Source organism: Esox lucius, chromosome 12, assembly GCF_011004845.1.
Source record: "Esox lucius isolate fEsoLuc1 chromosome 12, fEsoLuc1.pri, whole genome shotgun sequence".
NCBI lineage: Eukaryota > Metazoa > Chordata > Actinopteri > Esociformes > Esocidae > Esox > Esox lucius.
Window position 1 is genome coordinate 29,956,267 of NC_047580.1, and position 239,817 is coordinate 30,196,083.

The window sequence follows — 239,817 nt, forward strand, 5'->3', positions numbered from 1 at the left end:
CATCAAGACCATTTATTCATTTTGTACAAATATTATTAATTACTAAAAACAATCCACCCCGTCCCCACCCATGAGTCAATGCAGTCGGGTACACTCCCAAGGAGGTTTGTGAACTGCCAAGAGGAACTGTTCCATGCCAGGGCAAATGGTTAATCACTGTCATCAATTCCCACTGCAAAACAACACACTTCCATCCTTTCTGCCATTAAGAAAAAGACAGCGTGTTCAGGAACAACAAACCAATTACAGTAACTAACTCACTCCGTCTCCCATTCATTTTATTTTCACCAAAGAGAAGGAAGTTGGCTACACTGCCGTTAAAATGTCTCTTTCGCTTCGCTCTAATATTTTCTCTCAGTGACACAGGGTCTTGGTAATGTTTTGAATTATGTGGTAGGTGGGGGGGGGGGGGGGGGCAGTAGTCGTGCAGTATTAGTCTGAGAGCTAAGAGGTTTCTGGCTCAAACACACAGTACTCTGTTTATTAATGACAGCTCCACTGCCTGCCATTTCCTCCCTCCATCCGTATCTGTTTAAAATCATCAGCAGAAAAGACAAGTCGACTGGAAGAACTACCCTACTGAATCCCATCAAATGCTTTCAGGTGGTAAAAAAAAATAAAACCTATCATCATCATTTTGGGCTCTATACATAAACATCTATGATATATTCCAGTTATAAAACTGCTCAAACCTTAAAAAAGGTTGAACATGAAGGAAAGCAAGACAGCTTCAGAATCCGAATCAGATCAGAATTGAGTGCCATCTAGAGGATACAGATACCCACTGCAGCTTAGTACAACAGACATGTATAAATAATAACACATCAAAACACATTAACAGTGCTCGGTGACAAAAAGGCACATTTACTAATCTGCCATGGCAACATGAAAAAACAATGGTGCAACCATAGTTGCTATGAACAAAACACCACAATACATTCTGAAATTGGAAACCCATTGCAATGGAATCAGTCTGTTCGCTCCTCGCCTGCCTGCTAAATCCCCATATAAAGAATCTAATTATTTTCTACTTTAATTTGTGAAACTAAATCTCAAAGCTTCCACCACACTGTAGCAGACACCTTCACTCATTCTTAATCACTTGTGTGTGTGTGTGTGTGTGTGTGTGTGTGTAGGAAGAGGTGGTACCTGAGTGCTAAATTGCATCTGCAGCTCACCCAGGAGGATGCCAGAAGATGGTTGGTGGGCGACGGTAGCTAATCTAAAACCCAGGCTTAGTGTGTGGAGGGAAATGATTGCATGACGGAGGGCCTAATTTAATTCACCATGCATGACTGGGCAAACAAACACTCACATCATAGGCAATTGCTTTATTTTCTTAGAGCCATTTTTGTTTATCTGGTTATACCTTTACCAACGTATTGTAAAAAAAACACATTGGCACCACTAAACATTATTCATTTGTTGCCCTTTTTCCCCCCCAAGTCCATGACACCCATTTTGTGATTAAGGCTTTGCTAAACTACAGCACCTCCCAATGTATTTGACACTGTCGATGTAGAGATATCTTCAGAAGCCCAATCGACTCCATTCTGGCTCTTAACACACTGCATGCTTAACCAATATATCTAGACCAAAAACACCCACACATTCCACCCTTCCAGCTTGATTGACCTAACCACCTGTCATTAGGAGTCATCAGAATGCAAATGAGACAAGGTACCCGTTTTTCTTTTTTAACTAACACTGCAATCCAACTGCATCCCCCTCTGCGGGAGCCAGGGTCATCCATGAACTGGATGTAAATCACCTCTAAAGATCTTAATGGATTCCTGATTATTTTGTGATTTGCATAAATGAAGGCGGTCGCTTAGGGCCCCAAGACACTAGGGGGCCTTGGACCACAAGGGGAGAGGGGGCCCCCAAATTAAATGTTGCTTAGGGCCCCCAAAAGGCTAGGGCCGGCACTGCTCATTGTTTGACCGCCTGTAATTTTCTCCCTCATCATTATTCACGATTAATTAAATACATATTTAAAATAAAAGTCACCCCTTGATAACACAATAAGGTTACATACAATTAAATCCCACAGAGTGCAAAACATCTGGTGGGGGGTCCTCTAAATTAGTGTGCCGAGTGCCATGGGGAAATTCCCATTCTCTCTGTTATAACTGCAAGTGGTCAGGAAGATCCCGTTGGCCCACGCTAGAGCTGGTAGCAGGAGACAGAGAGGCCAGAAAGGGGGGTGATGACACCACAGTGCCTTGCTGTATGAAGGAGGATGTAGGTGAGAGGGATTTAGGGTGGAGGTGAGGTGGGAGGAGAGTAATGGGAGGGTGGGGGTGAGAGGACAGAGACGGGAGGTGGGGTTGAGTGTGAGGAGAGCGACAGGAAGGTGGATGTGCCCAGACAAGTGTGAAGACAGAACAGTTGGAAATTGTTTTAGTGTATTCCTATGCGAATATCGCCATAGTCCATACACTCTAGGTTGAATGGTTCAGCCAAACCAATATTGCTTGACATATAACGGCTATCCCAACATGTATTGACTGTGATGACCGACATTGGCATAATTAACAGTAATTAACCCTGAAATTGACTGGAATAGTATGAGTCATAATACCCATGACACCTTGCGGCGCAACTGGAACAGCGTCACCTGCGTTTCTTGCACCATTCAATTCTTCCATAGATCCACTTCAAATAAGGTCTGGGTTTCGTGTCGGCTTACTCCCCTTTGCCGTTTTCAGAATCGTGTAAATATCTACAGGACCAGTGACTTCCAACAATACAGGCTGAATAAAAGCAAATATGTTTTTTTGAGTGCTGATTGAAGTTAAATGTTGACAAACTCCACCTCTGTCACTAACGCAAAAAGGCTTTCTGCTGTCTAGCACAGGTATTGGAGACCTATTCACCAAAATCAATGACCTTTAACTACACACTTGGGGTTGCGGTGCAACATGTAGATCATCTAGGTCCAGTTTCGGCAGTGACAGATTAAGTCTAGTCTAGGACTAAGAAAACTAGCTGAATGGAGTTTCCGATTGAACTAGATTTTTTAGTCCTGGACTAGGCTAAACCTGTGTCTGTGAAACCAGACCCCAATGTTTATCGAGTGTTTTAAAGTATTCCTTGGTTTATCCCACCTTCAATTAAATAGTTGCCATTACTACCAAATATTAATGTACCAAATGTATTATTTAATTAACTTAATCACAACGAATAGCCTACTTTGGGACTGCAACAGTTAACTTAAATAGTTAAATAGTTAACATAGACTTAGACGTCATGAAATGTTAGAACCCCAACCTTGAGTCCTGTAGAACGAGACATGCAGCCTACTAAACTATATAAAACCGTCCTAAGAGAAGTTCACATTCCCAGCAGTATCATACAAGCCAAAAGGATACACAATGTGCCCATTAAACAGCAACACTCATAATAATGTGCAGTCTAATCGTAGCATTTCATGTTAAAAAGGTGTTCCTACGGTTCTTCACTGGATGCAATTCACTTTACAAATAACAGTAATTCAATTACAGCAACTGCATGTTGACTTGCATAGCAATGACCTTTTAATAGCAACCACACAAACAAAAAATAAACTTTTTCCATGAGTCACAACATCCGAAATAAAGGCACACTTGTTTTTAGCCTCAATAAAATCATGATACCTTTCTTAAGAGAACAAAGTAATCTTTTGAAAGGGCAATGTGGAGTTTTAAATGGAAATACTCAATTCTGGTATAGATGAAGGATTGAAACTAACGTTTCCATGCTTAGTAATGCCAAGGTGTGAAGTCTTCCATGCCAGGTTCATCTTCAGAAAAATATGATCTATTTTTATCACCTGTCAGATGTATAACAATGTTAACAGTATGTAGGCCTGTGCAGGCTATTTCCTTTCCAGTAGGAACACATTACTCAGCTAAATATAGTCCAGACTAGCAATCACCAGAATGATTTGTTCAGCCTCTATTAATGGATCTAAATCCTATACCCTAGGTCTAAAGGACCTGGGTATGAGAAGCCTGGTCTACTATATGAACTCGTTTTTTAATGCAATGTATCAAAGCAAAGACATCACAACAATGTTAGAGCTTCTAGATTTCTTAATTTGAGATAGTAATATGAAGAGAAAATTGCCAGACTTAAAGCAAGCAAAAATATATCCCCTCATGACGAACTGACATTTCTGGGGCACCAGACGTGGAACATTCATGACATTATTAGCATCTATTTAAAATGAAGACCACACAAGTCTGTCTCAGAACATACACAAGTGAAAGATCTTATGTATTGAAGACACACAATACGCTATTGTGAAAACAAAGGGAACATCATAGTTTGTTTGATTTTGAGGTACAGGCCTGTCTTAGGTAATGATCTTGCTGAAATAGCAGAACTCTTCATAAATTAAACTAAACAAAATGGTCTCTGCTGTGTGTGTGAGCAAGAAAAACTAAAATGTTATTGCAAAACCCCCCAATGATTACTTTAGAAATGAAGCAGCTGCTGTGTTAGCCATTCGTCCCAGTGCATATACAGGTGCTGGTCATAAAATTTGAATATCATCAAAAAGTTGATTTATTTCAGTAATTCCATTCAAAAAGTGAAACTTGTATATTATATTCATTCATTACACGCATACTGATGTATTTCAAATGTTTATTTCTTTTAATTGTGATGATTATAACTGACAACTAATGAAAATCCCAAATCAGTATCTCTGAAAATTAGAATATTACTTAAGGCCAATACAAAAAAAATATTTTTAGAAATGTTGGCCAACTGAAAAGTATGAATATATACAGCACTCAATACTTAGTTGGGGCTCCTTTTGCCTCAATTACTGCAGCAATGCGGCGTGGCATGGAGTCGATCAGTCTGTGGCACTGCTCAGGTGTTATGAGAGCCCAGGTTGCTCTGATAGTGGCCTTCAGCTCTTCTGCATGGTTGGGTCTGGCGTATCGCATCTTCCTCTTCACAATACCCCATATATTTTTTATAGGGTAAAGGTCAGGCAAGTTTGCGGGCCAATTATGTTTTCTTGGCACACTTTAGGCCCCTTAGTGCCAATTGGGCATCGTTTAAATGCCACGGCCTACCTGAGCATTGTTTCTGACCACATCCATCCCTTTATGACCACCATGTACCCATCCTCTGATGGCTACTTCCAGCAGGATAATGCACCATGTCACAAAGCTTGAATAATTTCAAATTGGTTTCTTGAACACGACAATGAGCTCACTGTACCGAAATGGCCCCCACAGTCACCAGATCTCAACCCAATAGAGCATCTTTGGGATGTGGTGGAACGGAAACTTCGTGCCCTGGATGGATCGCTTCTGATTCCCGAGGTTGAGTGAATGCGCCCCTAAGAACACAGCACACAAATCAATCTGATTCAGCCGAAGATGGGGCCGACTGCACCAGGGGCCTACTGTTTCGGCCATTTGGAGTCTTCCAGTCCCCTCAACCCGGACACTCAGCCAAGGGGTAGGGGCACGTCTGGTGAAGTGCTGACGACAGTCCTTCCGTCTCCAACAAACGTACAGTTAGCAAGGTGAGACTGAAGAGAATTGTAAACGGTACAATGCTTACGTTTTTCCTCAGGTAACTTATATGCCAACTGACTTTGGTGAAATGTGTAATGGAACTCATACCAATGCAGTGTAAGGTCGTTTGCATGTCGACTAAGCACAAGCTGTGACAAGTCCAGCCTTTGGCGATGTTCGCAATCACTTTTAGACTTTGATATGGTAGGACAATCTCAATTATATTTAAAAAGAATGACCACTCAATCATCAGGGAAGGGATACTACTTTTTTTTTATGCATCAATGCAATGACGCATTTTTAGAATGAGCTATATGATTGGCTTGTTTGAGATGAAGGGTGACAGGTTAACATAGATCACGGCTAAAACATTGTTAAAAGAGAAACTCAAAACAACTCAATTTTATGCATTTATTCATGTAGTTATTTCACTCTGATTTCAAAGGGTCAAGGCTGGGTCAGCGATTTAATAGCCAAAAATACTCTAGAATTTGTGGTTAATTTCTTTATCATCTGTCTTCACTTGCGCTCTTCATTTTTGTTTTACCATTCTACCTTAAAAATGCCACAAAACTTTGAAAAGTGCATTTCTTTGAATTTCTTCAAAACTTCTCAAGTTCTTTTTCTCGCACTTTCCTTCCCCATAAAAATGTCCACCCCCCATCTTCAAGGCTTTTGAGGTCACAAATTTGCAACAAGAAACAACCAACATTTTTTTTCCCCCAAAGGTTTTATAACCATCCTTTTCACACACACAAACAACTTCTCTTTTTTTTTTTACACAGCCAGAGAAGAACAAAAAAGATTAAACATAAACTCCCAAACCTTTTGTACAGAGAAACCAAACTAAATGGAGAAAAATGTCTTTTATATTAGTCCACGTTTTTAATCCTCCGAAGTCACTCTCTCGCAGGTTTCTGGCATTTCACTGTGGGAGGGAGACACACTACACTGAAGACGTGTGTCTATCAAAATGAGGCTCTGTGTGTAGTAGGCAACGTCCGTCCGTCCGTCCATCCATCATTTCGCTCAGCTGGTCTATCGGTCTCTTCATATGGATCAGGAACCAGAAACAAGTCTAGAAGTCATGTCTCCAAACAAGTCACCCAGTAATGTCTACAATGGTGTGAGAGTGTGTGTGTGTGTGTGTATGGCGTTGTCTCTATGTGTCTTCAGTTTAACGTTGTCGGGGTAGGGAAGTCTAAATTCGCTCGTGTGCGCGCGCGTGTGTTAAGAGTCTCAGTGTGTGTTAAGAGTCTCCGTGTATGTTGAGCCTCCGTGTGTGTGTGTGTGTGGTTAAGCCAGTCCGAATCCCTCAGAGCATTCCTGAATGGCCAGCAGCAGCATGTGTCTCAGCTTCTCGTAGCTTTCGTAGGCTGGGAGGTCCAGCTGGTTGAAGCTAAAAGGGAGGCAAGACACCAACTGGTTATCAGGGAACGTACAACGGCAGCCATTATTAAGACCAATAGACTCTGTGCACCAGCGTAGTGAAGAACTTCCGCTTTTGTCTAGAAGTCGGTATTGCAGTTTCCGGTTTACTTACTGATACTCATCCGCATTAGTAAACACCTAAACTCACAACAAGATGAGTGATGCTGTTGTACGAAAAAAAAAATATATAATGACTCATTTAAGTTTCAAGGTAGAAGTGGGGCATCATTTTAATCAGGAGAATGTCCTCTTTTTAATAAAATATGGCTTGCGCCATTCAATGACTTCAAACGCTAGACTAGAAAAAGTCAGAAAAGGCGATTTTTTTATATACTTCCACGTAATGCAGGTTTAAGCGCAATTAATATCATATAGGACCAGATGTTTACTTCCTATGCTAGTTGTTATTTTTCAGTTTTGTTGTGAAATGAGGTTATAGTAGTAAAATAGAGACCTGTTTTGGTGCTTTTTTGAGGCTATGGAATTTTAAGCTTCATTCAGGTTGAAGAGGCTGAACGAAGGTTCGTTTCAATTCACTTGCTATGGGGACGCGCTAGCGTTCCAGCTCAGCCAGCGTTCTTTTGCCGTTTTTGAGGCTAGGGTGAATTTGTATGCGTTCTATTGTCCTGCCTAATACTACACTAAAAAGGAACACGTCGCTAACTAGCTTAGCCGACAGCCGGCCGGCACACCACAGTAAACTACTTACCCTCGTAGTTGTGCAGATAACTCACGTAGAGTTTGAATCCCTTGTTCCGCTTGCTTGTTGGAGCAGGGGACCAGGCATCAGCAATTTGATGGACATCACTAACGCTTATTTTAGGCAGGTCTGGGAGACATCTACTAAAAACTGAAATTTTGGGTGACGCGGGTGATCGCCTTAAGTAAACCGGAAAATTATATGCCAACATCTGGCTAAAGCGGTTCGTCCATACACTTGTGCACAGAGCCTATTCCCTGTAGGGCCCAGTTGTGTAATCAACCGACGCAGAACATCCTGACAACTTCAGATCTGCACCGAAGTCGTTTTCTGGGGCACCAAAGATCAAATGAGATCGGCCTAAAATGTTTGCATTAAATTGGACGGGATTCCACCTGCAGACCAGAGGAGCATGGCTGGTCCGGTCTAAACTGTACCAGGTGGGAGGGGGTTATGTACCAGGTGTGAGCTGACGGTAGGCGGTCTGTAGAGCGGTCGTCCCGGTGGATCTGGAACTTCTGAATTCCATTCATGCCCTCCAGGGCAGCGAAGCCCTGCAGGGGGACCTTCGATGTGCCCGTCACAAACTGCAGGAACTTGGCCCGGTCCGCCTGGTCAAAGGAACGCAGAGCTCGCCAGAACCACTGGATCTGAGGGGAAAGGGAGGAACCGTTGGGGTTGCATATACTGGACTGGTTGGTGTGTGTACCTGTATAGAGCAGGACTGGTTGGGGGGGGGGGGCGGATGTGTGTGTGTGTGTGTGTGTACCTGTATAGAGCTGGACTGGTTGGGGGGGGCGGATGTGTGTGTGTGTGTGTGTGTGTGTGTGTATACCTGTATAGAGCTGGACTGGTTGGGGGGGGGCGGATGTGTGTGTGTGTGTACATGTATAGAGCTGGACTGGTTGGGGGGGCGGATGTGTGTGTGTGTGTATACCTGTATAGAGCTGGACTGGTTGGGGGGGCGGATGTGTGTGTGTGTGTATACCTGTATAGAGCTGGACTGGTTGGGGGGGGGGGCGGATGTGTGTGTGTGTGTACCTGTATAGAGCTGGACTGGTATTTGTGGTACTCAGTGTTGGCCTTAAGGTCATCTATATCTATGGTGGGCAGGCCAGAGATGAGCAGCTCCAGTTCCTGCTCGGTGAAGATAGAGATGAGCCTCTTGGGGATGATCTCGTAGAAGCCCTCCAGGTAGGCTGACAGCTGCTTACGAATCGCACCTACAGCCCAAGAAGAGGAGAGAAGAGGACACAGCCTTCAGTCGGAGTTTCATTTCCCCACACCCCATTGTTTCTTGCGGCAGGTTGCTAAAAATGCAGAGGCATCCTTCAGGCAAAGTGTTTCAGACAAGGTCATGAAAATGTAACTACATGAACACTCACTTTTATAAGGACACCTCTAATACATGAATTCATGTATCTTAGTCTTGATGCCTGACAGGCTCAGAAGTGCAGATTTACTTTTAAAGGCAAGGTTCCTGTACAGCCCGTTTTTACAGCTGCTGATGGAAACTGATTTGGGGACGACATGACCGACTGATTCATACAGTGGGCGTGTGCCCGTGTTCACCTGTCATCTTCATCTGGCAGACCAGGTGGACGTATTCCTTCTTGTTCTCCTCCGTCACAATGATGTTGCCTCCATTGGGCTTCAGGTCCCGCACTTCACACACACCAAACTCCTGGACCTGAGGGAGACGGGTGGGGGAGGGCGAAAGAAATGGGTGGGGGAAACACGGAAAGGGAAGGAAGAAGGGATGAGAGGAGGGATGACGGAAGAATTAGAGAAACGAAGGATTTAGCAGCCCTTCTACATAATGAAATCAAATTTAAGAGGTTTTGGCCAGCTTTACACAAATCCAACTATTTAACATACTTGATCTTCTTTAATCTTTGGTCATGGGCTGGCATCTGCTAGTCATAATTTAGGTCAGCCGGATTTGTAACAATCGCCCATAGGGACCGTGTGACAAAAACCTCGGGCTTTCTGATTGTGGCTAATAGAAGACAGACAGGAAGTACCTCGGTGCTGAATGTCAGCTCATAGCCCAGCGTGGAAACATGGTTCTCCAGCAGGTAGACCAGGCCCTGGAAGAACGGATAGTCCTCACTCTCCATGTCCGTGTACCTGAGGGGAAACGCGCGCGCACACATGAACACTGGGTATGTCCACAGGAAGTTGATACTCCTTAACACAACACATGCCTGCGGCTACGTACAAGTACATCTGGATGACCTGAACACCATTACTCCTGAGTGGGACGAGAAAATGTAGTTTTGAATTCACAGAAATGAAAGGGATACGCAGAGAACGGAAATGTCGGCATCATGAAAAAGGTGAAATGTGGTACCTCAGGCCGTGGATGTTTCATGGTGTATGTGTGGGTGCGTGAGTCCGTGAGCCTCACCTGACACTTTTGCCCAGGATGTGCTTGTAGAAGCTCCGCGTGAAGTAGCACTCCAGCAGTCGGTTGTCGTAGACCGCCTTGGCCACCACGCGACCCACGAACTTGAAGTAGCTGAGGTGGTTGGGGTTGCAGTGAGACGAGGGGTTGATGGTGTAGGTGACCCTGTCGCCGGGCGAGGTGCGAAACAAGGCGTACATTGGGTTGAACATCTCCCTGGAGATGATCATGTACCACTCCCTCAACAGGCCTCCGGCATCCTGACCCTCCTCTCCTTCAAACACTATGTAGCTGTTGGGGAGGAAGGGGGAGGAGAGAGAGAGGAAGGGGGAGGAGAGAGAGAGGAAGGGGGAGGAGAGAGAGAGGAAGGGGGAGGAGAGAGAGAGGAAGGGGGAGGAGAGAGAGAGGAAGGGAGAGGAGAGAGAGAGGAAGGGAGAGGAGAGAGAGGAGAAAGGTCAGCACAATTGAATTATTCTGTCCTGTGGAAAAATAAACAGGGAACTGTGATAGACTCCGAGGGAGTGACCGAGAGAGAAAGCCAGGGAGTGACCGAGAGAGAAAGCCAGGGAGTGACCGAGAGAGAAAGCCAGGGAGTGACCGAGAGAGAAAGCCAGGGAGTGACCGAGAGAGAAAGCCAGGGAGTGACCGAGAGAGAAAGCCAGGGAGTGACCGAGAGAGAAAGCCAGGGAGTGACCGAGAGAGAAAGCCAGGGAGTGACCGAGAGAGAAAGCCAGGGAGTGACCGAGAGAGAAAGCCAGGGAGTGACCGAGAGAGAAAGCCAGGGAGTGACCGAGAGAGAAAGCCAGGGAGTGACCGAGAGAGAAAGCCAGGGAGTGACCGAGAGAGAGCCCCCTCCAATCGGAGAGGCAGTGAAGTCCTGGGTGTGTAGTATCGTAGGCTTACAGTCTGTTCTTCATGTCCTCTGGGCTCTTGCGGTGCAGCTCTCTGTAAGAGTCTTCAAAGACGTGATCTCTCCTGACGTGCACAGCCATGTCTTCCTTCCTCAGACCCTCGTCCAGGCGCTCAAGCTCCTGTCGGAAGTACCTAGAGGGACCAATGCATTGGTTAAAAAAACCAACCAAAAAAACCCAAAAGGCTTTATGAAAGGGACGTGCTTTCCGTCAAACACCTGGAGATTAGTGTTGTGTTTGTTAGGAAAAGAGATGGAAAAACATGTGTTCTTCCCATCGGTACCAGAGAATGACCCAGATGGGGGGGGGGGACCCTTCTTACTTTCGTTTGACGTCAAAGTCGAGGATGCGGATATAGTCGACCAGGACAGCGAAGGGGCCGTCGGCTAGGTGCGTGGTGGACTGGCGCAGGATCTGGTTAAGCACTGTGCGGTGAGTCTCTGTCAGGAAACGAGAGAAAGGGAGGAAAACGGTGAACCAAACGGACGAGAAAAGCCCAAAACCCCCCGCCGTCCCGAAACTCACCAGCAAAGCGAAGGAACTTCTGTGTGTCGGGAGGCAGGTTGGAGGAGATGTGCATGGAGGAGGGTTCCCTGGAGAAGAACGGATCCAGGGAGGACGGGGTCGCGGGGGTGAGGGGTGCGGGGGACAGAGGGGGAGGCTCGTCTTTGATGTGGGACAGTTGGCTCTCTCTGGTGTCCCGGACGGGGGGCTTGCTTTCCCTCTCAGTGGCGTGGACCAGGAAGAAGGCCTCCACCGCTGGCTGAAGAACTGGACACGGACAGAAGACATTGGAGAAAAGCATAACAGCAAACAGATATTTATTTTGTATTGTTTTATTCTATTTTGTTCTGACCGCTGCAGTTAAACTCTGGTTTCTCCTTCCAGGTTAAATAGTGTAAACATAACATACCAAGAACAGCGTGCTGATCATGGGACTCCTCCAGCTCTTTCAAACACTCCCCGAGCATGTCCCACAGCTCGTCCAATAGCAGCTGCTCACTGAGCAGGGGGAGGTCTGGGAGACGCTCTTCTGTCTCTGATTGGCTGCTGCCTTCATCTGCACAAAATAATCAAATATATGGTTAAAAAAAACTATTCCCAGACCCGTTTTGTAAAGCGCTATTCGCACCAGAGGTAGTGACTTAGAGCCACTGTAGAATACCTACTACGTAAATCAGTTACATCCTTTACAGCTATTTGATCAAGGGTTTGGGTGGGAGCACCGTGCTGGTTAATCTCACCAAGGGCGGCAGGGTCCTGGTCGAGGGGGGAGGGCTGGTCCACATCCATAGGAGAGTCATCCCTCTGAGTGGCCTGAGGCTCCGACACAGAGCCAACCTCCGACTGGACAGAGAAACACGACAGAGAGACGGAGGACAGACAAAGAGGGAGTAAGAAAAGAACCAACAAGACAGATGAATATATAGAGAGAGAGAGAGAGAGAAGGAAGAGAGAACAGATTAACACAAGGCCAACTGTTTTCCAGCATAATGATGCACCATCGTAGCGATGCTGACATCCTCAAACCTGCAGACAGAGGCAGCAATGGGGGTGGGGGGGGGGGGCAGAAGCACGAAGCCATGACAGCCAGCCAGCCAACACACACACAGGTTTGTATGGCTATCCTCATGGGGACCAGAAAATATAAATTGTATGCTCCCTTGCCCAAATCTTAACCCTAACCTTAACCTCAATAAAGTAACATTAATGCCTAAACTTTACCTAGATGTAATGCCTAACCTTAACCCTAAACTTAACCAACAACGCCTGGACCTTAAAGAAACCCCAACTCAAAAATGAACTGTCAATTTGACCCTAAACCGGAAAATTGACTTTTGGCGATCGGCAAAAAGGTCCCCATGAGTCCAATTGTTATCTGGTTTCATTATACTCATGGGGACATGTGGTCAACATGAGTTTAGTTCGACCTAAAACACACACACGCACACCCCATAACAACAAAAGAGCAGGCACTGGCAGAACACACCACAGCGGAGCCTCCCCCCCAATAGAACACTAGCCCCACTGCACAGTGATCCGGGCACCTCTAGAAACATGGCGGCCAAGACCCTGTCGGCATAGCGCCCGGCACTCACACCACATGGTGTCCACCCCACCACACAATGGATCACCGGCAGCCCCCTCCCTCCTGTCTGCCATCACCGGCCGTGTCGGTGGAACCTGGGTGTCAAGGTAACGACGGGGTCGGCCGTGAGGCGTCTGTATACTCCGACCCTTTTTCTAATCAATATGCATGGAATTGAGTGTGGTCTGCGAGCGCATGGCCAATACAAACACAGGCTTGGCAGACCGGGGATCAAGTAGTGTTTGTGTTCTCTCAGAGCCAGAGCAGACTGCCTGATGGACAGACAGTGCAACTTCGGGACTACTCATCAACAAGCAAGGCTGAATACGGTTTATTAAACTGTAGCCAACTTGGGCAGGAGCACTGGGCTCGGTGTCAGAAAGTAGGGGAACGCCACGCACTCACTAGTGAAGGTCACTCACTGGTTCAGAGTGTCTGCTGAATTACTTGAATGTCATGTGAATCCAATCTAAGGAGAGCGGTTACTACTTGACCCCAGGCGACATCACTAGCAGTGTCGCGGATCAACAGTGTGCAGGTCTGAATGTAGTCCCGTTTGCCTCGGTCGCAGCGGGTGCGATGTGGTGCGGCCCACCATGCTAACCGTGGCAGCGCTCGCCGTGCCGGCGGTAGGGGGGGCAGCGGCGGGGACATGGGGGGCAGCCGCGGAGGATCCGACGGTGGTGGCGGCGGCGGCGGCGGAGGGCGGGGGTGCCTGCTGTAGACGGCGCGCCCGCTGCCCCTCTCTCACCATCTGAATGATGGCGTCAGCCTCGGCCTCCAGCTGACGCACAGCCGCCTGGATGCTGCTGGCAGAGCCCAGACTGGTGGAGCCTGGACACACACACACACACACACACACACACACACACACACACACACACACACACACACACACACACACACACACACACACACACACACACACACACACACACACACACACACACACACACACACACACACACACACACAGGAGAGACAGCAGTCAGAGAACACCCTGGGCACGCACGCGTGACCCACACAACATGGAATATCTACATTAGAACAGAGGTCACGGCTGGGTCACTGGGAGGATTGCATATCAGCCGACGTCAATGGTAAAGCATGAATAACTGACTTAGCGCATCTTTATATATTAGCATGGTTAAACTTGTCTTCCACAAACGATTGGAACGTTTCGCCAACTGAGCGCGTGAACTACAGTGGTGCCCTCGGGGCCACAAGAGCAACCATGTACAACGGCAAATCGCTACGGGCAAGGCTCATCGAGTCGCGTCACGCGAGTCAAAGATCCAGCCCCTGACAGCTGAGAAACCTTTGCGGGTCTGCCACACTAGTGTCCATGAGCATGTGTGCCAAGTTCCATCACTAAGGACGACCACCGCGGTCTCACCTAGTCGTCCTGTCTGCTTGGCCTTCTTGTTGGCCCGGCGCGTGTCCTCCCGGAGCTGGATGATGACCTGCAGGACACGCAGGAAGAACTTCTGGGTGGACGTCTTGGACGTCAGGGAGGACATGCAGGGCAGCTGGAGCTCCCGGCCACCCAGCGTCCGCTTCTGGGCCGCCACGATCACCACGCTCTCCGAGCCGTCGAACCTGCGCCCCCGCCAGCACGCGCAGACAGGCGACATGGCAAAGTACAGTCATTACACAGGAATAGACTGGGCGGAGTTACACAGGAATTCATTGGTGGAAGCCAGAGTGACAACTGATTCTAGCCTATTGAAATGGTTTAACAAACCTCCGCCTAAACCCTCTGTCACCTCCTAGGGCTAGACCCTAACCTCTAGCTAACCCATGCTCAGACAATCTCTTCACCTCCTAGGGCTAGAACCTAACCTCTAGCTAACCCATGCTCAGACAATCTCTTCACCTCCTAGGGCTAGACCCTAACCTCTAGCTAACCCATGCCCACTCTCTCTTCACCTGCTAGACAGCTTGCCAGCCTTCAGCCTGGCAGAGAGAGAAGTGTCTTCTGCAGGGGCGTCAGGTGACTGTGCATCGGCCCGGGCTCTCCTCTGTTGCTCCAGGTTGTACTCACGCAGCTCAGCCAATAATGTGCCTAAATGAGGAGAGGGTGGGAGGGGTTAGAAATAGCACAGCCAATAGCTTGCTGAGAGGAGAAGGGGGTTAGAAATAGAAATCGCTCAACGAGTAGCCCAGGATTTTCTCAGAGGTTGACTGCTCTACCAGCAGCTCACCGCCCATTAATGAGCGCCCCAAGCAACTGAAAGGAGACAATTTTCACAGCAAACTATAAAGAAATCTCAAAAGGCCTAAATATTACTCACTGCAGGTTTCTACTGACTGTCAAATCAACGCAACATTGAAATTGCACTGTTTAACCATCATTAGCTGAACAAGCCAAACCTAGCGACATCTGACACTAGTTTTCCAGTAATGTTTGCCTGTCTGTGGGGCGCATGCTACTCCTGCCAGAGTGGCTGTGTGCGTGTTCAGAAAACGACGGCATGCATACTGACCGATCTGTTTGCAGAGTGTGTAACCCAGGTGTCTGGCCCCAGACAGCAGGAGGCGCAATACCGTGTCCCGGGTGGCCCCGTCTCCTCTGGAGAGCTGGAGCAGGATGTTGGCTGCGTCCTCCAGGCCCTCCTCTGAACACGAGTGACTGGTCAGCACCTGGGAAGGGGAGGTGGGGGGGGTTACTCAGTCCTTAACACAGCCACGACAACACGTTCCAGCACCTTAAAGTGCCAGGATGTAAGTTCCCTGCTTTCAAACGTTGTTTTTCTCGTACAACAAAACGTACACATTCACATCTAAGGCATTTAGCAGGCGCTCTTATCCACCGGCTGTGAGCGCATGCCCTCATTTACATTACATTTAAGTCGCATAGCAGACGCTAAATACCTCGACAGAGAGCTGCAGTTGTTTCTCAGTCAGACCAGTGGAGGCGAGCTTAGCGTCACCCTCAACACAAAGCACTGTCGCTCTATGCTTCCCTGTGGAGACAACAGACAATAGTGGTGAGTCTCCCTGAAAAGACTAACCTTGACAGAATTGCATGATGGGTATTGTGTGGTGTATTGTGCACGTGGGCAAGCAGCACACAACAAATCACACAACAAAACAAAGTAAATCTTATCCTACTCCAATATAAACAGGAGAACACGTGCATTTCTCATAGAAACAAAATTAACAGAACGGCAATCCCCACATAAACGGCCAGAGTCAGAGGTTCCAAAACCAACTCCACTCTCATTGCATTTCTACGGCCCAGCCTCGTCAGGGGTTACCTGTGGAGCTGGCTCCTGTGCTGGTCGGTATGGACACAATAGCCGATGAGGAGGAGGCACTCTGACTCTGGGCCGGGACTCCCAAAGGAACTCCCGACACCCCCCCAACGCTGGTCCCCTGGGCAGAGGCCGAGACGGTGCCCACGGCGCCAACGCCGGCCGCAGCGCCAGGAGCGGCGTTACCGGCACCGGCGGCCGCAGCCTGCGGCGTCGGGTGCCCGGCGGGGACCTCCGTGGCCTTGTTGTCCGGCAGGGCGATCGAGATGAGCGAGAGGAGACGCAGCAGCTTTTCTGTGAGCAGGGAGGAGCGCCGGATCACCGGGTGGGACAGCATGTTCATCAGCTGGCCCAGGGGCGAAGCCTCCAGACTGTACTGGGCACCTTCGGCCTCCCCTCCCGCTCCCAGGGGCACCGACTTCATGGAGGCCTTGCCCTTCCTCGACACATTCATGTTGTCCAGCTTCACCAGCAGGTCCCAGAAGTCGGTGGAGATGCCGAGCGACTGCGGGGTGTTGGGCGTGCCGCTGCCGGCTCCACCCAGGGAGTTTTGGGCCGAGGAGGGGGCGGAGGGGGTGTTGGAGGTGGAATTGGAGGACTGGGAGGATCGTGAGCCACCCCCAGAAGTTCCAGTCACGATGGAGGCAGCAGCACATAGACGCGAGTCCAGGTCAGAGGTGGAGGAAGACAGCAGGTCCTTACAGCGCTGCTGAGTGAAGTGGCTCGGGAACACCTGGAGACAGGTTCAGACTGTTAACCACCAATGCTTTACACAACTTTGCTTTTCTACCTGCCATTTTAGTTCCCTATTTCCATGAAATGTAAAAAAAAATGTATAATAATAATCAATTGGAGATAAAGACTATGACTAAGGATGTGGTGAACAGGCAGTGTCTTGCCAGTAGTTTTCTTAACAAGATAGTCACATTTCGCCTAAACACACCAATTGCATCAGATCTTCTCACATGAGAACTTTGCCAGAGGCGATGTGATTGGTCAAACGAAAAATTTAAATAAATCTAAAACTAGTCTGTCCGTCTGAACGCGGCACAGGTCCATCCATCCTCAGTACTAAGTGGTTTCTTACCTTGGCCAGTTGGATCAGCGTGTCCAGGACATGCCGACAGACCACCGGGGCAGCCTGGGGGTGGATGTGTACAGTCGACCCCCCGCCCCCAGCACAGGCCAATCCCGCCGTACCCCCCTGCACCCCTCCTCCTCCCAGGGTACTCCCGGGCCCCCCTGACGTCCCCCCGGCGGAGTGCCGGTCGGCGTGCTTCCGCCCCGACGCTCGCTGGATCTGGAAAATGTTTGTGCGGCAGCCCAGCGCCGCGTCCATGGAAACGGACAGCCAGGAGAGCTGGGAGGAGCTGCGAGACTCCACCCGGTTGAGAAGCTCCAGGGAGGAAGAGGAGGGAGGCGGGCCGGAGAGGGAGGAAGCGGCGGTGGAGCCTTTACTCCCCCCGCAGCCCGCCTGAGCAGCGGCGGCCCTCTTGCCGCGAGCGTCCTCGAGCCGGGCGGTCTCCACACACACCTCGCTCTCGCTGCTGCGCTGCAGGATGGACAGGAGGCTGCGGATCACCCAGCCACGCGTCTGGGAGTGGTAGCACAGGTTGCGGAGCACGCGGTGGAGGCGGCTGGTGTTCAGCTTGGGCTCGTCCACGAAGAGAAGGACCAGGAGGCACGACAGGGCCTCGTGGTCCAGGAGCAGGCGGCCGCGCAGCCGGAGCAGGGAGTCCACGCTGGAGCTGGACGGCCTGGGGAGGACACAACACATTAAAATGGGTGGGTGGGGGGGGGCGGGGGCGGGCGGGGGGCGGGTGGCGTAAGATCCCACGCGCGGTGTCCGTCTCACCTGCTGTGGTTGGCCCCGCCCATCTGGAAGGTTCCACCCCTCTGAACGGCCAGGCGGGTGTACTGTACCCCTCGATTGCCCCCCAGGCGGCTGGTGAACGCAGGCGACCTCAAGATGGCCGACAGGGCCGAGCTGGAACTATGGCCAAACAGCCGCTCGTGCATCAACTGCCTCTGGCGAGCCTGGTGACGTCAAATAAACCGTTACCACGAGCAAATCACTCAGTAGCGAGAGATCATATGAATGTACACTTTGCTGTGAGTTAGTTGTTTGTCATACAACAGGACATGCGTTTATATTAGTTCACAGGAAGTCAAGTTCTGTCAATGCTTGCAATTGTCCAATGGGCTTAAACTACTGTTTCATTCTGGGTAGCCAAACCCAAGCATAAACATCAGTGTTCGCCATTATTCCTGTCTGAAACATGAGACTACTGAACGCTGCAATACTATCAATTAACTATTACTCTCTTCCTTGGCTTAACCAGGTAAATTCTTAGTAAAGTAACCACTATACATACTTAAGGCTAATATCTAAGTTAATTTTGGATCAGGAAGTTATTTTCAAGTTAATTTTGTTCTTTGTTGATAGTGTGTAGGGGAGAAATAAAAAAAGGTTGAATCTTACACTCACCTCCTGCTCGCGGCGCAACGCGGCAGCCTCGGCGGCGATGTCCGGGGGCATGACAGCCAGCACGCTGTCCTCCATGTCTTCCAGGACAGAACGACGCAGCTCTGAAGGGAGGGTCTGGATGAAGGTGACTGGGTCCAGGGGTGTGTCGCCCTGCGTGGGCTGCTGGGACAGCTCTCTGCGCTGTTGCTCCGCCCTCTGTTGGGCTAGCACCTTGGTGGGGGGGGGGGGGGGGGGCACAGACATCATTACGGATTTGCGATTCTATACAACAGTCCCATGTATGTTGCATTTGAACACTGACCAACATGTCCTGCTAAATGTGGCCGAGAACCACTGCTCCCAGTTGAAATCAAGTCGAAACCAACTCGAAAGCTTTACGACAACTTCGTACATACCTCCTGAATGCGTTCGCGGCCAAGTATGTTGCTAAGTTCTTAATGAAAAGGTTTCCCAGAGATCCCTAGTTTAACTGCTCACCTCCTCCTGTATGGCCGGTGGCAGGGCAGCCAGGAACTCCGGGCTGACCTCCGTAAGCCCAGGGCCTCCTCCCAGGACGGGTGGAGCGGTGGAGGGGAGGGTGGATGCAGCAGGGGGACGAGCCGGGGGCCGGATGCCCAGCTGGTTCTGGAGCACCTCACGGCGGATGTCCTCCGGGAGGGCCGCCAAGAAGGATGGATCCACACCTTCTGGTAGACTGATGCCTGGGGGTTGGGGGGTAAAGAGCTTTAAGTTGCATTCTGCAAAATCGGGTGGGCCAAACTTCAAAAACAGCGAGGGCGTGCAGCCTTGCGCTGTAAACCCGCACCAGTGGAATCAGGCATGAATCAGGTTAGAACAGGTCCATGCCACAGACAAGCGCTCAGGGTGGCATGTCCGTTGGAGAGTCGCCACACACTAAGTAGTAGCTGGACTACAGCTGGGAGCCACCAATGACAATTTAACATTTGAACACTATCCTTTTGTCCCACCCTCCCCCCCACTGCCCAAGAAACCAACCAATGAAAATCCTGTACCTGCCAGTGGGTCCTCATCCTCGTTGCTGGTGGATGGGAGGGGCTCTTCCTGGATGGCCTGGGATTGGCTGTCGGCGCTGTCACTGCGGGGCATGGTCTCCCCAGGGGAGGAGACAGAGGTGGAGCTACAGACAGAGACAGAATGAGTTGGGTTTCTCAGGTTCATTCAGGCTGGTGCAGACAATCCCGTGGGCGTAATCAACAGGGACACATCATGCCGTCTAAACGCAAAGCCTCATGGCCCGTGGATCCTCACCCTGTGTCCGCGTCTGTCTGCCTGTCCGTCAGGCCGCTGTCGCCACTCCCCGACAGCTCCTGGGACAGATGGACAGCCTGGGTGGAGTTAGGAGCAGGCTCTTCCTGCATGGCAGAGGCGGGGCTACTGGTATCCATGGGAGACCCTTCCAGTTGTGACACACCCACCGCCGCCGGTTCAGAAGTCTCCACAATGTCCGGACTCAGGGAGGCTGGGGGTGGAAAACAGAGCCGGGTCAACGGGCCAGTTAATAAACCCCCGATCAGCGCAAAGTGCAGGCAGATGTCAACATGTGACAACACTTCTACACGTGCCTCACACCGCCACATACAGGGGGGAGAACAAGCATTTGATACACTGCCGATTTTGCAGGTATTCCTACTTACAAAGCATGTAGAGGTCCGACATTTCTATCATAGGTACACTATGAATCTAACACAAAAATCCAGAAAAACACACTGTATGACTTTTTATTAATTTGCATTTTATTGCAAGACATAAGTATTTGATCACCTACCAACCAGTAAGAATTCCGGTTCTCACAGACCTGTTAGTTTTTCTTTAAGAAGCCTTCCTGTTCTCCACTCATTACCTGTATTAACTGCACCTGTTTGAACACGTTACCTGTATAAAAGACCTGTCCACACACTCAATCAAACAGACTCCAACCTCTCCACAATGGCCGAGACCAGAGAGCTGTGTAAGGACATCAGGGAAAATCTTGTTGACCTACACAAGGCTGGGATGGGCTACAAGACAATAGGCAAGCAGCTTGGTGAGAAGGCAACCACTGATGGCGCAATTATTAGAAAATGGAAGAAGTTCAAGATGACGGTAAATCTCCCTCGGTCTGGGGCTCCATGCAAGATCTCACCTCGTGGGGCATCAATGATCATGAGGAAGGAGAGGGATCAGCCCAGAAATACACAGCAGGACCTGGTCAATGACCTGAAGAGAGCTGGGACCACAGTCTCAAAGAAAACCATTAGTAACACACTATGCCGTCATGGATTAAAATCCTGCAGCGCACACAAGGTCCCCCTGCTCAAGTCAGCGCATGTCCAGGCCCGTCTGAAGTTTGCTAATGACCATCTGGATGATCCAGAGGAGGAATGGGAGAAGGTCATGTGGTCTGATGAGACACAAATAGAGCTATTTGGTCTAAACTCCACTCGCCGTGTTTGGAGGAAGAAGGATGAGTACAACCCCAAGAACACCATCCCAACCGTGAAGCACGGAGTTGGAAACATCATTCCTTGGGGATGCTTTTCTGCAAAGGGGACAGGACGACTGCACCGTATTGAGGGGAGGATGGGGCCATGTATCGCAAGATCTTGGCCAACAACCTCCTTCCCTCAGTAAGAGCATTGAAGATGGATCGTGGTTGGGTCTTTCTGCTTTTCTGATATCAAATACTTATGTCATGCAATAAAATGCAAATTAATTACTTAAAAATCATACAATGTGATTTTCGGGATTTAGTTTTAGATTCCGTCACTCACAGTTGAAGAGTACCTATGATAAAAAATTACAGACCTCTACATGCTTTGTAAGTAGGGAAACCTGCAAAAACGGCAGTATATCAAATACTTGTTCACCCCACTGTAGGCCTGAGGAACAGGGTGAATGTGTCTTAGCCTGTCCGGTAAATAAAGCGGATCAAACCGGGCCACCTGAAATGAACCACCTAGAACATTTTCAAAGTTAGTCTACCTTCCCTGCCTCCATCCATTGCGCCTCCTCCTCCACCTCCTCCCTCACCAATAGTGGGTGCTGGGGACATTTCCATCTGGGACGCCTCCGCTTCGCAGTTTGGCCTATCGGATTGCACCGCAAGGACAGGAAGACCAGCCCCCGCCAGGGCCGCCAGAGAATTGGAGTGCGACTCTGCCAGAAGAAGGTCTGCGATTGGCTGGTGGACCTGCTGGCTGATGGCGGTCTCCAGGGAGACTAGGGCCTGTTCGTGGGGCGCGGGGGTGGTCGGGGTGACCTCTCCTGAGGGGGGCGCCGTGAGGAAGCCTTCTGAGACCCTTGGGGGGTCCAGACAGGACACCCCAGTGCCCTGGGCATCACCTTCTGAGCCGGGGGAAACAGACGAAAGGGGAATAGGTCACAGACAGTTGGGCAGAAACCTTCAGACTGAAGACCCAAGTCAACAGATTTACTCCGGCAGTTACCAAGGACAGCAGTGACATGGTTGGCCCATGCCGGGGGGGGGGCAGTGAGACAGGAAGCACTGAGGAAGGCAGTAAGTTGTATAGTCATCTCCGATACGGGGTGCTCTATCCTAATCCCCAACAACAACACAACTTACTACCTCACCTCAACACAACCGCAGAGGCTCCTCCCACAACGCCCACGACAGATGAACACGACCGCAGCGTTCTAGGGTAATAAATTAACAACAGCGACAGCGCGCACACAGTGTGTGAGTGTGAGAGTGAGAGAGAGAGACACACAACTCGGTGGCTACAGTGTAACAGACAAAGCAGAGGGACAGGAAGTCCGGCGGTTTCCGTGGTGACATGGTCCGACAGGTTGCCATGGCGTTGCCGTGGGAAAGACAGTAGACTGTATAGTTATCTCCGAGATCTGTTGTGATCCTAAAACTATACAAACTACTACCTCAGCTCACAGCAAGCTACATCGCCAGTGGCCGGCGTCAGCAAGGCGTGTCAATAGTAGACGAACTGAAACAGGAAGGTCGTCTGGAAAGAATTCACCGTTAGAAAAATAAGCACAGCTTCAAAGGTCAATGAGAAGGGAAGGTGTCGGTACCAGCTGGGATCTCCCCGGCAGAACCGTTGACCGCACCCAGGCCTGTGCCCTGGAGACTCTGCTCCCTGGCCTCTTCTCCGCCCGTCCGTCTCTCGTTCTGCTTCGCCGCCTCCTCCTCCGCCAGCTGCCGCCTCCTCTTCTCTCTCCTCTCCTCCAGCTCCTCATCTCTCAGGGTCTCCAGGTGCTGCAGGATGGGGACCTTCACCACTGGGGGAGGGAAGCGACAGGGCGACAGCGTCAGGAGGACAGGATCGGTGTACAGGTTTCACATGAGTAACTCATGAGTAGCAGTGTGATAATGGAGGAACGCAGTGAGAATCATTTCTGTCCAACAGTAGTGGTAGATAACGCAGGGCCTGCAAGGGGCCCGTAATCAGATCACACACACTTTCTAAACACACGCAGTTAAGAATGCAGCTGAAAGCATAACTTTTCATTCTTGCATATTTTTGTGGTTTGGGTTTTGCAAAAAAAAAAAAACATGTTGAAAGTTATCTTCCCAACCAACGGCTGTTCGGGCACACCTCGCCCGCTCGTACCTGCGACACAGTCGTGCATGCTCTCAGCATCCAGGACCTTGCACTCATCAGTCCATCGGGTTAAGGCGGTGGGGATACTGGACAGGGTGCCTGGGAAGAGAGAACACAGAGTCAAGTGGTATTAGACACAGGGCTCCCGGCATTTAGATGGAAACCATCACCAACGGTTGAAAACACCTGCTAAACCTGGTGGCCATAGAAGCTGGTCAAGGACACATGTAGGCAGGTCCCTGCTGGTTTCATCTAATTTGCTTGTGTGTGTGTGTGCGCTCACAAGGTTTAACTTGGGTCTGGGAATGCGCCCCCTAGAAAACACCCAGAGGGGCGACCAGTGAGCTAACGTCCCACCTGCTTGTCCTCCGGTGCTGCTCTGCTCGTGGAAGAAGTCGTCGAGCAGCTCGTCGTCGGAGCGGGCGATGATGTGCACGTCCTCGTTGCCCACCAGTAGTCGCGCGCGGCCTCTGGACTGCAGCGGCAGGGAGCTGGACAGCTGCAGGATGTCGGCTGCGGCACTGGGCCCCAGGAGTCTGGGGGGTTGAGGAGAGAAGAGGCACTGAAAACCCGGGAATACCTCCCTTCAAAACACATCCCTTCAACAAACAAGGCTCGGCTTAAACACAGGAACAAAGCTACACGGGTCAACATCATCACAAGCAACGCCAGCATTTCACAGCGCGCCCCGTGACCTAGCGGGGAGCCCCTTGTCCGTCTCACCTCTGCAGGATGAGGGGCGGGTTGGGCTGCCTGTTGCCAGGGTAATGGACATGGATGGTGTGGCCCGTGTTGGCGGTGAGCTGGCGCAGCGTCCTCTGGCTGCGGCCCATGCCCTGCGCCAGGCGGTTGTTGGTGCCAGCTCCGCCCAGCGTCAGGGAGCCGTGGTCTGCGTGGCGCACCATCAGGGGGTGGGAGCTGGGGATGTTGCCTGGGGAGGGAGGGATGTCAGCTGATGGGAACACGATAAACAGAGAGAACAGTTGCAGACATTAGGGGGACACGTAGTGACACAACCCCGTCATTCTACATGTCGCTGAATGGACACTTAATTAAGAAACCATTAAATACTGGGTGGTCAGTGTCTTCAATGGGGGTTGGTAAAGGGGACATACAAGAGACAGAGCAGCAATCTACTACTGATATCAGAACTGGAATATATAATAAGTGTTTGAGGTTTGATTTGCAACTGTAGTGGATCTTAAACCTCTCCTTGGGGGAAACCCAGACCCTTTCACGATTCTGTTTGTAGCCTTAAATTAGTGTAACTGGATCACCAATAAAAGCCTCAACGGTGATCAGGTTAAGCCGCGAAACACACGGAGCGGCTGGTGATCCTAGACACTAGGTACAACATTAGACGTTAAGACAACTGATTAGGTTAAGACAACGTGAGATTCCACAAGACCGTTTTAAAAGAAAGTCCCAAGGCACGTTGCTAGTCTTCCCAGGATTAGGATTGAAATGAGACCAGCGGTCGGGAAATCAAGTTTTAAACTAAGCGTTACGGGATATTGGAAGCCTGCATGCTACCGCTGTGTCTTTCAACTTAGAGGCGAGGTTGACCATCCAAAGAGGGCAGAGGGGGGGCGGTTCCTTCGAGCCTATCAGTGCATTACAAAGACAACGGTCAAGACGCTGCAAACGGCCCACGACTCACCGCTGGTGGAGAACATGTTGTCAAACTCTATGATGAGGTCATCGTCACGGTCAAACCTCTCAAAGCGTATGTGTGGCGCGGCGTTGATATCCGGGAAATCTTCATCCAGTTCCATCTCAGAACCCTCATCGTCATCATCCTCATCGCCTTCTTCATCATCCTGAAGGGAAGTACAAGTTTCGCTAAGCCAAGAGCCTACTCATTACCTCAGGTATCAACGCGACGACCACGACAACCCAAATCGGACGCCAAAACCCCTTCAAACTATCCTTCTTCCTCACCTGGTCCTCCTCCTCCTCCTCTTCTTCCTCCTCCTCTTCATCCTGGCTATCTTCATCATCATTGCTACCACTGGAGTCTTCCTCCTGTGTGTGCTCCTCATCCTCAGGCTCTAGGATGTTCATTGAGTCTACAGTAGAAGAACGGAAAAAGGTGAACAACATTTGGGGTCTATACATTCCATATGTTGGGGGTATCTGGACCCTTGGGACAAATTTGCTGCCCTACCCTGTTCCTGGAGATGTACTTTCCTGTAGGTCCTCTCCAACTCTAATTTAGCACACATGATTCTAATAATTAGCTGAATGAAAAGCTCAATCAAGTTAGTCACAAACCTACAGGACAGTAGACCCCCAGGAACAGTAGACCCCCAGCTCTGATGTTAACATAAAAAACTTAAATAAAACTGACCTTCCCTGTTGGCCTGTAGTGTAGACGCCTGACTGATATTTGACGGCGCCTCATCCATCAAAACATCCTCTTGCGATTCATCTTCGCCACTGCTACGTCCAACTGAGTGACAGAAAAAATAATAATAATCAGAAACCAGACTGTGTCCACACCGCCCCATTTTGTCGTGTTCAGAGTGGAAAGTATCGGATGATGCAACGAACAGCTTCCACCCGGACAACCAGCCAAAACCCAGACCCCAGGCTCCATCCCTTACCGATAATGGCACTGTTGACTGCGCCGGCGTCCCTCTCCAGGAGCTCGTCTATGAGGTCCACCAGCTCGTTCTCCACCTGCATGGCCGTGGTACTGAGCACCTCCGGCTGCCCGGCGATCACGACCGTGTCGCCTTCCGTCTCCCCGTCCATCAGGTCGCTGTCCGGCCCGGCGACCCGGTGACTGCCCTCCACCAGAGTGCCTTCGGCCTCACCGGATTCGCCTGAAACGACCACGGACTCAGTAACATGAACCAAAGCCCTGAAACATTCTGAAAGAGGGCTCTTCCTGTTCCCGTGCGGCGGTGTTCAGGAGGCGCGCTACCTTGAGTGTTGCTGTTGGCGTCCCGGGCAGCTCCCACGGTGTCGTGTTCTGTCTTGTTCTTGCTGGACCCTCCTTTCCCCCCGAACAGGCTGCTGGGCTGGTTGACAATGCGGGACAGTGTCTCCAGGGGCTTCAGAGCGGCGTTCACCGTGTTTGCCATGTTAGGACTGAGGGCACAGGAGTGAACGGAGAGAAAATAGAACGCTACGCCCAAAAACAGATCCAGAAGGGACCATTTACTACAACAAACTTCTTTCTCTGTGTATATTTGCAACTAACGAATAACTCGTTTTAAAAAGGGGATATTACTAGCAACGTAATTTGATAAGGGATAACGTACATTATGTCTGATATGTGGGCGTCTTATCTAGCCGTCGTAAGACAATCGCACTAATGGTGAATCACTAGGAACTAAAAACGACAGAGAACCCCCTCTCTGAAGCACTGCTCTCGAACCGGGTCAGGAGGAAACCACCCCAGAATGCTCCCCAGGAGGGTGGGGCGTCACCTGGAAAGGTCGAGGCTGTGGGGGACCCTGGCCAGGTCGTTGACCAGGCCCTTCTTCAGGAACAGCCGGATGATGTTGTTCATGCCGTTGTGCTGGGTCTTGGCCGCCGCTGTGCTGTAGAAGCTGGAGGTGGACGGACACGACTCCATGATGGTGCTAATTATGCACATCACTGCCTGGAGCCTGGGGGGGGACGGGGGACCGAGAGTGAGACAGCCAGCCAGACAGAGTGCTCCCTTGACCCACAGAGCTTGTTTCCCTGGTGCCCTCTGACACAAACACACGCGCACACCCACCTGGCGTGTTTCTCTGTGCCCTCCGCCATGGCCAGGGCCCGGCTGAGCGCAGCCTTCACCTCGTTGACCAGCGCCACCTGCGCGTCAGTGCCCGTGCCGGCGGCGGCCAGGCTGGCCAGAAAGAGCCGAGCCAGGGCAGGGGTGTCCTTATCCTCAGAGCTCTGGGTGTGTGGCAGCAGGTGGTCCAGAACGAAGGCCAGGACACTGCAGTCCTACCAGGGGGAAGAGGGAGAGACAGACCGTGTGAGTTGGGGACTGAGACTTAAAGGCACTTGATGCTGAACCTATAAAATGAGTCATCAGGCCGGCCCAGACAACCCACCTCCTTGATGAGTTCAGACTGTCCGGCTGTGTAACAGTAGGAGGCAATCAGAGTGGCGATGCCCACGTAAGATCTGACCAGCTCGGCCAGGAGCCGCAGGATGGTGGAGGTGGGCATCAGGGGCTTGGAGGCCTTGGCCTTGGCCCCCTTCCCCTCCTCCGAGCCGGCTCCCTTCTCGCCCTCCACCTCCTTCTTCTCCTCACGCATCTCCTCCGGGGTAGATGCTGGAAGGAGGAGTGAAAGGAGAGGAAAAACAGTGAGGAAGGAGAGTCGGGGGAAGGCAGAAACGACGGCTCGGTCAGAGTCGTTACACCACACAAGGTTAAGACAGAAACTAAATCATTAATCGATTTGACGCAAATACGTAGTCTTTTATATTTCATGCAAAAGGTATCAAATGAAGGAGTATGCAAACGCAATCAGTACCAGGGGAGGCTGGCGGTGAGGAGGAGGGAGGCAGTGTCTCACCTTCTCCCTGAGGCGCGTCAGACTGAGATGAGTCCGCTACAGCGCCATCAGTAGCAAACACCTGGGCCTGAGAGGGGAGAGGGACAACGCGTCACCTACAATACTTAAACGGCAGAGTTTTCCCACAACAGTGTGCCACCAGGGGAGGTGCCTAGTGCAAATGTGTCTAGAGATATATGTGGTTCAGTTTTAAACCCTTGCAAAACTGAACCTTTTGTGTATTGTACTGGCAAACAAAATCGGCTGTGTGGCGGAAACGTTTGGTGTCTCGGGCCAAGCGATTACTGGGTCCAAAAAAACAAAACATTCGCTGCCTAAATACCAGCTTTTATTTGCTAATTATTGCGGACTACAAACTCCCAAGGATTACGACACCACAGGGTTTCAGAAATTCCATGAACACGGAGCCATTCAAAGAGAACGTCTAACAAGGCCAGAATACCATTACTGGGTCACGTTCAATAGGTTTGAGGTGGTAAAATATAAACCACAGCATTTAAACCTGAATTCAACCGACAGGACCCCAAGCATCTCCGGTCGTCCGTTTTGACACCAGACTGACCCCTCACCGACGGCCAAGTCGGACACGACACTTACGTTGATGTGGAACGCAGACTGGGAGTCAAAGTCACTGCCCTGCCGGGTCAGCCTGTACTGCTGGTAGACGTCATCACCCACATCCTGGAGGATCTGACACAGGTCCGGCCCCCCGGCCACCGCACGCTCCTCTGGACGCTCAGCTAGGAGGGGGACACAGCACGGGGAGTCAGCCCTCAGAACCGGCACACAAGCAGGGGCAAAGGCAAACTGACGGACGGAGCTTCGTAAAGTGAAACCTCCTTAAAGCGCACGGCTCTCAATTGACCTCCCGTCAATTCCTGCCACCCCCCCCCCCTTCTCAGGGCACAGCACAGGAGAACCAAGGAGCAAAGCCCCGGGGACCTACAGTCGTACAGTGGAGGAGGCGGCGAGGAGAAGGGGATTCGAGGTATTGCTAGGAGACAACGTGAGAAAGAAGTGCGAAGGGCCTCACCCTCTTCCGGCGCGTGGTAGGCCGCCAGGGCATTGAGCATGTCGTAGATGACCTCCTTGATGGTTTCGGGGATGGCGGGCAACGGGGACAGTTTCAGGGGGGTGGTCTTCACCAGCTGCACCGCGTTGGGCCCCTTGATGCGCAGGTTCTCAAACTCGTCGTCGGACGCTGAGCGGAGGGCGGAAGGAAGGCTGAGCAAAACACCCCACAACTCTCACAGCCACCACAAAGGCCCCAAATAACCACGGTGCTTGTTGTCAGGCTACGCTAGGAAACCGGGGCACCAGCCCGGCGCTACAGGAGCGCCTGGATAGCCGAACGGCCACGGCTCTGCTCGGGGCGTCCGAAAAACGCACTCAGGCGCGGCCGATCAGCTATCCAGACGCTGTCAGTGACACCAACGTACCCGTACCAGCTCCGCGGGGCGCGGGGAGGGCAATCCGGACGCAGCTGTTGGCCGTGTCAGCGAAACACTCCGGGTTCCGGCAGGCGGCGGGGCCCAGGACGCGGAGGATGTAGTTGATCTCCCGGGAGCCCAAGGAGCCCGACACCACACCGGACGTGGTACTGCCCGCCCCGCTGGTCACCGCCGACCGTACCACCTGGGGGGGAGAGAACGGGTCAGTTCACGGCAGAGCGGCGACAGTGGAGACACGCGGTCGGACAGGCACCAGGAGGTTACGCGGCCATTCCGGTACCTTCTCCATCGTGTGGCGCAGCGTGGCCGGGTCCTCGATGATGTGCCTGAAGAGCAGCGTGACGAGCGGCGTGAAACCGTTGAAACCGGAGCCCTGCGTCAGGCCCAGGATCATCCGGGTGCTCTTCAGCTCGGCAAACATCATGGCGTAGTGGTGCGTCCGGGTCAGACGCAGGCACAGCCTGCAGGGACGGGCACAGACAGCGGACGTCGGTCATTCAGGGGCCGACGGGCACACGGACCACAATCCACCGTACGGAATCGGCGAGATAACCACAGCGGCCGGTGCAGTACTTCAACACACTTTGACGGTCTCACTAAAACGCAACGGAAGTACAACGAGCAAGAAGAAGAAGTGCAACATGGAAGCAGGAACCTGAGCGTGGCGTGGAGGGTGTCCGGGTCCACGGGGACACTGATCATGGAGACGCAGGCTCGGATGAGCAACGTGGTCATGTCCTCGGTGAGGCCCGGCACTACGATGGCACCTCCCGCCCCAGGCCGTTCAGACGCCGGCTCCAGGGAGGCGCTGGGAGGGGGTGCAGGCGGAGCAGACGGGCCGGAGGACTCCTTCATTTGGGGGGTGGCGTTGTCATCTTTAGGAGCACTCATCTCCACGGCAACCGGGGCGGAGTCTGAATGAGGCAAAGAAAGCGTGGTATATGACTATTAACACGGTTCGGCCGGTCTGATTCCAGGTTTTGTTATCCAACAGCCCTGAGTGTCGAGGTCGGATCAAGTCACATCATTGGCTGGAATCGTGTGAACGAATGTTTCCTGGGTTTTAGGGATCCAGGTGGGTTCTCTCTTTTACGGCGGCTGCATTAGGACAGCCCAGCCAGAAATTAGTTCAGTCATTACCTGCGTCCGTTAGCGTCTCCTCTGCCTTGCCCCGGTCCCCCTCCTCCCTCTCGGAGTCAGTCACGCTGCCAGTCTTGGCGGGTTTTGGGGCGCGCGGCACCCTCTGCACTGTCAGCATCACCGGACGGCGGTTACCGGTCTCCTCGTTCACCTGGGAGAGAAATCGCACAGGGATGAGATCAGACGATTTCTCACGACTAAACCACTCCCACCACTATTGAAAAGCACAGTCTGCCAACACTCTAGGGCCATGGTCCTCACACACACTATACCGCGTAGCTCCAGTGAAAGATACTTCACTGAATATTTATTATTTATCCCCCCCAAGGGAGCACCGCGTACCACCAGTGGTACAACTACCATAACCGGAGAACCAGAGCTCCAGGGGCATTCGTGCTTCCCGGCACCACGGTGCAGTGAGACCCGACAGCCCTCGTTGACCAGAGCTAATTTAACCCAACCGCGGCGGCGACGCAACCGCGGTCCAAACGTCGCCGCGGGGCCGCGCGGTCAACGCGCAGGGAAAAGCTCCCACCTGGACCATGGTGTTGAACTGGACCGTGTACCGCCGGCGCCCGGCGGTGAAGCGCACGCTGCTCTCCCCGGCCCTCCAGGCAGAGTCGATGGTGCTGTTGTTGGAGGCCGAGTAGCTGCACCAGCGCCCCGACCGGTCGTCAAACCACCGCCAGTTGTTCCCGTTGGGCTGCAGGTACTGGGCAGAGGGGGGGGGGGAACGTTAACGTTAAGTGATGCAGGCCTTTTAATTGTACCTAGAATTTCTAAACAAACAGTTGGCGGCAGGGCCTTTTCTCATAGAGCTCCACTCCTGTGGAATGATCTGCCAATTAAGGTTAGAAATGCAAACTCAGTGCAAACTTTCAAGTGTCTACTAAAAACTCATCTCTACAGCACGGTTTATAATTAGGTGTAGCCTGGCCCGGGGGCGTGAAGGTGACCAGTAGGCTTGATACTGTCCACCCTTGCTGTCTTGCCAGGTGGGCTCTCGTCGCCACTGGGATGCCCTCCCTCCAATGCCCTTCGGGGGAAGAGTCACTGGCTTGTTGTTGACTCTCTATTGCGCACTTGTGCAGTTGGGCTGTACGCTGCTAGCAATACTCGGCCCTCATTCAGGGGGGTTGGGTTGGTGGGTGTCCCTTTGGTTGATACCTGGCAATGTGGGTGGATTGATTTCCTGCCTGTTGGGCCCTGTCCGGGGCCTCCCCCGGGTAGGGCCACAGTGTCACCGGACCCCCCCGTCTCAGTTTCCAAGGTGTTACGCTGCTATATTATTGTGCTGGGGGACATGAGGGATGTACTACTAACTTTTCTCAGTTTCCTCCAATTTTAAATTTTAGAAGGAGATGAGGTCCTGGTCCACACCTGCGGATTACCTGGTTTGGGGGGACCATTGCTGTTCCTGTCCTTGTCCACCTGGTCATACTTCTGACCTAGTCTAAAATCGAATATACTCTGGATTTAGCCAAGAGAAATGTATTTATTATTCCAATTGGACTCTTAATATCTCACCCGGCACAGCCAGAAGAGGACTGGTCACCCCTCTGAGCCTGGGTCCTCTCTAGGTTTCTTCCTAAAATTCGACCTTCTTAGGGAGTTTTTCCTATCCACTGAAATTCAACACTACTGTTGTTTGCTCCTTGGGGTTTAAGGCCGGGTGTCTCTGTAAAGCACTTTGTGACAACTGCTGTTGTAAAAAGCGCTTTATAAATAAATTTTGATTGATTGATTGGTTAACGTCCGGCTGGGAAACGGCAACGGTCATTTCCCTGACTGAAGGGTAAGGAGGGGGACCACATCGTAGTCCCAGAGGCGTTGTCGCACGGGTTAGCGCCTCACCTTATTCATCTGCGATCTGCGTCGGGACGACACGGCCATCTTCTCATAGAAATCGATGATCAGCAGCACCGGAGTGATCCACCTGTGGGAGCAGACGGAAAGTGTTGGGCTGCGTGGCGGGGCTGAGATACAAGCGTTCCTATCTATCAGGAGGGGAGGGGGCGTTTTCTCACTTGGGCGTCTGGACATCCTTCTGCTCCTTGGCGGCCTGCAGACAGGGCTGCACCACCTCCAGCAGCTTGATGAGGACATTGAGGATGCCGCTGTTCTCCACCACCCGGGCACAGGACAGCTTCAACTCCTGCGGGGGGGGGAAACGGGCCAGGGGTCAGCCGACATGGGCTAGTTTGCGGGGGGGGTTCTCGTTTTTTGTCCCTCGGTGCGTCTCCTTACCTCGAAAAGCAGAGTGAGCAAAAGGATGCGCGTTGCCAGGTTGGAGGCCTGCGGCAGGGTAGCCATCTGCCTGGTCCACTCGGACACGGTCTTGGTGTCGCTGGTGGTTAAAGGCACCGCGGCCTTGATCAGCACATCGGCTGCCTCCCACACCTGGACAGAAACACCTGACGTAAGGCCACTGGGCCCCAAAAGCAAAACGTGAATCACACACACACGACCTGTCGGGTGACCTACCTGGTTGACCACCTGTCGTAGGATGAGATCCCTGTACTCCGGGCCACTCCTCTTGATGGCGGTCATGAGGAGGTCGCAGAGGCGGTACACTGTGTCAGGGAGCTCGTCCAGGAGGTGGAAGCAGCCGGGCAGCATGGAATCGGTGAAGGAGTGGAGCTCCGTGCTGTCCAGGGGCTCGGCTTCCAGGAACCTCTCCAGGCAACGAGCCTCCTCCTCCTCTGTACGCTCCCTGGCCCTCCGGTCATCCTCCTCGCGACGACGTGCCGCCTCCTGAGGGAGACGGAGTGGGAAGGGAGGGACAGAAAGAGAGGACAAATACAGGGGAGGCACAAAACGGGAATTAGAGAATGCACCCCCGTTGTTCATTCAGAAGCAATGAATACATTTGTGTTGGTTGCGCGGTTAGGGTGTCCCACCTCAGGCGAATCTGAGCGCTGCTCCATGCTGACCTCTTGCCCCAGAGACATGGCAATGGCTCGCATCATCTGATCCTCTTCGGACATGGTCATGTCCTACACACAGAGAAACACAGAACACTCAACACGAGAGCGCTCACACACCGGAGCCCCCCCGTACGGGCAATGTGATTGAAGGACTAAGGTGCGTGTGTGAGCGCACGCGTGTTCATACCCTGACTGCTCCACTCAGTAGAGAAGGTGCGTGTGTGTGTTGGTTCATACCCTGACGGCTCCACTCAGTAGAGGAGGTGCGTGTGTGTGTTGGTTCATACCCTGACGGCTCCACTCAGTAGAGGAGGTGCGTGTGTGTGTTGGTTCATACCCTGACGGCTCCACTCAGTAGAGGAGGTGCGTGTGTGTGTTGGTTCATACCCTGACGGCTCCACTCAGTAGAGGAGGTGCGTGTGTGTGTTGGTTCATACCCTGACGGCTCCACTCAGTAGAGGAGGTGCGTGTGTGTGTTGGTTCATACCCTGACGGCTCCACTCAGTAGAGGAGGTGCGTGTGTGTGTTGGTTCATACCCTGACGGCTCCACTCAGTAGAGGAGGTGCGTGTGTGTGTTGGTTCATACCCTGACGGCTCCACTCAGTAGAGGAGGTGCGTGTGTGTGTTGGTTCATACCCTGACGGCTCCACTCAGTAGAGGAGGTGCGTGTGTGTGTTGGTTCATACCCTGACGGCTCCACTCAGTAGAGGAGGTGCGTGTGTGTGTTGGTTCATACCCTGACGGCCCCACTCAGTAGAGGAGGTGCGTGTGTGTGTTGGTTCATACCCTGACGGCCCCACTCAGTAGAGGAGGTGCATGTGTGTGTTGGTTCATACCCTGACTGCTCCACTCAGTAGGTGGTGTGTTTGTTGGTTCCTACCCTGACGGCTCCACTCAGTAGAGGAGGTGGGTGTGTTAGCAGGTACTCCGTAGCCTGCTCCATGGTGGTGGTGTTGAGCAGGGCCTCCATGGCGTGCTCCCTGGAGAAACCCATGTCCATCAGCTGGATAAAGGACAACAGGGGTGGGGGTTAAATATGGTCACAGGGAAGAGGGAGGGGGAGGATTTAAGGGGGAGGGAAGGAGAGGTTGCTTCCATTGTGGACCTATAACATTTGAGTTATCCATTGATTCTTTGATTGCAGTAATATTTATAATTACAAAATGCCCCATCTGCTTTCTCTGTACAGAATGTGAATATCAGCTTTGATTACAAACACTGCAGTAAACACCCTACAACAGCCCTTTTTATATCATGGACAGTCAGCCCTGACATCCATAGCTGTCTATACATTTCTCAAGCAGCATCCTGTTTTTATAGGGAGGGGGCTTTGTTATTGTTTTAACTAGAGACTCGTGCTTTAAGGGCTTAATTAGAAACCCCATTAGGTACTGCCAAAAGGCCGTGGAATGAAGCTGGGATCCTCTTCTCAGGATGTGACAACATTGACTATGACATTATACAGAACATTATTAGACAGGTACAGCACAAAGACAGAAACAATTAAAACATAACATAACAGCAATCCATTTCACAAATAACTTTAGTCAGAGCCGGCCTTATGATACTAGAGTCAAAGGGTATTATACTGAAAACGAGTGTTTAGACGAGACTCCGCTACCTCAATGCCAACACGTTCATATTTCAGATCACACTCTCACCGACGCTGGCACGATACGAAAAATAAAACACAGCCCCGTAACACCCGCTAGCGGCATGAACGCGATATCAAACGTAAATTCAGCGTTTGCCTACAGTTCTACACAAGCGAAGCAAATGCAAAAGAGCCAAAACAGGAAAGGCAAAAGACAGATGTTGTGCATAGGGCTTTGGAGGTCGGGGAGGGAAGCTTCATACGGGGGAAAATAAAACAGATGGACGTACGAAGGAGAACGGAGGTGATCGAGATAAATTGCAGTGAGAGAGCGGGAACCAGGAATGTAGGAGTATGTGAAAGCAGGGAAGAGAAGCACTAGACGAAGTACAAGAAGGAGATTGCCAAACAAAGACAAAAAGAAAATGGATCATCATGTCAGCAATATCTTGCAATGTTTGTAACGCAAAAGAAAAAAAACCGCCCATCTACACACTGAGTGACACCTAAAACCACCCTCATTCACCGACATGGCTGGAGTGAGACCGAGTCGCAAACCACAGAGGGCCCCTTGTCTCAACACATCGCCGTCTACCCAGTTACCTCACCACTAAAGGTCTACATAACATCCATTAACCCCCCCGCCTCAAAAAGGCATCGCCGTCCTCCCACTCGCCATCCCCTCCCTCCCATCCCGCTTAAGCCGTGACCCCATTACAAAAACACACCAGAGCAGATTAAATTCCCGTCAAAAGGGGGCTTTTGCGCCTACATCAATCTTTGGAGAATGCGCGAGGCTCAAAGCAACGGGGTGGGGTGGGGGGGGTGTGAACAACAGGGGAAAACACGTGAATGGACTTGGCTTTTGTGCGTTCAGACGGACACCCGGAGTGGAGGCAGCTGGCTGGATACCTGCTGTTGTTGCTGCTGGTTGACGTTTGGCTGCCTCTCTCTCGGGACGACTCCTGCCTGACCCTGTCACAACGAGATAGAGCGGAGCAGGGGCCACGCCAGCGTGAGGATTCCAGGGGACAAGAGGTTGACAACAGAACAGTCCAGTTTCAACACAGGGACCCTTTTCAAGGGGGCAACGTTAACGGTACCACTGACGTGCAAAGAGCGCCCATAGAGGTCAATGCTTTCAGCCTCGTCCTGCTGAGTTAGCGGTTCTATGAAGAGCTGCTGAATGACATCTGTGAGTTGCTCAAAAATAAAACTGCCTAGGACTAATACAGGCTGAACAGTACTAATGTTTCTATGAATAGTCAGAAGGCAAGGCATACGACAAAACACACAGACTTGGGCCGACACCAACCACCCCACCAACTTTTCCCTTCTGTTCCTACAACAATGATGGTGAACGATAAGACCAGAGTGGCTCCGCCCCAAACAGGAAAGAGACAAACTGAAGAAGTTGGGTGTCTTGCTTTGGCTACCATCTTTGCCCTCACCTGCTGTAGCTGGGCCTGGTTAACGGGAGGCTCTCTCCGAGGCGTAGGGTTGGCCGGGTCTTCTGCCGCGCCTCCCGGTGCAGGCGGTGCAGGGCTACCGCCGGTGGCCGGACCCGGGGCTGGCGTGGACCCAGTTGGGCTTTCGCCGGCGTTGACCACCGCTCCAGAGGCTCCTGGTGCTCCAACGACAGCTGAATCAGGAGGTCCAGTGTTTCAAATGACTTTAAATGCTTGGTGTTTTAAATTACTTTAAATGCTTGGTGTCTGACCGGTCAAAATGGGCGGACCAGCGACAAACTCTCTGAACCATAATCACGTCAAAGGTATAGAGCGACTGAATTCCATGGTCAATGGTTGCTTGTTGTGAGATCATCTTTCAAAAACATTAAAATGTTAGAGCCATCTATGCTATTTAAATGACTGAAAATAAACCTTACCTCCAGAGGTTGGGCCCACAGGCACCGCTGAGGCCCCAGCTCCTCCCTCCTCCTCTGGCCGGGTTGTGCCCTCCCTCTCCTTGGCCAAACGCTCCTGGATTGAATGACATTTCCATTAAGTGTAAGCCTACATTAGTAACCACGCGTTACAGGGTCTGTTATCTTAACGGCTGTTTGATTTCGGCCTTCAGCTGACACACAGAACAAACACACACCTGAATGACAGGCTCTCCTCTCAGGATGTGGCACAGTATAGCCAACATGGACTCCGCCATACGGCCTCCATACACCTTCAGGGGTTTGCGGTTCCACAGACTACGGATGCAATTGAATGCCGCCTAGAGGGCATAAGAAGTCAGATGAGGGCCCCCGGGGGGAAAGCAAACAATTCAACACAGCATTTACACTGATTAAAACTCATATACTCAGTAAACACCCACAAAAACAGATGTATCCATCCCCTAAGAGGGACTGTGCTTTTTAGAGGGAACAGGCAGGAGCGATAATGGATGCACCTTTTGTCATTTTCTATGGGCTCCCAAAATGTTTGATAATGTAAACGAGGTCTGGGAACCAGAGAGCTCCTCGGGAACTTCCTCCCCACCTTCTGAGTGACGATGAGGAATCGCAGGGCGCTGAACTGAGGAGTGGTGGGCGTGACCCCGGGGACCTTGACGGGCAGGCTGTGGGGGGAGTCCAGCACGGTACTGGGGTTCACCATCTTCTCCACCAGCATCAGCCAGGCATCCAGGAACTCCCCGGTCCCGTCCGGCAGCTCGGCGTGCTCCAGACCCTCGGAGACAGGCACCTTCCCACCCATTGAGAGGGCCCAGTTGAATGTCCTGGCGGGAGACGAGCTCTGGTCAGACACGCACAAATACTGACGGTGTCCAGGCCAGCTCACGTTAAGAGAGTAAACTGAAGGTCCCACTCTGTCTTTTTAACAATAACCACCACGATCAAGAAAGATTACAAAAATAATACCAAACACCAAAAATTTAATAATTTTCATTTGCAAATAGGCATCATTTATTAATTGCCTCAGCAGTGTCAACAGAAGCACCCCCTGGTCGTAGCCACAGCGTCTGACCAGGGACAAGGCGACGCCAGGGCGCTCTACTCACTCGAAGAGTGCGTCATGGCCCCCGGAGCAGAAGAACTTCTGCAGCATGAGATGGTAGGGGTACTTCCTCTCATCAAAGAGCATAGGGGACGTGAAGCCCACCGAGCAAATGAAGAACGTCAGCCTGGAGGAGAGTCGGAGCGAGACAACACAAACATGAGACCCACACTCAGTCGCTTACATCTATCCAATCCTCTAGCGCCTACCGGGGAGCAGCTCAAACAGCCTCCCTACTGGGGACATCTTGACTGGCTTAGATCGCGTGTATATCGGAAAAAGACATCCGGATTGATTCAATGGACGATGGAACCAAACTGCGGTTCTGTTTCAAAACAACTTTTCCCACTCCTATGACAAGCCAACTGACGTTCACATTCCCACCAGGCTCTGCTAAGACTCCTGCCTTTCAGGACAACTTCTCATAGCCACAACACTTTAAAAATGAACAAAGGTAAATGGTTAAAACTATGGCATAAACCGGGTGAGCCCCGTCAGTCAAACCGCACCGGAGCGGTGTGAGGGGATAAAAGCCTCCCACCTGAAGCGGGGGGTGGGGGTGTAGGGTGGGGGCTGCCAGCTCAGACCCTTGGTGAGCAGCTTGGTGAGGGAGGAAGCGGTGGCCCTGGCAGCGGGCGTGGGCGCAGTGCCCGTGCTGGTGGCGTGGTGGGAGCGGCGCTGGCGCACCGGCGAGCCGACACAGAGCTTCACCAGCAGGCCGAAGAGCTCGGCCAGAGCCCGGCCCAGGCGAGACGACGCTGGAGGAGAAAGACCCGAGAGTTACACGCCTGGATGGATGAGGGGCGGTGCCCGGGGCTTGAAAGCGATAAACACTGCCTCACCGGAGAGCAGAGGTTTGATCTGCTTGATGCGGGTTGCCATGGCAGGGGTCAGTTTGGACTTGGCCTTGGGGTCGGCGGTGCCGGCGGGGGGCTCGTCGGTCTCCATGGGGGCTAGCGTGTCGCCGTCTAACCCCATCCCCTCCAGAAGCGCCGTGGCTGACGGGTCGACGGTCACCACCTCCGGCTCAGCTAGCAGGGACACAGAGGGGCAGGACAGGGCTAGTGGTTAGAGACATCCCTTTTCTCGCACATCCCAACAATTGCAACGCTCATTTACATCACTTTTGCAGACAGTCTCATCCACAGCGACTTAAGGAAGCGAATCGCATACAGCGCATTTTCATTCCGTGTCATCCAAGCTGGTAGTTAGAATTAAACAGAGGTAAGCCCATAGTGCGTTGGTTATCACCAGGGGGGGCTTCATTACCGGTTCTCCTGGACCCAGAGGCCGTGGCTGCGGCGCCGCCAGCCTGCTTATCCTCCTTTGGAACCAGCTTCTGCATGTCGGCCTGGCCAAACTCACAGCCTGGGGGGAGGCTGTGGGAGGAGTCAGCAGTTTAGTATGAGTCACATTAGTAACCGCCAAAAAGCAGCAGCTTACCGCCCTGGGGTCCACAGACACACAGAATGTAACGAAATATAAATGTTTAAGTACGGTACCAAGACTGGAGAGAGACGGAGAGAGCAGGCAAGCGTGAAACAAGGTCAAAGCAGAGGGATAAATAAGAGAAAAGGATGAAGGCAGCCAAAGCCAGAGGAAAGAGGGGGGAAACAACAAGACCGAAGGACGGACTTAATCAGGGGAAAAGGGAAAGACTGAGAAACCCAAGGTGAAAAAGGAGGGTGCGGACGGAGAGACAGCAGACGCCGGGAGGAGAGAGCGTGTCAGACCGACCTGTTGGGCGTGCAAAGGGACAGCAGCACGGTGCTCTCCCACACCAGAGAGCAGTAGAGCTGGCTCAGCTTGTTGAGGACACTCAGCCCCAGCTGGGAGCCCCACTGGTTCACACTGATGGCTCGGATCTCACTCTGCATCACACAGACGGGGGGGGGGGGGGTTAAATCCCACACCGACCTGAACGCACTATTTAACCACTCGGTCAACGACGTCACAATGCAGGGGCGGTCAACGGCTGGCTTACCTGTCCGACTCGGCAGGTGTGCACGAACATCAGGATGTAGGCGTGCGCGGCGGTGAGCGCGTGTAGCAGCGGCGTGGCTCGGGCCGACAGCGTGGCGTCAGTCACGTGCCCGGCGGTGGCGAGCTCCCGGAGCAGCACGGACCCGCCGGGGACCTCGATGGGCCGGTGGAGGGGCTCGAGGGCCGACAGGATGCCGTCCAGTTGACACAGGCCCTCCTGGAGCACCTTGGGCTCGTGGGACAGGGTCTGGGGACCGCGGGAGGACACACGGCACTTCAGCATCAATACAGCACAGTCCCAGGGATCAATACAGCATCAATACAGCACAGTCCCAGGGATCAATACAGCACAGTCCCAGGGATCAATACAGCACAGTCCCAGGGATCAATACAGCACAGTCCCAGGGATCAATACAGCACAGTCCCAGGGATCAATACAGCACAGTCCCAGGGATCAATACAGCATCAACACAGCACAGTCCCAGGGATCAATACAGCATCAACACAGCACAGTCCCAGGGATCAATACAGCATCAACACAGCACAGTCCCAGGGATCAATACAGCACAGTCCCAGGGATCAATACAGCATCAATACAGCACAGTCCCAGGGATCAATACAGCACAGTCCCAGGGATCAATACAGCATCAACACAGCACAGTCCCAGGGATCAATACAGCACAGTCCCAGGGATCAATACAGCACAGTCCCAGGGATCAATACAGCATCAACACAGCACAGTCCCAGGAGGGCTGTGGCGCAAGTGTGTATCCGATAACAGGCAGCGATAGATATATATATATCTCAAAATGTTGTCACAGACCAGTGTTTTCTTAGGTGCCTGATGAAAAAACCTTCTCTGCTTGAGATGTATTATTAAACAAGTTCACTGAAATAATTTCCCCACATCTACCTGAGCACCCCAGCAGGGAACGTCATGAACAAAAGGCCCAGGGCCAATTTAAATGCGTCCTGTCATCGGAACTTGTCATAAACATGTTTTTACATTCCAGTACCACATGTCCCAGTCTACCATTGAAGCCTACACAGCATAAAGGATTTGATCTATTATTTAACGGTTGCACAGACACCACCATGCTCCCTCAAGTGACAAGTAACAACTTCAACACTGTCTGAAATAGACACCATCACACGGCAGACGCGAGGGGTCCCGAGAAGAAAACCAAGCTCCACTTACAGAGCTACAAACCCGCAGGAACCTAGCCGCGTGTCAAACCCGCAGGAACCTAGCCGCGTGTCAAACCCGCAGGAACCTAGCCGCGTGTCAAACCCGCAGGAACCTAGCCGCGTGTCAAACCCGCAGGAACCTAGCCGCGTGTCAAACCCGCAGGAACCTAGCCGCGTGTCAAACCCGCAGGAACCTAGCCGCGTGTCAAACCCGCAGGAACCTATTGCAATTGCAACCCGGCCCCCACATCTTTACCCATGATCCCACCCCACAGCATGCCCCCAGGGTTAGGTCTCACCAGTATGGACTTGCAGACCCCGGCCACAGCCTGACAGGCGGCTGATGTGGGGAAATCGATGGGCAGGTTGGGCAGGCCCAGGATGGAGACCAGGGGCAGGAGACCCTTCTGGTTGACAAACTCCTGACAGTGGTCGTCCGTTGTGTTGTTGCTCAGGATCGACTCCACAAACTTCATCTGGGCAGGACGACCAAAGGAGGGGTTAGGAGGATGGAGCGGCGAAGGACCAAAACATTTTTATTTTGTTTTATTGGTTGGCACATCGAGGCGAATCATAGTAACACCTTTTTACCCAGAGATTATTTCATTTTGAGCACAAGAGAACCTACATAAGAAATTCAGTCTCAACAAGATTTTTTTTACCTTCTCTGTTTCCTACTTAAGCTGAGTGTAAAAAAAAACGCTTTTTTTAACTGCAGGCAAAACAATTTGGTCACCTAAAAGTACTGCAGAATGTGCATCAACACCACGTACCACATTTAGGATGTAATCCATCAAAGGAATTGGTATTCTCTCTTCAGTGCCAACCACCCTGCAAGAACCCCAGCAGAACAACACATCAGCACCCCAAACTCATCACAAACACATGTAAATAATAACTTTAAAAGGATTTAATATATAGGGGAAAAAAGGAAAGAAAGAAAAAAAAATCAGAGGAGAAATAAATCCTGAAGTGATCAGGAAGAATCACATCTCTGATTTGGAATGTCATACAGTTCAACGGGCACTGACTGTCTGTTGGCCTCTGGCTCCCCCTGCTGTTGGGCGAACGTATGGAGGGCTTCCTCTTCCTCCTCGTCTTCACTGGAGGCCTCCTCCGCGGCGTGGGAGGAGCGGGCCGGGGGCGCAGTGACGGTGCCGTCGGCCTTCTGGATCGAGGGCTTCTGACAGATGTACTCCGGAGCCCGGCCCAGGTTACAGATCTCCTCCAGTAACTGGGAGGCAAAACCCGTTTACAGTTAAAGACACAGAGCAGACGGACACAGCATTGGCACTTGACAACTAGGCGAGACATGTTTTTATTGTGATTCAAATAGGCATTTGCAAAGCGGGTGTGAGCTAACCAGTGCAAATTTGGCAGCTTTATTCTTTTTTTTGTTTTCATCAGTCCAACTGTGGAAAACAGCCCTACGGTAGTTGAACAGGGCGGTCGGATTGGGCACAGGATGGAAGACGGACAAAATACGTATTTTCATAAAAGACGGCGATTAATAAATACATTATAATTTGTCACAGATTTAGTTTTTAATCAAATGTGTTTATAAAGCCCTTTTTACAACAGCAGTTGTCACAAAGTGCTTTACAGAGACACCCGGCCTTAAACCCCAAGGAGCAAATAGTAGTAGTGTTGGTTTTCTATCAAGGAATTCCTATTTATTCTACCTGTGGTTTCTCATGAGGTGCCAAATCCAAAGGTTTTGTCCAAAAACATTAAAGGCTGCTTTCCAGAGTTTCAGTAGACTAAAACAGGCAATGAAAGTAACACTGATGCTAACCAGGGTGTATTTATCACTTCGGCTTCCTCCCTCAACATGTAGAACTCATATTTTACCCAAGAATGGGGAAGAACGCAACAACGTTCTGCAGACACGTACCAATTAAAGGTTAAAAACCTCAAACAGTTATGTATATATTTTTTTACAGCATTTGACGTTCTCCAAACAAATAGAATGAAATTTGAATTTGGGTCAATCTTCGGCGGTGACTAGCCCACCTTGATAATTGCAGTGGTAGCGTCGGTCTTCAGAGTGGGCTGGTGTCTCATCAGTTCATCGACAGCACTGCCCAGGTTGGAGGCCGTGTCACCTGCATTACATGCATGGTTATACACACACCCCGCCCAAATACACACATCCCTCCCAAATACCCCTCCAAAGGCCCAGCACAGCGAAACACCCACCCAATCAACAGCGTGGCCATACAACCCCCACCCCAAACTCACCCAGAGGGTCGGAGCTGCGTCGTCGTCTCATAGCAGGCAGGTAGTCGGGTGACAGCAGCACCTTGAAGAGCCTCTCGAAGGGCTGGCACTGGACAAAGGAGTGCAGGCCGCGCGCGTTCAAGCACAGCGCACTGAACACGTTAGGGAGAGAACCAAGCACTTCGCGGGTGGCCGGGACCTGCAGAGAGAGAGACTGTGAGAGAGAGAAAAGGGAGAAAGAGAGAGAAAAAGGGGAGGAAGAGAGAGAGTGAGAGACAGAGTGGCGAGGGAAGGGAACAAATCAGAAGGGGGAGGGGAGGGGGGAGAGACGCAGGGAAACAAAAACGCAAAAGGCAATCAGGAGCGGGGGGGGGAGGGAGGAGCTGAGGGAGGAGCTGAGGAAGCGAAGGAGGGGATGAAGTAGTGACGCCGTGGAGAGAGAACGCCCCTTTAATTCTGGGTGAGGTGGAGGACATGGGATGAAGTTGGAGGGATGGAGGGGCGTGAACTAGGCCAGCTACAACGACATCCACCAGCTAACACCACCTGTCCACATACGAACTAGCTGAAAAAGACGTGACATCTGCACATCTGACGCGCTCGAGAGAGAGGAGCCCGATGAGAGGGGGAGCAGAGAGGAGATGAGGGGGTCAAAATAAATAAATAAATAAAAAACAGGGAGAAAGACAACAGAGAAAGAAAGGAGAGTAGAGAACTAGAGAGACTCAGCTGGCACACCTGAACACGAGTGGCAAATACACTCCCTAACCACTTATCAAAGCAACCCTGTGTTGCCTGACCAAGGACAGTTCGGTCCCCACACACACACACACACACACACGCGCTTGCAGGAACGGTGTTTGCCACTAGTGTCTGAAGCCGGGCTGAGCCGGGCGGGCGGGGGAGGGGGTGGGGGGGCTACTCACATCCTTGATGAGCAGGGCATGCAGCATGACATCAGTCAGCCCGTTATCCTGCAGGGACGAGAGGAGAGACGGCTCCTGGAAAACAAACACCGTCACCACCTCCGTTGCTGTGGGGAAAGGGGAGGGAGCGGGGGTACAGGGAAAATGAGGAGAACATCAGGAGGGGAACACATTCTGAGCGAGAACTAGAGCTGCACAGACAATTAACGCCACTCCTGTTTGACTCTTATAAGGAACATTGCGACGGAAACGCATGTTTCAATGATGGGATCCCGTAAGCTCACCCAGAAGGAAGAGAGACGGCCCATAATACTCGGCATTGCTGATGATGTGCTTGAGTGAGGTAGGCAGGGACCCGTCCATGACTGGAGGCACACAGACACGGTCAGTCAAGCAGTCGATATGGAGAGAGACGAACACACAGACCAACGCAACAACAGGGATGTATAACACAAAACCTTAAAATCCTATCATCTTTCTGATTTCCCGTTTTAGGCATTTTAACTTTCAAAGTCATAGAAGAAAAAATAACATTTGCCGTATTCAATCAAATAGTTTTTTAAGTCCATAACACCACATCTGATCTTATTTTTTTATGTCGACAGAACACCATGTCTGGATGTAGCACTTCTGCTGCGTTCACGTTGCATTTCCAAACAAATTCAATTGGCCAACCATGGCACAACCTCAGCCCTTTAACCGTGTGACCCGCGCAACAACGAAGCCAGTCTCCACAGAGCGCCTGAGTCGAGAGGTCGGAGGTCACTCACCGTGCCGGATGCCGTCTGAGAAGGCAGGGTCCTGGATGGCTTTCTTCAAGAAGTTCAACATGGACTTCAGGAGAGCTGCCCGTTGCGGAATACACTGGACACCTGGCGGACACAACACAGTCAGGCAACATAGAGGGGCGGGCGGGCCTAACAGAGAGGAGGACACAAAGACTGAAAGAGACTGTAAGAGAACAAGAGGAAGAGAGAATGAGAGGGACACAATGAGAGAACCTGTGCGGGGGTTGCTGGCAGTGTTGCTCTGTGGTCGGTGGTCTGTCTCCGGTCTGGGGCCAGAGGAGGTCGAGGGACCGGGGCTGCTCTCCATCCTCTCGTCTGACACTGTGAGACACACGCGGGGCAAACACCACATCACTCAACAATTGCGCACAAGGCCAAGATTCTATTGGACATATCTGAACCCCCACGCCTCCAAATTGGGCCAGGCTCTCACAGAAATTAGCATAAAGGAAAACAGCTGGTCACAGAGAAGCTCATTTAAAACCATGGAAAAGTATAGTTAAACTGTTTTACACAGCGTGTGGCTTCAATCCATTTGCGGGTAACTACTTGAGATTCAGCGGAACTCGCTTGCGGGGGGGGGGGTCACATGTCTGACAGGCTAACGAACAGGACACCTGCATCTTGAAGTGTAGCCACCCCCCCCCCCCCAAAAAAATAAGGGTCAGGGGTAGACCTCGCACGTAAAGCTCTGGTTCAACAATGGCACAAACAGCGAGTTACGTGAAAAGACAAGCCTACTTACTAGCTAGGCTATGCTGATCTTGCACTGACATACCCAGCCATGCACTGGAGGTTGTCCAAATAGTAACGGAAACTAGAACCGAATGGCTGTTGGCAAAAAACAAGGCAGCCGGTATCTGATTTTCAACCTGACAGCTTCTTAAAAATGTGTGTCGTTGGTTTTGTAGCTTTATAACATTTGTTTGTTTCACAAATATTTTGACAGTTACTCTCTTCCTGCAAGTCAGTTGAAATGCTGCACACTCGACTCTCAAGAACTGCCATTATAACCACGTTGACGCCCAAGAGGCCAGTGTTTGGAAGAGCTGGTTGACAACAGTGGGAAAGGTGCCTACTGCTTTCTGATTGGCCGTCCATGTCCGTATCCATGTCCTCAGACTCCACAGTGGAGTTGGGCCTCTGGATCTTTGGCTTGATGACAAAGGGGCACTCTTTCCTCGACAGGTCCACCTCATGCTGCAGGCAGGCAGGGAGGGAGGGAGGGAGGGGGAGAAAGGTGAGATGGAGAAACCAGAGCAAGGAGAGAGTGCAAGAGATTAGCACACAGTGGTTCTGGTGGGGACATCAGAGCACACAGCCCAAAATAAACGTGGCATAGAACGGCAGGAGGTAAGGCGCTGGAAATGCCGCCCGCCCTCCCACCCGCACCACCATCCATTTTTCACATAATTTCTCAGAGCCGAAAGGCTACAAAAACAGATTGCAAACCCTCACGCACTACCACATCAACCAAGAGAAGCATTCTCACCTGAGGGGACTTCTCTATGCAACAGCAGAGAAAGTGTGTGTGTGTGTGTGTGTGTGTGTCTGTAGATCCTACCTCCAGCCTGCTGATGAAGATGGTAAGGCCTGTGTGTGACTGGAAGGCTGCCATGTCCAGATTGGTGATGAGGTCCACAACACGGACCGCACGAGTCACAAACGTGATCTGGTCCTGCTCGTCGCCCAGGAACTTGATGACCTACGGAGGAGGAGGAGTTGAAACAGCGTCCATAGCAACACTAAGGGTCAGATGAGCAGTAAGCCTCAACGGCTGCGTTTTACACAGGAAGTGGTGTAAGTACACTTGGTAAGCAGACAGAGGCAGACAGGTAGAGAGAGAGACAGATTAGGGTCTCTTTACCTTGAGCAGGGCTTCCATCATCCCACAGGAGACGAGAGCCTCCCCACCAGCGTCATAGCTGGCCAGGTGGTAGAGGAAGGAGAACAGAGCGGTGGCAAACTGGTGTGGGTACGGCTCCATGAGAGGGTCTGTGGAGACAACCAGACGGGAGGTTAGACCCACGACCGGGAACACAATGGTCAACGGTCACGCCCGGTCAGAACAAAGAACCCGTTCCACGGTAAAACCGGAGTCCTCACCAATCATAGCCTGGATACAGTTGCGCACCAGTACAGGCAGGAAGCCGTGGTAGGAGGCCGTTCCGGTGCAGTCGATGATGTTGGACAGCTTGGGGGTCCTCTCCAGGTGCACGATGGAGGTCAGGGTGCGCAGCGAAGCCGCCTTGATGTCCTGAAGAGGAAGACAGGGCAGCCATGACACAGAGCGGTACACGACCAGATAGGCTGAGTTTACACAGGCAGCACAATTCAGAGGACCACGTATATTTTTAACAACTCATCTTTTGACTGAACAGATCTTGAAAATGTCAATTAATGTGGAAAGAATGAGAACCAAGTTGTCTGTGTAAAGGCAGCCTTAACACGGTTTCCAGGATATCCTGGGTCCGTGTGAACTCCTCAGAGACATATTCAACCCCTAGACATCGGTTACACTACGACAGTGGAATTCAAAACACTGGCAAAGCTCTGACCACAAACACTAATGCAACGTGCTACATAACCCTCTTCCACGGGTTACATCACGTCCATCCAAACTACAATGACATTCGATACGGTTTCATAATGACAGGACGAGGGGTCAAAATATTGGATGTAATATCACACCGGCCAATGGCCTCAGACTACCCAGGGGGCACAGGGGCAACACGAGATCACAAAGAGTTTTTTTTTTTTTTTTTTACCACCAGCTGTTTGTCTGTAATCTGCAGCACATCCACAAGCTCCTCTATCAAGCCGTTGTAGAGAATGCTGTTGGCGGAGTCCTGGAGTGCATTGGAATACACTGCGGAGGCAGAGGAAAAACAACACCGTTAGTCATTTCGCAAACGCAATGCAATCTGACAGGACTCGGGAGTATTTGGTTTGATACAACGGATACAGACAATGTCAATACAAAACCTAAAGACCGGCAACAACGAGTCTCACTGAACATGGGACGATGGAAACCCCCATATCAACGGAGGTCAATTACGCTTGGAGAGTAAACTCTAAGCCTTGTTTAAGCAGTCTGACGCAGGACACCAACGCTCACCCAGTATAGAGATGGCATGAAGCCTGGCTTGAACGGCCTGCAATCTCTTCTTATGGTTGGAGAAGCCGTGGGCCAGCCTGATGTGTGTGAACAGCAGGGTCTGCTTGTCTTTGGGGATGTTGTACATCACCGTCAGGGACTCCATGATCTCACTGGGACTCTCGGAGATCTGCGAGCAGGAAGAAAGAGGCGATGCCAAAAGAAACATGAACTATGGCTTGACGAGGGGTCAGATTCTGTTATGTGAACAAAATGTCAAGAGAGAATTCCTGAGTCACGTGAAGAAATCACATTTGGGCCGGACCAATTAACAGAACGGTATACAAGTCAAGGGTTCGGCATTGGGCAGCAGACAGGCCAAGATCAGCACACAGGCAAAATGTTCTGGCCAGCTGAATCAAGACGCCTCTCCCTAGACCCGTGCGTTCAGCCGCAGGTTAAACGCCTTAAATGCTCAGAGGAAATAAGAACGTACCTTGTCGAGTTGTTCAATGTGAATGTAGTGTAGTGTGTTACTACTTGTCTGTTGGGGAGAGAAGAAATTCAGAAAGACGGTTAATCAAGGCGCTCGCACAACAAGGCACAGACCAACTAAAAAGGCCCATTTGGGGCACACTAACACCCATCTCCCGGCGCAGAACAAGGAAGTGAGACAGCAGTTACCTTCCTCTCCACTTTGACCTCGGGACTGGGTTCGGCGTAGAACTCAAAGTGCAGTGTGGTGGCACTGGGAGGATACTTCTGCTCAGGGGAGGGGCACACAGACACGGGGGGGGATCGACAAAAACAAAACAAAACATTAGTATGATTTAATAGCGATAATGGTATGTTATTTCTACAAAGCTACTGAGCCGACCGCACGGAGACAGGCAGCGCTCGCAGATGGAGACAATGACATAGATGCCCACCGTCATAGGCAGGTCCCTACAGCACTCGGCCAGGCCGAAGCCATTCTCCTTCCCACCCCAGCTCTGCAGGGACAACAGAAATGGCACAAATCAGGACACGCAATTGCTGAAAACCTATCAATATATGTAGCTTAATTACCCTAGGCTAAAGACTGTATCAAGCCACGTATATTTAGGGACCGTGGCTACAACTAAATTAGTTATGGTTTTACAGGTTAAAACAAACTGTACAGGAGCCAATAAACTACCATTTCACTAAACGCAGAGGTTTTTGAGTTGTCCTAACGGAGGAGATACAAACGGATCTACAGACGATCAGACACGGGCCCGTTCTCCTGCAACCTTTACGTCAAATGAATGGAGGCAGGCCCCTCGCGACAGTGTTTTCAACGAGTACCTCAGCGAGGTGTTGTAGGCGTGCCAGCAGAGGGGTCCTCTTGTCAGAGCCCAGTCTGGTGATGTAGTTGGAGCGTTTACTGAACACGTAGAGGAGGTTCAGCACGGACAGGACCACCTGCATGTCACACGACGCCAACAGGGTGGTCAGGTGCTGCAGAGACAGACAGGGAGGAATGGCAAGACAGGAGGATAAAGAGGCATAAAGGAGCAGGGAAAGAGGGGAAAGGGACACGAGGGAGGGAACAGAGGCAAAAAAAAAACAGAAGGATTAAAGGTCTTATTCTGTCAGCAGTGGCGGTGCTATAACCCTGCGGTTTGAATTCACTATTGCCTAAGTTATCCTGGATAGTTGAACATTTAGTAAAACAAACTAACTAGTTAACAGAACTAGCGACCACATTTAGTGGAAAGATTTTAAATATATATTTGTTGTCAAAATGAAATTGGAAAGATATATGCAGGTGTGTTAGTGTTCTTCTGGACTAATCCAAAAGGTATAGTATGCATGGCATGTACAAAACATTAGTGGTCCTAGTACAGATTCCTATTTGCACGATGAAAGACCATGAATTTGATTGTGAAAGGGAAATTATTACTGAATAAAAGTAATTGCTACCAGTAAATGCATGTCCAGTATTAAAATGTATCCCCCCGCCTTTAGTTGGATATCATTAACACACTTTCACATCTTAGTATGCCCGTTTCATAAAAATAATTATTTGACCTCCATTTTCAGATTCAGTTCTTTCTTTCACCACTAGAAGGGAGTCAGACAATTCTCTACTCCTGTAGTTGACAGGATTTTAACCTTATTTAAATCAGGGACAGGTTCCGACCTTAGACATACGGTTTTAACGACCAAATGTTCACAAAGAGGTACATCAACATTTCATGTTTCAACACCCCATTGACTATTACAGTCAATTTAAAGCAATAAGTCAAACCATTTTGGCCAACAGACCTCTTCAGGGAGCCCAGTTTCACCCAAACAATGGGAAGGATCAGTGTCACTGAGAACCAATGAGTCTTGCACGAAAGGAGTAAACATTCTCTTTTTCCCCAGGCCAGCAAAAAAAATATGGAGTTTTGTTTTAACTGGACAGCAGTCCCACCTCTATGGAGCTGTAGAGGTGCCTGGAGAAGCTGTACTCGATGAGAAGGGCGGTGAAGTTGAGCACAGCCAGGAGCAGGGCCTTGAGCTGCCCGTTGTCCGGCCGGTCACAAACCAACAGCCAGGACATGTTCTCCACAGTCTGGCCCGCGTCACAGAGGATCCCATCAAAACGGTCCAGCAGATCCACCCAGTGATACAGTTCACACTTTTTAGAGTGATACAGTATTTTTTGGAGAGGAGGGGGGAGAGAGAGAGAGCAGAGAGGCAGGTGAGGACTATGGAGGTCACTTCAGACAGAGAACGTGTTCTGCTGTAACCGGGGCTAAAATCAACAAACTAAGAGCATGACATTTCACACAGAACGGAATAAACAGCCGACAGCACGTCCATTCACATGGATATCCATTCACAATATTGTCCTTCTAAATAATACATTTCCAGCGGAACCTTCCACAATATTGTCATTCTGCAACATAAACTGTTAAGAGAACTGAACGCAAACAAGGTGAAAGGAAATCTCAGATTACATCAAAATCAGGGTCATAACGGTTTATCACACAAAACGGGACTGTTTCCCAGACCCAGATTAAGCCAGGTTCTGGAAAAATATATATTGTTTGTAAATGAGGAGATTCAGGGAAATCGAGAACATTTCCATACATTTACCCGATAAAGTAAGGACACGCCTACGAATACAGTGATCACTACACAGATAATGAACGTCACACAAATACATTGGCCAAATGTCATTCCAAACCCCAGGTATTTCCTATCTTACTCACCTTGCCAATATTCCAGGTCTTGATGTGCTGCAGCTCAAGCAGCAGCTGCCCATCACTGCATCCCTTGAGCTTTTCTATGAGCGTCCTGCAGTCCGCAGGCTGAGAGAGAGTCAGAGAGACCCAAGTAGTAGATGGGGAGGGTAGGAAAGAGCGGGAATATTGGAAAGTAATGGGGGGGGGGGACGACAGAAAATACATATATTCTTTAACAAAAAAACTGTTTAAGAGATTGCAGAGACTGTGGACTAAGAACCTCATAACAAGTCAAAGAAAGACTACAGACAGTTAGTCAAAATCATTATGCATACTCACAGCTTCTGTGGGTGTTTTCTTTAACTTGCTTCTGTCGACCTTCATTGTCGCTATTTTCTATCGGACGTTCCTGTTGGAACACATATATCAGCATGAAGCCTGTAAGGGAACAATTAATGTGAAAGAAACTGCACTTTCTGATGCTGAAATAGAATGAAGTAAATGCATTATGCACTTTTGACTGGGAGCTAAACTTTCCAAATGATACAGTGCAATGACAGGTAATGTTGATGCCATAGAAATAAACATTATTAATGGTGACACTTACAGTAAGTAATTTGGCTATACCCACTTAACTGCATGTTTCATTCACAATGCCTGAAACATGGAAGACAGTTATTAACATTACACAATCAAAAGCACGGAAGGATTCAGAACATTTCCTTTGTAACAGCTCAAAAATTCATAGAAGCTTTTCAACCCATGTACATAAAGTATAGTATTAGATTAAAACAATATAATGTTTAAACAAGTCGTTGCCATAACAAAAGGGATTTCTCTAGCTCAACAACTGAAAATAGACTGAGGAAGGCTTTGCTGTAGAAATCAATTTGCTCAGTGGTGCAGCCTTCAATCAGGTTGACTATACACAGTCATGCACCAGTCAGATGCTTTTAAATACCAGATACTGCTTTTAAATACAAGTATTAAAAACATCACATCACTTGCCACCCAATGATAGTTATTTACACATTCTTTAAATCAGTATGACTAGCTGCCTGAAATGTACAAGCCCTGAGCTTGTTCTAAGCATTTGCAGATGTATTAAAAGAATTGTTCTAATACATTACATGTATAGATATAGTAAGTATATCAATCGGTGTAACAATACAACTGAATTAAGTCACATAATGTAACGTCTGCTAAACTAAACTGTTCGCAAGTGTTTCAAAACCATTCGAACGTATGTAATCAATGTCCAAGATCAAACGTACTCTATTTTAAAAGTATATTTAATAGGGCCAACTAGCTAGCTTGTTTAAGATTAGCTGCATATACTGTACCGCGCGCCCGATGGACAGACTCAACCTAACTAAATTAGCAAGCTAACTACCTACCTAGCCCAACATCAAGCATGAATGATTGCTATCCCAAACAAAGCTGACGTTGTTCAAAGACAAATGAAGGAGGTTAAACATGGCTTCATCCGAATCCTAGCTTGTTGGGAAATATTAGCTCGCTAGACTCGTATTGTTACTGTTATGTAGCAGGCTACTGCCGTGGCTAGATTACCCAGCTACTGCGGTAAAGTAATAACATTAAGCAAGGTAGCTACCTAGCTAGCGGGTATGCTACCTATTTAGCTGACGTTTTCTCGACTAGCTGAAAAACCGGGAGAGTTCGCTAACGTTAGCTTGTTAATACGGTTAGCTAGCTAATAGAAAACAAACGAATTCCCTGGCAGGTCGGCTAGCTAGCGGAATTTCAATCATAATTATGTATTTTACATATCACATAAAAAAGGTACACAAATTCGCCTAAGTTAAAATGTCCGGTGGGAGGGTTAGTAAGCAACTGGTTAGCAAGACGCTAGCTAGATAGCTGACAGGGGGGGGCTGTCAATCTACCTAGCATAATGGTACTGGAGTTCAATCAATATTTCTTTAAGGGTGTCAACACAGAGAAAAGTAAAACACAAAAGGCAATGCAATGCAACAATTAACGCATTTTCCCCAAACGCACGGTTAACTAGACCAGACAGGAAACTAACACCACAGTACGCCGTGGCTAGCCTAGTAATGACAAGTTAAGATTCAACCACCGCTTCCGCGATTATTTTCCCTATTTCTCAAACGGTTGACAACACGCTGTAGTCAAATCAAGCGCCTGGCTGTTGTAGGCCTCCCCAGAAGCTCGTATTCTCCTCCCCTGCATCCATACCATTTCACAAATGCACACAAACCGTAGGCACAACTCGCTAGCTGGCAACAGTCAGACCCAACCAAACGAACTAATCTGTCGTGTTTTCAGGTCAATGATAACGTCAAATTCCACAATACCTACGCCAACACGCTTGAGGCTGATAAAACGATTCTCGCACTTACCGCACACGCGCTGGCTAGCCAGTAGGTTAGCTAGCCGAAACGTATAATAACCCGCTGAATCATTCCCCCACACGGGCCTGACGTGACAGGGCGAGTTGGTGGTGTATTTTAGAGTTTGAGTTGGGCAAATACGCGGTATAAGCAGCCGTTTAATTTTGTCCTACTAAATTACTTATTTGATCACAACGTCCTGTGCAAGTTATTAACTGCACGTGTCGGTCTTTTTATTATTAGAGTTTAAATATTCAGCATTCGAATTCCCGTGACTAGTTTTTTAATAGTGGGGTGATGAGAAAAATACAATTAGTAATCATCAGAATCCTCCTTTAGCCTTTTCCAGAGCTGTCACACATTTTATTTACATTTAAATAATTTAGCTCTTATCCAGAAAGACTTACAATAGTGTTAGCATACATCTTCATATTTCTGTTGTTGATTTGGTTCTGCCACCCATGGGAATGAACATACAAGCCTGGCCTTGAAAGCCATGCTTGACCAACTAAGCTACAGAGAATTATGCACTTTTAACCTAGCTCCCATCCAATAGTTCAAATTGTCCTTCATAAGACTTAAATGTATACCACAGATCTACAAGTCAACATTCATCCATCATGCACAAACCACCCGCGTTAACTAGTCTAACTTAGGTAACGTTAATGTCTTTTAGCCTTTTCAATGGGGCACAAAATGCACAAATTGTCATTCTGTGATTAAGCCGAATGTACCAACATTGGTAAGAACACCTTCACTATCATTTTGCAAGCAGTGAGTCATGAATATGAAACATCAGCAGCAAAGCTAACAAACATTGGCATTTTAAAGGAATCCATGTCTGTATGTATACATATGTTTGGAATTTATTAAAAAGGTATATGAATGCAATTACCAGTTTTAGGTTTTTGCTTCTATTTACTACATGTTCACTCCTACTGAACGCAGCTATGGGTGTCCTAGTTTATCAGCCTTGAGATAAGGCACTGCTATCCAAGAAAGGTCTTCAAGGAAGCATGTGCACACAACAAGAACAAAAAAACTGGCATCCTTATTACATTTCGGGGGAATCTAAGAACTGGATTTATTCATGTATTTTTCTGCACTGTAATGCAAACAGCAATTCTCCTATCAGTACATTCTACCAATTATGGATGTCACTTCAGACATGGGATACATACTGCTAGCAGGTACAGTTATGAATCATGAGCTCATAAATGAGTACACTATGTAATGCTTTTAGAAATGTTTCGTCTTATTAATGAAATGATTTGAGGTCTAATATTCGACTACTGCGCACTGTTCTTTGCCTTACATGAATTAGACAAAATTGCTATTCAATGGCTTTTTGCCAGAAATCAGTCAAATTAAACTTACATTTTCTTTTAAAAAAGAAATACAAATCTGTTTAAAATTATCCCTGTATTCTTAGTGCTAGATGAATAGCAAATTATATTATGACTTATGTCAAAATTATAATTTGATAAAACGGTTTAGGGTTAACTGTTACATACCAGAAACTGCTTTGGTTAGCTAGCTCCATCATTTCCTCCTCCACAGCATAATTTTGTGTGGTTTCTTAAAACAATCTGAAATCATACAAACATGCAAATGTATTGAGAAGGGTGGGGTGGGGGGGGTTTAGAGAGTTCGGAGATAAGGGGATATTCCAAACCTATATAACACAAAAAATAACTAAGACAACGTTACTGTAAGCCCATCTATTCAATAATGCTGAACGGTGTGACAGAACTGCCATAAGTAAAAGCAAATGAAATAATGGACAGATTGTGAAATTGGATGCATTCTCAATCTTAGCTAATGAGAACTGATAAAATACTGGGCTTATTAATAATAGAATATGAAAACTCAAAGCAAATGAATGACCTAAAATTACCAAACAAACTCTTAATACTAATAGATTTATGCGTCCTGACTGTTCTGCTTTGAAATCTCTTTCTATGGCTATACTCTCTGCTCATCTAAGAAATGACCTCTCGCACACAGTCAAAGGACCTGTCAATAGAAATACCGGTATATGTGATATCCACAGTTAGCTAGTAGCTGGCTAGCTGTCCTATTTTTACACAGCGTTAGATGTCGGTTTCTTGCTAAACTTCCATCCGCATTGTAATTCTCAAAGGACAACTTCCTGTGGTAAAAGCGTTTACCTCACTCGTAACAGAAAATTCAAGAAACATAGTAAGCTAGCTATCTATACACAGAACACGCAAGCTGCGATGAGTGTTTCGAGCGTGCATAACGCACCACAATGCTCTTTCTGTCGGTAGGACCATGGTCCACGGCTAAATTAAAAATGGCGGTTTACACAGCAAAATGTTTGTTCTATAGCATAAAACGACAAACATTTCAGACCCCAGGTTATCAAAATCAAACACATTTGAACACTAGTAGTATAAAGACAAAAAATTTCAACAACGATTCATACTATAGTCCATTGTAAACGCAGATACAGTAGCTTACCTTAGATGCGCATACATTTCACTTCTCCATCTTGCACTCGCGAGCTGGGTAGTTTTGGGTCTCGCGAGAACAACGGCATTTCCTATGTTAACTAGGGGGCCTTCTGCATTCAAATGGATCTCCCGAAGGCTGGTGTAAAATATGACTGGGAATTTTTCAAAATGTCTTTACGCTTATTAAAATTTCACCCAGCAATCACTGACAATAAAAGCGCACCATTTCGGAGCTCTACATTCTATCAACACAAATGCCAACAAAATATATATTTAGATGCCGTTTGCGCTTTACACAATATTTGGGAGATTTATACAGTAACAGTTAATGTGGTAGACACCTACGTCACGATGTTGTTGTGTGAGCCATCTTTAAGAGCGAACACTCATTGAGCGTAACCACATTGCTATATATAGGACTGAACTGTGTTCAAAGATTAAGTCAAAATCGCTAATTTAACTATTCCTGTTTAATAAGGGGAAGCTGATAAAACAGAAAAAACTTGAACCACCTCTCACTCCTCAGCTGTGGGAAATCAGATTGCAGTGGCACTGGCACAACTAGAATTCTCTGGCAAACACAACATGCTGATTTGTTTTTATTTAGCTTTACGTTGTAGACATGTTGCAAACCTACTAGTGATCATTGGTGCAAAGAAAAACTCCATTGCTCGTTATAATATGTCCTAGGACTTGTTCATCCAATGATCAACATTGTTCACTGATTTATATTATATGGAGGCAATTTAAAGTTATTGCTGTAAAGTTATTGCTGGCATAAATACGGGCATACATTTCACGTCTGCAATTAATGTTTTAATTTAATGTTAAAGTAAAGCATTTCTTCCAACAAAATTGTTCCCGACTGCCTGAAATTTTACCCATTTATACATGACTTAGTCTCATACTCGCTCTAGACACTCGCAGTACAATCCTCGCAACCAAAATCACCCTAGATAACACTATTCCGGTCTCGTTCTGTACGGAAAGAGTAGACAAGTCCCACAGTGCCCCTTCACGTTTTATGCAATTTCATAATTTTAGCCTTTGTGACGTGATGTGGGGTCCATGTCTATCATTACGATTGAATAATCTAATTCATACTTAGCAGCAGAGTAGTATCCTTGGATGGAGTGCAGTTTTGGAATTAAATGCCATGCTCATGGACACAACAAGAGATGGTACTTGACTGCCGATAAGAACATTTGGTGAGTGGGGTCTAGCATAGTTGGTGATACTTCTGCATGCCAGCATTAGAGTAGAAACCCTTTCCGAATTTATGAAATGAGTCAGACCATAATATGAAAACATACAAGACTGAGCTTTGAAAAATATTCTTTAATTCAACTTAATATTAAAAGTCCTTTTAAGCTTTCTGAAAACCAAATGATATCACCTGACATTATTTAATTCAGTATGGAATTCAAATGCTGAGTCCAGTTTTAAATGTTTTTTTTCCTTCAAATTGTGTAAATGAAAGCATCGTCATTAAATTAACAATAATATTATGTATATATACAAATAAAACCCTGAAACTGTGTGATCCACACCATTAAACCCTTGCAATATAAACACTGAGTTAATTGCAATGGCTGAGATACACATATAAAAAGCAAACTAACATTTGTCTTCTAATGACAAGGATGATACAGACCTATACTCTGAAAGTTGTTGGTAGGAAAGAAAAAATTAAGTCCAAAAACATGTAAAGTATTTGTGTTTAATACAAATAATGTTCCTGGTTGTCATTACGATAATAATAGCAGTCAGAACCATTGAAATCATGAGAACATACGGGGTTGATAATGAGTTGGATACCAATGTGAACACCATCTGTCCAGCAATGAAGCTGTGGAGTTGTAATAAGGCAGATCAATGTTTAAAAAGTATTCATAGCCATCAAAATACCTGGAGTGATTAATTTAGCCTACCTGGAGTACAAGGTACATTGTCAGTACAATTGCAAAAGGCATGCTCAAACAAGAACTTAAAATGATTTCAAATAGTATTTTAACCCAAGTCTGGTGTAAGACCCGGGTCTACTGCAGAGAACAGTATTAAAAATACCATCCATGTTCTAGTACTGGCGCATGTAATTACAAGGTCACATCGTTTGGCGCTTTACACACAAGTTGTACAATTGATGTACAATGTATTTGATTGCACCCAAAGTATTTCACAACCAATGTGAAGACAGTGAACAATGGTTATCTCTGCACATTTATATAAAGACAAACTATATTGTACCACTAAAGCCTTATTTAATTTTTAGTTGAGACTTATTTCACCAAGTTAACTAAAGACCTGTTCTCATTTTGCAGAAAGTCTGGGAACTAGTTTCACAGGGAAAAGAGATTTATAAGACAAACTGAACCCATTGATAATTCAGTGGGCATGATGGTTTGAGGACCAGACTGGAAATATAGTCAGGTCACCAGGGTTAACACCTCATATCTTACAGTAAGTGTCATGGGATCTTTAATGCCCATGGAAAATCAAGACACCTGTGAACATCTTACCATACACCACCCACCATTTTGTCAAATTCAATGTACAACTTAAGTGCTTACAGGGCCTTTTATGGTACTGGTGGAAAAAAAGCATGACAGAAATAATATGAATATAAAATGCGTACATCTCCTCCAGGACAATGCTTTTCAGGTCTAACAAATACAATGACACAACAGTAAATATAATTAATACTAAAACCATTGTTTTTTTTTTAAAAGACAAAAAATAAAACCAACCAAACCAATGACAGCGAGCTATTAACATTAAATTCAATATATGAGCAACTAAACACAATTTCATAATTATTAGATACAAACAAAAAAAGAACTAAACTTTTGACTGTTATCATTTTTTTTGAATTACATTTATGAATTTTATACATGGTATGTTAAGAAAGAACAACAAAGACTTCCTTTGGAACTATATAAAACAAAATTACAACAATTATTTACATATTGGAATCATTATCAAATTCCCACTTCCTGACTTCAATATGTTTACATAAAAACTACAACTCCACGTTTGCATTCAAACAGGCAATAAAATTCAGATATTTTCCATAACTAAACGGGTCTTTTAACCAATCACATTAGCTGTGACAACATCCAATGTGAAAAGATCTGATTGGTCAAAAGACCAATAATAATAACAATAAAAACAACTGAATTCGCCTGCCGGTCTAAACGCAGCCTGTTCCTTAAATAAAGCATAATTCTACATCTAAGTCCCAAATGGCAAATTTGAAACTAATGCGGTACTTTTAAGCAAAGCCAAGAAGACCATGGTTTAAAAGTATTGCACAAAAGCATAGGGCATCATTTGGGAAGCATTCTAAAATTGCAGGCTCAAGTCTTTAACACTTAAGATCTGAATAAAAAACAAACATGAATTGGAAAATTATTAGGAAGCAGAACCTCCATATGATGGGTACAGCTTTGACCAGATGGCTATATAATTTAAAAATATACACAACTAAAAACACACAACTTCATCCAAAAGTGAGGTAAATGTATCCAAGGAACAGTCAGTCTGGGTAATAATGCCATGACAAGGAGTGCCCAACGATAGCACAACAGGCATACAGATCAGTGATATACATGAAAACAAAACAAACAACAACAAAAAAAACAAGTGGGAAAAAAAAACCACGTGAACTCTTTCTTGGGGTTATTAGCACACTGATAATTTCAATTAAAATATCTACAGACACTGTGGAGAAGGGATACACTTTGATGAAAGTTCGGTGACTATCTACATACAAAAAAATAAAAACCTGGGTCGAGAATAAAAAGGAATAAGCTAGATTCATAAGAATCGTTGGAACTGAACAAGGAGTAGCTGAAAGTAAGGTGAGTGCATGGATGTAAACACTGCAAGGAGGAGGCATGGGATGGCACTCTCCCTACTACATCACAATGAATACAAAAGGGCTGAAAATATTCCAAAACTAAAAAGGAGTAGATGTCCATTATTACTCTGATTTTCTTTTTTTTTTATATTCCATTTGGCCAAATAGTCTGGAAATAATTTCCCTTTCGTACTAATTTAAAACAATTTACTGCCTTATGCCTTAAATGCACATTCTGAGGAGAAGAATGCACCATCTACAACTTCAAACTATTATCCAGAAACTATAAATTGTCAACTACAATTCAATTTTCCCCATGCCACTGATGTATACATGATTCCCGCATTTTAGAGAACTAGGTAAAATGATCAGAACACATAATGCATCAATTAAATGACCCATACATTTTCAACTGATCTAAATGATTACATGCTTTCTCAATATATATTCAAAATATATTCATATCAAAATATGAATAATAACAAACATGAAAGCAAAGTACCGCAGTAGAATGTTGGCTATTCAATAATTGTGGGGACTGGAAAAGGGGGTATAGGCGTAAAACTGTAATGGATGAATGGTTTAGGTGAAGATTCCAGATGAACAAGCTGAATAATAGAATAAAAAATATAGTATCTTAAATCAGTTACATCCTTCAAGTTCTTTAATGTACATCCATCGGTCCTCCAAAAACAAAAATCTTCCTCCATTCATCTGACCATCTTTCCAACTCTCACAGAAGAAGCTTGCCATTACGGTGTATTTTCAGAATCTTTCCTAGTCTCTGTTTTGCTGTAGCAAGTCCTTTCTTTGGACGTTTCCCTGAGATGAAGGAAAGAATAAAATGGATGAGTAAACGGTTTGTCCCCAGTTAATGTCAATGTGCAGCGTTAGTTAAGGCACACAACGAAAAAAACTTCATAACTACACAGTCATTTTTGTTTACCACATTTTTAACGAACAAAACAAATTTCTTTGTGATGTGATGTCACTAGTGTGTTTCTGTGAGCCTACCTCCACCAGCTCCAACGCTGCCTGGGCTGGCTAGCCCAGCGGGAGAGGCTGCCGAGGGGGAGTAAGTGCTGCTGTTCTGGGGGGAGAGGGAAGGTCGTCTGGAGGTGAGAAACACACCAGGGGCCATAGCGGCGGTCCCTCTGGGTCCTCCTGGACCGAATGGGCCAGGGCCAGCCGTGTACTCATGGTCCAGTAGGCTGGCCGAGTAGCACTCCAGCCTTCGCTCAGGGCTGAAGTCTGGAGTGGGAGGCTCCGGAGCAAGAGGAGGAGACGGAGGGGACGGCTCGGCCTGAGGAAGGGGCTGAGGGGGGGCAAGAGGGGCAGCAGGGCGCTGCTTTTTGGTGTACTTCCTCTTGGTCGGTTTCTGGATCTCCTGAATGAATGAACAGGAGAAATAATTGGATGGCAATAGTCATCTTACCCAGACCCAAGGACACCGGCACATTCATTTTAGTTTGTCAGTTCAAGGAACACATCGATTGGCTGGATGTCTTATTTATTTAAAAGGTCCAGTCCAGGAAAGGCGGTTCTGTATGCCAGCATGACATTTTTGGGGGAGGGAGTTTAGTTGGGGTCTTAGTAGAATACACAAGGTGTTATTCTGAAACGCAGTTTACACATTTCTCCTTTGCTATGCCTGTTGCTTGGGTTCATTGGATTTTTGCCTATATATCAGACTGTGTACTTCATCATAGAGTGATGAAGAGGGGTCAGTGGAACATAGACTGCGGGGGATAATGTGAAAGGACCCACGGTGACAAAAAACGTGGAAATTCATCAAATCACTCATTGTTTATTTACTGTAACGCACAATATGGATTGAACCTTCTTCCATCCAGTCATATTAGCGTGATGCAAAACTAGCATAACCATACATTTTTTTTTTATGGAAGTAGATAATCATGTTTAGCTGCAACGCAGCTTGATTGAGGATGATTAAATTAACATATTGGGGTTGAAATCCATACAAGAGTCATACTCTACATTTTAACCCAATTTAGTGTGAAATACACATAAAACTAAAGCCTGAAATACAGGATTATTTTGCTCAGGAGCAATGAAGAGATCAATCTTCTATTATTGGATAACACTGGCAGATATCCAAATAACAACCAGAACAGAAGCAATTTTACTAATGCTTTTGGTTCCACTGAACACCTAAGTAAACACGTTCTGTTTGATCTAACCTGAAACAGTCTATCAAGAAGTTGCTAGATCACCTCTGAGTATTGAAACTACATACAAACTGCAATTCCACACATAAAACATATTTCTATGTTGTTGTATATATTAGTCTTTTTAAGCCTCGATATACAACAACTAAGAGATACATTTTAGTTCATGACTTGACTGTTTGAAGCCTCCATATGTTCTGATAAAATTGTAATGTACAATCAATAAGCAACTTCCCTAGAAAAATGGCAGCATAGTGAACACAGATCGCTGAAACGCCTGTATCTTTAAAAATGACTAGATTAGAACAGCTAAAAAAGAACTTCCACACTTTCAGCAAAACCATTTTGATATCCTATAAACCTGCATCTTTCTTTTATTTTTCAACAGGTGGTGAAATGATACACAGGGAGGTTGGTCCACGCTGACACCACACTGTTGCTGTTGTTTGAACGAATGTTCCAGTCCTGCTGAGAACAGCTCGTTCAATCCCATCCTAAAGATGCCCTACTGTGTTGAGGTCTGGGGACTGTGTGGCCCGTCCACTCAAGAAAATGTAACCGGTAACTCAGACCAAGTACATGTTTCTACACATCAACTGTTCAGTGGTGGTGAATGTTCCCAGTGGAGCCGTCTCTTCTTGTTTTAAGCCAATGGACAGGACCCAGAAGTTTACGATGATTCCGCTTGTCTCACCTGTTGTGCCAGTTTGGCAGCAGCTGCTGCCAGGCCCGTCTCCACGGCAGCCACTCTGGCCCCGTCCCTCACGGGCCGCTCCTGCCTGGGCAGTGTCGGGGTCACCCGGGCTGAGGGAACAAGGCAAGGTGTCAGGGGAATTGATCACAGACGGTTAACACTGTGTTCAGAGAATCCCACTGCTGGCATTTTTTGTCGTTGTTTTTGTTGATCTAAGGAAAAGCTACGACCGTCAAGACAAACATGTTAACGCTTTACACCCCCGCCCCCCAAGTGAGAACGACTCGAGCGATGGCTACCTTTGGGGCTCCAGGGAGTGTCGTCCCAGTTTCTCTTCCTCTTCATCTTGGCTTTGTTGGCCTGGTCCTCCTCATCAGACTCCAGGGAGGGATAGACTGAGGAGACACACGCCACCAGAGGGTTGGTTAGGAGGGTCACTGACATTTACTTTAGCATCCACCCCCAGTCCCCGCCCTTGAAAGCTTTGTTCCAGGGTTGCCCTGGTGGTCAATGCAACCTACCCTTCAATAAGCAGCCAGGGGCAGTAGCAAAGCCTCCTGTGACTGATAACAGGAATAGGGCGCCATTTTGGACGTCCCGTTTTGTACTCACCATACTCAGAGTCTTTAAAACACGTGCCGAGGGTCTCCTGTTCGTCTTGACTCTCCTCGTCACTAAGGTGACGGGACGGCCGCTTGACAGGCCGTTTCCCAGGGCGCTGGAACGTTCTCTTTTCTTTGGAGGCTCCTCCCCCTCCCCGGTTTTTATTGGCTCCTGTCACCCACACGGCCCGCCCTCCTTTCTCTTTCAGTACCCCGAGGCCCTCAGAGAGCCCTCCGGAGATGGAGAGAGGGGAGGAGGAAGAGGATGAGGAAGAGGAGGACGGAGGGTTGGCCATTGACAGCATGCCTTGGATAGCGTCTCGCGTGCTGGGAGAAGCAGGGGCTTCCTCACTGCACGGTGGGGATGATAAAAACCATAAACATTTTTTTGAGCAATAATTCAATTACAAAAAAGATGAGCCCAAGTCGTCTAAGGCTGTGAGTAATGTTAGACGCCCTAACCCATCTGACCGGAATATGAAAGGTTGCTACATTAAACCCCAGAGGCGGCAAGGTGAAAAAAAAAATCTGTCACCGTCCTCGAGCAAATGCCACGTAAAACGATAACATCCTACTTTTCAAATCATCGTTATGTCAAAGCATGTTTTAAATGATCTACTCGATTTCAGAAAGACACGTGCTAGTCACAGCTGAACGTGGAAGCATGAGGCAGGTCCTACCTGAGTGCAGAGTCCAGCCCTGCCACCTGTTTGCTGGCCTTCAGCAAGTCCAGGATTCCCCCAGCGCCACCCTTCACGCCGTGGACAGCCAGGGACTCTTCGTCTGTGGTGTAGTCTTCCTCAATGTCAAAGTCCACCTCACCGGGCTCCCTGATGCGATGCGGGTCGGAGCAAGGCTTGGCCCTCGGCAGCTTCCTGGGGAGGCCTGAGGGGACACAGTCAGTGCTACTTTGTTGTCACGCCTTTTCATCACGTGGGCTCAAATACCACAGCTGGCAGCCAATCAGCATTCAGGACCTTACTCCCATTAGAGCGAGATCATGCGTTGTTCTCATCACAGTCTGTTACTCACCGCGGAGTTTCTTCTTGCTAGATCCTCCAGCCTTGCGTCGCGGAGGGGGCGTCTCATCAATCTGCAGCTCGTCTTCGGACTCAAAGTCTGACAGGGCGTTCCCTCCCATTGGATGGTGCTGGAACTGAGGGGCGCGGCCCGCGCCATTGCTGCTGCCTGAACGTGCGCCCTTCTTCCTGGGGGCGAAAACAATAAACCAGGGGATGACATTCAATTTAGCGAGGGAGACAGCTGCACTTAGATAGAGAGAAAGAGGCAGGGTGAGAAAAAGGTAAAAGATGCATTCTGGGATTTTTGGCCACTGGTTGTGAAAGTGGGGCAGTCAAGCCAAAACAGGCCCCCCAGAAATGTTGTACTGTGTCATGCATGAGCAGATGTGTCCCATGACATTACAACCACTCGCCTCCGAACCTGGGACATCCCTGGGCCATCTGAAGCACAATAGTAATTCCACTCAACAAAATATCACACATCCAACTGTGTTGCTAAAGATCCCAGACTGCATCTTAAAGGCAAGGTCCCTGCCGCAACTCCTTCCCCTCCCATTCTTACCCCTGTATTTTTCCATTTGTAAGCACCAGCCTCAATTTGCTCTTGCTCATTTTCCCTTCGAACTCCTCCAGAGGCAGCTCTAACTGGAGAAACACGTCACACGCTCATTAGCATCTCACAGTAACACACCATCGATCTGACACCGAGAGCCGGAGAACACTTTAACCGTAACCAGAGAGAAAGGCTGAGGTAAGAAAGATTTCCGTTAAACGACGAGTCATACCTTGTTCTTGTTTTTCTTGTTTCCAGACTGAAATTTCTTCAGCGTGTGTTTGGTGTGGATTTCTAACAGGTCCAGCTCTCCTGCCTCTTTCATTAAGCCCTTATGACCCTTCTTCTTGGGGCTCGGGGACACGTCCCTTGGTTTGGGGCCTCTCTTCTTCCCCGGGGGGCGGCCGGGACTCTGAGAGATGGCCAGAGGGGAGGTTTTGGGGAGGGGGGACGGGAAGCCCTGTGTAGAGCTGAAAGGAGCAGTAGGACGTCCTTGCTGGAAGATGTCCTGTGGACACGGAGAGGACAGAGTTCTTGTAGCAAAGCCAACTGACAGGGCCTCGCAATACAGAAGCAACCTGAACCCTAGCAGCTTAGACGTGCTTCGCTTCACCACAGTGGTTAATGAGACACACTCCAGCAGTCACCTGGGTGAGGTTTTGGCTCGGTCTGATTTCCCAAGTTATGTTGACTTGTCACACTGAGGGTTTTTATGGAACACGATTTCATTTAAACAACATGAAAGTAAACTGTAAAAAAAAAAAACTTTTGATTCGCACTACCTAGAAGTTACTCGAGGCGTATAGAACACAGACAACATTGTCGTCATACTTGGTAACTAATAAGGTCGTCTCTGTGGAACACGTGCTGTTGCTTGTCATAGTAGAACGGTTTCAGTGCCAACAACTTTCTTTTCCCTTTTCTGATTCTGTTCATGGACCTAAAGGGACCAACGGAACCAGCCTTCCAACGCCACGGCTCCCAAAACATTTCCACCATAGCGGTTAATACATGGGTGTGGCTAATACACAAGTTCACCTTTTTAAAACGGTCTCCACCAGTGAACATATTCACAGATGATTGCTTGATATGATCCAATCGGCGTTACAGGGTTTTCAAAAACATTTTATTCTTCCAACAAATTAATTTGGGTAGTGCCCTATGACAGATGTTTAGTATGAATGTACAATGTACGTACGAGTCATAATTCTCCAGGGATGTGGTTTATTTTTTGGGTGTGGTTAATACTCTGGGTTTGTATACGCACAAAGCTTTGAAATGAACAGTGCGGTTTATACAACGGTGCAGGTTATAAACGGGGAATTACGGTCCATCTTGCCCTGCTTACCTCCACCAGTCTTATCTCCTTGGCCAGGTCTTTGATCAGCTGCTGAGTCTTGATATTATCTGGTATCTCCACCTCGTGGTCAGCTAAAGACTGGTGGAAGCACCGAAACACAACATCACAATGAAAAGGCTAGCTTCAGAAGAAGCTTTATTATATCCGAGGCTGTTGTGTCTATGAATGCTTATGAGGGATGTCATGTCGTACGCAGCTGCTAATAAAGGCTTCGCGTTACCTCTTTGCGTGTCCAGGTACGGAAAGCGTTGTTCAGGGCTTTGGCTCCGTGGACCAGGTAGGTAGCTGGATGTCTGCGATTCTCTCTCAGACCTGTGAAGTAGACCGGCCTAGCCATTAGCAGGCTCCCGTCACCACAACTAATCCACTTCAGACAGCAGTGGAACAACGCTGGGAAAAGGTTTTGATGAAGGGGCCTCACCTCTGAATGTGTCAAGGAGGTGCTTGCCAACATACCAGCACACCGTCTCAAAGTTTGGAAACCTGAACAGATCTGCTGTACTCAGTCGCTTCTCTATTTCATATGCTCTGATGGGAAAAAAGGGCAGAACACTGAAGGATTTGGCTATAGAATGTTTATAAAGAGAACACGGCTCGAAATGTCTTTGCACTTTGGACAACAGGTGTCAGTTGCAAGGAATGGCCAGTTCAGAGAAACTGATTACTGTGAGTGATGTAACCAGTCACTCCACCTGGATGTCACAATTTCAGATTTGTTTTTTGCTAAAAATTAAAGAAACAATTCCCCCACATAGTGGGCACTGGCCATTTGACTGACCACTAACACACTGATCATCACACATAAAACTGACCAATCGCTGGACTATAAAAGCACAACTCATAGTTTCAGCCAAGCCACACAAAACAGTTCTATCAGGAATTACATTTTATAACATAATGGAAAGAATTATTAATTTCACACCGCTATAAGGATTTATTTTGCCCACAGATGTCAGAATCGATAGTAAATACTGAAGGGGTCTGTGTGATGGACGTTTTAGAAGACAGGGCATTGAAAGTCCTTACCGCAGCTGCATGTCAATGTTGAGGCTGTGTAGGAAATTCCCTCCGAACGCCACACAGTCCACAGGAGTCAGTACAGCATGGATCCATCCTGAGAGAACCACACGAGTATGAGTTAACGAACACACACACACGCACGCACACGCATCATGAACTATTAATAACACAGAAAATCCTAATATAATACAGAGTACCAAAATACTAACATAATACAGAAAAACTTGACCAAGTACGGCAGAATTGTCCGACAAGGACTAGAAACTCAATAAGAGCAGATTTTGTTGAATACCTGTTGGGATGAAGAGCGTGTTCCCCTGTTTGACAGAGCACTTGTAACACATGTCCACCTGGTCCCCAAAGAACATTTGGTTCTGGTTCGACGAGGAGCTCCAGCACTCAAACAAGGCCAGGTTGGCCGGCGTGGGGGAGATCAGGTAGAAGATCTTCTCGCCCTGAGAGACGAACACAGAGAGATTCGTTTACCAGGGACAGTTCTTTTTTTATAAACATCATGGAATCTACCAAATCAACATGGGTTTCAACCAGTTCGGCAGACACAGCAGGTCCACCGACGAGCCATTTAAAGGCGACAATGTCGATCATACACTAATGTTCCCTCTCTTAACTCTCCCATGACGTACAGCACAGGGGTATTTAACCCAACCAGGGACGGAGCCTGCTGGTTTTCCATGGCACCTCATCATTCATTTCCCCCACCTGGGGTCCAAGGTCTAAATCAGTCCCGGATTAGAGGCTTGCAGTGAATAAAATGGAGTGGAACGGGCTTTGAGGTCCAGAATTGAATACCCCTGTGCTGGCGGCCCAGTTCCAAGTTTCTCTTCTCATCTGGCCCCGTGGCTGCCCTCTCCTTACCCGCAGAACATGGTACCAGACCGAGGTGCCCCCGAAGTCAATGTGAAAGTCTGTGTAGCTGTCCTTGACACCCATGAGGCAGTACTTCTGGACATTGGGTCGTTCAAACACTGACTCCTCCGGCCACAGGTTCTCCACCCACGACAGCTTCCTCACAATCTTTGGAGTCTCCACCAGATTAGATAGCCTGGGAATTTTTTTTGTTGTGAAATTAAAAAATCTGATTTAGTCCAAGAATTCGCATTTTTTCTCCTTTTGTCCCCCCCCCAAAAAACTGCTTATACAACTCTTTCCACTGAATTCTTTGCCTTTCAGTAAGCAACTACATTTCAAGCAGATGATCATCTATTGACCAGAAAGCCCCCCCCCCCCCCCCGAAGAGAAACTAGCAGCATACCTGGTCTCAGAGAACTCCAGGCTAATCACGTTGAGGATTCGGTCTCTGTTCGGACTGTTGTAGTACTCCACAAAGTCCCCCAGGCGCATCTTCAAGTCGGCTTGGCGAGACACATCTATCACATCGATTTCCCTGTCGGCACCTACACACAGCATGTGGTCAACAATCACAACCCCATCCCACGTCTCTACTTCCCCCAGGGTGAAGGTCCACCCCCCAGCACTGTAATTATATACAGTGAAACAGAGCATTCACGCCTTACAGAGGTCTAGTGTTTTGCAAGATCAGACACTAAGTAACTGGGGAAACGTCTAGGAACGTGGTCACTAGTTGAAGAGAAGTCAAGAGTTTGTGCCACCTGTGGAGTGGGATGTCTACAGTCTTAATGAACCATTATTAATATTATTGGTTCATGTTCATGGTAAAGGAGCAGATGCTTTCACCCATGAGGTAGTTAGAAGGTACAGGGAATGGAAAAAGTCCACAATCTTCATAATTCAGATTCCCATGTAATGACATGGGAGAAACGTCAATATTCTACAACTGCATGTAAAGCAGGCGCCGATGGCCGGGAGGATTACCGATGTAATGACATGGGAGAAACGTCAATATTCTACAACTGCATGTAAAGCGGGCGCCGATGGCCGGGAGGATTACCGATGTAATGACATGGGAGAAACGTCAATATTCTACAACTGCATGTAAAGCGGGCGCCGATGGCCGGGAGGATTACCGATGTAATGCTCTACATCGTTGACTCCAAAGTTGCCCGGGGGGAGATTCATGCCCAGGCCATCCCTCCGGAGGACCAGCACAGGAACACTGAAGGAGCGCTCCTCCAGGAACTCCACTGTCAGCTGGGCTCCAGATGGCTTCAAAAGCACCTCATCAGCACTGGACACACACATGCAAACAAACAAGCACGCACACACACACACACACACACACACACACACACACACACACAGACCCAGGGAGAGAGAAGAAAAAACAAAAAATCGAAATTCACTTACGAGATGCAAGGTGACGAGTTACAGGAATACTATGATTTTGCTGTAATTGCGATGGAAATAATAATGTGTTTAACATTATTTACACCATAAAGACCGATTAATTCTCCCTTGTTTTCACAGATATATTCAATATTGGGTTAGGGTTCCTCCAAAACTACAATAAGTTTGTTGCCAACACGTTATTTGTACATCTGGCCAGAAAAACCCTGTACTCCCATCAAGCCAAAGTCAACACCAGCAGTTCACTAAATGCCATGGAAACAAAAATTGTTTGTTTTGCTTCCAATGACCTAGAATCTCAAAATATGCCATCATGGACTCAAGTACCAGGAGATTTTAGCCCAAAATCCTGCTGCCATTGCTGAAACTAAATAATTGTTTAATCGTCTAGCAGGAACATAATCCAAAGCATTCCTCAGGATCCACACCAATATGGCTCACCGCAGAACCAAGCTTTTGTACTGGCTATCCTAGTGCCCTGAGCTAAACCCTATTGAAAACCTGTGGGGGGAGCTGAAGAGGTGTTCAAATTGGAAAAATCAGAGGGACATGCAGAAATTCTGCATGGATGAACATCCTCAGATGCCTTTTTAATGCATTTTCCCACATCATTAAACATCATATATGACTCAGTGTTATTTTCTTGGCAAGACGAGAGTGCAAGAAGTACAAAATGCATGGCTCCCAATAATAGTGACAAGTTATGAAGAAAAATATGTATTTCCGGATTAAGAATGTTTCTTCTTTGAACAGTTTTACCTCAATTGAAGGTTAGACCTTTCCTATACTTTAAGAGTAAGACGAAGCCGATTAACAACAACCAACAAAAAATTGATAGCCGTTTTCGCTCATCATTACCATGCGCCCAATCATTTTGGAGGGCACCGCATAAAAAAAAAAAAACAAGGCACACAAGCAGCTGTACCACCTCAAGAAGCCAAAGTAAAAAAATGTAATCTGCCAGAAAATCCCGATCTGGCCTTATGCTTCAAACACACAGTCCATCCTCACCTCCTCCATCACCACCTGATTTGGGCGTGCTACCTGCTATCACACCAAGAAAACAGCTGCCAAGTAAGGTTGGTTAACAACAGTCTGGGACTTGAATCTTTTATATTTAAAAACGCCCATATATTGAGTGTAAAAAAAAAAATAGATTCCTCTGGTAATATTATTTGTTAATATTGTTTCACGTGTCAACGTGCCATTTAACGGACATTAACTCGGTCTGAAAAGAAATACACTGTCTGAAGTCGACCTACACATCCATCAGTAGGCAACCACAACCGTTACGGTTTATCATACGGTGATTCACCAAGAAATACAGAACTTACAATCCCCGAGCTAACGGGCACAGACCCTTCTGACGCAATCCACTTTTTCTAATGGTCTGAAAGGTTATCAGTTACTGCCAACATCGTGTTACTGCGGCAATGCAGTGTCTGAAAATGGTAGTAGACTGAAATTACTTGACAGGATACTCAATATATATGACATGGTATTATGCTGTAACCCGGTTACAGCTGCCCTACTGCTACATATTAAATAACTTGGGTTTTAGGTTGGGATCTTCTGTAAGGTGGTGGTTGTTCTGGCTAAATGAACATGGTAAATGTAGAGAGCGGAAGTGAACATTCACCATTACCTTGGGAAGGTGCGACTTCGTAGCTCTCGGACAAACTGTGGACTCCCGGTCTTCACCGGTCTACCGGAGGTTTCTCTTCCAGCAGTGGCTCCGGCGTCAGCCTGCTTGGTACCTCCACGCCGCTTTCTCACTGCGGAACATACAGGGGACAAAAACAGACTTGAATTACAACCAGAACACACTTATGCTATGTTTGACAGATAATTGTAAATAAGTTAGTAATTGGTAGGCAAACCAAGACAATCATGTGCAGTACAGTTGCATGTCTGAAGTGAACTGACAAGTTTAAAATGAGGTGCGCCGAAATGGTGCAATTAATGCTCGCCTTCAGTGTTTTTCCAAATTTGTCCGATTCATTTACCGTGATTTTTGACAGAAAAAATAGTGAGGGAGAGCACTACAAATAAGAGTAACGAGTGATTGTTTCTTAGGGAAAGCAGCTTGCATGTGATAGTCACACTCTGGAGCAAAAAAGTTGCTCCAGCAATTGAATAATTGCACTTCGATATATTTTATGGGAAAGTGCACTCTGACATATTTTTATTTCAAGAGCTTTCCAATGTCTTTGTCCAAAAAGGGGAGATCTTCCTGGTATTCCAGTACTGAAATTTCCAAGACACAAATTCAGGTACTTAAAATACTTCAAGGGCCTTGCGCAAACCCTGAGTACAGGAAAAATATTTACAAAGCAAGACAGGGCATGAATGACGATTCTCTCCAGTGCCCACCTCTAGACTCCAGGACCTGGTGTCCTTAGACAGATGTGTTTTTAAGTTTGTGTTGCCTTGTGTAGGACAACATGGCTTCATACTGTACATGCCAATGCCTGAACACAGACACAATGTTTTCTAGCTGTTCCATGTGTGCTGTTGCCAGGGGTTGTCTTGCTCAGCCATCATTGAAAATAACAACTGACTTGCCTAGTTAAATGGAAAGAAAGACTAGGAGCCAAAGAGTGACAGATGTCTGACATGCTGTAGTTTTGGGGCAGCAGTGTAGTCTAGGGTCAAGAGCGTTGGGCCAGTAAACCAATGGTCACTGGTTTGTTCAGTCACTGAGCAAGACAGTTTCCCCCCCTCCCCTATGGGACCCCTATATTCTGAACTAGCACCCCCAATGCAACATATTCAGACAGGCCTCACATTTGTGGGAAACAATTCCAAAGAGACAGCAGGAACTTACTGACAGAAGGCCCATGGGTGACCTGACAGTTGGGACAGTGGTACAGGTCAATCTCTGCTGCTTTGTCTTCCTCCACTCCTACGCAACTATGCAAACAAACAGAAATGCACTCACAGACAACTTTCACAACAACGGGTAAAGCTTGAGCATAGCAATGAAATACATCTTACCTTCCATGGAACCAATCTTGACAGATGTCACACTCGATCATAAAGCGTGTAACATCGTAGGGCAGGCGACACAAGCAGTACACTGGAACTGACGCCATAACGAATAGGTACCTAGCACGGCTCTGTTTCTGACAGTTAGGGCTTAATCTACACCAAGAACAGTGCAGAACCGCGATTAACAGTCAAAATTAAAAACAGGTACGAAGTTGCATTAAACTATAGATCTCTCTATACAGATCGAGTGGTGATTGTACTGAAGCAGGGCAATGTCAGTGACAGGTTAACGGTGGCGTGTCGCTACAGGGAATCGGTGCCTAGCCCACTCACACACAATGCACTGTATTCGCCATGGTTAGGTACCTGTTGAAAGAGGAGAGAAGACAACAAGTTAAAACATAGCCGTTCAGAATACGTCAGGGATGTAAGGGCTGAGTTAAACACACGAAAGTTAAGCCTTCTAGCAAAATGTTTATCGTCAAGTTATATACTTGGACTGCTAACAGTAAGCTTTACTAGCAAGCTAGCCCCGATCAGCTAAATACAGCAGCCCACTAGATGAGGTGCATGAACGTTTTTTAGCTACCTAACATAGTGGGTCTTGCAAACTCTCTGACAGCTCTCAAATCGGAATTGAGATTTAGACAAACAAGTAGTTTGATAATTATGTTCATAACTAACCATACTACCATTATTAAAAAGGCACGTAAGACTATCTAGCTAACTCAGCTAGCAGCTAAGCTAGATATGTAAACACAACAACCTGGCTAACAACAATGGTTTTAGCAAGTAACGTTAGCTATGCTAACTAAATGTTTCATAACGTAACCGTACATAGAGAAAGGAGAGTGCAGTTAATGTACTGGTCGCTAACAATATGTTAACTGTGTATGAATAAATGACAAATTTCATCATTCGTTCTCTTCAACAAAACATATCAGAAAATTTGAAAATGCTGGATACTACCCAGCTACAGTCTAGCTAATATTGTCCGCCTAGCTAACGTTAGCTGTCTAAAGAGATTTTAAGTATATTAGTAAAGAGTTACCTAATTATCTTGCATTTGGTATTCGTTTATGACAAACATGTATTATATAGCTATAGCTTAGTTGTACTTTCAGAAAATATATTAAAATGAATTTCTTACCGGGCATGAAATGATCTGCTTGCTGCAAAAATATATTCCAACCAAGCATTCGAAATCGGCTGAAATCCTTATGAAAGGCCGAGGATTGTTCAGGGTTAATTGAGGCCTTATAATGCAGCGCAAAGTATTCAAAAACAGCCCTTACGGCATTGTTTTCGCTCCACAAATTATGTCCTGGTGTGTAGTTTAAGTCCCAAAAAATATTGTCGAAGGGTTTGAATATATTGCAAGTCCACTACATTAGCAATTTTACTATAAACAACTCAGACATTTGTGATGGACCAACGCCATTTCAAAGCACTCACAGACACTGTCTGCAGTTTAAAGAACAATAAAGTTGCGCTAGTAACGCGCGGCCAGTGATGACTTTAAATGTAGGCTCTAGTCAAAATGAAACAATATTTACATAACTAGCTGGTTCATACACAAACTGAATGTAATGAGCAGATATATAAAACAGTGTTATAATAGTTATGGTAATAACCCTAAGCAGCTATTATTACAGTCATCACTCTAAACCTTTTATAGGTCTAATTCGATTAAAAAAGAATCTCGAGAAGCTTTGTGAAATCGAGGTCCTATAGATACAAAACAAATATACAGTTTGATGTTTAACGCCATCATTTATTTTGATTAGTTACAAAACATAAATAAAATCAACAGTTGAATTAGTTACAATTTTACAGTGGCTAAATCATCAGCAACATACGTTTTATTTATAGGTGTTCCTGTTTAAATATCCATGTAAATCATTGGTTCTCAGTCAGGTATTATACCAGGACCCTCGTGTGTGTTAAAGTGTAGAAGAGACCCCCTTGATTAGGTTTTGTTTTTTTGTACAGTAAATCAAGATGTAGAATTTAGACCATATTATTACCACAGAGATAAAACCAGTTAAAATATCTCTGATTACAACCACACTGACAAAACTTTGCGCAAAGGAAACAATTACATTATGTAGCTATTTAATAGTCTGTTTCAATACAGTCCAAGAGGGATAAAATATATCCAGCAGGGAGTCATTCCACAGCAATGAGAACCAATGTTTTTTTCCCATCAAATAACATTAGATAGACTAAGTACTGATCAGAACACAATTTTACATTTTGTACAATCCCATTTCAAAATACAAAAATAACATTTTCTTCTTTTTAGATTACATTTTGGTAACTCCTCAGAACAGGGTGAGTTGGATCCATGTTTCCTTTTTATGAATATCATCCAAGCTGTGACGTATGGTCAACATGTTAGTATTGAATTGACAGCACAGTGACTAATTCCCTTCCACTAACAATAATCTTTATTTCTGTGATAAATGTGGGTTGTCTCATTACAAAAAAAAAACAGCATACATTTTGAAATCGATAATTTTAAACTTTATGCAATTTGTAACATTTTTACTTTTTGAACAACCATAAGCATAAGCACAAACTGTTTTAGCTCCCCAAATAAATATATGTTTAGCTTTACTCCAATTTCAGTAGTTAATGCAAAATGTAAAATAATGCTTTTACTATAAACGTAATGTAAGCTTTCATTAAAAAAAAAAATTCAACCAATGCCTGACTATTTCTCGGTCAAATTTGTATGGCTATGTGAGTATAATCGCAGTTATTTTCTCTGTATTTTATTGTCCATGTGCATCCCTGACTCTTACCCCCACATGGTGGAAATGGAGACATACACAATTTTAAATTAAGTCTGTTAAGCTTGTACAGCGTGGATGCAGCACTAAACAGGTCCTTGAAGCCTAATTCACAAGAGTCATTCACACATAAATTAACCAGTGATTTCAGAAAGACAGAAAGAGTTCACTAATAATAACTATCCGGAAATAGTGATCTGGTTTGCCAAATAGCCCAGTGAGGCTCTTACCACCATAAATATGAAGCAGGAGATAGGAACTATAGCGCTGATGTATGGGGGCTCTATGACAGGCTATCAGCCTGTCTAAGGTTCTATATCTATGCTCACAACCCTGTTTAAAAACAAACTAAGGCTATATCCCCCACGACACTCTATTCCATTGACAGGATTAGACTACAATTTGGGATCAAACCTGTCACTATGGCCTTTATGGGTCAGAGCAGAACTCACTCAACTGTGGCATGTTAAAGGGACAGAGGCCCAACACGTCATGAGCTCTATAGGTAAACAATCTGGTACAGTGAAAATTAACGTGAGTCTGTTTTCTATGCTAAGAACAGTTGCAGTGGGGATACATTTTTTTATGCAGTGCAGCAATATCACAAAGCTTTTGTCACACAAAAAAAGAAAAGTAAAACACACGGTCACACACGCACGCACACTAAGTAAAGTGATAATTCTAAAAGGCAATATGAGGTCAGCTCAAAAACACTTACAAGGTTTCCCCATTCCATCAGATGACTTGGCAGTTTGTGTTTTCATCAATGTTTTCCTTGTACGACACCTTGGACACACAGGGCTGGGATCGGTAGGGATGACATTTATAATTTCCCTAGAACAAATGTCAATTATTTTAGCTGAAATGAAACTGTGATATATTTCTGATTAACAGGTCACCTCTGAGTGTGTGGTGCCCAGCAGCCTGTGTGGTAAATAGAAACGCAGTGCGGTAAAGTCAAGCCAGTCACGGTACATTGTAGCCACATGGGTCTTGCAGTCTCTGTCTTGACTCGTAGTTCATTCAGTCTCAGTGGGATTTCGGTTGAAATTCCAATGACCACATCCGTCAGTCAAATCACATCAGTTGCATATTATTAAATATATTTCTCAGAACTGAATCGTGTCACTCATCAGTGTTCACGTGAAATCTTGTCAAACCTAATCTAGTTGTTGCCACTATTTATCAATGTAAAATATAATTATACACAAAGGACATGCATTGCCCATGCACTGCACTGTAGACAGTGTGCTTACTGGCGTTGTGGTGTCAGGGCCACCACACAGCACCAATGTCACCATGCTCCGGTGTAGAACTGTAACATGCTGATGTTCCAACTGTTTTACATCTCATTGGTAGCCTGTTGAAACATTTGTGCTATATTCATGTTAGACGTTGGCCAATTTGTAAATGTCTGTTCAGTTGTTGTCGTCAACTTGCCTCTAAAAAACCGTTTTGTTAAATGCCATACAGACAAATCAGGACAACACAGGACGATAAAATGTAGCTGACAGTTACTAATTGCACTTTAAAAATTCATTGTCCTTTACTATAACTAAGCAGTGACAAATAAAAACAAAAAAAGGTGTCAATACATGAAAGTATGTTGGCATTCCTTCATGTCTCTGCTTAGGAGTAAGAGTTCAGGGTCCAACTTTGTTGGATTAAAAAAATTAACATGTCAAAACACACAAGGGATTTGTACTGAGGAAATCAATGGCAACACAAACACACAATTACACACTCACACACACACACACACACACACACACACACACACACACACACATTACATCATTTTGTACATCTCAACACTCAAACACACCAATATCATGACACCTCCCCTCCAAAAGTTCCATATTGCCCACTGCCTGTACATACTCAACCATCTCTCACATTCACTCCCCATCTCATCTTTACACATTAACTGGCGTCCATGTTCTCGTGCTCAGACCCTCCCATAACATACACACTCGCAAACTCTCCATATGGTATTCACTTGTCCATCATTTCACCAACTTTTATTCTCTTCTTCCCCTCATTCCATCCTATTTAACACCACTTGTCCCCTCTTTTTGTTTTCCCATTTTACTGCTGTCCCAGAGGAAGAGTGGAAGTTGGGGCCGCGGAGTGAAGTTTGGCACTGGAAGGCGGAGCAGCAGCGGAACAGGAAGGGGAGGAGCAGGACGCAGGGCAGGAGCAGAAAGTCCCTCCGGGCCCACCGGGGAGAGGAGCAGCAGCAGCCGGAGCGGCTCCGGTGTCCACGGGCCCCGTCACCGCGCCGGCGCCAGGCCCAGGAATCAGACACCCGGGCTCACCTTGGGCCACCCGGGGCATCTGGGAAGGCAACAGAGGTGGATTCTGAGGTCCGGCTCCGACACCTGCTTTGGCATCCGGGGCCGCCTGAGGCTGCCCCGTCAGTGGGTGCAGCGGAGCCTGGGTGGGGCCTCGAGGCTGCAGACTCACAGGGTTCTGCTGACGGGGTAGTGACAGTGGAGTAGCCCGGGCTTGTAGGAGGTGGACGCCTGGCTGCAGCTGGGTGCCCGGGGGGAGGGGCATCGGTTGCTGTTGTTGCGGTGCTGTCGTTCCTGCCGTTCCGCCCACCCCGCTCCACTGGACCGGGCTCCCCTCGGCTGTGTACTGACCTGGGGCTGGAGTAGAGACCCGAGGGGGGGCTGGGGTGGCCTGAGGGAACCAACCAGGAGGAGCCACCTGGGAGGAAGACAACCACCCTAATAAACACCACCATAATATATCTACAAGTAATGTGACTACTAGATCCACCCAAAATAGACTGATGTAGTAACAGTACAGGTAATAACATAGCAGTAGTAATTCTAGCAGTACTAGTGATGCATTACAGTAGTAGTAGTAATTATAGTATTAGCATTAATAATAGTAACATATTAGTTATAGTGGTAGCGTGGTTGTAGTGGTAGCATTAGTAATATTAATTCTGTAGTATTAATAATAGCATTAATAATAGTAGTAGTAGCAGTGGCTACAGTTCAGAATCAGAAAGAGTATTATTGCCAAGTTGAGTTTCACAAAAAACTATGGAATTTATTCTGGCCATTGGTCCAACAATTTATACAAAAGACATAAAAACAAATAAAAACAGTGGACTGAGCATAAAAACAGTAGACTGAGCATTAATACATGTAAGGATATGTAAGGTTCAAGATTTGTCCAGTCGAGGGTTGTGTGTGTATGTGGGGAGTGGGCTATAGTCAGTTTGGTTCCGGGGGCATGTTTCGGGAGCTAGCTTAGATAGACTGTATAATATGCTAACTGTACAAATAAGTCAACAATAGACAAGTGGACCCAGTATATTTACCTCTGTGGCGTGTGGCCAGCCTCCCAACTCCTGCACCTGCTGAATATGCTTGATCTGATTGAGCGAGGGTTTGGAAGGGGTGGTACCCACAGTTTCCCTCGTCCAGTCATCAACCAGCCTGTGCAAGTCATCTGTGAAGGTGCTCTTTCTGGCACCCGTTCCCTGGGAGGGAGGGCTGTGGTCTGGGGAAGAGAGACAAAGCAGTGAAACACGACCACTCATTTGGTGGGGGCGAGAAATAAGTGTCCCGTCCGGCTGAAAGCTTCACCTCGGTTGGCTGTCGGAAGGTTGGTGTGCTCTGGACTGCTGGTCCGTTTCAATCTGCTGTGCTCCCCCGCTGAGAAACTACTGGACTGCTGGAGGCCTTCGGGAGACACAACAGACAGGGAGATATCAGGGGGAGTGAGGGGTGAGGGCCAGGGAAGGGGACACAGAAGACAACTTGGGAGGCAGAGAAGTACAGAGGCCTCCACGTGGAAATGCAGAGATGTTGATTACCAGGGTGACTGACGACTCCATTATTGTCCACGTGGGAGTGGGGTCTGGGCCGGAGCTTCCCTTTGGCCAGGCGAGGTCTGCGGGGGGACAGAACCGGGGTTGCCGAGGGGAGGGGCGGACTGCGGTTCAGGATCAGGGGCAGGGTCTGCCGGTTGTCTTTGAGGGAGCGGAGCTGTCTGTACAGCTCCTGGAGCTCCCGGTTCTGCTGGGCCTGCAGGGACACCACCTCTTTGATGTGCCTGAGGAAACCGTTGAGGGGGGTGGGGGGGGGGGGCAGGAGGTGGGGGCCATGTTGAAGAGGAAAATTAAGGGAGGAGAAAGGAGCGGGAGAAAATGGGGAACACAGAAAGACAGGACATTGGAAAACATGTGCAGGAATGGAGATGAATGGGTGGGAGGTGAAGAGGAGAAAAAAGTTGGTCCAAATCTGACAGATGGAAAGAGCAGTAGACCCCCCCACTCTCGACCCCCCTACTTTGTTCCCTTTCCCATGTCGCACTTCTCTCTCAGCTTGTGCAGCTCCTTCCTCAGGTCTTCATTCTCCATCTCGCTCTCCTCGTCATCACTACTGCCCAGGGGTGAGGGACCATGCCCAGGACCGTGTCCTCGAAGTGGGTGGCTCAGCGCTGGTGTCCTCTTCCCCTCATCCCTCTCTCCCTCCTTCCCACAAGCCCTCCTCCTCTCTCTCTCCCGGTCTGGAGACACAGGGGAGCTGTCGGTCAACTCTTCCTCCTCTTTCTTGGCCTCGGCCTGAGTAACAGAGAACCGCCCCACTTTCCTCTGGCTGCTGCCCGTACCCGAAGCTGCCTCCTTGGGTGTAGAGCTCTCAGGGGGCTGTCGGACTGGGGTGACCTAGGGGGCATGTTGTCCAGAGAGACGTTGTCATATTTAACCAGGAAGCAATTATATATTTGTATAATATATCTGAGAATTGGTTTGGCCAGTTAACAGTTCATTGTGGATTTTCTCTGATACTGTGTAAACCTCCTGAATCTAATCCTTTCTGACAAGTATTTAAATGCTACAAGTCGTTTCTGGATAATACAGACCTGAAATCGTCCCTTCAGTGAAAGAGCCTGGTTGAAGGATGTGCCCTCTCTCTGTCTGACTGCCTGGCTGCTGCTAGAGTGACCATCTGGGAGAAACGAAAAACAAGGAGAAGGAAAAAAGGAGAGAGGGAAAGAGAGAGAGGGACAAAGAGACATACAGACAGGTATAAGACAGACACAGGTAGGAACAGACACACAGTTATAAAGACAGACACACAAACACATGGGTAAGGAGAAAGTAGACGTAGACACAGACACACACACACACACACACACACACGAGTGAGGACAAAGTAAACACACACACACACATGGGTGAGGACAAAGTAGACAGAGACACACACACACACACAAGGGTGAGGACAAAGTAAAGACAGACACAGAAGCACAGGGAGAAGACATGGACACAGACACAGAAAAACTATGTTATAAATCATTGTTTCACATGACATCCTCACCAACATGCAAGCCTATGAATATACAAGCCAACAATAAGAATGTGTCAGGAACACAGCATGTTTATTATGTTTTGCTGTCTTTTCCTCCAGTGACTGTAATAGACAAAACTTAACGATAACGGTGAATGTACAGTACACCAACAGCAACAGCATGTTTAAATAATTTAGAAATGTTATGGGGTGGGGTGGGGGGGGGTGGGGCAGATATGGGATGAAGCTAGGGTTGGCTAATTCAGTGAACGTTCAGTAAAATCCTTGGTTTTTAGAAATCCTAGCTGGACGATTTCAGATGTTCTGCTTAATGCCTCTGATTCAAGGAACAATTTACTGAAAGGTCACAGATTTTTTCCAACCCAATAATAACATACATTGACATCATATAGTAATGCATTATGGCGAAGGGGTCAGTTAGCTGAATGCATGCCACCACCACCTCCCCCACCACACACACACACACACACACACACACACACACACACACACACACACAAGCAACCATTGTCACCAACACACATACATACACACACACTCTCAGTGTCCCAATAACATCACATCAGTCCAACAATCAATATAGACAGTGATGGTGTCCATTAATTTACAGTGATGGTGTCCATGGTGTATGCGATTTGGAAGCTTTATAACCCAAAGCGTGCATATGGATTTGTTATATCACTTTTAATACCAATATAAATATGATTTGTACCGTGCTGATGTTATGATATGACACTTTAAGATAGCAGAACACCATACATAAACACATCTATGAACAGAATGCACTGAACACATACAGTGGGTATAGAAAGTCACCAAACCCTTAGAATTTGTTTTTTGCCTTACAGCCTGAAATGAATTTCTTTATGGCATTTGTTACACAGAGTAACCCACGACATCCATGTGAAAAAACAGGGCATGTTCACGAGGCCTACTGCTGTAGGAAAGAAACTGTTCCTGTAGTGAGAGGTTTTGGCCCTGATAGACCTCAACCTTCTGCCAGAGGGGAGAGTCCTGAATAGTCTATTTCCTGGGTGAGAGGGATCAGCCCCAATCATTGCCGCTCGCCTCCAGATCCTGGAGGTGTGTAGGTCTTGTAGAGACGGCATCCAATCACCCTCTCTGCAGAGTGGATGATGCTACCAAGGACAAGGGCAGACGGATGACACTCCCATGTCTAAGGGCAGGCCCATAAATGTGCAGGCTGCAGCGTACCAGACGGTGATGGATGAGGTCAGGATGGACAGGATGGATGAGGTCCGGATGGACTCTACGATGGCAGTGTAGAAGTGCACCATCATAGGTGTTGGCAGGTTGCCACAGGAAGTACATCCTCTGCTGAGCTTTCTTTGTAAGCGAGCGGATGTTCAGCTCCCACTTAATGTCCTGGGTGATTGGTGGTGCCCGGAAAGCGAAAGGACTCCCCACCCAGGGCGATGGGGGGGGGAAGGGCAGCTGGGTTTCTCCAGAAGTAATCTCCACTGTCTTCAGGTCGTTGAGATCCAAGTTGTTCTGACTGCACCAGGACACCAAATGTTCAACCTCCCACCTGTAGATGGACTCGTCTCCATCAGAGATAAGTCCGATGAGGGTGGTGTCATCCGCAAACTTCAGCTTGACAGAGTGGTGACTGGAGGTGACAGCTGTTGGTGTACGGGGGGACAGGGGACAGCCTTGAGGGGAACTGGTGCTTCCTTGGAGAATTGTTCAAGTTCAGTTAAATTGCTTGGAGACCGCTTATGGACTGCACTCTTCGAGGATTTCGACAGATGTTTGATGGTATTTAGGTCAGGTCACTGACCAGGCCACTCAAGCACATTCACCTACATATCCTTCAGCCACTGTACGGTTGCTTTGGCGGTGTGCTTTGCATCCTGGCAGAGTGCTGCAGGTTCTCCTCAATTTTTTCTCAGTGTTTTGCACAGTCCATTTTATCCTGACAAGAGCTCCAGCCCCCGCTGAAGAAAAACACCCCCAGAACAGGATGTTGCCACCGCTGTGCTTTACTGTAGGTTCTTTGGGAGGAAAGATGTACATATCGTGTTGCATTCAGGTCAAAAAGGAACATTTTGGTCCAATCTAACAGCACCTTTTGCCACTTGACCTCAGAATGCAGAATGTGCTTTTTGGCGCAATGGAAACTTGATGTTGCCTTTTTTGAAGACTGATTTTTGCACACATTGCACATTGACCAGTCTTTGCCATAACAGCCTGAAGCTCCTTTAAAGCTGCCATTGGCTTTTTTCATTCTTTGTAATGGTCTTATCTGTGCTCCAAGGGAGAAAGCCTTTGAAATCCTCTTATATCCCCTGACTTGTGCCTTCCCACAACTTTATATCATAGATGTTTTTTCAACCTTTCCGCCCATAGTGGATTCTTTCCTTTGAATTGCACTAGTAGGCAGTGGATTCCTCTATGAACAACTGCTTATATTCTGAACTAATAAAAGTCACTAAAATGTAGCCAATTATACTGTTTTCTGTTCTGGAGGGTGGTTTGTTATACCTAAGCAACTGCAATTCTGAGGAGGGATATTCACTTATCCAAATAGGGTATTTTACTGTTTTCATTTTAATACGTTGAGAGTTTTTTAGATTTTGTTTTCACCTGAATTTTGTGGCTTACTGTGTGTAAATAAAGCAGAAATAGTCATTCATTTCAGGCTGTAAGCCCACAAAAGATGAACATTTTGATACCCACTGTATGTTTATACCATGTTAAAAACACACATAACTGAAGTTAAACACTCTAACACATGCTAGGATATAGAATGCTAAAACAATAAGAGCTTAACATAGCTATAGGCCTTGCCTTCCTGTGCTGTACAATGTGCACAATGTATAGTCAATTATGACCGGAATCATAATCTAGGATATCACATACAGAACATACTGAAAAGCAAATGGCTTATTCATAGTACAAAGCATTGCATAATGTATTTTACATATGCAAATCCAATGAAGCGATGAACATGGAATCTAATGACATTTGCCAACTGCCCTCTAGAACCTAAGAGGGTTATTTTGTTTTCCACATAGGAGAACCCTTTAAAAATACTCCCCTTTGATTCCAGGTAGAACCATGTTTGATATTAAGTAGGATCCACTCCACATTAGATACTACATGGAACCCAAAAGTGTTTTACATTGGGCCAAAAATCGAACTGAAAGCACAAAGGGTTCTATGGGGAAAACCAAAGAACCGTTTTGGAATCGTTCTTATTGAAGAGTGCGTGAGTGTGCCCTCAAAGCGTGGTGTGTGTGCACGTGTGTGTGTGTGTGCTCGTGTGTGTTTGGGGTGCTCAGACTGAGCTACTCAGAGCCTGCAGGTAGGGTGCGTGGTAGCGCGTGGTTGGCCGTGACTGAGCAGTGTGCGGTGCACTTAACCGTCTGAGAGCAGAGGGGGGGGGGGGGGTGCTGGCGGGCTGTGGCGGGGGGTCAAAAGGGGTCTTGTGCTCTCATTTCCTGGGTAGGAGCAGCGTGCAGGCCAGGTCTCCTCCAACCACCAGAGTTAGTAAACTCCATCGCATTCTACCTACGCCCCCACACCCTGTCCTCCCCCTTCTCTCTTTCTCCTCACTAGGCTTCCATTCCATTCTATTCCCGCATCAAGCCAAGGTTGAGTTACTCCCCATGCAAAAAAAAGCCACAAAATTAATTTAGTGAAGCCATTCTGCAAAAACAAAAAACAATCTAAAGGAGTGATGCATCATGTAGTGATATCAGCACTGACACAACACTGTACACAGACACACAACGGTAGAAATAACCTCTACGTGTTTACAACAACATAGTTATCTACTCATTAACATTTACACAGTTATCTACTTATTACATTTACACAGTTATCTACTTATTAACATTTACACAGTTATCTACTTACTGAAAACAACATAGTTATCTACTTGTGATTAAAACAAATTGTTTAAAGAAAGAGCCTGTCTATATGAGATTAGCAATGTTCACACTACTGTTACACTAAAGGGGACTACACAACATTTTTATTGTAGAGAAACACCCCTTCCAACCAACACCCCATTCAACCTCTCTCTCTCGCTCTCGTTTTCTAGGAACACACTACCTTGCTGGACTCTGGGCTTCTTGAATAAGCTGGCGGAGTGGCGCAGTTTGCACGCCCAGCTTTTGAATTTGCGAGTCCAGGATTTCTTGCTAACGGGATTTCTGATACTAGGACATGTCAGGTTTAGGCCAAAATATCCACCTCCTGCATGGTGTGGCGGTGGTCCGGGACCCAAGGGGATGGGGTGCAGATTGGGGGGCCATGTGGTGACTTCTCCTGGGGTGCTGGTGTCAGAGTGAGGGGGGGCAGCCTGGAGGAGTGGGGGGGGGGGGGGGGTTTGACATGGTAAGATTGGCTGCGGCCATGAGAGACTCAGAGAGAACAGGAGAGATGCAGAAACAGAAGAGCATTACAAGAGCGCAGCACGGAAACCCACACGTTTCTATTCATTCAGAACAACGAGGCAATTGAAGAGGTGATCCTCACATAACGATTTAGACAAAAACTGAATCAATAATTTCTTTCAATTTCACAGTCAGATATGAACACCTCACTTACAAGAACATCTGGTTCTCCGGGGACAGTCGGAGGCTCGGCCGGGTCTCCGTGTGGGAGGGCCTGGAGGGAGGTGCGGGGAGAGTCGGAGGGGACAGCCTGGGCAGGCTGTTGCTCTGCCTGAACTACTGGAAGCTCAACCTCCCCCGTTCCTCTCCCCCTCTCTATGTCGGGAGAGGTGGAAGAAGAGCGGGACGGGGTGGAGGAGGTGGAGGAGGAGGAATGAGGAGACGTGTCTGAGGAGGACGAGGGAGGAGGGAAGGAGGAGGTATGGAGGGACTGCGGCTCGGAGGATTCGTCCCCCCCGGCCGAGGTGGAGGCTGCTGACACAGAGGTGGGTCCGGCGGGGGAAGCCACAGCAGGGCCCCCCGTCACAGCCGCCCCCCCACTGTACTCCTGATACAGCAGGTTCCTCAGCTTCTCATCCAGAGTCTTGATGCGGTTGTCGACAAATTCAATTTTGGGAGGGCCCTCGCTGTCCGACTCCGCCACAGAGGACGGCTGGACCGGGGAGGGACTCAGAGTCAGGGGGAGGGCCGCTAGGGGGGCCTCGGGGGTTGGGTTCACACTCAGGGGCAGGGGGGGCATAGAGGAGTCAGAGGAGGGCTGTGGAGGGGCAGAGCGGCCGCCCAAATCTTCAGTCGCACCGGCCTCCCCTGTAGACACCTCAGACTCTGACTGCGGAAACGACGGCTGCTTCTGGAGAGGAGCTTTCTGCTGGGGGTTCACCTCTTGTTGTTTCTGCCCATGCTGTGGTTGTTGAGGTTGATCCAGTGGACGCTGTTGTGACTGCACGAGTTGTTGTTGTGTCTGTTCTAGATGTTGTTGTTGCGCTTGCTGGTGTTGCACCTGAGCCATGTTTAATGGCTGTACTGACTGTGGTTGGACAAACTGTTGGTTCACTGACTGGGCTACCAGCTGAGGCTGCTGCTGCTGTTGTTGTTGTTGATGTTGTTGTTGTTGATATTGTTGTTGTTGGAGCATCTGCTGTTGCTGCTGAATATGGAGCGCCTGCTGCACAGCTAATTGTTGCTTATGCTGTTGCTGCAGTTCAATCACAGCCTGTGGCTGTTGTTGTTGTGGTAACAAGTGTGGCTGTTGTTGTTGTGGTAGTGGATGTGGCTGTTGTTGTGGTAGTGGATGTGGCTGTTGTTGTTGTTGTGGTAGTGGATGTGGCTGTTGTTGTAGTTGTTGTTGTGGTAGTGGATGTGGCTGTTGTTGTAGTTGTTGTTGTGGTAGTGGGTGTGGCTGTTGTTGTGGTAGTGGGTGTGGTAATGGGTGTGGTTGTTGTGGTAATTGGTGTGGTTGCTGGTGTTGTGGTAACAAGTGTGGCTGTTGTTGTGGTGGTAACTGTTGTGGCTGTTGTTGTTGTAGTAAAGAGTGTGGCTGTTGTTGTTGTTGTGGTAACGGGCATGGCTGTTGTTGTGGTAACGGGTGTGGCTGTTGTTGCTTTGGCAGTGTTTGTGGCTGTTGCACTTGCAACTGCATGTTGTATTGCATATTCTCCATTTGGACAGGCAGTTGTTGGGTCTGTTGTTGCCGTGGCAATATCTCCGTCTGTGGCTGCAGGGACACACACTGCTGTTGTAACTGGTCCGTCTGACTAGGCTGGGGCTGCACATGGAGCTCTGCTGTCTGCTTCTGCTGGTTTTGTTGTGGTGCTGTTGGCTGCATCTGTTGAAGCATCTGTAACTGCTGAATAGACTGTTGCAAGGCCTGTTGCTTCTGCTGCTGCTGTAGTTGTATCTGCTCTTGGTATACTTGCTGTTGTTGCTGTACCTGTTGGAGTTGCACAGTCTGCAGGTACTGCTGCTGTTGTTGTTGTTGTTGTTGCTGCTGCTGTTGTTGCTGTTGTTGTTGTTGTTGTTGCTGCTGCTGTTGTTGCTGCTGCTGCTGCTGCTGTTGTTGTTGTTGCTGCACATGTTGCACTGTCTGGGGCTGAGTTGGTTCTGGCGGGTACTGAACCTGAGGCAGATTGTTTTGCTGCTGCCGTTCCAGACCTGCATGGCTGACAGGAGGACAAGCCACGACAGCCACCGCTACATCCACCAAGCTCGGGCCTTGGTCCTGGCTCACCACGGAGCTGCCACTGGCAGCTGGGGAGGTCAGAGCTTCCGTTTGACAGGCGGTAGCGGCGGGGGTCCCTAACACGGACGGGACCGGAAGGATGGCAGAGGTGGTCGGGACATGGGTTGGGATGGAGACGGCGTCTGTGGTGACACTGGAAGCATGGTCAACAGAGGCCCGCGGGTCCAGGCCCGCCGGGTGAGGGGCTGAGACAACAGCTGCACTAGTCTCAGCAGGAACGCCGCTGTCAGAGGCAGCAGAGGCAGTCATGTCAGGAGCAGAGGCAGTCGTGTCAGGAGCAGAGGCAGTCAAGTCAGGAGCAGAGGCAGCAGTGACTGGGGGGGCAGACATGGAGGCAGGGGCAGAAACGGTGGAGGCAGATGGGGAGGAGGCAAGGGCACACAGGGTGGAGGTGGGGCAGGTAGGACAAGAGGAGGAGACGGTTCCAGCGAAGGAGGATTCCCGGGGTCCTCCGTCCCCCTCTGGAGTTTGTCGGCCAACCAGAGCAGAGCAAAGCGGAGAGAGGAGGGACAGAGGGTTAGTCGGTGTTATTTAACGGTCAGATTGAAACGCAGCAGAATTTTCACATTTCACACTACTGAGCTGAGTTCTGCTGTGTTATGTAGGGCGGGCTACACCTGCAGCAGAGGGACAGGTTGTAAAATGTTCTGGACAGTGGAGCAGGTTTCCCCCAGAATGTCGGAAGGCTAAGAAAGTTCATATCATTCCGAAGATGTGGTGTGGAGAATCATTTTAAACCATGAAGTCCTTACAATATAGTTCTAACAAGTAACCTAGCCTTAAGATACGTTCTGGGAACCTTCACATACTTTCGGGGCTCCTGGAAACCACACTGGAGGTTTCAGAAAATACCTCAGCCCTTATTGGTTTCCAATGGGATTTCTGTCATAGTGTTAAGAGGGTGTTACTGCGTGTTAAATTGCTGTTAGCGCTACCCCGGGGTGCTGTACTAAAACAGCCGTTTCATTGTTATACCTCCGTCAGTGTTTGTAGACTGGAGCACTCGGACCTCTCCGGTCGGGAGGGGCGGAGGGGTAGAGCCCCCTCCCTGGCTGGACGTGGAGTCTCTGTGTCTGATCGTCTGGTTGATGAAGAACCTCCATCTGCCCACCGGAGACGACTGAGGCGCCCCGTCCACTGGAACATAAAGTAATATATAAAAAGTCCCACTTTAAACTAACTACAGCGATCAAAAGTTTCCATAAACAGAATCCGAATCGCCCCTCTGTTTGTAAAATACATGTAGACACACCCAGAACTTTACCTGCAATGAGTAATGATGCTGCATGTGGTGGAAGACCACTGTAATGTCTTTAGAGATCAATCACAGTAATTAATAATGCTTTTTCCAAAGCTGGTTGTGACCAGCGTAGGAATTTCACGGCGGCCAAGGGCATCGTTGCCCTTCGCTCTGGCCGTGATGCCCCGAAAATCATTGTATGCCCTGCGGCCACTATGGCCTTTGTGCCCCTGCCGCTGTGAAAAACTTGCGGTCAGCAGTTTGTTTGTAGTTCGCCATTGAGAACAACCACAAGAACGGACTACATTTAGGTAAGCAAGCTAGCTAGTTATCGAGAGATAGCTGACTCATTTAGTGATTACCTGAATCAAACCTCTCTGTTTTGGGAGGTGCGTTCATGAGCAACTGGAAGGTGGGAAAGATCCGACCTCCGAGTGGGAGAATACACCTGAACGCTTTTTGAAAACTCAGAGAAGTAACATTGGGTTTGACATTACTCGACATGGCAGCGTTTGTGGTGAAAGATTAGAAAACAAGAATTACTTGCTCCGCGCACAAAAAAAACTGTAGATTCTTTTATTTAGGTCGTACTCATTAGCGCAGGTGATTGTGATGTTAAAGGATATTTCGCGGTTTACTTTTGGGTAACTGAGGTAATGTTATGCCTCTGGCTAGCTAGCCTTAACGTTCCTTAACTGTCAATACGCTCCCAACTAAAACTTCTGAAATGAAACAGATTCCAGAATCTATACAAATATTGAGGGGGAGTAGATGTAATTTCAAGGATTAAAAGATGACAATTAAACTTTTTATGTGGAAAAACCATTAGTTATAATAAGTTATTATTCAAAATATGATATAAAAAAAGTGAATAATCTATGTTTTTATGCCATGCATGTTTTTTTCCTATCAGCAAGTCAAGTTGTTGATATTGCCTTTGTGCCTTGGCATGTGGCCTTTGTGCCCTAAACATTATTATGAAACCTTAGGCCAAATGGCCTTGCCCCTTAAAATGACAAAATTCCCAGCCTGGTTGTGACCGTTTAACCTAGGTACCTACAGACCATGTACAAAGCCCTTCAACACCTCAATAGATGTAGCTTCTTTTATGTATTATACATTGATATAAAAACCGGCGAGGGGAGGAGTGCTTGTGTCCCAAATGTAATTTTTATTAAATAGTGCACTATTGACCAGAACCTACAGCGTTCTGGTGAGACGTAGTGCTCTATACACATGGTAGGGTGCCATTTTAAGCCTGGGAGGGGGAGGTGTAACTCACTTGATGTGCCTGTTGGAGTGCTCACATGCAGCTGTTCCACAGATCCAGTCTAGATGGACAGCGGGAAAACACAGGACAAGGCACGTTAGCATACGCACAGGGCCGAGTGACAAGGTAATAAATCAGACTGGAACGTCACGTCTCGGATTCGCTTTCTGTTTGGTTCTTACCATCTTATAGGACACTGACATATCGTTTCTATAATGCAATAGACAAATACACGAGAGCAAATTATTTCAAGGCAACATTATGTCCAAAGCCAGACACCTGCTGTCCCATCAAAGTGGATACTTTTTTGTCCCAAGTGGCACCCTATATAGTGTACTGGCTTTGACTAGGACCCGCAGGGCTGTGGAACAAAATAGTGAACTATGCAGGGTATACATTTTTACCTAAGATGCAACCAATGTATGAAAAGCAGACCTGTTGATGTGTAAGTAGAATTTCTTGAGCTCTCTTGACAATGGACCTCAGCTCCTCCACAAATGTCTCTTTCTCTGACTCAAGGACAAAATCCTCTTCCACCTACACAAAGACACACACAAAAACACTCATTGATGTGTCTACTACCACGCATCTTTCTCAAAACAATAATAGGTCAGACCTTTTTCTGGACCTCAATCTTTTTCAGAGATTTCAGATAGGATTTGTTTAGATGATTAGGCTATTTGTCTATAGATAGCTGGCTTCAAGAAGAAACATATAGAATTCATCATGATATTTGAGGAGGAAAGGTGTGTTGCCCAGGATTGAAGAGTCATTACTTCCATTTGATGCCGGCAGCTTAGCTGTTTACAGGTAGGCCATATGACTCTACTTGCACTGGACCATCCTGACCAGCCTCGCTGTCCCTGCTGCTGAGAAGGATCCCCATAGCATGATGCTCCCACTACAAAACTTCACCGTATAGATGGGGTTAGACAAGTGATTAGGGTTACACTGTTGTTGCCAAGTGTAGTTCTTGGAATGCATGCCTAATAAATCGATTATGGTCTCATATGCAAATTTTTCTCATGCTCTCCGAGTCCTTCAAACGGCAAGTCATTTGCCTTTTACTTAGGACTGATGGAGTGCTTCAGAGATGGTTCTTACAGGTTCTCCTATATCTACAGAGAACCTCTGACACTGTTGGGGTGGCCATTTGATTCTTGGTCACCTATGTGACCAAGGACCTTCTTGCCCGATCACTTAGTTTGTCTGGACGGCCAGCTCTAGGAAGAACCTTGGTGGTTCCAAACTTCTTTCATTTCACAATGATGGAGCCCATAGTGCTCTTGGTCATTTTCAATGGTTTTTCACCTAAGCAATTTTTATAACCTTCCCCAGATCTGCCACAACACATTTCTATCTTGGATGTCTACGGAGAGTTCCTTGAACTTCATGGCTTGGTTTTTTACCCTGACATACAGATGCTGGTCATATAATTAGAATATCATCAAAAGTTGATTTATGTCAGTAATTCCATTCAAAAAGTGAAACTTGTATATTATATTCCTTCATTGCACACAGACTGATTTATTTCAAATGTTTATTTCTTTTAATTGTGATGATTATAACTGACAACTAATGAAAATCCCAAAATCAGTATCTACCAAAATTAGATTATTACTTAAGACCAATACAAAAAAAATATTTTTAGAAATGTTGGCCAACTGAAAAGTATGAACATGAAAATTATGAGCATGTACAGCACTCAGAACTTAGTTGGGGCTCCTTTTGCTCCTTCAGCTCTTCTGCATTGTTGGGTCTGGCATATCACATCTTCCTCTTCACAATACCCCACAGATTTTCTATAGGGTTAAGGTCAGGCGAGTTTTCTGGCCAATTAAGAACAGGAATACCATGGTCCTTAAACCAGGTACTGGTAGCTTTGGCAGTGTGCAGGTGCCAAGTCCTGTTGTCAGTTATAATCATCAAAATTAAAAGAAATAAACACTTGAAATATATCAGTCTGTGTGAAATGAATGTGTACATTACAAGTTTCACTTTTTGAATGGAATTACTGAAATAAATCAACTTTTTGATGATATTCTAATTATATGACCAGCACCTGTACACTGTGAAGTTGGCTAGGGGACCTCATAAACACAGTTAGACATGTTCTTTCTAAATTATGTCCAATCGAACTAATTTGACCCAGATTGACTAAGATCAAGTCCTAGAGACATCTCAAGGACAATCAAAGGACACAAAATGCATCTGAGCTCAATTTGGAGTGTCATGGCAATGGGTCTGAATATTTAGGTACATGAGCCACTTCAGTTTTTCATTTTCATATACATTTGTCCAAAATTAATTATGTGTTTCTTTCTTCATCATGGGGTAGTTTGTGTAGATTGAAGGCATTGGTAATTCCATATTATGTCCACTCATAATTGGTACTATAATTCTATATTATCTCCATATATAACCAGGACTATAATTCTATGCTATGTCCATATGCAATTAGTAGGGGAGACCGGCGTTGGTTGTCACACGGGTTGGTTGTCACAGAGCTTATTACAGCCAAACCAGGGGACACTGTGTAAAATATTTCTCATCAAATGTGTGGCCTCTTTACATCTTTGTATTATTCATGTTTGTATTCAAGAGTGAAAAGTGTAACAACCATCCCCGGTCTCCCCTACTGGTTCAGTAGTCACCATATAATCTGCGATGTCTTCAGGGGCATCTCCCTCAGTGTCAAACTTAAAGGTGACCATCTTGTTGCTGTGGGTTTCCAGCTGACACTCCACCATGTTGTCCCCAGACCCGGACACCTACGAAGCATATGAACATGAAGAGATGTTTGTCTTCTTAACATCATCAACATTACTTTACCTTGGTCATGAGGTTATCTCGGTCATGGCATAATCCTGGTCATAACATAATCTTTGACCTGACATCATCTGGGTGATGACATTTTCTTGGTCATAACATGATCTTAGTCAACATATAATTCTGGTCAGGATGTCGTTCTTGGAAATCGTTTACATCCTTCGAGTGATTAGAAGTCTTTAGGATACTCTACCTGAATCATGCTCAGTTGAAATACATGTGCTCCTTTTTCTGACCCTCGATAGGACAATCTCCTCTGAGACTTCACCTTCTCTAGTTTCCCATTGGCCAACATCTGTAGATCCCCATCCCCATTGGCTGGAACAGAGCTGTCGGAGGTGCCACAGCAAGAGTCACGTGCCATACCCATCAACACTGACAGTCAAATGAATGCTATTCTCATTTGTTAGTAATTCATGTTCATAGTAGGCACAGAAGAGGGCTTGACATAAAAAATAAAAACAAGTGCCACACTGACAACCAGTCCCCTCACCTACCCCTTGGCATTAAACTCTGGATGACTTCAGATCTAAGGGCTCTGGATATTTACTAGAACGGCGGTGGAGAGTGGAGCTTTCCCATATCGGATCCACCTTATACAGTACTGTGCAAATGTCTTTCAGGCAGCTGAACGTCAAACTAAAGTCATTCGTTTGGATAGTAAGTAGCGGATTGGGAGTGACACCGAGTGTAGTGATGTGACACGTACCCTGAAGAGGAGGGTCTCTCTGGATCGGACTGGTTTGGACACTCCTGTAGAGCCACGGAGACACAAACAGACACAGACAGACAGACCAATGCACATACAAAAACATACAGAGAACAGCAAAAACCCACAGAGAAAAAAGAAATACATTACCATAGTTGACTGACACAGCTAAAATGCAACAACTGAAATGGGGAATAATAATAGTAAACATATAGGTGAGAAAAGTAAATAAATCTTGATCTGGTTGTTGTAGTATGGGTTAGTACAAATCAGAAATACGGTACAGCGTAACTGAATTCTTACAACAAAAACTAGAGAATTTGTTTGATTCTGTATCAGTATGGGATGTGGCCCATGGAAGGCTCTCTAACTGAGCATACCCATCTATAACCAGCTGGACATTGGATGCCGTGCACTTCTGTACCTGAGCAATGCCCATCAGAGCAGGGTCACAGTCTTGGAGCGAAGTTGAGGTTGGGGGCAGCAGCATGGGGGCGTTAGAGTCAAGGGGCTGGGCAGCAGTGACCACAGGCGGGGGAGAGGTGGGGCCCGGATGGGCATCAGCCATGCCAGGCATAGTTAGCTGGTTTTCGGGTGGAGTGGGCTGGGCCTCTGGGACAAGAGCAGCAGGGTGGAGGGGTGGCAAGGAGGCAGGGTGGGATGACTTCTGAGAGGGGCTAGGGGGCATCTGAGGAAGAGGGAGGGAACTGGCCAGGGGAGCCTTTGGCTCGGCGGTGGAGGCAGCAAATGCTTCCTTAGCGAGCTGCGTCTGGGTGTGGGCCTGCACCTGGGCCTGGGTCTGGGTCTGTGTGTGCGCCTGAGCATGCATGGCCGTCTGGGTGTGTGTGTGGGCGGGCATTGGTTGGATCAGCAGTGCCTGGCGCTGTGGGGATTGTGGCGGACCTCCCGCTCCCGCTACTACCTGACTGTAGAGCGGGAGGGCACTGGTCTGGGACCCGGGCAGCTGCACGTCATTCGGGCCTGATGTCTCTACTGGACTGGCAGTGGGACGCTGGGGCAACAGGTGTGGGGGCATCAGAGGACGCTGAGAAGCCAGTTGACTTGGGTCAATAGGGGGTATTGAGGCTTGCTGCGGCTGAGAAGGAAGTGCTTGAAGACCCTGCTGGATGGGAGCTGGAACTGGAATGGAAGCAGTCTGTGGCTGTGGAAGCTGCTGCTGAATGACTTGTGGTGCCTGTTGCACCAGCTGTTGAATGACTTGTGGGGTCTGTTGCACCAGCTGTTGAATGACGTGTGGAGCTGGTTGCACCAGCTGTTGCTGCTGGTATTGCTCAACGGGACTGGGATGAGGCAGCACAGATTGAGGCAGCACAGATTGAGGCAGCACAGATTGAGGCTGCGGTTGGAGGATGGTCTGGACCACTGGGTGCACCACGGCTGGGCATCCTGCTCCTTGTGGCTGCTGATGCGGTGGTTGCAGGACAGGGTTTATCTGTGGTTGTTGCTGGACCTGCGGACCTTGGATATACACTTGTCCTGTCTGTGGTTGAACACCGTGAGCCGAAGCAGAGACCAATGAGCCAGGGTCTATGACAGTGGATGCAGGGGCCGCCATTACAGTCCCAACACCGACAGAGCCAGGGGAAAGAATCATCCGCTGGTACTGAAGCATGGACTGCTGTTGCTCCGTCAGTATCTGCTGTTGCTGCTGTTGACTGATGTCTTGTTGTTGTTGGGTTGACTGCATGGCTTGCGGTTGGGTGGGCTGCATGGCTTGCGGTTGGGTGGGCTGAGGTGCACTGACATACTGGGGTGCCTGTAGGCCAGCTGGAGCCTGGGGCTGTAGTTGAGTTTGCAAAAGCCCTGGGAGCTGAACACTGGGTTGCACTAGGGCCTCATTCTGGGGTTGCAGTTGGACCTGGCTTTGCATGGGAATGATTGAGACTGGAGGTGTGGGTTGGACCAGAGCTGGGCTTTGCTGCGTAGGCATCATCTGAGTCTCAAGAACCAGTGGCATCTGAGGCTGGGCTTGGTAGATATGCGCAGGCTGGGGAGTTTGCTGGATAAGAGTCTGCACTGGTGCTTGGGACGGTATTTGAGCTGAGATCTGATGGGTAGCCTGTACTGGAGGAACCTGCGGCTGGATTGGGATAGGAGGACTTGGTGCCTGGATTGGGGTCACCATGTGAGGTGGAATCTGGACCTCGATAACCTGGGACTGGGCCTGGGGTAAAGGCTGGGCCTGGGGTACGGGGACAGGGAATTGGCCCTGACTATGAGGGTGAATTTCATTTCGAGCTTGGATCTGGGCCAGGACTTTGGCATGGGCTTGCACAACAGCCTGTGGAGCTTGGCTGGGATTCTGTGGCTGAATGGCTCCAGACATCGTCCTCTGACCTTGGGCTTGGGACTGGGCAGCCATCTGAGCTTGAACCTGAATAGCCTGCATGATCTCTGTTGCTGGTATGGCCGGGGCTACAAGAGGCATTTGAGGCTGAAGTTCTGCAACAGAGCTCTGATGTTGCTGCTGCTGCTGTTGTTGTTGGGCAACATATGCTTGCTGTTGTTGCTGCTCCACTAATATAGCTTGATGTTGTTGTTGCTGTATCAACACTATTTGCTGTTGTTCTGTAAGTTGCTGCTGGGTTAGACAGCTGGGACTAGGTGGAAAAGAAGCAACATTATGCAAAGTGCAAACATCAATTTGTTGCTGCTGAAGCAACGCTTGCAGCTGCTCGCACTGTTGCTGAATCAAAGCGCACTCTTGTTTCTCGCTTGTTTCTCGCAACTGAGCGATGGCGTTTTGCTGGTGCTGTTGCGGTTGCCCAGTCTCAAGCTGCTGCTGAAGCTGTTGCTGCTGCTGCTGTAGCAAAGCCTGCTGCTGCGTCCTCTCGGCTTGTTGCTGCTGCAGCAGTGCCTGCTGCTGACGCTGTTGCTCCATCTGCTGCTGTAACCGAGCCTGCTGCTGCTGTAGCTCGAGCTGCTGTTGGAGCTGCGCCTGCTGCTGCTGTTGCTCCAATTGCTGCTGCTGTAAAATTGCCTGTTGCTGTTGAAGCTGTTGCTGTTGCAGCACGGCTTGCTGTTGTTCCATCTGTAGACCAGCTTGCTGCTGCTGCAGGTCAGCCGCGTGACTGACGACCGCCTGCTGTTGAAGTTGGGTCGGCTGTTGCAACACAGCTTGCTGTTGTTGCTGCTGCTGCAGTTGCTGTAAATCAATCTGCGGTGGTTGCGTCTGGCTCGCTTGTTGGACCTCCAGCTGCTGCTGCTGCAGGAGCGCCTGCTGCTGCTGTTGCTCCAGCTGCTGTTGCTGTAGCAGCGCCTGCTGCTGCTCTAGCTGCTGCTGCTGCAGTTGCGCCTGCTGCCGCTGCTGCTTCAGGGCCTGGAGCTGCTGCTGCTCCTGCTGCCGCTGCTGGAGGAGCGCCTGCTGCTGCTGCTGCTCCAACATCTGCTGCTGCAACAGCGCCTGCTGCTGCTCCAGTTGGTGCTGCTGTAGCAACGCCTGCTGCTGCTGCTGTAGTAACGCCTGTTGCTGCTGCTGCTCAAGCTGCTGTTGTATGTACACTTGCTGCTGCTGTTCCAGCAGCATCGACTGTTGTTTCTGCTGTTGTTCCATCTGATGCTGTTGGTGCAGCAACAACGTTTGCTGCTGCTGCTGTATGTTGACTTGTGGCTGCGCGTAGGCCTGGACTTGATCCACCTGCCTTTGCTGTGCTGCCTGTTGCTGTTGCAGCTGCTGTTGGTCAATTGACTGTTGTTGCTGTAATAAGGCGTGTTGCTGGACCAAAGCTTGCTGCACATACGCCTGTTGCGGCTCATTAGCTTGCGGCTGTTGGACTGGAACAGTCTGCTGCTGTTGTTGTTCTATCTGTTGCTGTAACAATACTGCGTGGTTCTGGGCAATCACACTGGCCTGTTGTTGTTGATGCTGCTGAAGCAAGGCGGCTTGTTGAGCCTCCATTTGCTGCTGTTGTGGCTCCATCAATATCTGCTGCTGTTGCGGTTGTTGATGTTGTTGTTGTGATTGATGGTGATGTTGCTGAACAATGGCATGTTGCTGTTGGATATTTCCAGGCTGTTCTAGTTGGGTTAAAGGCTGGGGTGTCATCTGAACATCAGGGGGCTGTATGACGTTGGGAGTTGCTACGTTAGCCTGGGACTGTTGTGGGGCTGGGGCCACACCCCCAAGACCCACTGTTCCAGTTGGGTCCCCCACTGACATGGGAGCTGCGAGAATGTTGAGCTGGGCTTGGGGGGAGACCGGGGGTGGGTATGACTGGGACGGGGCCATGGGTGCAATCTGTGATCCATCTGAATGGTATGACTGAGATGGCTGGAGGATGCCAGTTGCCGGGTTACAGAGGCATGGTTCAGGTGGTCAGATGGAGTAATGGTTAGGGGTGGTCCAGGCAGAGAGAGGGTGACGGGGTGGGGTCAGATGGAGTAATGGTTAGGGGTGGTCCAGGCAGAGAGAGAAGGTTAGAGTAAGCATTTTTAGGGGGCAGCAATAATCATATGATTCAATCAGATTCAAACAGTTTCTGAGATCATGGAAGCATAATTATGTTATACATTTAATTATTGTTAAAGAACCTCTGATCACAGGTTACAGTGATTATTAAGAGTTACTTAAGGAAACATATCTAGGTAAGATCTGTTTTCCTGATAACAGTATTGGGTTTCAGAGACCACAACGCAGCTAAAGAGAAATCTGCTCACCTGAGAATACTGGTGTGTTACTACTTGCGAGACCTGCGTTGGCATGGCAACAGGGGGGTGGGCCAAAGTTGCCTAAAAATAGATAATTAAGAACATACAGTATATTTTGAAGCTGATTGCAGGGTTGCTGAGGAAAAAAGCAAACATGAATCACTACAAAACTGTAATTTTCTTCTAAATGGATACAGTTACAACACAGCTCCAAAAGGCACCTTATCACCAGATCTGTTAGGAAAATACCCCTTCCTCTGGTGTTTGTATAGTGATCAAGGTGTAATTTGGCCTGTTGTGTGGACTCACCGAGGCGACAGCAGGAAGGCCAGGCTGAACGTACGACTCTCCCTGCTGAGGGTGTGCCTGGCTCTGGGCTCCGGTGTAGGTCTCACAGCTGGATGAGCCAACTCCTCCTGGAGTAAGCACAATGTAAATGAGTATATAAGAACAACTTATTTACAACATCAAATATTAAATTATAGACTTTGGGGATCAGGAAAATAAGATAATTTATCCTTTTTAGTAGTAAAACGCTGTACACATTTTTGCACAATTGTCCTTCCGCGGCCTATCCTGCTCTGGGCCTGCCTGCCACCCGATAATGTGTTTCCCCGTATCACATTATTTAATTATATTTGTTCCAGTAAAGTTGGAAGATAAAGTATACAATAAAACCACAAAGCAGGAATAAAAAAATGTACAGTTTTGCACAATCTTGACTTGCCCTTTGATGGATTTAATGTGGGTTTGTACCTGTGGGCAAGCTGACAGGGTTCCCACTGTGGATCTGTTGCTGTTGCCTCACATGCTGGTCTACCTCAGGGAGCTCCTCAGCCTCGCCCTGCCCTCCCCCGCCTCCCCCTGTCAACCCAGCCACCCCGGGCCCCTGGGAGGAGGTGCAGGAGGGGTGAGCACAGGCGTAAGAAGAGGTAAGGATGGAGTCCCGCCTCTCATCAAAGCCTTGCTGCTGCTGGAGCTGCTGCTGTTGACGCCTCTCGCGGGACTTCTTGATAAGCGTGACGCGGTCGCGGATGGACTTACCCACAACTTTAGCGTCGCTCTCATGGAAGAACCCTGACTTCACCTGGAGGTAGGAGGCACAGTGAATGTAGAGAGAAAGATTCAGAGACAGAGAGGCACGGCGAGGTTGGAGGTAGACAGGAAAGCTAGATGCCCTAGTTATTCCTACTCCAACCTTCACTGCTCTCCCTCATAATTTTCTCACGAATGAACCTCCTGTACCGTGCTTGCCTGAGGTTCTACTAGAAAGGACAATTAATAATATCCCTCCCTCACTTTCTCCCTCACTGACCATCTCCAGTCACCTCCTCTCCACCACCTTCAGTCACTTCTCCAAGACTCTCCCATGTTTCTCTCCTGCTTTCCCCCCTTTCTCAATTTCTCCCCACCCCTTTCTCCTTCCCCTCTCCCCATCTCTCGCCATCGGCAGGTTTCTCCCCTCCTGTTTCAAAGGTCTCTCTCTCTCCTCTCCCTTTAATTGTCGCCCCCTTCTCACCATCTCTAGAGCCACTTCCTCTGCGCTGTCGTTCTCCAGGTCGTAACTGAACTCTATGGCCTCGTTGTCTTTGTGTTTGCCCTTCAGCTTTTTGGGATCTTCCACCCAGATCCTGAGGGCCAGACACTCCTGATACCCTGTGTCTTCCTCTGCCAGCTCAACGCGCACACCTGTGTCCTCGCCAAAAAACGCATGAGTCAACAGGTCCCGGATTGACAACCTGGCAAAAGAACAATCAAGGAACAAATTTCAATTTCCTGTCTAATACATTTTTCTTTCATTGCATAAGACCTAACTAATAATTAAAACAATATTGAAACAAAATTAATTTATCTTTGGAATTTTTAATACATGTAATTGTAGTGGACATCATTGTTGACGTGCTGTACCCTGTTTGCTGTTACCTACCTGGCTACATGACAAACTTTTTCAAATTTCCTCTATATAAACTAATTGGTTGAATTCTAGTTTACCAATGCAATATTTTTGTCTGTTGACTTTTTACCTGACTTTTCTACACCGGGACCCTATTTGGACATAATTAACGGAACTACTCACCCCTCCCTGAACACCCGAAGCTAAGTACCATTATTATGCCTTATCACTGTAATTGTTGTAGCTACAACACGGAGGAGAACTATAGTAGTGTCATGCTGGCAACATTAGAGATTCCGTAGCAACAATAGGACTTCTGGTTTTCGGATTTGCCTTCAAAATAAAAGTCAGCGGTAAAACGCAATTTTAATAATATTAAATGTATCGATTTTGCCACTTTGCTTAGTGTATATTGTAAAAATGTATTGTAGGAAATGTTCAGGGAAGTAGAGAGAAATTATATGCAAGAAAATCAAGGGGCACTGTGTATTTGCAATTGTTGCTGGCATTTTATTCCACCCATCCCATTCGCCACATTGTAACTCAATGGATATGAAATATATATTGACTCATACAGAAAAAAATATTCTATAAGCCGCAGTGAATGTATTGTAGGAAATGTTCAGGAGACTCTATAGACTGATTATATGCTAAAACAATCAAGGGGCACAATGTATTTGCAATTTTTGCTGGCATTTTACTCCATCACCTGCATTATTATACTAAAGAATCAGCTGGCTGATTCACTGTTTAGCGGGGGGCAGAGCCACCGACGTAGTTGCAAATCTGGGGTTGGTGCAAGCAAAGTCTAAAACTGGCAAGTATAGAGAGTACAGAGATATTGTTATTCACGCTGGCACCAACGATGTTAGGATGAAACAGTCAGAGGTTACGAAGCAGAACATAACATCAGCGTGTAAATTAGCTAGAAAGATGTGTCGGCATCGAGTAATTGTCTCTGGCCCCCTCCCAGCTAGGGGTGGTGACGAGCTCTACAGCAAAAATCTGAAACTTTCTATGAAAAACTGATGCATGAAAACTAATCCATGCTCTACAGCATGGTCTATGATTAAGTGTAGTCTGGCCCAGGGACGTGAAGGTGACCAGAAAGGCTTGATACTGTCCACCCTTGCTGTCTTGCCAGGTGGGCTCTCATCGCCACTGGGATGCCCTCCCTCCAATGCCATTCTGGAGTGGAGTCACTGGCTTGTTGTCGTCTCTCTGTTGCGCACTTGTGCAATTGGGCTGTACTCTGCTGGCAATACTCTGCCCTCATTCAGGGTGGTTGCAGTTGGTGGGTGTCCCTTTGGTTGATGCTTGGCAATGTGGGTGGATTGATTTCCTGCCTGTTGGGCCCTGTCCAGGGCCTCCCCCGGATAGGGCCACAGTGTCACTGGACCCCCCTGTCTCAGCCCCAAGTTCTTGCGCTGCTATATGGAGTAGGGTCAGTTCTCCTTCTCCACTATAAATCCCTGTAGATCTAAGGATTTTCAAAATGTTCCCTGTCTCCTCCTGTTTTAAACTTAGGAAGACATGAGGTCTTGGTCCACATCTGATTAGTACCAGGCTTGAAAGACCCGTTGCTGTCCCTGTCCAAAGTCCACCTGGTTGTGTTGCAGATCAAGACGATACATGACGATTTCAGGTATGCTGACACCTCCCTCCTCCTTGTCTCCGTCCTTGTCCATCTGGTCATTCTTTCGACATGGACTAGTTTAAATAGACTCTGGACTCAGCCCACATGCATTTATTAATTATTACAATTTGTACTCTTAATATGTTCACCTGGCACAGCCAGAAGAGGACTGGTCACCCCTCTGAGCCTGGTTCCTCTCTAGGTTTCTTCCTACATTTTGGCCTTCTTAGGGAGTTTTTCCTAGCCACTGAAATTCAACACTACTGTAGTTTGCTCCTTGGGGTTTATAGGCAGGTGTTTTGTAAAAGCACTTTGTGACAACTGCTGATGTAAAAAGGGCTTTATAAATAAATGTGATTGATTTATACATTTACGGTACATTTCTAAAAATGTTGTGTTAAATCAGCGTTTAAGTATATAAAATAAATGTAAATGTTTCTTAATTTTTTGTTTTCTTTGTCATTTTCTTTTACTGTCCCAATTTGGATAATGTTAAATTTATTAAATAAACTAAAATGCTTATAGATAACAAATACAACTGATACATTTAAAATATTTTCCCAATTTTGTCCTACATTTGGGACCAAACCGAAGGGCAAGTCAGAAGTGCCGTGGCTGAACTCAAGCTGACCAGTACATGTGACTGAGTCAAAAACAAACAGTCTACAGTTTGAAAGAAGCGCACCTGTTTCAAAAGGCATTGCAACACACTACATTATTTTTAGAGAGAGGTGAGTGAGAGAGGGAGTGAGAGAGGGAGTGAGAGAATTAGTGAGAGGGAGTGAGAGAAGGAGTGAGAGAGAAGGAGTGAGAGAGGGAGTGAAACAGCATACCTTTGACTCTTGTCCTGGCGGATGCAGCACTCGATGATCTCTTTAATCTCTGGGTCGTTGACTTTATCGAAACTAGCTGGTTTTATACCCTGTAGATGGAGACGGTAATATGTATGCGTGCATGGAGAGAGAGAGAGAGAGAGACATAGAGTGAGAGACAGGTGCAGGTGAGTTGCCAGAAAACACTGCATTACGCAACTAGACCTAATGTACAACCACATATATATTTAATCATTTACTGGATATGATGGAGGCTGGAGTGAAAAGTTAGCAGAGGCATGAGAAGGACAGACTTGGTCAAAGGGTCAAAGACATTTTCACAAAGAGCATTAGGGTGAAAAATCTAGCAGCGGGGGGAGGGGGGGGGGGCACGACCAGGAAGAGACTCACGCTGGTGACTTTGCGGTAGATCTGCGCAGCGTTCTGGCACTCGGAGTAGGGGTATTCTGAGGTGGCCATCTCCAGCATGCACATCCCGAAGGCGTAGACATCCACGGACTCGTCGTAATGCTCCTCATACATCTCTGGAGCCATGAACTCCGGAGTGCCTGGAAGACACGGCAGATCGTTTACTGACAAGGTAAACAATTACTTTAGAACAGGCCACCGAAATGACAGTGAAACTGATGACGCAACAGAGTATTAGATTATTGAAGGCGTCCACGCCACTATCCGGTTAACGCTTGGTAAGCGAAGCTAAACCTGTAAAGCGTACTTGCTATGGAGGTTTTGACTAGTGTATAAAACAGCCTGGTCAGCACCCCAAAATATCTCTTGAGGATGTCTTCAGGAGCCCAGGACAAAAGCTACTTATGAAACTAATAGAGGTATTCAACTCATTACCACATGAGGTCCAGAGCCTGCTAATTTACTGTTCTGCTTCATAATTAAATCTGGTGTGCTGGGCTTGAATCTGTTGCTGATGAGAGACCCATGAAAAAAAACTGGCCTTGACATCTAGATGTGTGGAATCTGTAATCTCAATGTTCTTTTTTCTCCTTGAGTGGCATCTAGAGCAGTAGAGCTCGACCTAAGTGCAAGAATAACCACTTGGTGCGGCCTTCGAGGAGAGTTATGGAAGATATTTACATTGCAGCAGAGTGACCACATGCTATGAAATCCATTTCCACAACAACGAGGTCCATTACTGCAAGCCCAGATTTAAGTAACCCTATTCCAGGATTCAGACTCCTTGATACACCAAATTGTGCTCAGATTCTATGTCCATTGATCATCATTTTAGTTTATAGAATTGATTGGAGTATACCTATGGTCAATTCAATTGATTGGGCAGCATTTAGAACATTTTGTCCATATAAGGTCCCACACTTCACGGTATATGTCAGAGCGAAAATCAAGCCATGAAGTCAAAGGAACTTGCTGTAGACCCCTAAAACAGAATTATGTTGAGGCCTAGATTTAACGAAGGTTATGAAAAATTGCTACAGCACTGAAAGTTCCAAGGAGCACTGTGGGTTCCATCATTACATATTGGAAGAAGTTTGGAACCACCAACACTCCTCTGGCAAAACTAAGTAATTGGGCAAGATTGGCCTTGGTCAGGGAGGTGAGCAAGAACTCTATGGCCACTTGAACAGAGATTCCGGAGTTTCTCTGCAGAGATGGGAGAACCTTCTAGAAGGAAAGCCATTTCTGCAGCACTCTATCAATCAGGCCTTTATGGTGGAGTGGCTGATGATTGCAAATGATAGCATGAAGGACTCTAAAAACATGAGGAAAAGGGTTATCTAGTCTGATGACACCAAAATCGAACTATTTGGCCCAAATGCAAAGTCCAGACCATTAAACATTGTGGGGAAACCTGAAGATCACAGTTCACAGACACTTTTAATCCAATCTGTCAGAACCTGACAGGTTCAACAAGGAAGAGTGGAAGATACTGCCCATATCCAGACATGCTAAACTGGTAGAGACACACCCAAGAAGACTCAAATATGGGTTTGTGTTTCAGTTTTCTATTTTCAATGAACTGGCACAAATGTCAAAAAAATTATAATAATTGTTCGGTCATTATGGGCTATAGTGTGTAGATCGATGGCAAAAAAAAACTAGACATAGTAAATTCTTGGCCCTGCCTCCATTAAACATTGACTGATTAACGGTTCCCAAAACTGATGTTAATTAGCTAACGTTAATTACCTATGACACTCTTGGCGAAGGAGGTTCTCATGAGCGTTGCCAGTCCCAGGTCTCCTATCTTGACGGAACCGGTGGGGCCCGTGATGAAGATGTTGTCGCACTTCAGGTCCCGGTGGACGATGGGGGGGGCCCGGGTGTGGAGGAAGTGGAGGCCCTTCAGGATCTGCCGACACCAGCTCCTCAGGACCTTAGGCTTCATGACCTTGAAGCGTTTTAGGTACCTGCAGACAGGAGGGAAGTTAAAACGCAGGAAAACCTGATCGTGAACGTGATCTAAATTGATGATATAAGGCACCATTCCAACAGTGCCCTGGGGTCTGTCAAAGGCCGGTGAGAATTGTCTCAGCTCTTTGGGGTGGATTTTGGAGTTATCTAGTTATCAAGGAAGGAGTTATAGAGGCGTGACTATGCCTACAAGTAAAGAAATACCCTTTTGAAGTGAGACCTTATTTGTACAGAAAGGAAAAACTTCATGCTCTTAAAGGCTAATTCCTAGAAGCGTGTAATCTGTAATGTTACCCTGTTTGGATGAGTGAACAGGGATGAGTCTGTGTGTGTATGTCACTGCGCGTGTGTCAGCCACCCACGTTTTTAGTGTCCCAGAGGTCATTAGTTCGGTAACCAGGACGATGCATTTCTTCCCTCGTAGTACAGACTCCCAGGAGTCATAGAAACGGACAATGTTGGGGTGCTGCAGACCCTTCAGCATCTCCGCCTCTTCCTTAAAGCGCTGCTGTTCCGCCTTGGTCAGCTTCCGGTCCTGGGGACACACAGGAAGCCAGGTCCGACATCAGTACAGCTGCAAAACCACAGTGAATCTCCCCAAAACAAATCCCAGGCTTGACAGAAACCCTGGTTGGAAGATTTTGGATTTTGTCCTCATGATTTCAGGAATATTTAAAGCTAGATAAGTGTAAACCCTGTACATTTTTGGGAATGTTTCCAGAATGTATTATGCAACACTAGACAGCAGGCATCGGTGAGTAAACACGGCCACAGTCGAGTGAGAGCCACCTGGGCCAGTTTAAACATAAACACACACCTACAAATGGATACAACATTGTGTCTGAGTGCTTATTTCTGTATGTAAGCTGAGGGGCTCAATGCAGCAGGCTCACAATTAAAATGTCATTCACCACCATGTGCTGAGCTTGAACCATATAAGGAGCAGGCACAAGGCCGAATGCTGTCAACACCAGACTGGAGGAGGGTGAGCTTTAGCCAGGCAGCCCTCTTTACAGCCTCATTGCCAAGCAACCATTTTTATCGTTTTGCACAAGTACTAATAGAAATTGTCCCAAAACTCACGCCATATTGACAAAACCTCAGACTTTTCACGCAAAACGAAACGTTATACTCAATGCCATAACATCTGGAATGTAAATTAAATGTATGCCCTCCAAAGTTAGACCAAATAATAAATACCATGACACTGCCTGATAAAGGATGCTGAGTAAAACACATTCAAGATACGTGTTTACAGTTGTGAAAGCCTGTAACATATAAGGTTGCATTCAAACAAACATGTCCACAATGGCTAATGGACTGGCCTCGGAAATCATGCATGTCTACCACCATCGACTGGTGTCTCTCGCTTCTTCAAAGACTTGAACAAGTGCATTTTATAGAACATGAATACAAGTCTCAAGTTTATAAAATGTTCCTGTACTGTCCTGCTCCAGAGTACAGAAAACAAGGCGGTCAGCACAGTAGTCTGATACATTTACATTAAGTAAACCATTTTTATTTCAGAATGTCGGGACAATCGATGCAACAGTGAAATGGCTCTGGTGGGGTCGTACTCAGCCCAGCTTCCCCCATCATCATAACATGTACAATTACACGGTCAAGTACAGAGATCTGTGTGGAAACCGGTGAATAATGCATCTGGATTGGGGTAAATGGTCCTCCTTCTGGAATTCAGCTAAATGTTTTTTGTGTATATTGTTCATAGAACCAGTTTTATTGTGTTAGCGAACTGAGGAAAAACTGTAATAGTATTGCACACTGTGGACCACTAGATGGCACTATCCAAATATATTTTCATCTCCATGTGCCGAGAGACAACACCCAGTCCGAGCCTAGTGAACTAATTCTGCTGCATCTGCCACACTGCTATTGGCCCCAGTAGACTGGATGCTGCAGAAATCCCCTGCATACACACTCACAGACAGCCACACACACATACACACTCAGACAGCCAGGCTCACAGACAGCCAAACACACACACTTGTAGACAGCCACACACACAGACACAGACAGCCACACACAGACACATACACACTCACAGACAGCCACACACACAGACATATACACACTCACAGACAGCCACACTCACAGACAGCCACGCTCACAGACAGCCACGCTCACAGACAGCCACGCTCACAGACAGCCAAACACACACACTTGTAGACAGCCACACACACAGACAGCCACACACAGACACATACACACTCACAGACAGCCACACACACAGACAGCCACACACACAGACATATACACACTCACAGACAGCCACACACAAACAGAGCCACACACACATTCACAGACAGCCACACACACAGACACATAAACAGACAGCCACACACACACATACACACTCACAGACGGCCCCACACAGACAGCCCCACACACAGACAGCCACACTCACAGACATAAACACACTCACAGATAGCCACACACACAGACACATACACACTTACAGATCAGAAATGGTGATGCAGGTAAGCAGTTACAAAACACACAGCACAATATACTATATTTGTAAAACATATACATTTCCTGCACGGTAGACTGAAGCCTACATGAAGTTATGGTATAGTCTGAATAGGACTACAGCTGAAGGTCATGACCTGAGGTGGGAGGGATGTGAAAACTAGCACCCAGCTGGAAGCTGTCAAGTAACAAATGGGATACATGGCTGTCGCTAACAGATGTCAGAAAAATAGTATTCAGGATAGCTTGCTGTCTGTTTATCTATACATTATGCAGTTGACTGAACCTTCATTTTGAAGGGGGAAGAGCTACAGAAAAGGCATTGTCGATACTATGATATGCTTTTTAAACGGTTGACAAATTATAGGAAAACACAACATAAAGTGTCTCAGTAAGGTGCTGGGCCACCACAAGCCACCAGAACAGCTTCAATGCTCCTTGGCAAAGATACTACACAACACTGGAAGGGATGGAACACCATTGTCCCAAAGGATATTCCATTGTCCCAAAGGTGTTGCAGAATGCTGTCAAACAGATCTGTCCTTAGTCTCCCATGGGTGTTCAATGTCATCCTGGAAGAGACACAATAATGAATCCTCTTTAAATTAACTTTGGTCCATTGCTCTTGCATCTTGATCCAAAATCCAGAAATGGGCAACTGGGCCTGCTGAGCGTTTTTATACATCTCACAGAGCATTACCCCATATAGCTTAATTGTATCATGCATCTGCATTCCTCGTGTTCATTTATGGATTTCAGAGCCTTTGGTACCAGTATAGTTATGTATCTGTAGAGACAAACTATGGCTTTGCAGACGTCAGCACGAACCCTTCTCCGGAGGTGGTTTTGAACTTCCACCGTACCGGCATTTCCATAGTAAAAAAACATGCCGCGTCTAAAACAGGACTAACGTCTGTCACTGGGCAAACACCGTCATTCACATAATCTCGAACCGCATTAGCGCAGTCTGCCTGTCAGTAGTATGGGTGCAGACGTATCTATCTTTAAAAAGTACATGACGGTTGATTTATACCATTATATTTTGTGTGAATAAAATGAGTCTAACAACCCTACCATAACAAAAAGGAATAAAAACAAAACACGTAGCACACGAATCCGCAACGTTTATAGTGTCAGGGAAACCGTACTAAATATTTTAGCTAAACCGGAGCTGAATAATCTTGTCTGAAACAGTAACCCTTTGACGCGCCATAAAATTAAAAAAAGGTTGCCGCCATAAGCACGTTACAGTAGCTTTATTATAAATCTGAGAATGTTATTATTTAATTCTGATTCCCATTAATCGAAGTTTCCTAATTAAATCCATCCGCTCTGTATTCCCCACACTTGTTATTTAGCCTAATTAATTTAGCCTAACTGATCAGTCTATCTCACCATCTTCCAATGCGATGGAGTAGGCTACATTTTAATGATTCAGACTTCGATCGTCAATACTTCGTCAATGAAATTGCTCACTATAGCGAACATTGCTTACACAGCCCGTTTTTCCATGTCGGTGTCATATTCACGTTTCAGAGGCGAAAAGCAGGTAAAACCCTGCTTTACTCCACTGCAAGGGTTAAGGGACTGTGTTTAAAAAAGCGCCTTTGTCAGTATCTCCGACCAAATAGCCTATAACCTTTATCAAGATAAGCAAGCAATATAGGTTCAAAGACATCAGACCTACAATCAACAAACTTTATTTAAATTATATATTTATTTAAAATATGTATTATATATATATATACACATTTGAAGAATTATTAATACATTCTGTTGACGATAGAGCACCAAACCCTGAACTCTTTAGGTCTCCTCAAATGTCTGTTTTCTGGTTGAGAAGAAATTGGCGTTTTTCTTGTTGACTACATTCATTCTGCATTTTTAACACAGTCCCTTAACTGAGAATACCCGGAGGATTGGACATGACTGTAAATTCTTATTTTGAAAAATGAACGCAACAAAGAAAACAAGTAGCATTGCTTGTTCGCAATCGTTATCAGCTTCAGAAAATGTAATTAGTGACTTTCTGCCATGTTTTGTTTATGAGGTACTGAGTCAGAATCTTTATTATAAAGCAAACTTCATGCAGCTCTCTACCTCTCTTTCTCTCGCCTGGAGGCTCTGTTTTGTTTCATCTCTGGATGCCTATGCTCCATGTCCATCTTTCCTGTTCAAATCAATGTCCTTTTCTGGAAGTAATGTGGAGGGTTACCTCTCGTCCCTCCCTCTACTTCTCTCATTAGGCTCTTTCTTCCTCACTCTGTTTATTCATCCTCTCCCCCTCTCTCTTTTCCCCTACACCTTTTCTATCTTTTCCTTCTCTTCCATGCTCTCTCCCAGTTCCTCTCACACACCCTGTCTCACTCTCTCTCTCTCTCTCTCTCTCTCTCTCTCTCTCTCTTTCTCTCCATTCCTCTCTCTCTCTTTCTCTCTCTCTCTCTCTCTCCCTCCCTCCTCCCCTCACTCGAACTGTTGAGCATCAACAAAAACAAAAAGACTGCTGCTACATTGTCAAGGCTAAAAATAACATCCTTGACCTGGAGTTGCCCCCTTCCTTACTCTCTTTGCCTCCATGCTGCGCCGCTGTCTGCCTGAGTGGTTCCCCCTGTCTGGGACTCTAGGTGTCAGCTGATGTGTCCTCGGGTCTGTCTGGGTCTGGGTAGCCTCTTAAACCAGGCCTACACTGGAGATGTGGCCTTGTGAGACTAGGGTCTGGGTAAACCGTTTGAGTTGCAGTTTCTTTACATCTGTGTGCATCATAAGTGTTTGTGTGATGTTGTTCTTGGTAAAGGTCTGCATATTTCATAGTGTCACTGTGCATAGTCAATGCATCACTCCGAATCAATCTGTGTCATCTTAGCCTCTGTCAGGCTGTCTGAATGTCTGTCTGGCAGTCAGTCTTCCTTTCCCATAGAGACGCACTATAGTGTTCTAGTTCACTCCCCCTTTCCCATAGAGACACACTATAGTGCTCTAGTTCACTCCCCCTTTCCCATAGAGACACACTATAGTGTTCTAGTTCACTCCCCCTTTCCCATAGAGATGCACTATAGTGTTCTAGTTCACTCCCCCTTTCCCATAGAGATGCACTATAGTGTTCTAGTTCACTCCCCCTTTCCCATAGAGATACACTATAGTGTTCTAGTTCACTCCCCCTTTCCCATAGAGACGCACTATAGTGTTCTAGTTCACTCCCCCTTTCCCATAGAGACACACTATAGTGTTCTAATTCACTCCCCCTTTCCCATAGAGACACACTATAGTGTTCTAATTCACTCCCCCTTTCCCATAGAGATACACTATAGTGTTCTAGTTCACTCCCCCTTTCCCATAGAGATGCACTATAGTGTTCTAGTTCAGCCTCCCTCTCATATAAATAAATAACAGAATGTGTTCTCCATCATTCTCTTCGATACAGATATAATACAGTGTTCTAGTTCAGTCTACACCTCCTATAAACATATAACATGTGTTGTACTTCATTCTCTCCCGTAGAGATATAATGTGTTCTAGTTTAGCCAGCATCTCCCGTAGAATCACCATAGTACCACAGAATGTGTTCTGATTTATTCTTTGCTCTACCTTTTGGTGCGTCATCTATTGTATTTCTGCCAGTTTCAAGTTTCAACGTTTATTTATCAAATGCACCGCATAACACAGTGTCATCCTGCACAATGAAATTCTTGTGACATGGCACCCGACAACTATGTAGTAAGAACTTATTCGGTTAGAGGTTAAACAATTTGGGGTCAGCACTGGGGTCAGTTATCATAATTAACGGATCTGTCACATCACTCTGGCCAAAGAAAAACGTAGAAACATTTGCAAACAGAACTGCCAAAACACGTATATACACAAGCAGGTGCACAGCATCAAATACTGAAGGCGTTTGAATAGATGTTTTGGGGCTTCATGAATTAGACATAACTTTCCATTCATCTCCTACCAGCATGCAACAGTATTACCAGCCTATAATATAATCACTGCAGTAACGGAGGGGACCTCCTTCATAAAGAGTTATTCTCAAAATCCAGAAAACATTTTGGACAGCACACAGGCCAGCAGAGCAAACAAACAAAAAGTATTCAGGCCCCTTAGATTAAAAAAAAAACATTTCATTGTTACAATGTGAAATCAATATGGATTTAATCAAGATTATTTTTTATTTTTATAATGATGAAAATATAAAACTGAAATAACTGTTGGCATAAATATTCACCCCCTTTGCTAAGACACACCGTAATGAGCTGTGATGCAGCCAAGCTAGAAATGTACGTATTTTTTCTCATGTTTCACATGACATCTGTCTCTGAGAGGCTCCACAGTTGGTTAGTAAAATTCCTCAAGAAAACTATATCATGAAGACAAAGGAAAGTTCTAAGCAGTGCTGATGCAAGTTTCTTCAAAAGCACCAATCCCGGGTAGGGACTGGTGGCCCTGGATGGCCCTGGAAGTAAGTCCATTACTAATAAATTCCTAAGAAATGGAGAGAATATGGCTGTGATTCTGTAAAAACAGGCCGTCCTCAAAAACGAAGTATCAAGGTGAGAAGGGCTCTAGTCAGGGAGACTGAAACTGTGGAAGAAGATTCTATGATCTGATGATCACAACATAGAGCTGTTCGGCCTCAACGCTAAGCGCTATGTTTGGCTCAAACCTAACACCACACATCATCCTGAGGACACCATTCCTACTGTGAAGTAAGGTGGTGGCATCATCGTGCTATGTGGATGCTTCTCTGCACCAGGGACAGCGCAGTAAAGCTTGTAAAAATAGAGGGCAAAATGGATCCAGCAAATCACAGACAAACCCTTGAAGAAAAATGCGCTGAGACCAGCGAGAGACCTGGGACTTGGAAAAAGATCTTCCAGCAGGACAATCACCCCAAACATACAGCCAAAGCCACACTGGAGTGACTTAAAAACAAAAAGGTCAACGAGCTGGAGTGGCTCAGGCAAAGCCCGGACCTCAACCCCATTGAGAATATGGATACAGTTGAAAATCACTGTTCACCAAAGGTCCCCATCCAATTTGTCTGAGGTTAAGTAATTTTGCAAAGACGAATGGGCAACATTCCAAAGGTGCAAAGCTGCTAGATCCTTATGGCTGTAAATGCTGACGCAAGTGAATATTCCAAATAGTGACAGATGGAGGTGTGCCCTCATGCCATCAACTATTTCATGCTTTTTATTTGTAATTCATTTAAAACAACCTGTAGATTTTATTTTTCACTTCAACATTGAGGACTATTTTTTTGTTGATCAGTGGCAAAAACCAAATTAAATCAATTTTGATTTCATATTTGTAACACAATAAAATGTCCAAGGGGGTTGAATATTTCTGAGAACAAGTAAACACAATAAAATTCTCTGATTCCTTAAATAGATTTTTAGCTCAAGGTGGCTAAAGTTTGCTGACATTTGTAATCAATATAAGTGATGTAATATTAACATTATTTGAAGGACAAACACACTATCAGTATAAATAACATTATGTGAAAGACACACTAACATCATAAATGTTTTGATAACATTTGGTGAAGGACAAACGCTCTATCAGTATAAAGGAAGCAATAATAAAATTACGTGAGGGACAAACACACAGCAGAGAATTTAAAAGATGGAGGTTATTGTCAAGCAGAAACTCAAACTTTGTTTAAGCTGAAGAGGGGGAGCAACAGATTACTGAGAGAGATAAATGGGGAAAGAGAAGAAGGGACAGAAAGGAGAGAAAGGAAAGAAGGAGGTTGAAGCTATGATGAGGCTTATAGTGTACCCCTTTCTGACTGTCTATCAGCATTACCTTAGTGAGCATCCCAGTAACTAAATGGTATGAGACAAATTGCAACCTATCCCCTATTTAGTTCTTAATTTTTGTCATTAGTAATGCATTGTACGGGGAATATAAAATATGAAAAATGTAAACACTAATCTTTAAAGGACCACATTCTGTCAATATTATAATAACAAAATGTTGTTGTTCATGGTCAAAGGTTAAATATGAAGAAAAAACACACCTTGTGCCCTCAGGTGGTCTAAGCCAATGCTGTATACTAGACCTGGCACAGCCTGGGTGAGAATCTGGCCCATTGCGCTCTCAGCAAAAAACATCTATCTTTCTCCACTTTCCAGAACAATAAAATGCTCATATGAAATAAATAAATACTCATGTACCTATTTGGTATATTGATACATCTGTACAACAAACAATACTCTTAATGTATTATACAGTGTGGAATAAACACGCCCACACCCACGCCACCAGCAGAAACACCCTGGAAGCTTCCGGAATCTTCCCGGGGCTTCCAGCTGAGCCGGTCCGGCCCCTACCCATCTGTCTTGTCAGAGGTGGTATTTAAGGGCTCCCAGGGAGCAGCTCAGGGGCAAGGCCAGCAGAAGAAAAAAGAAGGACGATGACCGAAGAAGGCTGGAAGCCAGAAGTGGGGGAAGACAGTCAGGAGATGCAGGGTGACAGAGAAGCTGCCAAAGCTACCAACACCATTCTACTCAAACAGGTAGGCTGCCTCAGAATTGACGCTGCCTCCCCCAAAAACAGCGGTTCTTGACATTTGGTTTCGAGTTCACCCACACTTCCTTCCCTAAACCTTCTCCATTTGTTAATAAAATACCCACCAGGGCCCTGGACTCTGTGTCCGGTCCGTGTCTCAGACAGAACAGATCGTTTAACCAATTCAGCAAACTACATTACATGTTAAGTAATAGCAGGCCAAATTCCACAGACACCTGGAAACACAGGTCTGTCGACCAGAACAGTCCAGGTTCCAGCCCCGTCCGTCAGGCCAAGAAGTCCCGTGGGCAATTAAGATTTGCCAGCCTCACCTGAGTACCAAGGGTTTCCTGGTTTCATCACAAGCTAACGACTCCTGACAGCTCAGACACCTGCAAAGCTAGCTAAAGGTCATGAGGCGAGCGAGCATGTATTCATAGGTGTTGGCCCAAGGGTTTCCTGGTTTAGCAAAGCAGTGAGGAAAAAAGCACAATGGCATCAACCTTTCCGAATCTGTTGTGAGTTGTTATGATATTAGTGCTGGGGAACTTTTTTTGTTGATTTCAGAATTGACCCCAACACTGTTATCTCCTGCCTGAGGGTTTGTCAATATAAGCCTTGACAAGTTATTATGTGTTTATGTTTCCCACCGACCCCAACTGACTGGACAATCGTGAATTCCTCTGCAGGTGTGGAAACTGAAACCCATTTCTTTGAAGCATAGCATTTTTGGAGGGAGTGGAGGGTACCATTTTGGAGGCATTGCTGAGATGTAGCGCCTGAACCAAATACCATCCTAACACTGGTAATAACAATGTAGCTCTCAGAGAAAAACTCATTACAAAACATGAGGCCAATAAGTCTACTAATAACGGCCCGTTTGCTTAGTGTGGTAATCGGTTAGGTAACGTGTATTGTAACATGTATTGTAATCTTAGTGTGGTAATCGGTTAGGTATCGTGTATTGTAACGTGTATTGTAATCGGTTTGGTAACATGTATTGTAATGTGTATTGTAATCTTAGTGTGGTAGTCAGTTAGGAAACGTGTAGTGTAACGTGTATTGTAATGTTAGTGTGATAATTGGTTAGGTAACACGTATTGTAACGTGTATTGTAATTTTAGTGTGATAATTGTTTAGGTAACATGTATTGTAATCTTAGTGTGGTAATTGGTTAGGTAACGTGTATTTTAACATGTATTGTTATCTTAGTGTGGTTATTGGTTAGGTAACGTGTATTTTAACATGTATTGTAATCTTAGTGTGGTAATTGGTTAGGTAACGTGTATTTTAACATGTATTGTAATCTTAGTGTGGTTATTGGTTAGGTAACGTGTATTTTAACATGTAATGTAATCTTAGTGTGGTTATTGGTTAGGTAACGTGTATTGTAATCAGTATGGTAATCGATTAGGTACTGTGTATTGTAACATATTGTAATCTTGGTGCGGTTATCAGTTAGGTAATGTGTATTGTATTGTAACATATTGCAATCTTAGTGTGGTAATCGGTTATGTAACGTGTATTGGAATCAGTGTGGTTATCGGTTAGGTACCGTGTATTGTAACATGTATTGTAATCTTAGTGTGGTAATCAGTTAGGTAACGTGTATTGTATTGTAATGTATTGTAATCTTAGTGTGGTAGTTAGTTAGGTACTGTGTATTGTAACACGTATTGTAATCTTAGTGTGGTAATCATTTAAGTAACGTGTATTTGCATTATTGTATCCTTGAGTTGCTGGAAAATAGAATGATTAGCTTTTTGCGTGTCCTTTCTATGATACATTTTTGGACACAGACATCATCTATGATACATTTTTGGACACATACATCATCTATGATACATTTTTGGACACATACATCATCTATCATACATTTTTGGACACAGACATCATCTATGATACATTTTTGGACACAGACTACACTGACAGAAAGATGGGAAGCCAGAGGAGGGAGGATGCCTAGATAGAAGGCCAGACTGACACCCACGTAGGAGCAGTGTATGTGTTTGGGAGGACGATGTCACGGCCAATTAAATGTCTGACATGGCTATTGTTCAGCATTATGTCGCACGTTGCTAATGTGTTCAGTAATGCATTTGCTAATGTGTTTTGGCAATTTAATCAAATATTTCAGCAGGTAAACAGATATTCTGTGTGATCACAGGTTACAGCTGGTAACACACAGGTCAGAGTCACAGGCCAAGGGCTTGTGAAGAGGCTAAGACTTGACTCCAACCAGGCCAAGAGACTGTTTTGGACCAGACACCTGTTAAGTAGAAGGTCAGCCAGCCAGTTTCCGGGTCAGCAAGGCTTCTATAAGTAGTTGGGCATGCCAGCCAAGACAGTCGGTGAACAGGGGATATCAGTGAAGAGTAAACAAGCTTGCTTCGTTTGGACTGTGTGATGGCTCTTCTGTCATTTACAATAACATCCTTTAGGTAGACCTCATAAAGGTCTACCTAATTGAAACTGCAACATCTCACATGTGTGTGGGAGAGATTATTTACCCAACATTTGAATGGGGGAGGTATTCTAGTAAAACAGCTCCACTGGTAATCCTGTTTGTTTGTGTGTGTGGATGTAGCTAGGTGTGTGTGGATGTAGCTAGGTGTGTGTGGATGTAGCTAGGTGTGTGTGGATGTAGCTAGGTATGTGTGGGTTTAGGTAGGTGTGTGTGGGTTTAGGTAGGTGTGTGTGGATGTAGGTAGGTGTGTGTGGGTTTAGCTAAGTGTGTGTGGGTTTAGCAAAGTGTGTGTGGGTTTAGCTAAGTGTGTGTGGGTTTAGCTAAGTGTGTTTGGGTTTAGCTAAGTGTGTTTGGGTTTAGCTAAGTGTGTGTGGGTTTAGCTAAGTGTGTGTGGGTTTAGCTAAGTGTGTTTGGGTTTAGCTAAGTGTGTTTGGGTTTAGCTAAGTGTGTGTGGGTTTAGCTAAGTGTGTGTTTTCATACGGCTAGCTAAGTGTACACTCGGAAAGTGTCATTCAGAATGAGAATCTTAGGCAATAAGCATTTCAGTGGTTGACATACTGAGGCGGCTGCTTGGTTGCTGACTGAGATTAGATTACTGTAATCTCAGACTAGCTGATACTAACAAGATGGAGCCGTTCAAAAGGGCCAGATCAGATTCTGGATTAACAACCGGCCTGGTAGGGCAAGTTCAAAAGCTAGCTAGTCAGTCAGTCAGTCAGCTAGCCAGTCAGTCAGCTAGCCAGTACGTCTGTTTACATTAAGGGCTTATTATCTGAGATTGGGAGGAAAGTTGTGGTCAGATGTGTCTCGTGTCCATGCATTATACGAGTCTCAACTTCAACCGGTAGAGCCAAAAAAGGATCTTCCCAACAAACTGGGTTCCTTTAAGATCTAATAAAGCATAACAATCCCTCATTTGGTTAATGATTACTGAATAGTTTGAAAGGATCAAAAATGAAAAAATCACTTTAAGTACATTGTTATGTGTGAATGACTAACTTACTAACAAACGTGTGAATATTGTTTAGTAAAAAATTAGTATATGATTAGTAAATGCATTGTTACAAAGGTTCATTGCACAATGCTATCATGCTTTCCATTATGAGGTTGAGGTCAGTTACTATAAAAGCACCACCAACAGTGAGAGATTTCAGCCAAGCTCTTGGGTTGTGTTTGGCTTGTTTTTTTAAGGCTCAGTTGTACAGTACAGTTTATAATCTTGTGTAGTAAGGTTGAGAGATCTGGCGTCAGTAAAAAATTACCCTGTGTTAATTAATCACTGTAAATTAATCTCAATACCCTCCCCACCTCCAATAGAGATTCATAAAAGGCAGAGATGATTACCATCTGACGAGTTCAGGGAGCCTCTATAATCAATTGTTAATGAATGTCTAAATCACTCTCTGTGGCTTCACTTCCAATTAACGCCTGAGAGCCTTCTGGTATTCAGCACCAGAAGACATTACGAGAGGTTGTATGCTGGATGCATGCCAAACGGTCACATAAATGGTGCATGACAAAGAGTACTGGACAAATGTAAGCCCACTGAAATACAGTTAGGTCCTGAAATATTTGGACACTGACACAATTTTCTTAATTTTGGCTCTGTACGCCACCACAATGGATTTGAAATTAAACAACCGAGATGCAATTGACATGCAGATTTTCAGCTTTAATTCAAGGGGTTGAACCAAAATGTAATATGAAAGATTTGCAACCATTCAACTGCTTGAAGTCTGGAATGCATGGACATCACCAAACGATGGATTTCCTCCTTTGTGACGCTTTGACAGGCCTTTACTGCAGGTGTCTTCAGTTGTTGTTTGTCCATGGGTCTTTCTACATGAAGTTCTGTCTTCAGAAAGTGAAATCCATGGTCGATCAGGTTGAAATCAGGCGTTTGACTCGGCCATTGCACAATAATCCACTTGTTTGTTTTCAAAACTCTTGGGTTGCTTTCACAATACGTTTTGGGTCATTGTCCATCTGAGAAGTTAAGCGCCGTCCAATCAACTAAGCTGAATTTGGCTGAATCTGAGAAGACAATATATCCCTATACACTTCAGAATTCATCCGACTGCTTCTGTCTTCTGTCACATCATCAATAAACACTAGTGACCCAGTGTCATTGGAAGCCATGCATGTCCATGCCATCACACTGCCTCTACTGTGTTTTACAGATGATGTGTTGTGCTTTGGATCATGAGCCGTTCCAAGCCTTCTCCATACTTTTTTCATCCCATCATTCTGGTACAGGTTGATCTAAGTATCATTATACCAAAGAATGCTGTTCCAGAACTGGGCTGGCTTTTTTAGATGTTTTTTAGATAAACCTAATCAGGCCTCTCTATCCTTGACACTTATGAATGGTTTACACCTTGTGGTGAACCCTCTGTATTTGCTCTTGTGAAGGCTTCTCTTCATGGTAGCCTTGGATAATTAAATGCCTACCTCCTGGAGAGTGTTCTTTACATGGCTGAATGTTGTGAAGGGGTTTTTCTTTACCATAGAAAGGATCCTACGATCATCCACCACTGTTGTCTTCCATGGACGTCCAGGCCTTTTTGTGTTGCAGAGCGCACAAAAGTTTTTTTTCTCTGAATGTACCAGACTGTTGATTTGGCGACTGCTAATGTTCCTGCTATCTCTCTGATGGATTTTTTTTGCAGTCTGTTTGATGGCCGGTTTCACTTGCATTGAGAGCTCCTTTGACGCATGTTGTGGGTTCACAGCAACAGCTTCCAAATGCAAACGCCACAACTGGAATCAACTCCAGAGGTTTTACCTGCATAATTGATGAAGACAAAATGAAGGAATAGCTCACCCCTGTCCATGAAACAGCTTTTGAGTCAATTGTCTAATTATGGTCACTTGAAAAAGAGGGGGCTGCATATTAAAGAACTGTAATTCATAAATACTTCCTCCAATATGGACGTGAATACCCTCAAATTCAAGTTGAGACTGTACTTTAAGGCAATATTAATTATTTACCTGTAACCTAAATTATGTTGGTAAACAAAATAAAACTTGTCAGTGTCCAATTATTTCCAGACCTAAATGTACAGCTCCAGAAAAAATGAAGAGACCACTGCATCTTTTTCTTTCCTTTCCAAAAAAGTTTAAAGGATGGTTTTGAGTGAGGAATAGAAGGGTTAAAATTAAGAGAACACTGCAAATTGACCACTGCAAATTTCTTTTTTGGAAAGGAAAGAAAAAGATGCAGTGGTCTCTTAATTTTTTCCAGAGCTGTATGTGTATGCCTCTGGTACCAACTTTAAAGAGAAGAAATTCTCAATCGTGATAATATTTGCATGTGGCGTAACATATATGGTCTGATGTATTCAACATGTTTTACAATCTTAAAGATGCAGTCTGGGACTTTTGCAATTAACAAAAATATTATTTTTTGTTTTTCTATTTTTCTATTTTGGACTGGGTGTGTAATATGTTGTTTATGTGTGATAATAAATCGGGTAGTTTGAATTCATATTGGCTGATAGCTGTGGTATATGAGACCATATACCATGCATATGACGTCCTGTACAACTTGAGACTGTAAAACGAAAAAGAAAATCAGATCAAGTTGAGTATGCTCAGGAACAGATGCCCAAAGAATGGCGCTTCATCAAGAGCGTTAGACAGTCAATAATCATGATAATTTCTGACACAAGTATGTTGGAGACATTTACATTCAATATAAGCGGTGTGGTTATACCTAACACAGGGAAAGTAAAACATAAATCAATGTGGTTAATTAAATAAGATATACTTGACTGTTTTCACTTGAGTTATTTTCAGGATTTGAAAAGATTTCTAAGACACCCGTTGTGGAAGTTGGAGGAACAATTAAGTGTTAATGACATGAATATTGGGGTTGACATCCATAAAATAGTGTGAAATATACACACACACACACACACACACACACACATATATATAAATATATATATATAAAAAAGCCATAATGTTGGCACATGTTGGTGTTAAGCAATTTTTCCAGGTAAGTGGTGCTGTCATAGCAGTTCCTTGTTTGGGTAGACTCAATTGATCTCCTTACTGGATCTAAAGTGGCTCTCAGCAGAAGCAGTTCCAGGAAGAAGAAAAACAAGTGTATGTGAATGCAAGAAAGACAAAATCAACACGTTTACTTTCAGCATTGACCTTGGAACTTCAAAAGGTGAAATTAAGCACCTCTGCAATCACCACAAATCTGCACCAACCTCATATCAATCAATTACTTGTATAACAAAGCGATTGGAGCTCCCTGTTCAAGGGCCCATAGGACCACCAGCTCACAGTGGATCCTGGGCCTTGGTTAGACCGGCCTATCAATGGTCCAGTTGAACATGTCTGGTCAGATCAATTCTACACTGGACACATCAATAAAATGTCTGCTATTTTAGTCATGAATCGATACTATGGCCTGTTCTTTCGTTTGTTATTGTCCTTTCAATATATGTATATCTGACTTCACTGGAGTGAAAAACTTTCCACCACTTTAAAGGATTTAAAAATAAGCCAACATAAGAGTTCAAGATGCGTGACTTCCTCCCAAATGGCTACTGTCAACATTGCCTAACGCTGTATCATAAAAACTAAAATGAACTGAAATAAATTCCGCTCAAATGAGGCATGGACTGCGTAGACCTCTCTTTAGGGTAGACCTCTGACTGTGTCTCTTTAGGGTAGACCTCTGACTGTGTCTCTAGGGTAGATCTCTGACTGTGTCTCTTTAGGGTAGACCTCTGACTGTGTCTCTTTAGGGTAGACCTCTGACTGTGTCTCTAGGGTAGATCTCTGACTGTGTCTCTTTAGGGTAGACCTCTGACTGTGTCTCTTTAGGGTAGACCTCTGACTGCGTCTCTTTAGGGTAGACCTCTGACTGTGTCTCTTTAGGGTAGACCTCTGACTGTGTCTCTTTAGGGTAGACCTCTGACTGCGTCTCTTTAGGGTAGACCTCTGACTGCGTCTCTTTAGGGTAGACCTCTGACTGCGTCTCTTTAGGGTAGACCTCTGACTGCGTCTCTTTAGGGTAGACCTCTGACTGTGTCTCTTTAGGGTAGACCTCTGACTGCGTCTCTTTAGGGTAGACCTCTGACTGCGTCTCTTTAGGGTAGACCTCTGACTGCGTCTCTTTAGGGTAGACCTCTGACTGTGTCTCTTTAGGGTAGACCTCTGACTGTGTCTCTTTAGGGTAGACCTCTGACTGCGTCTCTTTAGGGTAGACCTCTGACTGCATCTCTTTAGGGTAGACCTCTGACTGCGTCTCTTTAGGGTAGACCTCTGACTGTCTCTAGGGTAGATCTCTGACTGCGTGTCTCTTTAAGGGAGACCTCTAATTGCGTGTCTCTTTAGGGTAAACCTCCAACAGTCTGGAGCCCCTGAATGGCAGTGCTGTGAGATAATCATGTTGCCGACCTTTGACTCAGACCGCATTATCTGCTATAATCCAGTAGAGATGATACCATATGTCATCCATCAGGGTGTTTGACCTTTGATCTTTGACTCCAATCCAATAGATGGTCTGCTTTCCCATCGAGAGGGCCTGAGCTGATTGACTGCAGAAGACATCCAAGATCCACTTGTAGATCAACTTGTAAAGCTTGGTTCTTGCAATGACTCAATTACCACTGGGTGCCCAGTAAATGTCTGCTCTGCCTACTGTTTGTTTTTCTATATAGCCTTTTAAATGACATAAAAGTAAAAGTATGACATATTACATTGGACAATAAGGGCCCTTTTAGACTAACAAAATAGTTAAAGATCTGCCTTTCATCCACATCAGATTTGAAAATGTTCAGTGATGCCGAATTATCTCACTGTGGGTTTCTGACTTTTCATCTTTGTCTTTAATCCAACAGAAGGTCCCCTTCATAGAGTTGACCTAGGTTATCATAAACACACACACATAATATAATAGCAATTCTAAATAGATTGTTGTCCATAATCTAGAGTACACAGAATCAAATCTCGCTTAGATAGTTTGTCACAGAAATAACAGGTGTACTACAGTAGACGTTTCTGCGTGGGTCTATAGAGATAGCACTGGCTCTCGTGTGTGTGGACAGGACATAAATATTATTAAGGTGTATCCTCAAAGCGCCAGGCTGTCTTGGCTGGCTGCAGTTCCTAAGAAGCCACTTAAAATCAATCCCGCACCCTAATGATCTTCTCATGGGTACAACATGCCCCTCAGCAACATTTCACTGCAGTAAAGCGGCCCTAAATGATGTTCTATCCACTGACTGGTCAGATCCGGTCATCACTGGACAAGTTACTTCTGCTCCAACAAACTCTGTAGTCTAGCTTCACCCAGCCCCCCCTAACCCTGTCCACCTGGCTCATTACACACACACACACACACAGGATCTGGGCTGGATTGGGTCAGGCTGGTGTTGGCTCAGAGGGTTGGTGTGGTGTGTGTCCTGCCCGCGCCCAGACCGCCCCAGACCAGTTAGTTGTGCTGTCTGTGCAGGGTTTTTGTTCCTGTCTGACACTGTAATTAACTCCCCGGACCCCTCTGTGTTCCAACCCTCACTGACAAAGAGAGAGAGGGGAGAGAGAGAGAGAGAGAGAGAGAGAGGGAGAGAGAGAGAGGGAGATGAGCGAGGAAGGGTTGGATGGAGAGGGAGCGAGGGTGAGGGAGGGTGAGGGAAGTATGGCGGTTGAGAGAGAGAGTATGTGTGTGGGAGAGGGAGAGACCAAACGTGGTAAATTAGAGCTTTACAGCTGAAGTGTTAGCACGGTGGAAACACAGCCTTGTCCTTTCCACAAGGAACGTTAGATGTGGGAGGGACAACGGAGAGAAAGACACAGGTCGTCTGAGAACTTCTCTCACCTGGTCCTTCTCAAGCTGCATTAACACAGCTAATCCCTGCCTCTCTGGCTGGGTGGTGGAAGGTTAGCCACACTACACACAGTGTGCTCACATACTACTGTACACAAAATGTGCGTGTGTGTGTGTTTGTCTCTTTGTTATTGCTTTAATTGCCTCATCATCATCATCATCATCATCATCATCATCCTCCCCACAACTGAGGTAAGAGAAGCAGAAGGTGGCAGGGAGGAAAGGACGGTCACCTGACTTAGGGGCAGCATAAAGGCATGCAGATCTGCATGTGTGTACGTGTGAGTGTGTGAGTGCGTGTGTGTGTGACCGTAAAACAAATATTTGAAGTCCTTTAATAAGAGTACAGTTGATTTGTGGGCTCCAAAAAAAGCATTTAAAATGTGTGTGCGTGTGTTAAGTTAGAATTAGGCACACTCTGTCACTCTGGGAGCAGAGCCATGTTAATCCTCAGTTTGGCTCATCAGTCTGTCATTCTGCGCCTCTCTGTGTGTCTACCTCTCCCTCCCTCTCTCTAACTCTCTCCCTCCCTCTCTCTAACTCTCCCCCTAGCTCTCTCTGACTCTCCCCCTAGCTCTCTCTAACTCTCCCCCTCCCTCTCTCTAACTCTCCCCCTATCTTTCATTCTCTCGCTTTCCAACTCACTCTCTCTAACTCGCTCTACCCAGGCCTCCCGACCCCCCATCCTCTGCTTCCATTGCTTCGTCCATCCCTCTTCATCCATCCCTCTCCATCCATCCATCCAGCTCAGTTTCTCTCATCGTAAACAAACCAGATATATTGACTGTATAACATGTGCATGTAAATCCATCCGTCTGTGTGTGTGTGTGTGTTAGGTTAGCTTTAGGCACACTGCTACTCTGGGAGAAATGCCATAGTAAAACCCAGTTTGGCTCATCGGTCTGTCATTCTTCCTTTCTATCCCTCCCTCTCTTCCCCTCTGCCTTTTTCTGCCTCAGTTTCCCTCTGTTACTATATCTATCTGCCTCTGTCTGCCTCTCTTGTTCTCTCTCTCTCTCTCTCTCAAACTAATTAAAAACAAAAACAAAAATTACTCTCATAATTGTATTCACATTTGTGATTATAGCCCTGGCTTTGTCCCAGCAAGTCCAAACCAGGTGCTCAAAACGTGCCCTCCAAAGCACATATAACTAAGCCACTCCCCATCTTATGTCACCCCTAAGCCACTCCTCTTCCTATGTCACCGCTAAGCCACTCCCCATTTTGTCACCCCTAAGCCACTCCTCTTCCTATGTCACCGCTAAGCCACTCCCCATCTTATGTCACCCCTAAGCCATTCCTCTTCCTATGTCACCGCTAAGCCACTCCCCATCTCATGTCACCCCTAAGCCACTCCTCTTCCTATGTCACCGCTAAGCCACTCCCCATCTTGTCACTCCTAAGCCACTCCTCTTCCTATGTCACTGCTCGTTCAGTCAGAAGGTTTCCTCCAGTGTACACATGCGGGATAATAACACATTACCTGGCCACCAACCACGACTGAGCTTGCAGGCACTCAAACGTACCAGAGGGAGGCACCGGAGCACAACTTGACCAGTCGGCCACGCCGACATCCGCCCGTCCACCAACTGTTATTCACGACCACGAGTCGAACCCCTGACCATAAGGACACAGCAGTACTTCGGGGCAGTAATTTAGACCAGGGGTTCTCGACCCTCTCCCGGGGACCCCCAGCTGTCTTACCATTTTGTTAAACTAGCTCACCCGAATCAAGCAGCCAAGGGCTTGATAACTGGTTGACCATTCGATTTAAGTTTTCCAGCTCTGGGATATATCACCATGATACCACCATGATACTGCATGGAACGGCTGGGGCCCAAATCAGCCTGTTGGCACTAATTTAGACCACTGTACCACTCAGGGGCTTGCCGGGCTTGTTTAACTTTTTCACATCCTCTCTCTCACTGTGTAGCCAACATATCCTACAAGTTATGTGCCAAAAGTTGCGAAGACGATCGTAACTAATGCACGGGCCCTGGTCGTGAGGTGAATCCTGCACGGTTCTTTCTTTGATGGTACAATAACGTTGTTAACCACCACTGGAAATGGCATGGTAAAAACATAGTGATACTGCATTTTTACACGGAGACTACTTTCAGTGAGAGCCCACTGCCTCTCTGTCATTACTAGAAAAAGTGAGGCTGTCTGGCTAAGCCATGAGTGCTTGGGTATGGTTGGTTGCAGCTAGCAGCCTCAGATGGACCCTGCAGTTGGAGTGGTAACACTAAGTGATCTGAACAAGGGAGGCCGGTCGTATGGCGGGACCAATGTAAGTTAAGAGACATTGGGACAGAGCTGAACGGCAGAGGAATACCATAGGGGTTGTTAGACCAAAAAGCAGTTTGTTAACCTGTAAAGAAAGCCGCAAAGCTGAAAGGTAGAAGGGCAAGCCCTAAAAGCTTTCCATTTTTGAAACACTTTATTTATATATATATATATACACACACACATACATACATATTTTCAGTTAAGTTATTCTTTATTTGAAACGGACAGAAGGGAAAGAGGGAAGAGAGAGACTTGCTAAAAGAGCAGTAGTCCATATTCTAACCAATACGTGCTCCGGAGGCAACGGCTTAAACCACTGGCCACCCTGGGCCACTAAAAGCTGTTTGTTAATCTCTAATACAGTTGGGACAGAGCCACAAAGCTGAAAGGTGGAAGGATACGGAGGTGGTGGTTTACCCTGAAAGCTGTTGGGACAGAACTAAAAAGGTGGAGGAATACAGCAGAGGTGGTTAGTCCTAAAAGCCATTTGTTAAAAACCTCTTAAGAGGCATAAAATCTAGTGTGTCTGCATGTTTCCCTGTGGGGACGGGGGATTGGTCCTTGTATCCGCCCTTCCTTGAGAGTCTCACCTTTTTATAAATCGCTACAGTCAAACTGTCCGAATGTAGTACAAAAATAGGATTTTAAAACAGCCAGTGCTATTAAGAAAACAGAGAAGATGCAGGCATGGTTCAATCGAGCTTGTTCAGCCTATGAGCTGTGTTCAGCACAGGGTTAGGGGTCAGTTTCAATTCATTCAATTCAGGAAGTAACGGTCCCCTACAATGAAATTGTACATGTTCTCTGTATGTGCGCTCATAAGTAAGTCACATACAACAGCTCAGACATCACTGGCCCTAATTTAAGCAAACAGAGTCCTGGCATTCGTATAATGATACTGATTGCAGAGATCGTGGCATTTTACCAACACATTTTAAATGCTAACTTTGTAAGGTCACCACCTTTGAGCTAAAGTCTGGGAATTCGCTACCCAAGAAACAAACATGCCTTAAGGACCGATGAGATCCACCATGACTGTTTCTTATTTTTCTGAGGTCCAGCATTTACAAAATGTCACTGAGTAATCGACCGGGGAGCGCAACGTCATTCGTGGTGGACAACACGCTAACCGTTGCCTGGTCAAATTCAAAAACCAGACTCCAAACACTGTGCCTTTAAATTGAGAAAACGTCTCCACCACCACATGTGCCCCAAACTGTCTGCACCATACCCCTGTGAGACGCTTCTCTTTTGACCAGAGTTCAATTGGTCCGTGTCCAAAGTAGAGCACGAAACAGGAAGACATTTGGGACGTAGACACAACGGTCGGATACAGCTGCTGAGTTGCCTTAGTTCCAGAGCCAGCCCATAACTGACATGGGCCAGGCTAGCCGGCTAACCTTTCCACACACAAAGACACCAAACAAATCAGCTTGCCACATAACACAGCTTCTGTTTTGTGACTCCAAGCGTCGAGTGAGACAATCTTATTTTCTTCCATTTTCCAGCTCTCTCCCACCAGCTAAGCCCACACACCAGCTGACGTCATTGGTCATTACCGTGGCGTTACTGTGTCATTAAATCGCGAGGGTCCAATACCAGACTTATTCACACTTTCATGTCTTCAGGTAGAATGAATGACAGTGAAGAGTGTAAAGAGACAGACATTCTGAAAGACCCTCTTTCTCTACCTGTACAATCAACCACGGCCCTTAGTTTTCACCTCTGACACAAACTAAAGCAATCTTTATTATTTTGCATCTTTCCTGTCCTCTTACCTTACTGTACTTCCCAGTCTCTCTTGTTTACATCAGAGTAATTTAGCTGACGCTTCTATACAGAGCAAATTACATACATTATTGATTGCATACATCGACAATCATTTATCTTAATGTCATCTACATGGTGAGTTTTGTTCTCATTTTGACAGTATGTTGTTTTTATTGTCCACGAGCCTTAAGCTCATCCCTGTCCATTACTTTCTCACATACCGTTTAAGATTTTAACTTAATAATTCATAAATAAAGTGTATGACTCTCTTTATTGTTCAATATAGGTCAAGGCCCAGGAACATCCACAAAAGCACTGGGCTCTGCAGCACAAATCCTTTTAAAGTGATAAAGCTAAATAATAGTGGGAAAAGTGGCCGATTAACAGCCTGGAAAGTAATTTTCAATGGAATGGAACTGAAATGGAGCAGGAACAACTACTAGAAAGATGTCTGACAACAGTGCCTTCACTGCACAACGAATTATGCCATCTTATGATTTCATGGAAGGTTCAGGCTTCAGCATGGACACCTCTCATCTCTCGGCAGTCTGCACATTCCTACGGCAGTCTGCACATTCCTACGGCAGTCTGCACATTCCTACGGCAGTCTGCACATTCCTACGGCAGTCTGCACATTCCTCCGGTAACCTTTCAGGTGTAGTCTATTACCAGCCTGCTAACCTATCATAACGCTTTATTCAAGCCATCCGGAAGATTCTTCACGCTCACACTTTTGCAGCGTATATAATGTTGCATTGTGGGTGGCGCAGCGGACCAAGAACCTTGGAATCACTGATATTCCACTACATGGACAGATGAGTCAGAACAAACGTCTGGGGTCGCTGAACAGGTTCAAGCTCAAGCCCAAGTCTCACACTGGACTGTTAGCAGTGGACACAATGTCAAGGGGACTAGACATTCCACCTGCAGACTATGTAATTAACTATTACATCCACACACTGAAAGGACAACATCCAAAGAGAGGGGCGAACTGCATAGAACGGAACATTCTAGAAAATATAGGCCTGGACGAGAGAAGGGAGGTGACACAAAGTAGCTCAGCTGTGTGACAAAAATAGTTTGATGTGTTTTGGAGGGGTAAGGAGGTTTCTTTGTAGTATGGATAGAGATGGGGGACTACTTCTTTATTGTAAATCTTTTAATTGTATTTTTGGCGCTGGTATGAATAAAGTGCACAGTATTGCTGATAAAGGCAAAATAATTCTCTCTTGATTTCCAACGTGCAACAGGGATTATGAGCCATGTCGTCTGAAGAGCAGATGGACATTTTTCCAGCAAAGACAGAAGCTTCTGAGGGGACTCCTGGGAAGCAGAGTGTGTCTTAACTTATGCATTATGGTCTTCGTAAGTCAATAAGTCAATACAAAACTAATAGCTTAAGACTTTAACCAGCAGGCCACTGAAAACAATATAGTTGCCCTTGATTGGTATCCAGCGTCCAAGTCATCTCTAGAGATAAAACTGACAGGCCACTATGTTGTTGTGGTGAACCAGAAATCAAGACATGGGTGTTTCTCCAATCACAAACCAGAAATCAGTACGTGGGCGTGTCTCCAATAACGAACCAAAAAATCTAAACATTGGTTTTAAAACATGGGTCTGTCATATGATGGCCTGCTTAAGATCTGGCCTGGCTATACATCTGCCATAGCGTCTGGAGTCATGCTGAAAACCACACATCCATGCCAATAGTGTGTTTGGGATGGGCAGAATGCTCTAGAAGGCATGGAGGGTCTAGAAAATAAGAGATTTGTTCTTACCTGTAGTTCACACCAGGCCACCTCTACCCAGGTCTCCGTGTCTAAGCCTTTGTACACGGTCTTAAAGGCCCCCCTCCCCAGCTCAATGTCAAACTTCAGAAACCTCCCGCCCGGCGAGGTGGCCACGGCCTTCATCTCCGCCTCCTCCTCCTGCTCCTTGTCCCTCTCCTTCCCCGTCTGGGCTGGGGCGGATGACGGGGCCTCCTTGGCACCGGGGTCCTGGGTGTTGCTTGGGCTGGAGGGGTCGTGGTGGTCGGGGTCGTGACCCAGCGCCGCGGTGGCGGAAGCGGCCATGGCTGCGGAGGCCGTGGCACCGCCGGGGGTGAAGACAGAGTCCAGGTGGGGAGCAGAGTGGGAGGCCTCTGGTGAATCCACCGTCGCCTCGTCCTCCTCCTCGCAGATCTCCACACTCTTTCTGAAGAAACGTTTCTCTCTCCTCAGCCGAGGTCCGTGACCTCCTGACCCCGAAGCCACCAGGGCTGCAGCAGGCGACGTAGGCGTGGAGAAGGAGATCGGTCTGAGCAGAGGCGTGTGCTCCCCCTCGCTGTCCCTGTCCTCTGACTCTCCTTGCCCCCGTCTGCCTCTTCCTCCTCCTGTTCCTCCTGCAGATCCAACTCCCTCCGCGGCTCTCCTCTCCTCGGTCTGGGAAGAGGGGAAGTCTGAGGGGGCGCTGTGCGTCCTCTCCCTCCCGCCGCCCTCCTGCTCCTCCTGCTCTCCATCAGGTTTGTCAGAGGACTCCTCCGTCCCTGTTGGTTCTCCAGGGTCTGTTGCCATGGGGACGCGCCTCCTCTTCCTTCTCCTCCCCGTCCTCTCCTCCTCCCCCTCCTCCTCCACAGACCCTCTGGTTCTCCTTCAGTCCCCGTCTCTCCTCTCGTTCTGTGGTCCTCCTCTTACCCACCTTCTAGGTTCTCAGACGGCTGTTCTTCCAGTGTTGCTGGTGCCTATGGGGCTGGACCCGGCCTCCAAAGTAGATTTCCTCCCTCCTCTCGTCCTCCTTTGCTCTACTCTCCTCAGAGTCTTTACAGGCGCATAAAGACAAAATGCAGGACAATCTTTCTGGTCTCTGCTCCAACACTAGCTGTCAGTCCTCAGTTTCCTACTCTCCATGTCCTATAGAACATAGTCATTCCTCTGCACCTTCAGAGGGACTTTGATTCAATAGGCACCTACAACAAATCCTCACCGCAAAGGACCTTATATACACACACACACACACACACACAGACACACACACAGACAGAAGACAGTCCTTTAAGTCACTGGAAGAGGTATGCTGAGAGAGGATGTGGCCTCTTCTTCCTCTTGTAGATAATCCTGTCTTTCAAAGCGTTAAGGTGAATCTCCTTCAAGGAAATCCTGTAAAGAAAACATCAACAACCCATTAGTATTCTACAAGCTAGTATAGCAACATGCTAATAACGTTCCAGGGAACTGTACATGTCATATTCATTTATATTCAAATCCTTCATTTCCGAGAACACCTTTTTCAATTTGACATTTTCAGTTTGATGTACTATGTGTGATTAGGAGGTTTGGATGGGTGAGGACAGAAATACAACAAATAAGTCATATTTATTACTTATTGGATCTAGTTTTAGTTCAGTTCTTCATGTGTTTGTTTCTTTACCTGTAGCAAATTTTTATATTATTTTAATAAAAACAAAAACTATTTATTGTGCCCCCTGTTTTTTCTAAAAATATTTAACAACCTCCATGCCATTTTGTTGAGCAAACTAAAACTCACTAGTTTCCAGAAGATGGTATGTTGAATCAAACTTTTTGGTGGTTCTTAAAGTGATGTGTTATTTCTTTCATAATCTATCCAAAGTGGAGATATCATACAGCAGAGGCGTCACTAGGATCACAATACATTCGGGGCTTAGCCAACCCTCCCGCCCCGCCCGGGACAGAAAGTACAGGGTTTTGAATGTACATGCGGAAAAGTTCGATGTACACGTTAGCTGGCTACACGTCCACATTGTCATAATGCGCGATCGGAATTATAGATTAATAGATCAGGGGCTATTTTAAAAAAATATATTATTATTGTTCCATTTGAGATCCTGGCTATTAATAAAAGATCCGGTGATATATCCCGGCCGCCCAGAGCTAGCACTACCATAAACGTAAATACACTATATTATATGAATTTGTTTAGAAAGATGTGTTTTTCATGTTTGTGTAGCATATTATTAAGCAGCATACAGCCTGGCAAAACAATGTACAGAGGGAAAAATTGGGACACATTTCTAAAAACATGTTTCCGTTTTGTCATTATAGGGCATTGAGTGTAAACTGATGGCAATAACATATTATCTATAATTATAAATTAATTCTATAACCAGCGTAGGAATTTCAAGACGTCCCTTAGCTCTGGCCGTGATGCCCCGAAAATCATTGTACGCCCTACGGTCACCATGGCTTTTGTGCCCCTGCTACTGTCAAAATCTTACGGTCAGCAGTTTGTTCGTAAGTTTGTTTGTAGCTAGCTGAGAACAACCACAAGATCGGACTACAATCAGGTATGCGAGCTAACTAGTTATCGATAGATAGCTGACTTATTTAGTGCTTACCAGAATAATACCTCACTGTTTTGGAAGGTGCGTTCATAAGAAGCTGGGAAGAGAGAAAGATCCGACCTCAGGGTGGGAGAATGCTTTTTGAAAGCTCGGAGAAGTAACGTTAGGTTTGACATCACTCGACATGGCAGCGTTTGTGGTGAAAGATTAAAAAACAAACATGACTTGCTTCGCGCACAAATAAGTCACTGTATTTGTTTATTTAGGTCGTACTCATTAGCGCAGGTGGATTGTGATGTTAAAGGATATTTCACGGTTTACTTTTGGGTAACTAAGGTAATGTTATCCTGGCTAGCTAGCCTTAACGTTCCTTAACTGTCAATACCGTAGCCTGTTTGTTGTCGTCATGGGAACGCTCTCAATTAAAACTGCAGAAATGAACCAGATTTCAGAATCTATAACAATTTTGAGGGAGGAGTAGATGTAATTTGAAGGATTAAAACATGATCAGTTATAATACGTTATTATTAAAAATATGATATAAAAAAGTGAATAATGTATATGTTTTTATGTCATGCATGTTTTTTTCTTATTTTTTCTTATTTCACTCAATGGCCTTTGTGCCCTGGCATGTGGCCTTCGTGCCGTAAACATGTTTGTGATACTGAAGGCCAAATGACCTTGCCCCTAAAATTCCAAGCCTGTCTATAACACAACAAAATGTACAGTAAGTGAACAAATCTGAATATTAACATTACAATATACTGTAATTTCCTATGGGATAAACATCTTTGCTGCAGGTATCAAACACATTGCAGAACTGCTAGTTGAAAACAGTCAGTTGTAATGAACTGTTCATTTACAGACATTGCATCGGAGTACCATCTTGGCTATGTCTTGTGCAGAAAGAAAGCATTTCAAATGTAGTAAGAAGCCTCATCCAGGTAGCTTTCTATGTGTTGACAGACAGGGCCGTAGCTAATTCGGGGAAAGGTGGATATGATAAACAGGGCCCACGATTTGGCAGGGCAACAGTATTAAAAGTAAGGAATAAATATTTGGGATTTCGTTATTCACAACATTAGTGTTTATTGTCCTTTTCATTTTGAGATTTAATGACCAAATTCCATCTTGAACAACAGGACATACAAACAGTTTCTCATTACACCCACTGTCGAATCACATCACAATTATTTTATCTCCATTCAGGCATGTCTTCTTCTAATTTAACTAACAGAATCAATGTCAATACCTGTCACTCAAACTAGTGATAGAATAGAGCAGAATGAAAGTGGGTGGAGAAACTAATTGCTTGGGGAAGGAATTTCAGATCAGTTTCCGAGGCAGACACAAAGATATACAGATGTTGTATCTCGATTTGAACTAGTTTGCTTCAGCAGGAAAATAATCCTGCAGCAACAGGAAATAAACACTACGTGGATTACAACTACTTAGAAATTAGAGAAGGAATAGACAAAAAAAATCTGTCTATGGATCATAGGGAGATGTTTACCGGGGCAACAAATAGGGGAGTGGGGGGGCGACAGAGTCGATAAGGAGAGGGAAGTTGTCCATTAAACTTGTTTCCCCAGTGTCTCCAGGGCAAGGAGTTCCCAGGGACATAGCTCCACATGCACATACCGGACCGAGTTATTACAGTACATCAAACACATTCACAGAGCCCCTGCCCATCCCTGACTCCCCCCAACCCCTCCCCCAACCAACTTCTCCCAGTCACGACACTCTCGGATCCACGAGCACAAACACACAAGCGAGCAAGCACACGTGCACGCAGGGTCCAAACTTATTGGAACTGTTGACCAAGATACAGCAAAAAGGCCGTACGAAATGATCAACAAGTACGGGTTACGCACCCGTAATAATTATTAAAGGGAATTCATCAAGATTAATAGAATTCAAATTCTCAAACACATTGGAGAGACCACTCCTTAATTTAGACTTTTTCCAGATAACTTCGGCCTGCACTTATTGACCACTCCATTTAATTAAACCACGTATTGGAAATGGGATACAATTCCAGGCGCAGAAACGGCCATTGCAAAATGTTGAATATAAAATTAACTATTTCTTTGTGGATCATGATATGTACTTGGGGTCACTGTCTTGCTGGTAGAGCGCTTGCGGCCATAGTAACTTAGGTTAATAGTTCCGTGGTTGCCATGACGCAGCCTGCATCTTACATATCTGGCAATCAATCATTGCAAAAAAATTCGGGCAACCTTTCTCAAAAGGTCATTGGCATGGAGGTAGCATCTAAACGTCACCAGGTTTAGTCACTTTCCAATTGTGGCCCCTGGATTCTTCGTCCACCCAGACCATCTCCTCTCTGTAAGTGTGGGCCAGATGCACTTGTGTCCTCTAACAGGCAGGTGCTGTGGGTTTCAGGCAGGTTTCTAGTTGTTTTTCTTTACAGATTCACTGATTTATGAGGGTATGTATCCGTTGGTCTCTTTTTCTGCAGTTTTTTGCCTTTCCCCATTGTGATAGATGACTAATGAGTTTTATAGGTCTGTTACAAAATGGTTTTACCTCAGTGAAACAGGAAATCGTGAAAGGCCACAATACAGTTTCATAAGACTGAGATCTACTAAAAAAAGGAAAATATTATTGGTAATCATTTTGAGAATCATTGGGCGTCTTAATAATTTTGTACCTTTAGTTTTGCAAAAGAACTACATGCTTTCCCAGGGGCTAGAATTCATATGAAATATTACTCATTACCTATGTTGTTTAATTCATACAGCCCTTTCTGCTTTCCTTTACCAAGGGTGCCAATAATTTGTAAGGTGACTTTATGTACGCATACAGATACACACACAGACACATAACTCCACCATGCGTGCAACTGTACACACACACACACGTTTCCCCTTTTCAAAACAAAAATAATGTGAAAAGAAATTTCCTGACACCAGTCAAATGGCATCCCATGGAAACAGCAAACATGTCCAATCACCACAGTTAAGACTGAAGGATGTTAACAAACCAGTGCTTAGACAAAGCCTTGTTTTGGGGGAAGCCTTTAAAATCATGTTCCCTTCCCAGTGCACTATTTTTAAATGGTGCCACGGATCAAATCAGTTCACTATCAAAGCACTAGGGTGCCATTTAAGACGGGCGTAATGCGTTAATGTCAGTTGGATCATGCAGTCCATATTTCACCTCTGCTCTCATCCATTCAGCCGTATAGTACCATTAACTAGGTACAAGATCTGAACATACAAGACATGCAGGGTTCTGCCTCCCTGAACCTCTGGGCATTTTACGTAGCATACAGGTGTGTATGTCTGTGCACCTTCAACCAGCTAATTACTAAGCCAATTTATTTCATGCAGTCTAATTATATTTGAAAGGCACAGCAAAAATCTCCATGACACTTTTGACTATTACAAAATGTTCACATTTGCATATTACTGCTCAGTTCCATCGAACCCAAACATTTCTCCAATGAAACTGGAAGCCACAGTATAGCCTAACAGTTGCACAGGAGAACGTGCAAGGAAATAAAAATAAAAAACTCGCTAGCCACAGTTAGTCGTACCACATACCTCATGGGGACCCAACACTTCTCTAATGAAACTTTAAACGCAGCAAATCGAAATGATTAGCACATTCTCCGTCGCAGCTGTGGGCCACAGACACAGAGGTCCTCTCTTCCCCTCTCACAGAGTCACCAAACAGCAAACATAACAAGCACTGTGGTACACGGTTCCCCCTCTCCCGGTTTTTCATCCCTCCCTCCGTGGGCATACACACTTTAATCCCCCCGGGTCCGAACGGCCTCTGTAGACTCAGCCAGACAGACAAAGGAGGACCCTGCCGAAAGGGGGTGCATGCCGTCTGTGTATATGGGGGGGTGGGGGGGGGGGGGGGGGGGGTCAGACGTAGATTTCTGGTGGTAGTGGGGGGGGCGGGAGTTTGATGAGATATGTCATTACAAAAAAGGGTGGCAGGAAAGTATTTTGGGGGGGGACATCATGGTTCTGAACTGACAACGAGAGATTCAGAGAGTGAAAGAGTTAGGGCCTGGAGAGAGAGAGGCTTCAGAGTGAAAAAGAGAAAAAGAAACAGAGCAGAAAGAGATAGATAGATGGCGGGAGAGGGATGGAGGGAGAGCGGGGGAGAATGAGGGAGAGAGAGAGAGCGAGAGAGAGAGAGAAAGAGTGAGAGAGATGGTGGGTGGACCAGCAGGCGGGAGTGAGGCTGGCTGGTTTGAAGAGGGAAAATGTGTGTGAAAGAGAACAAGAGGGAGATAAAGAGGGGGTGGCACAGACAAAAAGGGTGTTGGGGGGATTTTCCCTGATAAAATATGTGCCAGTGTGTGTGTGAATGAAAGCAGTGACTATAGCTAAATTTCAGCTTGAACAGAAACAACACCAACAGTCTGTCATGGGATTGGGATGGAGAAAAACAGGAATGAGAGAAATGGGGTTGAACGAAAAAGAGTAGAGCTATTTCATCCCATTGGCATAGTGATAACAGGCAGAGTGGCTGATTGGGCGACTTGGAACAGAAGGGCAAGGTGGGCATTGCCCTGAGGTGATTTTGCTCAATCCAGGGCACAGCCGGTCACAGAAAGAGATCAATAAAATGGGCATCCTGTTCACAGCCTTAGGTGCCATTACAGGTGGTCTGGTATCCCAGGTGGTCTGGCATCCCAGGTGGTCTGGTATCCCAGGTGGTCTGGCATGGGTTTTGACACGTGGTGCCGCTACCACCAACCACACTGCTTCTACCAGTGGGTTCAAACCTGTGAAGGTGTCAGGTGACAGGATGACAGTGTGTGTGTGTGTGTGGGGAGGGGCGACTCTCATAAGCTTGTTAAAGCCTTGCTCGTAATGTCCTGCTGATTAATCATGTGAGCACAGGACCCAAACCTCCAGCCAGTGAGGTGTGTTTGTGCGTACAATGAAAAGAAAGTTGGAATATAATAATTGATGCTACACTGCACTTCCCTCTGTCTGACAGCAAGCCTAAATAAGTCCATTCAATGATCGTTGACGTGAGTAGGATGAAGGTCAAAACGTTGGAACAGAAACTGCAGGAGCATTTGTACAGTGGTTCAAACATATGGGCTCACACATTACTCTCCAGAGGTCTAATAAGAATGTAGTTCATTGATAAGTGAAACTGTATCCTACTGGTCAAAGTCCAAAGACTGGTTATTCAAAGGCTAGCAAGCAAATCTTGACTTTCAAGGCATGAACGTTATTGTCACGTCAATGCAGTATTCACACGATAATCATAAAAGATTCATTCATTTCTCTGTTCAGACTAATGTTATGAGGGATGGGATTGATTTTCCATTAGGATGTTCAGTAGCTACAGTTGGAGCAGCTCATCCTGGGGTCCAGACAAAACATGAGGCGTGACCTAAAAAATAACATTAACACACAAGAACAGGTCAAGGACAGAACTAGATAAATTCAAAGCATGATTACACACATTCACACTCATAACAGTCCCTTACACATCAGCTCTTTCTACGCAGGACCTGATATCCTAATCTCATGGCACCAGTGTTCCGTACGCGCCAGATAAAAGAAGTCACAAACTGTGTTTCACACATTCTGCGTCCTTGGTCCTTGGCGTCAATATTGTGGATTCCACCAAAGCTGTTAACCACTGCTCGATTCCGCGGTCTGACCCGATTACACATGTCCTAGGAAGCTCCCTCTGAAGTGCTGGCATGAATGGAGAGACTGTGTAAATGGCAAGCTCAGACCTACAGGCCAACTTATATTAAAGCCAAAAGAAATAGGGCCGCAACGGTCATGGAATTTTACACTCCCTGGGTTATTGGTTGCAGGTTGGGGACTGTGGGGGACTGTGGTTGCAGGAATACCGTTTCAATGGTACTGTAGCTGCAGGTGGGGGATGTTGCCTGGGCAACGGAAGTCATGTTTGCTACAATGCCGCTCATGTTTCAGAAAGGAGCAACACGTGGTTGGGTCCACGTTACAACTGAAATGAGCTCAACCGCGTTAGAGCCAGGCCCGTCCCGTCTTCAGGCAGCCAGCTCTCGGCTCCACACGCCCACATTTATGAAATGACTGTCCTTCAAAGTTTTTACAGTAATAACAGCGTTATTTCAAGACGGCCTTCATCATTAACCGTCGGTTCCACTGTTTTCCTGTATTTGTGCCAGCCCTAACCCAAAACACTGACCCTCAGCTGACACTTGAGCAACGTACCACAAAGAAGAATCATTTGGAAGCAGAATGACAAAGCCAATACACACGCAGACAGCAGACTGCCCAACGACAAAACCATGTTTTACTGAGAAGAGAGGATCGAGCTGACATCCAATGCCTCTCTACCTTTTCGGACGAAATCACCAAAAGCTGAACTCCCTTTCAAAATAGGTGCCGATGGGATGATCGAAACATTCTGCTGTTGTTGAAAGAAACACAACACCGTGCCCTTGTCAAAACATTTAGAATTGATCTGTTTGTTTCACGGCATCCCACAGTAAGGCTCATGTTTCCCCAATCCGCCTGCTGTGTTACAGACTGGGAGTTCACACTGTGTTAGGAATAATGAGCTGAACTCGGACACTAGAATCGAACACACAATAATTGTTCTGTTCCCATTAGTGAAACCCAAGGCTGAAGAACACAGCAACTACTTTTGTCCAACCCAGGTCAAGCATGTGAGGCGGAGGGCAGAGTAGGTAGCAAGCAGACAGTAGACCGTTCAGTACATCCCTCAGGGAGAGAGAAAGAGAAACGGAGAGGGAGAGCATGCGGGGGGGGGGGGTAGAAAGGGAGAGAAAGGCTGTGGGGGTTGAAGAGAGAGGGGGGGGGGTAGAAGCAAAATAAGAAAAGAGAGAAAAATAAGATTGTGAGAGATTTTTTAGATCATTCATAGAGAGACAAGAAAGAGAGTGAAAGGAAGGAGCATTATTATTCTAACACCACCCCAGTCCCCTCCCCTCTGACCACCTGTCCCCTCCGATCGATCCTCCTCTCCCCTACCAGCTCCTCTCTTCCCCTGTCCCCTCATCACCATTCTGTTCTCCATCTGAGCAGTCCTTAATCCAGGTGTGAGGGCAATCGTCTGCGATGAATTTGGATTACAGGTCACTAAAGTGGCTTAGGCACCTACTACCAAAGCAGAGCTCCAATCACAATGGATGGATCAACCGGCAATATTGCATTGTGTTACAATATTACCACATAATACAACTGAACTGATTACCGCCGAAGTAAATCGGTATGTTACTAAAGTGGATTAGGCCCACACCGGCAGAGCTCTCGTCTGCTCAAACTCCTGTATAAATGAGACCTTGTGAAGCTATTACTAGGCTTACGCTATACACGTCACAGCAACGGCTTTCCTGGAGCTCTCTGCTACACCGTGGTTAGAATAAAAGAGCCCTTTGTATCGCTACATCATTACACTTGACCGAGACTGATCTGGGTGGTTTCAGACAAATGAACATACTTTAAGTGGCTTGTATCCCGGGCTGCTTCTAATGGAACTCCCTCCTGTTCCAACCCAAATGCCTTGATTCAGCCAAACTCTACTCCTGCCCACGGTCAGAAGTCTTGGTGTAAGGACCTGTAAGACTAAACTATAGCCCAAAAAAAAAAAATATATATATATATATATATATATATATTCTCACTGCCGAAACACATGCAAGTAAAGGTTTCAGTTTGAGCCGTCAAACAAATGTGTGGATGGATTAGACTTCTATACCACTTCACATTATAATACCGCTACAAATTACACAAATATAGAGGACTGAAATGGCCGAAGCCTCTCAAATCAAAGACATCTGACCAAGTAAGTCAGGTTCAGGATTAGAACCCTTGTCGCAATGACGCAGCTGAAATATGAGGCCTCACTAAGGAGCCCCCATACTGGACTCCTTTCAATGCAGCCCATCTGCTATTCTCTAAAGTGGAGTGATTGTAACTCATTGTACCCAGTTGCTTATTTTCATTATAGGCTCTAAAGGTCCCCATCCCAATTGACTATTTATTCTTTATCCATCCACCCCAGATTGTCGTTTGTTCATCAGATCCAAAAAATAAATATCTATCGGGAAAGAAAAGTTTGTTTTAAAGTCATTTTTACAAGTTGGCAAACATTGTTATTATTATTTTTTTGAAAATACTCAAGTCATTTAAAGCTAATAGTAGAAAATAACGACACAAACTGTTGTGTAGAGGCTAGTTTCCGTCATAATATGGACAAAATTTACCGTAACCTACAAGCAAAACAAGTATGGCGTTTTAAGACTATAGCCGGACATTGTTTACATTTAACGCGCAGGCAAGCGCCGGTCCGCCCACAAAAAGAATCCCAAATGTGAACGGTGCTCTAGCTCGCTGTTGACTGGCTGCTGCAATTCACTGCTTCCAAGAGGCGGCAGGGAAAAAGGCTGGAACCTAGGTTCCAGCGCGCGAGGTTTTGCAATAATTCACGATTGACAGACACGTCAAATTATAATCCAACGAAAATGATGATGATTGCGTTGTAATAATGTACACTACTCAATGTTTCGTCAAGGGATGCTAAGCTAACGCGGCAAGCAGAGCAAACAATTAAACTGATGGCATTTTATCGTGAAGCAGGTGCACGAGCGCGTATAATATATATATACTAGCCTAGGTCTAACCAAGCACTATGGAAATCAGCACAACGCAAACATTGTTGCCTAGGGTACGAAAAGAATAACCACTGTGACAATCTTTTTGTGCTGGATATGAAATAAGAAAATGTGACACGGTATCACCGGCTTTAATTACCATTTTAAATCCTCATTCAGACACGGTTGCTATAAGCGTATGCTATAAGACATTGTAACAGCTAAGGTACCCCAGTGCAATATATACACATTATATTCGAGGCTGTCGAGCACGGTTAGAAAACCGTGAGATTGAAATAAACTGCACTTACCTACACCAGATACATCATCTCTTCCACGTCCGTTTTGTTTTACGATAGGCAAGCGGTTAACGGCCAAGCCGCCTAAAGCCCTAATGTATATTACGTTTGTCCAGAAAATATTTCACGCGATCTAAATTGCACTTCATTGGTTGTATTTATCAAAATCAGCAGAACACGACTCATTTTCAGATGATATCCGTTTTACATTTTGAGCTTCCCATTGCTGCTGCCTATCCGTAAATCCAAGCTTGAAAATCTCCGTTCGAATCGAGTCTATCAATCTGCACGATAGGTCTACGTGCCATACAGATGATGCTTGGTTTTCGTCACGCTGTTTTGAAGTACAGATTTGCCCGTCAACCGTTTATTTTGGCGACATAAATGTATACACCTATACATGCAGATACCTTCAGACGTTAGTTCATGGACATAATTTACAATGTACGAGTCACACCATCAGCTGTGTATGAGGTTCAACCGCTTGCGCATGCTGGCCTCTCCATTCCTGCCGAAAATCCGTGAACAGCCACTTGCCACAGGCTCATCCGATGTGAGCACGCGACCGATGCTGAACGGGGCCACAAGAGGGCAGCATGCACATGCAGCGTATTTTCAGTTGTGGCCTCACTCGTTTGACTGAAATTTTAAATTTAACAATAGGATTGTGGTGATTTACTATCCCAAGTTGAAACAGATATTTTTATCACAATTACATTTTAGCCTGCCGAAGACATGCGTTGGATCATGTCTAGTATCACGTATTGTAACTGCCCAAAGCCAGGCCTGCTCCGCGATGAAATTACTTACGGGGCATTTTTTATCAATCGTGGACATATCAAATTCATATAGCATTTGCAGTGTTTATGTGTGGACAAAACCAGGGGGGCACAGATTCTATATGAGGAGGCAATACCCGGCTTTACCCCCGAATAGATCCGGACCTGCCTAAAGCGTTTCTCAGCGTGAATGCACATTTTGAAATGTATATGCATGATTTCCGAAGTTCATATGCATCTGCTGAATGTCAAAGACAGAGTTAAGCATGCCATTTTCATAATTCCCAACATCAATTTTAAAAAGGTGAAACGGCTATACCACATTAACAAACGGGCCTTCAGTGAAATGGGGTGCAGTTGGTATTTTGATGGGCCTTTTCCTTCCCATTCACCCATCAACCCATTTTTTAATGGAGGCACTCAGGCAAGTGCCGAACGAACTGAATAACCCCGTCCTTTGACGCCCCCTGGTGGAGTTAAACTATGACTGCTTTCTGTCCACCGGTGCTTTGGTATATACACTGAACAAAATTATAAACGCAACACTTGTTTTTGCCCCCATTTATCATGAGCTGAACTCAAAGATCTAAGACTTTCTCTATGTACACAAAAGGTATTTTTCTCTCAAATATTCTTCACAAATTGGTCTAAATCTGTGTTATTGAGCACTTCTCCTTTGCCGAGATGCCGAGGTGTGGCATATCAAGATGCTGATTAGACAGCATGATTATTGCACAGGTGTGCCTTAGGCTGGCCACAATTAAAAGCCATTCTAAAATGTGCAGTTTCACTGTATTGGGTGGGTCCGGTGGGGTCCAAAAACCAGTCAGTATCTGGTGTGACCACCATTTGCCTCATGCAGTGAGTGCCTTTGCATAGAAACTGCATAGAAACTGCACATTTCTTATTAAGATGTGTGTGTGTATATATATATATATATATATATAACTCCTGCGACCAGAACGGGTGCTGTGTGGCCCATAGCGAATCAGCCACCAGGACGACAAACTGCATCAAGCAAAGTTGAAACTGTAAAGAAAATACCTGTCCACACTGCAGTCACTTTGTTCATCTTACAGCATTGACATTTCTCACACTGACACTGTAAAGGTGAACATCAACAGTTAATCTGGGTATTTCAGTATGTCCACTGCTCATAGCTCGATGCTAAACAGCAATATGTATGATCATTATACAAGGTTAACATGTTATAACTGTATTCTGTCTCTAAACAGTCTACCACTAGCAGCACCGATAGACAAACAAAAAAATTGGAGTAGGTTTACATGCACTTAGCAAACAAAGGGCATTCAGATTATAATCGCTCTTTCTGATAGGCTTTGTAGAAACAGGCATCTTATCTGTGAAATCAGTTTACAGCTTCATATTACATTTGGCCAAAATTGCTAAAAATATTACACACACACACACACACACACACACACACACACACACACACACACACACACACACACACACACACACACACACACACACACACACACACACACACACACACACACACACACGACTAAAACTACTGAAACAAGTCTTTTAATTTACTGATGTAACATGATCTTACATCAAAAATCAGTTTTAACAACTCTGTTTCCATGACAAGGAATTGGCATAATAACAGACTGACTGACTAAACCACACCACAAATAGAAATATTTAGGCATTTTAATATTTTACAAAACAAGTATGCAAACACCACATTTTATCTACAGCAATGACATGGGGGGCATTGGGGTTAACCAGCTTGCTCAGGGACTGATCGTCAGGGTTCTTTGACTTGGGCATTAGAACTATTGGCCTTCGATCCTCATTAACAGGCACAAGGCTCTTGACCAATAGGCCATCCTCCAGGGTGGCAGTTTGTTCCACAGCACATTGTTCTGTTAGGAACCACAACCAAAACAGCCATTCTCGTTTTGAAATGCAACACAGATTGCACATTTTCACTCATTATGATGAAAGGAAAAATGTCATGAAAACCAAACCTTTTCTCACTGTCAATCTTAGAAAACAAATAACGTTTAAAATATTCAAACAAACATAGTCATGATACATTGCCTGAGACAAAGGGTTAAAGACATTAACAATATTGTTGTTATATAAAATATTCAAAAGATCTCTGCAAATTATGAATACAGCCTATGTGGTGTGAAGTTAAGCATGTTTAGTATTCTGGACTCCTTTAAAATTATTCTGGGCACTTTTAATTCTGCACAAAATACATTCTGTAAACCTCAGTCAAACAATAATTGCGGCATTATTATTAATAGCATGTTAGCCTGGTTCCAGAGCTTAAAAAAGATATATCTTAAATTAGCACAAAATACAAGACACTTCATAGGATAGCCAACAGAGCTGGCAGGACACAGGCAAAAACCCTTGGTGAACAACTCATTCATAATGTGTGCACTAGTAACTTCTCACCCTTAAAAGTACCACTGCTTTGGATGCACTCCCCCCCCCCCCCCCCCCCCCCAGAATTCATATTTCCGTCATAATGAACAATATCAGTGAAATGTCAGTGGCTAGTGTCGATAAACTGAAATGACAGTCCCAGCTCTAGAGTGTAGGATCAGATTATATTATGCTTTAATTACTAGTGTTTTCATAAACCATGACCTTATACCCCCCCTTCTGTGCATTTTGTTCTCCGAAACATCCCTTTCCTAACATTTCTTTCCAGCAACATCCTCGTACAATGAAACAAGTTCTAACGTCAAGCCCAAACTGTTGTTTGAGCAAGCAGCTTGATTATCAACCATCATGTCAGCTAGCCTGTCGAACTCCAGGATCGCATCAGCAAGGTTCCGTCCACTCCAGATGTCCTTCATAGCACGTTACTTGACCAACACCAAACTATGAAGGAAACAAGTATTGTAGGAGCCACCCTGTAGTTCCATTGCGTTGTACCAGAGCATCCTATAACTTGGTGTAGCCTTACATTACCAACATCAACTCCCAAGTCTTATCAGAGAGAGTAAGGTCATAGGGCAATTCTAGCAAATGCCAGATGGGCCGGTGAGTCTTCAGGGCTGTCAATGTTCTTTCTGCTCAGAATTACAATAAATCGGGCTAATAACTGGTTCCCGGGATAATTATTTTTTTTGAAAAAAGAACCTGGCCGATACGAGGCTGTCAATGTGGCAGAAATGCCTGGTCAGATGTCTGGTCCTACTCCGTCCCGGGTCTCATTAAATCAGAATGACAGGATAGTCTGGAGTGAAAAATAGAGGCTAGTCAAATCCTAGTCTACATTGCTTCTACAGTCTCTTGAAATAGATTTGCTACTGCTAATTCTCAGAACCAAGGAGGTCACCAAAGGCGCTTGTCCCTCGAAATCTTTGGACTACGTTCAAATTCTTCAGCCTCCTCCCAAAAAGCGTGGACTGGAGCATTGAAACAGTGTAGGGCCTAAGCATTGTCTGGAAGCGATTCCCATTTCCTTCACTGTTACACTGCCGTTAATGAAAGACAATGGAGTGTAAACACCTTAGGAGAAGAGCGGGGGGGGGTTTAACTCTCTAAGGGGGCACGTAGGGGGATACACCCATCCATTTCCAGAGATTCAGGCCAGCCTTCGTACTTGTTACTGTTTTTACTGTTCTTCATGCGCTAGAGAACAGAGACACAGAAAGAGAGAGGAGAGAATGAGAAAAGGAGAAAAGGGGAGCATGAGCATTTGGCGTTACAGTGCCTACATACAGAACCGCCTCGTTGGGCGGTTTCGTCAGAGACGTCACGTGTCTCCCAGACTCTTACAGACACGGGCGCGTGCGGTGAGTGTGAGGACACAAGCAGTTAAAGAACATTTGTTTCCCTTGCCCATATGACTTAAATGTCGATTTCAGATTTCAGAAAGTACATTTTGTTTTTCCGAGCTCCTTTTCCCCACCCACTAAACTCCAGGTCTCACAGTGGCATAGGTACTTGTGCACGTGAGTAAAATGGTGTCACAGTAGAGGCCCTGCTTTAAGTCAGCACCACCCACAGAAGGCCCCAGGCTCTCCAGCAAGGTGACGTGTTAACAAGGTTTTTGAAGTAGGGCCACAGTGTACCTGCTCGAATGGACTCTTGTTCTCGATCCCCTTGGCTCCTACAAACACCCAGCTGTCTCTGAAGGTGAGCTCCTTCACGACTGAGCTACCCAGCTCCTCAAAGAGACGACGAGCCTCATCGTTTAACCTGAAATGAAACGCCAGTTACAGTCAATGGGGTTCACACAAGTGGCCATTTTGAGTTTGAAACTACATTTGTGTCAAGTTTTCCGTCACCCAGTGTCCGCCATAATTATTGCGAGAGTGATCCACTTTTACTCCAAATTTTGAATTCGAATTTAAGCAATTGCCAAGAGGTTGAAGAAAATCTTTACTGGAGGGTATGTGCACACTTCTGTTTCACCATCAATACAATATATTTCCGTAGTGCCCCAAATTTCAGGGAGGCAACATTTTGGGACAACTGCTTTGACCAATTTTTGCGGTTATTCAGGCTTGTTCCGTGACAAAGAAAGAAAAAGACCGGAAAGAAAGAAAAAAAAAAAAAGTGCCAGATTCTTACTTTGTTGCAGGATCATCAAAGGAGGCTACAAACACCAGCGTGCCCTCGTGCAAAGGCCTGAGGTACTTCAACAGGTCAGTTACATCTTAGAATGAACAACAGAGAGAACGTAGCTGAGTTTAAGAGCACAACACCAACATAATAAACGGCAAAAACATGGCTCGTCCCTATTTTATCAATAATATTTTATCATATTCTTTCAAAGAAAAATTCTCATGAAAGCTCCTTTGAAAAAATAAATAAAAATACAAGCTTTTTAAAAATGTTGATACAAAAATCACTAGATGTATAAAATTACACATATCAGCACATCAAAACTTGTTTTCTCCTCTCACCTCCCGCCCACATATCAAAAGATTTGGTCTCAATGAGCTCTCCAGTCACCCCTGAGGAACAGAACCAGCAAAGTCAGCAATCTGTTCAACGGTCCGTTGAAATCACAACTGCAGAAATGAACTCACGAACTCCGCTACCAATGATGTACCAGTTGCCAGACTGTTCTTAAGAACCTACCATTCACTAAAGCAATGTTCAGTCCTCGACCAACGTTGTTCTTCACACTGCTCACGAGGCTAAGGGAGAGAAACGGGAGAGGTTGAGGGACCCTTACTTTACCTGGGGGAGGGTTAACTACCTGACTAGGGGTTTCCCAATAAATGTCACTACCCACTGTGGACAGAATGAGAGATGAGCTGCCACCAACTCGGTAAACGAACCCCAAAAGAGGTCATCTATACACGTTAACAGACAGACAGGAGGATGGGCGGGTGGGCAGAGACAGGAGGACGGGACGCTCAGGACAAAAAACACCAGAAATGAAAGTACCAGATGTGTTTGGGTCATCTTGCCAACTCCTATGCTACATTTTCACGAGTCGACGAGACGGCACAAACCTGGGTCCAAGCTAGGAAGCTAAACAAACAGACAGACAGAAATACTTGCATGCAGCTCTTCAGGCAAAGTTAAAGGTTCTGGTCATGGTGAGGAGTTGACAGAGAGTTATGGGAGAAACAAACAGGTGGAGACTGTGAAATGGCTGACGACGGCGTTTGCTACATCATTGTCAGAAGTACAACAACCCTGTAATAAAGACAAGAAATCTCACATCTTATCTTCCAGGCAGATTTTGGGCCCGATGACATTGGCGGCCCCAGAGACGAGGCGGAAGGCCAGATGTTTCTGTGGACAGGGAGCCGATAGGCCACACTTGTATCTGCGTGGTTTGGGCTCTGAACGAGGAGACAACACACCCACAATCTTTAAATAATCCCCCACTGACAGCAAAATATTGGTGATCCAAAAAAACTAAGCCTCAAAATGACGGCTATTGTAAATGATAAATGGTGGTGTTAACTAGTCACATACCAGCTGTTGGCTCCTCATTGGTCACTGAAGAAAAGACAAACAAGAAGGAATGAAACAAATCAATCAACTAAATCCTCAACTGAATCAGTAAGACTGCAAATTACTTTAATAACCATCTGATCGAAGGTCAGAAGCAAATCCGGCATACACATCCAGTAGATTATTGTATACATATATAAACTCTGAAGAAAAATAGAAAATGCTATGAAACATGTTGGTCCCATGTTTCATGAGCTAAACAAAATACCCCAGAAATGTCCCACAAAGCACAAAAAGCTTGAGACATTTATATGATCTAGTTCTCTGATTTCGCGACCATATTTGTTTACGTCCCTGTTGGGGAGCATTTCTCTTTTGCCAAGATAATCCATCCAAATGAAAGGCTTGAAAATTACCCAGGTACACCTTGTCCAGAGCACCAGCACATGTCCAATTAATACACAACACGACGCCACAGGTTCTCAGGTTATGACATACACGACGCCACAGGTTCTCAGGTTATGACATACACGACGCCAAGGGTTCTCCCGTTATGACACAACACGACGCCAAGGGTTCTTCCGTTATGACACAACACAACGCCAAGGGTTCTCCAGTTATGACACAACGCCACAGGTTTCTCCAGTTATGTCACAACGCCACAGGGTTCTCCAGTTATGACAACGCCACAGGGTTCTCCAGTTATGACACGACAACGCCACAGGGTTCTCCAGTTATGACACGACAACGCCACAGGGTTCTCCAGTTATGACACGACAACGCCACAGGGTTCTCCAGTTATGACACAACGCCACAGTTTTCTCCAGTTATTATACAACACAATGCCACATGCATGTCCAGTTTGGAGGGAGTGGACTAGCAGCAGGTTTACTGCAGAAAGGTCACCCAGAGCTGTTACCAGAGAAGTGAATGTAAATTTCACAAGCCACCTCCAACGTTGTTTCAGAGAATGTCCAAACGGCCTCACAACGGCAGACCATGTTTAACCATGGAGGCCCTGGACCTCCACATCCGACTTCTTCACCTGAGGAATGTTCTGCGACCAGCCACCCGGACAACTGAACAACCAAAGAATTCCTGCACAGCCGTCAGAACCAATCTCAGGGAAACTCATCCGGGTGGTCATCATTCTTACCAGGGTCTTCACCTGACGGCCAACTGCCACTGGCACACTGAAGAAATGTGCTCTTCACAGATTAATCCAACTTTCAATGGTACCGGGCCGATGGCAGGCGGCTTGTACAGCACCGTGTGTCGGTAACCCATAGTGGCGGCAGGGTTATGACATGGGCAGACATGAGCTACAGGCAACCAACGCAATTGATGGCAACTTGAACATTCCCGTTCTGCCGGGCACAAACGGCCTGATCAGCTCTATGTGAAGGGGATGATGTGGCACTACATGAGGTAAATAGTGGTCAAACCTGATACTGACTGGTTTCTGATCCAAGCCCCTACCTTTCTTTACAAGCTTTCTGTGACCAACAGATCTGTATCTGTATTCCCAGATAGGTTAAAGACCATAGATTAGGGGCAAATTCAATTATATAAATTCACTGATTTCCCTAAATGAAATATGACTCAATAAAAAAAAAATATATATATAATAATAATAATAATATAAATATATAATTGGTCTATGTTGCATTATATTTTTGTTATGTTCAAGCAGAAGGATTTAAAAGACAGGGATTTCATAGAGAAGGGTGTTCTCTTCTCACTCTTACCACTGAAGAAGTGTTTCACAACTGAGCTACTGTCACCTCCCAGGATGGCAGTGGCTAGTACCCAGGTGAAGCCCACCAACAACAACACAGCGACAGCTCGCAGTGGCCCTGGAGCGCACACAAACACACGTTTAATTAGGATTACTTGCAGCAACAATAAATACAATGATTCGATAAGACTGAAGCAAAAATGTAAACCCACAAACAAAGATGGCAAAAATACAAACACACAAAAACAATTCATACCTGCTAATCTCATTATTGTTTTCTTTTAGAAACAGTGGCAGCCAGGCCAGTAGCTCTAGGGATAGAAAAACAGAATTTGAAATGTATAATAACTTAATAGTAACATTACGGACTTACCTGGCGATATCCTTGTAGTTTAACTGAAACAATAATGAAGCTAGAAATCTTAGGGGATTAAAAAAAAATACCTACCAACGATACTACAGTAGCGGCCAGCAAGATGGCTTTCCAGATGCATTCAGTAATACAAGGCAAAAAGTGAAGGCAAAGAGACAACGCCCTCGAACGTACAATATTAAACCTGAAATTCATGAAAATATGTAAATCGATTCCCTACCTATAGGCTAGAAGACCACGGATAATGGCTTATCCCTTAGTCGTCAATTAGGTCCCTATGGAAGCCAGCGTTGTTGATCTTATTTCGTCACGTGGGACTTGGCTAATTCTTCCAAGGCAACCTCATCGAGACGTTCGTCGGTGAAATTCACCGTCCTTACATTAGAAGACAATCTTAGAAACCGAGAAGTAGCAATGCCTTTAAAATATTATTTCGAGGACTCGGTAGACTATCTGTTGTGTTCTATTCGTTCCAGTTTAAATAATCACGCAGGAATCACCATTCTCGCTGGCGAATTTCCGGGATAGTTTGAGGCTTTAGTTGCGTTAATCTGGAGTCTGCGCACTGTAGGCTCACTTTTACGCGGGCACAGTTTTGCAAGCGTCAAAACCATACACGAGTCTGTCTGCTTGGACTTCTCTGATCTTACATGCCTTGATGGGTATCGCAGGTGAACATGAACACATTTTGACGTGATAGTGGATATCAGCCGTTCGTTACCAAAACTATTAGAAGACAGAGAATGGTTTAAGAAAACAAATAAGAAATCACTTGAAATAAACATAAATTTCGAACAAATTTAGTCTAAATAGACTTCAAGCAGAACTCTTCCATAGTGACCCTATCTGTGTTTCTGTGCCATTATAGATGATGTATCCTTAATCATAATCAGTAGTCATTGTCATCATCTGACGATCCGGATCGTCAGGAGGGACAAGCCAAACTCATTCACAGTGATGTCGGAATTCTCACCGATTGGAGAAAGACTTCCATGCTGCCACGCGTTTTCTTTCAGTTAGGAACTCTAACCATCTCTATGAGCTATTCTCTTCTTGTAATGCCGCGTTCAAAATAAATCGTATCTGGGAACTCAGTCTCCGAACAATTAAGTCAATTTGGGATCGTTTTCAACGGTCATTCAACAGCAAATTTCAAGACGAGTTCTTACTTAATACATGAATAGCCCTAACGTGATTTTACCTCGCTCTCTTACCAATAGTGATTTTTTTAAGTCACAGCTATAGGATATTACCCGAGTTTCGAAAACGATTTCCACCAGGCAGATATGTTTTTAGAAGAACTTTTCTCATCGTAAGGAATGGGATTTTGAAGTCACGGATATTACATGTCGGAATATTCCGAGTTCACATTTTGTATTTTTTTTAACGCAGCATAAGCACGATTAGTGCAGATTCGCGTGCACGCCATAAATCAGACCGCGCTAAGATGGCTGCCTCCAATGCTGTACTGTCAATGTCTAAAATAATCAAACCCATCTGGGGTGGACGGTTGGCAACATCGGCAAAAGTAAGACCTTTTCTATAAATCACTGTTATGTTGGTAAATAAACGACATACAACTGCGATTGAGAGAAACTGTGTTTCTACGTTACGAAACAAGGTCATGTCTGCAGTGGCTTTTTAGCGTCAGCATCACAATGTCTCCCTAACGTTCGTACTGTATGTTGTTCTAGCTTGAACAGCCACATAAACAAGTTAACACCCTGTCCGACTTTGTCAGGTACTTCCGCAGGTTTTTGGAGCCACGGTGAGCAGTGTCAGGGAGAAGTCCACTGTGGTGAGTGCCCATTTTGGGATCTACATCAGATTGGCTAGGCCCTGACTGATCACCTTAGTTAGCCTTTTAACATTTTAGCTCACTAAAATGGTGCCTAGCAATACTTGACTGCCTGAAATACCAAGGCTTGTTAAGTGTACAGTGAGGAAAGTTCATGAAACTTGCTGTAACGGCTGGGTGGAGTCAAAAGGCCAAATTCACATATTACCAGTAACAATGTGCAGTGTCTACCCAGGTATCTTACTGTGGACATCACAAGCTGCACATTTAAATTTGTGTTAAGTTTCAGTAGTTTATAAGAGGCATTTAAAGTTCTTATTACCTGCCTCTTCATTCCAACCTCTTAGACCTCTTTTAAGACCTGAAAGGTAATCAAGGAGAGGAGGCGATGAGAGCGATCTTGTTTGAAAATATCCCGATGAGATGAGACTATCCTTATCTCACCTTCTCAACCCGAATTTTTTTTATTTCACAGGGGTGAATCCAAAAATAAATGTGTAATGTCACATAAACCAATCAGTTTGTGTTGGAAGACATTTTATTCATGAAACAATGGATAAAATGTTGTTATAAAATGTGTGGACGATTTTCTTATTTGACACAACACATTTGGATTCAAAGGGGGGAGTTGCAGATTTAAAAAAACAATTGTGCTATGGTACAGCCGAGCATCTTCACTGATCTGCTCTTGGGAAGAGGATGTCACTTGTCTACTAAACACCTGTCGTCTCCTTAATCACTTGATTACTTATTGGTTTCTGGGTGGACATGGAAAGTGTTCAAAGAGAAGATTTACGATGAGGTTTTAGGGAATGAGTGCCTTAACCCGAGGTCTGGAGAATTCTGCTCGGTATTGGTTATCGTTAGGTTGACTTGGTGTGGCAAAGCTAGATGTGCCAGTTTTGTTTACTAACGCAGTTGTTGACATCTGAATCGTCCTCAACCTAATCGAGACCAATCTTTAACAAATCAATCGGGACATTGTATTGCTTTGGGTAACCATTCTGAGCTGAATGGCGACTGTTAAACCTCTGGTGCTTTGCTAACCCCTTACTGTGTTGTTCTGCTTTTCCGGAAACATTCCTACAACTAATAGGGACGAATAATTGTAAGTACAAAATCCCATCACTACATTACCAGCCTCAACATCCCCATGTTAAACCACAAGCCTTTTACCTCAATGTCATACATCTGCTATTTGTGTAATACATTGTGTTTCCTGGATTCAATCCAATAAATCTTGTTTAAAAAAAAAAAAAATGATGTTGAGGAGCAGGCAAAGCAAGTGTGTGTGTGTGTATACGTGTATAATATTATACACATACACAAAAATTATATTATTATAAATGTTTTGTTGCTTTACCCGCTATAACATCTGCTTCATTGTTTAATTTTGATTATTCCCTATTGCCCTTTTAAAATTGCTTCCAGTGCAGTATGGTAACGCAGAGCCAGAAATGCAATGTGATTACATCAACTGTATTCATTCCAGCCTCCACCTGCAAAGTATGGCGGTAGGCACACGGTCACCTTGATACCTGGAGACGGTATTGGGCCAGAACTGCTCAATCACGTCAGGGAGCTCTTCAGGTCAGTCTTAGTTCTGTACGCGCCCCGTCTGGGTCCCGTGTATTCTGTCATGTGTTGTCCACAACTAGCAGCGCCGGTGCTAAGTACAACCCTGAGTGTGTTTACAAGGGTATTGTATGTGTCTAAATTATGTAGCTTTTGGCTTAAAATGGCTTCTAAACACAATGCCGTGGGTCTGTTAAGGTCTGTAATACAACTAGTTATGACATTGATACCCTTTAAACCCTTGTCAGAGAGAATTAGTGAAACGCGTTTATGAAATGCGTTGTTCATAGCGTGTTAATCCATAGCTCATATACACATCCAGGTCTCACCCGTGAGTTGAGCTGGACTGACAGTCTTGGTCTGTGCCGTAGGTTCAGCTGTGTGCCAGTGGACTTTGAGGTGGTCAATGTCTGCTCATCTACCGAGGACGACATCAACAACGCCATCACTGCCATCCGCCGTAACGGAGTGGCCCTCAAGGGTAGAAGGCCAAACACTGCAAGCTAGCCCCAAAAATAATATTGTGATGTGTACAGATATGTTGTCCCCAACTCAACTGTACACATGTTGATGTTTATAGGAAACATTGAGACCCTTCACACTCTGCCTGCCTCCCACAAATCCAGGAACAACCTCCTCCGGTCAGTATCTTCCCACTTTCCCCACTTTTGTTGCTGCTCAGAAAGTACCCATTTCTATTAAGGTCTGTTGCTCTGTGTCCCCCAGTACCAGTATGGACCATTAAGAGAGCATCATGCGCTCTCCTTGTCTGTCTGTAGTGCTACGGTTCAGTCTCTCCCCAGTCTCCATGACAACAGCTCGCAGTCATTCCCTGTCCCTGACAACTGCTCCGTCTTTCCCCTGTCTGTATGTCAGCACCTCACAGTCACTCCGTCTTCATGACCACACCTCACAGTCTTTCCCGTCTCTATGACAACAGCACCAGTTTGGACCTCTATGCCAACGTGATGCACTGCAAGTCCCTCCCAGGTGTCCAGACCCGACACAACAACATCGACATCATGATCATCCGGGAGAACACCGAGGGAGAATACAGCAGTCTGGAGCACGAGGTTAGGCAAATACTGGCGACTCAAGACTCCCCCTGAAGCCATACTGTCATTGTTTTCAGTCCTGGTCTCTCTCTTCCTGCCCCCCTCCTTCAGAGTGTCACCGGGGTGGTGGAGTGTCTGAAGATCATTACCCGGACGAACTCCCTGAGAATTGCTGAGTATGCCTTTAAACTGGCCCGGGAGAAAGGTCGGAAGAGGGTAACGGCAGTCCACAAGGCCAATATCATGTAAGGCTGCTGGCCGGGGTGTTTGTTGTGATGACGCCGAGCCACTTCTCTGCCTTTCTAACTGTCTGCACTCGTTAACCTAGTTTCCTAGACTGAACAAGGAAAGCTGTGGAGGAAAGCTGTGTCACCTTCACAGGAAGCTAGGAGTTGGTCTGTTTTACCTTCTCAGGAAGCTGAGGGATGTTCTGTTTTACCTTCTCAGGAAGCTAGGAGATGGTCTGTTCCTGCAGTGCTGTAGAGAGGTGGCTGCTGGGTATCCTGACATCGCCTTCGATGCCATGATCGTGGATAACACCACCATGCAGGTGTGTTCCTGGACGAAGAGTGCTTGCCTACAACGTTTGCTGTAATCGTGACGGATGCCGTTCTGGGAACGTGCTGACCCATGCTTGGTCTGACAGTTGCTCATCCTTATTCCCCAGCTGGTGTCCAAGCCCCAGCAGTTTGATGTGATGGTGATGCCGAACCTTTATGGCAACGTGGTCAGCAACGTGTGTGCCGGCCTGGTGGGGGGGCCAGGGCTGGTCCCCGGGGCGAACTATGGCCACGACTATGCCGTCTTCGAAACGGTGAGGGAGTTGCCTGTAATATCCCCAACTCTGATGATAACAGTGCCGAGACGCTGTGAAAACAAGTTTCCATCCCGTTAGAAACTTCTATCAACTTATTTGTATATTCCAGAGTAAGCGCTGGACTGAAACCGTAGTCCATTGACTTGAGCAGGTGTATTAACGGTCTGTCAGTATGCTAACACTCTCTCTGTCTCTGTCTGAATTAACCTTTTTAAGGCCACCAGGAACACAGGGAAGAGCATTGCTGACAGGAACATTGCTAACCCCACTGCAATGCTGCTGGCAAGCTGCATGATGCTGGACCACCTGAAGTGAGTACAGCTTGCGTGACGCCAAATGAAGCCGCCATTTCTTAGCCGCCACAATTTGCGCATGTCTTCTAAGCTCCAGGTGTCGTCTTGACCAACCGCGGATGTTAAAATCAATTCGCTGTCCTTTTGTTCGTCAGGCTCTATGATTATGCCACCATGATCCGGAATGCAGTCCTTACAACCATGAACGAGACTCGGGTGAGACTCAATTCCCCACGACGCTGCTCACCACACACCTTTCACAATTAGCCTGTCCCTCAGTTAACCGGAGGTGTCCAGTTGAGGTGTGACACTTCCATGTCAAGTAAGCCCAGGCCAAGAAAGCTACAGGGATAAAATTATACCTGTAATATAATATACAAACAAGTAAAAAAAAAATATATATATAATATTTTAAAGAGCTGGTTTCCTGTCAGTGAAAAGGCAAAGGTGCATTTTACCAGGTAAAAACATTATCTGTTGGTACCTTCCAATTGGCCATCTGCTGGTTCCTAAAACAGAGCGTGCAGAAGCCACCCAGCCCTGAGACGGAGCCGTCTTACCAAAATGAAGATTACAATCCTTTTCTCACTTGGCTCACCTCTCTGCACACCAACAGAATCACACTGCTAGTTGCCATACGAGATGGTGATGGCTGGCGATGATACAAAACAACTCCCCACCCACTCTCCTATTAATGCAGCTATTCACATGTCTTTCTGCCCCTACGCTACACATTTCTCATTCTCAAGTCTTCATCCTACTCAGTTTATTCAGATTTCTTCATGACATTTCTTTCCATCTTCTCACAAGAACACTGAAATTGGGGAGAAAAAGGGGGCTCCGATTTGCACCAAAAAGCAGTGGTAAATATGTAATTAATGTATGAGGCACAACATGATGGGTGACTGGTTTTTCTTCTTCTTTTGCAGTTGCACACAGCTGACATCGGCGGGCAGGGGACCACATCTGAAGTGGTCCAGGCTATTATGAGGAACATCCAGAGCAAGGGCCCTCTCACCAGCGAGCTCTAAACACAGGCACACACACATTTATTAGGGATACTGAGTGATTTACAAACACACTCCTTTCAGAACAGCTGTATAGTTTATGTTGTGTCCTCTGCATGTCTAATTCATTCATTCCTGTGTCATTCAATTCTTAAGTTATTTTCCTTTGGCGTTTCATAGCCATTTCCTGGCTTCTTCATGGAGAGTAACGTTTCAGCATAAACAAACTAGGGGCCCAGTCTGTAATGACATGCTGTAGTGAAGTGAAAGGCCATTGTTTCGTGTCAGATGGCGAGTGGTGCAGAAGAGCACATGATTGATCCATCTCCACATGAAAAGATCGTACTCCGATTGCTTTAAGGCAAATGTTTCTTAGCTACTTGGGTTCATTGCGGTCTTTAGTGAAACTTGAAAAGGTTGCATTCTTTCCACTACTCTTAAAATGTTCTCACAGGAGAAAGATATAGTGTAAATTGTTGTTTCTCATAGGACTGCAGTCTTGAATATTATGAACTGTTTTATGTTCTTGTCACAGTCTGGGGCTTAGGTCTCTGTTTTCTGGCTTGGTCTCAGTCTCTGTCAGCTTCCCACTCATACCAAAGTCCTGATTCACCAGTATTTTGTTTTTGTTCTTTGGTGGTCTTTAAAAAAACAAACATAGAAAGTACTCTTTTGGGGTTTATCTTGTTCTAACTTATATTTTTACCTGTTTCCCACTGTCTGTGTCTTCAAGAACAACAATGTAACATGTTGATATATTCTGTCATACATACTGTATTTCTCTTGAAACAGCTGTGGAACTGCGGTGCATATACTTGTGTTGTATTCTAAAGCAACCTATGTGGTTGTGCCAAAAGTCTCTAATATGGTAAAAATCTAAAGTTAAAAAAACATTCACCTGCGGTTGAAAGAAATATATAAAAATATATTATCAATACTGTCTCTCTGCGTTGGTTGATTAATACTTAGATTTTTAAGGGGAAAATGTAAAGACCAACCCAAGCATGAGTCTCATGTGTCATACCTGCAAAATCACAATGTTCTCAGGGAAGCCTGGTTTTTGACACTGCTGGTAGATGATGATGAATCTATTATAAGTTGCTATAAGGGAACATAATCGGAGCAGGCAAATTAATCTCATGCGTCCCAAATGGCATGCTATTTATTTTAACAGTGCACTACTTCGGCCTGGGGGATGAGGTTCTGGTCAAAACCAATACTCTAGGAATAGACTCTGGGCACTAGTCAAGTATAGGGAACAGATTGTCACTTGGGACTCAAACAGGCTGCTATTTTGGAACTAGAAAACATACCTGTAGAGACAATTTATGACTTATAACAGATGGAGGCCAGTGCAAATACTTGTCAGAAGAATGATTTGTTATGATTAGGAATAATTTGGTCTCCAGGCTGGATTTGCTGGCGTGAGCTGGCTGGTGGATGAGACTCTGAATGACTAAAATACACAATATGCGAGTCAAAATGGAATGGAGTCTTAATTTAATCCAACTAGATGGATGTAACTTTTTTAGCTGGACAAACAACTCCCCTTCTTTTTGGGAACAACTGAGTCTTTTAACAGAAATGCAGTAGCCTACATCAATTTTTTTATGTTATTTAAAATTGCCTGTAAATGTAATAATAGAATAAGCTCTTATAGCTCTTAGAACTCCAAAGCAATTCAAGACCAACATACAAATGATAGGCTGTGTCACGACAAGTCAGCCAAATATGACCATGGCTTTGATGCTGAATCCCCTGAAGATGGTCAGGCCATGGCTTGGTGTGAAGAGTTCTGGTTAGAGGTTACATGATGGTAATTGGGTCTGGTGATGCTCATGTAAAGGACAAGCCTGGGAAACAATGGTGAACTTCTCTCATTCCGTCTGTGAGCTTTGGTTATGCCTCACCAAGAAAGCTCACCACTCAAAGGTCAGAACACTGGCCAGCAGTCCTCTCTACGAGTCATCTTCCTCAGCTGTTGCTGGATTCCTCCATCTCCTGACCCTCTCATGCTTCAGGATATTTTCAGAAAACATTCTGTCCAGGTAGCCAAATGAAAGAAAAGGCTGCCACTGTGTCAAAACTTTGTCCATGACTATTCATTAAAGCTCAGACTCTTACTATTATTATTGCATTAATTAAATGTGCCCACTAACTCCTCTAACGGATGTGTAAACACTGAATTTGCTACTTTCTCTGTTTGCACCCTAATCTTTATTCACGTTGCTTTTTATATTAGAATTGTGTCCTTAATGGTTATTTACTTTGTATGGTTGTGGTATTCTAGAAGGAACCAGTATTTCGTTGAATGTTCCTGATGTATACAGTTAGTCAAATAAGTAATTTTTCTTAAAACGATTACTAGTAAAGCATAAAATTATTACCCTGTAAACTAGTCTGCAAACATGTGATTGAAAAAACAACAGATTGCGCCCTAAAGTGACATAGCGTTCTGCTGCACACATACTGTAACGTGGGTGCAAATCTGGCCCATTGCTCTTACAACAAAAACTCGCCTCTCTCTTTCACCAGGGTCTCAATAAAAAAAAAAAACATATATAAAACACCGTAATAAGTAAATAAATCTTATCTAATAACACATTTCACTCTGTGAGAGGTGACGTGTCAACACAGCCATGGTCCCACAATGCACTGCTCCGACACGGTACACGTCATTAAATCGCACCGGTCTGAAAGCTGAGGTGGACTTCTGTCTGTTCGAAGGAGGACGTGTCTGAATCAATTGCTGAAATAACTTGCCGTGATCGTTTCTTTAAAAAATAAATAAAAAACAGACATGATGATCAGAATAGCCACTTTCCTTGCTCTTGTCTACATGTGCACAGGTAATGTAGCTTAATTTCAAGGAAATATATTAGCTAGCATCTTTACCTAGCTAGTGAACTACATAGCTAACTAGCTAGCATTTTATGCGCAGGTAACTTATTTTGCACCGTCTTTGAATAGTATATACGTTCTACCTGTGTTTTAATAGCTACCCAGATGGATGTGATGGCTAATACTTGTTACCTAACTTATTATCCAGCTAGTTACCAAAATAACTTAGCTCGCTAGCTTTAGTACAGTAGCCATTTCATTCAGCAGAATATTATTGTGCTAATTTGGACTAGGTCCTCAAGACTCAGTAGTTAATGATTCAATTATGTAAATGATTATGAACTAACTGTCACTATTCCTAGATTATGGTGGTTTATTATTTAGTAGAAATGAGCCGTACCATTTGATGTAGCAAAGACATTGGGGTAGCTCGACGCAAAACTAGTCGCTTTCTTTTTTAGGTGAGAGTTGTACCGACCCTGTGATTACCCCTTCTGCCTACACCACCTCTGATGCTGTCATCTCCTCTGAGTCTGTCTTCATTGTAGAACTCAGTCTGGCCTGTGCCAATGGAGCCCAGGTACTGTAGTGGTTTTCATACTTTGTTTTTGTCTCATTTCCAATCTTTACTTAATCCCATAATACTATAGTCAATTCTTATAATCATAAATAACATTTTATAGTAACTTGATTGAATTGGGGTGTAACAGTAACCATACAATCTGTTTTGAATACTGATAGTGTATTTATAATAGTAATAAGCCATCTTATGAGTGTGGTCTATTGTCAATATACCATTGCTGATTGCTTCTTCCAGGCACTCTGTATATGTGTCGTGCCTATGAACAGCTTTTAGCTGTGGCATTCTGACCATATACCAGACTGCTTCCTTATTGCTTAAATACAGAACAGATTAAGAAAAGGACGTTTGGGCCAACACACTTAATTGTATCTTCTTTCAACAGAGTGTGGCTCTGTATGCTGATGTCAATGGGAGACAGTTTCCCGTGACTAGAGGTCAAGATGTTGGCAAGTACCAGGTATTGGACGCTTAAACACACCATCCTGTATTGGGGACTTTTCCCGGGCAGGTCTGGGACTGTGCAGACTCTCCATTGGTCCGGAAATAGGCTTGATGTGTCTGAGAAACAGTCCCTTCATTTTGGATCAGTAGGACCTCATTAAGAGTCCCAGTCTTGAGCCTGACGTTGTGTCTCTGTCTGGTTCAGGTGTCCTGGAGCATGCCCCACAAACAGGCCAGCTCCGGCACATACCAGGTCAAGTTCTTTGATGAGGAGTCCTACAGCTCTCTACGCAAGGTATAACCTAGTGACACAGCTCCTTCCATTAAGCCACAAGGATGGTGTTTGTGCCACTTTCATCTAAGAAACACCCTATGATAGCCCATTGCCCGGTCCATGCTGTGTATGTGTGTATTTATGTGCATGTTTGTTCCAGGCTCAGAGAAACAACGAGGATGTTGACTCCATCCAGCCTCTCTTCTCTGTGAATGTGGATCACAGGGTAAGTCAAATGTCGTAGATTTCTGTTCAACACCACATGACCTCACAGTCTTTGTGACGTTTGGGGGGAAAAATAAAAGCCCCATTAAGACATTTCTTTATTCACACCATATGTATTGTCCTGTTGCTCGTTGAAACACTCATATCTGGTGCTTTTCCGTCACCTATCTTAGATTCCTTCCTACATTATCATTGCTTATCCAAGCAGGCAAGTCAGCCGGGAGCAAAGTGTTATTTACAAAGACAGTATTGCGTGAAACTGATGCTAACGCCTGAGTTTTGTCTCGTTTCCAGGGAGCATGGAATGGCCCGTGGGTGGCAACTGAGGTTATGGCGGCTCTCATTGGCATCCTGGTCTACTACCTGGCCTTCAGCGCTAAGAGCACCATCCAGGCATAAAGGCCTTCAAGTCCCACAATTCTTCACACCTACTGGTTCTCACTAAGACTGTTGAATACTGGTGTGACTCCTCTACCAGTCCAACACCAGTATGCCGCTGGCAGAACGACAAGATGCCACAATCCATTTTGAAATGAGGAAGTAGAACAAAATTGTTTTGCTAATTTCTTTTTCCGTGTAGACCATCTGTTTCTTCTTTGGCTTCCGCCCGGGAGATGCTTTTCAGTTTTGTCAGTCTGTGGTCAGAATGTGTGCCCCACAGTCCAATCCAGTGTACTCTACTTACTGTACTGAGTCTTCTGTGAGCCCATGCAGACATCCTTATACAGCCTCATTCTTATTACTTACCAACTGGAGGACTGAGATAAGAATATCTGTCCTTGCTCTTTCTTTCATGTCGAGTACTGTGGTGCCGCGGTATTTCTCCCAGCGCCACCTTCTACTCTTATGTGCTGAGATGTTTTATGACTACCGAATCCCCTGTGGACTTTTACTGGCTGGATGTGGTTGATCTTCATGACCGTTTTACTGGCTGGCTGAGGATGGCAAATGTTTGAGGATTGGTGATCATTTGTTCTTGGTGGTCAAATTTAATAAAATTGTTTTTTTTTTTAAATTTTCCTGTGTCTTTTCTCAAATTTGTTAAAATCATTATCCATAATGCATTACTCAAAATATTAGGTATGGGTAATGTACCATGTGCCAAAGTCTGAAAAATATTGTGTTTCAGACATTCTCATGGTTAAATTAGCATCCAGGCATGCTGGACATGAATGAGGTGTTATATCCTCTATAGCAATGGTTTTATTTTTTCCTCTTTCCGTTGTTATTTAATCAAATCTCTAATTCCACGCATCATATAGCCATCATTAGACCGGGTCACATGCATGGCTTCAATAAGGCTGCAACTGTCCCAAATGACAAATTGCTGTTGTGCATTAAACAGGGAAGAGGATGCAATACCCTTAATGGAACCAGTGTTTATTTTTGTCATGTGGTGAACGTCTCAGGGGTTAGAAATAGCTGTTGGTGGAGGGGAGCACTTGCTTTTTCAGGAAGGAGGAGCCTGTTTTTAAGTGGCTTTTACTGTCTATTTGTCTTCACTGCTGATTCTGGCAGGCTCCATTACCTAGCAACCGTCTAAGTGTGTCAAACCGGTTCCACGAAGGGCAGAGTGTCTGCAGGTTTCCACTCTCACCTTGTACTTGATTGATTAATTAGGTCACTAATTGGTTAGTTTCTACCCTCACCTGGTTGTGTAGGTAGGAGCTGGGAACCAATTTATAGGAAAAACCCAAAACCTGCAGACACTCGGCCCTCCGTGGAACCGGTTTGACACCCCTGGTCTAAGTAGTCATGCTGTCCTGTAGCTTGTTCCGGTCGTATTTGCAGTATAATTTTTTTTTTGTTTGTACGTTGCAGTACACCCAGCTAGACAGAGTGTGGCAGCCCTGCTGCATGTCTTGTTCACTGCCGACTACCACGTCGAGGCGCGACTTTCACTGGTGGAACCACAGCACTAGAAATTGACCTATAGAGTGATCTGTGGTTGGACTTGTTTGTCACAGGAAATGATATGTGTAATACTGTCATACCACACCCATGCCTGTCCTCAGAGGTTTTGTTGAGCAGGCTTCCCTACAAAATCTGTCATTGTACTCTGGCATAGAATTGGCCTTATCCTCTCTGTTGAGGGTGTTGGTCTTATTTTAAAAATGCTTTCCTCACTGTTCTTAATCAACATGGCCATCAGATGGCAGAACATACAAACCACACAGGCTCTGGCGTAGAGCAATGAACTCTGGAAACCCCTCTGACTGGTGCCTTTTTAAGGAAATTAGGAAACAGTGCATTCTATCAATAAGGACCGCAAATGCAGGTTTTTACAAAGAAATGTACTGCCTGACACTAAAATCAATGGAAAATAAAAAACGCCTCTCATCTGCCTAAACCACTGAAAGTCCAAAACAAAGGTATATCAACCACTGATAAAAGCCCAAAAGACACAAGATCTTTTTTAAGAATGTAGATTGGTCTGGAAACACATTTAAATCAGCAATGCATATTCCTGCTGCTGACACCAATGCTCCTATTCCATTTAGAGCTTTCCCCAGAACTCTCCCGGTTTTCCTTTCATCCAGTTCAGGTTGGAAGGAGGTCCAACATTAAGAACCTTACAAATCTGCTGGGCTGGATGATCTGGAAACTTTATTTTGAAACTCCACCATATCTGTCTCTATCACCTGCCTATTCAACCTCTCACTAAAATAGTCTGTAATCCTTCTAGGTTGGAAAGCCGTGTTATTCCCCTCTTCAAAGGGGGCTACAAGCTAGACAATAAGTGTTACAGGCCAATTTCTATCCTGCTTATCAATTTTTTAAAAGCCTGATTATAAACAGATAACTTGACATTTTGGGTCGCACTGTATTCTCTCTGAGGTGCAGTCAGGTTTTAGAGCAGACTGTGGGTCTAGCCCATCAAGGCCGTGGGTCTGGCCCATCAAGGCCGTGGGTCTGGCCCATCAAGGCCGTGGGTCTGGCCCATCAAGGCCGTGGGTCTGGCCCATCAAGGCCGTGGGTCTGGCCCATCAAGGCCGTGGGTCTGGCCCATCAAGGCCGTGGGTCTGGCCCATCAAGGCCGTGGGTCTGGCCCATCAAGGCCGTGGGTCTGGCCCATCAAGGCCGTGGGTCTGGCCCATCAAGGCCGTGGGTCTGGCCCATCAAGGCCGTGGGTCTGGCCCATCAAGGCCGTGGGTCTGGCCCATCAAGGCCGTGGGTCTAGCCCATCAAGGCCGTGGGTCTGGCCCATCAAGGTCCTAAATGACGACCTGTCGTCCAAAGCAGATCTGTGTTGCTGTTGTCACTAGCCTAGGCGAAGCCTTCCACTGCCAGTTACCTCGTCCTAATCAATAGACTTAATGACTCAGTGGTCCTCAGAGAGACGTTGAGCCTGGCCTGAAAGCGACTTATCAGACAGCATAAACGACAACACAAGAGGAAACACAAATACTTAGACCTATGGCCAGTGACAAACGCAGAGAACAACGTGGCCACAATGAACCTGCACGACACGTGAACCCACCAAACTACACAGGGTAAGAAGCCCTCCAGGCGAGTTGGTACAGGTGAGGTGACCTACCCTCTCTGTCACAGCTGAACAATGCACAGAAAATACACACTGGCTTTCTCATGCGTCCTCCTGTCTGCCAGCGTGGTACTCTCATAGCCACGCAACGACGCTACACAGCTAGGCTGAGGAATTCAGGAAATGGCATGGGGCACATCACGAGTATGTTCCTGCGAACGCATGAGTGCCTCGACAGTGTGTGCATGGGTGTGTGTGAGAGGGAATGTATGGAAGACACTCCCTGCTTCTAATCACCGAGTGTGTTCCTGTGCTCAGGTGTGGCTGGGAGGGGGACAATCAGACGGAATGAACAAATAAACGTTGACGAAGCCTGGGACTGAAGGCCACGGAACAGACTGACATGGCTTCCCGTCCTTTCTTCCTCCCCTCTCTGTCTAATTCCCTCGGGCACATTACTCGGTCCTGTTGGAATAACATCGGCAGTATATTTGTCTTCATTCCTTATTTACCTTTGACCACTGCCCCATGGGGGGGGGGGGGGTTGCGGTGTATATTGGGAATTGGGTTTCATTCGGAACTCTTTGGACCGCCTATTTCTGTCCTCGGCAGTCTCACGGTATTGAAAGTGGGTCACTTTAACATGTCAGCTAGCCAGTGAGAGTAGTTGGTTGGACTGTTGTCATTGCTGGTTAGAATATGTTTGACGTGCACTATTGCAAAAAGTTCACAATTGATATTGTGCAAGAAGAAATAAGCAATGTAGTATAGCAATGTAGTATTTTTTTTCACCTTGTTCACTAGATTCCTAAGTTTGTTTTGGTGGACAAGATGTGTTGATAATTTGAGGTTTTGCTCTTTTGAATGAGAGCCTACTTAGAAAACAGTGTGTGGTTAAAATTTCTCCACATGAATGAGAGATTAACCAAAAGGGGGAGTTGGGATCGTGAACACAGAAGCCCTGTGGCTTTGGTATCAACATCAATGCAGTCCAACTGACTATTTGGAGAAGAAAAGGCCTCTTTCTCAGCTCAAGTTTTCAGCTGGGTAATGTACTGCAGTGCAACAGTGGGCTGTCAAGCAAAGCACATTAACATCAATGAGAGACAGCGATAAAGGAAGAGTGTTAGAAAAAGTAAAAAATAAGAACAGAATTTAGCCAAAAAGAGTGATGGGTGGTTGAAGAGGCTGCCTCTGTTCTGGCTTAGTCAGATTGAGAGGTGAACCTACACTCATAACCTGGCTGCCTATAACCCCTTAGTTGAAAGTTGTAGAGGAGAGAGTTAGCCTCTGACCTTTGTGGGTCTGACAGTCCGTAATTCCATCACTGGTAGTTGGTTTGATTAAGTGTGTGCGGTTAGGATTTAAATAGCTAAGATTTACAGTGTGGGTTTAGGGTTTACAGTGTGAGTTAAGATTTAGAGTGTGGTTTAGGATTTAGATTGTAGAGTTGGGATTTAAATTGTAGGGTTAGGATTTTCAGTATGGGTTAGGATTAATATTATTGGGTTAGGATTTAGAGTGTGGGGTTAGGAGTTAAAGTTCGAGATAGAATTTAGAGTGCAGGGTTAAAATGTACATTATAGAATTAGGGTTAAGACTCGGTTAGGATTTATATGAAAAAGTTAGGATTTACATTAATGGGTTAGGATTAAATGTGTGGATTATGATTTATATTAAACAGTTAGGATTTAGACTGTATGGTTATGATTTATATTAAACAGCAAGGACTTAAAGTGTGGGAATACGACTTACAGTATATTAAAGATTTTGGATTTACAGTTTGGGTTTGAATTTTTATTAAAAAGTAAAGATTTAGATTACTGGGTTGAATTTATAAGATAGAGTTTGGATTTAAAGTGTAGGCTTAGGATTAAGGATGTCGGTTAGATTTAAAAGGGTCAGATTTATAGCGTAGGTAATGGGATTGCAGAGTAATAGAGTGTAACAGTGTGTCTGTACTCCATCAAGCAGAGTGAAAGTCTTCTGACAGAAGTGTACAACAGGCTCTCCTCTGTGTGCACAAACACACACGCACAAGACACACGTCTTCATGCTTAGATGAGACTAGTTTCACAAAGCTCTAACTACCCTCAACCCAAATAACCTCATGTTTATGCCTAAACCTAGCTAACCCATGTGCATACCAAAGGCCTTTTGATGAATGTGGACTGGCAGAAAGTTCAGACTTTTCACCATGTTTCACGTTTTCATCAGGACATTTTGGTAGATTTTGGTCGTGAAAACAAGTTGACGTGCACACACTTCGGGCAGATAGGAGCTTAGTAGCACGCAGCAGAGTGGAAACTGGCCTTACCTAAATTATTTTCACATGAAAAAGCTACTGGACCAGAAGTTTATATTACAGATTGATAGATAGGTACAGGTTGGCTGGCAGGGAGGTTGGAAAGAAGGGAGAAAAGAAGGCAGTCTGGAAGACAAGAAGACAGTTGGGAAGACAGAAAGACAGACGGGATGATATGCTGGAAGACAAGAAGACATGCAGGAAGACAAGAAGACAGACAGGAAGACAAGAAGACAGGCAGGAAGACAAGAAGACAGGCAGGAAGAAAAAAGTCAGGCTGGACAGAAGGAAGGCAGACGAACAGAGCTAAACATAATGCATTCATGTTTAAGTCATTACATTCTGACAGTTTTCTTGCTAAACATAATGCATTCATGTTTAAGTCATTACATTCTGACAGTTTTCTTGCTAAACATAATGCATTCATGTTTAAGTCATTACATTCTGACAGTTTTCTTGCTAAACATAATGCATTCATGTTTAAGTCATTACATTCTGGCAGTTTTCTTGCTAAACATAACAGCTTAACCCATCATGTTTTCTCTATTATGATTACCACCTGAAAACTATATTTATTTAAACCTTCCTCAGGTTGGACAGTTTGTAGGATTATAGTTGCTAAACAAAACAGTTTAATAAGCCATAAAAAGTGATAGTTGGGAAGAGTTGTGGGAAGTATTCTTTGGTTTATATCGCGTCACCCCTGACAGAATCTATGTGGAGCTTGAAGAAACCGACAGACGGTTCCTTCCGGTTTCCTCTGGTTCCTCTCAGGTGTTCCATGAATACACCCGCTATGTCAGGTTACCCCAGACTGAATCGCTTACGCCGACCTTCTATTGAACATAATGGATGGTTCTTGTGCTGTTACCCTGACCATTGATCTATGGAAAATGCTTTACAGAATGGCTCTTACAGTAAATGCGGATCCAGTAGCGTGCTATTCCGATATACAGTAATGCATTGCTTTTAACCGAAGACGTATCAGGTTAAAAGCAGTGCACTTGCTAAGAAATCGTTTTTTGGAACTGTCTGTGTCTTAACGATGCAGTCAGCTAGGGTCTCCAGCAACTAATCCTCAGAACTTTTAAACTTCTCGTTTTGTGCTGGATTTGTAGAATGTTATTTATATGTGTAGACTCTATAAGTAGAACTACTATCATACCTCAGCTAGCCATGAAATTCAGAGTTTGAAAGCGAATTGTTTTACCAGACAATTTTCAGTGTCCCATTTTGGCTCGACAAAACCCCAGAATTCACCTTTAACAGTACAGTATCTTCTCTATTGTTTTGGAAGTAAATAATAAAGGTGGGGAGGGGGGGTCCTCACTGTTTTACACTTTATTTTCATCTCCTCATTCCTTCTCTTTCCGCCTGTCCTCTTTCCCTCACGTTTCATCTTTCCCTCAGTCACTGCACCAGCTGATGTTTGGGTTTCAGTATAATCCGGTTTTCTACCAAACTCAGTTGGCTGACAAGAGCAAACCATATTTGGGGAAAAATACCTTCTATTTTCTATGAATGCGCAGACATATTCCATTCTATTAAATCACAAGTTTCCCCCTTTTCTCATAACAAGTTCAAAGCACCATAACACAGCGACTGTTTGTTTCAACACATTTCAAAAGAGTCTGACACTAGCATATTTACACTGTGTGTGAACTGCAATTGTAAAGTGTGTAAAGCAGGGATTTAACACGGACATTTGTTGACCATAGAACCTGTAAAAATAATATTAAAAAAATAAAATAAAATGAGTGCCAATATAAAGATATTAAATCAAATAAAATGCTATTTGTGGTATGTTTTGTCAAAGACCCATTCTGTGATTTTTGGCCAGTGGTTGTGAAAGTGCATCTGTCAAGACAAAACAGTCCAAAAATGGTGTACTATGTCATCTAGTGTATAGAAAGTGTGTGTATGTGGAAGTACTGTATATACAATATACTCATATATAAGTGCGTGTGCCCATACAGTCTAGTTCTTCAGGTATGTGAATTGTCAATACTGAAGCAATAGTGGAAAAGGAGAGACAGATGTGAATAGCTAAGTAGCTACTTCATAATCTTTTGGCAGTCCTGTTTAACACTGTCATAGCCTGGGGGTAGAAGCTATGCACAGTTCTATCGGTTGCAGACCTGAACTACTTGACCCAAAACAACCCCAAAAATATTCCCTCCTCATCTCCTTATACATTTTCACTGAGTTCTTGAAATGAAAAACAAAATACAGAAAATTTATGAAACCAGGCTCTCCACAGGCCAACACAGATTCTAAGAAAATAGCGGGAATTCTGCTTGGGTGTCAGGTGGGGCTTGGTCTTACCAGTGCTTGGAAAATCAAATTTGGCCCTACTGGTGACTCGTAGGAGGGTGGTGGCCAGCACATGCATACAGCCATCACAATTAACCGTATCAGTTCTTCAATACTGCCTTGTGTTTATTGTCATTGTGTTATCTTTCTGTAAAATAACTAACCCCCCCCCCCCAAAAAAAAAAAAACTAATCTCACTTTTCCTACTTTTCATTGAAAACACAAACAAATTAAACAATAGCAGTACCAATTAAAATGATGATGATTATTATCATAAATAACATTAATGAAATTACAAACAGTTGATAAAAGATACTGATGTTCAAAAACAAAAATGAAGACATAACAAAAAAGGGATTTATCTTTGTGATTTACTTTGTTTCTTGAAATCCTTCTTTTAATGTCTTCCTGATTGTTTTATTTTAAGAAATTAAAAAGTTTTTGTGCAAATATCTTCATAAAACAATCAACAATAAGTATTTATATTATTATAACTATTAATATATTTGGTGTACTGAGTGACAAGGTCGCAAACAACAAATAAACACTTTAGTTTCAATTCATGTGATTTAACAGTTCCTGGTAAGAAACACTCCCCAAATAATATTTAGAGTGATGAGTCTGATTGATTAGTCCTTATTCCACAGACACAAAATAGATTTCCCTTAAAAAAAAATGTTTCCTAACCCTAAACCTTAACCTATCTTTAATCCTTAATCCTTACCTCAAAATGCATGACATGTATGTATAAACCTAACCTTGCCCTAATGCCTGAATTTTAACCAGTAATGCCTAATCTTAACCTCAACTGCAATTGTAAGTTTTTCCCTATATTCATAATGCTAAAAATTGCCTTTTTCTATATTTTTTCTATACAGGAAAGACCTTTACTGATATAACTTTGGGGAACTGTTTGTCCCAGTCAAATAATACAGTCAGAAACACATATTCACTAATGCTTGTTTATGAGACTGGTGAGGAAATGTTTGGGATCTCAATTGAATTCCATTACACATTCTATCTTTTATGACCCCCCCAACCTTATGTGAGATATATAAAATGTGTGTTTTATTTGTTTACATTAGCATTCAGACACTGATGCCCCACACATCATAAATTGTCAGGAAAGCCTCTGCTTTTAGCTCTCTCATCCCTTAGGGGTGACCTTTCACTCTGTCTCACATTCCTCAGAACACATGCAGCAAAGTCCTTGGCTGACCCCAATATAATTGGGTTTTAATAAGGATGAGGAAGTTCACATAATATTACCTTGGACGGGTCATCTATATAGTGACACAGTAATGGTAGAGTTTCTCTAACTCTCTGTCACACACACACACGCACACACACACACGCGTACATGCACACACACGAGCGCACACACACGACCCCGGAACGATCTCTACATAATGAATAAGTGACCTTGAGTAGACATCAGACAGAGCGAGCTGAGCAGATGCCATCAGCATGAGTCCTTTGGACGGATGCAGACCCGGGTTCAAAGAGCATTTTAAATAGCTGAATAGACCTTTATCTGTCTTTGATTGTTCTTGCCTGGCTTAATTGGCCGATATTAAAGTCACACAACTGCAGACCGTGTCCACCTGGAGCTTCAGGTTGACCAAAGAAGAAGTTTAAAGTGGTTTCAACATCTCACATTTTATTTGAACCCAAGTCAGTCCAATGGACACAGTCGGAGCTCTGAGCTGAACTGAGTGCCTGGTGGATTACAAATGACCGCTACCCCTGCTCTTACAGTGATCTGTCAGGGTCCTTTGACAGGAGCCAAGATTATAACAGCCGTTTGGTTTTATATCAGCAAATGCTTGGGTCGTCCCCAGGTCCAGAAAGTTGGACACCAGCTTAAAAGTAAAGAGGCATGGGGAATTATTTCTAGGAATTAATTATTGGGGATATCTTGTTTTTCTATACTGGAATTTGTGGTTTCCTTCTCAATTTTGTGTATCCCTTCTTCAGTTGTGCCACAAATGGATGTGCTTAGCCAAGTACAAAGCAGATCAAAAACATGTTTTTTTGTTCAAACCAAATGTTTTGTTTCTTTAAAAAAGGATGCCGGCCCTTTAAAGCACTCTAAAAACAACAACAAAAACAAAACATATCCACACATTCTCTTCCTGTTTGAAAATAAGGCTCACACAGAGTCATTCTTCTGATTCATCGCTTTACTGACAACGTTTTGGCCCGGGCTTTGTCTTCGTCAGGGGTGTTTGATTGTTGTTTCCAAAGAACGTTAACATTATATTCACAGAAAACATCACTGTTAGGTATTCCAGTTAGGTTATGTAGGTCAGGTGGAGGGTCCCACGTTCCTCAGTTGGTAGAGCATGGCGTTTGCAACTTTGGGGTGGTGGGTTTTTCTGTGCTTCCATAGGTATTGAAGCTTTTTGAAACCATCACACTCAGTAGGAATGTCTGGCAAGCAGCAACCCTAACCCTAACCCAAATGAGAAGCTTCTGATGAGGCCTTCTCCCTGTCTTGCAGCAGTGGCCCCAAGCTAGCAGAACCACTTGGAGAACTAACGACAGCGGACTTTGCCTCTGCACTTGGACTTCAAGACGTCACCGGTTAGAAATGGAAACAAACCGGGATAGCATACACGTTTCTCCGGACAAACGAATTACCAACATCTGAATTCACCTCAGCCCAAGTTGATAGTAAAAACAAAAGAGACAGCAAAATGCTAACTGCTTTTTGGTCCAAGGTACCACTGAGTTATTGCGGCCCTACCGTCTGTTTTGATGAACTCTTCAGAGCTTTCCTTGGCCCAATATATTGTCCAGGCTGTACCAACTCAGTCTTTGCCTTTCTTTCCTAAAAATTACCTGTTATCTGTTACTGAGGCTGACAGATTCATCAAGGAGAATATGGCAAGTCCCTTTAAGTATTAGACAATCGTTGAATCGAGCACTGGTAGCTACTTTGGCTTACCCTAATCCGTCTGACTTGAAATAAAGCCAGCTGGCCGACCAACCTCATTTTTTATGGACATACACCCAGGAACACGAGACATCCAGTTCCTTGAAAGCTTTATTTTCTATTATGGACAGTTTGCTAGATCAGTTTAAACTAATTTCATCCACCACACAAATATTACGTAACCTACTTTATTTGTACCTACAGCCTGCCTTTATGCAAAACTCAAACCCCATTTCTCTACCCAAGATCTTCGATCTCTGTTCTCCCACTCAGCACAGTCAAATGTTTTCTCTGTCCTTGTACCCCAATAGGGGAACCAGATTCCCCTTGATGCTAGGACACCAGAGACCCTGCCCATTTTCTGCTAACTTTGTAAACGAGTACATACTTCTTTTTTGGGGTAGGTCCAACAATGTTTACATGGCTAAAAGGAATTAAGATATTTATTGTTTGCAGGAAACCCACTTCATGGGTAACCTGAGGTAACCTGGTGAAATGAGTGGGGTGATAAAATCTATTTCAGTCATAGGTTAAGAAATTGTAGAGGTGTCATGATCCTACTTAAAAATAAACTAGATCTTGTGGTCAAATCCGTTAAACTACATCATCAAGGAAGGTGGGCTGTATAGAGTATACAGCTGAATATACTGGCCAAATAATGAAGATCCAGACATTTGAAGATCAGTAGTATTATTGATACATTACACTAGACAGATATGTGCAGGCTGAAAAATCCAGATCTTGTAAGATAAGCTTGGAGGAGCTTCATCAAGCTAGCAAGATTTGCTCTGATAACCTCTTCAGTTGTGCCAAAAGTAAAAAAGGATCAGGCTATCAGGCCTATATTCACACTGAAAACTATAACAGAATTTTCAGGAGGCATACCAGAACTTACTGAAAGACAGTCAATTGTCTTATCTGGTACAGGAACTCATTCTAGTTCTAGCATTTTCTTTTAAAGTCTGCTATTGGTGTCTGTAAACATGTGAACCAAAGAGGTGTCAAAAATGTCAAAGAAGTGATACCTAGATTTTTTTTATCAGAAGCATAAAAAATACCTCATAAAATGTGTGCACTGTAAAATGAGCACAAAAAAACAGTGCAGCAATCAAAAACCAGGCATTGCGGACCAATCAAAAACCAGACAATGCACCAATCAAAAACCAGGGAATGCACGTAATGAATATTATCAACATGAAAGGTTATGCCGTGTAAAAACAAGACAGCTGTATAGCAACAACTGACATATTCATCCATGAATTTCAAGTTTAGATATTAGTTTTAATATTCATTACAAAAAAATGCTTAGCATTCTGTGCACTGGACAGTTTTGACTGCAGATATTTACGTGGGAAAAGATAAACCGCTGGGGGAAGGATGAGGCGATGGCATCGGCGCGGACTCACCAGTGTGCTCTTCTGGCTGTGTGAGTCCAGTACGAAGGTCAGACGGACTTTGATCACCTTTTTCTTCTGACTCGCGTCGAGAATGTGTGTGTGATTAAGTGGCAATGTGATCAGTGTGCATGAACAAGCTGGAGTGTTTGTGCGTGAACATGCAAAAGTGCTCCAAGGTCCAGATCAACGCAGGGCAGATGGCACGGGATTATACATTGGTTCTTTTTCGTCCTAGTTATGAACCATCAGCGTACCATAACCGACCCGGCCCACTGGACGGGTACCTGAATATACTCGTTGTTGAAAAACTGCTAATGTACTGACTGGCATGGTTCCATGATTTCAACAAAGTTCTTAATCCACACCGATCAATGTCTGATTCGAAATTAGTAGATTCATCAATATATAGATGTAATCTCCTTTAATATATACACATAGAAGCACACGTATCCAACATTTAGAAATGTACATGAAAATTACTATATCAATATATAGATAAAGGATTAAAAAATATAGCTTACAGTGATATACATGCATACATCTTCATGTACCTACGTGAACAAAAGTGATTACGCAAAAAGTGATTATTTCCAATTGCCTTTTATTTAGACATAACATAAATAAGATATTTAAACATGGCTGGAACATATAGCATGACTTGAGTTCTAACATGTTAAAAAACGGATCCCTGCTCTTTGTAGTTTGTCTGTCAGCCTAATTATAATCTAGTTACATTAATCCAAAAATGTTGCCCCATCTACTACAGGAAGTGTATAATTATGTAGTCCTGGGAGGGAGGTTTCACTGTAACACTTCATTCGGATGGTCAGTCTGAAGATGCTTTACAGACATATCTACATACTATCAAGAACAATTTAAATGAACTATCTAATATCTACTAACACTAACCCTGACCTTAAACCTCATCCTATCTCTGACCTTAACTCTTTCCCTAACCCCTATGCTAACACCTATTCTAAACCTAACCCTGACCTTAATCATAGCAAGCATTTACTAAGTTTTTGATAGTTTATTATTATGAATATCATTGGTATGATGTAGTGTATCTTCAAGTGGTAATGTCGACATTCCAAATAAACTGTAACTCAGTATCGTACTGTCCAATGAGGCCCCTCTACAACAGCAAATACTGTATTCAATTTTACTTTGAGTGAGGCCCCTCCAGTACAGTGAATGCTGTATTTAATTGTTCTAGTAGGGAAGCCCCTCTAATAAATTAAATATTGTACTCTACTGGGAGCAGAGTACAGGATCCTAGAAAAGCCCTAGCTTTGTCCCAGATCTTTTCGTAGTTCCTTGGGCAAGTGACCGCTCATATTAGCGGTGGGCAAGACAGCACAAGCAAACCAAAGAACTTGCTAGCAAGGCAACTCTCTGCTATTATATTCCTGCTATAAAAATAGAGTCACTTTGTTTAGCTGAGTGATTTGGCCAAGTTTCAGATCTGTTTGTGCCACGTTGCTATGACAGTGACTATAGGAAATGACAAAGCAGAACAAACAGATCAGGAACCAAGCTGATTTGGAACATGATTTCCCCTGAATGATCGTCTGTATTTACCATAACACACAATGGAACCTGTCGTTCTTAGTTTCAAAAATAAAAGTAATCTTAAGCACACTTGCGCATACTAAAAATTGAGTATCTAGTGAACATTGTCTTTAGAATTTCACGGAATGCTCGTACATTGATGTGAAAAATGTGATATTTCTAGTTTCTGTGTCAGGTCACTTTGCTCTATGGACTTGACACCATCAAATCCGTTGCATATTAGCAATGCGATATTGCACATTGACACGTTATAGTTCATTCGTTTGCTGTGAACCTGGGAGTCTCTCGCGCGCCGCTGTGTGAAGACTCACGTTTCCTCGTGTTTATGAGTTAATCGCTTGACACCCCGACGTGGCAGCAGCTAGCGGCTGTGGCAGTGTCTGTGGTGAACTGCTCAGAAGCATTTTTTTTTTTTTAAATACAGTATATTCACATTACAGCTTACCATTGAAGCAGTGGCCTGTTAAATTAATTTACTGATCTTTTCCCTCTCTGCCTCTCTCGCTTCTCTCTCTTTAATATGCTCCCATGTGTCTAGTATTGTTTATCCAGAGTATTTATTCAGATTCCTCTCCAGGTCTTATTGCATCGTTGACTGTTTCCCCTCTTTCCTTAGCCTTTCACAAGCCACCATTGTTCTTCCCTTGAAACAAGAGACCCCTCTCCTGGGTGAATAGGAGGATTTCTGAATTCCACTTCAGGCATTTAAAATCTTTTTTCTTTTTTTTTGATTTACTGGAGTTTATCCATAATATTAGCTTTCACTCGTCCTACAGACCAGAGGACATCCTTATCGTCCTCTTTATGTTCCACTTCCAAGAACATTCGTCTCCAGTCTCTATCATATTCTCTGCTTCTTGAATTCTCTCACTTTGATTCCCACCTCTTTCATACCTCTTTCTTACCATCTCTTCCTGTCTCTCTCTGATTCCCTCGCTCTCTCATTGTCTTTCACACTCTCATTCTCTCCCTCTCTGACCGTCTCTCATGCTCTCTTTCTCACTTTCTCTCCTCATTCTCTCGCTCCATTTTTTCTATTATTCTCTTTCTGATTCTCTCTCGCCCTCCTTTTCTCTCACTCTCTCAGTCTCCAGCTGCTTCCAGCATTCTGTGTGTAGTGTCAGCCCGTGCACTGCTCCGTACATTAGGCGTGCCGTCCCGTCAGACGCTCCAGTTCACGCGCTACCCATTCTTCTTGTCCGCCTGTGTGGCGTGAATCGTCTTTAGCCGTGAAGGGAATCGCATTCCTACTGTAACCTCTGTGAACTGGCCACTTTGCAAATAAACCTTGATTCCATTTTGATTTGTTTTGTACTGTTCCGTTTAAACGAGGGGTTTGGGTCTGCTCCATTTGAATTCCCGTCAATTCATGAACCACAATATATAATTCCAAGTCTCTTTGTCTAATTTGAAGTGGAGTTTGGTTCATTTTCTCAATTGACTGGAATTTAAATGGAATTGAACCAAACCCGTGTTTCGACAGAGACAGATATTCAAAGAAAGCCTCATGTGAATGAATACAGAACAGTAGGTTCATACTCCATGGAGGTCTTATTCAAAGAAACATTCAAATAGCTTTCTCAGTTTCCTTTCCTGCTGAGCTGTTGATATATATGTGTGTGTACAATATATAAGCAAATTATATGTACATTAAGAATTCAGGTACTCGTATCACAGCGGTTCGCAACCATTTCATACCAAATCACAGTCAAAAGCTTTTGAGGACCACCATTTGCAGAGTCACAGAATGTTTTTACATAAAATATATTGCAGTTCATATGTCAATCATTTCATCAATGATAGTAATAGATACAAGCCTATAAATATACAAAGTGCATTGACAAAAAGTTAATTTGCTCATATACCACAATACTCCTAATTATTTTTGGAAGAAAAAGAGTGACACTGGGGGGGGGGGGTCCTTGGACCACAGGTTAAAAATGTACATCTACAAACCTGGTTCCCTGAAGGAGGGAATGAGGTATGACACATATGGAGGAAGGATCCTCACCGAGAGAGCAATGTCCCCACACAACGTCCACACAAACTGAAACTGGCCGCAACACAGTGTAAAACTAGTTGCAAACATGCGGCTCCGCATGAACATGTGGGTCCAGTTCTGGGTCCAGACCCAAAGAAACCGAGCCAGCGAAGTTGGCGCCGGGGCAGTTTGTTTCCATGTTCACTCTAAAACCCAGAGGTTGGACGCGGAGGCGGAGGATGGAGCCGAACCCCAGACACCTGTCTGCGTGACTACCAGCCAATCGTCCAGATCGGTCAAACGCTCTATGCCCTGGCACGTCATCGGCGCCGGTGCTGCCGTGGCTTTTCCGGGCAAAGTTGGCCGTGGCACGCACTCTTCCCGTAGTTTCAGGGAGCGTGCCTCTGTTTGACACACCCCTTTGCAGCTTCCTCCGTGACAACAAATAAGAGCACATTTAGATAAAGAAAACAGCTTCCCTGTGACTGCTTTCCTGAACACGCCCGGCCGTGTACCCAAGTGGACAGTTAAGCTGACGCTGGAAAACAGGTGTTAGAGAAGAGTTCCAAGGTAAGAGCTTGTTGTTTTTGGACAGGCGTGAGACCTTCAACTCAGTAGCAATAAAGAGCATACGATCAATGTGGAAAGTGCCAGGCCGTGATTTTATTACCTGGAAGGGCCAGGCTTCCAGGCCGACTCGACCTCTCACTGGCCTTGGTAGGCGTGATTGCATTTTGTATTCAGGCTGCGAACGCACTGAAGCACTTACTCCATACTTGTATCATAGCGAAAGCGAGAGCCACGACTGTCTCGCTTCATATTCCGTCATGTAGTCCTGTAGTATGTCTTCATATTCCGTTATGTAGTCCTGTAGTAAGTCTTCATATTCCATTATGCAGTCCTGTAGTGAGTCTTCATTTCGGTTTTATTCTCCTCTCAGCTGACTCACGTTTCTCCATTTATTCAGCAGCCACCTCAGGTTAGGTGAGGGTAAGAGACACACACTTTCCTGCCCCGTCGAGTGAAACAGACGGATGGACGGACGGGCAGACAGGACATGGATGATTCACAGAGGTCCTTCCTTCCCGGCCATAACACAGCTGTCCTTGTTTCCGTGTTGAGGGAAATATGTTTTCTGCCTGGAGGTCAGCGCAGGCTGTCCTAACGCACCCAATCCAAGGGGCCTGCAGCACTGTAGGTGCTGGGGTGTGTGTGAGTGTGTGTGTGTGGGTGTGAGAAGCACCTGTAAAACACAAAGTACAAGCCGTCCTTGGTCTAGCGTGCGTGCGTGTGTGTGTCAGTGCTTGTCTCTCCTTGTCTTTCTGTCCTTGGCGTACATGTCTTGTCGGCAGACGTGGGGGCGTTGGTGTGTCAGTGCTTGTCTCTCCGTGTCTTTCTGTCCTTGGCGTACATGTCTTGTCGGCAGACGTGGGGGCGTTGGTGTGTCAGTGCTTGTCTCTCCGTGTCTTTCTGTCCTTGGCGTACATGTCTTGTTGGCAGACGTGGGGGCGTTGGTGTGTCAGTGTTTGTCTCTCCGTGTCTTTCTGTCCTTGGCGTACATGTCTTGTCGGCAGACGTGGGGGCGTTGGTGTGTCAGTGTTTGTCTCTCCGTGTCTTTCTGTCCTTGGCGTACATGTCTTGTCGGCAGACGTGGGGGCGTTGGTGTGTCAGTGTTTGTCTCTCCGTGTCTTTCTGTCCTTGGCGTACATGTCTTGTCGGCAGACGTGGGGGCGTGGGTGTGTCAGTGGAGACTGTCCTTGGTGGTGGAGGTGTGTGTGGTGGTGGAGTCGTCCGGTATGGAGCCCCGTCGGGAGGCTCTCGGCCTGCAGCGTAACAGGGCTTGTAGCTCCCTGGACACGGAGCTGCTGAAGCAGGTGTAGATCCACGGGTTGGTGCAGGAGTTCAGGCTGGCCAGCAGCATCAGGATGGTGAAAGCCACACCTGCGGGGGAGAGAGAGAGGGGGGGGGGGGCGGTCAGGACAGGACCAAACGGACAGTAGTCACGCCTGCCCACGCGCACGCACGCAAACACACACACACACACACACACACAGGAGGGCCATTTCATCGGCCGAGTCACAGCAGCAGGGGTCGGCCACCAGCCACCAAATGACAGTCAGAGATGGGAAAACTGGAGGTCATGTTTTTTTCAGGTCTTTCTGGTAAGAAACAACCCCCCCCCCCCCTCAAAATGTTACTAAAATCCTACTAGAACCCCAGTGAAAGGTATCTTCTTATCTTCTTATTTGTTCACTTCTGTCATGTGGTTTGTGGTTTTCGTAAAGACCACTGCTCTTGCCTCCCTGTGAGGTAGGGTAGAAGACTCATCCCTGTGTCTGTCACCAGCGGCCTCGCCCCTACTTCATGGTGATCCCAGTTAAAGACCAAGAGATCAGGAAGACAATGGAGAACTGGTGATTGACAACAGGCTTCACAGCTGATAACAATCAGTGCAGTGTGTGTGAGTGTGTGTGTGTGTGTGTGTGCGCGTGTGTGTCTTCAAGTCTGATGAAATGTCAACATCTGGTCGGGTTGTGAGAGAAGCAGGAGATGAAAACAGGTTATTTACTGACACTGAGGTATGTTCTGCGTGTGTGTGTGTGTCTGTCTGTGTGTGTGTGTGTCTGTGTGCGTGTGTGTGTGTGTCTGTGTGTGTATCTGTGTGTGTGTGTGTGTACGTGTGTGTGTGTCTGTGTGTGTGTGTCTGTGTGCATGTGCTTGCGTGCCAGCGTGCGTGTGCTATCTGCTTCAGATGAGAGAAGTAAAAATTTAATCCAGAGTGTTGAAATTGTAAGGCAGATCTTCTTACAGTTGGGATTTACATGCTTTGCTCTGCTATGCCTTTTTCTGCCAGCAACGCCACGATAACACCATATAGGCTTTCTCTCCAACACTTGCGCTGACGTCTGGTTGAGTAATGTTAAGTGATGTTGTGTAAATGATGGTTCTGGAGCAGCGGTGGCTGGTGGGAGTTAAACGTGTAAAGGAGGGGGGTCTCTACTGTTTCCCCAGCAAAAGGAGGCTGAGGAGATTCCATCTGACATAAGAGCAACTCCTCAAGTGAGCTACTCCCCTGGTGATTTACTCCCTGAAGTATGCACGCTGTTGTAGGAAAATCGTAGCAAAGGCTCATCAAAATGGATTGTATCAATCAGAAAAGGAAACTATAAAAGAATATCAAAAAATATATAAGAATACCAAAAAACTCCCCAAATGGAAGTTAGATATCTGAATTAAGTTGAGAGGATTCAAATTCCCCCTGTGTGGAGATTTGAGTTGAACTGTTTTGGGATGTTTACTATGCACAATGTGTGTGTATTCAGGGAGTGTGTGTTGTGCGTGTGTGCGCGTGCGTGTATGTGTGCATGCATGCGTGTGCAGTCGGTCTTCTTGGATCTCTAACCTTGGTCAGGCGGGTTGGGGTCCCAGGCGGCCCACAGCTGGACGATGAAGAATGGTGACCAGCAGACTGTGTAGACCATCACGATCACCAGAGTCATCCTCACCGTCTTGGACATGGCCTTGGAGATGCTCGGGGGCATCAGGGCCAGGGGGGGCAAGGGAGGGTATTCCGGGGGGGCACGGTGGGAGCAGGGGAGCTCGTAGGGCGAGTGGGACTCGCGGGAGTAGCAGCCGCCATTGTTGGGAGCTGCTGTGCCGGCCCATCCACCGACCCCTGAGTCACATGACGGAGGGACCGGGGCCGAACCGGGGCCCCTCGGATCATCGGGGCCAGGGGGGAGGGGCTTGAAAGGCTGTGGCTGTGCGGCTTCCGCCGTGTGGTCGTCGGGACGGTTGCCGTGCTGTGGACAGGGGCGCCGGCAGTCATGGCAGTCTGAACGGGGCGTGGTCTGGCGGGGGGGGCAGTTGCAGAGAGAGCAGGAGGGGCTGTGCTTCAAACTTTTAAGGGGGTGTGTCCCCGCCGACCCTCCGCCTCTGCCCCGCTCCCTGGGCACTGTGTCGTCCTCACTTCTGATGGCGTGGAAGCGGAAGATCACGGCCCTGTCCTTCTTCAGCTCAGCGGACGCCACCCTCTCGGACTTCTGGTAGATGTTGTTGTGAATCTCCCTGAAGATCTGGATCTGATGTGAAAATAAATGAATAAATAACTGTTAAAAGTGCCTGGGGTTTGTCACCCTTTGACAGCAGCAGTGTACTAAGAGTAGCAAAATACACCAGTCAAAATAGTGGTTGCACATCTGCAGGTTGTTATTTCAGTCACTCCATTAGTTGGCAGTTTGCAGAGCCCATTTATTATTGGTAATGTGGCCATCTATCTAAACTTAGCAGTAGTTGTATAAATAATTATGGCCGAATGCTGACCAGCCTGACATGCCCTACCCCCCCTTGGGGCACCCCATGGGGCCCCCCCACAGGCCCCCACTGACTTTGTTAGTCATTCTCACAAAGACATCATTAGCATGAAAATATGGGTAGAATTCTGGGAAAAATGCCTAGTAACTGGAAAAAAATCTACTCAGTGCAAAATGAGTGAAAATGCATGACTTGTGTTATAGAGTTGCTGTAAAGATTCTCTGTGATGTATTTTTACAGTAAAGTACCAAAACAATCGTAACAATCTTCACTGTTGAAATACTTACTGATGGCCCTGTATGCCTATACACTAGATATCAGAAGACGTGTGCTGAGCGTTTAGGATACACAGGACATGGCTATATTCCACCAACCACCAATTCAAAATGTCCCAAAGGAGCTTGGGAAGAGAATTACAGCAGACTCCTGGACCCCCCCCCAACACAGACACCAAACAGACTTATTGTCCTTTTTTGATTCACTTATAAGAATGAGAGAGCACATGACTTCAGGTCAGGGCAAACCGGGCCTTAAGACATTTATTTTGCCTAACTGTGGAACAAAAACATCACATGACCAGTCCTGTGATGAAGTACTATTTGAAACTCATTTTAATTCTTTAGCTAAGTTTAATTGGGCTAGCCTGGCATAATAGAATTGTCCCAGAACAATAGACCTGTCTATCTTGGGAAGTCCAGGCTGGCTATCGACTCGGCTTCACTACAGGCATTGGCTGCAGCGTTGTTTCCCAATGAAAACAGCAGCAGTATCTGTGTTGTGTCCATTGTCATTGTCCAGCTTCAAGAATAGGCAAGGTTTGACTCTCTATGCCTTAGTGTGAGTGGATAATTTTTTTTTGAATGACTGGTTTGGTTTGGCTTCCGGTGAGGCCGACATAACGTCCCATTGACACCTTTCAAAGAATCCTTTGTCAGAGAAAAGAAAACGAGAGAATTACAATTCCCCAACCTTCTGACGGCTGGGGTCTGGTTGGTCCTGCACGGTGGACAGTGTTGGGGCAGGAGCAGCAGAGGCTCTACAGTACTCTGTGTTAATTAGGCCAGCGGAATCAGTAAATAGCCGGACCATGTAAATATCTTTCCTTAAATAGCGCCCCCCCCCCAGAGGGACATAGCCTAGAATGTCTCTATCCCCCACGGGAAGCTACACAACACCAGCAGCCCTAACAGCCGCACGCCCTCCCCAGCATTTCTGGTCTGACAGAACCCCTGCAACTGGTTCAATCTGCCCACTCTATTAAAAAACAGATTAGCCCCATTCGAAGTTTGTATTGAATTGTGAATTAAATGTTTAATTCCCCTGCCAATTTTCATGGTGTCCAATTTGTGATTATGGCCTCGCCTCATCACTAGAAATCCTTAGCAGGTTTGGGAGAGTCGAACATCAAGACACGTGTCCTCCAAGCCATTCTGCCTCATACCACACTTTTCACTAAACCAGGAAGTTTTCTACGGAATGTAGGCACTGAGAGAATGTCTCAGCAACAACCATGACTGACCTACCATACCAGGGTGCTATACATTCGGTGGTTTTTAATGTAGCCGAGTGACAGAGGCATCAGATCCACTGAAGCTGTCCAATGTAGAGCTTAGAGCCGTTGAAGTGTCTTCAGATTAATTCCAGGATTGTTGTCACTGTTGTGTCTTTGTCATACCTGGCATACAGTGCTCATTAAGGCTGGCAGTGTATGTGGAATGTGTGTGTGCGCTTGTGTGTTTAAGTAGCACTAATCATTTACTGGCAGACAGTGCTCATTAAGGCTGGCAGTGAGTGGGGGTGTGTTTTGTGTGTAGGTGTGTGCACTCAAATTCCTATTAAAGTGAGGACCACATTTTAGAACATTTAATTGAGAACCTTTGACCATTTAAGTGAGGATTTTTTGGGGTATCTTAACTAATGACATATTATCTTTTTTAGACTTGGGGTTGAGGTTAGGGTTAGAATTATTGTTAGTTTTCGAGGTGAGGGTTAAGGTTTGGATAAATGTTATGTTAATTTATCGCATTCGTAAAGCATGTTTCATTACAGAGGAATCATCTCAAACTGTATGACAAAGAAAACAATAAAATAAGACATAAGAAAATAATAACATTTAATAAATTAAAGAACTATAAGATAAACATTTTATTAAATATAAAGTATCTCACAAAAGTGAGGACACCCCTCACATTTTAGCAAATATTTGATTATATATTATATATATGTGACAACACTGAAGAAATGACACTTTGCTACAATGTAAAGTAGTGAGTGTACAGCTTGTATAACAGTTGTATATTTGCTGTCCCCTCAAAATAACTCAACACACAGCCATTAATATCTAAACCGCTGGCAACAAAAGTGAGTAGACCCCTAAGTGAAAATGTCCAGATTGGGCCCAATTAGCCATTTCCCTCCCCAGTGTCATGTGACTCGTTAGTGTTACAAGGTCTCAGGTGTGAATGGGGAGCAGGTGTGTTAAATGTGGTGTTATCGCTCTCACACTCCCTCATACTGGTCACTGGAAGTTCAACATGGCACCTCATGGCAAAGAACTCTCTGAGGATCTGAAAAAAAAAATATTTGTTGCTCTACATAAAGATGGCCTAGGCTATAAAAAGATTGCCAAGACCCTGAAACCAAGCTGCAATACGGTGGCCAAGACCATACAGTGGTTTTACAGGACAGGTTCCACTCAGAACAGGCCTCGCCTTGGTCGACCAAAGAAGTTGAGTGCACATGCTCAGCGTCATATCCAGAGGTTGTCTTTGGGAAATAGACGTATGAGTGCTGCCAGCATTGCTGCAGAGGTTGAAGGGGTGGGGGGTCAGCCTGTCAGTGCTCAGACCAAACGCTGCACACTGCAACAAATTGGTCTGCATGGCTGTCGTCCCAGAAGGAAGCCTCTTCTAAAGATGATTCACAAGAAAGCCCGCAAACAGTTTGCTGAAGACAAGCAGACTTAGGACATGGATTACTAGAACCATGTTCTGTTACTAGAACCAAGATAAACTTATTTGGTTCAGATGGTGTCAAGCGTGTGTGGTGGCAACCAGGTGAGGAGTACAAAGACAAGTGTGTCTTGCCTACAGTCAAGCATGGTGGTGGGAGTGTCATGGTCTGGGGCTGTATGAGTGCTGCCGGCACTGGAGAGCTACAGTTCATTTAGGGAACCATGAATACCAACATGTACTGTGACATACTGAAGTAGAGCATGATCCCCTCCCTTCGGAGACTGGGCCGCAGGGCAGTATTCCAACATGATAACAACCCCAAACACACCTCCAAGACGACCACTGCCTTGCTAAAAAAGCTGTGGGTAAAGGTGATGGACTGGCCAAGCTTGTTTCCAGACCTAAATCCTATTGAGCATCTGTGGGGCATCCTCAACTGGAAGGTGGAGGAGCACAAGGTCTCTAATATCCACCAGCTACATGATGTCGTCATGGAGGAGTGGAAGAGGACTCCAGTGGCAACTTGTGAAGCTCTGGTGAACTCCATGCCCAGGAGGGTTAAGGCAGTGCTAGAAAATAATGGTCGCAACACATAATATTGACACTTTGGGCCCAATTTGGACATTATCCCTTAGGGGTCTACTCACTTTTGCTGCCAGCTGTTTAGACATTAATGGCTGTGTGTTGAGTTATTATGAGGGGACAGGAAATGTACACTGTTATATAAGCTACACTTTGCTACTCACTACTTTACATTGTAGCAAAGTGTCATTTCTTCAGTGTTGTCACATGAAAAGATATAATCAAATATTTGCAAAAATGTGAGGGTTGTACTCACTTTTGTTAGATACGGTATGTATACAGAAGGTTGAGGCATGAATATATATTTTTTTGTTTTCAGTCCACACGTGGATGGATGTGAGACGGTTTGCTGGACGGTACCTGGCAGACGGTAATGACCAGCGCTGGCAGTAAAAACACTGCTATTGTCATCCAGGTGACATACGCCTTGAGACCCCACGACTCAGCGAACTGACCCCAGCACTCAAACTCTCCCGGAGACACCTCGGACCGCGAGAAGATGAACAACTGGGCATAGGAGTGGAGGAGAGATGTGGATGGAGGGGATGTGGAGGAGAGAGAGAGAGAGATGGAGAAGGAGGAGCGAGGGAGAGAGAGCGAGAGGGGAAAGAGTGAAAGGTTGAGGGAGTAGATAGGGAGTAAAAAACAAAAACAAACAGCAATAAAATAAACAAGCTTAAATTTGCTTCAAAAGCAACAGAATAGGAGACGATGGTGTCTAGGAAACTTCCGCTGATTTTAAGATACTAAACACACGCCTAAAAAGGAAACATGTTGAATGTTACTGCAGTCTGCAGTCCCAGGGTTCTGGGCACAATAGGAGTATTCCATTGAGACTTAATTTCCTGCGCCTGCATTTTAGCTATCTTTGGTGTTCACCTGAGGTCGCCTCATCTGAACAGCGGGGTCGATGTCCTGGCCTCCATCTTGGAGCGAAAGGTGGAAGCTCTACCTGCAGGTTAGCCCTAACCCTACAGCCCAGGGCTCTACCTGCAGGTTAGCCCTAACCCTACAGCCTAGTGCTCTTCTCTACCAGAGCGTGTGAGCCACAAGCTTCCACAAGCAATAAAATAAACATTATGGCCATGATTTGATGACAAAACAATCATTTGTTAGTTTGGGTTAATCCCATTTTTATTAAATGATCTTCAGTTGCACACAAATTTGTTGGACAGGCAAATTTAGGTTTAGGTCAGGGTTGCAGCCAGGATAAGAGTTGAGGGTTCAGGGATAGTGTTTCTAATTACCTGTGGTATGGAGAGCAGAAGAGCCAGGCCCCAGGCGGTCATGATAGGGGTGTTCCAGCGTGACACAGACCCGCCACGGTACGCCTGCAGGGGGCAGCAGATAGCGTAATGCCTGTCCACCGTCATAGCTACGATCATATAAGAGGATGCAAACATCCCTACGATCTGAAGATATTTTATTGAGCGACACAGGAAATCAGGCCCCTGGAACCTTTCAGTGATGTCCCACACTAGCTGGGGAAGGACCTGAGGGACAGACGTGAACAAAGTGAAAATCAGGCTAAGCAGACTATGTGAGGTACTAACGTACTACTAGCATATCTACATATCGGTACGTGTTTGTATGCATTATTGAATCTGAGCAAATTAACTCTTAAATTCCAAATTCACTTTAACGCTCAGGCCATTTCCAGTGTGTTTGCAGAACTGCACATACTAAATAATAGTGGGTGGGGATGTCATTTAGGATAAGTCCTCACTCAGCTCAATATAAAACGGTGTTGTTATGTCACCTCATTAGAGAGGCTGAGAATAGCTGACTCATTGTTACGGATGTACTTAGAGCCTCAAGTACACAGTGTATAGTGATCACGCCAGCTAACTGCACCCCATCCAGTCCTGTTACATAAGTCACTCATGTTACACTACACCAATGTTGTGCTTAGCAACCTGAACGGCTTCAATGATATAAATAAACCCTCAGTTACTGCTGCTGTGTACTGGCCATTATGAGGCTGTGAGGCCACCAGTCGGCCATCTTGGCTCTCCAAGTAAGACAGCAGGTCTCCATAGGAATTAATAACATTTCTATTAAATGTGGGACAAACTTACATGAAGAACAAAATTACCCTGAATTTTTCATTGATGTGGAGACAGTATGAATACAGGGCCAAAAATGAATGTAGGAATGAACAACTGATAACAATTGCATTGTATAATAATAAAAAATAAATAAATAAATAGAAAAAAAAAATATATATATATATTTATTTTACAATCAGTACCAAGAGGGTTTGAGGGGTTGTCCAGCAGTCTCACCTGGAACAGCGCCACCACCAGGTCAGCCAGACACAGGTTGACCATAAACAAGTGCATGGGTGCATTGTGTTTCCGCCTCCGGAGCAACACCCACAGCACAAAGCCGTTCCCCAGGGTGGTCAGGGCCAGCACCAAGCCCAGGACCCCTATCTCTGCCCGGGCCAGGCCCAGATCTCTCCCCCTTGGCTGGGGTGAGGCGTAGGGCGCGGTGGACGTGGCGTTCTCAGGGATTATCCAGTAATAGGACCCCGCGCCTCCGTGGGAACCATTGAGCGACGAGAAGTCGGAGGAGAGGGAGGAAGTGAGGTTGGATCTTCCTGTCGCCACGGACGCCAGAGAGGGCCGGCCCAATCTATCCCAGCCCGTTTCCCCGGAGATGGTTTCCATGCCTGCAAAATAACAAAAACAGAACAGTGGTATTCAGAAACTAATATTGATAAAATCTCCTCCTTTGTTTGTTTCAGGGAGAGAGAGGGCAGAGAGGGCCTGCGGAAACGACCTAATCCTAAAGTCCTCTATTCTGCCAGAGCATGCGAGTAAACAGCTTCCACAGGCAATGGAATGAACTGCAGGGCTGAGATTTGATAATAAACTATCTGTTTATTAGCTTGGGACAACCCCAGGTTGATTGAATGATCATTAAATGCCTGTCAAATTGTTCGACTGGGAATTTGCCGTCCTCTTCGTCCGTACATTGTTGCGCTCTGTCTTTCCAAACATCTGGCCAATCCTTCTTTGCATCTTTATTTGACTTCTTCCTGGGTCAGAATCACAGAAACAAACCCAGGGACCTTGTTGAAACAGCTGCATACTTCAAGCAAGAAAAGAGAGTGAGACGGACGGATGGACAGAATGACAGACAGGCACACAGACTGACACGGAGACGAACAGAGTGAGAGAAGCCGAGAGAAAAACGGAGAGACTGAGCACTAAAATAGAAGAGATCTGATTAGGACCAGTCCACTCCCGCTATCTCTCTCTCTCTAGGCGCTTTTCGAAAGACACTTTGATTCATTGATTTTGATCTTCCTGGTATGTTTGTCATGAGGCTTCTAATAACTTTTACAGGCAATGCCATTGTCCTGTTGTACAAACTCGTCTAACAAACTCGTCCTTTATGACGACTATTTTGTTTGAATGATATGTTTAGTAACAATATTTGACAAAAAAGAAACAATTGAAATGTCATTATTTGATTAAATGTTTTCCATGATTGACAGTATTACATTCCAATTTAAAAGAGTCGATACGCTTTACTGAATATTTCCTGTCAGTATGTATGTAGTTCAGTAAAGCTGTGTGTTGGTCTGTCTGTCTAGCTCTCTCCTTCTGTCTGACGCAGGTCCAGCTCTCAGTTTGTTTTCTTTCTCATACTTTCCCCAGCTTGATTTGACAGCTTCTCCCTATATCCTTCTCTATATATTCCTCTCGCTCTCTCTCCCTCTTTTTCTATCCCTCTTATTCTCTATAACTCACTGACTCTCTGTCTATCCTCAATCTCATCTCAGCCTCATTCTCAGTTCCTCTTTCTATCACTCAGTCATTCTCTAAACCCATACCTCAGTCTGTCCCTAACTCTCTATCACTCAGTCATTCTCTATACCCATACCTCAGTCTGTCCCTAACTCTCTATCACTCAGTCATTCTCTAAACCCATACCTCAGTCTGTCCCTAACTCTCTATCACTCAGTCATTCTCTATACCCATACCTCAGTCTGTCCCTAACTCTCTATCACTCAGTCATTCTCTAAACCCATACCTCAGTCTGTCCCTAACTCTCTATCACTCAGTCATTCTCTATACCCATACCTCAGTCTGTCCCTAACTCTCTATCACTCAGTCATTCTCTAAACCCATACCTCAGTCTGTCCCTAACTCTCTATCACTCAGTCATTCTCTAAACCCATACCTCAGTCTGTCCGTAACTCTCTATCACTCAGTCATTCTCTAAACCCATACCTCAGTCTGTCCCTAACTCTCTATCACTCAGTCATTCTCTAAACCCATACCTTAGTCTGTCTCTAACTCTCTATCACTCAGTCATTCTCTAAACCCATACCTTAGTCTGTCTCTAACTCTCTATCACTCTCTCCCTCTTGTTCTCAACATTCCCCTCTCCATCCCTCCACTCCCACACCTTCACTTTCATAATCTCTTTTAAACATTCTTCCTCTCGCTCTAATCTTCTCTCTCCGTCCCTCCTCTTTTTTATCCCTCCTTTCTTTATGTGTGCATTCTCCCCCCCCCCTGCATTCACACTCTTTCCTGATCCCAATAAAATCAGGATCATTTTCTCTCTCTGAAAAACAAATAAAATGAAAGTAAATACAACTGATATGAATGAAACTGACAATTTGACAGAGTCGTGGGATGAAGAGAGACCATGACCAAATAAACAGAGAAAGGGAGGGAGGGGGGGGGGGTGGATGGAGAGGAAGAGTGTAGTGGGTGGGGGGTGGAGGGGAGGGGGTGGGGGGGAGTAAAAGAGGGAACATCCGGGCAATAGAGACAAGCCATTCAGATTGAAATAAACAGAGAAGGTGAAGAGAGATGAAAGGTAAGATCTGGAGGAGGGGCGGAGGGCGGAAAACAGAGATGAAGACAGGAAATGAGGTCATAACGTGTCTATTATTATCACAGGGACAGCTGGTGGCACCTGACTCATGTCATCAAGAAATTAGATGTCCTTTTGTTATATATGTACTGTATATGTTCTACTTGTCTATTTATTTTGACTTAACTCCAAAGCTTTCTATTTGTCTATTTGTTTATTTATTTTTACTTAACCCAGTCAGTATCAACCGGTTATTACAGCCTACCTGTTACTTAATGAACAACAGGTTGTTGTCAAAACTGGAATTACTTAAAACCACTCTTATTATTTCTTAATTGGGTGAGACTGACAAGACATTACAAGGACTGTACTCAGTCATACCACAGCCACTTAATTGGTCATTTGCTGCTAAAAATACTGTTCATAGTGCCTGGTAAGCATGATAAAACGGTATGATATATTTCTCTAAAGTGTTACCAACTGTGGCGCTCTCTTCCAGAGGAATGTATCAGTAGAAAATACCTGGGTTCAAACACTATTTGATTGTCATTATCCCACTACCTCACTTCTTTATCTCACTACACTGAATGTCTGCTCTTTACTGTCTGGGCAAGGTTGGCAACTCCGGGACTATTCCGCCGGTCCATTAAGCTGGGCAAGTTCGATCAGGGAAAGATAAAGTATTTGAAATGATTTCAAATAGTATTTGAACCAGGGTTTAGTTCAAAGGCGTGACAGCCCAACACAGCTGCACCGCGGCCTCTCCGCCCGACCTCTGTCCTGGGCTGGACCGCTCCGCTCTGCAGCAGATTGGGAGTGATTGAGAGACAAGAAGCAGAACCCCTTCTAGGGTATCTCGCTCTCTCAAGTGTGTGTGTGTGTGCATGTGTCCGTCTGTGTGCACATAATATGCCTGCACGCCCATATGTGTGGCATTCGCCCATATGTCGGTGTGTGCTTGGGTGTGGGTGTGTGTCTGTGTGTACTTTCCCTACCCTTTCAGGACAAAATTCCCCAAAATGTCTTTCATCTCTTTCATTTGATGAAAAGATGAAACAAACTCAGGACTCATATTTCAAAATGGTTTAGCCCAGTTTTGCTTTAAGGTTATAGTCAAGAGTTAAGGTTATGGTTAGGAGTTAAGGTTATTGTTAGGTTTAGGATTCAAGGTTAATGTTAGGTTTAGGAATCAAGGTTAGTGTTAGGTTTAGGAATCAAGGTTAGTGTTAGGTTTAGGAATCAAGGTTAGTGTTAGGTTTAGGAATCAAGGTTAGTGTTAGGTTTAGGAATCAAGGTTAGTGTTAGGTTTAAGTATTCAAGCTAAGTTTCTAAGGTTAATGTTATGGCAGGGTTAAGGTTAGGGTTCGCTTTCGTGTTACAGTTTAGGGAAAATATAAAGCAAAAAAACGATGAATCATGACATTTTATGATAACGTAGTGGTGTGTGTTAGAGTTTAGCCCATTTCTGCTATCTGTGAATCCCCATAGGGTTACAAACCAAATATCATGAACCTTACAGCAGACATTGCCATAGATGGTGATAGGTTCAATAGTACTTTAATAGAACGTATCTCTGGAGAAGCTGGGATGATAAACAGTGACACCAACCATACAGGCTTACAGGCTGATATCGTTCATTAAGATAAGTACCTGACTGGAGAAATAGGAAGTTTGAAATGAAATCCATTTGAAATGTTTATTTAAAAAGAGAAATGCGTAGGACTGTCTCCTTTGCACCACAGTTCCTTTAAAAAAAAGGCTACATTACTGAACACACATGAAGAACTGATGCACATTTTTGTAATTAAGTTATTGCTGTCCCATCAATTTGGGCCATTTATCAAACTATATACTAAATAATCATATTTTTCTCCAAACTCTGCCCACTCTATAATTTGTGCCAGATTAATAATTGATAAATTGTATTTTATTACAGTGGTGGGACTTGGATCTCAGTTTTTAATCAGGTAAATAATGGGTACTTTTCAGGCAGATAAAGGGGACATTTCATAGTTATTTGTTTAAGGCGGAGCCCCCACCACACTTGGTCTCTTGTCTTGCCACTTGCCTGTTTTTAATCAGCGAATCTCTTGGTCAGCATGTCTGAACCTGGGGACCCCAGGAGCCCGTTTCATCTTTAATCGAAAATCATAAGGAGCTTCTTTATGCTCCGGTAGCCCCTCTCGGTCCGTTCCTCCCCGCCACTCCCTGGGATAATTGATGGCCTTGGGACTGTGTCTTTAACTCTAGATAAAGTCTCTGACACACACACTCACAGACGTGCACAAACACACACACATACACACACTCCTACCTGACAGGCTATCCCCGGAGATAATCACAAGATAATCACCGTCACAGAAGGGTTCACTTAGTTGCTTTTAGTCTCCTGCTCCCTCTCTCCTCTCTCCTCTCTCTCTCTCTCTCGCTCTCCCACCTACATGTCTTTCTCCCTTTTCCCTCTCCTTTCCCCCTCCTCTCTCTCTCATTCCATTCCTCATGACCTGTTCAATCAGTACTCTCTGTGACCCATGACCTGTTCAATCAGTACTCCCTGTGACCCATGACCTGTTCAATCAGTACTCCCTGTGACCCATGACCTGTTCAATAAGTCCTCCCTGTGACCCATGGCCTGACTGAGCACCAAGACGGAGACCTCGCGAGTGAAAGACCATGCTACGGTGGTAATGATCTTCCTCTCGTTTCAGCTGCTGAACCAGGGACGGTTGGTGCTCATGCCCAATCCGAGCGCCAACCGCTCTCGTCCGGTTCGTCCGGCACCAAACTGGAGAGAGACAGACTGAAACACCAAGGTCCATGACTGTGAGTTACTTTGAGACATGCATTGAGGATAGGAAATACCTCACGAGCGGTGTTCGATAATTGGAAAAATAAATGTGTAGAACACACATAAGTGACTGCGGTCTCCCTGGCCGGGGGCGGATGAAGCCTCTTCAGTCCTTTCCTCCTCCTTCCCAGTAACATGTACTGTTTAATAATCACTGTTAGACATCATCCCTCGAGCGAGGAGCAAGACATCGGTTTACCGCAGTCTCACTCAGAAAGACGGATACTTGGAATACCAGAAGGCCTCCCTGGTACTCGTTGCTGAGCGTGCCCCAAGGACATCATTGGATTTCAACCATGTTCCGTGTTCCAGAACCTCCATTTCCATTTAAGTTACAGTTGGTGCATCCAAAAAACATAACTGGACAGATTGTTGTTGAACTGCCCAATACTGAAGGTTAATTACAGACCGCAAAACACTCACATACAGGAAGAGTTCATGTCTTGGTGTCCTAACATAAGCCAGGGTCTATAGGGAAAGAGTGCTATTTGTGTTTGTACTGCCACTACTTTTGGCTGCCACTACTTTTGGCTCAGCTCTGGCTCACTATTGTTTTACACCCTGCACTGTTCAGTGTAAAAAAAAGACCCTCTCCCGCAGCACTCCCTTCACGTCAAACAGAACGCATGTCAAGTATGATTTGAATAAATCACACATTAGGCATTTCACAAAGCAGAACTTCTGTTAAAGCAGAGATTTACTACACAGGTCTTTGCAAGATAAGCGTTTGTTGTTTCAATGACATTTCAAGAACTTCCTGTACATGCTGGAGTGCCGCAGGGTTCCGTTCTGGTGCCATTATCGTTCACTATTCATGTAAATGACCTGTGCAAAGACGTTGCTGGTGCTAAGGTACACTTACACACAGGTCCCACAGAAAATGAGGCATTTTTGTACATTGCATATGGTGTTCAATGTGGTCCAACACAATCTCTCACAACCTCAAACTGGTCTTATGAGCCAGGAAAACAAAACAACTGGAATCCGGGTATATGTTGACGAAGCTCTTCTTCAACAGCTTACTTGAAAGTATACCCTTAAAATGGGATTTTTCTTTAGGAAAAAGCCTTCTTCATTTCAAGCAGGAAAATACTTTTTTGGGGGGGGGTTATGGTGATATTCTGCACATGAACACCAACGCTCCAGGGTTTTGCCTGCACAGGCTAAACAGTTTTATGAAGCCCTTAGATTTGTGACAAACACCTGAACATTATTGTGCTTCATGGGCTAAATTCCCAGACCTGGATTAAGCCTATCCCCGTACAAAACAATGAAGCTCAATCTCGATCCCGCGAAACCTGCACTATATTACTTAGCTGCATTGCCGTCCAGTTACAGACACAATGGTATGTTATTTTTCATCTTAGGGCAGCTGCCAATATATGTGGGCACTTTACTCACATTACAGAGTCATGGAAATTACCCTCTGCGGATTTCTTTAATATATATATTACTTATATTGGGGTATTTTAATATTTTTATTGAGGATTAGGAAGGAGAGGGAGGCATGCATGCCGACGGAGACAAAGAAGAAGAGCGCAGTCCGCTCAAAAACCAGTCGATAGGGGTCATGTCAGGTCCGGAGTATGGAGCTCAGACGGCGACACAAGACTCGCTTTTCAACCCCTCAAACCCCACAAACAAGTACATTTAACTTTGCTGACCTATTTGGAACACATGGTTAAAGGATTTGAAAAGAGATCATTTTATTCCAATCTGCAGCCACGGGACATTTTGCTTTGCACCATTTAAAGTCTTTAACTTTTGTTTATGTGCCCCCTTCTGTGTTGTGTTGTATATACATCAATAAGCATATTAAAAACAAAACTGATTAGGAACGTAATGCCAAGAATCGTCGGAGGAAGGTCTTTGTGTCTTCGGAGGTGTCTCTTAAGGTCTGCACAGCCTTGTGACTGTCAGGAAGGAAGTTCCAAAGAGGTGGCGCGTGGGAGGAAGAGGCATGGCCCCCATTGTTCGAAACCGGATCATTGGTGCACGAAGCATTTTGCCGGGACTTGACTGTAGTAAGGGGCGAAGATCGGAAACTGCAGACAGGCGCTCAAGCGCACTCTGAAATATTTGAGCTTACACATTACATTCAAATGTAGGAAGGACCGCATCATTTCTAATAGTCAGTGTATGTGAAAAATACAATTGTCAGAGCTGCTATCTGATCACTCAACCTGCTTACTGTCAGCCTGTGAATAATAATTATGGCCGAGAATCAGTAATGTATCGGAAGCTTGATCGGATATCTGATAAGGCAGTTCAGAACTAACAGTGGCTGATATTTAAGCAGCCTGTCAGCAAAGGTCTGGTCAATGTAGAGGTCAAAGGTTTGGTCCATACAGAGGTCAAAGGTCTGGTTCATGAAGGGGTCAAACATTTGGTCCATGTAGAGGTCAAAGGGCAGGCCCATGTAGAGGCCAAAAGACTGATCCATTTTAGAGGTCAAAGGCCTGATCCATGTTGGGGTCAAAGGCCTGGTCCATGTAGAGGTCAAAGGTCAGGTCCATGTAGAGGTCAAAGGAGCAGCCCTCCTACAAAAGAACTGATGAGCCAGGAGACAAAACAACAAATACGGAGGTCTTGAATGAACAGTAGCCTTTGACATTAGATTCAGCTTGGGGTGTAAAACACAGAGGGGGTCACGGTAGGCACACACACACACACACACACACACACACATTCTCTGCACATCAACTGTTCTTTACATTTGTTTTGATTTGTGTGGTGCTGTGAGTCATTCAATCCAATCTCTGCTAACCTCACTGCCAGAAAACAAGCAGCCCCATTCCGAACCTTCATTCAAAGTTCACTGAATTGTTCTGTCATATTATTTTGCTAGATGGAGTGGGGCCCAGTCTCACTCCCTTTAGAGCTTAAAATTCAGTCTGCTTTTCTTCACCTTGAAGCTTTTACCCTGATTAAAACAAATGAACCCGATCCCGTTTTTTAGGCAGAGGTAAATGAGTGCACTGCACAGAACTTGTCCTTCACTAGTCTTGTAATATCACATCAAATGATCATTCAGGTACACATTTTTTTGTTTCCTATGCTAAATTATCTCATATTATCATTTCTTATCTAGATATGTTTACTTTATTATTAATAGAATATTAGTAGAATTAAAGTATTATAAACAATATTACTTAGACAGTGTATTCATCCCTTTTCAAGTTAACAAATTACTTCTAAAAATAAGTCTGTGAACTATCACTTAATATTTCAATATTTCCAATCATAGGTACTATGACCATATTCTGCCATGTGTGGAGCCATCTGTCTTCCTTTCCACCTTCACACCTTGGATTCCTCTGTTCCCTCCATCCCTCCCTCGTCTCTCGTCCCTCCCTCTCTCTCCGCCCCTCCCTTCTCTGTCTTACAGAAGCTCGTAGCCATGTTTCCAGCCCCCTAGGCAGTCACCCCCCACTTCAAGCAGGTAGTTATAGTGCTTGGGAAAACATGCTGTGGGTCAGATACATCTTTCAACATCTCCTCTCAGTCCTTCTCTCACTCAGCAATCAATATACCTCAATATAACATTACAGATAAGATGAGTTTATTTTTTTACAGCGTGCGGAACCATCTGTTTTCCTGTACCCCTTCATCTCTCAGACGTCTCCATTCCCCTGACACCCTTCTCTCACACCCACTGCCTCAGTGCCCCCCCCCTCGTTCCACCCCCACCCCACCCCCCCGTTCCACCCTCCCCCTCTCCGTTCAAATCTCTCGCTCCCTCCGCTAACACGTTCTGTGAGTGTCCATCCGTCAAACCAGGCTAAATGAGACGTGCCAAAATGTGACTTGGATCAAAATGCCGCTGGTTCACTCACACACACATTCAAAGGCACACACACACACACGCACACACACACACACACACACATTTTGCCTAGTCTAAACTTACAATTGGGGGTAATTAGTAGAACATAACAGATGCCACTTCTAAATTTGGTTGTGCATCAACAGTTCTCTTGTTATCTCAATCACTGACAGTTACTCAATCAGCCATATTGTATCAGCAAATCATTTTTTGATTCATACTCAATCAGCCAGCTATCTACAGCAGACTTGGAGTTATCGTAACTGAATACTGGCTTAGCGCAAAGTGCACATGCCAAGTGGTCATTTTAATTCTCCATCAGATATCATATGGACATGGCAAGTCGTTGCAAAATGTGTAGAAATCCAGGAAGGTACGATGTTTCTCCACCCAATAGCTCCATGTTCGCATCCACTATGGCAAAATCAAAAGAATTGCACTAAATATTTTCCAGAAAAGTATATTTCATCTTCTGAAATTTAATAATAACTGTTTCATCTTCTGAAATGTAATAATAAGTATGTTTAATCTTCTTTAATGTAATAGTAAATATGTTTCATCTTCTGAAATGTAACAATAAATATGTTTAATCTTCTGAAGTGAAAAACAATGAAATCTTTCATAGCCAGAGTTACATACAAATGTCTGTAGAGCCTAAAGGATGAAGCTACAAACTCATAAGTACACCATTTAGACTCAACTGAGCCTTCGGGAACATGAGGATGTTTGTAGTTTTGCCCAAAGGCTTCTCCTTTGTGTATTTTTGTGTTATAATGTATTCACTGAGATCAGTTGTTACAATTTATTACATACCATTGTGTTATATTGCACTGAAAAGCATTTTATAATTACACAGTCTTGGATTGGTTTTGGCTGTAAAGCAAAGAAAACGATAAACATTATGCAACACAAAAACAAAAGTACACGCACAATTACACACACACACACGCAACACCGCGGCAATCAGCCTGCCTTCCTGGAAATAATGCATGAGTTGACCTTGTGTGTGTAGGCCCACTGTCTAAAGCCATCGTTTTCAACCTGCGGTCAATACTGCTCGAGGTTGGCCATTTTTATTAGCACTTGACCCCGCCCCATCACAGTGACTTCGTGGGACTCAAAGACCCGGCCAAGACATACCTTTTAAAATGCTCACAGTCACAATTTTATGTTGCAAATCTGTTACTCCTCAAATCAGGGCCCCTACTAATCACGAGTACTGGGAGTCGTGTAACCGTTTATTAACCTTGTCCAGTCAGTTGTAAATGAAAATGACCATTCAGGCTGCACGAGAATGTCCTCAGCGCTCTCTGCATTTAAAATACTCAAGTCAAATCCAAATGCCACTGTACTGGAATCCTTGTCTGCCTCTGTCCCACAAACCCCCCTTTCAAGCGTTTGGACTGTACGGCCCTGTGAAGGACCTGCGACACGTGGTCCCACGATGCCGTCCCACGATGCCGTCCCACAACGCCGTCCGTTGCCAGGACGGCCTTCTAAGTGGATGCACCTCATTGCACACGCCGACGCAGCGGTCCCTCACCAGCCTGCGTTGAAGTTACACGTCTGTGCGTTGCTGGTTGACATGGACCTGTGGGTCTCGGTTGCCTGGGGGGTCCATTCCAATCCCAAACCTTCATACAGAACCACGCACGGCACTGGAACTGGAACAGCGGCTTGGTTCCGGAACTGACATGAACCGTAATGAAACTGACTGTTCTGCTGTTCCTGCCAGCACAGGATTGGGGCCAAGTCCCAGGTCGAAACTGATAACGCCTGGTTCACAACTCTATTGATCACTATTCTTGTAATATATTGTATCATTAACTAATAGTGCTCTTATATTGTCAAACTGCAGGTCCCTCTCAGTTGGTCAACCAGTTATTACTCTCTATTGACTTAAAAAACACTTTAAAAGGTGTCAGGTAAATGATAAGGGGAGAAATGGGCCAAGTGATGTCACTGGCCCACAGGCTTCTTTGCCTGGTTGAGGCTTTTGCTGTATATTCATAACAGAATACAGAAAATAGATGACAACACGGAATAGAATGAATAACACAGAACACAAAACAAAGCCATATTCAGTCACATTCTCTTTGATGTACCTACTTTAATCATATTTCCATATATACGATAATCTCCACACAAATTCCAAATGTAATCGTGGTCATCAGCACAAGTTGCGTCCTTTAGGACAAACCAATGATTTGTTTTCCAGATGGAAGCTCAGGACGCATAATCAAGAGAGCCATTTGAACATCTGTCTTTTCCTCTGATTGAAATATGCATAGCATTACTGTACATTGTGCCAAAGGAAAGAACAATTTATTTAATACTTTTACTTAATAATAATAAACATCAGGATTATGATGTTCAGCACAATACATATTATATTTAAATATTGAAAAATCTAAATCAATCACAGACGTTTTAATTTAGTCTATGTGCAATTCAAAACAATATAAGTGGATACCTGGGTTCAATAAATGTGCAATTCAAAACAATATAAGTGGATACCTGGGTTCAATTTAAAGATTAATAAATGTATTAATCAATTAACATGGAATGTTTTGGTTAGTGTGACAGAAAGACACACACATACATGCCTATACGGTAATACACACACTCACTCACACACATACACACTCACTCACACACATAGCAGAAAAATGTGATTATTATTTCTTTTTAAACATGGTGAGTACTTTATCCTTCTCCCTCTCCCTTTATCTGTCTACCTCTCCCTTTATATTCCTCCCACTATCTCTACTTTTTCTTCTCTCTTGGCTCTCACCTTTCTGTCAGTGCATGGTCAATCTCCTCATGTGTATCCTGTCCTGCCTGAGAGATCCTAGAGCAGTGGAAGGAAGGACAGAGATATGGTTGGGGAGATAACCACATCCTACAGACACATCTAGACTGATCCACGCTTCATAAAAATGGCACAAACACACATAGACTGTATTCTCCTTATGTGTACAATAAAAAACAAGGACAAATCATAGACTTAACGGGGGCGACTTCTGAACTATTCCAGGTATTTGTTTGTGTTTAATCTGATCTAGAAGATAATAATTAGGCCAAACATTGTCATCAAATGATATTAGATTAGATTCAACTTTATTGTCATTGAACATGTACAAGTATAGTATAGGCAGTTGGCATCTAACCAGAAGTGCAAATAGAAGATTGCGGAACATTTGCAAGTGAAATAATTAAGAACGACGTATGTTATAGGTGGGATGTACCGAGCGTATAACACAGAATGTAGCTACAGTTATTCCCATGTTTATCCTTTAGGATGTTTATCATATTTCCATTGATATGATCAGATCCTCATAAGTTTGAAATGTATTTGGGTCATCAAGACAAGCTGGGTCCTTTAGGACAAAAAATGATTTGTTTTCCAGATGGAAGCACAGGACGCATAATCAAGAGAGTCATTTGAACATCTGTCTTTTCCCGTGATTTCTCTGATTGAAATATGCATAGCCTTACTGTACAGTGTGCCAAAGGGGACTCAAAAGGAAAGATCAATTTATTTGACGATGCTTACTAAAGAAATGATTACTTAATATTTGATAATAACATTAAGCATACACTGGTAAGGATTCACAGCAAAACAAATATAGAATAAAATGATTAAATATTTTTTTACAGATGTTTTTTTTTATAGAAAGCTACCAAGGCATTTTTGCGATCAAGGGCTGATGTACGTGGGCAGTATACAGGGAACAGGCCTTTTTGTCCTTGTCAGGAAAAGGGAGAGACTAATTATTTTCCGTCAACATCAAAAGGGATTACGCTGACGATTAACCGCACTGGACAGCGTGACAATTCCCAGGACCTCCAAAAAGAATCTCCAATCAAGGCTTTCCCAGCCCACCTTTAGGTACAAAATATTTAAAAAAATATAATTAAATAATTTGATGTAATATGTGACTTTTGCCATCGACAGTTGATCTGATCACTCGTTGTAAACCAGAATATCTATAATTACATTGTTTTTATACACATTATTTTAATACCAACCCAAAATATGTTGCGATGTCACACTACGTAAATATTCGGGACATTTGCTTTAAAACTACTAAAATATTCACAGGTCCCAGGTGACGCATTCTGAATAAAAAGAAAGGCTGGGGACCTCTGCTCTACAGGCTCCGCTCTATAGGTCATTTATACAGTCAACAAACTAACAGAGATAAGTTGTACACTAACTGCTGTTTTCACCAAAGAGACATGCCTGAAGATCTGGGCCTGCTGGTTTATCATTAAACTTTCAGTATTATGTTGTGTCATACTGTCTAGTCTTACGCAGAGTCGTCGTAAAAGAGTCCCGATGCGTTCAATTTCAAGAAACACACAAAAACACACACACACACACACAAACATACAGAAACACACACACAGACCTCACTGAATATTCATTGTTATTAACGGCTGTGTACAAACACAGCCCCTACAACTGGTAAGGGTTATGTTACTAGGCAGCAAAGAGAAAGGCAGCGAAAATACTAACATGAACTGGTAGAGACTTACTTTGCCTTGTGGTCCTCTTCAGTGATGTGTCACTAAAACACGTCTAAGTCCTCATGTTTGTCCCGGTGATTCAACAGAGATGTCCATGCGCTGACCCACGTGCCCGTGTTTGTGTTGGGATCATCAAATCGGTTTTGTCTGTTTACTCCGGTCCGGATCAGGAGACCGGGGTCTGACCTGCCAGTCTCAAAGTCTGTGTGCTCCACAGAGCCTGGACAGTGAGTGAGGCTGGAGGCAAATGCCAGTCAAGACTTGGTCAGTCAATATGTCTGCACTGTATAGCCTTGCGATTGACGGCACGTCGGTGCCTTGCAGTTAGTTCAGAAGAGTCTGTGAGGGTAAATCCGTTTCCAGGCACCGTGTGCTTCCTCTTCCATCTCACTGGCACGAATGAATTTAAACTCCATCTGCTCTAACCATCCCTCCCTCCCCCTCTCCTCCCCCTCTCCTTCCCCCTCCTTCCCCTGTCCTTCTCTCTCCTCCCACTTTACCCTCCTCTTGGTTCAAACTGTCCTGTCCTTTAGGAAGGGGGAGGAGCTACCCGCCCTAGGGGAGGGGAGACCATGCTACACAGACCTATGAACTGTCAGAGAGAGAAAGAAAGAGAGAAAGAGAGAGAGAGAGAGAGAGGGAGAGAGAGAGGTAGAGACAGGGAAAGAAAGAGGGAGAGAGCGAGAGAGAGAGCAGTAAGTAGGTTTCAGAGAGACATTAAGAGAGGAAAAGGGAGATAGGTGAGAGGGTGAGAGTGAGGGAAATAGATGGAGAGAGTAAAAGGTTTCAATATACCATATTACACATAACCTATATGGCTGCTGTTGTTGTTGTTATTGGAGGGAAAGAGAGAGAGGGAAGGAAAGAGAGGGAAAGATAGAAAGACTGAGAGGGAGACACAGTGTGTCAGGGAGAACGAGAGCGCACATGTTGTCCGGTGTTGTTAGGTGTTTACTGACATTTTACTCCTGGCCTTAGTATTAATGCAGTCTCACACTTCAACTACGCCTTTGTCAACAAGGTTGTTACTAGACATGTTTAACCAGTGATGATCACCGCGGGGACTACCTGCATACAACAGACTATGAATAGCCATGGGTTGACCAGGTTGGTCAACAACACTACACACCCACTTGGCATCACTCAAACACACCTGCACAGGTAGACAGGTCACTAGCCCAGTGAATGAGGTGGTCTTTCCCTGGTTAAAAGCACATTGAACACAATCAACCTGATTATAAACAAAAGGGAGGGAAAGAGAGAGAGAGAGAGAGAGAGAGAGAGAGAGAGATAGAGGGAGGGAGAGAGAGAGAGAGAGAGAGGGAGAGAGAGAGTGAGAGAGTGTCAGCGTGTGTTTATAAACTGTCTTTTTGGTTTCCATGTTTTATATACAATGTCCCTTCAGGTTAGCCCTATAAGCACACAAACTGATCTTTATCTCTGTTTGTTGACCGAAGCAACACGACAACAACAGTGCTCTTGGACCAATCAGGACTCAGTGCCCGGTGATGTCACAGCCCAATCCAGAGAGCTAGAACTAACCAGATTGTTCTTTCATGACGCCTCCAATCAAACTATCTTGTCTTACCGATGAAATCTGTTTAATAGTCCAACATTCTCCGAAACAAGTGTAATATGATTATCCAGTTTTGTCTGGTCTTAACAGCACCTAAGTTGCAGCCCAAATGGCACCCTGTTTCCTGCATACTGCTCCTTTTTTTAACCAGGGCCTTTTGGTTAAAACAAAAGCAGTTCACTAAATTGGGAATGGAATACCATTTTGGAGGCAGCTGTGATGTGACATTGGCGCAGTGCAGCATCAATCCCCAAACCTCTCATCTCCCCGAGTTAAACAGAAGCATGTGAGCCAGAGTGGGGGGAAGCTTCCGGCCCAGCAGAGATAGTAAATGCCTAATGAACATGCTGTGGGCCACAGCAGACATCCCAGAAAGCCCAGAGGTTTTGGCCTCTGTGTCGAGTGCAGATCCCTGAGAAGAAAAGTCCCGTGGTGAGCGCCGTGGCGCGCTCAGCTGTCAGTCATGCAGGTCGGTGCAGGTAAACCGTAAGGTCACTAATCACCCGGTGAAACAGGTTTTCATTCAACCACCCTTGGCTGCTCAACACACGGCAACAGCATTCCACCGAGTGCCAGCGAAAATGAAAATATATATTGGGAAAACAAGTGAGACGTGTTTGAGCCGACCACACTTGTTGCATAGGCGGCGCACGGTGAGGTGAACCTCCTGACAATGCCAAGCCTGCGAGAAGAACCCGCCACATTTTTTGAACTTGTTCCCCCCCGGGAAGCCTTCGAACCTCAGTGTGTGCGTAGTTGCTAGGTGAACTGTAAACGGCCGTAGCTGGCTAGCCTGTCATTTGCTCAGTCGGAAGACGGTGACGTTACCCAATCGTTGGTCTCACTACATTTCATCGGTAGAACCCGGAAGCAAACATCTCATTGTTCGTCGCTCTTAAGACGGAATTCTCCTGCTCTGAGGTTTTTTTGGCCGGATATTCTCCCGCATGCCGAGGCACAGTTCCAGCTCAGCGTCAGAGCATCGCGTCGCGGCCAGACGTAACATGACAGCTTTTTTCCTCAGAGAAGGTTAGCCTGCGTTCCAAACGTAGTGCACTTTGGACAATAGCCTGCCAGTTGGGACGCGTCCCTAGTCTCTTATGTAGAACCTCTCAGCGGCCCCTTTACAGGCCTGTTTTAGCGGCGGTGTTGAAAGCAATACACCGCACTTTGTTGCGTAATGCCCAATCACGAACTGATGGACTTTCTTTCATTCATTCCTTCCAATCCTGGGGGTATTGACAGGCTGCCAATGCCTATTTTTTCCCTGTCTGACGTTACAAGAGGTTAGACACTCATGACCTTGGGTCCGAATCCACAAACACGCACGCTGGCACACACACAGACACACACTACCGTCAGAGTCTTCCAGTCAACATGACCAGGTGAACAGAGGATTAGTCCATCTAGAGCGTTGCCGTGGACGACCTCTTCTCAACCACAGCAGAGGAGCCAAACCTTCGTAATGGCTGTTTAGTCGTCCAGGACAGCAGGGGTGGGCAGTCCTCAGGGAGGGCACAGAACACGAGCACACGCCCTGGGTCAGGATATGAGGAATTTGGGGCTGGATTTAATCCACGAGGCTACATTTAAGCAGTGCTGTTCCACTGTTTACATTAAGCAGGGTTTCCACATTTGCTGGGACTGCATTCACTGTATTAAATTATGAGTCTGTTTGATGGGAAATCACCTTAAAGAATAAATCAAACTATATCTTGCAATGCTCTGAGTGTAAAGAGAAACTGTATCAATCATCTCTAATAGCATTGTGTTTTGCGTACATTTAAAGGTCCGAACACACAGGCAAACACGCTGCATACACTGATGTGAAATTCAGGTTGACAGTGGGCGCCTCCTGATCTCCAGCTCGCCTGGACGAGACCCCATCCTCACAAGTGTGTGTCCCTCTCCCTCTGACAAATTTCGTGTTTGAGAATGAAACTTGCAGCCATGTCTTCAATCACCTCTACGTCCCGAATGGCACCCCAAACCCTGTTGGCAGTAGTGCACTAATTACCTAACATGTGTCCTGGTTGAAGAAAGTGCTCTAGGTAGGGAAACGGGTGGCATTTGGGACAAATACAGTGAAATTCATTACATACCCGGTCAGAGTAGGAAGCCTCAAACCACCCTTCACGCCAGAATATCTTCATGTTTCGATGTGTGCTGTGTTCTATCACGGTAATGGTGCCGAAGGCCATAGATGAATTGGCTGGCTAGATTTGCGGATGGATGGATGCTAACAGTAGACTGTGGATGAAAATGTCCCGTTAGCCTTTCAAAGATAATAAACTACTAGGGCTGGGCATTTCTGGTAACTTACCAAACATTTTGAGGTTCTACAGGAATCCCGAGGGAATAAGGAAATCTGGAATCATCTAATTGATGTATGTGTAAAACCCTAACCCGGTATTTAAATAAATATATATTTGAAAAGGTACAACGCTAAACGTAAGCGTTGCACAGCAAAGTGCATGTTTGCATTGTATCAGAAGATCAAATTCACGTATCTCCAGGGGCTGTTAGATTTTCAACAAAAGAGTTTTCACCTTGCCTTCTCAGGCATTTGAACCAGTGATCGATTGCTTGCTGGACTAACGCCTGGACCACCTGCTCCTTTTCTCCAGCTCCCGCTCCTGGAGTGTCTCTCACTTCATTGTTCCAGTGCAACTCTATAATGGACATACACAATAAGTACATACAGAGAAACAGAAAGAAGATCAGAAATGGAAAAAGACGGGGAAGAGCGGGAGAGAAAGACACCGTCTAGATTCACACACGTTTACCGTACATTGCCAGTACATACTACACCGGCGATGTACGGTTAAGTGGATAGTAAGTCGGCATGCTGGTATTGTAACATACTACCGCGTCACGGAATTAAGCCCTGGCGATACAACGACTCGAACCCGAGTTTCTTTTTCCATGCCACAGTGCCAACGACATCATCTGTGCTCATTAACCTGGTTCAGAGGGTGCTGTAGAGGGTGCTATGGTTCATTACAGCGATGAGAAGAATTGTAGTTCACATAGAAATTCTCTATATTGTTAGGGAGGGAAAGTTACAAGAGGTTGACCTCCTCCTTAGTTAGGAGGTCAGCGTAGAAGAGGTTGAGATTCTTGAAAAACCTAAGACCTAGTAAGACAGCTGGCTTAGTAGCCACTCTCGCTTCTTACCGTTCTGTAATTAAAACGTTACTAATAGCTACAGATAATACAACAAACTAGATTTACCAAATGTTTCCTACAAGGGAGGAGTTGGGACGTAGCAATCTTAACCTGGCATACTATTAGTATGTGGTTGTATTTGAATCGAGACGGAGCCAAAGAGGGACGAGAAAGAGGGAACAGAGAACAAGAGACAAGAGGGATAATGCGAGGATTTAGTGTTTAAGTTTCCATGGTAAGACTATAAATGGAAATTTAACTAAGCCATACTTTACTTAACTGTTAAACTTATATCATAATTATCTATATGTTTCTCTTCAACCATCAAATAAGACGTTACTAAAAAAAACAAACTAAAAGAAATTCCTCCTTCCCAGATTTCCTTTTTTTCTGCAATTGCAATCCATCCATTCCTCACTTTCTGCATCTCTTCCACAGTAAACAGGAGATAGAAGAACAACCAGAGAGAGATAGTAATTCAGGCATAAAAATTGGATCGAGGACGTTGGAGCAGGAAATTATATCCGTCTTCATTGTTGAAAACAGTACAATAACTCTGACTCAGAGAGAAGGAGCATGAGAATGATTACCGGAAGGAAAGGTGGATGGAGAGGAGAACTGGAGGGAGCATTGGATGGAGAGAACTGGAGGGAGCGTTGGATGGAGAGAACTGGAGGGAGCGTTGGATGGAGAGAACTGGAGGAAGCGTTGGATGGAGAGAACTGGAGGGAGCGTTGGATGGAGAGGAGAAGTGGAGGGAGCGTTGGATGGAGAGGAGAACTGGAGGGAGCGTTGGATGGAGAGAACTGGAGGGAGCGTTGGATGGAGAGGAGAAGTGGAGGGAGCGTTGGATGGAGAGGAGAACTGGAGGGAGCGTTGGGTGGAGAGGAGAAGTGGAGGGAGCGTTGGATGGAGAGAACTGGAGGGAGCGTTGGATGGAGAGAACTGGAGGGAGCGTTGGATGGAGAGAACTGGAGGGAGCGTTGGATGGAGAGAACTGGAGGGAGCGTTGGATGGAGAGGAGAACTGGAGGAAGCGTTGGATGGAGAGAACTGGAGGGAGCGTTGGATGGAGAGAGCTGGAGGGAGCGTTGGATGGAGAGAACTGGAGGGAGCGTTGGATGGAGAGGAGAAGTGGAGGGAGTGTTGGATCGAGAGGAGAAGTGGAGGGAGCGTTGGATGGAGAGAACTGGAGGGAGCATTGGATGGAGAGAACTGGAGGGAGCGTTGGATGGAGAGAACTGGAGGGAGCGTTGGATGGAGAGGAGAACTGGAGGGAGCGTTGGATGGAGAGAACTGGAGGGAGCGTTGGATGGAGAGAGCTGGAGGGAGCGTTGGATGGAGAGAACTGGAGGGAGCGTTGGATGGAGAGGAGAAGTGGAGGGAGTGTTGGATGGAGAGGAGAAGTGGAGGGAGCGTTGGATGGAGAGAACTGGAGGGAGCGTTGGATGGAGAGAACTGGAGGGAGCGTTGGATGGAGAGAACTGGAGGGAGCGTTGGATGGAGAGGAGAACTGGAGGGAGCGTTGGATGGAGAGAACTGGAGGGAGCGTTGGATGGAGAGAGCTGGAGGGAGCGTTGGATGGAGAGAACTGGAGGGAGCGTTGGATGGAGAGGAGAAGTGGAGGGAGTGTTGGATGGAGAGGAGAAGTGGAGGGAGCGTTGGATGGAGAGAACTGGAGGGAGCGTTGGATGGAGAGAACTGGAGGGAGCGTTGGATGGAGAGAACTGGAGGGAGCGTTGGATGGAGAGCATGACATAAGTATTTGATCACCTACCAACCAGTAAGAATTCCGTCCCTCACAGACCTGTTAGTTTTTCTTTAAGAAGCCCTCCTGTTCTCCACTCATTACCTGTATTAACTGCACCTGTTTGAACTCGTTACCTGTATAAAAGACACCTGTCCACACACTCAATCAAACAGACTCCAACCTCTCCACAATGGCCAAGACCAGAGAGCTGTGTAAAGACATCAGGGATAAAATTGTAGACCTGCACAAGGCTGGGATGGGCTACAGGACAACAGGCAAGCAGCTTGGTGAGAAGGCAACATCTGTTGGCGCAATTATTAGAAAATGGAAGAAGTTCAAGATGACGGTCATTCTCCCTCGGTCTGGGGCTCCATGCAAGATCTTACTTCGTGGGGCATCAATGATCATGAAGAAGGTGAGGGATCAGCCCAGAACTACACGGCAGGACCTGGTCAATGACCTGAAGAGAGCTGGGACCACAGTCTCAAAGAAAACCATTAGTAACACACTACGCCGTCATGGATTAAAATCCTGCAGCACACGCAAGGTCCCCCTGCTCAAGCCAGCACATGTCCAGGCCCGTCTAAAGTTTACCAATGACCATCTGGATGATCCAGAGGAGGAATAGGAGAAGGTAATGTGGTCTGATGAGACAAAAATAGAGCCTAAACTCCACTCCGCGTTTGGAGGAAGAAGAAAGATGAGTAAAACCCCATGACCACCGTCCCAACCGTGAAGCATGGAGGTGGAAACATCATTCTTTGGGGATGCTTTTCTGCGAAGGGGACAGGACGACTTCACCGTATTGAAGGGAGGATGGATGGGGCCGTGTATCGCGAAATCTTGGCCCTCATTAAGAGCATTGAAGATGGGTTGTGGCTGGGTCTTCCAGCATGACAACGACCTGAAACACACAGCCAGGGCAACTAAGGAGTGGCTCCGTAAGAAGCATCTCAAGGTCCTGGAGTGGCCTAGCCAGTCTCCAGACCTGAACCCAATAGAAAATCTTTGGAGGGAGCTGAAAGCCTGTATTGCCCAGCGTCTGTATTGAAACCTGAAGGATCTGGAGAAGGTCTGTTTGGAGGAGCGGGCCAAAATCCCTGCTGCAGTGTGTGCAAACCTGGTCAAGAACTACAGGAAACCTATGATTTCTGTCATTGCAAACAAAGGTTTCTGTATCAAATATTAAGTTCTGCTTTTCTGATGTATCAAATACTTACGTCATGCAATAAAATGCAAATTAATTACTTACAATGTGATTTTCTGAATTTTTGTTTTAGATTCCATCACTCACAGTTGAAGAGTACCTATGATAAAAATTACAGACTTCTACATGCTTTGTAAGTGGGAAAACCTGCAAAATCGGCAGTGTATCAAATACTTGTTCTCCCCACTGTAGAGAGAGAGAGAGAGAGAGAGAGAGAGTGTGAAGAAAAGGAAAAGAAAGAGGTAGACCGAGACTATGATTAATATGTCTGCCTGTTAGTCGTAGACATACACATTCTAGACTGTGTGCAGCTCTGGTTGTATGGTTCCCATTAAAAATGCATTTCCTAATTTCTTACGATTTATGCATACCTAACATGCCCAAGAAAAACATACAGGACGTGACCTTCTACAGTGAGATGCCGATATGAAGGATGTGCTGTGTGGACATTTAGTCTTCTGTTCTGTCTGTGATGTACAGCGTGTTCTGTCTGTGATTACAGTGTTCCGTCTGTGATGTTCTGTCTGTGATGTACAGCGTGTTCTGTCTGTGATTACAGTGTTCTGTCTGTGATGTGCAGCGTGTTCTGTCTGGGATTATAGTGTTCTGTCTGTAATGTACAGCGTGTTCTGTCTGTGATGTACATTGTTCTGTCTGTGATTATAGTGTTCTGTCTGTAATGTACAGCTTGTTCTGTATGTGATTGCAGGGTTCTGTCTGTGATGTACAGCACATTTTGATCATGATTACAGTGTTCTGTCTGTAATGTACAGCGTGTTCTGTATGTGATTGCAGGGTTCTGTCTGTGATGTACAGTGTGTTCTGTCTGTGATTACAGTGTTCTATCTGTGATTTACAGCGTGTTCGGTCTGTGATGTACAGTGTATTCGGTCTGTAATTACAGTGTTCGGTCTGTGATGTACAGTGTCCTTAGTTCCAGACAGAGTTGTTTACAGCAGTAGTCTTGGGGCTGAATTCAATAAAGGTGCATTGCAATATTTACGCAGTATGTCTTTTGGCCAGGGGGAAATAAACTCACTGGCTGGTCTACGATACTGTATGTAAACCAAAACCTACTTACCACCAGAAAGCACCTAACAGGTATGCTTTCTCTTTTAAGAATTTGAGGTTTGTGGGGACAGGACGAATATTGTAAATAAAGGCTGTGTAAACACTACTTGAGTGGGTTAGACCGAATACCAGCATGAGTCCCGTGGCCCAAATGGTAGCCCATTCCTGATGTAGCGCACTACTTCATATTAAGAGCATAGGAGTCAACAGGGAGTACAGAGACATTGAGGACACAGCAGAGGGATGCAGATTGACACAGAGATACTATGGTAGGGTTCTGGTGGGAAGGTGAATAGGACTCAATGTGCATGTGTATGTATGTGTAAGTGTGTGTAAGTGTGTGTAAGTGTGTGTATGCCTGCGTGTGAAGCCAGAGAACCAAGTCTGTTGGCCTGTGTACTGCCACTGCTACAGACCAATGTGGGACTCAGTCTCAGTCTCAATGTCACTTAATCCCCAGACCTTCCCATTGTGTGTGCGTGTGTGTGTGTGTGTGTGTCCGTGTAGGTGGGTGCGTGTGTGTGTGTGTGAGAGAGAGAGCACATGTCTATGCGCGAGTCCTCTTCTGTCTGTTTTGGAGGAGTTCCTATGATGAATGATGCCTTAACCCTCTGCGAGTGAAACGTAGCATGTGTTTAACTTACGTGTTTAGATCCAATTGTTTGAATCCTACTGCAGCTTTATTAATCTGATGGGTGGAGAAGAAAAAGGAAAGACAGAGATAGACTGATAGAATGGGAGAAAAAAAGACAGAGTGATAGATTGATAGAACAGCAGATTAAAAAAGGGAGAAGGATAGAACAAGAGAATGTAAAGGAGATGGTTGTTGCAGGTGAATGAAAGACAGGAAGACAGATTAATATAAAGAGAACAAAAGAGAAAGACACTGTAGAATAGAAGAATGACAGAGAGAAAGAGAGAGATCAATAAATGAAATAAGTACATTATTAATAAAAGAGATTGGCGGATTGGACATGAGAATGAAAGACAGAGAGATGGATAGAATAGGAGAATGAAAGAAAAAAAGAGAGAAATGGATAGAGCATTACATAAATAAGGAGAAGGAGAGGAGATTGAAAGCCAGACATGGGAGATGGATAATGTGCAGATGGCCTGTAAATACAGAAATATACAGTACTGGATCTAGACATATGAATAGAAAGCCAAAGACCAACTGACTCCAACAGGAAGACTCACACAATATAGAAAGAGATGACTAAATGTTAATCCTGCACATTTCAGTGTGTTAAGCCAGTGAATTGAGACAGTGAAGAATTAAACATCAAGTTGTAAATAAACGGAGAGCCAAAACTCCCAGAAGGCCCCATCGTGCTGCAAAGTCCCAATTATGTTTAAAATGTGTCTTGGTATTACAACATGCTTATTAAAAATGTATGTGAAGACTGACTATAATATATACAGCTCTTGAAAAAATTAAGAGACCACTGCACCTTTTTCTTTCTTTCGAAAAGAAGGTTTTGAGTGAGGAACAGAAGAGATAAAATTAAGAGACCACTGCAAATTGAACGCTTCTGTTCCCCACTCAAAACTTTCCTTTTCAACTTTTTTGGAAAGGAAAGAAATAGGTGCAGTGGTCTCTTAATTTCTCTTTAAAAATCTACACACCTCTGTTAAAATGCCAGGTTTTTGTGATGTAAAAGAATGAGACAAAGATAAATCATGTCAGAATTTTTTCCACTTTTAATGTGACCTATAATGTGAACAAGTCAATTGTTGAATTCAAAAACAAACTGAAATCTTCGAAGGGGAAAACAAAAAATAAAAACCTTACAATGACCTGGTTGCATAAGCGTGCACACCCTCTTATAACTGGGGATGTGGCTGTGTTCAGAATTAACCAATCACATTCATGTTAAATAGAAGTCATTACACACCTGCCATCATTTAAAGTGACTCTGATTAATCACAAATAGAGTTCAGATGTAGTATGATTTTCCTGACATTTTCTTAGTTGGATCTCAGAGCAAAAGCCATGGTCCACAGAGAGCTTCTAAAGCATCAGAGGGATCTCATTGTTGAAAGATATCAGTCAGGAGAAGGGTACAAAAGAATTTCCAAAGCATTAGATACACCATGGAACACAGTGAAGACAGTCATCATTAAGTGGAGAAAATGTGGCACAATAGAGACACAACCAAGAACTGGACGTCCCTCCAAAATTGATGAAAAGACAAGAAGAAAACTGGTCGGGGGGGCTTCCAAGAGGCCTACAGCAACATTAAAGGAACTGCAGGAATTTCTGGCAAGTACTGGCTGTGTGCTACATGTGACAACAATCTCCCATATTCTTCACATGAATGGGCTATGGGGTAGGGTGGCAAGACGGAAGCCTTTCCTTACAAAGAAAAACATCCAAGCCTGGCTAAAGTTTGCCAAAACAAACATCAAGTCCCCCAATAACACATTGGAAAATGTGTTATGGTCTGATGAAACCAAGTCTGATTAACCTTTTGGCCATAATTCCAAAAGGTATGTTTGGCGCAAAAACAACACTGCACATCACCCAAAGAACACCATACCCACAGTGAAGCATGGTGGTGGCAGCATCATACTTTGGGGCTGTTTCTTCAGCTGGAACTGGGGCCTTAGTCAGGGTGGAGGGAATTATGAACAGTTCCAAATACCAGGCAATTTTGGCACAAAACCTTCAGGCGTCCGTTAGAAAGCTGAAGATTAAGAGGAAGTTCACCTTTCAGCACAACAACGGCCCAAAGCACACATCCAAATCCACAAAAGCATGGCTTCACTAGAAGAAGATTAACGTTTTGGAATGGCCCAGACAGAGCTCAGACCTGAATCCAATTGAACATCTGTGGGGTGATCTGAAGGAGGCTGTGCACAGGAGATGTCCTCGCAATCTGAAAGATTTGGAGCACTTTTGCAAAAAAGAGTGGGCAAATATTGCCACGTCAAAATGTCAGGAAAATCCTACCAGAACAGCTGAAGTTTATTTGTGCTTAATCAGAGCCACTTTAAATGATGGCAGGTGTGTAATGACTTCTACTGAACATGAGTTTGAATGTGATTGGTTAATTCTGAACACAGCCACATCCCCAGTTATAAGAGGGTGTGCACACTTATGCAACCAGGTCATTGTAAGGTTTTAATTTTTAATTTTTCCCCCTCAAATATTTCAGTTAGTTTTCCAATTCAATTGTTCATGTTATAGGTCACATTGAAGGTGGAAAAAGTTCTGACATGAGTTATCTTTCTCTCATTCTTTTACATCACAAGAACCTGGCATTTTAACAGGGTTGTGTAGACTTTTTATATCCACTGTATATAAATATATATATAATATCTTTGTAGAGCATTGAGACACTAACAGGACAATAATGTACAATGATGCGACAAAGATGAAAGCATTTGTAACATGAATATGCACTGCAGCTTTGTAAATGACCTTTTAAGCAACTGCTACTATTTTTATGGTTTTAGCCATCAACTATCTTATTAACAATCACTCATATTAGGGAACTCACTTTATTCCAAATTATTGCAGCTAAATTCCTGCGATAAGTAGTTGGTTTAGATCATTTTCATTCCGTGGTCCTGGCTCTCGTTGTTCCTGCCAGAATCAGCACCTGCATCTGGAGAGATTCATTTTCTCTCTCCATTTTTTCCTGAATTCATACAACATATGATCCACGTCTATTACTGACTTAGCCATGCCAGAAGGCTGGGTCCTAAGGTTTATTATCCCACACATCAACACACTGAGTGGATGTCTGAAGAAATTAACCAGCGGATGTATGGATGGATGAATGAATGGCTTACCTACATGTCAAGAGACAGTAGCAAACCATCCCTCGGGTTCGATGACAGTTTTCAATAAGCTCATTTGTCTTTTCACAGTTGGTAGTGCTACAGGACACACTGTTGGTAAGTGGTGTGTTTTGGATCATAAATATGTTTACATCTGTAGGCTGGAGTGGTAACCAGAGGCAACGGAATGTTTGGACCAATATTCCAGAGCAGCATTCCATCTAGTGCCAAGGGATGTGTGTCTGCGCGGTTGTGTGTGGTGTGTGCTTGTGTCTATGCATGTGCGCTCCACCAGTGTGTGTGTGTGTGTGTGTGTGTATGTATATATTTTATATACATCTGTGTTGGTATATGTATCCGTATATTTTTTTTTTGCATGTGTGTATTTTATATATATGTCTGTGTGTATTTTATATATGCACACAGTATGTTCCACATCTGTCAGTAGGTGTTTAGACTGCACATATCTATCATATTCAGAGTACATGTGAGTGCTGACGTAATTGAGTTAATGATGATGATGATGATGTTTGTTTATGAGGTGGAAAATGTGGCTGTGGTTGAATGAGACGGTTGTCAGTGGAAGTCCTGTGTGGACAGGGGGAACAGAAAGAGAGAGGGAGAGAGGAAGATGAAGAGAGAGAAGAGGGAGAGAGAGGGAGAAAGCGGGAGAGGGAGAGTGGGGTGAATAGAGCTCTGTCACAGAAGGCCTCTCGCGGCGTGTTTACATGTCAGTTTGGTTCCAAGACTGATTGATAATATCTGAATGTATGTATGGATGTGTGAGTCTGTGTGTGAGTCTGTGTGAAGCATTGCGTGAGTCTGTGAGTGAGCGTGTGAGTTTGTGTGTGAGTCAGGATTTGAGTCTCTGTGTGAATCAATGTGAGTCAGGGCTTATTGTGTGTACACCCTGAAACAATGGGTCCCCTCCGGTGGCTAATTTATTGCAAACCAGAACGCGTAATGTTCTAAATGTCACCCTAGATGGGACATGGTTGTGTTCTCCAGCCATAATTCAATAGATGTCCTTAGCAATGTCTGGCCTGTGAAAACAAGCCGAGGTGCATCTGAAGGCCCCGTCCTGCGTTTTCCACTGCTGTGATTTATTAGCAGACAGTGCTACTACTAATGCTATCACATAGACATTGTGACTCTCAGCTGTGTGTCCCAGGGCTGTCTTGGCACCTTGTTTTTTCATGTGGTTAACTACTTTTGACAGAACCCCCAATGGGAAATAGGATGCCGTCGAGGACACAGACAACAGGTAATAGTCATGAAGAGGCCTCATCGTGACAGAGAGAGGCAAACATGATGAAACCTGACGGAAATGAAACATAACTGCACAGCAGAAATGGCTCCGCTATGAAGTCGCTCGCTGTCTTACACACATCCCAGTGAAAACAGAGAAAGGCATTTTTAACCACCACGTTCACTACGATGTATTTTCAGAATTCATAGCACGCATAGTCCTTGTGCTAAAGAAGTGAGCTACATTGACACACACACACAAAAAAATTCTGCTGGGTTTGAAGTGAGGTAAAAAAGGGAACAATTGATGTTGGTCTTAAAGGGGGATTTAAGAGTTTCCTGAGTCTAAGACCTGATGGAGCTGTTTTTCATTATTCAATAGGAAAGAGGAAGGAGGGGGTCACAGGGGGGGGGGTGGTATGGAAGGAGAGAGGGTGAGGTGGAGAGAGAAAGGTATGGAAGGAGGACGGGAGGCCAATGGAAAGAGACTAGAGCTACACAGAGCGTTAGGAACAGTGAATGGAAAGATGTTTCAGTTTCCAACTGTAAAGGCGGTCGTTATGTTCTGATACATGGACAGATGTTTCAGTTTCCAACTGTAATAGTGGTCATTATGTTCTGATACATGGTTACCTGGGAGTGATAAAGGGAGGAAAAGAGGACAAAGCCATAAAGCGATGGGTAGAGGGAGGGAGGGCAAGGAGAAAGAAGGATGGAAAGACGGAAAGAGAGAAAAGACTAAGTGTCATTGAGAGAATGAGAGAGAGAGGCAGTTAAAGAGTAGGAGAGAGAGACTAAGCCTTGCCACTGAGAGAGGCCGCCATAGGCAGACCTGCATGGCTTTCAAATGAAGACAGACTATGTGCCCACAAAATGACGTGATAACAAAGTAGCACTTCCTAACCTCCTGCCAAATGTCTCACCAGGCTACAGACATATTTCATACAGACCCACAAAGAATTTGAAGGCACTTTAAATATTGATGAACTCTATCTGTTAGGCGAAATGAGGCAATGTGCAATCACAGCAGCACAATTTGTGACTCATTGCCATGCGAAATGAGCAACTGGTGATGAACGAAACTAATTTTCATATCTTTATTTATTTGCCCATGTCATTCTCTTAGGTAACTATTTGCAAATGTATACAACATGGTACTTAGGCCAGACAAACCTGAATTATTGTTCAACAAATGCCCCCATCTTCTATCCCCACCAAAAAAAATCTACTGTGTTATTTTTTGGGAAATTTATGCTGTACTTGGTTCATAACTCACTGTTCACTCTCCTTTGTGGATTACCTAAACTGATGCACGAGAGACCAAGCCACCTCAGATCGTGTTGGAGGCTCTGATTGGACTGTAAAACACAAGCTCGCACCTGCAAATGTTTAATTTCTCTCGCATGCAGTCTTGGCTAGAGCCAGCGCAAATTCCTACCATTTAGTGTCCAGGTTAAACGTGGGAATTCCCTCATTATAAACCAACATGGTAAATGCATCATTTTCAGGCTTAATACACAAAACGACAATGTCATCGAACCAATTGACTGGCTAGAGATCAGGGTATTGATCAGTATTTCGAACAACAAGGACAAAATTATTGATGAAATCGAAGTATGTTCAGCTGTATGGTGATTTGCTATTCATAACTTACATTTTACCGTCACTTTAAGTAACAGTAATAGCCCAACAGATATCAAGACGAAATGCGTTCGATGTTAGAGCAGCTAGCGTGTCCAGCAAACCACGTACACACTTTGTGCAGATAAGCAGCTCCACAATGCTGTGATCAACTGTCTCTGAGGTGGAGGCTTTTCGTGGCAACCGGACAAGGCAATCGAAGGAGAATGCAGTGAGCGAATTTACAGGCCTCAAATTTTGTCAAGCTTGTTCTACACAGGAAAGAATTCGTAGAGTAATAGCCTATAACAAAAATTGCTTTCGTACTTTGAAAGCTTGTGTGTAATGTTCCTTTAATTAATTAATATATTTTTAGTTTAGTTAGTGATTACAGTGTCAATAATGCCCTTTAAACTGAAATGTAAATGAGATGCAATAGACGATGGCAGTCCAGGGTATGAGGTTTAGTGAGGTCCAACTTTTTTGCATCAGTCTGTGTTCTCCCTGTCTGTTCCTCCTGCTTCATCACCTCTGCAAGTGTTCTCCCTGGCTGTTCCTCCTGCTTCAGACTCTCTGCAACAGCATGTGTTCTCACTGTCTCTCACACCTGTCCTGCTATTCTCACGTGTTACTAAACGTCCAGCTTGATTTGTATTGGTCTTTTAAACATTGTTTGTTTGGTTTCCTTCCATAAATTACCAACAATAGCTTTAGCCTTAATAGCATTTATTAATATTTGAATTTACATGAGTAAATACACTGACAGATTTGTATTTATTTTTATTTTGAGGAAACTGTATATATCAGTTATTATATAACTGAGAAGTTTGTTCTTTACGAACAGCAGATATAAGTTTTTCTGCTTACCTCGACAATTACATTACCTATTTAAAATTAACACAGAAAAAAAATACAATTTGCTTGGCTTTCATTTTTATTTAATTTACAAAAACATACAACATCTGTAGGCGAACTTCTAGGCGACATACCAAAACCTAACGTTGCCAGAGCATTGTTGTTACTATGGTAACCAATGCCAGCTCAGCCACTGTAGCTGATGTGTGTACACCCCCGCATGGGTTTACACACAGTCGGCGGATTTTTCTCGCGGTTCAGTTGTCGCTTACCACGGATTTACCAATTAAATAACACTTTGGTATACTTTGGTAAAAAACTGAAAAAAAAGGTTTCCACTAATACCAGGAAAAACAGAAGGCATTTATTCTTTAAGGCTGCCTTAAAAATCAAATGGCGTACCGCATCTTTGGCTAACATAAACGTTAGCTAGCTAGATATCGTAATGTAACTGCAAGAAAGCAAGAGGAATCCGTCAGTAGTGGTTGCTACACAATCCTTAGCAAAAAGCTAAACCTACAAAATGAGCGTCACCGCAGAACGATATAGCTACAGTTGACTTCAATGTAAATCATAGCTCTGGGACATTTTAAAACTCGTAGTATTATTTATTTTATTTTTTTACCGAGGTCCTAACTTCGGGTACCTCATTAAGTAGTTATGGCCCTGGATGAGGGAGGTCACGGGCAAGAAAATTTGATATTTGGTTAATCTCACATTACAGTCAATAAAACATTGAGTGTGTCAGTCGGCATCGTGGGGCAGACACCATACATCAGAGGTGTCAGGTTAGAACTCTATCTCCACACAGAGACAGATTATACTTCTCACTCACCTGTGTAATGGATCCAATCTAGTGTGTGGTGTGACAGTGTGTAGTGGAGGTTAAACGCAAGTCAATGCAGTTTATACTCTTTTTTTTTCTGAGACTTCATCCACCTCTTAATATAAAAACGTTTATACACCCACCAGTTATATTTACCACTACACCACCACATGCCTGTCTTTGTTTTACTATATTTTTAGAGTTAGGGTTAGGATTAGGTTATGCTATGTGAAGTGGGACAATTGGGTCTCCACAATATAGTAAAAGCTAAATGTTTTTGTTCGTGTGTGTGTGTGTTAATTGCTTGTTAGACCAAGTTGTCTGTTCTTCACCTTCATGAAATGTTGATACGAATGCCACAGCAAAATCTCACCTAGGTGGACAGCATTGTGGTGCAGTGTCTTTGACTGCTGTGTCACCTAGGAAACTACATTGGTGTGCTTGACATAGACCCTGTCACACTGGACCAGCCAAGAATTCAGCACTTTAACAGAGTTCAGTCCCTGACATAACCCCTCTGTTACAGGGGTCGGCTGTCCTGTTTCATTCATTGCGCAGTAAATAGCTCTGTAAAGGGGCACTGTGTACAATCTTGCCTCTAATTATTACAAGACTACATTTTATACAACATGACTCGTCACCTCCTCCCCTTTCCTTACAAAACAAGACCAGAATAGAATTAGTGTTCCCTACAGAGGTTCTCTGGTCATTTATGCTAGTAGTACAGTAAAACACTTATAAAACAACCCCTTGTTTTATCACTGATCTCTCTGTCTGACCATCCTTTCTTCCTCTCTGTCACCCAGAGCTACTGTAAGAGACAGACAGCGGGATGGAAGTCTGTGAAAGGAATACAGTCTATCTGTGTGTTCCTGGTTGATTTCCTATGAGACCAGGTGTTTGTGTGTTGTTGTTTTAGGATGCATTATGTGCTGTTCAACTTGTTGTGCAGTAAACAAGTCTTTGACAACATGAAGTTGTAGGCCACCCATAGTCACTGATCCCTCTTACCATCTCTCTCTCTGCCCTTTCTCCCCCCCCCCTCTCCTGTCTCCCCCCCCCCAGGTCAATCAGATCCAATTTCAGAGAGAGGCAGCACTATGCCAATCTAAGGAGGAGATAGAGGGGCATGAAGTATCTGTATGTGTTTCTGATTAATTTCCCATAACCCCTCTGGGAAATATGACCCCCATCCCCACCCTCAGTTCCCAGGCCAGACCATGGTGTGTGTGTGTGTGTGTGTGTGTGTGTGTTTGTGGGCATGTGTGCATGTGCATTCCCAGGATAGAGTTCTGATCCAGTCCTGTAGCAGTGCCAAATATTTTTTTATAAGTAACCCAACGTAGACCACAGTGTGTAGTTTCCACTGGAGGCTAGTAAATACGAGTGAGCAGGATAATCAAGGAAGAGGGGAAAGTCCAGTAAAAGCTCAATATATATATTTAACTTTTTTTATTGATATCTGTTAGAAAATGGTGAGAATTTTGGCCCGGTTCTGTCATGATCCATCTTCTCCCACTGACAGCCACTGGGGCCTCCTCTCACTGACATATTTGTTAGTGAGTGGAAACACTTCAGATGTATATACCAGGTGAACAACTCAGTCTCTTGTTCTGTCTGTGGCTGTGCTGGGAACAAGCTGTACACTCTCACGTTATTTGTTACTGGTCAAGTGTTTGTCCATACATCTCTATTGATATGTATAGACACATTTAGAAGAGGGGGATTCTTCAGCAGTCCAAGCTGTATTCTCCAATAAACCTGATGTTCTTGATCTAATATCTATTCTCCTATATCTTACTACTCATTCCTCTCCTTTAACGCATAAAACATGCATATGAACGAAAATACATAATTACAAATAAAGAATTGAACGCACCTAAAACCAAGGTAGAAGGGTCTGATTCTAGATCCCACTCAACACACATGCACAATCAGACACATGCGCAAACACACAGACAAAGACCTGTGTTTGTGTGATGCATGTATGTTTTAACTCCTGTGAAGGTATGTTCTGACATCTGTGAAGGTATGTTTTACTTCCTGTTAAAGTATGTTCTAACACCTGTGTGAGGCATCCCTGCAATATAGGGAGGTTTGTATCAGATGCTGTAAATTATAGAGAGGTTCGGAAAACGAGAGGAGGGGTGTTTGTGCTTCCAAAGACCTTGTCTTTTGCTGCTACTCGTCTAGCGGTCTAGTTGAATAGGGATTAGGACAGTTCCCGTATTGTATGTCTGTGAAAAACAAGACGACCAGGGGATGAAGACGGTGAGGGGAGTTGACAGAGAGCGGAGGGTGCTAACTCTGACATTGTGTGTCTGCCAAGCCATGATTGACTGTTGAACGGCGGCCATGTTGGTTCAGTCCAGATTCACCTCCTGTCCACTGTCCTTAAATTCTCTTGGTTTTCTGTAAACTGATCTTGCCCCCCCCACCCCCTATTTTCCTCACAAACAAGAAAATAATTTATCTGAAGACACAAGCTACTTGTCAGACAAAGAGTTCTTTCCATGATTTATAGTAAGGTTGTTTAAGTTCAGTAAATGATTATGTACAGGACGACAGCACTCAAAGCAGTCAGAGGAAGAAAGGTCTGTTTGTGGTTAGGTGAAAAGACGCCTTTAGCTATACATAAAATGGTTTTAAAGCAATTCTTTCAAATTTTGTGGCAGAGAAAATTATTATTATACTTTTTATTACACTCCACCCAAACAAGCAGTCATTGGGCCTTACTCTAGAACATGGTATCTATAAAAGGCAGCACTGATTATGCCAAACACGCCGGGAAATAAACATTTGGGCATGCATTAATAATATTAGCCTACTTTGACAATCTACTTCTCTGAAAAATCATGACACATGAGTCTTTGAATCCTTTTACAGGATTTGTACCATTGACAATAAAATTAACTGTGAAAGGAATTCCAGGAAATGTTAAATGTACATAATGTACATGATCTGTTCTTCTGTTAGCTAGAGTGGTGATTAGACTGATAGCTGGAAGCCTTGGATTGGAAAAACTATTCTGGAGAGGCTTTGTTCCCCCAGGGTGAGGGAGAGGAGGACGAATGGCTGGCAGGTATGTGAAGCTGAAGGGATGTTGACAGAAAACTATGCTTGGTAATGGTAGAAACAAGCTACAACTGGGACAGTGACCCTGGGCAAGCGAAATACATTCTAATGTGCGGCTGGAGGTCAGACTCAAGTGTGTGCGAATACCGTGGGCACGCCAAAGGTTTGGGTGCGTGTGTGTTGCACGCGGTCCAACATGTCTTTCGGCATATGTACACCTGTTGAGATGAATGAAGTTTAAATAATGCTGATTTAATAACCATGTATTTTTATGTTTTTGTTTTATTAAATTGTATGTTGCAGCCAGGTATAACTTCCAAGGTTTAAAACTCCATCATACTGTTGAAATTCTCACATCTTATCTCTGGGAAGAATAGGTAAAGACTGGCTTTTGTCTTACACTCAGCCACACTCACTCAGACTTTACAGCTGGCTCAGTTAGAGAGACAGGATTAAAACCCCACCATTAACATACAAGTGAAACTGCCGCCTATACAGCAGGAAGAAACCTGCTGTCTCCAACCCCCCGATGTTCTAGTCTAGGTTAGGACAATAGAATGTAAATTACTGTAACCTGGTTAAGATTTCACATCTGTATGCTAGAACCAACATGTCACCATGCCAACGAAGAGCCAATAAGGATGGGTTATACTCACGAGAGTGAAAAGTAACCGCCCCTGTGGCGGGAGAAACAAAACGAATGGTGAATCTTGATTTGGGGCAAATATTTGTGGAAGCTCGAGGGTTAAAACAAGTATTTGACCGCTGCAGCGTAGTTCAAGTATTTTGACTCATAATTTTCTATTAATAAATCTACTTTGTTAAATCTTCATTCGGACCGAAGCCTCGTCCTTCTTCAGAGATTCTTAACCCACCCAAACGCAACATGAGTGACTGGGTTGGTGTGCGTGCACGCACACGCTGAGCTTTCTCCCCTCAACAGCCTCCACTGACTGTGCCTCATCTCTTCTGACATCAACACCACCTAAAACCAAATTGCAAGACATCAGTTGAACGGCTCCTGACAAAGAAAGTTGCTGCTTACCTTTTCATACCAATGGATTTATGTAGGATTGACTAAACTATTCAGAGACTGATGGCAGGTCTGAAATGGCTTCCTAGTCCTTATAGGATTCAGCGTTCTGGAGACACTTCAGATGCAGTTGGGAGATAAAAGCCAGCCTGGTCACCCGCAGTGCAAGCAGAGAGAGAAGTAACATTAGAACACCTCGACAACAAGGGCTAGCGTTAGCGGCCTCTTCATTGTGTTCAGTAAACAGATAACCGAAAGGACCAGCATTGCCCTAATTTTTAGTTTTGTTTTATGTCTATATATCCAATGATGTCCTGCGTATCATCTCCTCTAGGGAAATTAAATCCAATGATGTCCTGCGTATCATCTCCTCTAGGGAAATTAATAACGAAAGAGACAGGTGAAGGGGCATGCTAGCCCAATGACTACAAATACAAAAGTATTTGGGGTCATAAGTAACCGGACACACGCCACACTCATCCACGCCTCAACTCTTAAGCATATCCCAGTACAGTGATAGGAGAACACACTATTACACTGTCAGGGACAATATGAACTCATCATCTGTGTGTTTACATGTTTACATCTTCGTGCTAAAGAGGAAGTGTTAATTAATTAGGGCGTGTACGCAAAACGAACAGACTGTGTAATAATGTCAAGCACGCAACTATTTTGCTTTCATGTGTAGGTATGCAACACGCAATTACCCACTTATTGCAATGCACGATACACTCTAACACAGATGCACACTTCCTCATTTTGTGGCCTCTGATTCACGTTAAGGTTGGGTCACTGCTAGGCTGGGTATCTGCCTTTTCTGCCAACATTCCACTCCTTGCCACGCCCCACTCATATCAACTCAAGGATTTTAATGTTTAGCTATGGATTGGTAATGCAGGTATAAGGTCAGGGTATGTATGTCGGGGACATTGTGGGTCACAGCAGTGCATAAAACATGTATGATAAGGTAAGTACAGAGTTGATTTTGTTTAGAGCTTTGGCTAAATTAGGAAATATGGGGAGACTGGAGGGGGACAGTTGGGGCCCTGTGATTGTCTGGTCTCCCCACAAATGTACACTGGGTTTCAAGTCCAGGCTCTGCACTCTACTGGCGCTCCAAGCCCAAAACAGTAATGCGCTGGACCTCAATGTGGAGACTGGATAGGAAAGTCATGGGGTGATTTTCTCCTATGATTAAGGTATCCTGTTTATACTTTGATAAAAAAAAAAAGTGTTTTACTGTTTTTTCTCTCCAGCTCAGCACATTTCTCATCCAAAAAGTTCAGTCATCCTTTTAAGATCTGTGTTTCGCTGGTTAGGTAGAGATAGTGGTAATGTCTTCTATTAAGGGCATTTAGTCCAGCATCGCCATTGTGATTTTCCTCTGCCAGTTCACCAGACAGTTTTGAAGGCAGGGAATAAATAGGTCACAGTTATAGGTCCGGCGTTCTGGTCCTTTCACATGGGGGTGTCAGGATGGGAGAATCCAATCAAAAACATGAATTATAAATTACAATAAATATTTGCTGTGAGAGTGAGAAAATAATGTTGTTCATGTTGTCTTGGTAAAGAATACATACATATTCCCTGCTGGAAATGTTCACATGTCGTACTGAACTATTCTGCTGGAATCTGGTGTTTAAAAGAAGCACAAACAGAAAACCCTTTTCAAACCGGAGCACTGAGACGCCCCAAGCCTGGCTATTCAGGGAGACATGGGCTGGAAGCACAGTGAGAAAAGACAGGGGGGAAATTATTAGGTTATGGAACAAACCGTCTTATCAATATGCCAGAGGACAGAATAATCAAAAAGAATTATGTTCTACTCGGATGAAGCACACAACCAGCCCTTGTACACAGCAACCCAATGGCTTGATAAATGAAGCTGATCTTCAGCATGCTGTGTATTTTGGAAAACTTTAAATGATAAACGCAATCAAACATAAGTTAACCCTTAGATACAAAGAAAGATGGTCAACTGACATGGCTAGAACCACAACTTAGAATTTACATAAGGGGTCAAAAATACAAATGATCCAAAGCCCTATGACACAAGAAACCAAATCCCTTGTGTGCCCAATTAAATATCAGGACGTCTGTCAGTTGAATTGAATTAGTTAGTCTCTGTGTCGTAAATGAAAATCTGCCATTAAGCAGAGATTGAGAATAAACTGCTCTTTATGTTCATGCAATGTTAAGAGTAACTGGTTGAAAAAAGGGAGAAGCATATTATAGTAGTGGTAAAGACAAACACGAGTGGCTTATCTGAAGAGTTGCTGGTTTAAAACTTCACCTCCAAAAGCCTGGAACTCTATATAACTGGAAGGTTTGTTTTTTTTTGTTATTGGTTGGAATTACGATGTCAATTAATTGTAAATGTAGCCAAAATGTGGCATTCAGAGTATATTTGATCTTTTGGTGATGCTAGTACACTCTTATCCCATTGGTCTGGGCATCATGAAACGTGTGACACTATAACAGCAATCAATCATATAGTCTGACAGAAGTACAAAATTAATGATACATGCAAACAAAACAAAATATGTGCTATTATATGGGCTCCCATGTGGCCCTCTCTAATGCATTGCCTCAAGATACATGATGTAGTTTGAGGCAATGAATTACACCACTGTGCTACATAGGAGTCTTGCTAATTGCACAACCGTCAAGAGGTTGGACCCAGCCTGCTGTCCAGAGATACGACTAGTAGGGGTATCCTCCACTGGCTCCATCCCATTATTCAATTGTTAGCGATGCACTGCAATGCTTTCAGTTTCTGGATTATTTAAAATAGGCTTTATTGCTAGTCACCCATTCTAAAACTGGAGCTTATTGTCAAGAGTTTCAGTTCTGTAACTGTTTTGGCTGACATGTATAATGTTTTGTCATCACCGTATATAAAGACACAGGCTCTGGTTAAGGTTAGTGAAAGATCATTGGTTAAAACCAAAAAAGACCAAGTCAGCTACCATAGTGGATTTGCATTAGGCAGGCTTAAATTGAAGACCATCTGCAGGATAAGTAACTCTCAATCTGTGACATGCAGAAGATGTAAATACATAACAGCAATCTTCCATCAAAAGGTTACAGTCACTTACACTCACCTAAAGGATTATTAGGAACACCTGTTCAATTTCTCATTAATGCAATTATCTAATCAACCAATCACATGGCAGTTGCGTCAATGTATTTAGGGGTGTGGTCCTGGTCAAGATAATCTCCTGAACTCCAAACTGAATGTCAGAATGGGAAAGAAAGGTGATTTAAGCAATTTTGAGCGTGGCATGGTCTGAGTATTTCACAATCTGCTCAGTTACTGGGATTTTCATGCACAACCACTTCTAGGGTTTACAAAGAATGGTGTGAAAAGGGAAAAACATCCAGTATGCGGCAGTCCTGTGGGCGAAAATGCCTTGTTGATGCTAGAGGTCACAGGAGAATGGGCCGACTGATTCAAGCTGATAGAAGAGCAACTTTGACTGAAATAACCACTCGTTACAACCGAGGTATGCAGCAAAGCATTTGTGAAGCCACAACACGCACAACCTTGAGGTGGATGGGCAACAACAGCAGAAGACCCCACCGGGTACCACTCATCTCCACTACAAATAGGAAAAAGAGGCTACAATTTGCACGAGCTCACCAAAATTGGACAGTTGAAGACTGGAAGAATGTTGCCTGGTCTGATGAGTCTCGATTTCTGTTGAGACATTCAGATGGTGTCAAAATTGGGTGTAAACAGAATGAGAACATGGATCCATCATGCCTTGTTACCACTGTGCAGGCTGGTGGTGGTGGTGTAATGGTGTGGGGGATGTTTTCTTGGCACACTTTAGGTCCCTTAGTGCCAATTGGGCATCGTTTAAATGCCACGGCCTACCTGAGCATTGTTTCTGACCATGTCCATCCCTTTATGACCACCATGTACCCATCCTCTGATGGCTACTTCCAGCAGGATAATGCACCATGTCACAAAGCTCGAATAATTTCAAATTGGTTTCTTGAACATGACAATGAGTTCACTTTACTGAAATGGCCCCCACATTCACCAGATCTCAACCCAATAGAGCATATTTGGGATGTGGTGGAACGAGAGCTTTGTGCCCTGGATGTGCATCCCACAAATCTCCATCAACTGCAAGATGCTATCCTATCAATATGGGCCAACATTTCTAAAGAATGCTTTCAGCACCTTGTTGAATCAATGCCACGTAGAATTAAGGCAGTTCTGAAGGCGAAAAGGGGTCAAACACAGTATTAGTATGGTGTTCCTAATAATCCTTTAGGTGAGTGTATATCAAAAGTGTCATTCAAGTCTACCAATACAAATCCCACAAGTCTTATCATCAATTGCTTTCGGTCAGAGTTGAGCCGGATGAGTTCCCTTCAGAATAGGCACCTTGAACTCCGGTTATCAATTTTTTTTGTGGAATAAACATTGCATTTGGTCAAACACAATTTTCTCCAAGTTTTTGCTAAGCCCCAGCTCAACTGTTTCAAACATTAAAGAGTGCTTTTATATTTCTGGGGAGCTGAATTAAATTGAAATAATTTACCTCCAGGTCATGGGAGAGACGATTTTATCTAGGCTTATATGAAAAAGGCTGCAAATAGGTTTGGAAATATTGTTTTCTACTAACCCAAGTTATTTACCATCCAGGTTGTCAGTACCAACTTTTTATCATTTTTGATGGACAGCAATACTTTTCAGACCTCTTCCATAAAACATCAAATCAATATTACTTCAATCTTTTGGACAGTTATTCATTCATATGAGGCATTCACGTGTAATGCTTCAGTTTAGTAATCTTGTAAACAAAACAGTAATGAAAGTCGTTGTCATCATCAAATGGTTTGATATGAATTGTTATAAATGTGCCATCTGCCTCAATGAGGAATGAGTTAACAATTTTGCAACACATTCCGTTTAAAGTTGTCACTCCCATTTTTGACATCAATAATATTTGTTTGGAAATCCAGTTTCTTCTTTTTGTTTGGTTTATGAGATTTCTCCATTTCCAGAATTCATGCCAGACGTCTGTGCAGTCAGACTTAATCTCCATTCTCTTAACAATCATCCTTTTTTAACATCCAGTTTTTGAAGTATGCATGTATCATGCTTATCTGTAACTGGATTATGCAATTTTATAAATGCTTAAAGGTCAGCATCAGGTTGCTCCTAATTAAACACAACAGACTAGCAAAGGTTTTTCTCATCCTCCTTCTAGAAAGTATCACAGCCTCACATTGCCCAGATAAAACTAGCTACACTTCGAAGCTTCTTTAGAGGGGATCAATATTGATGACAGAACGTTATCGTTAGAATCCCCTTCAAATTACACCTGTGTTGATATCACAAACCTTATCGGGCATTTCACGCAATACTGACCTTAAGTAGTCAGTGATCTATAGCATCTTCTTAGAGGATAGGTTTTGATCAAAGGGAGGTATTTATTAATACTTGTCCATTAATATGGTATTACTATGTCATGTGCCATCTTATTTGTGAATTTCCTCAAACTATCTGTTGATAAGCAACTGCTTGCTATGGTAAGGGTTAGGATTCAACGACAGTTTAGGCTAAGGTTAGGGTCAGGATGAAGCTTATCTTAAGGGTTAGAGGTTAGTCGTCAAAATGTTGCTGATAGTGAGTAGATCATCTTTAAAACATCTGCAGCCACACTTTTGGAATCCTCAGAATAAAGTGTCACCAAAGCATAAAGGTACATGACTGTAATGAAAGTGTAATGATTACATTTAATGTTACACCAGGCAGATGTTTAGAAATGTCACAGTTTATGGAGTGTTCAACTAAGTCTCACTCCTAAAGCAACATCCTATGTGCCAAAGCATTCAGCCAAAATACTCCTCTCCAGGACCATTAGTCCACGTGTTGAAACTATTTCCTATAGTGGCGTGCAAGTCATGCCCGCACATGGTTTTTCTGTTTCTTTCGCAGGCTTCTGGCCTGTCCTTGCCTTTATGGGGAAGCCAAAGCATTGTAATGTGCTATACAAGATTTGGGTTGTGACAGATTACAATGTAACTGGTCTGAATAGGTTGGAATGTGCTTATGTCGTATATATGAGAGATTATTGGGCAGATTACAGAGATTAAGAACTTTAACGTATTGTCATAACAACAGGAGAAAAATAATCAAAGCAGTGTTTTCTGGTGGATTTAGGGACTACATACTTTTTTTTTCATCAAAAGCACTTTAGAAACGGTTCACCCTGAGGTAATGAGGATAGTGTAGGGGGGTAGGAGAATAGTGTTGGGTGTCAGGAGGATAGTGTAGGGGGGTAGGAGGATAGTGTAGGGGGGTAGGAGAATAGTGTTGGGTGTCAGGAGGATAGTGTAGGGGGGTAGGAGGATAGTGGGGGGGGGGGTCAGGAGGAGAGTATGGGGGGCCAGGAGGACAGTGTGGGGGTTCAGGAGGACAGTGTGGGGGGTCAGGAGTGTAAAGACATCTGGAAGTTGAGAAAAATATCTGAAATCTTATCTGTAAAAGTCAAAACCTATAATTCCGTGGAGGTTTAGAAAGATTGCCTGGGTATTGAAGTGACATATATGCTATATCAGTCTGGACAATGAGGCTGAAGTACTCCTGAGAGCAGGATAAGACACGGGTTAAAAACATAAGAATCTCAAAATCTTTCCAATTACATTCATCCGGTGGGTGGGGTTTGCACTTGGAGTACTTTTCCATTCTGTTGTCACAGTCACACTCAATCAAGAACACGCGGCTAAAGGATCTCAAATTATTTGATTTATGGTTTGCACCAGGGTTTAGCCACCACGCGCAACGATGTGGAGGAGAGACAATAAGTGCTATTTATCACAAGGCCTTCATCAACTTCCCCAAGACGTGCACGGATTCGACAACGTGGCAGTAAAATCTAAAGCAAAAAAACTGGGAGCTTTGGCTTGAATAAGTTGGGGTGAAGGGCTGACAAGGGGGCTGGCACCGTGCCACGAGGTTCTACAATGACACCATGCAACTGTAATGCAGGTTGTCATGTTCTCTCATTTCTGGATGTAACGCAGCTTTGGTCCTGCCGTCTGACCCAGGCACAGAATTCAGGAGATCTACACTCGGAGAGGGGTGTGGGGATGGGGGCGGGACGCTGGGAAGAGTACAGCAAAAACATCCCATCAATATTCAATCAATCACCCAGGGTTCCCTGTCCTCTCTCCCCTCGCTCTCCGAACGCTGCACTCCCTCTCACTCTATCACTCCTCTCTCTCTCCCACTAATCTCACTCTCCCTCGTCTCTCTACCTCTGAATCTCCCCACCGGCCCTCCTCCTCCTCTGTCTCTCTTTAGTGTGTCCATACATCCTGCCAATGCTGGCTGCGGTTTGATGATGAGTAGCTGCCCAGCTCTGGGATCCTCAGTGGTCCGTTCCTTCTAAAATAAAACAATTCCACCAATTTGTCATAAAACAAAAACAGACACGTAGTTAGTCCAGTGTTGCTCTCCCAACCAGGCCCCGCCGAGAGGCTATTAGTCAGCCGTGAAACCCCAGAGAGAGGGGGAGCTGACCGGGGGTTTGGTCGGGAAAAGCTGGGGGTTGGTGGGGGTAGATTGGGGAGCTGGGTTTGGGTTGGGTGAGGGTTGGGTGTTGGGGGGGGGGGGGGGTTGGCTGGGATGCCTAGTGAGGGTTGGGTGGGGGGGTTGCCTGGGGTGCCTAGTGAGGGTTGGGTGGGGGGGTTGGCTGGGGTGCCTAGTGAGGGTTGGCTGGGGGGGTTGGCTGGGGGTTGGCTGGGGTGTCTAGTAGAGTTGGGTGGGGGGGTTGGGTGGGGGTTGGCTGGGGGGGTTGGCTGGGGTGCCTAGTAGAGTTGGGTGGGGGGGTTGGGTGGGGGTTGGCTGGGGGGGTTGGCTGGGGTGCCTAGTAGAGTTGGGTGGGGGGGTTGGGTGGGGGTTGGCTGGGATGCCTAGTGAGGGTTGGCTGGGGTGTCTAGTAGAGTTGGGTGGGGGGGTTGGGTGGGGTGACTAGTAGAGTTGGGTGGAGGCCATATTAAGGGTGGCCGGGTTCCTCCATCTAACGATGTGATGCAATAATGGCCTAGCTACAATTGCAGCTCCCCTCATCAGTTACCCCCAAAAAACATAATCTAAGACCTCTAACAGCTCTAAAACACATTATTACCTAAGACCTATACAAGCTCTAATAACACATTATTACTTAAGAGATATACCAGCTCTATTAACACGTTGTTACAAAAGAACTATACCAGCTCTATTAACACATTATTACTTAAATCTGCACCAGCTCTAATAACACATTATTACCAAAGACCTCTAACAGCTCCAATAACACTTTATGACCCAAGAACCATACCTGCTCTAATAACACATTAATGGTCAGAGAGCAAGACCCCGCATAAGAAATACACAGGTGGAATCCATTTCCTAGTGTATGTGTGTATTTTCCCCAATCCCTCTATACAATGTAAGCTGTACATTGTTGGTATATGTGTGCAGTAATCATTTACATATAACGTTGCATAGTTATGTTATATTACTAATTAACACAGATTCTCACACTGTGTCTGTTATGTATAATCCCATTTCCAAGAAAGTTGGGACGCTGTGTAAAATGCAAATAAAAACAGAATGCAATGATGTGCAAATAATTTATCCTTATATTTAATAGAAAATTGTACAAAGAGAACATATCAAATGTTGAAACTGAGATTTTTATTGTTTTTGGAGAAATACATTCCCATTTTGAATTTGATGCCGGCAACACGTTTCTACAAAGTTGGGACTGGGGCATGTTTACCACTGTATTGCATCACCTCTTCTTTTAACATTTCTCTGTAAGAGTTTGGGCACTAAGGAGACCAATTGCTATAGTTTTGGAAGTGAAATACTTTCACATTCTTGCTTGTTTTAGGATTTCAGCTGCTCAACATTTCGGTGTCTCCTTTGTTATATTTTTCGTTTCATAATGCGCCAAATGTTTTCAATGGATGACAGGTCTGGACTGCAGGCAGGCCAGTTTAGCGCCCGGACACTTTTACTATAGGGCCATGCTGTTGTAATATGTGCAGAATATGGTTTGGCATTGTCTTGCTGAAATAAGCAAGGCCTTCTCTGAAAAAGACGTCATCTGGATGGCAGCATTTGTTGCTCCAAAACCTGTATATATTCTTCCGTATTAATGGTGCCTTCACAGATGTTCATGTCACCCATGCCATGTGCACTAATGCACCCCCATACCATCACGGATGCTGGCTTTTGAACTGTGTGCAAATAAGAGCCGCTTCAGTTAATCTTAAATGAGCTTGGGCCCAGATAAGGCGGCGGCGGTTCTGGATCTTGTTTGTATTTGATTTGTTCTTTGCATGGTAGAGTTTTAACTTGCATTTATGGATGCAGCAACATACCGTGTTCATAGACAATGATTTTCTGAGGTGTTCCTGAGCCCATGCAGTGATGTCCACTACAGATTAATGTCTGTTTTTAACGCAGTGCCACCTGAGAGCCCAAAGATCACGGCCATCCTATATTGATTTTCGGCCTTGTCCCTTGCATACAGAGATTTCTACGGATTCTCTGAATCTTTTAATCATATAATGTACTGTAGTTGATGAGATCCCCAAACTCTTTCCAATTTTACATTGAGAAACGTTATTCTTAAATGGTTGCACTATTTTCCCATTAAGCCTTTCACAGATTGGTGAACCCCTCCCCATCCTCACTTCTGACAGACCCATCTTCTCTGGAATGATCTTTTAATACCCAATCATGTTACTGACCTGTTGTCAATTGACCTAATTCATTTAGTGATATTCCACCAGGTTTCGTTTTTTAGCATTAAATCTTTTTGAAACGTGTTCCTGTCATTAAATTCAAAGTGGGCATATATTCTTTAAGAAAAAATAAAATGTCTCAATTTCAACATTTGATATGTTTTCTTTGTACTCTTTTCTATTGAACATTGAGTTAAAATGATTTGCACATCATTGCATTCTGTTTTTAATTTACATTTTACACAGTGTCCCAACTTTTTGGGAAATAGGGTTATACTTCAGTTGGCTGGGAGTCCCTGACCTCTGGAAGAGCCAGACATTGGTTGATGTTTTAATATTATGCTGTCATGCAAAAACGTCCTGACTATGTAACTTGGAAAATTTGTTTGAAGAACAGCAGTTACCAAACACTCTCTTAAGTCTTTATAGTGGTGGAGATACCGCGGGCCTATTCAGAACTGGCTAAAACTGCTTTCTGACAATTTTGCCTGACACTCATGGAATACCAGATCTGAGTGATCTTAAGTTAGATGTTTTAGTGAGCTAAAAAAAAACGGGGAAAAAACTCAAAGCAAAATATTTTGTCTGTGCCTGGGGGATAAAGGGAAGAATGACAGAGTGTTGTGCTAAGTGTATTTGTAGCTTGTCGGAGGCTGCCTACTGTACTTGCCTGCCCTGCAGTCATTGTTGTTTGTTCTGCAGTTCAACATCTGATGCAAGCTGTACGTGCTGGGAGATGTGCCCCTTTCCTGCTGGTAGATAACATGAGCCACGTTGCCGTGCACTGAGCGCGGCTTATATTCAGCTTTATATCCAGTCCAAATTTAAATACACAACTAGTCCTGATCACACAATTCCAAGTCTCAAGTCCAAGTCACCAAGGTTTGACTCATAGTCAAGTCATCAAAATGAGACTAACTTGAGTTTGAGTCCTGGACTCTACAACAGCCACCCAAAGAATACATTATTTCACCACCAATATCAAAAATGTATCACTTCGGGGGGGGGTTTAATGGCTTCCGGACCCACTTTTCCCTATTTATACAGCAACTACCTGAGCTTACCTGTTGATCAACAGAAATCAAACATAAACCATCTTCGAGTTTATGAGACTCTCCCGAGTGTCCAATGTTTATGTACTGTACATTGTCATAGTTCTGACCTTTAAGTCTTGGCCTTCACCTCTGTGACAAAACCTGTTTTAGAAAACAGTCTTTCAAATACTTTTCGATTATATGTATTTAGAATAATTATAAATACATTCCCAAATTATTTTTTAAATGCATACATTTTAAATACATTGACAGTTATCTAAGTATTTGCTTGATTTAATATTTCTTAAAAAGTAACTGATATGTTTGAAATACTACCTCAGCTCTGATACAAACACACACAATTAAATAGAACATGAGTTACAGGACCTGTATGTTGGGAAACCTCTTGTGACCTTCTAGCTCATGTCATGGGGGTGTTGAGTCAGAAGATTACAGGGATCTATTTACAGCCAGGACCAGGGGCTCCCATAGGTGGTAAACCATGATGGTATCCCCACAGACACACACATAAACCCAAAGACATAAGCCTCATATTTCCATGTTCCTTAACCCTAACCTCAATAACCTAATATGTATGCCCCAAACCTAGCCCTGATTCCTAACCTTAACCCATAACACATATGCCTAAAAGTGACCCCAATTCTAACACTAACCTCAGTTGTACATTTTACCATAAACCTAACCCCGAATCTGTAAATTGACTTTCCTCCCGTTGGGACGTCAATAGATTTAAATAAGGGCAGAATTGTCATGTTTTACTATCCTTGTGAGGACTTCTGCTCCTCATTTCATCGGTGAAAAGAGAACATGTACATGTGCCCATAAGGAAACACACAGAACAGGATGTTTTTAAAACATACAATTACACCCTCTATATACATGTGTAGGCCTATATAATGTAATGAATACTTATGTAACGTTATGAAGGCCTATGTAATGTTATTAAGGTTTATGTAATATAATGAAGGCCTATGTAATGTTATGAAGATCAGGTAACATTATGAAGGTTATGAAGGCTTATGTAACATTATGAAGGCCTGTGTAATGTTAGGAAGGCCTATGAAATGTTATGTAACGTTATGAAGGCCTATGGATTATTATGAAGGCATATTTAATGTTATGAAGGCCTAAGTAATGTAATGAGGGCTTAGGAAAAGCTATGATGGCCCATGTAACATTTAGTAGGTCTGTAATGTGTTCTACCATCCCTCCAGATAACATGTTAGAGTTAGCATACAAATACTGTTTATCGTAATATTGTAATATGCCAAAACAATGTGGACATTCCCTGAAGTGATGGGGATTTAAATACCATTAGGCTACATGTTGCTGATTAAAAGCCTAACCAACCATGTGGTTAGTGGATAATGCTTTAAGGATAAGCCAGTATTCCAATGGAACCCCTGCATTTCCCCTCAACTAGAAAACTGATGCTTTAATAAAACCTAGCCAATCAATTTATCTATCTCCATTTCTCCTGGTGGTGAGTTTTACAGAAATACAGAGGCATACATCTGGTGAGATCTGGGTGCTCTGAGTCTCTCTCTCTCTCTCTGTCTGTCTCCCTCTGTGTCTGTCTGTCCCTTTTTGCCCCCTGTTTTCCTCTCTCTGTCTGTCTCTCTCACTCATTGAACCCTGCCTCCTTCTCTCTCTCTCGCTGTCTGTCTGTCTGTCCCTTTTCGCCCCGTCTTCCTCTCTCCGTCTGTCTCTCTCGCTCATCGAACCCTGCCTCATTCACTGTGTCTCTCTGTCTTCCTCTCACTGTCTGTCTATCCCTTATTGGTACCTGTCTCCCTCTCACTCTGTCTGTATCTTCCTTATTGGTATCGGTCTCTCTCCATCCAACGTTGCCACATCCCTTTCTTTCTTCCTCCCTCCAATTCCACATCTATCTCCTAAATCCCTCCCTCCCTCCCTCTGTGTCTTTTCCACTCTCAGACCCTCTCCTGCTCTCTCCCTCCACTTCTCCTCATCTGTCACCCCTCACTATCTCTGCTTCTCCTCTCACAACTCCCCTCTCACCCGATGGGCACACCAGTACCAGTCACTGTTGGGGAGCGGTGAAGGGATGCAACGACAGCAAAGGGCCCAGAAGAAGTCTATTCCGAGCGCAGACCAGGAGTTAAGTGATGGAGGGAATAGCTCACGTCTGACGTATTGTAATGTACCCAAGCCATGTGGCTCTGAAAAAGCATTTTAACACAGTGCAGAAGCTGCTGACTGAAGCCAGCTGTGGAGGGCAGGGGCCGATCAGACAGGCTGATTGATCACCGTCACCTGCAGAGCAGCTGCATGTTTTCAGTATCGAGCGAAGATAAAAATGAAAAGGACAGAACATACAGGGAAGAACACGCGTGCACACACCCCGTGCACGAATGGATATCCACACAGACACATACACACACACACACATCCATGCATAACCACACACACTTCCACAGCCACACACATGCATATCCACACATACACTTCCACAGCCACACACATGCATATCCACACACACTTGCAGCCAAACACACGCAGGCAATAAGTTACGCACTGGATAAAAGGGAAAAGACCTGTAAGAACTTGGATTATGATGAGTAACCAGTGGGAGAGGGAGAGATTAGGAAATTGAGCCTGAGGGAGCCCCCAGAGAGCAAAGGCCATCTAACAATATGGTGTTCATTATCATTTCCCTATCTCATTGGGGTAAACCTCTACAACCCCATTTGCGACTCATTTGTCATGGAAGAAAGGAGTCGGTTTTAAAATGAGGATGGCAAATGGTGGATAGAGAAATAGGTGTAGGAATTAGAGCAATAAGGAATTATATTTTTCTATTTTTACTTGCTATTCATATTTTAACTGTTTGCATACCAAATAATTTACAAAGTATGTAAGCATATTTGTTCTTTAGAAACGTATGTGTGTAATGTTTACTTCGATTAGTTTCGATATTTTTACTTTGGGCATTTTTATTTTATCTTTTATTTTCATTTTATTTCCTTGCTTTCGTGATACAAACACAAAAAAAATAATTAGAATTGAGAGAGAATGTGAAAGAGATACATAGAAAGAAAAATCTAAATTAAAAAATAGTGGGTTCTGAGAGATGTGAGAAAAGATATGAAGAATTGCAGAATAGAAGATATGCGAAATTGTGCTACGTTGCCTTTGAGTACCACCCCAAACCCCAAATAATGCCTGCAGAGCAGAATTAAGGCTATACACATTCATTATCAAGATCCAGATATTTTTTTTTTTAAACTCTCCATAACAATGCCTTAATTTACAGAGAGATAAACCGAGACGAAAGCCTCCTCAGCCAGTTGGTTTTTGGAGCTCGGTTCACAAAAACAGAAACACATTACCACAGTCCCCAACCAAATCATGAGAGAACCATAAGAAAACTATTTGACATCAAAGAATAAACAGACAACAAAGCAGACTAGATTGGCCTAACAGAGAGGACATTTTAGCAGAATACATGACCGCTGTGACTGACCCAAATTCAAGAAAGACCTTGACAGTGTATAGACTCCGTGAGCATGAGCTTGTGATTGAGACAGGCAGCTATAGGCAGGCCTGGCATATAGGAGGAGACAAGCTGAGTACACACTGGTCAACAAAATTGATTGATGGACTCCCATCTGTTCTCCCCCTCCACTATGTGGGAGAGAAGAGGGGCGGGGCAGGTAAGAATCCAGTATTGGGAGCACAGACAAGCATTATAACAGAGGACAAGGGAGGTATGGAGAGTGGAGATGCAGAGGGAGGGGGGGGAGAGTGGACTGGGGGAAAAGAGGGGGGAGAACACGAAGCACTGATTAAGGGCCACAGGGAGAACATGGAGAATGTGTTGGGGGGGAACAGTCAGAGGGGGTAAGCGTTGATGAAATTGGCCTGCAGAGAGTGTAATCATAGACATCCATCTGAAACCACTGAGAATACAGAGAAAATGAGAGTACTGTGAGAGAGTATTGAGCGCACACACACACACACACACACCCCAGCACAACACAACACAACACACACATAAGCAAATTAAGTGCCGTTAAAGAGTTTGAGCAAATGGACCTGGAGAGGGTGTTCTCCGAATCCTCAATCTTAAACGGCACATAAATGAAAGAGATTTGTTGCCAGCCAATCTCAACCCCCACCCCCCCCACACTCCCCCCCGCAGACCCCAAAACACTGACGACGGAAACCAAGAGACTCATGATGGCGACAGACGGAGAGTCGAAGACACAAAAAGCCAGAATGGTGAGAAGCCAAAATACACTAGAGAGTAATTTTGACAGAACACATCTCAAACCACACATCAGTGATGAAGCACCTCTGTCTCTGCTTCACAGCACACGGCCTACCTTCAGTTCTGACATGAAACCTGTCTAGAATCTAATTACCTTATTCAGTACACTACGAAAATGATAAATCACAGGGAACATCTAGTGACTTTCCCACAGAATCCAAACAGTCAGAGAACTGACCAACAGTGACAAGGCCATCGTGAAAGGGACATCAGGGGTGAGAGGTCTCCGTCCCTTTGGGCTGCAGGCGAGTGAGAGAGGCAGAGTGAACGGGATTGTTTTGACAGCACCCTCAGGCCCCGGTCAAATGTAGGTTTTACAACTGTTCAAGGAAAAACATTTCACACAACGCTTCTGATAATTTTTTCATGCTCAGTCTACCGTTTTTATGCTCAGTCCACTGTTCTTATTTGTTTCCCTTATTCCTTTTGTATAAATTGTTGCACCAACGGCCAGAACAAATTCCTTGTTTGTTGTGAAACTCAACCGTCAAGAAACCTCTTTCTGATTCTGACATGACTGCTGTTGTTACACAAAAGCATTTCTCTGGGTGTAAGCGATTACCCAGCTGCTGTGCATCATCCTGACAATGCTTCTGTCGTCCTGATGTTTGTTCAAATAAACCCTCTGCAGAATCACGAGTATGTCAGATGTTTTGTAAGACCTGAGAACATCTCTAAACGCTGCTTTGGAGGGAACCGGTGGAACTGGGGAGGTTTGGAGAACACCTCTGTGTACCACGTTCCGGTGGTTGTGTCCTTTGATTTCACTACATGGCCTTCTCCACCATGGATCCACACTAATCTACGGTTCTGTAGAGGCATCAGATTTAGGTCCCGCATGCAGTATGTGATATTCATCACTGTTTTCCCAAGTTGACCCCAAGCCTCCACAGCTTATGATCCTGGCTTGACACCTAGAGCCTAAATCCCATGCCTCTACAGGGATCTGAGAGGGTTTGATAGGTGATCAATCCGGATGATGATCTATTCCAGGCCAGGTGTCATCTTTACTATACACCATTATGCGACACAATGTGCATTCATCAGTGCCCCATCTGCTTCAATGTTATCAAGTTTCTGACAAAAGTTACAATTGGGGTTTGAGTTAGAGGTTAGAGGTAAATAAAAATGTAATTTAAAGGTAATCAACTTTAACGATTAACGAACATGAATATCATGTCCTGGAGGGATGCCTTGTTCTCCGTTTTGACAAAGAATTCCTGCAGCTTTTTCAACCGCTTAAAGTGTTTCAAGCCTGTGCCATTTCCAAATCCCATATACAGACAATTACAGTGTAACGTTCAATAATTACACAGTCATTTCCCCATACATCTGGTGATGGGATACATATGTTGTTCTGGGCCAGAGTGCTGAGGAGAGCATACAGCGGAGTACCTTTCACCAATAGGTGAGTAATACATAGATGACTAGTGAAGAGTAGTCTCTTCAATAAGAATCCAAAATGTCGGGACTACGGCATGGTTTTAATGTAAATGCAATGAGATAAATCTCAATAGTAAATTATGTTTGCATTTCCATTGGCCAATCTGCCGCCGATCAGCAACACAGATTGATCAGGGCTGCAAGGGCTAATTTGAATCAAATCATCACCGCGGTTTTTTAAAATACAACCGAAAGAGCTGCTGTAAAATCTACTACTGCTACCTCTACCAGTGTCGATGCCTCTTAGGCTGCTAATATATTTCACGCGAAGTACGTTTACGCACACGCAGGATAGCTGCCACACGTACCCTGCGTGCTTTCGACCCGTCCTTTGTACACGTCTCCCTAGGCCTTGAGTGTCCGCATAAGGTGCGATACCGACAGAAATCGCGGGGCAGTATACCCAAGATCCTCTGAGGTTCTGCGAGACTGAAACATTGAAGTGGTAGCAAACACTGGATACGTTTGATGGTCTTATGTCCCAGCTGCCGCTCTTTTCTGTCGTTTTCTCAAGGCATTATCGACAATACCTCCTCTGTCGCCATGTTTATTCTGGTTGTACAGAATAGGCAATAGATGTCTATGCATTTCTGGGCTGGTAGAAAATGTCGCCTCCTTGTGGACATAGGTGCAGTATTACGGTACACGTGCACCCTTACAGTGGTCTACATACATCGTTGTTTCGCGATGTTTTCATGTACAGCTGTAAAATATCTCCACACGATGCTCCTCTTCCGTGCAATGAGTGCCGTGGCGTTGGGCGCCGGTAATTAGGGCCCCGGCTGTTCGTGCTCGACGCGTATGTTCGTTGTATGAGTGCAGTCACAAGCAACACCAGTAGGGCTGGAGACGCGCTTTTCACGACAACGGAATGCTGTCTACGCCATAGTTTACACACGGTGACAGTTATACTCGTTGATGAAACGAGTATAACTGCTCTTACAAACATACGAAACTGGAGTATGTCAAGGCCATTAATGTCCTCGAATAGGCTCTGTGCACAAGTGTATGGACAAAATTCCGCTTTAGCCAGATGTCGGCATATCAGTTTTTTGGCGTGACATTTTCCACTACGCCAGAGCTTCTGAGACAGAATAGTGAAAACTAACAAGTACTTATCAGAATTTGTAACATCATTCATAATATAAAAATTATTGATGTCCATGTTGTGGAGAGGACCACCCCTTTGTGTTTAACAAACCTGTCCACTCGGCAATATAACTTTTCATTTAAGCCGCCCAGCGGCAGAAAAATAAGTCACCTCAAACGTTGCTGCAGGTGCTAAGCCAGCGACATGTGACCGAGATGAAAATTGATCTGGAGTCTGCCGGGATTTAATTTAATTGCCAAAAAAACATTTAGGCGGTGACACAAGGTGCAATAGGTAAATCTTGAACATAGCCTGCATGGAAGGGTATGCTAGTTGATTGGTACGGTAGGCATCTGCTAACTCTGGGTAAATTGGATTTCAATAGTGCAGCTTGCAACGCTCTGTACTTTGCAGGCCAACAAAGGTCAGTTATAGGCTGTCCTAATTTTCACGCGGTTGGCTGATGCGCTGTTTTTGTGGACAGAAGCATGACCGCTTAAATGTTCATGCTTTGACTTTAGAAAAAAGTATTTGTAGCTGCAATAAATCTGACGGTTTTAAGCGGCCAGAAGTTGTGCATACCAATAATTCCAGACACGTTATATTGTTTTTACGCACGATGATCAAAAAAATATAGGCTCCAAAATAATTTTAC

General features: G+C 45.1%; 7 protein-coding genes and 1 long non-coding RNA gene across 38 annotated transcripts; 2 read left to right on the forward strand and 6 right to left on the reverse strand.

Annotated features, from left to right (window-relative positions):
* Positions 1–5,919: 5,919 nt before the first annotated feature.
* Positions 5,920–56,384, reverse strand: huwe1 (HECT, UBA and WWE domain containing E3 ubiquitin protein ligase 1). 18 transcript variants are annotated; one of them, XM_029123980.2, is made up of 86 exons: positions 56,285–56,384; positions 55,315–55,389; positions 52,033–52,082; positions 51,765–51,834; positions 51,453–51,551; positions 50,669–50,875; positions 49,555–49,707; positions 49,158–49,220; positions 48,913–48,990; positions 48,725–48,772; positions 48,250–48,418; positions 47,900–48,000; positions 47,238–47,388; positions 46,999–47,126; positions 46,696–46,836; positions 46,211–46,331; positions 45,345–45,452; positions 45,114–45,215; positions 44,628–44,708; positions 44,344–44,450; positions 43,439–43,616; positions 43,211–43,302; positions 42,229–42,431; positions 41,971–42,028; positions 41,497–41,673; positions 40,011–40,256; positions 39,764–39,897; positions 39,296–39,405; positions 38,869–39,057; positions 38,568–38,784; positions 38,031–38,153; positions 37,511–37,748; positions 37,122–37,244; positions 36,907–37,000; positions 36,470–36,660; positions 35,931–35,993; positions 34,305–34,427; positions 33,397–33,492; positions 32,981–33,250; positions 32,744–32,896; positions 32,524–32,651; positions 32,351–32,432; positions 31,032–31,208; positions 30,497–30,647; positions 30,012–30,270; positions 29,637–29,817; positions 29,345–29,540; positions 28,939–29,106; positions 28,503–28,645; positions 27,906–27,972; positions 27,438–27,661; positions 27,116–27,327; positions 26,820–27,002; positions 26,312–26,478; positions 25,989–26,210; positions 25,733–25,834; positions 25,324–25,451; positions 25,043–25,202; positions 24,106–24,334; positions 23,740–23,918; positions 23,392–23,481; positions 22,853–23,059; positions 21,788–22,150; positions 20,075–20,285; positions 19,819–19,943; positions 19,283–19,506; positions 18,806–19,015; positions 18,173–18,354; positions 17,405–18,074; positions 16,321–17,050; positions 15,935–16,026; positions 15,547–15,703; positions 14,990–15,125; positions 14,457–14,659; positions 13,656–13,894; positions 12,216–12,318; positions 11,885–12,031; positions 11,497–11,742; positions 11,294–11,411; positions 10,964–11,104; positions 10,064–10,351; positions 9,678–9,783; positions 9,226–9,343; positions 8,695–8,876; positions 8,113–8,303; positions 5,920–6,921 (listed from the first exon to the last, which is right to left on the reverse strand). In XM_029123980.2, exons 4-86 carry the CDS (start codon positions 51,807–51,809, stop codon positions 6,819–6,821), a joined length of 13,920 nt encoding a protein of 4,639 aa, XP_028979813.2. In that variant the 5' UTR covers positions 51,810–51,834; positions 52,033–52,082; positions 55,315–55,389; positions 56,285–56,384; the 3' UTR covers positions 5,920–6,818. The 18 variants fall into 18 exon arrangements, with proteins under 18 accessions (XP_028979813.2, XP_028979808.2, XP_028979805.2 ...); XM_029123975.2 differs by having other exon boundaries at positions 14,457–14,671; positions 18,800–19,015; positions 27,864–27,972; XM_029123972.2 differs by having other exon boundaries at positions 14,457–14,671; positions 18,800–19,015; positions 27,864–27,972; positions 42,211–42,431.
* A 1,593-nt stretch (positions 56,385–57,977) lies between these two features.
* Positions 57,978–74,331, reverse strand: phf8 (PHD finger protein 8). Its single transcript, XM_010875092.4, has 21 exons — positions 74,004–74,331; positions 72,860–73,219; positions 72,690–72,775; positions 71,508–71,637; positions 69,583–69,743; positions 68,850–68,991; positions 68,453–68,639; positions 67,869–68,031; positions 67,583–67,670; positions 66,978–67,084; positions 66,777–66,868; positions 66,545–66,634; positions 65,429–65,704; positions 65,206–65,288; positions 64,654–64,829; positions 64,302–64,506; positions 63,632–63,972; positions 63,319–63,414; positions 63,020–63,129; positions 61,151–61,523; positions 57,978–60,958 (listed from the first exon to the last, which is right to left on the reverse strand). Exons 2-21 carry the CDS (start codon positions 72,955–72,957, stop codon positions 60,870–60,872), a joined length of 3,093 nt encoding a protein of 1,030 aa, XP_010873394.1. The 5' UTR covers positions 72,958–73,219; positions 74,004–74,331; the 3' UTR covers positions 57,978–60,869.
* A 281-nt stretch (positions 74,332–74,612) lies between these two features.
* si:dkey-151g10.3 (serine/threonine-protein kinase WNK1) lies at positions 74,613–141,244 on the reverse strand. 8 transcript variants are annotated; one of them, XM_034295873.1, is made up of 23 exons: positions 141,111–141,244; positions 129,263–130,618; positions 105,471–105,643; positions 104,884–105,104; positions 103,114–103,271; positions 102,724–102,812; positions 99,880–100,099; positions 99,117–99,447; positions 98,670–98,776; positions 98,370–98,441; positions 94,117–97,983; positions 93,693–93,736; positions 93,177–93,312; positions 92,809–92,925; positions 90,590–90,691; positions 90,167–90,215; positions 88,620–88,781; positions 80,533–80,618; positions 79,983–80,335; positions 79,484–79,722; positions 79,254–79,349; positions 78,986–79,167; positions 74,613–78,360 (listed from the first exon to the last, which is right to left on the reverse strand). In XM_034295873.1, the coding sequence occupies exons 2-23, from the start codon at positions 130,034–130,036 to the stop codon at positions 77,737–77,739; spliced, it is 8,202 nt and encodes a 2,733-aa protein (XP_034151764.1). In that variant the 5' UTR covers positions 130,037–130,618; positions 141,111–141,244; the 3' UTR covers positions 74,613–77,736. The 8 variants fall into 8 exon arrangements, with proteins under 8 accessions (XP_034151764.1, XP_034151763.1, XP_034151767.1 ...); XM_034295872.1 differs by having other exon boundaries at positions 140,717–141,244; XM_034295876.1 differs by having other exon boundaries at positions 98,670–98,773; positions 140,713–141,244.
* Positions 141,245–143,144: 1,900 nt separating this feature from the next.
* fam3a (FAM3 metabolism regulating signaling molecule A) lies at positions 143,145–150,084 on the reverse strand. 2 transcript variants are annotated; one of them, XM_010875089.5, is made up of 10 exons: positions 149,730–150,084; positions 149,393–149,447; positions 149,147–149,254; positions 147,420–147,443; positions 147,160–147,283; positions 146,568–146,626; positions 146,390–146,440; positions 146,055–146,139; positions 145,553–145,679; positions 143,145–145,109 (listed from the first exon to the last, which is right to left on the reverse strand). In XM_010875089.5, exons 2-10 carry the CDS (start codon positions 149,403–149,405, stop codon positions 145,011–145,013), a joined length of 690 nt encoding a protein of 229 aa, XP_010873391.1. In that variant the 5' UTR covers positions 149,406–149,447; positions 149,730–150,084; the 3' UTR covers positions 143,145–145,010. The 2 variants fall into 2 exon arrangements, with proteins under 2 accessions (XP_010873391.1, XP_019907128.1); XM_020051569.2 differs by lacking the exon at positions 149,730–150,084 and adding an exon at positions 149,585–149,722.
* A 570-nt stretch (positions 150,085–150,654) lies between these two features.
* Positions 150,655–156,945, forward strand: idh3g (isocitrate dehydrogenase (NAD(+)) 3 non-catalytic subunit gamma). Of its 4 annotated transcripts, none has more exons than XM_010875090.3 (13): positions 150,662–151,037; positions 151,263–151,307; positions 152,404–152,415; positions 152,800–152,897; positions 153,254–153,363; positions 153,463–153,523; positions 153,823–153,955; positions 154,049–154,182; positions 154,385–154,487; positions 154,605–154,751; positions 154,971–155,065; positions 155,203–155,263; positions 155,977–156,078. In XM_010875090.3, exons 1-13 carry the CDS (start codon positions 150,957–150,959, stop codon positions 156,076–156,078), a joined length of 1,182 nt encoding a protein of 393 aa, XP_010873392.1. In that variant the 5' UTR covers positions 150,662–150,956. The 4 variants fall into 4 exon arrangements, with proteins under 4 accessions (XP_019907127.1, XP_010873393.1, XP_010873392.1 ...); XM_020051567.2 differs by having other exon boundaries at positions 150,675–151,037; positions 151,251–151,307; positions 155,977–156,945; XM_020051568.2 differs by lacking the exon at positions 152,404–152,415 and having other exon boundaries at positions 150,655–151,037; positions 151,251–151,307.
* Positions 156,946–158,717: 1,772 nt separating this feature from the next.
* Positions 158,718–161,437, forward strand: ssr4 (signal sequence receptor, delta). Its single transcript, XM_010875088.3, has 6 exons — positions 158,718–158,903; positions 159,357–159,475; positions 159,861–159,935; positions 160,125–160,214; positions 160,354–160,419; positions 160,713–161,437. The coding sequence occupies exons 1-6, from the start codon at positions 158,855–158,857 to the stop codon at positions 160,815–160,817; spliced, it is 504 nt and encodes a 167-aa protein (XP_010873390.1). The 5' UTR covers positions 158,718–158,854; the 3' UTR covers positions 160,818–161,437.
* A 12,002-nt stretch (positions 161,438–173,439) lies between these two features.
* avpr2aa (arginine vasopressin receptor 2a, duplicate a) lies at positions 173,440–200,728 on the reverse strand. Of its 3 annotated transcripts, none has more exons than XM_010875086.5 (7): positions 200,314–200,728; positions 198,566–198,622; positions 186,544–186,932; positions 185,506–185,751; positions 184,619–184,765; positions 179,812–180,490; positions 173,440–178,349 (listed from the first exon to the last, which is right to left on the reverse strand). In XM_010875086.5, the coding sequence occupies exons 3-7, from the start codon at positions 186,928–186,930 to the stop codon at positions 178,150–178,152; spliced, it is 1,659 nt and encodes a 552-aa protein (XP_010873388.1). In that variant the 5' UTR covers positions 186,931–186,932; positions 198,566–198,622; positions 200,314–200,728; the 3' UTR covers positions 173,440–178,149. The 3 variants fall into 3 exon arrangements, with proteins under 3 accessions (XP_010873388.1, XP_010873389.1, XP_019907110.1); XM_020051551.3 differs by lacking the exon at positions 173,440–178,349 and adding an exon at positions 178,403–178,768; XM_010875087.5 differs by lacking the exon at positions 198,566–198,622.
* A 54-nt stretch (positions 200,729–200,782) lies between these two features.
* On the reverse strand, positions 200,783–209,838 carry LOC117595367. The gene is made up of 4 exons (XR_004576571.1): positions 209,720–209,838; positions 204,430–204,552; positions 203,983–204,130; positions 200,783–200,896 (listed from the first exon to the last, which is right to left on the reverse strand). It is a non-coding gene; the product is annotated as an uncharacterized LOC117595367 (long non-coding RNA).
* Between the last annotated feature and the right edge of the window lie 29,979 nt (positions 209,839–239,817).

Bases quoted from the DNA above. Each gene is read 5' to 3' on its own strand.
- fam3a (XM_010875089.5), bottom strand. The intron at 147,444-149,146 runs GTAAGAGTGAGA...TCTTTTCTTCAG, and splicing joins TGTGAAACACTTCTTCAGTG to TGACCAATGAGGAGCCAACA. The intron at 146,627-147,159 runs GTGAGATTTCTT...TCTCTCCCTTAG, and splicing joins ATCTGCCTGGAAGATAAGAT to CCTCGTGAGCAGTGTGAAGA.
- phf8 (XM_010875092.4), bottom strand. From the start codon at position 72,957: ATGGCGTCAGTTCCAGTGTACTGCTTGTGTCGCCTGCCCTACGATGTT. The intron at 68,640-68,849 runs GTATGCTGCTAG...AAAAATTCCCAG, and splicing joins CTGGAGTTCTCTGAGACCAG to GCTATCTAATCTGGTGGAGA. The intron at 61,524-63,019 runs GTGAGACAAGCG...TCATTCATTCAG, and splicing joins CTGCCAAACTGGCACAACAG to GAGATCCAGAAACCGACCAA.
- ssr4 (XM_010875088.3), top strand. From the start codon at position 158,855: ATGATGATCAGAATAGCCACTTTCCTTGCTCTTGTCTACATGTGCACA. The intron at 159,476-159,860 runs GTACTGTAGTGG...TTCTTTCAACAG, and splicing joins CCTGTGCCAATGGAGCCCAG to AGTGTGGCTCTGTATGCTGA. The intron at 159,936-160,124 runs GTATTGGACGCT...TGTCTGGTTCAG, and splicing joins AAGATGTTGGCAAGTACCAG to GTGTCCTGGAGCATGCCCCA.
- si:dkey-151g10.3 (XM_034295873.1), bottom strand. From the start codon at position 130,036: ATGGCAACAGACCCTGGAGAACCAACAGGGACGGAGGAGTCCTCTGAC. The intron at 98,777-99,116 runs GTACAAACCCAC...TGCTTACTCCAG, and splicing joins CCCTGTCAGCTTGCCCACAG to GAGGAGTTGGCTCATCCAGC. The intron at 98,442-98,669 runs GTGAGTCCACAC...ATCTATTTTTAG, and splicing joins GCCTTCCTGCTGTCGCCTCG to GCAACTTTGGCCCACCCCCC.
- avpr2aa (XM_010875087.5), bottom strand. From the start codon at position 186,930: ATGGAAACCATCTCCGGGGAAACGGGCTGGGATAGATTGGGCCGGCCC. The intron at 184,766-185,505 runs GTAATTAGAAAC...TCCTATGCCCAG, and splicing joins TTCTGCTCTCCATACCACAG to TTGTTCATCTTCTCGCGGTC. The intron at 178,350-179,811 runs GTTAGAGATCCA...TCTCCCCCGCAG, and splicing joins CCCCAACCCGCCTGACCAAG to GTGTGGCTTTCACCATCCTG.
- idh3g (XM_020051567.2), top strand. From the start codon at position 150,957: ATGGCTGCCTCCAATGCTGTACTGTCAATGTCTAAAATAATCAAACCC. The intron at 154,488-154,604 runs GTGTGTTCCTGG...CTTATTCCCCAG, and splicing joins TGGATAACACCACCATGCAG to CTGGTGTCCAAGCCCCAGCA. The intron at 155,066-155,202 runs GTGAGTACAGCT...TTTGTTCGTCAG, and splicing joins ATGATGCTGGACCACCTGAA to GCTCTATGATTATGCCACCA.
- huwe1 (XM_029123964.2), bottom strand. From the start codon at position 51,809: ATGAAGGTCGACAGAAGCAAGTTAAAGAAAACACCCACAGAAGCT. The intron at 39,898-40,010 runs GTAAGCCAGCCG...TGTGTGATGCAG, and splicing joins ACACCTGCCGAGTCGGACAG to AGTGAGATCCGAGCCATCAG. The intron at 15,126-15,546 runs GTCAGTATGCAT...CTCCTCATTTAG, and splicing joins CACACTCTGCAAACAGATCG to GCACATTATTGGCTGAGCTG.